This window comes from Neodiprion pinetum, chromosome 1, assembly GCF_021155775.2.
Source record: "Neodiprion pinetum isolate iyNeoPine1 chromosome 1, iyNeoPine1.2, whole genome shotgun sequence".
In the NCBI taxonomy this organism is placed as follows: Eukaryota; Metazoa; Arthropoda; class Insecta; order Hymenoptera; family Diprionidae; genus Neodiprion; species Neodiprion pinetum.
In genome coordinates this window covers 20049098-20278586 of record NC_060232.1, presented here as the reverse complement: position 1 = coordinate 20278586, position 229489 = coordinate 20049098, and the positions used below count along the sequence as shown (strand labels likewise).

The 229489-nt window shown below is 36.7% G+C and overlaps 7 protein-coding genes, 6 long non-coding RNA genes and 1 other non-coding gene across 26 annotated transcripts; 9 read left to right on the top strand and 5 right to left on the bottom strand.

Moving 5' to 3' along the window:
* Window positions 1-3931: 3931 nt before the first annotated feature.
* LOC138190922 (uncharacterized) lies at window positions 3932-125582 on the top strand. The gene is made up of 2 exons (XR_011177040.1): window positions 3932-4067; window positions 125466-125582. It is a non-coding gene; the product is annotated as an uncharacterized lncRNA (long non-coding RNA).
* On the bottom strand, window positions 15491-64182 carry scny (ubiquitin specific peptidase 36). 7 transcript variants are annotated; one of them, XM_046625393.2, is made up of 10 exons: window positions 64063-64177; window positions 63500-63965; window positions 63060-63243; window positions 59813-60369; window positions 52815-52928; window positions 50575-50801; window positions 47930-48328; window positions 26636-27585; window positions 22505-22644; window positions 15491-19537 (listed from the first exon to the last, which is right to left on the bottom strand). In XM_046625393.2, the coding sequence occupies exons 4-10, from the start codon at window positions 60321-60323 to the stop codon at window positions 19203-19205; spliced, it is 2676 nt and encodes an 891-aa protein (XP_046481349.1). In that variant the 5' UTR covers window positions 60324-60369; window positions 63060-63243; window positions 63500-63965; window positions 64063-64177; the 3' UTR covers window positions 15491-19202. The 7 variants fall into 7 exon arrangements, 6 of the variants coding, with proteins under 6 accessions (XP_046481349.1, XP_046481355.1, XP_046481339.1 ...); XM_046625383.2 differs by having other exon boundaries at window positions 15492-19537; window positions 62952-63243; XR_006883158.2 differs by lacking the exon at window positions 63060-63243 and adding an exon at window positions 21962-22063 and having other exon boundaries at window positions 19430-19537; window positions 64063-64182.
* On the top strand, window positions 57308-58347 carry LOC124218940 (uncharacterized). The gene is made up of 3 exons (XR_006883251.2): window positions 57308-57750; window positions 57858-58061; window positions 58141-58347. It is a non-coding gene; the product is annotated as an uncharacterized lncRNA (long non-coding RNA).
* TRNAQ-UUG (transfer RNA glutamine (anticodon UUG)) lies at window positions 64335-64406 on the top strand. Its single transcript has one exon. It is a non-coding gene; the product is annotated as a tRNA-Gln (tRNA).
* On the top strand, window positions 70214-72708 carry vito (nucleolar protein viriato). The gene is made up of 3 exons (XM_046625700.2): window positions 70214-70377; window positions 70504-70609; window positions 72085-72708. The coding sequence occupies exons 1-3, from the start codon at window positions 70253-70255 to the stop codon at window positions 72604-72606; spliced, it is 753 nt and encodes a 250-aa protein (XP_046481656.1). The 5' UTR covers window positions 70214-70252; the 3' UTR covers window positions 72607-72708.
* LOC124218795 (DNA mismatch repair protein MutL) lies at window positions 112883-192213 on the bottom strand. Of its 4 annotated transcripts, none has more exons than XM_069135773.1 (7): window positions 192001-192213; window positions 191656-191764; window positions 175088-175215; window positions 174884-175007; window positions 163429-163770; window positions 162828-162988; window positions 112883-114320 (listed from the first exon to the last, which is right to left on the bottom strand). In XM_069135773.1, the coding sequence occupies exons 2-7, from the start codon at window positions 191747-191749 to the stop codon at window positions 114159-114161; spliced, it is 1011 nt and encodes a 336-aa protein (XP_068991874.1). In that variant the 5' UTR covers window positions 191750-191764; window positions 192001-192213; the 3' UTR covers window positions 112883-114158. The 4 variants fall into 4 exon arrangements, with proteins under 4 accessions (XP_068991874.1, XP_068991875.1, XP_068991872.1 ...); XM_069135774.1 differs by having other exon boundaries at window positions 191656-191728; XM_069135771.1 differs by lacking the exon at window positions 192001-192213 and adding an exon at window positions 191844-191932.
* Window positions 116587-119171, top strand: LOC138190925 (uncharacterized). Its single transcript, XR_011177042.1, has 3 exons — window positions 116587-116653; window positions 117921-118085; window positions 119039-119171. It is a non-coding gene; the product is annotated as an uncharacterized lncRNA (long non-coding RNA).
* Window positions 132668-158258, top strand: LOC124218718 (endoribonuclease CG2145-like). Its single transcript, XM_046625451.2, has 6 exons — window positions 132668-132867; window positions 148554-148655; window positions 150860-151006; window positions 151857-152769; window positions 154852-155281; window positions 155722-158258. Exons 1-6 carry the CDS (start codon window positions 132816-132818, stop codon window positions 155953-155955), a joined length of 1878 nt encoding a protein of 625 aa, XP_046481407.1. The 5' UTR covers window positions 132668-132815; the 3' UTR covers window positions 155956-158258.
* Window positions 192214-192915: 702 nt separating the features above from the next.
* Window positions 192916-194629, bottom strand: LOC124218942 (uncharacterized). The gene is made up of 4 exons (XM_069138157.1): window positions 194467-194629; window positions 194166-194330; window positions 193024-194075; window positions 192916-192932 (listed from the first exon to the last, which is right to left on the bottom strand). The coding sequence occupies exons 1-4, from the start codon at window positions 194598-194600 to the stop codon at window positions 192916-192918; spliced, it is 1368 nt and encodes a 455-aa protein (XP_068994258.1). The 5' UTR covers window positions 194601-194629.
* A 45-nt stretch (window positions 194630-194674) lies between these two features.
* LOC124218893 (uncharacterized) lies at window positions 194675-197363 on the top strand. 3 transcript variants are annotated; one of them, XR_006883229.2, is made up of 5 exons: window positions 194675-194802; window positions 195504-195616; window positions 195795-196007; window positions 196117-196291; window positions 196375-197362. It is a non-coding gene; the product is annotated as an uncharacterized lncRNA (long non-coding RNA). The 3 variants fall into 3 exon arrangements; XR_006883228.2 differs by lacking the exon at window positions 194675-194802 and having other exon boundaries at window positions 194822-195616; window positions 196353-197363; XR_011177031.1 differs by lacking the exon at window positions 194675-194802 and having other exon boundaries at window positions 194822-195616.
* A 568-nt stretch (window positions 197364-197931) lies between these two features.
* Window positions 197932-198830, top strand: LOC124218916 (uncharacterized). Its single transcript, XR_006883240.2, has 2 exons — window positions 197932-198479; window positions 198587-198830. It is a non-coding gene; the product is annotated as an uncharacterized lncRNA (long non-coding RNA).
* A 72-nt stretch (window positions 198831-198902) lies between these two features.
* LOC124218788 (putative nuclease HARBI1) lies at window positions 198903-200795 on the bottom strand. The gene is made up of 4 exons (XM_046625617.2): window positions 200099-200795; window positions 199690-199986; window positions 199360-199568; window positions 198903-199261 (listed from the first exon to the last, which is right to left on the bottom strand). Exons 1-4 carry the CDS (start codon window positions 200342-200344, stop codon window positions 198967-198969), a joined length of 1047 nt encoding a protein of 348 aa, XP_046481573.1. The 5' UTR covers window positions 200345-200795; the 3' UTR covers window positions 198903-198966.
* A 2191-nt stretch (window positions 200796-202986) lies between these two features.
* Window positions 202987-205780, bottom strand: LOC124218761 (uncharacterized). Its single transcript, XM_046625561.2, has 4 exons — window positions 205088-205780; window positions 204375-204977; window positions 203960-204241; window positions 202987-203880 (listed from the first exon to the last, which is right to left on the bottom strand). Exons 1-3 carry the CDS (start codon window positions 205566-205568, stop codon window positions 203991-203993), a joined length of 1335 nt encoding a protein of 444 aa, XP_046481517.1. The 5' UTR covers window positions 205569-205780; the 3' UTR covers window positions 202987-203880; window positions 203960-203990.
* A 14534-nt stretch (window positions 205781-220314) lies between these two features.
* Window positions 220315-221730, top strand: LOC124218851 (uncharacterized). 2 transcript variants are annotated; one of them, XR_011177659.1, is made up of 4 exons: window positions 220315-220354; window positions 220452-220533; window positions 220750-220992; window positions 221060-221730. It is a non-coding gene; the product is annotated as an uncharacterized lncRNA (long non-coding RNA). The 2 variants fall into 2 exon arrangements; XR_011177656.1 differs by lacking the exon at window positions 220315-220354 and having other exon boundaries at window positions 220400-220533.
* The last annotated feature ends 7759 nt before the right edge of the window (window positions 221731-229489 follow it).

Sequence of the window (229489 nt, the reverse complement as noted above, 5' to 3'; positions counted from 1 at the left end):
TTGCTGGAGTGAACTTCCAGAACTTTAATTTTTTATTATCTAAAACTGAAAACCCATCGGAAAGATCTACAATAACAAGAAAACAAAGGCTTTCAATTTTTTTAGTGAAAATAAAAACTGGCCTCACATTTTCAGCCATAGCAATTTTCTTTGGTTTACATCGGTCAACTATCTCCAAGATATTCTTTTAAACTTTACAATATTTGAGTTCGTCAACTGCAAATTTAGTGTTTTGGCCAAGTAGAGCTGCCGTACAGAAGACTATGCCGGAATGTTTTAAACCTCAGTACTCTAATACTCGGGTTATCATAGACTGCACTGAATTCAAGATAGATGTTCCGTCAAGTGTTGACGACCGTATTTACTGTTACTCTCATTATAAGAAAGGTTTTACAGCAAAAGTACTGATTGGAATCACACCATCTGGGTTCATCTGTTTCAAATCGAAAGTTGCTGGCGGTAGAAAAGGTGATTCCCAATTAACTATTGAATCGAATTTCGTAGATTTATTGGAAGATGGTGATGTGGTTTTAGCAGATAAAGGTTTTTCTCAAATCAGATCTATCATTGATGCAAGTGGTAAACGAGTATTTTTTATTATGCCACCATTTTTGGAAAAAAAATCAGAATTTTCGAAAGAAGAAACAGATCTGACTTACAACATCGCCAGAGTTCGAATTCATGTAGAAAGAATTATGCAACGACTTAAAATATATCAAATTTTGTATAAAATTCCAGAAAATTTGTTCTTTTGCATCGATAATATTATTCATGTTATCTGCGTATTAGTAAATTTACAGCCACCAATTTTTTTTAATAAAACAACAACTATCAAGTAGAATAATAAAAACCTTTATTCGTAAAAGGTAGTGGTTTTCATTGTGTATTTATTAATATTATATTGCTACATACTACTGGAGTTTCAACTCGTTATTATTTTCAACTTTTCACTTCACTGTTACAATGGAAATATCACTTATTTGATAATATTTTGCTGATTTCGATATTTATCAGTATGTCTCTAATGTAAATTAACACGCCGGCTGTTTAGCTTTTGAAACCGCTAGGTGGTGGCACGAGCGAGGCTCACAGCGAATATCGGAACATACCCAATACCAACAGACTACCTTATTTGTGAATCTGTGTGTAAAACTAAGCAAGTACAGTACTGATGAGTATTATCGAGTATTATTAACAATTTGTAGCGGACAATGAATCGTCCTGTTGATCCCGTAAATACATATTTAACAATTGAATAAATTAATAATATTCACAGATTCACTGGGTATTGAGGCGATCCTTTATCGGTCCATCAATTTTTCTGTTTTTATCTACACAATTAAATGTAATTAATTGTATTTGTATACAACTGATAACCTATATTCATCCTGTTCTTTTCCATTTCATAAATAATATGGAGATGAATATTAAAGCCGTTTGAGAATCCATTATTACCACTAAATATTATCGAATACAAGAATATTTTATGAGGCAGAAGCTAGCAGCCAAGCGTGCTGACGTTGATGAAAATGAGACATTAAAGCCCAAAAATCGATAAAATTGATTAATGTCATAGAAAAAGCTTTTTACTACTGCACTTTTATACAATTATGGATATGAATTTGTACTGCATAGTCCTATTCGACAGAAATTTGGCATGTTTGACTGCTAATTCTGGCTGCTAGCTTCAGCTTTATGAATATTTTATCCTCCGGCACTAATGAAATATTTGTTTGCCAAGTCTTTATACGTTAATTGCACGGTTGTGTAAGTAAGCGGATTCCGTTGCTGTCAAGTCCTTCGTTCCCATGGACCAGAATTATTAAGAGCGTGTGACTTTGGTACTGTACCTGGTGGAAATTATCAGATGTTAGAGCCTGGAATCGTTCACACAGCTACAGTTAGACTCACATCAGTAGTTTGGGTCACCAATTACCGATAAAGTATTAAAATACACCTGATAATGGTTATTCTATGGCTCTGATCGAACGAACCGAGGAAGGAGTAATTGTTAGATGAAAGATTTAGTTAATTGGCTTACCTTTTGAGAATAATCTGGATATGATGACTTGCAGCGTAGATTAGTGAGAGGATTTAACGGAATGATTGATTGTAATATATTTGGATACTTTGATGAACTTGGATCTATTTTGTAAGTTCAATATTTCAAGTCACAAACAACAGGGTTACTTAGTTGTTAGATCTTGAATTAGTATGACAAAAATGGAGTTGAAAGCTCGCTGGAGTTTTGGACAGAGTAACTTCGTAGGAAAGGTTTAAATGCAAAAGACAAAAGGATTTTACCGCGAGACTGTACCGGGACAAGATAACGAATCTAGTGGTAGAAACCAAGAGGACGATTCGATGATCGGTCGCCATTTTTATGGGTATCGATCGTTGCGCAGAACAATCCCCTTCTTTAGCTTTTGTCAACTTCTGCGCACCCTCCCCTTTTTCTAGGAATTAAAATTAGGGCACGACATCTTCGCCGCATGTTCGCCCGTGCTCTTAGCTCTTTAGCTATTACTATATTGCAAGCTTTTTACATATGGTATAATGCTGTGTTGGTGCGGTGGTGTAGGCGTAGGGTCGTTGCGCTGTAATTTTCCACTCTGCGTAGGCTTTGGTGTTGGGGCAGCAAGCCCCCTTGGCCCCTTGGCTACCGTGCTTCTTCCCCCCTTTTCGTGGGCGTCAGGACCTGGGCCAATTTTAGCAGCTATTTCCTAATATGGTGATCGCAGTGCACGTGCGCTAGAGGTGACCCATGTTTCGTGGTGGACGTTAGTGCCGTGTGCACTTTCGGCGTCACGATGCGATGGGTTCTAGTCGTAGTTTACTTCTTAAATATTCTTCCTACCCTGTTCGTAACAAAGTCTATATATTAAGATTACCATATCGGTTACTTGTTGTTTTGTTAGTTTTATAGCGTATAAATATGTAGAATTGCATATGTATTATAATTGATTACTATCGTTATTCACCTGGAGTACAATAGCGATTATTTATGAGACATAGTTTCTATTTGCTCAATATTATTAGGATTGGGCTGCTGCGAGTATTCTTAGGTGTTTGTGTTATAACAATCTTAACAGATTTAGGGTATTTAACAATTTGATAATTCGTAGTTTTAGAGCTGGTTTACATGTGTGCTATCGTATATAATTCTCTTCCGTAATTAATAATTCGTATACTGATATAGATCGGCTTGGAAGGTATCAGAACGTTGTTCTTATGTTTGTTGGTTGCCTGTTACTGGGCGTTACCACGTATACATCCTTGAGTTTATTCCTTGGTGTCGTACAATACCTGTAAGAAGCTAGGCATGTGTTTTCTTATGTTTTACCTCAAAACTGGTATAAGCTTTGTTCACTTAAGGCGGGAGCCTGCTGTAGAGGCTTCACGAAATCGATTTTTTCAAGGATTTTTTTGGGAAGGAAAGAAATATCCGTTCGAAACGAAACTTTCAGGTTTTATTGTTATACATTTGAACAGTCTTTTTGAATTTTTTCATTAAGATATATGTCATATTATGCCTGGTACAAGCATTTCACCGAGGCGTCTCGAGTGTGCATTTGTCGTGCGGCGGGAAAGGTGCAGGTCGCAATTTCCATCTGAAACAAAGAACCCAAAAAAATTTTTACTTCTCAATAGTATAGCTTCTAGTTAAACCAAGAAAATTCAACAAAGAGTGAAAAATTCAACGATTTTTCGCAAATAAAAAAAAAATTTTTTAAAAAAAAATTTAAAAAAAAATCCGTCGTTAATTTTTCAAATTCACCAGTTGTTCAAATTTACATATTTTCAACAAAACTCTCTCGTAGATTAATGATTTGCACATCCGCATCTCATTTATTAGACGGCATTGCCGTCTTACGGGCTTCTCATCGGAAGCAAAGGATTGAAAGGGTAAACATAACATCTACACACTACAGTCTCCTTACATCGTGCATACAGAGATGAAATTCTCACTCAACACATAAAGTTGGCACATGAAAACAAATTTGAACTCTCTGGTTATGAGAGAAATTAATGACAACAGAGTCAGGGCGGCTAGGTGGTCTAGTAAAGTAAATCTCCGGTAAAGCATCTCTAGATACCAGGTTCGATTCCTGGCTCTGTCGTTAATTTTTCAAATTCACCAGTTGTTCAAATTTACATATTTTCAACAAAACTCTCTCGTAGATTAATGATTTGCACACCCGCATCTCATTTATTAGACGGCATTGCCGTCTTACGGGCTTCTCATCGGAAGCAAAGGATTGAAAGGGTAAACATAACATCTACACACTACAGTCTCCTTACATCGTGCATTCAGAGATGAAATTCTCACTCAACACATAAAGTTGGCACATGAAAACAAATTTGAACTCACTGGTTATGAGAGAAATTAATGACAACAGAGTCAGGGCGGCTAGGTGGAATAGTGGAGTAAGTCTCCGGTAAAGCACCTCTAGATACCAGGTTCGATTCCTGGCTCCGTCGTTAATTTTTCAAATTCACCAGTTGTTCAAATTTACATATTTTCTAAAAAAAAAATTCACTTTAGATTGTTTAAAAAGTGGGTTAATCTTAACTTTCTTAAGGTTTTTTAGGTTCAACTAGAAGAGAATTTAATCCCGAGTACAATGCAATTTGTCTCGTTTCGATAGGACGTTTACTTTTTTCCCTATCTTTCCCGCCAATTAGGAAAAATCGTAAAAATGAAAAACCGAGAAATCGTGCGTCAAAGTTTTCGTATATAAAAAATCGTAATTTTCTTGAACTTACCGCCTTAATATGCTAATCTGCGCTTCCGTGGCTTTCCAGTACGTTCACTTGAAGATTTGCGCACTTTTGGATAGCTCTGCATGATTTCAAGATGTTCACGTGCCGAAAGACAAATCGAAACTGAACCTAAATGCTATGGTAGCTTTGCTCAAACCGACGCAGCCAGTTCATATACCTTGTTGAATAGAAAAGAACAATATGTATTGTATACATTTGAAATTTCGCGCCATAAGATGGCAACAGCAGAATGTGCGTATATGCGTGAGTTGTCGCCCTCTCGGAAAAGCGGCATTGTCGCACACTACTTTTTTCTCCTCTGTGCAAGCAAGCATCGTTACGAGACATGCTGTTTTCTATTGAATAAATATCTATATTATTATCACCAATCAGTCCACGCTGTCGTATAATATCACCTTTCCCTAACAACAATATTCATTATTATATTCATTGTATTCATTGTTATATCCATTATATTCATTATTATGCGAAAACTGTATTCATTATGCATTGTATTCATGCGAAAATAAATGAATATTTTCACTCTTACATAAGGATGTTTTTTTTCGTCTATGTGAGTACCTTATTACATACCTAGTACCTATTTTCTACGTCAACTTAGAATATTCTCATTTGTTGAAGGACTATTACTGAATATTTAAAATTGATAATGCTAAGCTGAACAATTCAAATTATAATTCAAATTCATTATGCGCGCAAATAATGGTTTTCATGAAGTTATCTACAATATTTTCATTATTCTCTACATGAGAAGTTCTTACAGAACAGCTAGCACCACAGTGCGACAAGCACATTTCGCGTGCCACTTTTACCTACCAGTGTCAGGGGGCTGTTCCAAATCCAAGCCACGTAAGTCTAACCTAACCAAGCCACTCCCATGAGTGGAGAAACGGCGTTCTGGAATAACCGCAACCTCAAATATCTGGACGAAGACAACTCAGGTTTGAAACTCCTGGAGATGCCAGGAGTAATCAAAGAGTACTTTGCCACATCGTTGATTGAGGAATAGCCATTGGGCAGCAGAAGAAGAAGAAGCCGAGCTCCCAGGCCTGTATGTGAGACCGTATTTTACAGACAAGAGAAATGGCTGGAATTTGCAAACACCACCGACGCAGGAACACATTTTCAAATCTGTTTGGATCATTTCGACCGGAAGTGCATTTGGAATACTTGATGGAAAAGTTGATATGTGAAATCTATTTTTGACACTGATATCCTATAATGTATCTTGTACACAGGGTTTTGACTGAAGATATATAAAAACTGATAGCCTTATGGGACTTTGCGTGATGAAAAATTGACGAGATAAATTCATCCTCCAACGGCGCCCTCTGCATCCTTTCTTGCACGCGCAACCCAATCCAACAAGCGGTCGTTATGTAGAGGCAACAAGAACTGATCTTACCACCGCTCACCGCTTGTTCCCAGACAATGCAGAGTCGAATAATGGGGATAGGGCAGCCGGACCACCTATTATTCTTACACCGTGTGTAAAATAGATAGAGCATGCCAGCTATTTCCCTTGTCCCCTGTAGCCGGATTCTGCAACTTGTTATCGAGTACTATCGATAACGTTAAGTAGCGACGGTTGTCGCTTGAGGTTCATAAATTTAGCACCCGATGTTAATATAATCGACTGAAAGTAGTTTAGATCGTTTGCGCGTGGCTTGAATATGAAGAACTCGCTCTCGTTTGCACGTTTACTCGTTTTTGAGAAAAATGCAAATAAAGTTAGCGTGCTGAATTTCAGCACCCGGTTTTTGAAAATGGCATTATGCGAAAGATTCATAGAATTTCGGATGCATTGTCCTGCCAATCCTTTGCGCACGTTTGCGCAACCAGCACCGCGAAGTAATTAGGCAGAAAATATCAAAATCACCAGTAAAATTATTATTTCTTATCATTTACAATATTAGACACCAGAATGATTTATTGCGCATGCACCGGGAGCGGTTCATTTCCGTGCGTTCCAGATTCCAACCGGATAGACCGTAACTATCGTAGTAAATAGCTGAAATAATGCGTTTCAATCAATTTAAATCGTTCACGCGGTTTGCGCGTCACCCAAAACAGAAAAATATCACAATAATTCGTTTGCGCATTAGCGCGGCGTTCAGAAAAAGTGGAATGAACACGGGGTGCCGAATTTCAGCACCCGCGCTCTTCAAATATCGATACTGTATATGCTCTAAGATATGAACCCAGTTTGGAAAATTCTAGGCATCTCGTCACTAGAATCGCTTGCGCGTTGTTTGCGCAAATACTATCTGCAACAATTATCCAGCCAATGACAAAATTGGTCTTATAATGCAGAGCAAAGATAAATTACATAGAGGGGCCAAAAAATTCAGCACATCTTCAGCACCCGTTAATATTATTGACACGTGTTCGTCAGAATTGCGTATGTGTCAACAGAAAGCAGCGCGCTGAATACTGACCACAGTATTACTTCGTGGTACTGACCAAATGGAAGAGTCTGGGCCTAACCCATAAGTATCGTGACAAAAATTTCATTTTATTGTGAAACGGGTTCATTAACAATACAACTACACTCAGCAACAAAATTAACGGTGCACCCGTCACTCGGCGAAATAATACCGATTTTCAAACTGCTGTAACTCAATGAAAAAATGGTGAAAATAATCATTCAGGAGGGCATTTTGAAGGTGGAAACTTCATCTTCAAGATGGTTTTTGAATTCTCTTTCTACGGTCATTTTTGACCTCGTGGCGTAGGTTTGAGTGACGAGTTGCGAAACGCCAGAAAAAACTAGTTCTTCAAAGTTCTCTACAAGGTGTTTAAAAAATCACAGAGAACTTTCTAGGCGACCATTTTGTAGCCTGGAATCTCCTCTTCAAAATGGTTGCTGGACATTTGTCTCACAATTTTTTTTCGCTGACTTATTCAACTTTTAGTGACGCAATGTCAATAAGGGCAGGATCGACAAGCAAGAGTAGATTGATTTGGCGTGATCCAGGATGCATCGGGAGGAGGTACAGTCTTCCATGCATCTCGTGTATGTGTGTGTTTGCGTGTATGTGCAGGCAGCGATCAGAACCCTGTGAGATTATACAAAAACAAAAAGAATATTAAATTCTAGGGATATAGATTCACTAAACCGACGTCTAATTTTCCCTTAATAAAATAACTAAATAATATACTATCGGTCTCGTCTCTAAAAAAGAGAGTAAATAACAAAAATCACTGAACGATCTGTGTACAGCTACCTACATACATCTATATTAACAAAACAGAAACACCAGGCGCATTACTACACCAAATGGTTAAAAGCTATTTTCGCTCGAACGTTTTTCCGACCTATAGTCAGCTCCCTAGCAGTACAATCCCTCCAGGGCGAAATTACAATAGTCTTGGCAACTTATCTTGACCAGGTGCTTTATCGATTGTTGGCTATTTCTTTTAAACTCCAGGTACTCTCGGGTGGTGAATTGACGGAGAATTAATTTTTGGACTCTTAGGTGGTCAAATCGATCGGGATATGCCGACGGTATCCAGTCCACGTTCCCCTCCCTTCCTCCTTCTCAGGTTGTTATGGATTGTCACTCAACTGGTCTCTTCAACGTCCCCGGAGAGAAAGAGAAAGAGATCCCGTTGTCACCGAAGATCTTCCCCCTTTCGCTGGCCGAGCGAGTACCGTGACCGTATCGGCAATTAGCGCCACTGGGCGCCGCGTCGACTGTCTCATCTCATCTGACATTTTAGTGGCCTAATAAGGTCGCGAATATTCGAATTCCGCATCGTCACTTCCACGGTATTTCACGACTTCAAACCCTCGCTTTACTGCGTGTGTGTGTGTTCACAATATTGAGAGTTTAAAATCGGGTATTACTCGGCCACCTCTACTTTTTAATACCGCCTGCATAATACCGTGGAAGTGACGAGCCATGGGTCCTGATTGTTGCCTGCACACACACGCCATTTTTTCATAGAGTTACAGCAGTTTGAAAATCGGTATTATTTCGCCGAGTGACGGGTGCACCGTTAATTTTGTTGCTGAGTGTAGTTGTATTGTTAATGAACCCGTTTCACAATAAAATGAAATTTTTGTCACGATACTTATGGGTTAGGCCCAGACTCTTCCATTTGGTCAGTACCACGAAGTAATACTGTGGTCAGTATTCAGCGCGCTGCTTTCTGTTGACACATACGCAATTCTGACGAACACGTGTCAATAATATTAACGGGTGCTGAAGATGTGCTGAATTTTTGGCCCCTCTATGTAATTTATCTTTGCTCTGCATTATAAGACCAATTTTGTCATTGGCTGGATAATTGTTGCAAATAGTATTTGCGCAAACAACGCGCAAGCGATTCTAGTGACGGGATGCCTAGAATTTTCCAAACTGGGTTCATATCTTAGAGCATATACAGTATCGATATTTGAAGAGCGCGGGTGCTGAAATTCGGCACCCCGTGTTCATTCCACTTTTTCTGAACGCCGCGCTAATGCGCAAACGAATTATTGTGATATTTTTCTGTTTTGGGTGACGCGCAAACCGCGTGAACGATTTAAATTGATTGAAACGCATTATTTCAGCTATTTACTACGATAGTTACGGTCTATCCGGTTGGAATCTGGAACGCACGGAAATGAACCGCTCCCGGCGCATGCGCAATAAATCATTCTAGTGTCTAATATTGTAAATGATAAGAAATAATAATTTTACTGGTAATTTTGATATTTTCTGCCTAATTACTTCGCGGTGCTGGTTGCGCAAACGTGCGCAAAGGATTGGCAGGACAATGCATCCGAAATTCTATGAGTCTTTCGCATAATGCCATTTTCAAAAACCGGGTGCTGAAATTCAGCACGCTAACTTTATTTGCATTTTTCTCAAAAACGAGTAAACGTGCAAACGAGAGCGAGTTCTTTATATTCAAGCCACGCGCAAACGATCTAAACTACTTTCAGTCGATTATATTGACATCGGGTGCTAACGAACCTGCGAAAACGCCGTTAGGGCAAAAAATATACACAACTCATTATTATTATATAATTTATTAGAGTATGCATCATTTTTCCAGTTCACTTGCATTGAAAATTAGTACATTCATCATGCAGTCAAACGCCTGATCCAAGTTTGAGAAGTAGTAACTTGGTATTCCAATGCTAACGACAACTATTGAACGATTTATATACGCCTATTGCTTCAACTTTCTTCCAAAAGATACGTTTTGAAGTATTAACATAGAATGTCTTGTCAAAAAATTGAAACTGAGTCACAGTTGTGTTAGTCAGCTTGATGCACTCACACCCAACATGCACAGTAACATGATTTTATGATTTTAAAAGCATTCAAAAAATATGTTTGAAGCGGATGATCTACAGCTGAAAACAGATTGAAAAAACAAAAGCTATTAGTAGTAGATAACACCAATAGATGCAATTAGCTGGCATTAGTGGAATAATCTGAAATTATTAATTGATATTTTTTTTATAGCTGTGTTTCATTCTTGAAATAATTTTAACTTGTGAAACAAAATATTTGCGAAAAACCATAAACTAACCATATAACAACCATTGTAAATAGCATCTGATTACTAAGAGTTTCCAAAGAACATATTACTGGAACCATCAAGAATTGGCAACCATCCAAAAATGTGTAGTAAAATGCACTACATTCTCCTGACGAAAAGTACAAGCCATAAAACGCAAGAAACCATTACTTATAAGATATAAAAGAAATATCCTTGCTATCTTAAATCACCCCCACTGTATTCCGCAATATCGCAATTTTTCTGCCATCAGCCCCGTGTGTATGTATAAATTTGCAAATTTTACTGTTAAATCAATGCTTATTTAATGAGCAACAACAAGAACCATAGCAAATTGTTTGGGGTAAACATTGTACCTAAAGGAAATTAATAAAAGATTGATTGGTCGCCTAAGTGGAATGCGTGATCGTCGATGATATAATTTCCTAGCAAAAGCTTTGTGGCGAGACTTGTTATGATTGCTCACTGAAGTACTTTGGGACGTATCTTGTCTTTTTGGATTCTAACCATCTCTCGAATGAAAAAAGGCCAAGTTGAAATGGTAAAAATCCAGCAACCCAAATTCGCTATGAGAATTTCTTAGAGCAGACGTCTCAACCACTGTCGCACCTTGTATTAAGATCGATGGTCGCCGATCGCGCCAAGTTCATTAACTGTAAGATACCCGCTAAAACAAATCCTCTCTGTGCACATGTATTTGGGGCATTCCATACCAAATCACTCAGGCTCTGACCCTGAACAATTCCGATGTTTTTTCGGATGCGCACAGTATTCATAGCATTGAAACTCAGATGCGAAATGGAGAAAATTTACACAAATTGTATTATGTGAGATGTTGGTTTTAACATCAAATTTACAGTGGAACTTTTCTTTTCTTTTGCAACAGAGGGTTTTAATTTCTTTATTTGGATAATTTCAATAGAATTAGTTATGCAATTTTTTAGGGTCAATTTAATTATATTGAGAATTCCTCAAAATTAAATAATCATAAGTCATAAACAAATATGTATTGCAACGTGGCATTTTTTATACCCGTTACAAGGGGTTCCTTGAACCCTGGATGGAACCAAAATTTAGGAATTTTCGAAATTGAGTCGCGAAGTCTTTGCAAAAGACCGCCAGGACTAGAGTCACGCATCCGAAACTACGAGAGGGGACACCTTAGCGAATAGCGTAAGATATTTGAGGTTTTTTATCTTTTTTTTATTTTTCGAGTTACACCGGCATCAGGCAGAAGTCGGCACCGAATTCGAGGAAATTGCGGAGTGGCGGACTAGCGACAATTGCGAAGGAAGGATGTCGAGGCTGCGGAAGGGGAGCCGACGCAGATCCCCGCATCGCGGAAAGCCAAGCTGGACGCGATTCCCGCTGGTGGCCGGCGCGCCGCGCCGCAGCCTCTCCCCCTTCTCCCCGCCAACAATTGACTAGCGAACTTGCGACGGACCGACTAGCGACGAGGGAGCACCACGCTCACCACCAAGACGTCATGGAGCTGCGCGGAGGACGAGATTGTGATCTAGCGTTAAGTTCTGCGCAGCGATGCTATTCAAGGTGCCCGTCGAGTTGCGCAATCGACGAAATCGATGACGGATCGATTATTGCGTATTCTTGTGGGTATGACGTCACGTATGGGATGGCGTATCGAGATCCGTGTTGCGGCAGGTCGTAGGTTATTGAGACCACTCTAGTTCTGGCGGTCGTGATAAGAAGTCATGTTTTGAGGAGTTTCGCGAAGTAATGGAGTCGCCCGAAAATCGGGAGGGGAATGGAAAGCGGTTGCGAGGATGTAGAAGGTAAACGCTGCTTCTATCCCTGCGATTGAATTTCGAGCATAATTACGAAAAGGCTTGCCGAGTAACGGATAGCCGTTTTGGATTTGCGTTGTAGAAAAGTACTCGAAATTCTTTTGCTTGATGGCCGTAGCCTGAGTACGCGTGTTAAAGTAGAGTAAAGTTTGAGTTCCTGAGAAAGTTGAGTAGAGTCACGGGTTTTAGTTGAGTCTCTTGTTTTTGAAATTCAGTATAGCCGAATTCCGCTGTACCGGGTAGAGCCGCGTTATCGGGTTTTTCAGTGTCGCCTCTCGAGTAGGTCGGGAAGAGCCGAATCGGAGTGCTCGGATTAGCGGATAACGTTTTGGAGGATTTTGAGAAGATTTGATTTCGGATGCGTTGCGATAGCGTATAGTTTAGGTTACGTTTAGTTGCGCTTGCGCTTAGTTTCATACCCGTTTAGTTAAGATAATGTTAATTGAGTTGTGTTACCTTGAGCTTGTGTTTAGTTGAAGTTACATTTAGTGGTGCTTGCGCTTAGTTAAGTTGCCGTTTATTTAAGATAGTGTTTAGTCGAGTTGAGGTGATGTATAGTCAAAATTGCCGTTGCGTTGAGCAGCGGTTGAGACAAGAAGTTCGAATATTGAGTTTTGGTGGCGTCTGAAGTTTAGTGGCGTTTGCGGATTTGTTTAGTTGAAATAAGTAGGAAATAAGCTTTAGGTCAGTTTAGGTTAAGTAATGTTGTCACGTTTAGATTTAGGACAGCTCGCGGTAGCGTTGAAGCTCCGAGTCGGGTGAGATCTCGGGTGAGATTGAGGACGCCGTCTGTTCGGTAACCCGACAGCGCATCGTCGAGAAAGTAGTTTTAGTTTCGGTTTTGAACTGTTACGTCCAGCATACCACTTCTCTCTATTTTTCCTACTCGCTAACTCTCCCACAGTTCTTACATTAATCTCATGGTCTCTATCCTGTCCTCTTATCTCTACGTAGTCTCACGCTATTCACTATCACGCTTACTCATCAAATTCCATTCCCTACTCCTAGCATTGTCACACCTTTTCTGCACCCGTATGTTTCACGTCTCGAGGAACACTCCTATTCTAACTCTCAACCACGTCACATCTAGACTTCTTACATAGCTTCATACAGCACACTTCGTTTTTACCGCCATCTGAGCTTCCTCGAAATAAATATATAAGTAATATCTCAAACAAACCCTACGTTATTCAATCCTCATCCTGATTTCCGGTTGTCCTGGAACTTAAAAGCGAAGCCAACCAGTTTACTCTTACCGCTCAGGAGTAACTCTACTCACGGACGTAACAGAACAATCATCGCTGTAGAGAAGAAATGACGAATTTGCAAATTGAGAATAGCGTATGGCGATTTTGTGATGGTTGAGTGACATTTTAGTTAGGGAGCCGCGAGCTCAGTAGAGTAAGAAATAGAGTAGGTTACGTGTAATTTTCTGTTTATTTTTAGAATCGCGATGAGCGACATTTGGATTATTTTTTTTTGTTTTTGTATCACCGCTATTGGGAAATATAAGATTTTATTTTACTTCTTTTGTTAAGTAGCGTGTGGTTTTCGAGTGTCTCTCTCTCTCTCTCTCTCCAAAAATTACCCCTCCCCTCTCCGCGGTACTGAGCTACCGAGCATATTGCCGACTGCCGAGGTATAGCGCATTAACGATTTCGAGGCGTGACAATCACGCCAGGCACCCAACAAAACTTCGCGATAATGTTTTTAGATCCAGGGTACATCGTGGACGCCAAATTATTGTGCACGCGGTAAGTTCTCGGTCATTTTCTCCGAGTGACCGAGGAGCGGGAAAAATCCACGTCACAGTATGTATAACTCATTATGGTGAAATTGTGGGGAAAATTTTTTTAATATCTCTGAAGAAATAGAAGAAAGTGGTGTCCGATTCTTGTTTTTGCGACAGATTTGTCAAAAATTAAATCAGTATTATTTCAATATATCAGTACTATTATTTCGTTTATGGTATAGCTAGAACGATTTTGAAACAAACGTAGATCAAAAGTTTTTTATAATCATATTCGTAAATATATGCATACAGATTGTCTTCTTGTAGAAAAAAAAATCCAAAATGGTCAAGATTAAAAGCCGGGTTATTTGGTCCCGTCGAAACGTCGCTAAATAAAAATATGTATAAGGGCTATTCCGCGTCAACCGGATCAGTCATCTCTCAGATATTTTTTTAATTTGGCATGTGGATTGTGTGGGACGAGTTAGATTTTTGTGCCAAAGCGCGAATCTCATAATGCAAAATTCGATTTTTTATTAACAATAACAAATTAGACTCCCATTTTTTTCAAAAATTCATAACTTCGGCAAAAAATTAGATACAATATATTTTTTTTTTTCAAATTACGCGGAAAGCTCCATAGAATTTAAAAAAAAATACGAAATGGTAAAAACAAGTTGTTATCAATTGTTTATTTAACAATTAATTTTTCAAAGATTTTCAAAACAGTGACTGACACGATCAAAAAATTTTTTTAAAATTCTGACATGTTCCTTGAACTGTACTACAACCTGTGAATTAATTCCAGAGGGGTGTTTTTCTTCGTTTTCGAGTAAAAAATCATTAAAGGTGTCGATGCGCATGAAATTGCGGCCCGCCGAGTCTCTACGTAATGGCGGGCGGCCGGTTGCCGTCCACCGCTACACCGCGGTGGCGTCGCAGCGTTATTTTAGAGTCATTTTCACGATGTAGGACATGATTGAAGAATCTGAAAAAAATACTGTACCTTCACAAGGCCTGCTCAAAGCGATAAGTGAAGTTTCAAGAATGTGTTTTTATTTTAAAATAAGTAGCAAGTTATGTAATTATTATCATTTATGTGCACTCTCATGGTGTGTAACCGTTATTTTGAATCTCTGTAATAAAAAAACGGTGAAAAACACATTCCTGAAACTTCACTTATCGCTTTGAGCAGGCCTTGTGAAGGTACAGTATTTTTTTCAGATTCTTCAATCATGTCCTACATCGTGAAAATGACTCTAAAATAACGCTGCGACGCCACCGCGGTGTAGCGGTGGACGGCAACCGGCCGCCCGCCATTACGTAGAGACTCGGCGGGCCGCAATTTCATGCGCATCGACACCTTTAATGATTTTTTACTCGAAAACGAAGAAAAACACCCCTCTGGAATTAATTCACAGGTTGTAGTACAGTTCAAGGAACATGTCAGAATTTTAAAAAAATTTTTTGATCGTGTCAGTCACTGTTTTGAAAATCTTTGAAAAATTAATTGTTAAATAAACAATTGATAACAACTTGTTTTTACCATTTCGTATTTTTTTTTAAATTCTATGGAGCTTTCCGCGTAATTTGAAAAAAAAAAATATATTGTATCTAATTTTTTGCCGAAGTTATGAATTTTTGAAAAAAATGGGAGTCTAATTTGTTATTGTTAATAAAAAATCGAATTTTGCATTATGAGATTCGCGCTTTGGCACAAAAATCTAACTCGTCCCACACAATCCACATGCCAAATTAAAAAAATATCTGAGAGATGACTGATCCGGTTGACGCGGAATAGCCCATAAACATGCAACCACGCATGGTCAAATTTCTCTGACCCTCTCTGACGAATCCCTCCACATTTTTAAGAAAACTCAAGGGTCACGAAATTTTCACGTTATTTGGTATGGGAGGCCAATTATGGGCACATCCATCAATTATCAACGGCGAACATTTTTGTATAATTTTGATATCTTTTAGTATGTGCTGAAATGCATAAATCTCGAAAGTTATACTTCTCTAGCTCTTACGGTTTGAGAGAAACATGCTGATCTATTTTTTCATTTTGAAGCGTTCCAATTCTTGTCGCGGAAAAAATGATAGGAGTAAAACATGTTTTCCATGTAGAAAAGTCTGATCTTCCTTGATTATGAAAATTGCTCTAGATCTTCACGAACCGTAAAAAAACATGTTTTTTCACCGAAAATTTTTTATCCCCAATGTTCCCCAACTTCGTTTTCTTCAACTGCAGCATTTTTATATGAGAGCAACCAGTTTTTCACATGAAAAACACAGAGTAATAATTTATTTTATGAGGCATAGAAATTTTAGGTTTCGTCAAAACATTTTCACCGTTTTTACATTTGTAGCAAAATATCTTCATCATATTTACATTAGTAGAAATATATTGCACTAAAAATTAGAGCTGTGCGATTAACCGATGATTTCCACTAATTGTTTTTTCAATCAATCGATTAATTGCACAGCTTTGATTTTATAGTGAAATATATTAATAAAAATGTAGATAAGATGAAAGTATGCTGCTAGAAATATAAATACAGTAAAAATGTTTCGCTGGAATCGAAAAAATTTTACTCACTATGAAATAATTTGTAGCTCGCCATGATCCCATTTTCAGCATATTCGATAAATATGAGTTATTCGTGTAAAAAACTAAGAGTTTTCAGATGAAAATGTCAAGTTTAAGACAAAAGTTGGGGAACTTCAGAAAACAAAGTTTTTTCGCCAGAAAATAACTTTTTTTACACCTCGAAGAACTTAGCCTGAAACAGATTCCATAATAGAAAATATCACTTTTCGACATTGAAAACGTTTTGGATCATACTGTTTCTTCCGTGGCGAGGATATAATAAAATCTCGAATATGAAAATCGATCTCGTCAAACTTGAATAATTGATCAGCTAGAGCTAATCTTAGCTCCTAGTCAATTGCCAATAATTATTTATGAATTTGTCCATATAAATGTACGTACGTCATCTGGTTTACCTGAGAATTATTTTTTTTTGAATTCGTAGTTTCCTAATCAACTAATTCACTGACTTTAATCTTATTGCCAGTCGGGTTGAAAACTAGCGGCAAACAGCATATTGTAAGAGCACTTTTGTCTTCTGTCTGAGCACCTTTTACAAATTTCCAGAAAACAATGTTCATCAAGGATAATGAAACAATTTACAATCTATAGTTTAATTACTCACAGCAGTTTTGTGAATCACTTGTAAACGAAGAAATAAAATTCAATATCTTCTCCCTAGCGATAGCTCTTGGCGAAAAGCTGTATTTTGTACAATTTCAATGAGGAAGAGTCGAACACTGCGCAATTTTACACATTATACAATACAACAATATCCAATTCACTTTAGTCAACACCAAATTAAGAATGTAGTTTGAAAAGTTGTAATTATTAGCATGTAATTACTTAGTAAAATCTGACAATTTCCCTCTAATTCTGTTGAATATCTCTACGAAAATCTGTAGTATACTTTATAAATTATCCAATGCGAGGGCAAAAGTTGATAAAGTATTTTGCTTGTTGATGTATAAAAAAAACCTGTAATTTGGGTAACAGATGTTTCTAACTTTCATCGTGTCTATAATATGGGCTGAGCCGGATATTCAAGCTGGAAGGTTAATTTAGAAGTTTTATGAACTTTCACACAATTGGAATCTGAAATGTCGCACTTGGACATATGCCGACAGGACATATGCAATCAAAGCAGAAGTAAAAGAATGACAACACCAAAACAGATTCATCATCAAGATTAAAAAAAAAGTAATCAGATGATGTGAAAATCAATTTGAATTTATCGTTCAATTGATTTGCAAATGGGTTAACGGGTTCGGTTTCTTTCAATTTTTTACGTTTGAATTGTAATGCAATTTCAATCCGATCTAATCTGCAATACACGATTCTGTCTCTATACATTCCTATTCGATTCTTTTGTACAAATTATTAGACACTTTAATTAAATATGTACAATATGAATTGAAATATTCCAAGTGCGTTTATCGCAATTCAAACATAAAGGAATGGAAAAAACTACGTTTCAAGCGTGAACAAAGCCCACAAGAATGCTTGCATATTTATATTTACATTTTGCTATCAATGGTGTAACTATACATATAATAAACTGAATCAAGTCTCGTAACACTAAGGCTCAGAAAAAGGAGTGAATCTTTATAAAAACAGTGGGGGAAGGGTAGGAGAGCAAAATATTTGCACTTATTCAAAAAGTATAAAAAGAAATCAATGATATGCCATGCACTTGGTTTAGTAAACTTGTTTCGACACTGATCTTTCACAATATCATAATATCATTAATGATAATAATAACTATACCAATGGCTATATGTTTCCTGAGCGATTTTAGTTGGCTGAGTTATATTTTCAGATTCACAGACGTTATTTTATATATATGCAATATTTTCCCAATTATCCTAAATAGGTAAACAATGTTATTCGATGGGAAAAGGAAAACGCTGATATTACAAGACTTATTGGATATACTTGCACTCTTCAAGAGACTTTTGAAACTGTTGGATGTATAAATATATAATGTAAGTTCACCAAGGGTTATCATGAAGCAGAATTGATTTTAGCCTGGGACCTTCTGCTCGCTATTCACATTTATTATCGCCCTATCAGAGATCCCTCACGCTATTCTCTTGTCATTGAAACCCGTTTATTTATTCATTCTAGTATGTATCATACCACTTGGAAAATCCATCCAACATATTGCAAGTTATTTCCTTAAAACGAAACACAATATTATCCACTTACATGTTCCCTATTTCGTATTTCAAGAAAAATGCTTCTGCGCATTTTAAAGTTTCAACATGAAATTACTGAACTTTAAGTACAGGTACAGAGTTCCTTGAAATATTGTTATATAATAAAATAATCTATGAGAAATGGTAAAACAGATGAAATAAAATATTGAAGAGAATGATATCCAGTCAATCTCTACTGTACAACGTGTTGAGAAACATTTAACAAAGTAAAGAATTCTGGCAATGCATATTAATAAAACCGATTAACTGTTTTGTTCAAATCCCTTCGTATTTAAAATTATTACTAGATAATTTAGTTCAAGTTGAAGGTCTATAGAATCTGAAAACCGTAAGCAATGACTCACAAACACTGAGTTTCAGCCTAAGCTCTGATTCACTCGCTTAACCTGTATACAACTGAATAACATTTCGCTGTAAAATCTTTGTACCATGCTAAGTCAATATTTTGTCAAAGTTCACTCCAACATTTACGGATCATTTACGTTTCATACAGTGCCTGAGAACTAAGGAAAGGTTAGCGATGCACTAGTACGCATATTTTCACATGCTTTTTACCTACGCTGCCAATGATCGCGAGAATGATTATGATATTTGTAATGCGGAGGTCGGTAGTTGCTCCCATGTCTGGGTCTATTACTAGACACATTATAATAAGCTCTTCTATGATAACCGCTAGATCGATTCCAATTTTTGCTCATTTGATATTCCTGGAATGGATTGTAGCCAGGATTCGCTCTATCCTTGTACTCTCTATGCCCTTTCACTTTTTTCATGCGACCTCGGTCGATTTCCTCTTCTTCAGAGTCCAGATGACGCTTGCGTTCTTCTCGGCGTTCTGTGCCAATCTCTCTTTCGAGGTGCGCTCGTCCTCCGTTCCAATTTGACACTGCGGACATTTTTTGTTTTTAGCAACAAGTTTCTTAGGAAAAATAAGAATGTCAAATTAAATAGATATTACATTTATAAATCATTATTGGATGATTCAAAATTTGGATTATAAGCTTTTCTTCGTAAAGAATCTCTAAATCCTTTTAGGCACACACATTTATGTTTTTCTTTCTTCGGATAGTCAGATCCGGCTTACATTCTTGCAGCATGTGGAGTGGTTCATTACAGACATGAATCACCTAGGATCAAGCTCAGATTAGAAGAACAGGGATTTCATGTAGACTATTCCGGCTATCCTAAGTATCATAAGCAACTATTAAATGTTCCATGCTAAATGTTTCGTAGTATGGAGACCAATAACTATTCTTTTCAGTGTCGTTAGTGTTCCTTTATACATGGAAAACTGTTGGTAATATCTATTCTAAAACTAGGATGGTTGCTCAGTTTGTTAAAATAGCATAAAATCTAGTTTTGCTACTTGTATTTTCACTAATTTTGTTTCCATCTATTTTAACTAAATAAATCTTTTCTAATGTACCAACGTCTGTCATACAATGAAAAAAAAAGTGGGAATAAAACTCGGAAATTAAAGTTAGTTTTAAATCTGTTTCCTAATCCTATTCTTTTTTTTTTTTCAAATGTATAACGTGCTTGACCTGTCTAATAATGAATGCTATTGTGTTTGGTAATTGAAGCATGATGCAATTTAAGTAATTCTAATTTGAAGGGAGGAGGGTGACTCATGTCCTTGAATTAATATGTATACCATGTCTAATCAACTATTGAACACCACAAACTCAGAAATATCAACACAAATGTATTTCGACAATACAAATTGGTGGAAGAAATTGTTAAGGACATTACCGAAGCTAGCTATCGGCTGCTAAATATCTGTATCTGAAAGCCACTGGGTCCATCCATAATACTTTTGAGTCATTCTTAGAAACAGCAATAACATTTTTTAGATGAACCTTTCTACCAGAACGAATTGCTTGTCATTTCAAAACTTGAAGTATTTCTAATGAAGTAAAACTTTTAAAAACTTTTAGCCTCAAAATTAATAATCGTAAATATTGTTACGAGTTGTCTGATAATAAAGGTGAAAGTTATCAACGAACCAAACATTCCTGGGATTTTATAATATGATAGTCGTGCTTTTACTATGTACAAGGATTATCTCATAATTCAACTATTGATTGTTTGAAAACGTAATCGTGGAATAGTATATTGTTTTACAAGTGCGGAAAGTGGCCAATTTCCGACAAGTATGAATTTTGCAATATGTGCCAAAAGCGAGTGCTGCAATTGCACGAGTCAGATATTGACCACCTGAATGTGTAATACATGCTACTTTCTGCACCACCTGCAAAAGAAAGTTTGATTTAAGAAGCACCGAAGTTGCCATTGACAGCACTTAAACTCGAGGTTGAGTAACTTACACTGAAACAAAGTGCATATAATTGAGTTGTCCGAAAGTGCATATGCGCCAAATAAAACCCTAGTGTGTAAAATATAGCATTTCAATTTTGCACGTTTACCAAATCAATTTTACGCACGATGTCATTGTGCATAGATTACCCAACCCCAGTCTCACGCGCTGTCAGTGGCAGCTTTGGTGTTTCGTAAATCGAAGTTTCTGCATAGGTGTCGTAAAAATTATAGTATGTGACACGTGCAAATAGGCGAAATCTGACTTGTGTGATTACAGTGCTCGCCTTGCCTCATGCTGCTAGTAGTTCTGCGATTACAGCACTTGCCTTCTGCTCATGCTATGAAATTCGCATCCGTATTTTTCCCAATGCGGGACTTGCTTTTAGCATTCACTGTAAATTTCACACTCGTCGGAGAACGCTTACTTTCCACAGTTGTACTACAATATACGATTCTGGTATGGTGGGCCAGTTGACACAAAATGCTATGGGACAGAAAGCACATGAAACAGGATGAGAGTTTTGAAATACGTGAAAAATATTTGCTTTTTTAGGTTCAAATGCCATGGACATGATCAATGAATCAGCAAAAGTACTCACTTTCCTAAATAGGATAAAATGAGACATACTCTATTTTTAAAAAAGATCGACATAATAAGACTTACAAGAGGATCAACTTAAACAGACTCATAGTTTATGAAAAAATATCGTTACTTGGGGTTTCTGGCTTCCAGATACAGAATCACAATGTATGTAAATATAATTTAAATTATTCATTTGTTATAAATCAAATGATTTGAAGACATGGCATTGTTGTAATTTCCATTTTTTCATTTTTTTTTTGTTTTACCACCATGAAATATTCCTATATTGTATAATTCTTTTATCTTTATCTACCATACACAGTACACTTTTAATGTGTACTATGAATTTTCGCTGACTTTGGATACTCAACATCCTGTAGTAGGCTCCACACAGGCGGATACGCGTACCTGAGCTGCCTGTGGCGCTCCTACTGCACCGTATCTTCTCTAAACCAAGCCTCACGCATGTCGTTTACACTTATGTTCGACCAGCTACAGAACGGAGAGTTTCTGAATACATAGAAAACTCACGGTGTAAAGACAGCGATTAACATTTTTCCCAAAAATGAGTTAATTGAATATAACGTAATTTGGACTTGACAAGAAATTTTCCAACACCAGAGAAAAATTTTCGTTGATCATTAGAAGTTGAAAATTTTTTTCCATGAGCTGATACAATAATGGTAGATTTGGGCTTGGGCTTGACTTTTACAAGAATCTTGATTTGAATCCAGCCCACACGGCGTCTTTACTTCAGAATACTCGAACTCATGGATTTTCGAGTCGATTTTATTTGGTTTTGAACCATGAACGTCTCTTCTTTTTTGTACAAATGTAACATTTTTCTTCTTCTTGACTGATTACAGTGGACTTGTCTATTGTGGTGTGAATTGGATGTGAAAAGGATAGGTAGAGAATTCGTGAGGGATGCCTTTTTGTGGGTATACTGACCAGAAGAACTGCCATAACCTCGGTGGGACATCTTCAGCAGGTGTGATACTGTGTCTGAACGATTCGTTCCGCCAAAGTTTCGTAGTGCTGCGGCACTTGGTGGTGCTGTATGGTAGTTCGCTGATTTAACTGCATCTTCCCTGAAAGAAGCAATTTTTTCAATTTGATAGACTTCACCGTTGAAAATTACGAAACATAACTACGGAAGAGAAAGAAACTCTCCGTCATTTCCTAGTTTGGAGATTTTTTCTTAGTTTCAGTTTAAAGAATGGGCCATACCGTCCCACCCAAAATGTAGAAGAAGATGAAAAACTTTTTAGAAAATTTCCAGCAACCAGTATTATTTGTTCCAATGATGGTGAATTAGAATGATACAACATGCTTACTATATGATAGAAATGATTCTGAATGAATTCAAATAACATATATGAAAAAATTGAAAATTCTTTGTCGACTGAAAAAAGCAAACAAAATTCCCGGTTATTGCCGAGTATCATAAAATTAGACACTCAGATGTTCTGGAAACATGATTTTACAAAATTTTCCTTATGCATATTCAGAACATGTTTTTTTGCATAACTTTTTTTATGTATCGCATGTATGGATGGCTACTTCAAACAATTGATTGCGCTAGATTCTCGATATGTAATTATTAGTAAACGATCAGGTGCCAAGATTTTGATTTAACTGGAATTTTCGTATTTCATTATGTTCACTGAGGTATGGAAATCCTCTAATTCATAGACCTTTAGAACTAATCATGTACGATAAACACGTTCGAAAAAAAAGAACTGAACCCGACTGTGAAGTCCATTTTTGGATATGTCTACAGCATCGCCATATAAAAAGATTTTGCGAAGTTGCCATATCTCATATTATACGTATAACTTTGAAAAAAATTGCTGCCAGATAAAAATTTTTGCACCAGCTTGTTTACCAATAATACAAACTAAAAATACAGTTTTATGAAAAGTCGTTCAAGGTGCCAACGAATCCTTCATTTAGAAATTTGGTGAGTATTCCAGGAGTTTCCAGGCTGTTTTTTGAAAATTCTCAGGGTACTTACAATAACGTTTGTAATTAGATTTTTACAACGGAATTTATGCATGCCAACTTGGTAAGACCTTGAAAGTTGACATTTATGGTGTGACTAAAATTTGTCTATCTTTTTGCATTCTGTGAAAAAATATTTCTTCATTTTTTTCACACTTTTATTCATGACTGTTTGTGGTAATAATGTTTTGAATAATTTACAAAAACTAGGTAGTAATATTGTTTGCGAGGAAGCTAACTGTCTAGGTAACATTTCAGAGGTGCTATGGGTTCGTCTCCACAGTTAATTCTCAATTTGAAATCCAAAAATTGAATTTTCGGGCGGTATGCCCCTTTGGAAAATTACGGAAAAGTTCTCCAAAATTTTTGCTCCGAAAACGAAACTTTTATACCCGATCAGATCGTGGTCGATGAGTCTTTCCTATTTGTTGTGAATTTTTAAAATTTCGCGCAATGTGATTTTCCTTTTTGATCAGACCGAGATCTACTATTTACTGTCCCCACTCTATCCGATCTACTGATCTCAAATGTTTACCACAGAATTAAATGATATATATTTTGACAGAGTCATCTATTTTTCTTTGTCTTGTTGCGTTCGACTGGCTTAAATAGCCACGATTGACTGGTCGACCATGCCTACTGTAAACAATACCCTGTAAACTGTAAACACTGTGTTAGGGTGTTGTTATACATTTTTTCGAGAGTATGGATACCGATTTTCTGATTTGTGTATGCTATGTTTCTATCCTTATATAATCGTGAGATTATCAACAAAACAAAAAAAAAATAGAAATTCAACATATATTCATTTCGGTCAAATAAAAATAAAATCCATTTTTTTAAACTTAGTGGGCATACCAAATATTCCAGGAAAAATCTGAAAATTTCCTGGGTTTCAAAGAGTTTCCACGGTGAAAGAAAAATCCATAGTAATTCAAGGAGTTCAATGATCTTCCAAGCTAATAAACACCCTGGCGTTATTCCATCATTTCAAACATATTTGTCAACCGTAAATATGAATATACTCAAATTTTGCAAACTGAATTGCTTTAAAAAATTAACTGTGATAGGTCGTAAACGGATTTTTGCAACCTAGATCGTTAGTCTGCCAAAAATGTTTTTTATTCCCACTTTTCATACACAATGACGATTTTCAAGAGCAACTGTCAATTATTGTATTGGTTGATTCTGTGGATTGTTAAGATACGCAGATTTGTAAATGTCATCCGATGGCTCTCTAAAGTGTTTCTGAAGATAAAGAAAATCAAGATAAATGTAGAGAAGGTTTAAGGGGTTAGGTGGGTTTCAAAATTTCAAAAAATCGAATTTTTTTTTTTTGCTTATCTTATAATTGAATATGTTGAGAATATTCCTTTAAAATTTTAAAACGATCCGAGTCATATTCTAAGAGATATAGCCTTTGGATGTTTCACCCATCAGGCTATAACCGAGCGTGACGCAGGTATATGGAGGCAGGTATATCGAGGCAGCTGCTTAGCTATTGTTCGTTTGTCGTCTTTGTCCCTTGCTTTTCGCTTACCTTTTCTCTTTTCTTTCCCTTTCTATGGTCACATTGAATTAGTTATTTAACCTATTTTAGTACTGGAATTTAGTTGAATGTTGTCAGTCGAACTCCAAGGTTGCTTGAAGTTATAAGTATTCGTTGTGAATTTTATCGAGGTTATTAGAAATTTTGTGAAAAATGCATAAAGTTACAAGATCTGATCAAGCATCGAGTGCTCAGAGAAAAGATAGACCCAAAAAAAAAAGACAATCTTTCAACCCTAAGACTGCAGAGGTAGACGAGAAATCTTTCACCAGCACGTCTGCGAAAAAACTGAGGAGTCAAGACGAAATACACGTGCCAGAAGACGGTACTCTTGAGTATGCCATTATAGACTTTTTGTTAGTATTTTCAACACTATCAACTTTAGTGAAGTGCGGTAATATAATAAATGAAAATGGACAGGACAAAGTGTGTAATGGTAAAGTTGATTTTAAATAGCGTGTGAACGAAAGCGTAAACCAATTAATTTGGAAAATCACGCCAAAAATTCTTCCTGCTGGATCAAAAATAGTCGACATTGCTGCATACGTCGCTGCCGGTACTTATAATGAAGGAATCGCAGCATTATTACTGTTTATGCACGGGATGGATTTAAAACTTGGCCGAAATAGCCACGAGTACGCACGAAAAGAGGATGAAAGCCGCATACTTGCAGCAGAAAAAAAAGCTGACGCTGAGACTCGAAAAGCAAGAGTTCGTCGCAGACAAGAGCAAAAAGATGTTCTGGATATTGCCACTGCAGCAGGCACTTTATTATATAGTGCTGGAATCGATGACGTTATGTAAGTTAAAAAAAAAAAACTTTTTTTTTACATGTTATTTGAATGTAAATCTTCAATCGCGTTTTTCTCGAAACTACATTTTTGAAATCGGTAGTCACGATTTCTCGAAAACTTATGAACCGATCTCTTTCAAATTTTGCACACTTCTTCAAAATAACATTATCTCGTGCTTGAACGAAGGAATTTTTTTTTTTTCTATTCCAAGTAATTTTTCAAGGCCATGAAGGGTGCAAATTTTACTCAAAATAAGGGTTTTTTGTTTTCAACGCCGCCAAAAATGTAATTTTTGTTTTGTTTTTTTTTCCTTCGTCCAAGCACAAGTTTTAAACATCTACTAACAGAAAATTTTTGGTTATTGCATTTCAGATGAATCTGTCATGAGTTATCCTGACTACGCCGAGAGAACTTTTTTTTGAGGGGTCATAGGAGACGACGTGTCCACGCCTTAATTTTCAATATTTTTCAATGAAAATTTCACAAACTACCTATAAAATATATATCTTTTATGTGTTAAATTGATGGAATGAAATATTCTGTTGATTAAATAAAAAAAAATTCATAAAAATGTACCTATTTTGAGCTTTTGAAACCCACCTAACCCCTTAAGAGATTGAAATTGTGGACGTTTGAATCAATCTGATAAAACACAGAGATTCGTGAACATTGCGTAACAGTTTACTGTGTGTGATTTAAAAAATATCAGTCAAGTTGTAAGCAATTTGCACTCACTTGTTGTCAGTAACAGACCAGCCACTGGGTGTAGTAGATGCTGTGGGAGAAGGTGTATCCTTAGATATCTGCCAACCCTTAATACTGCTTGCACCAGCTTTTGTAGGCACTCGTTCCTCTTGATCAGTCTTAATTCTTGCAGAATTGTGTAACTTCTCTTTTCCATTTATCTCTGGCCTAACATTCATCTCTCCTTTGACGATTTGGGACTTGAACGAATTTTGTACTCCGTTATTTGTCGTACCAATCTGGTACTTGTTACCTGGCAATGTTATATTTTGGCTGACTGACTTCGAATTTGTATTTACAATTGCGTTGTCACTTCCATCAACAGTTTTCTGCACATCTTTTAACTTTGCTACAAACTTAGAGGAATTCTCTTTTAATAAAGATCCCGTCCTGTACGAAGCATTTGTAGCATTTTTTGTTGAGGTTACTAGTTTTGAAACAAGGTTGCTATTTGGAAGCGTTAGATTTTTGATACTGTTTGTACCAGTTTCGTCTTCTTCACTTGATCCGTCATACGGTACTAAGCTACTGCCGTTTGAAATTTTGCCATTCTTGAGGTGCCTAGGATGAGATTTATCTAGCAGCTTTTGGGGAAGTTGAGGGCCAATGAAATTGGCGCTCTTCTGCAGTGGAAGCTGCGGACCAATAATTTTTTGTGGAGGCAATTGTGGCCCAATCATCACTCTGTCCTTCGGTTCCTGACAATTTGCAGATGAGTTTATTATGCCGTTGAGTGGAATTATACAAGAGGTCGATGATTTCAAATTAACTGTTTTGCTTGCACAACCATTAGACAGTAGGGGTAAATTTCTCGTCGGCACCAATCCGTTCAATTTTGCTGGCTGTTGATTTTGCAACTTCGGTTGGAACTGAGACTCCATTTCAAATATCATTATATAAGCATTTGTACTTAGTACATTGCTCAGACTCGTCGGACGCACCTGTGTGAAACGATAAGGAGGGATAAGTGTTTCTATTCTTTAAAACTTCAACAGCTATTGAATTGTTGTTAAAAATTAGTTCATAGTGTACGGAAATTCAAAAAAAAATGTAGTTCAAAGGGATATGTGAACTCTTGCTTAGAAATACTAATAAAATGACTTTTGTCAGAATTCTGATGAATTTGAGTGTTTTGCCGCTAATTTTTACACTTTTCAACAATACTAGCTTTGAAATATTGAATGTTTCCAAATGTTTATGCACAAAATGAGGCCAAACTATGGCAGCTTCGTTTCTTTTTTTCAATAGTGAACACGATAACTATTGACCCAAGACAATTGAAAAGGGGAGGTTGGGTTGTACCCGTGGAGACTTCTGTTTATGAATGCTGAAATCTACAACATATCAAAAATCCAGACGATTTCACTAGAACCCAATTCCCATGACATTATTGCGGGGTTCTTTCAAGTGTAAATCACATCGATCACCATAAAAAAATTTGACCCATCAAAACACATTGAAGCTTGAAAGAATAGAAAGCTCATACATTTGTTTTTCATCCGATTTCTTGTTTAACGGTAGCGTGTCAAATATTTCCTCATGTGCTTCGTATGTTTTGAAAAGTTAAATTTTTTTTGAAACGGCTGTTGTGAAGTACACCAAGAATTGTATAAATACAGAAAATTAGGCTTTTTTGTAATAATCTTGATGAAAATAGAGACAGGTCACTGAAATTCCGCACGAAGTAATCTTTTGCCAATACAAGAGAGCAATTCCATCAAAAGATCGGTTTCCAGCAGCGTTACTTTTACAATGGGTACCTGGCTGTAGCCTTTTTCAATTTCCCTCCATACCCCAAGGACAAATGTTAGTCGTGGAATGAAAATCTTGAATGACTACAGGGGCTCAATGAAAGCTTAGTCAAAAAATCTTTTTGTGCAGAATACGCTTGCCAAATTGTGGCTTGATTGATGTATCCAATCTGAAATGGTGCTCTAGCAATAAATGAAATTATTTAAATATAGCGTCTCCCCCCTCAGTGTCATTATACTTTGAATGAGTTGGAACTGTTAAATGCCATCTTTCGGTTTGTAACATCTACTCTAATTATGAAGCATGTAAAAACAAACATTTTGCAGGTAAAATATCCATCGATAATTTTAATTTACCTGAAATTTTCTTGATGCATTTTGTGGTTGAAAAAAAGAGATACATGTTCGACGAAAAAATGTAGTATCCATATTGTCGACATTAGAATATAATTTCTAGTTTTAAATTTGGTATCCGAACTCTTCTTCTACTGCTGTATCATCAAAAGTAATTAAGAAAATTGAACGAACAAGAAGGCATCGGAACGGCTGTCAATTTTACAAGTCATTGACTATTGATTTTAAAATTCTAAGTAAATGTGGTTGTATTCGTTCATTAATTGTACATGAACCTGTCAATTTTAAAAATGGGTGAAGAATATGATATTTTCGAAAGAATTCGATTTTCTTGCGTTATGACAGTATTGCACCAAAGTATAGGGTTCTTTTTTGAATTGCCGCTCAGCCAATATTAAAATTTATGCTTCATATTTAATGTGATCATTAGATATCTTGAAGTAGAAATTTCTCCTGTGATGAAAACAAATGTTCGCAAAAATCTACGTTTCAAAAATAAGTAGAAATGAATAATATGACTGATCGTGAGTACCGGTAACAGTCTTATCATTGACTTTCTCAAATCTATCATTAAGGGTAGGTGAGTTTTTAATCGTCAGCCAAGCCAGCTAATCCTTTTATTTAATTATTATTAATAATGGATCTTGTTCAAATTTCGACGAGGTTTTGCTTTTTGGTGGTACAATTCATTATTATCATTATCTTATATGGTTATAGACCCATAACGAATACATTCGCCCGTTTCACTATGTAAAATGTGTAATGCCGAACTTTTAAAACCGGTATTGCTACGTCGGCTATAGTAAAACCGGAATAACAGTGCTGTGTAAACGTACTCAATGATGGTCACTAAATCCATCCTGTCTCTTGCCTTGCACAAGCCTAACAGCTCATGGGGACATGCCCCATCTGGCATGGCGGGTGTTGGTAGTGTTTATTATTATTATTGATAGTATTATTGCTGTTGTTGTTATTATTATCTAAAAAATTTGTTTTTTTTTTTACCAAGTATTACTATTTCCGTCTATAACGGATTTTGGGGACGAAAATGTACGCGGGGGAGGTACTTTCCACAATTCTCAGAGTAATCAGGAATAATATGAGACATCGCAGCACTATTTTCATGAAAAATTGCTGAAGCATAAAATATGACTTTGAATATTTGCAGAAATGCAATTTAAAAGAAAACCCTACACCATGGTACGTACCATGATAAGACGAGATCGAACTTTTTTAAAAGAGCCTATTATAGGTCTATTTTGACAATAGGTGGGTTAACGTATAATCAGTAGATAAATAGCCATAGTTATTTTAGTATTATATAATTAGTATACGATAGCAAAAAGTAAGATCAAAGAATTTAACCATCGTGATACACGGCCAAATGATTATATTTAAAAAATCATATTACATCCATTAGTTTTGAAGATATAGCCACTAGAAGGAAAGCGTGTGTGCAAATTTAAGATTCGAAATTGCATTCTAATATTAAAAATATGGATAAGCATATATTTCTTCTTTCATTTTTAAAAAAAATTTCGAATAAATTAAAAATGGCGATGTTTCACGAGTGACATGTACAGATTCATCTACACCCTTTCAGAAGTTATTCAGGGGTCCCGATACTTTTGACAAAACCTCTATACAGGGTAAGCCAACTTAAAGTGTTACACAACAGCTTCTTGGAGATGACTTGAGGCGCCGATAACTTAGGCTGAACAAAAAGTGGTTTGACAAAGGCTGTATATTGTATATTATTGAGATCGATTTTTTTAAAACAATATCAACTTAGAAGTTTCAACTTTATCGTAATTACTTTAAATGCGAATCATCTTTTCATTATCCGTTATATTACAGTACAGATTGCAACAAATCGAAAGACAATCTAATGTAATTTTTTCACGTGATGCGGAAAAAATTAGCTTGCATTTGATTAGAGTATTTTGCTGCAATGAATTTATCGGCCGCATTAGTTAACAACCTTTCCTTTCTAATTTACGTAGGCCAATCTCCAAATTATCGCTCAACAATCAGGTCCCAAAAATTTGATTTTGTTACAATTTAGACATATTATTGTGTGTACTAAAATATGAAAGTCATCCAATTTTGAGGCTATCAGACTTTACCGTTCATTAAAAACCTGTCGATTGATTTCACCACTATTTAGATTTTTTTAGACGTTCGTGTCCTCGGAAGAATTTTTGACCCGATACGTTCGCTGTGCAAAAAATTCTCATCTTTCCAAATATTCAATCAATTTCGGGTACATCGTCAGCAACAACGAAAGGGTTTTTTCCCAAAAACTCGTTTTTTTGGCGGTTCCGCACACGAATGAAAGTATTTTTATGATTCCATTGAAAGGCTGAGAATTTTGCCGTAGCGATCCTAGTTTTTCAAGGTTGTATGACCATGGGATCGTTATTGAACTGAATTTATGTAAATAGTGCACACGTCGCGTCGTTTTGCTGATGGAACGACTTAATAAAAAAATGCCTGTAATAGAATGTGATTTTTTTCTTCGAATATTTGTTACGTACATACGTTGTCTTATCAAGTTTAGTCTAGTGTTATCGATCAAAAAATCTATATCGTTCAAAGAATCTTCCATACTTTAACCGCACTCAATTCGCAGCCGTATGCACGTCGCGTTTTATCCGTTAACCTTTAGAGGGCCAGCATTTTTCCCTGTAAATTCCATATTTTTTAGAGGTATGCTTTACGTATATAGTCACACATCCGGTAAAGTTTCCAAGTTATCTGCTGACTTCTAAAAGAGCCAGATTGGCCCTCTAAAGGTTAAACGATGAGATGTATGCACCGTTTAGATAAACTTAGCTCAATAACGATCCTATAGTCATCTCACTTTGATAATCTACGGTCTACGCGGAAAAACTTTCAGCTTTTCAATTGAATCATCAATAGTATATTGCGTAACAAGGAGGCAAACTGGGTCCTTTCGAGCTGAGCGTAAGTTTGAAATATGAGTCGTAGGTGAGCACGCATGCCAGCCGAAGACGAATATTGCAAATACGCGAAGTGAAAAGACCGTGCCACCTTGTTGCACACGATTCTTTACATATCAAGACTATGTAAGGCGTTTTTTCACGATGCACGATATTGAGTTTAGGATTGCGTAATGTCAGCTTTCTGTACGCCGCGCATGCGCATTTCGCACACTCACTCTACCGTCATAGAAGCGGGTACTTCGTGTACGGAAAACACGCATGAATAAACCCGTAAATCATGCTCACGTTATATAAAATAAATTTTTCCCATATCTGCTTGAAAAGTTTGTTTTTCGAAGTCTGTGGAGCGTGCGTAGAATGCCACATTTCCGAACAGTGCCGTAAAACGACGGTGGCACGTACAGTGCTTATTCCACGTCAAACCGAACACTAAATTATAACCAATGATTCCAATTTTCTTCTAAGAAGATATGAACGGTTGAAAGTTTCAAAAAATCACAAAAATCGTCGGGCGTGCGAACATTCAAACTACTGTATCATCGAACCCATTAGCCGTGCAAAAAAAGCAAGAGGTCGATTTTGAAGATCTTGAGTCACTCTATATAGTGGTATATTGCAAATTCACGTTTGACATTAATCAGTTATTATTCATTTGTTTATAAATTTCATTAGCATTTTTCATCAACTCACCAATTTAAGATTTTGAAAAAAATATCAGCGTGTTCCCACTTCAATTTTAGATAAATAGTGAAATTTGAAAATGGAAGAGCAAAATTGTGGAGGTATTTGTCATAAATCATGCGTACCAGACACATTTTGTGAATTCTACTCCTTTGCAGACACACGGACTTTTTAAAAGTGATATCGGAAAGCAAAGTTCATTGAAGTGCGAAAATAAACACGAATCAAACTTCCACGATCGAATTTTGTATTGTAACTTTTGCCCTGTAATAATTTGTTCCAACGTCAGCGCAAATATATGTTTATTATCAAATATCACTTTTTATTGATACTTTAAAAAAACAAAGAAAAGCGACGAGACTTGAACAGGGACCGCCAGCGTGCCAGCCAATGACCTGACCCATATTACGCAAAGCAGTGAGCAAACGATGCTCGCCAAGCAACAAAAGAGAGCGCCGAAACGAAATTTCGCCGAATAAGTATTGTCCAGTAGAATATTTGTTCAACTTGCTCAAAACTCAATTTGAAAAAGTAGGCTCGCTAGAGAATTTTATTCCGCATCTTTTTTCGAAATAAACTATATTGATAATTTTTAAAGTTTATAAAATATTTAAAGAAGTCATTCTTGAGGAAAAAAAAATTTAATGCTTCTTTCACTTCAACTCGTCATAACTTTTTTAAATATTCATATTTCTTCTTGAAACCTGCACACGATAAACTTGCATGTATTTCGCGTCTTTCAAGCCCAATCACAATTTTTTATATCAAATACAAACAATATGGCGATTTTTTAAAACAATTCCGTCAAAATCTTCTGCCGATGTTTTCAGCTGAAAAAGTTTTGTGGGAATTTTTAACTTCTTAGTATTTATTTAGTTTAGTTTAGTTTACTTAGTGCTCTTATTGTTTAACAGCATTGTTAATTTTTCTACGAGCGCACGTCGCGGTCACGTCTGCGGTGCCTGCCACTCACATTCTCAAACGGCGGAACCGTACCGAAGAAACATGTAGGTATGTTTGTAGAATAATAATATCATTCACAATATTCTTGTAAATGATGTTACAGTTTTTAATATGGTTAAATGAATATTATAAGTATCAAAATTATCGATGCGTAATGTTTATTTGCGAAAGGTAGAAAAATTCGTAGAAAAATTAACAATGCTCTTAAACAATAAGAGCTACTAGGAAGCTAAAAATTCCCACAAAAGTTTTTCAAAGCATTGTGAAAATGTTGGTATGTTTGAAAAATGAAAACTTAAACTTTCGTCACAAAACTTTTTCAGCTGAACACATCCGCAGAAGATTTAGACGAATTTTAAAAAAAAAAATCGCCATAGTATTTGTATTTGACATAAAGAATTGTGATTGGGCTTGAAAGATGCGGAATACATGCAAGTTTATCGTGTGCAAGTTTGAAGAAGAAATTTGAATATTTAGAAAAGTTATATGACGAGTTGAAGTGAAAAAAGCATTAGATTTTTGATTCCTCGAGAATGGCTTCTTCTTTAAATATTTTGTAAACTATAAAAATTATCAATATAGTTTGTTTGGAAAAAAGATGCGGAATGAAATTCTCTAGCGAGCCTATTTTTTCAAATTGAGTTTTGAGCAAGTTGAAAAAATATTCTACTGGACAATACTTAATCGGCGAAATTTCGCTTCGTCCCATTTTCGTTTCGGCGCTCTCATTAATGACAGTCAGTAGTATATGTAGTGCGAAAGAGTCTCTCAAAAATTTTTTCCGAAACTAACAAACAATAGGGTTCATTGGACAAAATGCTGTTAGCCTAGTACTCAAGAAGGGTCGGTCCCCCTTCAACATACCTGAGACTCATCGAAATTCGTTATTAACAGTTTCGGGGGTCTGTTTGTTAATTTCACGTACAGCGTCATACTTTCCTTTACAGGTATTGGAAAAAATAACGCGTATCACATGCGGATATACGATATCTGATTCGTGTAATTACCACATTATAGAGATAAACTGCTATACGGAATAAATTTTGTCAACAGTTCCAATACCTATTTGCAAAAATAAATATTTATTGAAGATTTTCCTTTAACTTAAGTACGCTTTCTAGTGGAAAAAGTGCAGCTAAAATAGTCAAACAAAGATGCTTGCAATTTTCGCTCTCATTTCAAACCTTAAGTTTAAAAAAAAAAGTATTCATGTTTTTAGAACAGTCTCCAACGTCATGAAGAATAGATAAGCTTGGTACCTACTAATGCAAAGTCGTATACTTCAAGAACATCACGTGTCCGTTGTAAAGGACATCCATTGTATGTACTAACTTATTATCAAGTATACATGAAATGAAGCAGTTGTGAATCTCATTCTCCCCTGTACTTTAATATGCTACATGGATTCACTATGATTCTGTAGGTCATTTACGTGAATTTGACAATGAAACAGAAGCTCTACGATACAAAAACTGCACGGAGAAAAATATTCAAGTTTGTCGTGTAAAAATTAATGTTCATTTGTGTTTCGCAAAAGAAAGAAATTGCTTTTCTATTTTCCACACTGTATAGTTTAGCCACTTCTTTTTCATGATTTTTTCGAAAACTTTATTCGAAATTTTTCATGTTGTGAAGAATAAAATACTTTAATTTCTTTGTAAGAAATACAAGTAGTATTACACAGGGTCATAATACGTACATGCATGTATTATATATATATATATTTATATGTATATATATGGGCAGATCCATTACTTTTCGCCGAAACGTTGCGGGGGTGAGTCACCAATTTGGCTGCCGTTTTTTTTTCTCGAAAGCAGGTCAGAAAAAAAGGTGATCCTGAAAATTTGAGCTCGATGCGCCCAAATCCGGCCGCTGGAGAATTTTGTGAAATTTGAAAAAAAGTCGAGTTTTCAGACATTTTCAAAAATTTATATTTCAGCTTCTATATTACTCAGAGATTCCAAACAAACGATATCCTTCTCTGTCAGCCTTATATTTTCAAGAAAAAAATAGTTAATTAGTTCAAACTCACATCCGGCTTAGCTGGGAGCTCCTGGACTGGACTGCTATTTTCATAAAATTTTCCTTATTTTCAACAGGTTCTCAAATCTACATTTTTGATCGCTTCTATGTCACTGAGTTGTCACCATATAAAGTAGATCGATTTTTGAAAAAAACGCTGTTTTTGAATAGTTAAAACTTTTTTCTATCAACTCGAAATCCTTTCAAATTTTCATTGTATCCCTAAACAACCCTGAAAATTTCAAGTTTGGCTTAGAACTGGTTTCCGAGCTATGAATTTTTAAAAATGTCAAATTTTCGATTCAATATGACATTTTTTGTGGTTTATTATAAGATTCGATAATTTTACGCACTTAATTAATACTTACTCGAAATTCGATTGTAGAGTAGGGGGCAAAATGAGCCAGCTGAAAAAAAAGAAGACCAAGGGAAATAATTATTCCATCTAACTTCTCGTTGAGAATTTTAAATATGTAATTTTTCTGCATTTATTTAAACTGCTTAAATACTTTATAAACTTTTTCAAAATATGTAATTTGAATAAATGTAGAAAAATTACATATTTAAAATTCTCACCGAGAAGTCAGATGGAATAATTATTTCCCTTGGTTTTTTTTTTTTTTTCAGCTGGTTCATTTTGCCCCCTACTCTACAATCGAATTTCGAGCAAGTATTAATTAAGTGCGTAAAATTATCGAAACTTATAATAAACCACAAAAAATGTCATATTGAATCGAAAATTTGACATTCTTAAAAATTCATAGCTCGGAAACCAATTCTAAGCCAAACTTGAAATTTTCAGGGTTGTTTAGGGATACAATGAAGTATAATCCGGAAAAATTTCAAGGGATTTCGAGTTGACAGAAAAAAGTTCTAGCTATTCAAAAACAGCGTTTTTTCAAAAATCGACCTACTTTATGTGACAACATCTCAGTGAAATGGAAGCGATCAAGCAAAAATAGGGCAGATATTATGAGAATATACCTTAACGAAAAATATAAGCCGTCAACCAACCTTCAATTTTCAAAAAATGTAGATTTGAGAGTCTTTTGAAAATAAGGAAAATTTTATTAAAATAGCAGTCCAATTGGGAGTTCCCAGCTAAGCCGGATATGAGTTTGAACTGACTATTTTTTTCTTGAAAATATAAGGTCGACAGAGAAGGATGCCATTTGGTTTGAATCTCTGAGTCATGTAGAAGGTGAGATATAAATTTTTGAAAATGACTGAAGAATCGACTTTTTTCAAATTTCAAAAAATTCTGCAGCGGCCGGATTTGGGCGCATCGAGCTCAAATTTTCAGGATCACCTTTTTTTCTGACCTGCTTTTGAGAAAACACACGACAGCTAAATCGGTGACCCACCCCCGCAACTTTTCGGCGATAAATAATGGATCTGCCCATATACATATATATATATTATATATATATATATACGATATATACAGTGTGGAGCATTTAAAGTGTGACAGAGCAATAGTACTCAACTATTAATGATAATCAAAAAAGTTTCACATGAAAGTTACATTGTTCGAGAAGGCCGTCATACTGGACCATCTTATTTCTTTTTCGGCGGAGGCGCCGAAGCTACGTCAAGGTCAACGCTACTTTTTTAAATGGAACAATTTATTTTTTTTCTACGAAATTATTACTAACTTTGAGGCAAATTCAGTGATCTACAACACAAGGTCATTGTAGGCACGCGAAGTATGAAAATAGTCGAAACATCGAATTAAACCAAAAGAAAACATTTGCGTCATTCACAACAGTTGGCACGGTAACTTGGTAACAAATGTCTCTCGCCATACAGTGGTGGATACCTCGCAACCAGCGAGCATTTAGCAGTCTTACCCTTACCGATCGAGCAAACTCGCCCTTTTTCTTCCTACATTAAGTAAACCAACGAACGGAAAGGGTTCATATTTCCATGGTGCATCGCTCTGTCGTAGCGGAATGCAGGAAAATTATTCATAATCCGAAAATCCCAATAATAATCCTAATTTCCCGAAAATCATAATCCCGAATTCCAGGGGCCAAAAAGTGCAGAGTTGAGATACTTTCCGCAATTCCGGAAAGAGTGAGGAGTAAAATGAGCTATCGTGAGACTGTTTTCATGCAATATTGAGGTCGCTAGACGAAAAATAGGAATTAAAAAAATAAAACACGTAAATAAGGGATGCTCTCACGATCACCCGGGCGTACGGCCGAGCGTTCCAACCAAGGTACAATTGTAAAAAGTATCTCAACTGTGCAGTTTTTGGCCCCTGAAATACGAGAAATGTCGGAATAGTGACACGTTCCAAAAACCACCCATTTTTTTGACGATTTTCGTATTATGAATAATTTTCCCGAATTCTGCTAAGAAGGAGCAATGCACCGTCGAAATTTGAACCCTTTCCATTCGTTTGTTTATTCAATATAGGCATGAAAAGTTTATAAAAATATAGAAAGTGAGTTTGCTCGGTCAGTAAAGGTAGGACTGCTTCATGCTCTTGATACATTACCCTGTAATCGAGAAAAAGTTATACGTATATAATTGGGTCCACGTCACTTCACTCAAAAAAAAAACCGTCAAGTCACGGATCTTTGCGCCATTCGAAATATTCGTAGTACTACGTAAAAAAAAAAAATACCATTTCAAGGATTTTGAAATTTTTTCAAGTATGGTGGAGTCAGAGCTATGTGAATTCTTTTAAACCATTGTTGCACCGCTATGTTCGACAATTCATATCTCCGAAAGTATTCATCGGAGCGGACTGATCCTGCTATCATTCTGTTGGTAAAAGAATGCGCTTCCATACAAAAAATTATATTTTGAAAAAAAAAAAAAATTTCTTTCAATTCTATTTTGCGGTTTCTTTTTTTGATTTCGCTGCCATTTCCGCGCGACTAACAACAATTCATGGAGATAATGTTTTTCAGATATCTGTATCTTTCCCCTTCAATCCTAAAAAAAAAATCTATGGAGAAAATACCTGGGCCGGAGAAAAAAAAAAGAAATGTCTCGTCGTGCGTCACCGCGTAAATTTCATTTGATGCTCTTCTACTTACCCGGGCTATCCATTCTAAGAAAATAGTTATTTAACGTAGCGGTGCAACAGTGGGTTACAAAAATTCACATAGCTCTAACTCCGCCATTTTTGAAAAAATTTCAAAATCCTTGAAATGGTATTTTTTTTTCACATAGTACTACGCATATTTTGAATGGCGCAAAGATCCGTGACTTGACGGTTTTTTTTTTTTTTTTTTTTAATGAAGTGACGTGGACCCGCTCATATACTTAAGTATATTAGAGGAATCAACCCCAATGAACCAGGCTGACTAGCTGTTACCATACTGGATGTGGGATTGATAAAAAAACGCACTTAAAAAAAGGATAAATTTTGTTGTTTGTGTACAAAAGGTGTGTATAAACTCCAATCACTATTTTTGATGGTGGAAAACTTTCAAAAATATGTTAGCGCAATCTGAAAATAACTAAGAACCCTAATCAATGAACGAGTCTTTATTTCTCTCTGAGTAAAACGGTAAGTTCATTGAGGGATAACTTGTGTAATCATACACTAGTAACTCATCAAATTATTTAGAATAGAATATAATTGGACATTTGTACTTTGTATTGCATTTTGCATTTCACAGCTAAACTCATAATGATTAATAACTTTTCTAGTCCTCAATTTCCGTAAAACTTTTGAGGGAAATATGAACCATTTTTATGGGTTTGGGCTGGGTTTACAATGTTTTGACAATTTTTTTTGACCAAACGTAGAGTTAAACTTTCACTAGGGATCCACACCAATAACTATAGTCGTGCTGCCGACTATTTTAGCAATATTTAAGAAGTTAATATCAGTTTTTTACCCTTCTTTCTAACGAACAAAATTTTTACAAGAAGTAATAAAATTTATAACTCAAAACTGAATGAGACGACACTTTTTTCAATTTTCCCTGTCGATAGTGAAAGTAACAAAAAATGTAGAATAATCGACATTGGTACTTGCACAGTGATCGGAATCAGATACACAGACCACATTTTTTTCAAACCACTTCTGACCAGGAATCGTTAACATCGAATTCGTTTAACCAAACTACTTTGGTGCTAAAGTAGAGTAAGTAAAGAATTAATATTCAATTCTACGGAAGGCTTATGATTCACATATTTTTCACAAAATCTCATTACATTTTCTCGTAGGTTAGGGGCTGTACTTAAATTACGTAACACATTTAGAGTTACTTTTTTAACCCTACCTTCCTCATGTAACAGACCGCACCAAAATAAGAAACTCCTCCCTACCTCCTATATTGTGCGGAATTTTTCAGTTCGTGAAAATATCTAGTCATCTTTGAGCATTAACTTCCATATTAAGTGAGCTAGTCTTGTGCTAAGATTTGCCGCATAAAACTACTTTCTGGTTTGCTAAAGGCAAACTCTGGCGCGCCAAATTGAAGAAAAAATTTTTTTGCAATCACCGTGAAGTTTCATTTCAACTCATTTTAATAAATTAAATACAATCGTTAAAAATGCCGTCCCCTGTACCATAATAAATAGTACAAACTGGTTTGACTCCCCCCGTGCCCCTAAATTTGTTACGTAATTTAAGTACGCCCCATGATTGTCCTCAAATAGATAGTTTCTGTTTGAACGGGTGTTCCATTGTCATAAATACTAAGAATTTCTCTTTGCTGAGAAATTGATTTGGCGTTACTGTAATTTGAAGAGAAGACACTACATTTGATGAGTGGTACACTTAACTCATTAGATTCTCAAGAAAATCCCAAATCAACTTTGAGTGAAATAGGCGCATATTTATAATTGGAAGGTTATTACGATATTCCGTGAATTTATGTGTTTTGTTATGTTACTATCAGTGTGTCAAACGATTTATCGTTAGACTATGGATGACGGAGAATGTTCGTTATAAAATAATTGATGTCAAAATAACCATCCTGAATTCGAGACAAGAGATTAAAATCTTCTGCCGGGGGGGAGGGGGGGCATTTTTTCACGCGAAAATTGTCATCTGGTTGCATGCAAAAAGGAATTGACAATAGGCGGTGCCTGTCAATGATATATCGGTTCCGTCGAGAGAAATACAAAAATATGAAGCATAGAAAAGAATTTTGCAAAAGGTAGAAGCCATAAATTACCATACTTGAACAATAACCCAAATTTTAAATATCGACATGCTATTGCACAGTGTGTGCTCTGTGTAATAAGTAGTGCCTGTTTGAGCGCTATAAAAAAAGAACTTATTGAATTGGTGAAACTATTCAATAATTAATAGTGGATTATTCGCGTGAAAAGAAAATATGAGTTTTGTTGATGAAAAGGTTCTTGCCTTCATTTATTTCAACAATTATTATATCGTGACCTTGAAAAATTATAAAAATTACTTTTCTGTGCTACGAAAAAAAAAAAAAAAAAATCACAAGAGACCGCTATTCCATTTGCTATGAGAAAATGATAAGGAATTCCAATTTCCAGTACTTGTTTTTGCCGATGGAAAAAAGTGAATAATAGATATTTTAAAAACGACTGATGATGTTTCCGATTTTACTATCTCATTTGCTTAATTTAGTTAAATTTAGTTTAGTTCGGCTTAGTACCCATGCTCTATTCTACAGATACCTGTACCAGAGCAAATGATAACTCCCGATATTCTCAATAAGTAGTTGATTCGATAGAACAATCTATGGACGAAAGTGTTCCGAACAAAAACTAATCGACTGCATAAAATAGATTGCACATGATTTATGTATTGTTCATATCTGTTGTAAAAATGAGTTTAAATATTTTTTTATAATTTTTCCATGAAAAAAACAATTATATTTTAGAAATTTTTTAAAAATAGTTTCACCATACGCATTCTAGAAGTTGCAAATTACAATCGTTTGTAATTTCATTACAGTACGTAGGATGCAAAAAAGAGCTATATTGCTGTATTTAAATCCACTTTTCTCATAACTTAAGTTGTTTGAACAATCGATGTTTAAATTAGGCGTTAAAAATGTCGTTTCAGAAATTGCTGTTTTCATGTTCCATGTTGAAGATGTTTTATTGCCTTTTCTGGCAAAATCGATAGTATATTGGGTTAGATGGATCATAGTGACAGTGTATCGAGTTCAAAATACTATATGCCATTGACATCAAAATAAAAATTCTGAAGTACGTGAACTATGGTATTGAAATAAAAAAAGAATTTTAGCGCTACACGCTCAGTCTCTCGTCACAATCACAACTCATTTTTTGTCTCTCTGATCTGGAAGCCTCTTTATTTCATTAGTCTAAAGAATCTCGTGCACATCCTGTGCACACCTGACTTTTTCTTCTCATTTCCAGAACCCTGATTTTGCAGTCTGCTTTCTGGACCCACTTACGCTTTGTTGCTTCACATCTATCTTCTACACTGTATATTTCGACTCCATCTTTTAAACCAATCGCCTCAAAATAAACGTCAAACTGATATTCTAATCATACCTACATTTAATCACCCCTTCCCGGTTAGTTCCATAATGTAGAAACGAATAAACGAATCAAAGATCGGTACAATGATAATTAGGAATAGTATTATACCATTCAGGTTACATGTTTACACAACTTGCTCAAGCATGACATACGTAACTCTGTAATTTTGGAAAATGTTGCCATACTGAAAGGAAAAACGATTGTAAGTTTACGTTTCTCCAACTTTAGCTAATAGCATGTAAGAGAGATAAATCATCTCTACCCCTTTTTCGGATCCAAAAAATTGGAAACATTTTAGATAATAACATTGTTTCTGATCTTGAAGTTGGAGTTTTTTCTGAGGCTGAATACCGACACTAGTGTTTTAACTTGATGGATTTTCTGCAACCGGACCGTGCAAAAACACTATCATAATTATATTTCAACCAAACACTTATTTTATGATATATCGCATCAGAGCAACAAATGCCTCGCTTTTTTGAGTTTGGACCATGTTTGGATTTGCAATTTTCGAATCTATAATATAATATTGAAAAGTGACTTTTCTACAGTTAAAAAATGGGCTGACACAGAGCAGAGAACAGTAACTCCCATAAGAATGCGAGGCTTCTACTCGTAATTATTTGCTTCTACTGAAAAATGCCAATTTTTTAGTCGTGTCACCTTTGTCGCCGGGGTGTGAATCGTTATACTTTACTAGAACGGTTAGAAAATCAAGAGATTCAACTAAAATGCAGTTCCAACAATAAAGCTTGTGTAAGATCTTACATTATAAACTGGAAAATGGCACTATTCGAACTTTTATCAATGATTTTCAATGCATCTTTAATATCTAGAAACGATGATCAGTCTGGAAGTAGTTTGAATGACGTCTACCGACAAGCAGGGCTGGGTAATATTGAAAAACAGTTTCATTTTAAATATGAAATTGAAACGTAAAATGCTATTTTGCATTTTCTAATTCAAACAAATTAAAAAATTCGTAATCTTTTTTTAATGTAAAAACGTTAGCAACGCGTCAATTCTTTCCCTCGAATAGAGCAGTGATTTGATAAATATCTTGAATATACCTATTGAATACACGAATGTCAAATATGTCTACTTGTAAGTTCTCATTCCATAGAGACCAGAGCATATCAAATGATATTCTACGAATAAACAGTCTGATGGTGTGTTTACAATACTTTTTCAATTACTGTACAACGATAAGCTGCATCAAGCAAAAATTTTTAAGACCCTAGTCTTTTAAAATTGTAAAACGGTTTTTCAAATACAATACTTGTCCACCACCATTTACACCATTTGCACGATTATTTGCACATACAGTGGAATGCTAATATGTCCAATGGGAGACACGTCAACGACATAACGTAATACAAATAAACTACATTTGCTGCTCAAAGTAATAATGCATGTAGAAAATAAGATGACAAGCAAAAGATGGTATACCTCAATTATTGGAAAAAAAAAAATGATTTACAGTACATTATATACCATTTGATATTTTGGAACTCACATTAAATATCTATGCAATACTTTTCATTTTAAATCAAATTTCGCAAAGCATTTCCATTTCTCTTTGAACATGATTTTTATAAGCATTTGCCATTTTCTATTCTAAATGCATTTCTGAATGCATTTTACCCAGCGCTGCCTACAAAAAAGGTAAGCCACATATCATTCCCAATCTGAAATTTGATTTCGCACATGTTACATGTTAAATTACTGTTATAAGTCTTCAATTCCAATTTAAAATCGATTTGTTGACTTGTGATACACTGCAGTAAATACATCACTTATTACCACCTTTATGACAAATGGTTTTAAAAACGTAAGCAAGATGATGCAGTCTAGAGTCGTTACTGTAAAACATTTTGTTCAGTTAGATCAAGATAGACTAGTTCAAAAAACTTATGAATATATACATAAAAAGCCATTTGAGAATGGAAGTAAACAATTTGGTAAGAGCATCAAACAAAACTGAAACAAATTAGTATTGAATTCGCAGGAATATTGCTCAAGTAATTAGTGAATTGCTTAGACTACAATTATAGCACAAGTCTTCAGTGCTTTAACATATTTATGCTACTGTCCTTAAAGGGTTTGCCATATGCCCTAGTTGGAGTACGCCTTTTGTAATATTTACTACGATTCACCCGCATAGCAATCATATGAAACTCGCCAAAAACACCACAAAATCAATCCAGGGTGTCCAGCGATATCAGAATTCAAAATTCCCGTATAATTCCCGTATATTCCCACTAATTTCTTTCCACAACTCCCGCATATTCGTATATAATGATTTCTATGGCTTTTGTGTATTATGATGATATAATCACGATTGAACACCGTCATATTCGATGATGTGTAGAACTGATGAATCCGGGTGGAGGCAAAAATACAGAAAAATCAAAAATTAAAAGCGTCACAATATCGAGTTTTCAAATGCGCGAAAATGTATTTCATAGAATTTCAAAATATACCTAGCTGAATTACAGAAAAGGCAAAACGAAAGGTAAATATAGTATAGAAAATCATGACATGGAACCATCGCAATGCTGATGTATTCTTATTCGTTGTGACAATTTTATATTACAGCTCTCTATACTCTAACTTTTCTACATAAGGACTTGTCTATGTTTCGACTTTCTAAGTATTTTAAAAATTTTGAAATTGCAGTGATATTTCAACGAAATATTGATTTTTAAAAATTCATTATTTAGCGGGTGAATGGAAAAATGGCAATTTCATTGCGAATTCCCGGTTGCTCTGACAACTTCCGGTATGATTTGCATATGATTCCCGGTTGCTGGACACCCTGCAACCACAGTTTGTGATCAATAATACTCTAGGGATATGCCAGTCGGAAAAAAGTGCCACAGTGATTGCAGACTACAGACTAGATCAAAAATTTTATGATTGCAAAAGATTTCCCCTTTTAAATATGATAATTTGACTACATATGACTAGAGGAAAATTTCATTACTACCGTGATTACAAAAAAAAAAAAAAAAAAGGGACGCCTGTTATTTAGATTACTTCATCTCGAAGTTTACAGTCTTGGAAAGTGAGCCGGAGGGTTGACCGCATAGTGAATAACCTCGAGCATAACGCTGGATAAGGCACACAAAACTCAAACTCACAGACTACAAACTGTAGATAGGTCAAATTCCCACCCGCGCATACGCATGACGCAGAGTGCCTACATGCCACCTGACAAACAACAAATAAAACCATCTTACTGGCGCGGTTTTAAAATTTCATGTCATTAAGGGGAGAGACCCGTGTGACGCGCTGAAAAGAAGCTCATTTGTAGGAATTTTTTCTTCAGCACCATACAATTGATCCTTACAAAATTTTTAGGGTATTTTATTTTAAGTGTGAATGAACAAAATCAAATTATGTTGGTATCAAAAAAAGGTTATCAAAGTAAATATAAATTGATTTTCATTGCGCGAAACCGTGCCCGCGATGATTTCGTAGACAGTCTAACGCCTGTTCTATTCATCTGAAATAAAATATTCAAAACAATTACTTTTCTCAAAAAGTATACGCATGATTTGAACCTAATTCGAGCCAGACAATATCATTATAAATGTTGATTCAAATTATGCGTATATTCTTTGAGAAGTCATTGTTTTGAAATTTGATTTCAGATGAATACAACAGGCGCTAGACTGCCTGCCAAATCATTGCACAAACGGCTTCGTGACAAACAACTCAATTAATAATTACTGTGATAATCTTTTTTTTTTTTTGATACCAAAAAAATTAGATTTTGTTGGCTTAAATTTCCAGTAAAATACCCTAAAAATTTTGAAAGGATCAATTGTACGGTTTCTTTGCGTGGCCGCAACATATGTCCGATTATTTTGAGGCACAACTAATTAGCTTTACTTGAGAAAATTCTTTTACATGACTACTTGATTAGATACTTAATCAAATCTAAGAGTTATGCCGACGTTCACACCTGTACTTCGATTTTATTTGACCACAACTGAAGGCTTCTGCTCGTGACCATTACAAACAAGTGAATGAATAACTTATTACTTATTTTTAATCCACTTGATTTACCTGGGTAGTTTCGTTCTTCAATGGCGAGATTGTCGTGAAATGGTCTGATTTATCAGTAATATCGTTTCAAGTTTCTTTGTATTGCAACTTTTTCAGAAGATTTTCAAGTTCACTAATTTTGAATCTGTCAACAAGATATGGATGTCAAAAAAGCTGCATTAGTTTATCTCCGTTGACGTGCTATTTATGTGAAAAATTGTCACATTTTGTAATAATGAAACACCCTGACAACTCGAAATCATCGTTTTCGGGGTGATTATCTGTAAGAAAATTCTGAGTTACGAGATTTTGTTTAAATATATGAGAATTATAAAATTTTGGAAGAATTGACTTTCAGTTTAGAGTACTATGTTGCACCAATATGATTTAGGCGAAAGGCGTAGAAGCTGATAAATCATGGTTACATATGTTTTGAAAAACTTTTGGTAAGTATATTTCGAAAGGGGGCTATTGAAATAAAAATTTGAAAAACTTTACAATTTGTCACACTTCACCATAGGGACGAAAAATTCGAAGAAAGATTATTATTCTTCAGTTTAAACGACAAATGTGATGTAATTTTTAGGTCGGGGTAAAAATGTAAATAGATTAGAAAATACTGGGATCACAATTCTAGAAGATCTGCTTTATTGCGATCTTCTGGCAGAGACGTGGCTTAAAAAATTGTACCTAGCGGTAAAAATATGCACTAGAGTGAGTAGGTCACGCTGTACATACACAAATGTGGACAAGTGCATTTTTATAAAAACATATTTTGTTTTTGTAATTTTATAATATAAAACGAAACTTTCATGACGAGATATTTATAAATTTGCACGTAAACAAATATATAGTCCAAGTCAGCTGATGCGATTCGACCTACTTGCTCAGATGTTGCATATCGCCACCAGATAGCGTATCCGAGTGCTAGAGTTCTCAATAGAATTTTAAAAAGTAGAAATTCGTCAGAATGAACAAAAATATAGCAAGCTAAAACATAAAATCATCAGAATTCTACCAATTCTATGTTCTGGGTAATTATTTTTTTGTTCATTCTGACGATTCTGTGAGTTCTAGACTTTGACCTCGCCATATCTTGTCTTTTCTACATTTCGAATTTTTACATTTTGAAACTCTATGAAATAGAGTTTGGCATCTTTGACAAGTCGATATTCCGGCCATTCTATTTTTTGACCGTTCTAAAATTTCAACTCCATCCGTAATTTTTGCTTCAAATCTGCTGTATCAGAAAAATAGGAACATGAAAAAGTGAACTACGTTTTTTTCTCAATTATGTCTACAACATATGCAAGCAAGATTTTAATAATCGATATAAATTATTGTTTCAATATAACAAAACTTTAAGCCAATTTTTAGGACATTTTGTAAACAAAGTAAAAAAAAAAACATGCGCAATATAAAAATGCAACTCTGAACGGTCGCAATTTTCGCGAAGAATAAAACATCTACTATAACATTAAGTTTTATTTATTACCTATATACCACGTTTTAAAAATTCTTTCGAATTTTATGTCTTAGATCGTCTGACTTTGAGGAATGTTGGTGTCGCTGTGAATCATGTCAGCAACAGATACAATTGATAACGACTATAATAAACACTGCGTGCATAAATTTGCATTCAGAAAATTTCTAACTGTGCCTCGATACACCTACTTATGAATACCAAAAGCCCAATCGAATTAAATGAATTTTTATTGAGATAATATTTTTTAAATATTAAAAGGATTCCAAGTAGTCAATACGATATCAAATCAAGGTCTATTTGATTCTGTCAAAGCCCATGCCTAATCCAGAGGACACCAGCATTATGGAAATACAGCAATTTCCACTTTCTTGTTTACCATAAAAAAAATAATCTCACGAATATAACATATTTTGACTAGATTGCAGCGTTACAATCACCTTGTGAGTATTTAGAGTATTCAATATCTTCTATGTGATAGTCATATCATTGGCCATAGTGTAAGGAACAGTAATGTTATAAAGTTCAGGTAATAAAAACTTACACATGAATCATCGAACGTGTAATATTGTCCAGTAGAAACTTGGGCAACGGCGGTGTAATGGCCACAGTTGACAGAAGGTCCCATATGAGTGACGATAGAGGTAAGCTTGTACGTTAACGTACGCAGCGACTCTCCTGGCTCCCGCCGTAGATAAGGGCCCATGTCGACAATCTGTTTGAAACCGATGTGCCTGGAAATTTTTCCACCCAAAACACTGAACCGTTTTAGCTGGACACATAGGACTTTTGGGGGACGTTCAAGTGTGAACTGCTTTGTTGCTGGTACACGTCGTTTGCAAGCCTCGCATTTGTAATCATTATTGTCAAGCTGCTCCCGACTGAAGTAACTCGAGAGTGCCTCATCCAAAGTACTCGCTTTTCGAATATCCACCAGGAGATCCTAATGAGTCACAAAAACATAGATCAAGCAAAACAACAGACGATTAATTATGGAAGCAGGAACCTGTTTACTTAAAAATTTTAGCCCCCACCCATTATGATGTTCCCACAAGGGAATATGATAATCGATACTGGAGAAATTGGATTCGAACCTGACTGTAATGGAAACTTGAGACTTGAGACTTTTAAATTTAAAATTTCTCAGTATGTTTCAAATTTTCTGTATGAAATACTAAAAAATTTGTCTATTAACGTTTTCAGTCACAGTGGGATGCTTAGCGTCCCACCACAAAAAATTCCATGTCTTAACCTTATTACACTTTATTTACAGCTTCAAATAATCTTTGTTACTTCATATAACCCAAAAATCCCTCGAGGAACAAATTTCAGCTAGAATCATTGCATTTTCATAGTTTTTGTGAGTTTACATCAGCCAGATTGGATCCACCATATTGAATTCAGAAATTGTCAAATTCAGGCCAAAATATTGAGTTGAAAAATATATGACTGAAAGGGTTAAACTAAAAAAAAAACCTAGTATTTTCAAGATGTTTGCACTAAAGTAACAGTGTCTAACCGTTTCAAACAGGCCATTACTTTTTATCAAAGTTCTGGATACTTTGTATAGGTTAAGAAAGCTGCTCACTGATTTTGGTAAACTTCATCAACAGACAAGCCATCACAGGCCATCAAACTTTTCCAGAAGTTTTCAAGTTATGCCCAAAATTTCTCTATCAAATTACCGGACTTGGACATTTAGCCTACTACTCGAAATTTTATAATATCAATCTTAGATGCTAAATCAACTATCCCAACAAATTCCAAAAATCAAGTTCAACAAAATTCGGAACTTTCTGAATTATTTTCTACCATTATGAATCCCAAAAGTTTAAAGGGTGATTCGAAATCAGGTGAAAAATCGCGATAACAATTTCTTTTTCAGTAAAATTAATGCCTATATAACAATGGAGTACTACAGAGGAGAGAAATGTCTAACGGATATCCGATGAAAATATGGTTCCCAAAAATCAAATATTTAGTGGCACTGTTATAGACGAGACCTCTCGACTTCCGCTGGTTTAGTATGATATGAGCTACATACTGACACATACCAGGACATTGTGTGGATATAGTTCATAAGGACCCCTAATTATACGCAATCTTGGGTACACATACATTCATAACATTAATGCAACAAGAAAACATTCAGCTTATTTCAATTAGTGTAAGTCTGAGGGGTGTTGACAAAAAATGAATAATTACACAAATAACAAATTGCATGATCTTGTTTTTTCTCAGCTTGTAAACGGTCTATGGTTTTGATGACTACTTTTTTTTGCCTATGTACTTAGACTTTAATAGACTTTGTGTCGTATCATCGTCAAAATGCCTTGATATCTCTGAGGTACATTAACATAAAGGAATATTATTCAATGTAATTATACGTATATCCCTGTCTAAAATAAACAACCTTTTCTTGTATCTCTGTTATCCTCGTAACATGCAAACGAATTGATCAAAATGGGCACCCCGATTGTCATTCCTTCGATATTTTTTTTTTTGAGCTTTTAGCATCACGTTGCGTAGACTTTTTGTTCATCCCGGCAAAAATAAACCTATCAATAACAATCAGCATAGCTATCAGCTACCACATTTCAAAAAAATCAATTACTAAGAGATTTACCTCACCAAAAGATAAACGTGGTGTAAGCATATAATCTCTCTTCAGAGAAAACAGCTTGAAACAGAATTCAAGACAAGTTGGCTAACTGATCAGTCAAAAATGTGACATGCTATAAAACACGCTGCTAATATACAAGACTTAAACTTAAACCTATATGGCCATATTGCATCCAACTATACAGTTCTGCCTATACCCCTAATATCGAAATCCTTCAAAGATTTCAAACTGAAGCGTTAAGAGCCGTACTTGTTGTACTAAATTACATCTCTAACTTCGTAATTCAAAGAGATATAGAGCTACCTTCAGTGCAGAAAGAAATAATACGCTACAGTATTGAATAATAAAATAAATTAAACACCGATCGAGTTAGTTAGAATCAGTACCCAAACAATACTAAAAAGATTCAAGACCTCGGACTTGATCTCAAGGTTTAACTGCGTGTGGTACCTGGGTGTGCCTAAACTCTAGTGTCAAAACAACGATTACTCTTAAGACAAAAATAACCCTCATTGGACTGTTTCTAGAAGCCAGTACCACCAATAAAATTATTGAATGATCATTACCTGGAAATGTTGGAACGTAGTAGATATATGACGGCACTGCAGGCATTTAACTTCAGTGCGTATATACCCGCCGAATATCTGATTTACAGGTGTCGTTTCTTTAGAATAATTGTCCAACTTGGATGCTCTATGCCTGGACAAATATGCCCTCTCCATGCCTTCCAACAGATAGCGTAAGAATTCGTGAGCATCTTCTTGTTGCCCAGGCACCATCGTTCTGCAAATAACTGTAATGAAGATGTGATATTAGAAAAATAATATTGATTGGGTGTTAGAAAGAATGATCGACTAAATAGTTTTACTCGCTAAACAATAATCCTTACTAGTAGGTAAGTTTATTAAAACAGCTACACTCACCAAGTGACTTTTACTTATTAGATTTTCAATTTTTTGGATTTTGTTGAAAGTAAAACTGTAATTACACTAATCTCACTGTCAGGGCTCTGAGGAATTTATAATATTTGGGCAAATATAAGAGGAAGACTTTAAAGTTTTGGAGAACGTTAGTTTAAGTCAGTCATGGTGAAGTTAGTAACGTTAACGTCATATAACATGAATAAAAAAAAATAACTATTTTACAAACATAGATTGGGTTTTGAAGGAGTTAAGTTTGCAGTATATAAGTATGTTCTGTTTCATTATGCTTCACGAAGTTCCAATCAATCCTAACATTGCGATATAACGATTCTTCCTTACGTGACATTGTCACATTAACATTACGAACTTCAACCTCATCTGGATCATGAGAGTTGCCACTATTGTCGAGATGCTTAACTACCAAATGACATCAATTCACTAAATTCTAAATTAAAACCAAACTTATCAAACCCAATAAAGAATTCATTTAAAACATTTGAAATTATGTGGTGGTGACCTATATAATAGTAATTTTATTGATAAAACAGAACGACCATCCACATCAACTAGAAATTTAATGACTTTAGACTATTGCAACAGTTGAAAAGTATAAGGCAAATAATTGCTTATTTTATTTGTTTTATTTAATTAATTATGCATCCGGAGTTCAAGTCCCAAAAGATCCAATATTAGATATCAAAAACAGTTGTGTTCAACTACCTATTCAATGTAAGTCAAGAAAAATCTTAAGCAATAAGCAGAGCTTACAGAAATATGAATTTTTTCACAGAAAATCATCATGCTTCCTGGAGAATCAATATTCTATTACGCAATCATCATTCGACTTTGTTCCAATAGGGATACATGCTTGATGTATAAAGACCCAAACTGCGACTCATGACATAAAAAAATGCCTTCACCAGCAGCCCTTCTTCGTTACTCTTGATTAAACATTTCATAGATACTTTTTTACAAATGTAGTTGAGTTTGTGTTACTACATGCATCAATAGACTTCATTAGTCTAATGAATATGTTTTTGAAAAACATTTAAAGTAATTCACACGTGCAAGCACACTTGAGTTTGACTCAACATTGGCCCAGGCATCTAACAATTGAATAATCTGGAGGAAAAACAATAGTACAAAAATGACATAAACTGAGCACTAATTGTAAGTTATCTTATATTCATTATGACTTTGATGAACCGAACAGAGATGTTTAATGGAAGCGGCTGGTGAAATCGCCAAGTTTGGTATTTTTAAATAGAACTAAACGCGCATTAGACTACTTATTTTCGGGACTTAGAAACCACGAACAACCATCTCAAAAATTTTTGAGAGATTCACAAATTTTTTCTCCGAGACATAGGGTCGTGAAAAAAATTACCGTTGCTAGGCATTTTTCAGATAAATCCTGGGAACACGACGAAAAATCGAGAGAAGTTATGAATACTTGATTTGATGGAAATAACACAAACATTGCTAGAGAAAGGACAAAATACGGCTTTCAGTTTTTTTTCTCAGCTTCGAAGCCATGAAAAAATAAAAGCAATTCTAAGCAATCTTTACATGGATCCTACGAATCCTAAAAAAATTAATGTGACAGCTCGACATCTTGCTCAAAAGAAAGAGAGCGGGTAGTTTGGAACCTATCAAAGATCGAAACATGCATTACCAAAAACATTCTTTCAGTTTTGAGATGGTTGTTCGTGATTTTTAAGGCCCGAAACAAGTAGTCTGATGCGCATTTAGTTCTAGTAAAAAATACCAGACTTAGCAATTGCATCAAGTGTTCCGCTTAAGTGAGATTGGATTGTGATTATTCAAATGGTAGATAAGGCTTATTAGACCGATTAAATGTATCGCATTTGAATTGTACTTACGCTTCAACTTATTATAAATGTAGAAAGGCTTGATAGCATATCCAGATTTCTGGTGGCTGAACTGCAACGTTTTCGCCATTGCACAGGTAAGACATTCTCCAGCTCCATCTAAAACTAACCTATTATCAAAATACCATACAAAACAATCTCATACAAATTTTATGTTTGGTCTAATCAATCTTATGTGGAACTTAATAATATATAACTGGGGTGATGTGTTGCTAGGTTGATTTCTCCAATTACCAGCCTTTTGTCTCACTATAAAAATGAATGAAGTTGAAACGAAATAACGGATTAAAGGATATACTTATAGGTATCTTGTGGGTATTATTGTCACGTCAGTATATGTAGTTCGTAATAGTTGAAATATAAACAAGTTACATTTATCTTCTACTTCCTACAGGTGTCATATCTCCTTCACATTATTTTTCGTGAATCGATCAAACTGCACATTTCTTTATTTATTTTTCATTTGACAGACTCGTAATAGGGATAGCTAAAAGGCATTGCGTATTATGCATAAAGCAAAATATGTAGAGTTGAGAATTTGATAGAAAACTTGATGACACATTTTAGATTTTAAATTTTAATGCCATATTTAATTAGAGTGTCTACTTGTGAGAGTTCATGACTCTACGTTTCATAACCACATCCCTAAATTAGAGTAATCTCGAGACAATATGGTAGAGTGCAGTAATTAGAATAAGTAGTAGCAATCAGCTTGTATCATTTTGTAGAATAACGCAACTCAAATGTAAACTGGAATTTGACTTTCACTGACAGTTAGAACATTTCAATGGCCTTCAAATACATTTTTAAATGTAATGGCAAAACCGATTCACATCGAAAATTCGTCAAAGCTTATTTTAACGACCAATCCAATGGCTATGCTATATTTTTTTCCATAACTTCATTGGGGGGAGACTGATTTAGACAGCAGTGTCTTCGAGAATTGTTTGTAGAGAAGAGGTGACATTTTGGAAATTGAAATGAAGTACATACATCATAATATAAACAATTGGAGGTAAGGGAGGGAAAAAAAAAAAGGGCTGCGCAACCGCTGCTTGAAGTTGAGCACATCAATTTCAAAAAAATTGTGCATCCTTTGCATGATTGATTCAGTATGATTACCGTTTTCTCTTTATCAAGAAAGCATAGCGATTAAATTTTATTTAATCTTTGGTCTTTCGATTCATCGTGCATTTCATTTTCACTAATATATTGTCGCTATAGTCACATACATTCATCATACAATTATTTTATTTTGTTAAATATTAATGTATTCATGTGATCTTCAGCAGCAGATTTGATTTTCCACGTTCAAACGTCAAACTTTCGTGAATACTGTCTGCTGGATCGTCGCCAGTATTGTTTACCTCATCCTCACCGACGCATGAGGTCCCTGGCGGATTTCCGTCGTACTAAGACATAATAATCACAGAGCTCAACACAGGAAGTATAGAGCAGTCGGACCACGGTCTTACATACAGGTCTTGCAACGAACTGAAATTTGAGTGGTAGGGCTAGCCGCGTTATTGTCCAAATTTTTTTTGCCACTACCGGCCACTACGCGGCGCTGTCCGTTATTCATAACATATGAGTGACATTACACTAGGACCTCAATAATTGCAACTGCGATAACTGCAACAATCCCCACTATGCGACCCATATCGATCAGTATGGCGCGTGGGAGAGTAACACGATTTTTAAAATAAGGGCGCATTCCGGGGCTCCTCAGAGGTTATATGTATGTAGAACTCGTTGTTATTTTCGGTTTTTTCGAAGGGCGAAGATGCAATTTGCAAAGGTGCAATTTCATCGCACCAATTTTCGCTAATATTTTCCTATATATATATATACACATGCAAGAAGGCGCTAATCGGGACACCCGAACTTAGCACGACACTGTTAGCGACTATGTGCGCATTGTAAGCATGGGCGGGGCTTGCACACCTTCGATTTCTGCAAGTGTGACGCGTTTCCGGTCCCATGCAGTTGCAATTATCGAGGTCCTAGTGTACAACCATTGCAACGTAAGGTTATCTGGGAATGAGTATCAAAAAGATTGGTAGAGTTCCGCCAAATAATAATAATAAGCTTATGAATAACTCGTAGCGCCGCTTTTGTGGCCATAAGTTGTACTTTTGTTTCGGACGTGAACTGACCACCCCCCACCACGTTCGTTGCAAGACCTGTATGTAAGACCGTGAGTCGGACCACCTCTTATTCTTATGCCGTGGCAGGTTAGCAATCGTACGCTAATTTCATACCAACGTATGATGTACGGTAGCGATACATTATCGTACGCAAATGTACGATAATATTCAAATATCCAGAATATTTTCCTAAATGAACGAATAGTCATTAGTTTGTAATGGACAAAAATTTCGCTGAATAATCGTTCACTACTATACATATATATATATGTTTAACAGCATTTATATTTGTTACTTTATTAACTCTCCACCCCTGGTCTATGTTGTAGAATCTATAATGTAACAGTATTTGCTCTTCCCTTCTAACATTAGTTTTTTTTTAACAAACATTCCGGGCAACGCGAGAAAACTTTTGGCGGCAGACAGACGGAGTATTATACAGAAGATGTGTTTAATAGCTCAGGTACGTATGAACTAATATTCTGAATAATTGGATGGATACGAGTTTTGAAGTTTTGCAAGAGAATTTTCAAAATGGGCTTTCCAAGACCTGAGGTCCAAGAGTTCTGACGTGTGTTTTCACTAGCCCTTGAAGAGTTCTCACGATTTCCGAATGATTTTTCTCCATACAAGCAAAAAGTAAAAGGTTCCTTCCGATTTTAAGGTGCCGATAAAAAAGTCTTCAATGACTTCAACCCTTCAGCCAATGGCACTATTGTTATAACTATAAAGAACTATAGAAGTATATCACGAGAATTACGATTTACGATAGTTTTTTTTCTTACAATGTAAACGAGGTCTCGCTAAGAAAAACTTTCCAGGGGTTTATCCTCTAAACTACCGGAAATATTGTTATAAACTATCAAGAAGTATAGAACTATGTTATTAAATTTTCCTCTGTTCCACGAAAATGAGGTGCCACAGGAAGTTGGCTTAAAACGGGAAATTTACACCTCATTTTTTTCAGCTCTTATTTTTTTGTTCCTATCAACAGAACAATTTTTTTCACTTCTCAAAAACTGTAGAACTATCATGGGTGCCATAAGGACTATCATTAATTTTACGATTTTCGAAAATTTGAAAAAAATGTTAGATTGCTTTCAACCCATTCAAGGCCATCGGTGCAGTCTACTCCCACTTATTTAACATTGGAAACCAATGCCATCAGTGGCCTCGAACGTATCAAAATCAATCTAAGGGTCCGTCTCAGAATTGTTCTTGAATGAAATTAAAAAATTTTAATTTCTTATATGAAGTCCCTAACCTGAATGCTGGTCGTTATATCGACCAGGCCTGCCGACAAGGTGAAATTTAATGTAAAAAATTTGGCGCGAAGGTTTGAGAGTATTTTCGTATGCAATTTTATATGCTGAATACGAGGAAAATCATGAAAAAAAATCCTGATGGCATCTTTGACCTTGAAAATCGCCTTTTCAAGGTGAATTTTTTTTCTGCTATTTTGGCCTCAAAGGCGGTATGCCCATGTAAAAAAGTAGGCATGCCACTTTTCAGGCCGAATCTGCAAAAAAAAAAATAAAATAAAAAATTTACCTTGAAATAGCGATATTCAAGGTCAAGGATGCTTCCAGGAATTTTTACACAATTTTTCCCATATTCAACGCATAAAATTTTCTTTGAAAAACCGTAAAATATTTTGAATCCCCTGGTTTGTCTATGTATCGACCACTCCCGCCGTTAACCGGTTCACCGGTAAGGATTCATATATATGTAAAGAAAGAGAAGTGCCACAACTGGTAAGGACTTATATATGAGATCCGTGAATATCTCAATCAGTATCAAACGGATTTGCATCAAACTTGGTATGCCTTGTTTTTTCAACTTGAAATTCTAAAATTCACTCAATTCTGATGAAACTTGGTACCTGGAGGTTTTTGAGGTCATTGATACCAATCTCAACTCGAAATTCAAAAATTCAAAATGGCGTATCCAATATGGTGGCATCGACTAACTAACGATATTCCATTATGTCTGTCACCTCCATTATTAGAGGATCATACATTTTTTTTTTTGATCCTTCACTAACTTATTTATCAGCGACAACTATAAACGAAAAGTCTTGTGGTTGGTGCAGTTCCTTGCTATTTCAATAACATCGGTGTATATCACTACAGAAGGTAAAATGTACATGATATCATTCTGACAATAAAAAATACTTATCATACGCCAAATCCAGTAAATAATTACCGAGTGATATACTTATTTTCTGACACACCACATCTGATAAAATGTATTAGGAACCGCATGTTGAACCACAATTTAACGGTAAATGGGCATTTTTATCATTGGATAAGATAATTCTCACCCTGAATCAATTCGTTCAATTAAGACTTGCAGATAAATAGCCAGTTAATAAAATGGGACTATTACGCTTTGTACGAAGATGTAAAGAATGAAGCGAACCGGAGATTTTGCCCAAAATTGACGAGAGAACATATAAGCCCTTCCCAGCAAATAAAGATGAGAGTGTATTTAGCTACCCAAGTAGGGTCTGTTGCTCTAATTATTCTCATCTATGAAATTCCAATTCCGTGAAAAATATGCTAATAGAATTATATCTATTTGTTTTAATTCACTTTACAGATATTCAGCCACAGTGTTGCTAGTGATTTGCGTGATGTTTAAAAAAAAAAAAATCACCGATATTATTCGCCTATCCTCAACTAACCATAAGATTCACAAAATGGATAAAAGATATCTTCGATGCACTAAATGGAGTCCGTCCACAGGAAGGTGTAATGCCTGACGGAAAAAATCTCGGAGTAAGTTATAAAAGAAATGTTCTTGTGCCAACAAATGTCAAGTTTTGTGCATGCTAAATGAAATATATCTGGAGTAAAAAACTCACAGATGCTTATTAATATTTTAGATATTAAAAGAGGCTCTAAATAAATTAAATCAGTGGCAATCAACTATGAAAAATTGAGATGTTTCGGCGGTCGAATTTCTGACAATGAATACTGCAAGTGGCTTACGTGTAACCATCTGCTCCACCCATGCTCTGATTAATCACTTCTTCAAACATGGTTTCAAATATGTCCTCCGTGCAAAATTAAACGAGGATAAACTTGAGGTACATACCTATAGATTAATGAATATTAGAAATAAATATTTTTCGATGTGAATTAAACTGAGCTCACTTTTGATTGCAGCAAATTTTCGGGACAATAAGGCAGGCGGGAGGCTCCAACGATCACCCTACAGTGATGAATTTCTTATAGCTGTATAAACTGTTGTCAATTTATAAATTAATAAAGCCACCAAAACGAAGGAATTTTACAATAATAGAGGACCAGTCACTCATAAGTAGATACACTCACGAAAATTTCAAAATGATTGTTAAAAAATCATCAAGCAAGTCATTTAAGAGAGCTCATGTGGATAGACTCGATGGAAGAACTGAAAACCATGCTACCCAGAGAAATGAATGAAGATGAACTGGAAAATATTTTTACTAACATATTGAAAACGTATTTGACAAAGATTTGCTGCCGACAGGGAATGATAATAATGGTTCTACAGAAAATATTAACTGCAGTTTTTTATATGTGTGGATTTGTCTGTCACAAAATGAAAAAACAATTTAAATATAATCATTGCGCGAAAATTTTTGAATTGTCAGATGACAGCATGTTTTTCCTGACACAGAGTTTGTTTACATAAAAAACTTTGGTGGTTTGATCTACGCAAAGAAAACACTTTTTGAGTGTTTTTTTAGCAATGGAACATCGTTTTACAGAATGTATAGAAAGGCGTGAAAATAATAGTGTTTATGAAACTGCAATCAAAGCTATCCTGGCCGATTCACGACTACCAAATTCTTAATTATCAAGTTTCTCAAGTAGTTTTTGTTCTTTTCATAAAAACACCATAATGGCAGAATCTATACACTATTACGTAATCATGCGTATGAAGCAATGGGCAAAAATTAAAACCAGGGACACTGAAAAACTTAGTAGAAAGAAAAGAAAATTAGCAAAATTTTGTTCAATGTAACATTATTCATTCATTATCATTATTATTATTATTATTATTATTATTAAATTACTATTTTTATTATCAGTTAAAATATTTTATAATTTATAACCTTTCTCATCCGAATTTTAAATTACGACCGTACAACGACAAATGCGCCACCTGTTGGAACTCTTGCGAAGGAAGACAAAATAAACACAGACCGGGTGGGGCCCTGGTTTCTCTTATTCTTTCTATCTCCATGAGTGAACCAGTTAAAAGGTTAAAGCTTACAGTGATAAAGTCTTTTTGACGCATCCCCGCTGAAGCACTCTCCTCCTTTACCGGTTCCCCCCCCTCGTAACTAGTTATTCCCCTCATGTAGTCTTGATTTTAGTTACGCTTGAAAATTGTTGCCCCGTCAGCAAAGAAGTTTCACTTCAAAAATATTGGGGATTAAAGGTATTTCATGAAATCTTGAATTTTGGACTTCGTTACCTTATTCGAATGAACATTAGAATGTTTGGCTGCTAATTCTGAATGCTAGTTTCAGCCTCGATAATATCATTACTAACATATATCAAATACCATAATAATTTGTTTTAACAGCAATAATAGAGCTCTTTGTGAATAGATTTATTTCATGAAATAAGTCAAGCTTTTCAATCTGTAGTCTTTGAATAGTAGCTGCAAAATTTATCGACCGTTTAGTTTTCAGAAAACGTTATCGGTTTTTATCAATATTTCCATACGATGGAAGAAATAATTGAGAAATGAATACTTAGAATTGGTATAAGTTTTTCAATTTTCACCAACCCTGTTATATACCATGGTTCAAACATACACACAAATAGGAAGAACAATACTCACTATTCTGTTCACATTTCGACATGTGATGTTGATCTGCCAATAGCCAATTCACAAGTGCAGGTACATGGAACAACGCTTGCAGTGTGCTATTCAGGTAGCAAGTATTACCAACATTGTACATTCCAGCTCCAACTGGCAAGGTGCCCTTCCAGCCAAGAATGATTTTTTGTGCAGGATAGAGTGTCACCGTTGGCTCTGGCAAACTGGGTCCCATTATCTTGTCCTCTCCGTTTTTCGATAAGTTATTGAATGAATCGTTTTTGTTTTGACCAGATTGTGATGGATCGAGCTTCTGCTGTGGCAAACTCAAGACTATATATTTTGCTTTGAGCTGCTCCAAGACTGTTGTTTGATAACTGGCGACCTCTTCGTATTCTATCTGTGACTCAAGGATCCGCGATGCATTTACCCCAACTGTTGCTGACAGATCGTCGCTCGCTTTAGAATGGCTAGACTCCAGGGAATGACGGAGTGCAGCCGCTACTGGATCGCATACACTGACTGCAGGCATCACTGTATCCCCTTGCTACCCTTTTGGTTCAATTAGTTTCTTCAGTCTGTCAAATAAGTAAAAGAACTGGTTACATCAGTATCACGTCGAAAATAAAATTAAAAACGCGAATTTTGAGATTTTTTTCATTATAAGAATTGATGAAATTGCTAAGCCAATGGCAAAAAATTTCTTAATATATATTATAACAAACAAAATTGAAAACAATTTAATCCTGAACAAGAAATTCATAACGTATAAACTAACAATCTGAGAGGAGGACATATAACGGATCAATATTTGATAATTTCAATGAATGAGATCTACTTATAATATTACAAACGTAGCAAAACATACATCTCACGATACAATCAGAAAATATTGAAAGAATATATTCTCATATACTATTACTCTATGAGGGATTGTAAAGATGAATCAAATTGTGTTTAACTAGTACTTATTTCATCAAGTGAAGAACCTTTTCGTTTAAAAATTTATCATTGTTTCATTCTAAGTTCGCACCGTGCACAAGCAGACTACCTAGGCCAAACCATGTAATAAGACAGTTACAATACACATCCAACAAAACAAAATATTTCAAGTGTACCTGGGACTAAGGTCGATGTAAACAAATTACAATTACAACAAATCGAGGGATGAATTGAAAAACTCTATGAGGTTGCAGACACGTTATTGAGTTGGATTGTGTCTTATTTAGTTGAAAAATATGTGCCGTGAGGTGTGCTTCCGAGTTCCCATTTTGGACCGTATATCTCAGTCCAAGATTGTACTATTTGCTGACAACCTTAAAATGTATGCAACTGTCGGTACGCAAGAAGATGCATCTCTATTTCTGAGTCATATCACCAATGTCCATTGTTGGTACTAGTCTAATGGTCTGATTGTGAATTTTTATGTTAATAAGTGCTTGTTCATACCTTTATTCAGATTAAACGGATTGGATAATAACTATGTTTTCAATAACTCGCCACTAACTCGTCTTGCTGCTATCAAAGATTTCGGTATCACTTATGACAGTCGCTTAAGTTTTACGGCTCATGTACAACTTGTTAAAAAGGTAGGGCATTGAAGAAGTTGTACTGCATCAGTTGAAGATCAAAGATTTGAAGCAATTGGACATCATTAAGATTCTCATTTCACCTGAGTTCTCCAACTACTGACATATGCGTTCAACAATTGGACTCCTCACTACGAGAGATATAACGTAATGCTCGAGTGTGTCGAGCACACATTTTGGAGGTCATTTTATTCATTTCATCTTTTCATTTCGTCATTTAGGTTATGGAGACCTATGTACGTCCTGGACCATGAATACGAGGTACCTAAGTCAGCTAATACATGCACCTTTAAATACTGTGTAAAATACTCAGATGTTTTCCTACTTTTCAAAGTTTTGAACAACTTAATAGACTGTAATGATCTAATTGATAGATTTAATTTCCATGTTTCGGACACAATTCTTAAAGGTATCTACAAGCAGTTTTCCATGGTAATATTCCCTCGTGATCCGGCCATAGGCCATAGGCTTAGTATTTTGGTGAACATAAACTCTGCATGTCTGGAATTATTTAGCTGTATTATCTCTACCTTTGAATCTGCTTCCAAGCAAAAGTTGCTTGTTTATAGTCAATGTAGGCTTGCATTATATGTTTCATAATTTTCATTGATTATTATTTGGACCTTTTCACCTTCATTAGTTATATACTGTTGTGTCTGTTTTAACTGTAGTATTATTCTATGCTCTAACATTGTTATCGCTTAAGTTCTTAAAATAAAAAAAAATAATTAATTATTTCCCTTGCTCACTGGTTTTGAAACCTCAGCGGTGAGGAAATGCACTTTAAAGTAAAACCCAACACACATAGTAACAAGTTATTTATTATCTGATTTTTTTGTTTTTTAAGCATGGAATTGATTTAAGGTAGTGCATAGGTTCAATCGGAATTTATAAAGGTTAGCTTTACATCTCAAATATATGTACAATGAAATTTTCCTCCAAGATATACGTTCGTTGAGTCCAACAGTAGAGTGTTTCGGTCCAAAAAGAGATAAAATCAATAAACAAAGTCCCAAAACATAGTAATTATTCACAGATGTTTATCATTTTTAGAGCAGAGCACTTTTCCATTACATTAAGCGAACACAATATATGCAAAAGGAAAATACAATCAGACCCATATCTTAGAGTTGAAGCTAGCCCTTCTGAATCCCGACTGGACGGATGCACCGCTTTAAGAGTATTTACAGGATTACGTCTAATACTTACTGAAAATTTTAAATTGATTTGGTAATTCATGTAAAATGATCGTGCCATTGTTGCAGAGTAGACTAGTCTATAGTCAGCTAGAGCTGAATAAATATCGTACAGATTTTTAATCTATTTATTTTGCTTTGAGGTTATGTTTCGGAAATTATTCGATTATTAATTCATATGATAATTTATTAGCTATAGCTGACCAGCGCACACTCCCTAATATCTGAACGATCATATTATCATAAAAAATTTCAAATCGAACTAATGTTTTACGAAAGAATGGAATCGAATCTCGTAAATACATTTAAAACCGTCACGTGACTCCGTGCTTAAAAACGTTCATAATTATCCTAAATGATTAATTGAAAGTTTACCAATGGCACTTGGCAACGAAATTGGCGGGATTAGGGAGAAACGATGTAACCAACAAGCAAAGCTGACAGCTAAATGGCTTCAATGCACAATGTCAGTCTGAAGCTTACGACTCTATCAGTTTTCGCTACTGGTTCCACCGGCGTATGGCAGACGTCTGCCCAAAGATTCGTGAGGCCAGATTCGAGAATATGATATCAAGATATGTACACAGAAATAATTAAAATTTCGATCAGCCGCGTCTGCAATAAAATCGCGGCGTGGCCATGTGCCATTGAAAACACGATCGTTCCCCTGTCAACATAAAAAAAATTATGATTAATGTCTCGGATAGTACAGCAGAATAGAATAATTTTGCGCTAAAATAAGAGGGAAGAAATAAATTCTCAGCTAAGTGGCAAGGACATACGGTGAAAGCGTGTGGAAATTGAACGAATTATCGATTTGGAGTTATCGCGCTGGCCGTACCGCCGAACCTCCCGGGTGGCGCGTGCTCGTGAATCGGTAAGTATTACATTAGGTTGTAGTACGTTGACTTATATAAATTTACCTTGGATATTATCCATGCGCGGCGAAGAACTCTGTGGTCCTGCCAGCGATTCACTCGTATAACAAAACCTGAACAACGCACGCTCATTCCGTGTTGATAAGCAGAAACGACGTCTGTTCTACACCGTGACTGCAGCCATTTGCAAAGTAAGTCGGAAGCGGCGAATAACAACTGACAACTAAATTTATCACATCTTTTTCAACTAGAAATCATTTTAGCAAAAGTTAAGTCACAAACTATCATATTTTTCGATTATGAAATATAACTTGGTGTAATATGTGGGATGAGCTATTTTTTTCCAATCACCAAGTTGTTTTTTTAACTTCATGGATACGTTCAGCAACGCTTCATGCAGTCAACATCTGGCTCAATCCTACGGATATGCTTGTGTATACGCGTGCATAAGATGGAAATTGATTGAAAGGTTATTTTGCCGTTTCTTGTTGACCTAATAGAAAGAAGATACCTGTTGAGAAGAAAAATAAATGTCAATCGCATAAATCTTATTTGATCATTTCCATTTCAATAGTACCGTAAAATCATTTATATAATTGTCTACTCACCTGCATTCGATTTAAATTGTTGCGCCAGCGTGTATATACACACACTCACATAATTTGTATCATAATATGCATATGTGTATGGATGTTTGTACATATAGACGGACGGGTATCTTTCCATACAGTGGACGATGTAACGTAACGAGTGCCTCCTGTATTATCGTAGTAAAGAGTATTGCCAAATTAAGTCAACGTATGTTTATGATTCGTACCATACCATATACTAGGAAATGGTTTATGAATATTGTAAGTGTATAAAAACACATCGTCCAAGAGGTCCCATGGTGTAATGGTTAGCACTCTGGACTTTGAATCCAGCGATCCGAGTTCAAATCTCGGTGGGACCTAAGTTGAGTGTATTTTGAAAATTTTTTGAAATAATTAATTAGGTTTTGTTTTTTTTTTATGGCAAAGAAATATGGGTCGTGTATGGATATGTTTCTGCAATTCAATTTTTCATGTCCACGCTATTGTGAACTTAATTTAAGATCATGCATATAAGAGTGGGAAGTTGGAATGGAACATAAATCGTAAAACTGGCTATGCTTACATCGAGTAATTGCATAACAGTACCAAATTTCTAATATAACATGGCATTTCACCTATAAAGCTATCGTATGATTGGTTCATTGCTAAAATAATCTATATTGGAGTGGATTTGCAGTCATGTAGGCGCTCTATGCGTGCTCGGAAAGTTTCATCATTGAGTTACCACATCTTATTGAATATGTTTCCTCCAAGAGTTCGAATTTGGTCTGAGTTAAAGAGGATTAGGTAGAGTGGAAGGTTCGCGCATAGACTTATGGTTCGCGTAGCCAAGGTCCCTAGATTATACAAGTCAAGACACGCGTGTTCTAGTTTTTCTCAGTATAACGTGAGCAAAAATTTCTATGCACGTTCGCCCAAAAAATATCAAACTTACATTACCGCATTAACCAGTTTTGACCAATCTTGCGCAATTTTTTGAGGTTAAGCATTAACGAGTTGTGCCCTTAATGTTCTGACGTTCACGAAATAAATAGAAGCACGTATATATTCTGAGGTTAACCATTGTGACAGTCAGGAATCAAAACCACACCGGATGCTTTCCATTTAGTGCACAGTGTGACACAGTGTACAAATTTCTATTGTAAGCTGCCAATCCGGGCAAAGGAATAGACCAGAAATGCTTACACCGTGTCATAGGTTTGTTCGTGCTAGCTACACTCTACACTCGCGAGTGTAAAAAGAACTAGGGTAGTGTACTAGGGATTGCTGGGGAGTGTACGTCGGCTTCTCGAGCGTAGCTAAGATAGCGCGAACGCAATAGTGTAGAAGGTGCAAAAAAGTGGAGTCAAGAAAATGGCGCACGTTACGTATAGTCCTTTTTTTTCCTCGAAACACTTATTAATACAACAAATTAGTATATAAGATGAAGCATTTTTGGAATTTGTTAACGAAATGTTTCATACCTTATGTTTTAAGTACACCGTTATCAAATTAAACGTTGTTTTTGAGGTGAAATACTGTACTGCTTTGTTCTGATTTGTAGTGAGGTTATGGGTTTGTTGTCACTCGTGAGTTTTAAAGTATACATCGCATCACAGTTCACTAACGTGGTGGAAAAACCTGTAGCATTCATGCGAATTGAACCATTTACACTTTTTACACTTGGTCTGGACCGAGTGTAAAAAGTGTACACAAAGACCGTGTACGGGTATGTTCCGATATACACTGCGAGCTCTGTTCAGTGCTCTTACTGGGGAGAAATTCGTTCCGTTATAGGCGGACAATATACAGTCGCAGTATCCTAGGGAAATATATGACGTCATAAATCGTCGCCATTTTTCTACCGTGAACACTGGTGCTTTCGAGGTAAGGTGCTCTCAGTGCTTTGATCACGTGATCAACAGCGTTCAGAAATTTAACAGCTTCCACTATTGATAATTATTATTATTGAATATTGTCATTTAAAAATACCGGCCGTTAAAAACAAAAATGGAAAATTTGAATAAATTGTGTTTATTGCAATGTGAAACAAATATTATGTATGAAATGAAAGTAACGCCAAAAAATGTCGATCACAGTATACTGTACTGCGTTCCGTTTTAAGCAGTAACCAGTATAGCTAACTATAAAGGAACGGCTTCGCAGTATACTAAATTGACGACACACCTTACAGTGCTCGCAGTGTATATCGGAACATACCCTTCGTAAATTGACTGCCAGTACTAAAAATTCCCTGGGACAGAGACAGAGCTGTCCATGAACTTGTCAGCGCAAAAGAGATGAAAGATTGCTGACAGTACTGTCAGTCAATTTTCGAACACGGCCAAAGTGTAACGAAAGTCTAGTGACATTTGTGAAACGAACAGCGCCGTCCGACGTCATGTCCGCTAAAACAAACGCGCTAGTGTACACTCCACTGATATATACATATATACACTGGATTGGATATTACCGTATACTCTACGGCCGTGTTCGAAAATTGACTGACAATACTGTCAGCAATCCTTCATCTCTTTTGCGCTTCCAAGTTTGTGGATAGCTCTGACTCTGTCTTAGGGAATTTTCCGTACTGTCAGTCTATTTACGAACACGGCCTACGTGTAAGCTCGTGCGTCCAATTGAACAATTGAATTTCCGCCATCTTGTACAGAAAGTTGTCACAAAATGCGCGCTAGATTTGAACTGCGTAATATATGCTATCCAGATCTAACGATATATTCGTCACACAAAAAAGTATTTGACGAGTAAAATATTTTTTGATACATTAAATGAAGAACAAATCATTTTTTCGAAAGTATATTATTATTTACAATTATATGATGTAAAAGATCATTAAATAATATGACGAAAAACTTGTATTTAAGCGTGATTTTTCTTTATGTTCAAAAGAAGTCCTCAATTCTAAGAAGTTTCCGTCCATTATCCTTCATCCTATGGTGGGCTGAATTCTATACGGATTATTCAAAAATTCATATAACACTAATTCAACCGTTAGAGAATCCATTTACCATCCATTGATCATCAAAGTGGAGCTTAAGACATGTAAAAAAAGTTTTGAATTAAATCATATCGAATTAGGTAAGTGAAAACTTTATTCCAAAAATATGAAGAATAAAACATTCCTTGCAAAAGTTAAGGCATTTTTATAGAGTTGCGTGCGATAAACCACAACCGTAATATAATTAGTAGTATCAATCCACAATCCATTCACATGAAGAAAAAGTTACAAGCACAATCAAAAGAAAATAAAAAAGATGTACATATCTGAGCATGCCAATCAGGTACAAATGTGTAGGTGACATATTGGCACCTGTCAAGATATATACTACATACATAGTTATACAGATTAGATGTCATAATAATAATCCATAAATAATATTTATTACAAATGAGTTAGAAGTGAAAATTAAAAATTTTGCATATTCAACGTCTCAGTCTAAGGATGCAAAATAAACTAGAAACCATAAAGCACATATCGGATCTCGTCAGGGGATATAAATGGTTATTGATTGGCCCATACGAGTTACCGATTTGTGTAATGCCGTATATTCAATCCTGTTCGTCGCAAAGTAGCAATCTTGGTTAAAGCAAACATTCGTAATTCGATATACTCTTTGATGACAGATTTTGTGAGTTGATATACGTGATTAGAAAGCTCATCCGGCGCGTCGTCGAAAAAGTGAACATCTAGCTCACTAAATATCACATTTTTCAACGGATTCTGTGAAAGACTTTTTAAAATCTGCGAACAGAAAATATCTGGAAACTGAGGCTCTGCTGGAGGGAGACCTTGATTGCAATTTACAGCATGCCTGAACATTTTTTCAGTAACAGAGGCAATGTTGATCACTGATTCGCTCGGTACGGCAAGGCCTCCCTTATTATTAATGATCAGAAGTTTCAAACTTTTGGACACAGTTTGATTGGTATCTTTGGTTATATCATATAGGAGAGCCTATCGACAATCATCACACTTTAGGCGCTTCAGTATTTTCCTAACCACATAACCGCAAGTATATGAAATTGCATTTGCCGAGAAGTCGCTCAAGTTTTCCGGCAGCATGTGCTGAGAATATAAAAAATTATCGTCAAAGTTCTCATCAGCCCTAAACTATCATGTAAGTCGTACTTTTTGCATATCCTTATGACATCCATCTCATCGTATAATCGTGAATCGTACCGATCGACAATTTTTTTTTTATGACCCGAAGAAACTGTTAAAATTCCAGTATTATCCATAGATGCGGAATTACCATTTGAAGCCTCGATCTCGTGTCGGCTCAATAAGCGTTTACGTGCCGATACAAACTGCGAGCAGATTGGATTTGGGCACCAACCACCACATGCCCTAATCGCGCTAAAGAAAAGTTCCAAATGGTCCTGACTAAGCTTGTAAGTGAGGAGGTAGTTTATCTGTGCATCTTTGGGAGATACATATGCATCAAAGATATGAATAACAGAATGAGCTGCTGTATACATTTTTACAAACCCTGTTTTCCTCCGACTATCTTACATGAGTTTACCCTCTGGATCTCTCACCTTTGAAATGTAATGAAGAATTTCCAGAATTCGTGGACGCCATAAATGTTCATTGCTTCTCTTAACTGGAGCTTTATAGCCTTTGGCAAAAGGATTTCTAGAATTCAAAAAGTCGAACAGTATGTCCACACACCGTATAAACTGTATAGTAACCTCACAATCTTCAAATTCGGGTAACCCGAGATGTAAACAAAATTCCAAAGAATCAGCTCTACCTTGACTTGGCGTTTGAGCAGCTAATTTTACTTTCATTTTCATTTCAAAGTACTGTATATGACTGAGTCGCAATTTGTTACCTGCTCTCAAGCCCTCAATCTCTTGTAAATGCGCAAGCTCTGCGATAAGTCTCCACTCGATTTTATTCCCAGCTTCATCGTATAGAATTTTAAAGTCACCCAAGCAATTTCTGATTAACTTAAGCATATGACAAGCGTCAAAAATTACGTGTATCCGATGTTCAGTTATGGGGTGTGGAAAGGAAGGCTGTGGATCAGGCATTTTGAGATTAGCACCTAACAATCGCACCAAGGCAAAGTGTTTACTAGGCCCATCTAAAGTTAGGGATACAACGTGAACGTTAATTTCATGCAATTTTATCAATGCATCAGTGACCAAAGTGTACAATGCTTCTGATCCGATACCATTCAGGAGAAAATATCCAATTGGTAATTTCCAACGATTATTAATAGCAACTACCAACAAAACAAGGACATTTTTGGCTTCTTTTATCAGATCATCATTCGACTGCAAAGAAGTACCAAAATCAACATGACCTCTAATAGTCCCATCTCTGTTTCTCTGAATTCCTTTTTTTATTCCCATTTCATCGAGTATCAGATCACAAAATACGTCTTTGTTATTAGTTCTTTTACTCTCTACTCTTATTTTTAAAGTAGCAAAACTTTCTGCCGTAAAGCCAGGTTCACAGTCAATGCTTTGATACCAGTATCGTAACACACGAGGATCAGGCAGAGCTAAATTAAATTTTTTTCTCACAAAATTATAAGCCTCTGCCGAATAGAGATGGAGTGTCAAATCAAAAGAACGAAGTGCAGGCTGCTGCTGCGTAAAATTACCAGACTGATGCCAGTGACAACTAGTAAGTTACTAAACGACTGCTGCTTTTTACTGCTCATGAAATAGCACCCTAAATGGAAAGCTTCCATTGGGTGCATTCGCGGAGCACGCTTTAAGCGCTTAAAGCATTTTTTGCCGCTCGACTCGTCGCTTACAGCGATCGTAAGCGTGGACACTCTTACGCGAGGCAGTGTGACCGTTACGGTCAATTTACAACGCCAAATCGAACGGCGTGAGCGTAAAGCGAACGTAAGCGCGCTAGACCCAAATCGAACGGGTCCGTAACCGTTGGCGCTCAAAGCGCGCAGGCGTGCTGCGCGAACGCACCCATTGTCATACGAAACTTTTGGCGCATTCTCACTAATTTTTTTGCCCACGCATGTCTTGACCTGTATAATCTAGGGACCTTGTGCGTAGCCACTGTCGTGAGCGTCATCTAGTGAGTCGGGGGTCACAACATCCTAGTTGTAATCAATTGCCTGCTGTATCTAGCTTTTCGCTGCACGTCAAAATCCAGCCAAAAGCATTGAGTGTCATCCCGCTGGGCACAGCGAATAAAACCATGATCAAAGATCACGTGGCGACGTGAATGGACGTAATGGCGGCCTGTAGAATGGCTAAGTGTTTTCCAAAGGTACTGAACGTCAATCGAACGCCAAGCCGACCCAAGAAACGGAAAACTGTTAATCTAGTGTTCGACGAGGAAAAAAGACGGTAAGATGATTGCTGTAAATAGTTTAGCGTGAGCTTACCACGTTCGCGAAGCGAAACGTCGCCCAACTTACCCTAATCTTACCTAACCTAATTCAAGCCAGTTGGCATAATTTGAAATGCTTTCAGCGAATTCTTAGGCGGGTTTCACAAGCGAAAATTACAGAGAAAGATAAAAGCCCAAGAAGAGTTGGAAAAACAGCTTAAGGAAGAAAGGAAAAGAATCAAACAAGATGTAAGTACATTCAAAGTTTGTACTACCTATTCAGAGTTAATTTTTCTGTAACTCAATCCACACTAAGTACGTGATGACTGAGTACAACATTGTATCTCGAGATCCGATTGAGTTATAGTTCAACAACATCGTATTTCAAGATTCGGTTTAAGACCATGTCTTAGGATGTTGTCCGAAAAAATCATATCCCATTATTGGATTCATAGATATTGTGTCTTAGAATTTTATTTGGAATGATTGTATGTCAGAATATATTTAACAATACTGTATCTCCGAATTTTCCTTAAATACATTGTACATTAGAATTTCGGACAAAGACATCGTAGTCAGAATTTCAATCAAAACCATTGTACCCCAGAATTCGGTTCAGTCTCCTTATATTTGAAGTGATTGCTGTGAACAGAATTGTTGAAAGAATGAAGGTGCTAGTCACCTTATAAACTGAGATCAAAATTTAACATTTCTTTATTTAATTATGACTCGGTTCTAGAGCATATACTTGCTGTTATCTTCACGTAAAATATTTATTTCACTTTATGAATTACTGATAAAATATAGTTTTAAATAATTAAAGCATCAATTCATAGGTAGCAGTTCAGTTATAAAATAACTGGAGTGATTACATTGAAAACTTATCTCAAGGAATAACAATTTCAATAATTGGTCTTTATTGAATAATCATCATCCGTTATTCAATATAATAACGCATAAGCTTCAGGGTTACCACTAAGGTTTATGTATTATGTTGTATACTCATAGAGAAGACTAGGCTTAGCCTACAAGGCAAATTTGAGCATAGTATGAAAATACCATCACTTAATCCTTAACTAAACTAAAAAATGCTGCGATAAAAGCCTTCTACATTTTTGGCAGTCAGTTGTTCTTTGTAAAAATATACTAAATCAGCTTCTTTGCACTATATAATCGGGTATTCTCAATTTATAAAACAGTTAATATTTATCAAAGAATAATCATTTTTTCTCGATGTATCGTTTATTTTATTTTTAACTATATCCTTATGTTATAGCTAAAAATTTGATCTTGTTGGTTATTAGTATGTTCATTTCAATTATGAAATATTAGTTTGAATGTCCTGCTACAGTATGTGTTGCTGAAACTTTCAGTCAAACCGACCGAGCACACAAGTATAATTCAATTGTACTCCATTCAGGTTTCAGCATTGATTTATCCCATCTGTATCATATTATACCAACACCACTATTTCTATGTTGTCTGTTAATCCGATTTTGAAACCAAAATTCAAATTGAAAACCCTTCACAGTAATTGCAGCTTAAGCATGATACCATTCTGTAGATAAATCATGAACTTTGATGGCAAATGACATATCAGCTCCTCAGAAGCCCCTAATATTTTGAAAAGAACAACTAAAAAATCTTTTTCAACATCACAACCACAACCATAATGTAAAAAAAGTAAATAATAGATATTTCATAAAGGTTCTTTTATTTTCCAGGCACGTGAGAGTTACAAGAAGATGCTGGTATCTCGGAGAAGTATTCCTGAGCTAGATGAACTGCTTTCTAAGGAAGAATATGAGGTGGAAGGACATACTATTAGTGTTTTGGAGTTGAATGCAGCGGATTTGGTTGAGAAAAGCAATTGGATTGGCGAGAATAGAGTGTCACATCGTAACGAGAAAATGTGTAGTGACAGCGAAACTGAGAAGAATTCTACTGATGCAGAAGATGAAGTCATAGGTATGGAATTGCGAACCAAGAAAACGGTCCCTAAAAAACAAGATCAGTCCAGTGAAGCAGATGTTGAAAAAACTGATCTGCATATGAAAAAGGCAGTGAAGCGGGTGATCAGACATCAAGCAACGAAGCAAGTACAGAAAAGCAAAGTCTTCCGATTAAAACAAAAAATAGAACGGCAAAAAAATAAAAAGATTTCGTTGCAAAGAAAAATGTTGCGTGACAAAGTTGATAAAAAGCAAAAACATGGAGGGAAGGTCAAACGGAAAACACATCGTTAGACAAAATTTTCTGTTTCATATTTAAGAATGAATCATTATAAGGATTTGCATCTTCCGATGTAAGATCTTAAAAAACTATTGAATAAACTAAGATTTTGATGATGTAATGTTTTATTGTCTAATATTCGTACTGATGATTACATTTTATTTCTTTAGTATCACGTATTGGATATTTAAATTCTGGCAGGCCAAATTTTAAACGCATAGTCACAGAATTTAGCATCCACCTCGGATTCACTTCCCAGCTATCATTGCAAAATGAACTCCTAATTGTAGCTTTTTATACAAAGTAGTTCAAGAGACACAGGAATTCAAAACGTTAGAAAAAAAATTTTTTGGCACTTCAAACCAACATATCTCAGGTTCTAATTACTCTAAATCGAAAGACAAACACTGCTTTTCTTAATCGCAATCTATGTATTGTAACGCCTGAAATGTATCGAGCATTACGATATTCGCTGAAACTATTCAACAAACGAACGACAACTGGAACGATATCGGCAGATTCCTTCTAGCTGTCTTTCTGCCCAGTCATAATATAATAACAAGCCTCTAAGCAAAACTAGCGTCTGACTTAGTCTACCGAAGTACTGATATATTAGCTATTAAGTATATTTAAACGTGTAAAAACCATTCAAATAAGCATGTAGCTGAAATCACCAAATAGGATTAAAATCAGAAAGCATAAGAAAGTTGGGAATACAAGAGGAGGCTCGACAATAGGCATAGCCAGATTGGCGTAAACAAGTCAGAAAAATCATAGCTACAGCACACCTAGAGCTAAATTTAGCATGCCGATAAAGAAGGGAAAGCCGCCGAATCTGTATACCTATAACAGGTGCCGGAACGTTAGTAGCACACTCATTCCGAACTCTCTTGGGGGCGTATTAATTCATCGAACCAAACCATCAGCTGAGCCTTCTCAGCTGATTTTGTCGCGCCTTTATATTAATTTATCGACACTTGCTTTTATTATTCAATTCTTTTATTCTCATTCGAGATTTCTATTATTTCCTAGTGCTTTTCACACAAACATGAATCAGCAGATTAATTCATTACCTATTGCTGAACTACTATAACATTACAACAGATCTATTAATTATTTATCCTTCAATTACCACATATTATTTATATTTATGATCTATTAAAATTAATTTACCTTGGAAGTTGGTACCGATATTAGGTTATCTTTATTTATTTTTGTTTGCATCATTTACATGATCATTGCTTTATTTATTTGATTTCGGTTTTTCTCTTATTATTTTTGTATCGCACTCCTACAACCACGGTATGGCAATAAAACAAACTTTGTGTTATATTCTTATATAACCTGCGATAGACCTCCGTTAAGCTGACACCATCACAACGGAAAATCGAAAGACTAACTATATAACAATTTTACTGTCACTAGTCCCGAATTTCGTGCTTTCGGAAAAAGCGAAAAAAAATAGTATAGGTGCTACAGTAACGTTGAGCCAGCACCACCGCACCTATAAATTCAAGATCAGTGGCAAAAGATGGCCGAGATTAAAAAAAAAAAAAAACATCTCGATACGTTCATTTCTTGGAGAGATATTCCAAGTTCGTGGAATTTGAACCCGCGAATGCACTTTCAGCGCGAGCGCTTCCCAGGCGGAGATGGATTTCCCCCACTCCGTCGCCATACGCGGCCTCACATCTTGTCCGTGAATTGACCGCAAAAATGAACAGTTCATTCGTGAGTAATGTCTTCGAAAATTTTATACCGGTTAGTAAGAGTCTTTGTCTATACTGTACCCAAATTTTAGCTCTCTATGTTTAAACGAGCAGCTGCAATACTTGTTAAAAAAGAAAAAAAATTATTCCCCCCCCCCCCCATAATTAACTTTGAACATCTTGTTTAATTCTAAATTCGTGTAAAAATAACAGCTTTTAAATAATGCTAATCCCGATTCTGTAACATAAAAATTGGCGGAGTAATTCCATTTGTTTGCGAGTAAAAAACGTACCCCCTTTTTGGAGTCATTTTGCACCCAGTTAATTGTAAAAAATTGTTTTGCCTCGTAGTGTAAATGATAGTGGGACTCTTCGGCATTAATATTTTTGCAGTTTTGTTGCTCTTCGATAATATTCCAGCCCGGAAATTTCGTGCAAAATAACCGGTTTTTTAACAACAAATATCTTTTCTCAAAAAGTAATGATCCGATCGAACTCCGGTTTCGCACACTTTTTTAGTATACCAAGAGACAAATATTATGAGACTTTTAAAGATGTACATACATTATTGGTTAAATTATTCGTTATCATAGAAATGGCCGTTTCAGCAGGTTTTTATTAATTTTCAAGAGAAAAAATTAATCAATTTCAATTTGCGATCAGCCAAATTGTTCGTCTTTTTAATACCTATAAATTCTTATAAAACTTTTTTTCTCCCAGATCAATACTTTCCTTGCTATCGCTCAAAAACATCGTTTCGCCAACTTTGAACGCTGCGCATTTTTTTTTTTGCCAACAAAATCGTTGTTGGAAACACATAGGCTTTCATCACGGACATTAGCTCTTTAAGAATATATCGGTTTCATCCGTCCTAAATTTTTGTCATAAAAAGACCATTTTTCGGCTTTATTTCCTGGACTATACATATAGACTGGATAGCGTATAGGCCGAATTTCTTCTTGTTTTTCTTCTTCCCTGTGGCTATTCCTCAATCGAGGATGTGCCAAAGTACTCTTTAATTACTCCTGGTATCTCCAGGAGTTTCAAACGTGGGTTGACTTCATTCAGATAATTCCGGTTATGGTTGTTCCAAAGTGCCGTCTCTCCACTCATGGGTGTGACTTGGTTAGGTTAGACTTGTGTGGCTGGGTTCGGAGTAAGTTCAACGAAACAAACAAAAAAAAAAAAAAAACGCGGGGTAGGACACTGAAACAGGCACATGGTTACATTAATTATTTGACAGACATTGGTTGATTACAGATTTAAATTGTTTTTGACAATAAAGTCGGCCAAAACTAAGATAACGTGTGTTGGATGTTTTAAGAATAACATTTGCAGATCAGAGCCATAAATGATATTGTTTTTCCGGAAGAATTCTTTGAGTTTAACTCTAGGAAGATTAAAGTAGGGACATTCCCAAAATAGGTGGTTCGGTGATACGACCGGGTGCCCGCATCGGCACGTCTGCGTTGCCACTGTTACGTGGGGGTGAGTGTGTACTGAGCGGTAGTAGTTGATGATTAATTGAATAATCTAGCTCCCACGTAACGACAATGAATAATAATTAAAACTAAGAAAAGACTTACCTTTCGATAAGCCGGTAATTTGTAGGATCGTGTTGCTATAGACCTGTACAGGTCTGTGAGGTTTGTTTAAATTGTTGAGGCAATTACAATAATAAAAATAGGAAGAAGGTCGTTCAAAATAAATGATTAATATAATTTGACTGGTAAAAGATGAAGTATATTCTGTTTCAATTTGGTTATTGAAATATCTGGTATCAATCGATGGCGATAATGATATATGAGCCGAAAATAACAATTCATAAAGTTTTCAAGTTTATAAAAATCGTGTGTTATACTATTCTAGAGGATATTATTATTTGGTACCAGGGACATCTACTCTGAACGATGGTTATAACTAGCTGGTCGTGATTATTGTATTGTATCTCTCTTTTTAGATTATCTTAAATCGATTATAAATATATAATTGTTAAGTCTTATTCGTTAATTCTTGGAAACAATAAGTATGATTTAATTGGCGGTAGTGAAGCTAGCCACCAATTCTAGACTTGGTTTTTGTGAATTTACTGAAGTAGTTTTTGATTATCAAGGTGAAACAAGAATTCGTCTAATTTCGAAGATTAACACTCGGATTGACTTAGCTTTTTGGTGAATCGGTCGACGAGATTGAGAGCCGTCGGATCGTGTCGGTCTGCGTCGGTAGAATGCTGGACCAGGGGCCTCACCTCAAATTTGGAAGAGTTGATGAATCGAATGATGTTGAACGTTGGTCACTTAGTCTTTGTGAATTCAGAATGATATCTTGTTATCGAAAGTTTGAAAGTGTCTGTTTGTGATTTTGATGATAAGTTAAAATTGATTGGAACGATTATTTATTAAAAATGATAGTGTAGTTATTATTATTTTTACTTAAGATTACCTGATTCGCTTTAATCAGGGCCGAACTCAATTTTAACTAAGGAAAATGGAATATCATAAAAATGTCTATTCGCGAAATGACGAGATTTAGTAAAGAACAGAAAAGATGGAAATGTAGAAGATAGTGAGTCTTTTGCAGCCAACAGAATAACTGAATGCTCGAATTTAACGAATTAGCGCGAGGCTTTAGGCCGGTCACAACTAAGATTTTCCAAACGCTACTCTTGCTCGAGAGGGCTAATCCGGGTTTACGTCCACGCACTTCGCGACTTGACAGACGAAAGACGCGGCTTCTTGGGCCCGAGGGTCCAAGGAGCTGCAGTTGTAATTAGTTACAACGGTAATTAGCCAATGAGGTGCGAGGGCGTCCTCCTGGCGCCCAAATCCACGTGGTCAGCGTTACTTCTCGCTCTTCGACGGTGTTCCGACGATTCTCAATCTCGTCGGTGACACATTGAAGATATGAACAAAATATATTTACATGCAATGTTCACACATTCATTCATACATTCCAATAAGTAATCTATTTTAATTTGGTGGTTCTAAAGGTAGTGGTTTATCTTAGTTATTGATTATAGTGTTAACTTAAAAAGAGGGATATTTCCAGGCTGAGCGCTACTGATGCTAATTCAGCAGTCTCCTATCTCAGTTCTTGGTACCAGTTAAATAGAATAAAGTTGAACCTTATACTAGGGATCATCGCTGGTCTCTACGTGACTTTTGCCAGGAGGGGTGGAACTCGCCGTTATTAGAATATGAGATTTTGATAAAATGATATCTGTGCAGTGAAGAAATTAAAGAAATGAAATGAAATGGAATTTTGAAAAAGGTACGCCAAGGCGGTACGTCGGGGCGTAACACCACCAAGCCCCTTCTGGCTAGGTGCTCATTAGCATTAGTATAATATGGTCTGCTTTTATCCGATTTATTGTGCAATCTTCCTTCTGGCGAGTATTAAGCCATTGAACCATGGCTGATTAGTAAATGGGCCCGCCATTGCACAGTAATTAACACCTTTATGGCGGTCTACGTCGAGGATGCTAGTTTGTGTTTTTGACATCGTGGAGCTTCTTGAAAGATGTTTAAGGTCAGCCCAAAATATTTAATTATTAAATTCGGTTGGCTGATCCCCTACCGACCGAGCGACACGATCAGCTGATTCATTTCCTGGTAGACCTATATGGGAAGGGATCCATACCAGAATGCACTGACCCCCGAATTCCTGTATTTCGAATAGTTTTTGTTTTATGTTAATGAAGATTGAGTTAGTTCTATTTTTCGTCAGGGGGTGTGCCAGAGCTGAGATGACACTTACAAGGAAGGTGTCCCAGGTCGAACTCTCCGATTTGATTTCTTTTGTAATATGTTATAGTAGACTAAAAACTAAGCGACACGTATTTTTTTTTATCGGCCATGTAACACTTCAAGGGGATGAAACCACCCTTCAAAGTGAGGCATGTCAAGGGGTGATTTGGCAGTTTCACCCACAAGAACATAATATTTTTTAACCAATCCAACTGGAAAAGTTTTCTCACGAAGAGAAATGGAAAAAGTATTTTTCTCAAAAAAAAAAAAATTAAGGGGGTGAGCCAGCCCTAAATATAATCACATTTATGCAAAAAATTGTCAAATTCAAGTCTAAAAATGTGAAAAAATATATATTGCGTATAAATACAAAAGAAAATTTCCGTCTTTTTGGATTTTATCGAAAAAAAATATTGGCCGGGGTAACTACCCCCTAACGCTATTTATCTTGCGCGTATACACAAAATCGTCAAATTCAAGTCTAAAAATCTGAAAAAATGTACAATGCGTACGAACACGAAGGAAATATGACATATGATTGGATTTTATCGAAAAAAAATATTGAAGGGGTAACTACCCTTGAAAGCTGTTTATCTTGCGTTTACGCGAGAAAATGGTCAAATTGAAGTGTAAAAATTTGAAAAAAATATATATAGCGTATGTACACAAAAGAAAATTTTCGTGTTTTTGGATTTTATCGAAAAAAAAATATTGGACGGGGTAACTGCCCCTGAACGCTGTTTATCTTGCATTTATTGAATTGAAAAAGAAAATCGAAGATATTTTATTGGCCGCGATGAATGAATTTAATGGCGTGAAAAGGACGATTGAGGAATCCCTAGATTTTCAAGAACCATACAAAGATACTATTGCTCAAATAATAGAAGATGACATTATGCATACTTTACCTATCTAGCCTGTGCCACCTACAAATGAGTGTACGAAAGACGAAGAAGATGTATCGTATATTAATCAAGAGCCGTAGATTTCTGGAGAAGCGGAAAAAAAGAAATTTACACATTGACACTGTACGAAAAAATTTTAAAAGAGTGAAATCTATAAATCAACTGTGACGATGGGCTCATTCATTGAATAAAGATGGCACTTACAGAAAAAATATCGCTAGGACTTGCGACATTACGATTAATAATTTTAAAGCAGCAGTCAACGCCGCTTTCATCGTTCGTGATAATGATTTACGCAAATGGGCCTTACAATCCCAGAAAGAAATTGGCCATGAAGATTTCCGATTTACAGCTTCAAAAAAATGGTCGAATCGATTTAAACACGCACACAGAATAGTATCCAGGAAAATCAATAAATTTATCACTTGAAAAACTTCCGAAGATGCTGAACGGTTAAAAGTGAAGGCAGATGAATTTGTGGCTCGTGTTAAACACAGTATAGCAAATTTCGGAATTCAAAATGTGTACACTTCCGATCAAAGCGAATTCCAGCTGGAGATGCATTCAGGAAGACCTTTGGCTGTCGAAGGAGAAAAGCAAGTTCAGTGCCTTGTCCGGTGAGTTGCATCTACAACCCATAATTACACAATACAACCGCTGATATCAACTGAAGGAAAACTTTTATCACCTCTCTTTTTGGTGTTAAAAGATCAAAGTCGAAAGTTCAGGTCAGTTGTAGAAGCGAATTTATTCAGACCCATTATTATTTATATAGTGGCATCAAAATCTGGAAAACTTACTTCAGGTATAAATATAACATAATTTTTATTTAACATTCTTACTCACAAAAATATACCTTAAGCCGCATTCACACTTTTTTATTTATTTCAGATCACTTTAAAACTTGGTTGACGGAAATATGTTTTCCAAATGTAGGACAAAGCAGCGTATTACTAATTGATTCATGGAGTGGTCATTGTCTCGCAGTAGTAGCAGAAAGTACACCCCGGAACAAAAATATCATTCTAAACTTAATAACAACAGGGACGACAGGAAAAATCTAACCTCTAGATGTATATGGTTTCAGAATTTGGAAAAATTTCGTGCGACACTTTTCAGGCAGCGTCATTCTGATGAAGTATGAAATCAGTCTACATTTAAGAAATAACATTGTAAAACTGCAATCTTTGGTCCACAATCAATAAATTATCCTCTCTGCGATAAATTAATCTTTTCAAATACTCTTGGTATAAATCTGGATACATTGATGAAAAACTAGAAAAATTCGAAAATCCAGTTGATTTCAGTTTCGGGGATCCTTGTAAGACCGATTGCAAAATCGAAGGCTGCATAGGCATTGCTGTTATTCAATGTTCATGGTGTAAAAAATCCTTGTGCTTTGAACACTTTTTCGACGACTATCATTATTGTTCAAGATTCGAAAATTAATAATGTTTTGTTTATAATTTTCGTAATGACAAGTTATACCAATAAAACGTATCAAAATTTATTTGAAACATTAGATTGTCTTTGTTGCAGATGATTTGTTTTTGAGCCTTTGATGATACAGTGAGAAAATAGAAAAAACCTTAACAATTCAAAGCATTTTAAGGGTAGTTCCGTTCAATATTTATTTTCAAGAAAATCGAGATACGTCATATTTCTTTCATGTTCATACGCAATATATATTTTTTCAGATTCTTAGACTTGAATTTGACTATTTTTCGCGTACACGCAAGATATACAGCGTTCAGGGGTAGTTCCCCCCTCCAATATTTTTTGTCGAGAAAATCCAATTATATGTAATTTCCTTTGTGTTTGTACGCATTGTATATTTTTTTAGATTTTTAGACTTGAATTTGACGATTTTTTGCATACGCGCAAGATGAACAGCGTTCGGGGGCAGTTACCCCGGCCAATATTTTTTTTCGGGAAATCCAAAAACACGGAAATTTTCTTTTCTATTTATACGCAATATATATTTTTTCACATTTTTAGACTTGAATTTGACAATTTTTTGCATAAATGTGATTATATTTGGGGCTGGCTCACCCACTTAATTTTTTTTATTTTTGAGAAAAATACTTTTTCCATTTCTCTTCATGAGAAAACTTTTCCAGTTGGATTGGTTAAAAAATATTATGTTCTTGTGGGTGAAACTGCCAAATCGCCCCTTGACATGCCTCACTTTGAAGGGTGATTTCACCCCCTTGAAGTGTTTCATGGCCGATAAAAAAAAATACGTGTCGCTTAGTTTTTAGTTTACTATAACATATTACAAAAGAAATCGAATCGGAAAGTTCGAGCTGGGATACCTTCCTTGTTAGAGAGTCTGTGAGAATTAGCGTTTTGAAGTCACTCCTGACATTAATTAGGTCCAGAGCTTTGGAGATGCCTAAAGCCTCTGCAGAGGAAATTGAAGAGTTACCATTGGGACTATAAAGGAGAGGCCGTCCCTCGTCCGGGGGAACCACCTCTGCCGAAACTTTAGGTGGTGAAGAGATTTTGGAGCCGTCACAGTAAATTTGAAAAACGTCTGGGAAGTCGGATAAATATCAACTTTAAACTTATGGAAGGAGATGAAGCCTTTTTTAATGCTAAATCCAATGGAGGTATTCGTGTCGATTCGATTAAAAATAGCCGGATATTCCAAGTCATAACAGGTGGGAATGTTGGAGGATCTGATCCAAGACGCAGTGCTCCTTATCGAGGACCATATCTTGTAGACATAGGATCCCGGGTAGATGAGATTCTGACCTTGCATATCAAGCAAAATCTCCATTAGTTGGAATTTGGGAATGACTAAATTGCCCTGACAAGAGTAGGTTCTGAAAATATAATTAGTCAGCTCTTTTCTCCTTACGTAGAGAGGGGAATAAGGTGTAGTGCCTCGTTATTTGCGCTAGTTTTAATGCATCCCAAACAAATTTTGACCGCTGAGGCCTGTACCGATTCTAGTCGAGACAGATGGCATTTGGAGTTGTTACCAAAAAATTGGGCCCCCGAATCCAGGAGAGCTCTCATAAATCCCTTGAATACTATTAAAATTGTTGCGGGATGGCCTCCCCATGTTAGACTCGAGATAGCCTTTAAAACTGAAACAGCTTGGATCGCTTTGGCCCTATTATATTCCATGTGAGTTGCTCAAAGGAGCTTCCTGTCCATGTGAACGACTAAGAATTTCACTGAAGGCTGATAGTGAATCGTGGAGTTGTTCAGTCGAATGCTGATAGGTGAGTTAACAAGAAGTCTCCTAGAAAAAACGCAGAGCTGAGTCTTTTTTGTGCTAACCGTTAGGCCCTTGTGTAGGAGCGAAGAGTTTACGGAATCTAGGGAAGCTGAAATGTCATTTAGGGCGACCTGACGTTCTCGGTGGGAGGAGTAAATTGCCACATGGTCAGCATATGTGTGAACTTTAGTATTGGAGCCTATATTATTAAGGATGGATCTGATGTAAATATTGAATAGGATGGAGCTAAAAACAGAGCCCTGAGGGAGGCCAAGACTAGTCAGCCTAACACCCAGATCTGCCCCCCGGGCCCTGCTATGGAGCACGCTTCGCCAGATAACATGCCTTATAAATCTCAAGATACGGTCGGAGATGCCGAGTTCAGCTAGATCTCGGATAAGGATTTTGGGAATCACTTTATCAAAAGCTCCCTCGATATCCAGAAAAATACCCACATGATATTCCGTTTTTATGAAGCTATTATGAGTAGTATGGCTATGAGAGTTCTACACGCAGATTCCGGTTACCGACACTTACCGACCGAGCCGCTCCCCGCAGCCCACCAAGCCGCTCCGCGCAGCTCAGACTCAAACCCTTTTCCGCGATGACGTCACAGTCTGCCGTACCGAAGGTCAAAGTCTGTAGTGCTCGCCTGCCGACGGTAGAGGGCGCAGCGGGGGGGGGGGGGGGGGGGGGGGGCAAGAACTTTTTTACCGTCCCGCATTCTTTTCCCACGATAGGACTGCTGATGTGTAACATCAACCATCCCCACATACCTTTCCCACCTTATCAACCACGTGACATTCCAAAATTAATAGTTCCGAGAATTGTTTTTCATCCACTCGGATATCGCTGACGTGTAACATCAACCACCTCACATTCCTTTCCCACGTCATCAACCACGTGACATTCCAAAATTAATGGTTCCGAGAATTGTTTTTCACTTACTCGGATGTCGGTTTGATATCCAAGGTCGACCGATAGTCGCGGTACATTCAAAGCCATGGATCTGCGGTGTTGGGTTACCATCGCTGTTGGAATGCTAAAAGGTGCGCGCGCATACACAAACATACGTATTTGATATCAGCCCCGTGACATTCCTTACCCTCCACCAAATTTCAAATTATGTGGTGGGGGAACGTTATATAAACGAAAAGTGAAAACTTCATCGCCAGTCTGAAGCTGTTCTTCTTGCAAATGAGAAGTGCTCTGGAACAACAACGTGAGTTGAAGAAACGACTAGAACTGCTCCTCAAGAATATTGGAGAAGTAAAACATCTACTGAAAATCAGATCTGACCTCAATCAACTCACAAGAGATTTTGAGCACATACAACTCGACCGTAACGATCATGGACTTTTCAAAATTGAACGAAGTCGCTCGCCTGGAGACATTTCTGCCCTTGAAAAAGCTTTCGGACCTCGAAGTATACTTCGAATACCGGGTCAGTGGCGTTCGTCGGGTTAAAACGAAATTTGGAGACAAAATCGTTCTGGACTTGGATGACTCTTTCACGATTTTTCTGCCCAACCGACTGACCAAGGCCCTCCACGAAAATGAAGATTTGTTCCAGAAGGTGACGACAGCCAGTAAGGAGATACGGTTGCATCTACGCTATCTTGGCGGACCGTACGGTCAACTTGAATTCGTATACGTATAATCTGAGTATCGCATTCGAATATCCAATGTTCTGTGTGAGTCTTACGTTCAATAAACAAAAGAAAGAAAAAAAAGATTGAAATTATGAATATTTTTTCATTTATCCATCTTGTATACCTTTAATCCTACGTACGTTTTGTACCTTGTGATTGTATCTAGAATTAAATCTCAAAATCTAAGAAAATGCTACTCCGAACACCACTAAGCAACGATGGAGGGTTTCGAGCTGCGTCATGTAATGTGAACTCTACGATGAGTATTTGGACGGGTTCAGACAAGACCAGAGTGCAAGGTCGGCCGATAGCTGCGGTACATTCAGAGCCAAGGATCTGCGGTGTTGGGTTACTATCGCTCTAGGAATGCAAAACATAACTCGGTTTGAGTACAGCTCGGTCAAGGATGGAGAGCAAGGTCGAATCTTACATAGGCTTCGTATTGAAAAAAATTCTCTCTTAAGAGCTAAGGTGAAGGTATAAAATTATTTCATGAATATTCTTTAAAAAAAACAGTTTTATTGAGTACAATTTTTAGAGTACGGTTGACAATTACTTCACAAAAATAGTACAATAATTCTATTCAACAGTATCATAACCAGGGTGATATATTCGCCAGGAATGCGGGACCGTTCTTGTAGACGCTTCTGCGCAGTAACACAAATCGTACACCCTCGCCATCCGAACAGTACGATGATTTTGTAGCCAATTCTGAAGTATGCAAACGTTTTGTGCTGCACATATTGCGTTGGGTATTGTGTGAAGGTCGCATCTCAGAGACACAGCTGAAGTTTTTTGCAGTGTTTCAAGCGACGGGCAGTCAAAGTTCAGCATATCGATGATTTGAACTTTCGGAACGATTTTGAGCAACCAATCTCGTTTTTCTTCTCCTTTTACGTACACGGTTTGAGCTTTGCACAGCCTGTCTTGAATGGTCCACTCAACTTCCTCAAAAGGTATGGTTCCACAGCTCCAAGGTAAACCGTGAAAATCGCGTTCTCACCAAGAATTTTGGCTTTTGTATTTGACGTCCAGTAAATTCCATTTGTAAGGTGGCTTGAATAAAAACACTGATGGAGATGCTTCCGAGTAGATTGAAATTATAGCCAATTCTTTTAATGTGAAGGTATTGTTGAAAGGTCTACGAAAGCCTTGTATGTCAACGATAAGCTCCATCTTTGAACTGTGCGAAATGGTGGGAACGGGTCAGCTTTTATACCAACTTTTTCACCCCACCACTGAGCGGGTTGTATTCGACAATACCATCGTGAACAATCAAGCAGTACGCCGATGTTTCAGCGGGAAAGTTGGCTTTAGCTTCAAATTCAAGACGGATGTCGACAGGTCCGTACTTCAAAGATTCGTTTTGTTTTGAACAGTCGATAACGAATAAGGGGACGTCTCGAAGGAATTCACTCTTTGTCAGCAACGGCTCGGGGTTCTTGTCGTAGTAGGTAGCTTGGAAGTTTGCGTACATCTCGTACAGGAGCGCGTACAGATTACGACTCATGTTGAGGTTCAGGTTACCGTACGGATAAGATTGAGAGTTTAAAAATAGCTTGACGTCCGTGATACTGCAATGATCGAAATGACTTGCGTTCTTGCCGGTCTTGTTCTTTCTACTTGTTTGGAAACCCAAAATGACGTACCGAGGTTTTTCAAGCTGAGTGGAAGTTTTCACAGTCCAAACGTGTTTCGATGTTGTGGGAAGTAAGGGATATTCGTACAATTCCCAACTGCGGAAGCTCATCGAAATAGGCGGATCTCTCTGAATGAAATTTAGTAGGTCAACTTTTTTCTGATCCGCGAGTTTCAAATACGGTACTAGCCATTCCACTGCATTGATCGTGATTTTGAATTCCTCCTCTTGAGTCTGCATGATTGCGTTGACGTCAGTTTTTGATCTCGTCAAAATTAACTCATGTTTAGCGTTGACAACGATCTTGCGGTAGTCTTCAGCGAAACCCAATATCATGCTGAGTGGTATCAGTACGTCAAAGTTGCCATCGGCATCGGTTAATTTTTTCTTCTCTTCTACATCGAGCCATCCAGCGTTCTCCATCAGCCAAGTCTGACCAGGGTGCAGGGAAGCGTAACCCTTCATGAGACTTGTCAAGCCAACGTTCTTGCTTCTATCAACCTCAACTGCGTTAATTTTGTAGCGAATTTCTTCGAACAGATGACAGATGGCGTTGTTTACGAGCTGTGTGTTCACAGTAGCTGTACCATCAGGTTTGAGGAGTCGTCCGTGGATATGTACCGAACTTTTGCTGGGTAATATGCATAAATCCGAATGCTGAACGGTGATTCGAATTTTATCGCTGTTGTTGAAAGTTGACGAGGCGTAAGGTTTGTGAGCGTGAATCTCGTAATGCGCAATGGATTCGTCAAAGACGATTGGTGTTTGAATGCTCAAGATTTCCTCCTCCATGGTACGTAGCAGATGATAAAAAAGCAAAATCGGATTTTCATTTGTTGGAAATTCCTCTTCCAAAAGGTGTCAGTTTCAGACCCAGAGCTATCAGGAACTCCACGTTTCGAGGTGTTAGCGGTTCGGGAATCGCTCGACGACTGACTTGATCGGGGCATGTCGACTTACTGATATACCTACTCTTTGGCAGTCTGTTACATACAATTCCCATCGTTTATTGCGATTTGATATGTAGTCTCACAGTAATAACTTCTCCACGAAAATTAACCAGGTCTCCGTCTTGATCCACTAACCGGAGCTGAACGTGATCTATGGTCTTGACGGTGATCGGAAGGTAAATGACGTGCGACGGTACTTCCACGATCTTATATCCTGGTGGGACGGTCGGGAAAAACTCGTGAATAGTGTGTACTTTGTGTCCATTGACGTAGGCGCCCGTTGTAATGCTACACTCGACTCGCAACGCGTTGACCTTGAGTATAGTTACAGGCACGTCTGATTCGTGAGTTTTATCAACCTCCAATACACGTGGTGTAAATCCCAAAAGTTGAGCAATGGAATCATTCGGCTCAAAGTTAATCGTGTGGTTGCATGTGATTTCGCTGCGTAATGTATTATTGTTGGGTTTGATGGCGAGCCTGATATCTGTATTTCTTAGCACGTTTTGAAGATACTTTTCTATGTCCTCGATCTCGTAGCTGCCGGTAGGTATGGTGATCACTTTGTCAGCTACGTAAATTTTATTGTGACCAACATCAACGTTGGGAATCGAATTAAAGGTTAACAATTCTACCAAGCCAAGAGCATAACTTTTATCACGAGCAAGTTCGATCGGTGGGGAATATTGTGCCTCGAGTATCGAAGAGGTTCCCGAAATCGTTAACGTTAACGAATCATCCATGACTGCGAGTGGTAGACTGACTTTGACGAATCACGCACCATGTTTATATAGCTCACCACTTAGAAATTTCAGACACAAGTGTCCGCATTCAAATGTATCATAATCCTGGTACCTCTCATGATTGTATTTGACGCTACCAACGCCAAGGTATTTTATGAGGTCTGAGGGTGGTTGAAGGTTGCCGAAACTGTCAAAAAAATCGATATTATTGTCGCGTTTCCTGTATGCAACCCAGTGTGTTCCCGGACCGTCTTTGCCGTCAAGGTTGATTAGAGCTGACTCGTTTTTTCGTGGACCGTTTTCGGGCATTTCGTTTCGCATGAAAACACCGCGGAAATGCGGAACCCTCAAGATTTTTGCATATTTCAACAAGTCCCAATCAGTCAACGCTCGACGTGGTAGCATCGCATCTAGTTTTTTGAAAGATGGAGACCAAGACCTGTTTTGTACGGTTTTATATGAAGGCCTTTGCCCAATGCGATAGCTTCCATAGTTTTGTTGTGTCGTTTGCTTTCCTCCAATTCTCGTTTAGCCGCGCTCGCATCGTTCACAGCTTTTGCTATACCTGCCGCACCACCGGCTAACGCACCCGTAGCGCTGAGACCGGCAAAAATAGGAATCAGAAACGGTAGAAAACCACCGACTTTCAAAGGTACCGGTAGGACGCGAGGTGTTCGCACTTTACATTTACCACCCGCTTTTTTAACGGCGTTCTCAGCTCCCTTCAGCGCAGATTCGATAGCTACTTTTGCATCGTTGCTTGGAACCATAGAACGTTTTGCAGCATTTACAATTTTTCTCAAGGTCACATTTTTTGACTTTCGAATTCCCATTCCGAGTTTTGATTTTACTTTCATTGTATTAGCTATTGCCCAAGCGGCTGTCTTTTCACCCAAATTTGCGTCCTTTGCGAGAACCCGTTTCCAAGCTTTCTCAGCCAACACCCTATCAGCCTCGTTTCTAACCTCAAGGTTCTCACGATTTTTCGAATACGCTATATCGTGTTCCTTACACGCTGCAGCGAGAGGATTAATACCGGAATCGCCTCTCGCGAGTCTTTTCGTCAACTTGGTGCCAGGACCGCAGTATTGGTAACCGGGAACATGCAACTCGATCGGAAGTTTGTTGATGATTTTATTCACCAGACCCTTGCCACGATGTTGCCGCCTGCTGCTGCTTCGTTTACCTCTGTACGCGATCATGTTCGTGCGCTGACTGAAGAAAAGTGCTTTAAAACGGGGTATTTATAGCAAATCCGATCAGTCATGTCCGAGATGCGGTTTGAGAAACAACCTACCAAGCTTCCCGTGATGAATTTTGACAAACTTTCGGAGCAAAATGTCAAAAGGCACAAACGGCACGGTGAATTACTCCCGAACAGTGTACGTGCGATATTCTGTGGACCGTCGAATTGTGGTAAAACTAATGCGTTGCTCACACTTATAACCCATCCCAACGGACTCAGATTTACGCAACCTCTCAAACGGACTAATGATTGGTGATTCGTTGATATCTTTTGAGAGTGACTACGTTCGTATTGGCGACACGCGTTACCCGAAAACGAAGGGTTTGCTGGAACTTTTGTTCAAAAAGAAGCTTGACGGTTCTTCTGTGAGCGCCGGAGATCGGGAAAATTTTAAATACATAATCCTCGCAACGAACGCGCATAAGAAGTATTACTCATCCGATGGAGCTGTTCGAAATGATAACAGTTACAAATTTAGAAATGTCATTGCCGAATTAATGGATTATTCCCCATCACCTCGCCGAAAGGGTAAAGGTCTACTTCCGCAAGCTATGATCACTAGACAAGGTGTTGAAACGGAATACGTCTTCTGGGATGATCCAAACGAGTTAGTGGAGCGTCTTCGTTTACTCCTGGCATCTCAGGCAGCGGGAAATCCGAGTCACAATAATGAAATAATCTCCATTATCGAAGAGCTACGCGAAGCAGGAATCATTTATTAAGCAGCTCCCGTCATTTTTGCATTCATTACCGAGATGAGCGTCGACGTGTTTGGACGTCAGCTGAATAAAAACACGACCGCGAGCACTCGCGGTCCTCCGGGTGTCGGGTTTCAAATAACAGCGGACGGGCATTACGATATACGGAACAAGAGACTGTGCAACGTCGCAGATCCCGCAGAGCCGAACAATGCTGTAACTTTGAAAACCTTGAGACGAAAATTCAGCGTGCTGCAAAAACAAATCGACAACCTCGATCAAATGATCAAAGCTTTGGAGATCACCACGAAAAAAGCCTTGGATACCTTCTACACAGACTTTAAAACAGACAGAGACTTGTTGATTCGAAACGCGGAAATCATTTCCAAATTGGACACCAGACTAATAGCGTTGGAATATGAACGAGAAAAAGCAAGAACTGGTGACGGAACTGCATAAGCCTGCACGCCGGAATTACCCGCGTCGACGTGTAGACGTGCGCGGCATCGACGAGACCTGGCAGGCGGATCTTGTTGATATGACGTCGTACGCTGGACAAAACAAAGGTTACAAGTACATGCTCACAGTCATTGATATCTTTTCAAAGTATGCGTGGGCTATACCGATAAAGAGCAAGTCTGGAGATGATGTTACGAAGGCAATGGAATCTGTGCTTGTTCAAGGACGGGTACCGAAAAATTTACACGTCGACAGAGAAACGGAATTTTACAACTCGAAATTTGAATCGCTTATGACACGTTACGGAATCAAACTTTACTCCACGTACAGTAATTTGAAGGCTTCGATCTGTGAACGTTTCAATCGCACGCTGAAAGGTAAAATGTGGACACGGTTCAGCATGCAAGGAAGCTACAAGTGGCTTGATATCATATCTGATTTGGTTTCGGCTTACAACAACACCAAACACCGAACCATAAGAATGAAACCGTCGGATGTCACCGTTGCAAACGAGAGGCTGTTATTACGTCAGGCGTACGGAGGGCTTTGAGCGATACCTACCGTATCGACAAAATTCAAATCCTCATCCTGTGACGTACAAGCTCAAAGACTACCGAGATCAACCCATCGCTGGTGGTTTCTACGAACAAGAGATCCTCAAGGTTAAACATCCGAATATCTATCTGGTGGAGAAGGTGCTCAAGAATCGCGGAAGAAAAATATACGTTAAATGGTTAGGTTTTGACAATACACACAACAGTTGGATAAACGAATCGGATATGTAACATTTGAATAAATGAATTTTTTGGTAAAAACGTATGTCCCTCTTTATTTTATATCCGACACACAACAAGTATGCGTCTTTATTTTTTAGACAATCGACAGACATATGCATCGTTGTACAATTTCTTATATTTTGGAGCGTTCTTATTCACTATCCTACATAATAATAATATTTTATACATCATGGTACAGTTATAAATTAAAAAGCTAAGGTGTAGGCTTGTAGCCCCACGGAAGCGTGTCGGTTGTATTTTGAAACACGATCCGCTTGTCGTCATTCCAGCTCAGTGCTACTTTCTGCTGTTCTACGGTGTATACCTCGTGCTTTCGACTCAATATCAAATGCTGATTTGAGGATAGATTTTCACGGTTCAAAACACATTCCAAATAATCGTTGAAAGTTATTTTTCTCAACGCTGATCCTTTGACACCTTTGGCACGTTTATTGTCTTTCTCATCTCCCAAGACTCGGAATGCGTACAGTTTAGCTCTTAATCCTACAAATTCCAGCATTATTTTTCCATTATTCTCATCTTTCATCAAGCCGACAACTTTTTTGTTTGCTCGAGGTATTCCGTAAACGTTGTCAAGCGGATAATCAGAAGTATCGAATTAGTGCAAGTCCTCCTTCATGTGTTCGTATATATCGGGGACGGTAAAATTGTAAATCAAACTGTCGGTATCCGTGTACATTAATTTTGCTCGGTTGCCGAATTTCTGCTTAATGTAATTGTAATGAAAATCGTAGATATATGTTTTAGCCAGATCCATAATGGAGAAACCTGCATACAATGGTTTATTCAACTTGACTTTCGTCTTACTCATTTCAACAATAATTATATCTTTGCCGAAAACGGTGCAGCTGTGAAAATTGGGTTTGGCTATAGTAGCTCTAGCACCGTATCTTCCGTCCCATTTCGTGACCAGTCTGACATCTCTATACTTCCTAACATTTTCCATTGTTTTGCCAAAAACTGCGTTGTTCATCAGTTTGTAAAAATTTTTCTCGATTTCGTTTTGAGATTTTTTGCGCAAATCGGTATTCAAATCTATGTATTTTTTGAGCCACGGGGTTTGTCTGAATTCGAGAACTCTGTGTATTTTGAGTAATTTTAAGCCTAATTGTAAGCATTGTTTCAAAACGCGGTAGTGAACAACGTAGTTTTTCTTGGAAAATAGCGTGGGCGTCAATTTCGGTTGCTTACTATTCGAGATCGGAGGTATGTAGTGCTCCGGACACAGTGGTAAATCCTTATGAATTTCATGCAGTTCCTCAGGATATTCCAAATCCACCTCCAGTATGTAACCAAACTCCGCATCGTCCGAGATGGTAAGCACGTCGCATTGTCCGAAGTCTGATAACCATTCGAAGGAACTGTAGGGCAGAGCAAAGCTCATAGCAGCACCGTAGAAATTATTAACGTCAAAGTACATGAGATAAGATTCTTCGACCTCAGGATCGAATTCCTCTCCCATACATCTATTGTTGGCCTTTGCGTATCTGTTCGAACACTGTGACACACCACCTCGAATACCCTTTTCGATAAACATAACCATGTCTATGTCGGTGAGAAGCTCGAGTTCGATGCCTGTACATTCCAACATTGCATCAAACGACAGACCGGGCGCTGTGTAGTAATGTAACGGGTCCAGTTTGTACGTTGTCCAACAGCTCTGTCGAAAGTTTTGAAAAACGTCGGCTAGTAAAAACACGTCCGTCTGTAAATACAAGTCCGAATACTCTCCCAAAGTTTGAACGTTAAAAGTTTGCCAAACTTTACATGCATGTGCATAGTCGTCGTCTGATATATCCCGATCATTCAATTTTGAGTAAAATTGTTGTTTGGATGGTAGCCGTGTGTCCTCGAGCTTCTCCCAACTGTCTATGTATTCGTACGGGAACACTCCTTTTCTGGTCAATAACTGAAATTTATCTGAGCTATGATAAAATTTTCGTGTGATTGATTTCTGATCATCACCGAGATACGTTGCTAATTTCTCAAGACTACTGGGCATGAAGCGGTACGAATCTGCGAATCTAAACTTTATATCTGTCCCCTCGACATATTTTGTAAAAGAAATGTACTTTTCTTTGTTTACGGGTAGAAGCTCAATTCTGCCCTCGAACGATGTAGCCAGTGCTTTGATCAGAAAATGTGAATCGTAACCCGACAGATTGTGGAATATCACTGGGATAGTGTGCGAATTTTGGTAATTTAGATTGCAACCTCGGTGAGCAGCACCACGGTACTTTCCCGTGAAATGGCAGTGATCACGATGTTTCACGTCTGTGAGTGCAAAGGGTTTTTCACAAATGTGACACACTGTTGTTGAGTGAAATTCGTTGATTTGATTGAAATTGAGCGGTTCCATCGGTACAACAGTCTTGTAGTATCCCTCTAACGAATGTGCCAATGCCGCTAACTCGTTCACAAACCATTGAACGCAAGTCTCTCCGCGATTAATTCTGAAGTTTGAAAGCGAATCGTCAAACGCGCAATGCAGATAGTAAGCTATACTATACGGGAGATGCTTCTGATAAATTGTTCTATTTTCCCCAAAACTTTCATGTGTGGGTTGCAGTAAACATTCGAGATCCGCGTAAATGCAGAACGGAACGGTTTCTTTGTGCTTGAAATTTTTAAATTTTAGAATTTTTTCCTCATCTGTAGGTAGAATAACTTTGGTTTTGTTTAAATTCATGCAATCTACATTGTGCTTTGTTAAACACTCTTCAGAATGAAAGTAAGTCAAACATCTATCGCACAACCAAGTACGACCATTGCGTTTAGAAATTTGAGAACTTGTTAATCGAGACAGATTTCGAATACAAGTAAAATGAAAGATTCTATTTTTTTCATAATTTTCCATATCTACATCATCATCATCATCATCGTCAGTGATTTCAGTTTCTATCGCCAAAAGATAAATCACAGGTTTATCAGACTCATTCTGACTCAGGTGAATCGGTACTATTTCACTTTTTTTCCGATCACCTTGGTCTATACCATAAACGTTAATTGAAAGGCCGTTAAGCTTCTCAAATTTTGAAATGGTGTTTTTGTCTAGAGACATAGGAAACTTTATACCATTATACCGTAGCACTGAGCTGAAATGCGGGTACGAGCTGGTCGCGTTAGGATGGTTGTTGTCGGCTGGGAACAGAGCTGCGGTGACCGACCAAAGAAAGCAGTAAGAGTCGTTGTTTCTGATGTTTACTACAGCCTTCTTATCACTGATATGCTTAGGTAACGGAGTGTATGTGAAGACACCACCTCGTAGTGGCACGTACTTGTTGATATTCACAGTCAAATTGATTATTTCAGTCAGCGACCAGCCCGAATCCTTTTCCTGGAAATCTTCCACCTTTTTCAACAAACGCTCCGTCGCGTTTTCGATGAACCATTCGTTTATATCCGTTGTCTGGAGGATGATTTCATTTCTTGTATTAAAAAATTTGATCTCTTCCACCATGCGATCATCTTTTCTAACTTCAAATTTACAAGCCAGGATAACGTTGGCTTTCAAGCTCCTGTCTTTCTTCAGAGCGTTTTTTAGCCTCGTCACAGCTGGTACCTTTGCGTCTTCTAGAAATCTCTCCACATCTTTATGCTTTAAATTGACGATGGATCCAGTTCGAATTCTCCTCTCGAAAGCTGATTCCAAATCCTTTCACCGTACTCGATCGCTTCTTCGTCGGCTTCGTAATCCGTCACCCACTTTTTGCAATTGTTCAAATTTGACTGTCAACGATTTCAGAATTCTGATTGTAGTCAAAATTCTTGTCTTCTCCCCGATCGTTGAGGCGTTGTTGCGTAAGATTTTATTCAAAAGCCTGATATTTTGGGTTCCGAATCGAATCCATTTTGCAATTTCTGCCGGCGACGATTTTTCAGATAAAATCTTGAACGCCGTTTCCATAACATCGATCAATCTCAAACACTTCGCGGATTCCATCTTGAGCTCTTTCCTCACGTATACTTGACAAGTTGTGACGTAATGATCGTTTGCAGTGATGAGCGTCCTTTTTACAGGGCAGCTGTACGGATGCGCGCGCACCTTTTAGCATTCCCTGAGCGATAGTAACCCAACACCGCAGATCCTTGGCTCTGAATGTACAGCGGCTATCGGCCGACCTTGCACTCCGGTCTTGTCTGAACCCGTTCAAAATTCATCGTTGAGTTCACACGGCAGTTACAAGCCAAAAAATGTCACGTGGTTGATATCGAACCGACATCCGAATAAGTGAAAGACGATTCTCGGAACCATTAATTTTGGAATGTCACGTGGTTGATAACGTGGGAAAGGAATGTGGGGGTGGTTGATGTTACACATCAGTGATATTGGGAAAGGAATTCGGAGTGGTTAATGTTACACATCAGCAGTCATATCGTGGGAAAAGAATGCGGGACGGTAAAAAAGTTCTCGCCCCCCGAGGAGAGTGGGGGTAACCTTCAAGGGTTTGCGTCTGGGCTGCGCGGAGCGGAAAAGGGTTTGAGTCTGGGGAGAATGTATAGGCGGACTGGTCGGCTCGGTCGGTAAAGAAGGTGTTTCTACGCAGAACTCGCCTTGCTAGACTACTATTGTGTATGTCAGTTGTGAGAATGGTGATGCCCTCACGGAAAAAAACCCCCTCTTGCGTGTAAATTCGTACCCCCAACTCATAGATAATGCTAATTTCCCATAGGAAAAAAGTTGGGGGTACGAATTTACACCCAATTTGAGGTTTTTTTCCGTGAGGGTGTTGTCATCAACTGAGTTTTTTTTCTAAAGCCGAAAAAGCACTTCGACAGTATATGACGGTTTTCAGTACACCAAAGTAATCTGAAATTGACTATTCTCTCTAGAGTTTTAAGAATGGTTGAGGAGAGGGAGGCTGGTCTATATCCCTTAGATCCAGGTTCAGGCAAGAAACATACTACATAGTGAGACCAATCCTCTGGAAATTCGCCCAACTGAAGAATGAGGTTGAAGAGGTAGAGCAGATAACTCGGCCCTTCGGGGGGAAGTCGTCTGAGAATCACGCTTGTGATTCAATCTATTCTCGGAGACGATTCAATTTTGGCAGCCTGCACCGACCAAGACAGCTCCTCTCGTATAATGGCTGCGTCTAGTGTGTGATCTTGGTTTCCGAACTTTGTAAGAAGGTAGTCTTTGGACGCAAAAGGGACGGAGACTTTGCTGAATGCCTTTATCCTCTGGATCCTAAGTCAGAACCGTCTTGGGAAGGTCGAACCTTCTTTTGAAGGTGTTGATTGACCCCCAGACCCTATCAAGGCCAGTCTGCGGGCCAATCGAGGAACACAATTCTCTGAAACTGTTTTTTTTAGTTTCCCTGAGAAAATTTTTGACCTCTTTATCTATTTTATTGTATGTTTCTGGATTCTCCACAGAGGAGTAGTTCCTGAAGCGCTTGGCCGCCAATCTTCTAGATGCCACGTTATTGGAGCACTCCTGAGTCCACCAGGGGGCATCAGGAGGTGATCCTTTCCTCAAAGAAAGATCATCCGGGTACCTACCTCCGGATACCCGGAGGGAGTCCTATATAGATTCAGGAAATTGCCTATATAGTGAGTCTAAGTTGTTTGTCTTCTTGGATATACCCTTAAGCTTAAGGATGAGGGAGTTGCTGAAGGTAGTCTATTCGACTGTGTTGAGGTCAACTTTTTTCCTTCCTTGAAATCTATGAAGACTGATTCCGCCCAAGCAGATGTGGATAGGGAAATAGTCACTGCATAATGAGTCTTCGGTTACTTGCCAGGAGGTGCCCGTAAAAAGCGATACTGAGACAAAACTCAGGTCCGGGACACTCAGTTTGTTGGGTTCTGCGTGGATTCTAGTAGGTGATCCACCATTCGAGATGATGAGATCGCTGTTCTGTAACGCGTCCAGTAAGATTTTCCCGTCTTGGTGCAGGAGTTGACTCCCCCATGCAGAATGATCTGTGTTAAAGTCTGCGCAAACAAGGAGGTTTTCGAATTGAGTAAGGGCTTGGAGAAGTTCCTTTCATTCTGCGCGCATAAGGAATTTGTTAAGAGGTTTGCATATGTTTAGGATATGCAAGTGTGTACCTGAAAGTTTAATTCGGACCATGTCCTACTCCAGTTTTTGGGGCAGAGAGAGATGGTCCAGGCTTTGGTACAATATTTGTTTTGAGTTGAGGAAGGCCACACCACCAGTCGGAGTGGGGGGCGGCCTGTCCCTCCTCAGGGTGTTGAAGCCTCTATATACTAGTCGTTGGTTATCCGTCAGCCAAGTTTCTGTAAGGCAGATAATGTCAAAATCATAAATAAAACCTTCAAACTCATTGATCTTGCTGGAGATACTACGGCAATTCCACTGTAATATGTGTAGTTTGTTATTGATGTTGGCTGTGGCTTTGTCGCCTAAATAGCTCCTCCGAAGCTTTGATATTTGCTATGATTTGGTCGGAGTTTGGGAATTCGTCTGCGATTCTTTTACACAGGAAATTGCTGAAATCGCCCAGGGAGTTTCGAATCTCGGTTTTCACCCAATCCCTCATTCTTATTTCGGATTCTGAGATAGAGGGGTTGTCCTGAGATATGTCTGTTAAAGATAACAATGTGGTATTATAATTAAATATGTGCTCTATTACTCTGTTCAAATATATGCGCCAAAAATATATATTGTTACAAAGGGTGAAATCACCCGTTTTGCCCCCTTTTTAATGATCTAGTAGTCATCATAGATAAAAGACGTTTATAAACCTCTTATGTCTTTCAAAAGAATAAGGTTGCTGCGTCAACCAACATTATTGTAAAAACAGTCTTGTTTCAGACTTAAAACGAGAAACACATATCTTGCAATTGAAGCTTTTTCATGACATTTTATTTACGCCTTTGATTTTGGCTTGATAATCAAACTCACGGATCCATATTTATTTCCGTAACGTCTAAGAACTTTACAATATGTACGTTAACAGGCGACACCTGTGTGCTAAGATAGAATTTTTCTTTCATGTATATTTCTCGGGTTCCCGGACTCTCTCGTACTGTGTTCCTACTTGAACTGTCTAACAAGAAGAATGTAGACATTCATTACGTCAAACGATTAAATCATTTATTATTTGTAACATCACGAGTTTTATTGATAAATATAACCTACCATCCGCTACAATGTCGAGTGGATACTCCGTCTTCATGGGGGAGTCAAATTCGTCACTTATCTGAACAGGAGTTAGCGTGGTGGAAATTTCACCTAACCTTTCAAAAATTGCTAGACCTATTAATAATTTGCTAAAGAAGAATAGCCCTTTCCTATGGACAGAAGAACATCAATTTGCATTCAAAACTCTACGCGATAACTGTGTCGGGAACCAATACTGCAGTATCTCGACTTTGAAAAACCCTTCGTCCTAACGACCGACGCTCAAATTATGCAATAGGAGCAATACTCAGTCAAGATGAAGATGCCAATCGCGTATGCATCAAGGGTGTTACAACAGGCTGACATCAATTACTCGGTGTCAGAGAAGGAATTCTTAGCGGTCGTCTATGCCGTCAAACATTTTTGCCCTTACCTCTACGGTAGAACCTTCACCTTGGTAACAGACCACGAACCACTAAAGTGGATCAAAAATGTGAGAGACCCGACTTCTCGTTTAATGCACTGGAGATTGAAATTGGAAGAATATTCGTACGTTACAAAACATAAAAAAGGAATAGCAAACTTCAACGCGGACGCACTTTCCAGAAATCCACATGTCGATTCTTTCCGAATTCTGCCTATTACCTCAAAACAGGCACGACCAGATACGCTATCTTCGTCTATCGGTGTTCACAAACGCGCCAAAATATCTCATCAACAGCCAACACGTGCTCGCGAATCAGATACGCGATCTTCGTCCACCAGCGCTCACAAACGCATGAAACATATGATCCAGTACCCGACACGAGCGCGTGGGTTTGCACACGCATCCACTAACCCTTCCACACGGAGACGAACCACAACATTACAAGACACCTCCAATTCTGCGGTTACCTCCGACTCAAGTGCCAGTATGACTGACAATAGCAGCGCAATGGAGCCAACGATTGTAAGAGGTGAAACGATCGAGCAAACTACGGAACGAGTTCAACCACTAACCTCATCCAGACCAAACCAAAACTCCGGTAAAGCCCAGAGCCGTAGTATTAAAATACGTGAAAAACAGTCCGACACACTGAATCAGCCTACATTCGAAGCCGTTACCAGCAAAGAACGAAATTATGCCCCTCGATTCACGGAATTCTTGACAGACCTTAACCACCTACCATTAACACATAGTAAATTTATTCGAGAAAGACGCACCATTCTCCTCGACGGACAAGATAATCTAGCCTATTGCATCTCAGCAGACTGCAAAACATGACGAGGAGTCGCGGGACAACTAATCAATAGGAAAATAATCACCAGAGATTAACTACAACAGCTAGATCCTGAAGTAATGAGCGCATTGACACTACCACATGGTGATCGCCTCATTTACAATCTAGTAACCAAGAAGTACCACTACCAAAAATCAACTGAAGAAACACTGTTCAACGCCCTAATAAACCTAGAGAACTGCTTAGAACAAGATAAAGTCAAATCGCTCTCGATTCCAAGACTAGGCTGGGGCTTAGACAAGTTGAACTGGAACCTTGTTAATCGGATGATCCATTACATATTTAAAGACTCCGACATAACGATCACCATTTGTAATTATCAAAACCCGGCTTATGACTCGACATCTTCTGAATCTGAAGCGATCCCTGCTCTTCCTCCGACTCGTCGGCCGACGCGTCGGACCGGCCCTAGGTCGGCTCTAAGACATGCGCCCGTTTCTGCTCCCTCGCGCTACCCAACTGATATCTCAGAGAGTGACTCCGTGACACATGATCCGGAGTCAGCTGTTGAAGACACGGATAGCGATGCCTCCGTTGTACCAATGGCAACGTTACCACCTTCACGCTCACAACGTCGCGACACTCCCGAAGAGCGAAATCCGGACCGCCTTCATATTGACAATGATAACTTTTTTTGCTTAGATTACTTCGTACAAAATCAAAACGAGATACTACCAACACCTAACGTAGGCGAAACTAATGACGGACTTCTCATGTTGTGCGACAATTACGCTCATTTCGTATCAGCTGATTGTCACTGGACAGAAGGACTAGAAAAACAGTTGATAGACGAAAATCTGATAAACATGGAATCCCTTGAAAACCAGAATCCAGAAAAATCATATGTAATTAAAACCAAGTTGAAAAACAACAAATACATTTTCACCCTTGTATTGAAATCACGTCAATCAGACCCGAGCAGACTTGACGACATTTTCTACACGTTAGTTAACTTGAGAATTGTCTTGTCCAGACTAGACATTCGATCCATATCTTTCCCTATGTCAAAACCAGGAGTAGATGATATTCTACGATCTATCTTCAAAAAACTCATTTATCACATTTTTGCGAATTCAGACATTCGCGTAACACTTTGTCGAGATATATAATCATACCAGATGAACGGTTACGCGAAGACATGATCGAGGAGTACTACGAGTCAATGATTGGAGGAGGACACCAAGGAGTTACAAAAATTTCCAATAAAAGAAGAGAAAAATATTGTTGGCCAAATATGAAAAAGCAAATTTAAAATTTCATCAGATCTTGCGGTAGTCGCCAAAGGAAACAACTAGTTAGGATCAAAATGAAATTACTCATGGCAATTAATGACACGCCCGCAGAGGCCTTTGACAAAGTAGCCCTAGATTTAGTCAGTCCACTCCCTGTTACGAAATCGAGTAACCGCTACCTTTTGACGATCCAGTGCAATCCGACCAAGTTCTTAGACGCCATTCCAATTCCTGATGTTACTGCAAAGACGATAGGGACAGTATTTGCTAAAGAATACATCACGCACTGTGGATCTCCGCGAACTATACTCACTGACCAGGGACGAAACATCATGATCACCGCTTTTAAAAAAATATGTAGGCTCTTCAAGATCAAACAACTATGAACAACCGCCTATAGACCGCAATCAAATGGCTCGTTAGAAAGAAGTCACCTTGTAATTACCGAATACATCAAACATTACACCAATGCAGGCAAAGATTCGGACTAATTCATAGGTTTGCCATTTTCTGCTATAATACAGCGAAACACGAGAGTACGCATTATTTACCTCACCAGCTAATCTTCGGCTCGGAAGCTGATCTACCGACAGATGCGACACTAGGCAACACATCCACGCATACATACGATACATTTCTTTTCGATGTAATAGCGAATCTCACAGATATCCGCAAACGCGCCGCGTTGAACTTGAACCAAGCTTTAACCCAAGATTAACCCACAACGATTTGAAGTAGGACAAGCTGTCTACCTATTGAACAAAACAAGGTCAAAATTCCAAGATCACTATAAAGGCTCATATGTAATCAAGCGCATAATAGACGACATTAACGCCGAAATATACCTAACGCTAAACAAAAGTAAAATAGTACATCTCAATAAATCCAAAATCGCACACAAATAGTAAAATCCCACCCATTTCCGGCGAGGTAAAAATAAAATAAAAATACGCAAGTAAGATGAGAGCTAACCGGCTCATATATGCTTGTTTACATGACTGCATTAAAATGATTGTAATTACGATCTCATACCTTAAGTTTAGCCTAAAATGTACCTTCACTTATAACCGATATTATTATACGAATAGGTCAAACTCTGTATGTCCAAAAAAAAAAAAACATAATAGTAATATTTGCGACCTAGCAAATCAAAGAAAACATTGTTGATTAATCTTAAGTATACTAACCCGCTTCCGTGCACATTAACCCTAGGCGGCTAACTTTAAACAATATTCTGTAACCATACTATTATAACTATATGCCTTACGCTAATACGCAATCCAGAATCTAAACCATACTATCTCAAACATAAATTTACTATTACAAACACTTATCATCAAATATCCAACTAATGTTGCTGAACGCATCGATTCATATTCAAACTATATTCACACTACGACTACATACTTGTAAACACACACGAATTATTATTTTCATATACATCGACAACATATTATATTCAGATTATAGATACCGTTAGTTGACTGTTCCGTACCGTTCGTACCGTTCGTGACTGTGTTTTTTGTATGATTAAATTTTCGTTGGTTGTAACAGTCAATGGTGACAAGGTGCAATTCATGGAATGATGCTTTTATTACGGGGTGTCGGCTGGACCCCGCCTGCCATCATCAGGATTCTTAAAAAATATTATAAAGAAAATTACAAAATTAACCAGTTTAAATTAAACACATTTTACAATTAAAACTTTCGATTAAAATTTGTATACAAAAATGCCATTATTTGTTTCAGTTATTATGTTTTCATAAGATAATAAAATATTATACACTCACATTCATAGACATTCCTTAGCTTAAGGGCGTTGCCTATGCCTCGAAGAGCGCGCGCAAACAGAGACTCACGATTTTCCTTCTCATTTCCTCATTTTTGAAGATAATTAGGTTCTTAGGGGGTCATTTTGAAGGTAAAGGATAGATCTGTGTCGCCTTTTTTGCCGAATTTTCGATTTCGCTCTCAGATTTGCGTAAAACGTACTTGAAAGTACGTTATGTTTGAAGTGAAACACAGCGGACAGTGAATTTTTTTTCGCAATTCGGCGAAAAAGGCGACACAGATCTATTCTTTATCTTCAAAATGACTCCCTAAGAACCTAAGTATCTTCAAAAATGAGGAAATGAGAAGGAAAATCACGAAGCATAAAACAGCAAATTTTTCGCGCAAAAGGCGGGCGGCTGCTAGCGCCACGACTGCGTTGGCGGGCGACCATGCGAATTACAGGCGAGGAGAGTAGACTCAACACCCCCCACTACAATTCCCCTCCTTCGAATCCTCGTCGCTCGGCACGTGGATAGTGTTCCGCGCTTTTATTTTTGCTTGTGTTTTTCTACAGTGTTTTTTATTATTTCGAATCAGTATTTATTCCCGCGATGGCTAAGAAGAGAGGGAATGTGTCTTTGAAGAAGAAGAAACGACCCGTCATAAAGATTTTGGCTAAATTTCAGGAAAAAATGAGGTAAATCGAATTATTTATATGATTGATGGTGCACCCTCTCTGACTTCGAGATTCAATCACTTGAGTACGAACAATCGCAGGGCTTTAATTTAAGAAGGTACTTTCAAGAGCCGATAGTGCTGTTCATAATAGCAGTATACATTCATTCTCTAGTTTTTTTATACATACGAAAATATAAACTAGAATGCATTGTGACGTGTGGTACTAGCCCGGTTTGCATTAGTCGCTAAAATATGTCATCAATTTGTTACGTGTTCAGGTTAAATGATCGAAATCGATATTCGGCAATTAGCATGAGTGTTTACACTTTGTCGATCATAAGGAATATTCTTATCACTTATTGTGACTACCTAAGTATCCAAGGTAAAATTACAATGTACCTGGCAGAATTTTCCATACAAAGTAAATACGGCGCGTACGTATTAGGCCACTAAAATACGCGCGTTTTGTTTTTAGAAATAAACTTGATGTAATTCTGGGGTAATCATACATGCACACATTACTTACAAATCAGCCACCTACAAAACTGTCATCAAATCAGATACTACTGCCAAGTATGATTTATTTAGAAACTAATGATGATTTTGATATACTATAACTAATGATGACAAAAAAAAAAAAAAATTGAAATCAAAATTGAAATTCTAAAAAAAAAAAACATAAATTTTTATAAAAAAAAAAAAAAAATTGGAGTACGTGGTCTTGGTACTTGGCGGGCCCATGTTTATATTGCCATTACAACATTGATATAGCTCGACTTGTATTTTCTTGTGCTTGTTTTAAAAAAGCCCGCCTTTACCACTATCTCCAATTTTTTTTTTTCAATAAAAATTATTTTTTTTTTCAATTTCAATTTTGATTTCAATTTTTTTTTTGTCGTTATAGTATATCAAAATCATCATTAGCTTCTAAATAAATTATACTTGGCAGCAGTATCTGATTTGATGACAGTTTTGTAGGTGGCTGTTTTGTGGGTGGCTGTCACATTAATATACTTGGCGAAAGGTTTTTGCAACAGAGGTGCTTTTTGGGGATATCAGTACTTTTTGTGGGATTTCGCTTGAACATTTAAAAATTTTGCTCACTCGCTGCGCTCGCTCGATAGATTTTTGGGATACAGAATTAATATTTGAGACGAAAATAATCGGTGGAAAAGCCAAGTTAGAGCTTTCTCATAATTACATGTATCAGCTCCAAGGTCTTCTACACATTACGAATAGGAAGTGGTGCTATTTTATAGTTTGGACGTCAAAGGGATTGATTTTTGATAAAATAAAACGTGACGATAAATTCTGGACCGAAAAAATGGAGAATAAATGAGCAGATTTCTTTTACTTTTGTTTGTAACCCGAAATCGCAGATTCTAGACGCGCCCGACAACGCTCAATCCGCGAACCCCCTCAAATCATCGAAGCCCAGATAAGGCCGCGCGTAAGAAACAGTAAATTCACGACCGACAGACGACAAAACACTGTAATATAAATATATGTACATATGTACATAAATATAATAGCTTTGTATATAGCTTACGTGCAATATTTCTGTGATTTATGTTTAGTTAGTTATATGTATTACTGTGCTAAAAATTTGCTAGTCATATCGTTATAATTATATATCTGATTATTCATTCCAGGAATACTTTCTGCAGTCGGACCAGACTGCGTGTAAACCTATATATTATGTAAATATTCTATAGCCTATTTTTTCATTACTATCTGTGACCTGCACTCGTGACGTACTACTTTCCATAGTTTGCGCTTTCTATAGAATTTATTTAGCCATATAATGTATACAATGCTCGATGCTTTGTTATATCAATTTTCTTTATCAGATTACTGTCATGTTTCACTTATACTGTTTCAATTTAATTTCTATGAGATCCTTCTCATACAGATTTCGTGATTATGTTTATTAAGTTTAAACGAGTTCAATCTTACTTTTACCATTTTATATTATTTTTCATCATTTTGTATTTGTTTGGTGCAAACCCGATCATGGTTGGGAGGTAGGGACGGGTAAGGCGGGTCTCTGTTTGATAGCGACCTCCACGTGGTGAGACCTGGGAGATTGATGATATTTTCGTTGCTATATCATGAATTTGCTCACAGCTATTCGTTGCATTTTCAATTTAAAATGACCTGTGACGACGTCTGGCCGGTATTTGTAAATAGTTACGTATTATTTTCGAGACTGTATTAGGAACAGCTCTCAGCCGATCAAGCTATGCTTTGAGCTGCCTCAAGACCGTCCTGCAAAACGAACCTGACTATGAATACCGGCTATTAGACTATTACCAGTCACGATCGCATTGCGTAGAAATACGGACGCCGGTGAATATAATTTTCGTTGAAATATGAAGAATGTGTATCTATATCAACATACGTATAAGGAATTCTACGTCACGTCAATCAAAAAATGACCTCGTATTTTTTCAATCTATTCATACTTTTTTTCACATGAAATAAAGGTAAAAAGAATCGACACGCATTTTGGTGTTCGTCCGAATTATGTTTGTTTTCGAAAGTTACAAGACAATCATTCAATTTTTATCCAAAAGGAGCTCGGATATATCCGGTTCTATTCGACGTGAAGAGATCATTTACAGTGCATTCGGAAGGTGAACGAATAAGCTTTCATAAAAAAGATGCAATGTTGAACATTATTGAAAATCCCAATTTTTATAAACAATTCAAATGTTTGACGATATTTACCTCATTAATGACAAGTTTTCGAATTATAAAAAAAATAGTTTCGGGTTCCTTATTAAATTCTGTATTACTAGTAAATTTTTCAAGTGGAATCTGAAAGGAGTCTACTTTTCTTTTCTATTATTCATCAGGCGCTGCGTCGTGCCGAGCGCGATACACTGGGCTGTTTAAAAGTATTTGAAACCGAATGCCCGTGAGGGGTGGAAGAGGCTAGCGCGTCACCCGCCCCACTCCGGCGACAGCTCGGTTGCTCCGTCTCACTTGTTTCTTTACCCTCTCTCTCGCCACGGTTAACGCGGGAAGCGGAGTAGCCCGCGCTTTCTAGCTAGGCAACGCCCTTAACAGTTGTTGCTGACATGGTGTTGTAGAAGGAAATGACTATCCGTCTGTCATTTTGACCTGCTTAATGTTAGTTATAATAACAATGATATAATGTCGTACATTTGTCTATATGATTATTGTTATACTGGACACGTTGTTTACATGAGCTTTAACACATATGTTTTTTGCGATATTATAAAATGTGGACGTAAAGGTGACTTAGATTATCGATATCTGTTCTTTTGTTTACAGTATCATTTGTTGATATGTGTATCATTTCTTTTACAATTCTTTTATGCCAGTTAGTCTCTTTGTCTAATATTATTACATTTTCAAAATTGAACATGTGTCCTTCAACTAATGCGTGATACGCTAATGCCGATCTGTCTGAATCATGTGTTTTGATGTCATATTTATGATTCGCGATCCTTTTTTTTAAATGTTGCGAAGATTGACCTATGTAAACCTATAGCGACACTTTTTTTATATTGTAGTGGATGGTGTGAGTGAAAATTGATATATCTAGCAGAACACGTTTTTTTGTGATACCAATCCGTTTGTAATGTTCCCCCATTATTTACTGGATAGAAGCATTACTCTTTCAAATGATCAGTTTAGAAAAAGAAATCTAAAACTAGTACGGGAAACATTGAAGAAAAACGGGTATCCAAACAAACTGATTAGATATTTACAGAAAGAAAGCATAGAAAAACATTACAATAGTTATACCGATGGTATTTCTGAAAATAACAAAGATAAATGTTTAGGATCAATTCCAGACATTGAAGGCCTTTTGCAGAACATAAAAAGCATACTGCGCAAAGAAAACATTAATGGATTGTATAAAATCACCAACTCTCTAAATAATTTATTTACATGTTTAAAATCTAAAAGACCCATACTTGAACAAACTAATATTGTCTATAAGATTAATTGCACAGATTGCGAAAAATGTTACATAGGCCAATCTTCGCAACATTTAAAAAAAAGGATCGCGAATCATAAATATGACATCAAAACACATGATCCAGACAGATCGGCATTAGCGTATCACGCACTAGTTGAAGGACACATGTTCAATTTTGAAAATGTAATAATGTTAGACAAAGAGACTAACTGGGATAAAAGAATTGTAAAAGAAATGATACACATATCAACAAATGATACTGTAAACAAAAGAACAGATATCGATAATCTAAGTCACCTTTACGTACACATTTTATAATATCGCACAAAACATATGTGTTAAAGCTCATGTAAACAAAGTGTCCAGTATAACAATAATCATATAGACAAATGTACGACATTATATCATTGTTATTATAACTAACATTAAGCAGGTCAAAATGACAGACGGATAGTCATTTCCTTCTACAACACCATGTCAGCAACAACTGTTAAGCTAAGGAATGTCTATGAATGTGAGTGTATAATATTTTATTATCTTATGAAAACATAATAACTGAAACAAATAATGGCATTTTTGTATACAAATTTTAATCGAAAGTTTTAATTGTAAAATGTGTTTAATTTAAACTAGTTAATTTTGTAATTTTCTTTATAATACTTTTTAAGAAACCTGACGATGGCAGGCGAGGTCCTGCCGAAACGTCGTAATAAAAGCATCATTCCATGAATTGCATCTTGTCATCATTGATTGTTACAACTATCGAAAATTTAATCATTATAGATACCGTACACTACCTATGATAAGTAAACTTGTAAAACTAATTTTAAGCACAAAGTTTGAAGTCATGTTTCACTACTGTTATATGATATCTCCACCTTCTTCCTTTCCATAATCGGGACCATATCTACCGCTATGCTCCCTCTGACGAGTAGGTGTTACGTCCCGCGTACCAACTTTCTCTATTTTTCCTACTCGCTAACTCTCCCACAGTTCTTATATGAATATTATTGTCTCTGTCCTGTCCTCTTATCTCTACCTAGTCTCACGCTATTCACTATCGTGCTTACTCATCTAATTCTATTCCCTTCCTTCAGCATCTTCACATATTTTCTGCACCCGTACGTTTTTCATCTCTAGAGAGATTCGTATCCTAATTCTCAAGAGCCTCAGAGCTAAAGTTCTTAAATAGCTTTGCGCAACACACTTCATTCTTACCCTTATCTCGACTTCTTGCAATAAATATGTACTTGACTCGGGGCTTCGCCCCTGCGCGCTTCGCGCCTCCGGCACTCGGCGCTTCGCGCCTCACGATCAACCGCTTTTCAACCCCTTATTGTCTAAATTTATAAAAACGCAGAACGTACTTTTTAGGTATTTATATTATGAACTGTTTGAATCGAAAACCAAGTCGATGTCTCATCTGTGTGCGGAGATATCGTCGAATCCGTAAAAATCACGTTTAACCACTTTTCACCCCCTTAGGGTTCGAATTTCTAAAAATCGCTTCTCAGTGGGTGCTTACGTTCCGAGGGGAATATGCATCCTAAATTTCAAGTTTCTAGGTCAAGGGGTTTGGGCTGTGCGTTGATCGTACTCGTTCCTTTATATATAGAGATATGTCCAATAAACTCAACGTTATTCCATCCTCAATCTAAATTCCGGTTGTCTTAGTACATAAAAGTGAAGTCAAACCAGGTTATTCCTACTGCTCGGGAGTAAACCACATTCACGGATGTAACATCTTCTTCATCGAGTATGGTACCGAGTTATCAGTGCCGTTAACAGCTATTAAGGACCTGTAATAATACATTATGAAAATAAGGTCTGATTAGGATCCGGTCATCCAATCAATTGTGGAGCTGTTAATTACTTCATTATCGACGTTTGGTTGTTCATGATGTAGTGGTATCATGACATTATATTTTGGGAGTAGGATGTGAGTGGCGCGGGAGAGGATTTCAGAAACGAGAGTCGGGCTTGATTTATAGTAACGTCAGTGTGCTGTATTAGGTTTAATCACGTGGACTACTTTTGTATTTTTATTCGGGAGATATATTTCGGCACTGATGTGGTTTATGGTACGTTTTATCTAGTACGGCCCTTTGTAATTTTCTCCGAGTTTTGTTTTGATCTCATTGAGTAGGTAAACTTGTCGACCAGGGACGAAGGCGCGAGGGCGGGAATTCCTGTCACAGTACGTGTCAGATTTGTGTTTTGCTACTGCAGGGTTTGCTGTAGCTCGTCTGCGGAGCTGACATAGGAAACTACCGGCGGAGGTGACGAGGGGGGGGGGGGGGGCAGAAGGCGTGATTGGAAGGTGAGAAGGATGAAGTGTAAGTTGTAACAGCGTCTCTGGGCAGGGATAGAGGGTGGCGGAGGGAGGCTGAAAGCGTGTGAGGTGCGCTTATGGCGCAGGAGAAGATGTGGGGGGTTTAATGTGTCGCGAACAGGTGAGGAGGGAAATCGAGGTCAAGGCTGAGGTGGCTACGGTGCAACGGGCGAAAGAGTAGCTGAAACAATGACCTGCACAGCTGTTGGATCGGGTTGATTCCGAGTGCAGGATGAACTGTCGTTTTTATAGATCTTCATGTTAATGTCAGAGTTTTTGAATATATAATGAATCATGCGGCGCGGCGTACGAATCTCCAATCTAGTTTATCCAATCCGCAGCCTGGTCTTGGAATTGATATGGATTTTATCTTGTTTTCGAGCAAAGTATTTTTTAAATTCGTCAGGGTTTGGAAGAAGTCTTTTGGAGTGGGTTTGTCATAATACTTTGCTTTAGTCACCAAGTTGTACATGTACTTAACACCGTGTGGGGTCGGAATGACGTCGGTAACTGCCGGAGAAAATTCGTTGAATTGGGTTCGGTCTACGATTTCTCGTTGCACCAATTTTATGGCAACACCTTGCGATAATTTGCAATCGGCTTATATGCAGTGGGCTAAGTTGTCGTTCTGGTCGAATAAATCGACATTTGTTTCTTTGATATTGACGTTGCGTCTTAACGGCTGGTACCGTTCGTCTAGCAAGAAATCGGCGTATGCTGGTGTATTATAGTATTTTGATTTAGAACACCTGAACAGTCGTTCGTCTGAGTCTGGGTCATAGCCCTCCGAGTCGAAGTCGGATGTCATCAAGTCATCAGAACTGTCAGATATGCCAGCCTGGTGTGCTAAGTTCGGTCTTTTATGGGATTTCGAGTTACTGGAGATATAGATTTCTCGACTACGTTTAGCTGTTTGACGGTGGAGGAGTGACAACATGAGTGCATCGTCGTCAGCAGATTCGCTGCCTGAAGAATAGGAAGATTTCGCAATAACCGTAGGTTGTAGGTTGTTCTATTTCTTACGACGGGTCGGATTGCCTGATTCATCGGTATTTGATCGAGTTCGTCGAGGGTATTGGTGTGCGTCTTTGTCTTTTGGAAGTCTTGTCGGTTGCAGTGTTTGACGTTTGGCATTTTGCTTTTACTGGAACGACTTGAACTTGGTCTGGTTTCGTGTTTAATTGCGTGATATCGGTGTGGTCAAGCGTTGGTACTTTGAAAATTTGCTGAGATGTGTTGTGAAAGGCTTTAAAGTTACTTGATGTAAGGTGTGCAGCTACGTCAGAGTCAGCAAAATCGTAGTCGCGTACGTGTAATATGTTAGCTGATCCGGTAGCGTCAGAGGTATAGTCGTGAAGGAGATGTTCGAACGTGAGGGGTTTTGTTTCGCGACAGGCGTTTAAAGGTGTGACCCCCTTGAGGGATCCATCTTGTTGAGTAGGGGAGTTATCTGGGATCATAAAAGGCTGTTGACGGCCACAGAGGAGGAAGATTGGCTGAACAGGGCTGACCAGCACTTGGTAGTCGTTGCCTCATCAATTCACACTCTTCACCGAAAGCAATTTCTATCGCGTCTCTGAATGTGGTTGGTCTATGACTGACTACCCTTAATTCTAGCTCATCGTGAAGACCTCTGATGAAAGTCAGTAGGGTCTGTTGCTTAATGTAGTCCAACCAACCATCGAATCTGTGGCGGGGATATTTGGCTATAATCGTAATTAACAATTTCGTTGTTAACCGATCTACTCCCCGTCAAAAACTAGAACACTCTCGTATAAGCCTTGCTTTATGCTGCCACCCGTAAGTGTAATATACATGTTGCTTGTATCGTTAGGAGTCTGGAAAGCTCGTTCGAGAATTTTAATAATATAATCTATTGTGATGAACTCTTTGCCATGTAATATTGTTAGTACATATCCAGTCATTCTGAGCAAGATCATCTTCGTGAATATTGGTTTTTCGTTCGGTCTTACGGGTGAGTTGGCGTGTTTTATTGTGAAGACGAAGTCGTCTACTGGGATGTTATGCCTATTGAAGGGCTAAGCCCATTGCATAGCGTCTTTGGCTGATACGTATGACATGTTATCATTTTTGGTGTCAGGCATCGTACTTTGGTGTACGAGCTTTTACGGTAATGAAAAGTGTAGGTTAACTTAGCAAGATAGTTTATAACAAACTTACAGGTAGATGCAAAACGAAATCACGAGGAAACGCATGGTCGACTGGTTGTGAGGCTTGTAGATTACTGGTGTAGTTGTCCTGGGGTTAGTGCGTAGCGATGTCTCAGGTATCCTATGTTGAATTGTCGGTGAAGCAGAGGTAGACATCGTGAGCGAGTTCGTGGAAGATGAGTGTCCGAATGGGTCTCGTACTTGGTGCTTGATTGATTCTTATTTTATCGTGGTTGTCTAGCGACAATATGTTGAGTATGCATCAAGCTGCGATGATGACGTGATAATGTTCTTAGTTTTTTTTTGTTTTTTTTTTAATTCCACTAGTTTGGTGTTCACGTAGTTACTCCGGGAGATTTCGTGCTGTTGCTGTTGCTGATGTTGTTCGTTTTGATATCGCTTTCGAATATCTTAACTGCTTGTTGGACTGTTGTCTGCCATTTGACGTGTGATTGGTAATATGTCCCTTACGATTTGATTACGGCGGCCTAGGTTCCAGAAAGCGAAGACCACCGCTGGCCACCAATGTTACGTCCGTGGACGTCGTTTAGTCTCAAGCGGTAAGGAACACACGGATTCGCCTTCAACTTTACGTCCGGAGACACCGGAACCTGGGTTAAGGTTGAATAATGTTTGGGTGTTTTAGGTATGAACTGTATATTTGGTTGAATAATTTGTGGAGTAGTTTTGAGCAGAGCGTGTAGTTCACAATTGATGAGTAAAGTTATACGTAAAGTTGTTGAGTGTTGGAAAGAAAGACTTAGACGTAAGGTGTTGAAAATAGTGGGGAATAGAAGTAGCAGAGTCAGCAAAAAGCGAGTGGCGTGAGCCAGAATGGAAATAGGAGGATAGGAATGAAATGATAAGGATACGTGGGAGAGCGGCAAAATGAGGGAGACGTGTGGCAATATGCCGGACGTAACAATTCCAAAAAGATGTTAAATTTAGGCCGCAAAATGTAATTTAAAGTTGAAACGTTCACCGTTATATATTATCAGTCAACGTCGTGGGTTTCACCGCGAAAACTAGGACACTTCGATTTTTACCGCGAAAATTAACATGTTTCGATATTCACCGCGAAAACTAGCACGTTTTGATATTCACTGCAAAAACTAACACGTTCTAATACAGATTAGTAAGAGTGTATGATTGCTCGGTATGAAAATCCAAAAAGACTGATTTATTCATCACCAATAAGATACAATAGTTGTTACACTCTTATAGAAAGATTACGCATAGTTGAGGTAAGGACTACTTGATATAAATATAATAAGACGAATTGATATTTGTATTGACAAAAAATCTGTAACCAATTTAAAACATCTTTAAAGAACCTGTAATTCAAACATTAATTTTTCTAAGATCTTCATCGATAACACAATTTCGAGGCTATTTATAAGTTTATTTTGACGCGAAAAAACGGACGTCTGCATCCGGAAATTGACTTTCATTTCGACTACCGTACACCGCACAAATCCTCAGAAAATCCTTATTGCATTAATCGCGATATGATAGTTTTGGTGGGGATAACCGAAACGTGCTACTATTCGTCGCAATACTTGGATCGTGCTAGTTTTCGCGCAGCCATAACTGAAACACGCTAGTTTTCGTGGAAGGCCGAAACGTGCTAGTTTTCGTAAGAAATCCGAAACATGCTACTTTTCTTAAGAGGCTTCGACTGATTTAAGACTAACCGTAACTGTAGTACAATATGCAATGTATCGGACCGTATACGAGTAAACATGGTCTCACCTTCTTCGAGTATAGTACAAAAATGTTGTGCGGTGTTGAATATGATGTATTTCGACATTTGGGCACAAAATAATATTCGTAGAACCTTCTTTGAGGGGGATTTGTTTCGATGTTTCCTAATTTGAGAACTTCAAGTTTCGGAAAACTTTTTTTCACTGCTATCAGAGTTTCCACAGCAATAATCATTGTAGCTTCTCTGGTTGCATTTACAAGTTCTATTTAATGTTGATATACTAGGACAATTTTGTTTTATTGTTTTCTGAAAAGATTATCTATCACACGAATATTTTATATGTGAGGAAAATGACGAAGTCAAGATGATTGTGAAGAATTCTTCGAATTCGGCTATTTATTTAGGATTAATTGCGATAATCTGAAACTCTGACTAGTTAATTGGTATGAATTTTTGTATGGAAGCCGGCCTGTATTACATAAATTCTACATAAATAAAATATAAAAAGTTAATCGTTAACTTTATACATAATATATATTTTGAAGTGGCATTTCGTGTTAGGCAAGACGCTCTTTTGACCGAAAATCACCGATTATTATCTCCACAAGGTATTTTGTACTTCGGATATCAGTCTACCAATGTATGCAAGTCTGTGAGCCAAGCCAAATACCATTGCGTAATTCGGTTGGCTAACTAGCGAAGGTAATACAGATGCTGTTTTCACGTGCAGTTTCTTTCACGGCTCATGCCTGAGTTATTTTTAAAGCAAAAAATTCACCCATTCAAAAAATTTTGTCTTGATTTGCAAAGTAAGAAAAAAAAACTAAATATCAACAAATAGTTTTGGAAAATCTTTAAAAAAATGTATCTATATTTGTAGAAGGGCTAAACGTGTTCCTTATAGTCATTTCGTGTTATAAATTAGGATGTTTTTTTCATCATAGATTCCTTGTTTTTATTTTAATAGACACTAACTAGTAGATAATTCACTTCGACATTCAGGGTATAAGTTGGATACATTTTTAGCCTATTATATAGGTAAATCAGAAATGTTCAATATGGGCGGAGTACTTGAGAAACAAATATTTAACTTGAGAAAGCGTGTTTAGTATCGCACTTATTTTTTAGTACTACCTTATAGTCGCGTAGAAATGTGAGAGTAATTGTTCGAAGGTTCGCGAATAGTTACAATAATCACTCACTGACAATTAACTTTCCTCCTAAGATATGAGCCGAGTAAGACGTGACTGCGCACGAAAACAGCAATTCGATTACCTCAGGTAGGTAGCCAATCGTATCGCGTCCTGGCCTTTGGCTTGACTCATTGTAAGAGACTTACATTGATTAGTCGTAGGAAATATTTGGTGGAGAAAAATCATCAATGGCCGTTCAAATACGTGACTTGCTTGACGTAAAAATGTCACAGTATGTATTCCCACTTTTTATTATCCACCTGCGGTAAATGGGACTTAACTAATTTTTTTTACTGCAATAACATATTAGAACAATAGGTATAACTGAAGAATATTTCATCAGGCATACTGGGTAATAGAATTAAGTCTCATCAGCGTGAGTCAATTGGAATCACTATTAGGTAGCAGTTTGTTGGAGGAACGAATCACGTGATGGAAATTTATACTCTGGCTCTTGTCGACATTCCTTCTGCTTCGTTTATGGATACTTATTATTTTCTCTGGCCTGCATGTGCGTTTCAAAGATGCGAAGTTCAATTTAGTCTGAAAATAAAAGATATTGATTAGCTAAAATGTCGACAAATGAATCTCTGAGGCAGTTAAGTGAGTATAGAATATTTATTTTAGCTCAGGCTTTATTGGGAATAATTTGCGTCAAATATCACTTCTGGCTAGCATTTTAATAATGCCGCTTTTCTAGTTTTATGAGCGAAATGCTTCTCCCACTATTCAGAGGATGTGCTGCGAGCTCGGGTTTCGTGGACCTACTTCTCAATAGATCTGTCAGTCGATACTTTCTTTCATTTGTATTTCGGAGCATAGAAGCGATCAGAACTGTTGAGAGGTAAATGCATAAGTCTCGCTGGCGAATGCGGAGTGGTGGACATGAATTTAGAGACGGCTATTTTTTCGGCCGAGTCGATTACGTGGGTAACGCCGATTCAGCCCGTAGCGGCCGGCCAGCAGAATCTGAGTTACCAACGTAATCGACTCGGCCGAAAAACTAGCCGTCTTTGAATTATTGTCCATATGTACTGTAACATGTTGGGCCGTTTCACTCCAGTCGAACAACATTAAAATACAGCCAGACACCGACGAACGCTCATGACGGTGTAACATCCGATCGGAACCCTCGTATATTTTATTCCTAATTACTATTCGATACCACTAATACCAACTAACCCAATTCCAAGTGTGAGATCTTGTAACGAGATCGATGAAAGGACCGCCCAACTATCCAAAATGTGGCTAGATGGTATATAACAACAAAAATCATTATTCCGAATGTAAAACCATATTACGAGATCCTCGCACTATTCAGAACTATAATATTATCATTTTGGTACTATAATTGACTACCACCATTGAATCCAACCATTATATAGCACTTGACAATGCCATTCGTGAACACGCAGTTGAGAGTTGCATTAAAGGCAACCTAAGCTACACCATACAGCTTTGAAAATATGTAAGACTCTAATACAATAGATATACAATCGATACAATATATGTACAGCTAAGCGCATTGCTGCAATAATCTCTCTATCTAATAAAAAAGTCCTGAACAAATGAAAAAGAAGTAGCAACAGGTGAAAAACATTATAATAACAATAGTATGAAAAAGATTATAATAGCAATAATATACGCATGAAGTTAGCGGTGGAGTGAGAAGTAGATATACAAGGCGGGATCTGCGTAGAAACACCTTCTTTACCGACCAAGCCGACCAATCCGCCTATCCGTGCATTGCAGACGCAAGCCCTTGAAGGTTACCCTCACTCTCGGAAGATAAAATTTGCTCTGCCGACCGCTCGTCGGTAAGAAAATCTCCCAAATGACCATGATCGTCGGTAAAAAATCCTCCAAATGACCATGATTGTCGGTAAAAAATCCTCCAAATGACCATGATCGTCGGTAAAAAATGCCTGAAATTGTTTTCAGTACAGTGGGGTTAAGTTGGTGTTTCTATTTTATTTTTTGCTACGTTTCAGGCATTGTGCTATGGACCAACTCTTTGTAAGTCCCCCTATGCGGTGCTTATAATCGTTAAACGTGGTGGTGTTCAACGTTGCACTTTCGGCATCTTTGGCACGTTCGCTTACTTTGGTGGTAAATGTGCCGAGTTTTACTTGTATCCCCGATGAATTCGGTCATAATTTTTCCATTGTTCCCATCCTTCATCAGACCCCGAGGTGTGAAATGCTCGAGACAAAAGAGGTAAAATCTTCATGATCCTTGTGAAGCTCTATAGGATATTCGGATATCCTTCGGTTCAGGATGTTACCGATCGGTAAATCGTTTGAGTGAGTTGATATATCGAAAGAATTATGCCTCCACTCGAACGAACCGTATAGATTGTTTACGTCAAAAATACATGAGATACGATTCCACGTTACTAGGATCGAAATCTTTTCCCCCATAAACCTGTTATTGGCCTGAGCCTGTCGATTAGAACATTGTGCTACGCCGCCTCGAATGCTCCTTTCAGTCAATAACGCCATTTCAAGGTCGTCTAAAAGTTGTAAATTTACTCTAGTATGCTTGAGCATCGCGTCAAAAGCAAGTCCCGGTGCTGTATAGTAGTGCAACGGATCTAAATGATATGTCTTGAGGCATCTGGTGAGATCACCGTTTTTGCATTTATCAATCTCTATAGTCCTCTATTGACTTTAAACGTAATTCTCCCTAAACATTTTCAGCATGCTCGTAATCGACGTTTGAAATATTTGCATTACAGAGGTGTGAGTAGCAATGCTTCTTTGCAGGTAGCTGAGTTGCATCGAGCCGCCCTTGGACATTCGACGTATTCATGGGGAAAAACGCCTTTGCGGATCATCAAACTGAACTGAGTCGGGTTATTGTAGAATTTACGCGTTGTGAGTTTATCTGCATCATTCAAATATGAGGAAAGTTTATCGATGCTGCTAGCCATAAAAATCAAAAGGAATTGATGAATCTCAAACGCATTATTGTTCCATTAACGCGTTTTCGTGAATGACATATATTTTTCTTTATCTATGGGCAGCAGTGTAATTTACGGGGAAAAGTTGATGCTAGGGATTTTATTCAAAATTGCGTATCCAATAGGGCGGACTAATTGTGAAAAACTGATGGAATTGTGAATCGTTTTAATGTTTATAACGGCCAGGAATATGAATATTTTTACATACGTTAATTCCAAATTAATCTGTCTTGAAAGACATGTCAGAAATCAAAATTATCGCTTTACATAATGTCATCGTACTACAACAATGCGGATTGGAAAATGATATGCTGCATATCGCACTCTCAGTAGCTCCACTAGAATCTAGTGAAATTGCATTTTCAATCATGAATAAGCCAGGTTACATTACCTATATGGCATGAGAAGTAGTACGTGTAACAAAATGATAATCAGCAGACGTCAGAACAAGGAAAATGAACGAATGTCACCAAGAGCTTCACCGTCTATGGAGGAAACGGAAGTCTTTTCATGTTACCGGGAACTCTCATCTTGGTAATATCAGGGAATCAATTGAGTGGAATATATTTTTATCTACAATGTTTAACACTAATAGTGCTTGGTACAGTACCTCCTCGAATCTAATACCCCGCAATTGCTCCAGATATTATTCGATGGGAAGTATCCATGGTTCAAGTGATGATGATGATGATTATGGTATGAATCTTATAAGGTTTAAAATAATGAGGGGATATACTCAAGATTATCCACTAATAGCTCCTGAATTTTATGAATTGTTCGAACGGTTATTCTATGGGTTAGTTTCATGAGTTAGGTTGATGATATATAACATCATTACTTATTTGTGAAATATATTCTATGAATTCTGCTTTTACATTCCGATAAGGCTGTTCATATACAAAATTAATGGGTTATACGAGTTTCTGGAGATTTATATATTTCAGTCTTTTTCTGATTTCTTACCCGAACCTCATTTTCAGTCACATCGTGAGTGGGGTTATTGTTTGAGCGGCAGAGAAGAAAAAAGATCCTTGTAGTAATTGGTCAGTTTCCTCTACCTCAAACATCATTGGTTGATGCTGATGTGAAGGGGTTGAGTCTTTAGGATGTTAAGCATCCTATTTAAACCCACATCTTCTGAAAACTTGTTTCCATTTTTCAAACTTTTTCACATCACGCAGAGTAGCAGGAAAATTGATACCTGTGCAGTCACATCTTTCCCACTCTTGGACTTTATCGCCACCGCCCCCGCATACTTGGATAATATGTCGATGATTGTGATGTATCCTCTCGGCGTTAACGTTGACTTGGTGGATGGCTGCAGTGACGAACCAGAGAAGATTTCTGTGAGTACCGAGTTTCATTATCTTGCTCACTACAGATGTTTTTTATCTTAACATGTTTAAGAGTTTTTGAGTCGCTTAATTATTTATGTTCATATGTGCAAAGAAAAAGTTTGCAAGTTTTGAGAATTCTTCATTTTGATTTATTGTTCATTAGACTGGGCCAAAAAAATTGACTATTTTTTTTTTTTGAAAAATATATTAAGAATATCATTCAGTATGGCAAAAAAAAAAATTCATGAAATTTTAAGCCCTTAATATTAACTTTAAGCCCTTAATATTAACTTTCAGAGGTCTATCATCGCTATTTTTGATTTTTAGTAATAATTTGATGTTTTACGTTAGAACTGTCGAAATATTGAAGTGAAAAAATTTATGTTCACTTATCCCTTTATAAAATTAAATTCCCTACAAAAAAGGTCTGATTAGATTTTTGTCAGACAAGCCGTTTCCGAGTAATTAAGCTTAATAAATTGATATAATTTCTCGAGAATTAATCGAGAATTAATCGAGAATTAATCGAGAATTAATCGAGAAATTATATCAATTTATTAAGCTTAATTACTCGGAAACGGCTTGTGTGACAAAAATCTATAATCAGACCTTTTTTGTAGGGAATTTAATTTTATAAAGGGATAAGTGAACATAAATTTTTTCACTTCAATATTTCGACAGTTCTGACGTAAAACATCAAATTATTACTAAAAACCAAAAATAGCGATGATGGACCTCTTAAAGTTAATATTAAGGGCTTAAAATTTCATGAAATTTTTTTTTTGCCATACTGAATGATATTCTCAATATATTTTTCAAAAAAAAAATAGTCAATTTTTTTGGCCCAGTCTATTGTTCATTGTTCGTGATAGTGTTCTCGAATCAAGGTTTTCGCTCTTTTTTATTTGAAGTGTTTTGTGTAGCATTTTAATTTGAATTTGGTTGTTTATCCTTGTTTACAGTACCTGTTGAGGACTCTAGGGTAACTTGAAATTAACGAATTTAAGAAACGACGCCAAGATAGGGCGGAAATTCGAATCGAAATTGCATATTTTCGAGGACTAGTTGACGACTGCCAATGGCACGGTGACGATTGCATTGATTTTTTCGGGATCAGATGGTTGATCGAGGGGCGGTGGGGGCACCACTGCCCCTTTGTGGATTGGGCTCACCCGGCGCGGCAAGCGCGGGAGAGGCTCTGGGCGGCTTACAGCCCCAATTACTAAACCATCCACAACGACTCTTTTTTAAATGTGAATAAAATAAAACAAAGGGTTATATGTCAACACGTTATATATCATATTTGATGGTGTCTATGTATTAAAACTCATTTCCCCTCCAAATAGTTTGTAAGTTAGTTATAGATTATTTTCAGGTTTAGCTGTGAATTTTCTTTTCTGAATATAGCGACGTTTATCCTGGTTACATAATGCTGGTAAAATTTGTTTCGATGTTGTGTTTTGATCCTTTTGTTTGGGGATTCTTCTGAGAAATTTTTAATGGCATTTTTCTGGGGATCGTTTCTTTGTGCAGTTTGGAATCACAGATTTTTTTGGTACGTGATATTTGATTATTGCTGTTATTATTGTTGTTGTTGTCGTTGTCGTTGTTGTAATTGTCATTGTCATTGTCATTGTCGTCGTTGTCTTCGTTGTCGTCGTTGTCGTTGTTGTTGATGTCGTTGTTATTATTATTATTATTATTATTATATCGAGTAATTATTCATATTTATTCGTTTACCACGAGAAAATTTTTAGGAAAATGAAAAAAAGTTTTCAGAAAACTTTTTTCCCATTTGATTAACACGTAAAAAAAGTTTTCAGAAAACGAAAAAAAGTTTTCAGAAAATGAAAAAAGTTTTCCGAAAATGAAAAAAAGTTTTCCAAAAAATAAAATGAACATTAATCGTATGGATAAATTGTAGATTATTATTGTTACTGTTATTATTATTATCATCATTTTTATTGTTGTTATTATTATTATTATTGATAATGCGTTACACCTGTATGCATAAGGGAAGAGAATGTGGAGATATTTTGTATAATTGAATATTTCATTGTAATTCTCAGACGATTCACTGTTTCCGTGTAAAAATGTGCATGCAGCGGGGTGCAAGCCGGTGTGTTTACCCATCCAAGGATTGTGAGTGCGGTGAGGTTGCAAAATTGATCAATATGGCTGCTCATCTGACTAGGCAAAAATCAAAAACCTGCAGACCCCAACCAACGTGGGGCATGTGATGGGAAAAAATCGGTCAACGAAAAAGCAGGTAGTGAGCAGCGTTTGACGGGGGAAAAATCAAAATGGGTGCGAGAGCCCCTCTAAAAAATCAAAAACCTGTACACCCCCACCAACGTGGGGCATGTGATGGGGAAAAAATCGGTCAACGAAAAAGCAGGTAGTGAACACCGTTTGACGGGGGAAAAATCAAAATGGCTGCTCATCTGACCAAGCAAAAATCACAGACCTGCACACCCCAACCAACGTGGGGTATATGATGGGGAAAAATCGGACAACGAAAAACCAGGTAAAGGCTTACCCGACTATAAGATTGCGTGAAAGGAGGGTCAAGAGTTTAACAGTCGGATACAATGCGGGTTCTGAACCATTCTATGGTAACATACTGACTGTCGGTAAGGTAGGATTCAGGATACAATGCCGTTTTGGGATCATTCTGTGGTCCAGAACCGGCATATCCCTACTACTCACAACTCAATCAGCGGCTTCAGAATACTCATACATATAAATTAGATATTATAAAAAGTGTATCATCAATTTCAATGCGGCTTTTTTTCCTGAAATTCATGCTTCATATGTGTGCAATATTCAAAATGTCATCTGCATAAGATCTATGATAATGTTCGACTGTAATGATAGGGTTTATGCAACAATATATAATAAGTGTTACGGGCAACATGAGTAGGCAGCCAGTAAATATTTCTAGCGTAGAACAATGCCACGAGAAAAAAAAATCCGATTAATATATCAAAAATACCACAAACTATTTCCAATATTTGAAAAAATTTGTACGTGCTGCAAATTCGATTTCGAAAAATTAGTCATATGAATTTTGCGATACCTCATTTGTTTGGATGAAAAAAAATTAAACAGACCTTACCACATTTGGTTCATTTTTTATTTTTGATAGTTAAATTTGATGCAACAAATTCCCGATATTGAAAAAGTTTCAGCTCTGGGACATTGTTGCTTCATATAGGTAGAAATGAAGGTTGGGGATCCTCTTAAAATTGGTGGAAAATTGTACATTACCAGTAGAATTGCGTGAGATGAAGCTTATCCTGATACAATGAATCAAGACTATTTCGCTGCATCTAATAATAAGCTGCAAGCCAGAAACGTTATGACGAGTCATGATTTCAAGTTTGGAGATATAACATTTTGTCATCGAATCGACGATAATATCGAAATTGGCATGCCTGATTTAGAAAACGTGTTAATGGATTTATTTACGGATTTCACTTGGAATATACTAACGATTCACGAAGTATCAGTAGCAGTATTGCCTATTCAATAATAAATTTTGAATGTTTGTTTCTCATTCTAGAGATAATTTTGTCAAGTCGTGTTGTGACGGGGACATTTGTATTGCAGTCGTTGATTCTGTACGATCATTGAACTTATTATCGATTAACAGTCTTCTGAAATCAATCAAAATTTGGGTGATCAATAAGATTATAGTATTCGATAAATCAACAGAAACAGCTCGAATAATCTTAAAATGATCGCTCAACCAGAGCCTAGCGAAATAATTTGATCAGAAGGTACTACTACGAATTCCAATACAATGTAATGATTCAAATATAACCGTGCAATGAACACGCCACGAGCGGACGAGGTTAGACCCAGGGAGTGGGGCACCTGGTCACAAATTTAAGAAAAAGAAGTTGCTTGGTCTACGTCTCTCTAAGAGGAAGGAGGTGTGGAGGTTCCCCTCTCTGAAATTGAGGCTCAACAGATCGAAAATCGACGAACTAATAATAGAAAAGTAAATTCAAACCACGAGGACGAACATTTCAAATTAATTATTATACACTCCAAAAGTCAAGCCAAATTTAAAGAGAAACGACGTAAAACGAAGAAACAGCAAAAGTGATATCCAAGAATATAGTGCCTCGACCAAAGACAGTTATTTACAATTATTTATAATTTTAACAATATACACTAATTTTAACAATACACACTATTTTAAACAACATATACATGGAATGAATGAATTGTGGAATGGATGAATGAATAAATTTTAAACCAAATAACGGCTCGTGTTTTAATATATTTATAAATAAATTAAATTGCACTCTGTTATTCTTGCCTTATGAAATAGGTTAATAGTGGTTACGCATAATTTTAAATTTTCAAGAAAGTCTTATAAAAAATAGAAAAATTAGCTAATACAAGTAACAAAAAGTAACCAAACTTCAAGAAAGAAATGCCATTTGCTAGGGAAAAGAAAACAATTTCAACAAAGATATCGTTAAAATATAAAAGCTAAGCCTATAGTTATAGAAAAGAATTATATCGGGACAATCTCTTGAAACTTGAAAAGCAACTGCACATGCGCGAGTTTTATCGGCTGTTCGTGAGGACTGACCATCTCGACTTTCAGCTGTCAAACTATTTCTGGCGGTGATGTAGTTGATACGAATTTTTAAGGTTGGAATCTCGAATAATTGAGGTAGTAACTCGGAAAGGTTTGGGAAGCATTTGTTATTAGGTCGGAACGTTAATTCTTCAAAGAACGGTCGGAATTTAATGCCTATGCTCTTTGAAAATTCAAACATACACATTTTGTTGGCCTCCTGCATCACAGACAAAAATATCTAACAAATCAAAATGGTTTGTTAACTTAACGAACGTCACTATACCCCCAAAAGTTATTGAAACTGTAAGTTTGGGACCAAAACATGGAATTTCCATAAAAAACAAGGCAATACCTACATCCAATCTCATAGCTGATTTTGAATCTTGCGCTCATAAAATTCCTCTCTAGTCACGCAATCGAGCTAGAATTGATTTTTCTAATAAAATTAACAACTTTAAACACAATCCCCGAATAACAGGTGAATTCAACACAAGAGCACTCAACACTATTAAAGACTTCCGGGCTTCTCACCCTGGGTTGTTGTTCTTAAAAGCTGACGAAGGTAATGCAACCGTTTGTATTACTCTCAATGACTATCGAATGAAAATGTCACAGCAACTATCAGAGCAAAACACGTATAAAATTGTCAAACATGATCTTACTTACACCATACAACAACGTGTTAATACACTAATTAATGGTTGGCACCAAAAAAACTTCATTACCAGACAATTCAAACGTAGCATCTACACTAATAATAGTGTGCCACTTAGAACTTGTGGCTTATCCAAGATTCATAAAATTGATGTCCCTGTGAGAGTATTGTGTCATTTTTAGATAGTCCAACTTATAAATTAGCCAAAATCTTAAATTCATGAATAAAATTGGGTTTGACAAGATCAGCTTCATACGTAAAAGACAGTTCCAATCTAGTCAACTCCATCAATGGGTTCAAATTGCCACCGGATTACATTTTAGTTTCCTTAGTTGTAGTATCACTCTACACTAATATACTGTTGAACGTGGCTATAGATTCGATAAAAAATCGTTGACGTGAACTATCACCGAACATCCCCGTACCACTCGAACAATTTTTAGTAGCTTCAAACATCTGCTTTGATGCTTCTATATTCAAATTCGATGATTAGATATTTTCCCAAATATTTGGATTACCAATGGGCTCTCCCTTATCTCCAATGTACCAGACATGATTATGGATGACCTTGAAGACCATTGCAGAAAAAACTGCCTTTTTTGTTACCTTTTTATTTTAGATATGTGGATGACATATTAACAGCCATTCCTAACATCCCACAACTATTAAAAAATTTCAATAGCTTTCACCAAGATTGCAATTCACCATAGAAATTGAACTTAATAACAAAATTAACTTCTTGGATGTAACAATCATCAATAACTCATATATTATCGAAACTGATTGGTTCCAAAAAACCACGTGGTCTGAACCATATTTGAACCTTCATTCACATCATCCTAGATCCTATAAAATTGGTACAATAAGTAACTTATTTGATAGGGGGATAAAATCAGCCAACAGTTGTTATCACGAAAGAAATCTCAAAATAATCAGAGATGTTTTAATTAAGAATGATTACCCGCCGGGCCTGTTATATAGAATCATGAATCAAAGGTACAAAAAAATCCGAGAACAAGATAACAATAACTCCTTGATCCCAACAAATAAAGACGACTTGACCTTTATTTTTATTTCATACCCTAATGATTTGTTTGAATCGCTAAACAGAACGTTTAAAAAATACAACGTACAATTTGTGGGTAAAAATGCCAATGACTTATGCTTGTTATTTGATACAGGGAAAGATAGACTACCATTTGAAAAACGATCAAACTTACAATTAGTATACAAAATCTGTTGCAAGGATTGCAACAAGCCGTATATTGGACAAACTAGCCGTTGCTTAAATGTACGAATTCATGAGCATAAAGTTAGATTAACAAAGTATACATAAATATGAATTATACTGTTGGTATATTTCGATTTTTAAGTTCAACAATTTGTGAATGATGCACAGCTCTTTGAATGGCGCCCAGGGTGGGTGCCCTTCTTGCTCCGCCCTAGGTACGCTATTCCGTCACAGCGATCGACCCCTGCTGTACTGAGCCGAAGGTCAAAATCACGCTGCTTCACCAACAATTTGATCTACCAAAGGGCAAGACTGCGCTGTTTTACCAGCAATTTCATCAAATGAAGGTCAAAATCACTCTGCTTTACTAACAATCTCGCTGTCATCCCTCTTACTGATGGTCGAACTATAGCGGAGACGCAAGCCCTTCTTTTCCCCGTGCGATCAACCTGCCAATCTCAGGAATGTTCTAGTTAACCTTGGGCAGCTTCGGACATGATACCAACCACCAACTACATTACATAATTAATAGTTCCGAGAATTGTTTTCACCATCCCGGATGTCGGCGTGATATCAACCGCCTCACATGTTTCTTACCATCATGACATGAATCACGTGACACTCTTCACCTCATGATTAGTTCTAAAAACTGTTTGTTATCTCTGATGTGATATTAACCACGTGACATTCATACCCCTCACCAAATTTTAAATTTTCAAATTCATGTGGTGAGTTTGAAGGAATCGTCTCACACGAGAATTTTTTAATGAATAAGAAGTTTCTTCTCTTCAAGCACTGTGTATATGGAGGACTATAATGTGTAGATGTTGTGCGAATCCTTGCTTCAAAAGGGTAAATACAACATCTACACATTATAGTCCTCCATATACACAGTGCTTGAAGAGAAGAAACTTCTTATTCACACATAAACCGGGCACAGGAAAACAAATTCGAACTCACTGGTGATGAGAGAAATTAACGACAACAGAGTCAGGGTGGATAGGTGGTCTAGTGGAGTAAGGCTCCGGTTAAGCATCTCTAGACGCCAGGTTCGATTCCTAGCTCCGTCGTTAATTTTTCGAAATCACCAATTTTTCGAATTTACATTCTTTCAGAATTTTTTAATATACGTATTGACCATTAGAATCATGGATTTCTCTAAACTGAATGAACTTGCACAGTTAGAGACATTTCAACCTTTGAAGAAGCTGGTCGATCTCGAAGCATATCTAGATAATCGAGGGAGTAGAATACGTCGAGTCAAGACGAAATTTGAAGCCAAAATAGTGATGAATCTGGAGGACGCGTTTACGGTTTGCATCCCAAAGCAACTAGTAAAAACCTTACACGAAGACGAAGAGCCCTTCCGAAGGATGATGACGGGTAGCAATGAGAGTCGGTAGCATCCATGCAAGATCTGAGAAATGAAAACCGTTGTACGATTGTCTTGGAAAAAATACATTTGAGTGGAATGAAAAGTGCAAGAGACCATTTGAGCAAGCAAAGAAAGAATTTAGGTCGAACCAATTATTAATTAATTATGACCCCAATAGGAAAATAGTTTTAACCAGTGACGCGTCGAATTACCGAATCTCAGCTGTACTAGCACATGAAACGCCAAAAGGCAAGAAACCCATTGCGTACGCGGTAAAGGCATTAAATAAAAGGGCGTAAGTGCATGCAATAATTGATAAGGAAACAAAAGCTATTATCTTCGGAATCATGAAATTCTACGACTATTTGTACGACCAAAAATTCATTCTGAAAACATCATGAATTACTACTGCAAATTTTCACGCTCAACAACGATATCCCAATAATGGCCACTAGAAGATTGCAACGATATTCACATTTTCTAAATGCGTTTCGTTATAATATCAACTATGTTGGTGAATCCAGCAAAACTAAAAAATTTATAAAAAGAATAATCGTGTGTAAATTAATTAATTGATTAAAATTTTATGTCTGTACATTGAAAGTGGTAAGCCAATAGTCGAGGAAGATTGAAGAACTCGCATCGATTATATGCTACGTTAAAATTGGATGGTTATGCAAAAAAAAAATTATAGATGAATACACAGCCTATGACATCCGGAAAAATGATCTAGTAATTCAACAAAACACTGTATAATGTGGGGGTATAGGGTGGTGAAACCCATGAAATTAACCCTTAACCCTGAAAGGTTTGTTCGCTACCCTTATCCTGGAAACCTGGGTTTCTTTTGTCCGGCGCTTTTTTCACCAAGTTAATCTATTATGAAAAATCTAGCAAAATTTACATACCTTCTTCCAACGTTCCACTATAACCGTCACTCGTTCCATGTCAAACCGTACACTAAATTTTAATCAATGACTTCAAGTTTTTTAAAATTTTACAGACAAATTCTACTAATGAAATAATGGAACGTGTTTCGCGAAAAAAATTTGCTATTTTTTTTTTAAGAAAATATGCAAGGTTGAAAATTGCAGGAAATCACAAAAAACGTTGAGCATGCGAACATTCAAACTACTGTATTTTCGAATCCATTAGACGTACGAAAAAATGCAACAGATCGATTTTCAAGATTTTAAGTCATTCTATGCAGTTGCATATTGCAAATTTGCGTTTGATATGATTAAATAATTATTATTTTGCTTATAAATTTCATTTACTATTTTCATCATCAACTCATCAACTCCAAATTTTGAAAAAAATATCCTATTCCTACTTCAATTCTGAAGACACGGTAAAAATTTGAAAATCGAGTTCGAATGGGGTCTATCTTTTCTTAACACTCCAAAAAAGTGGGACCGCGCGGCAGTTTCTCCGACCAAACATCGCAGATAAAGTTAATACAAAATTAGACCGGCAAATTTCAAATAAAAAAGGGAAGAGATAAAAAAAAAAATATAGCTGATACAAAGATCTGTGAAAGGAGCGAAAGTAACATAATAATTACAGGACCAGTAACATATAGAGTGGGCTGAGAGTCAAGAGGATGAACGGCACACGGATGAAATAATCGAGCGACGCCGAAACGAGGCGGAAAAGAAAATTGTGGACGATGCAAGAAAATCATCACGATTAATTGCGATAAATTCCTTTCCTATGTTTCCTGTATTACTATTCTTAGCCCTCAGTTTTTACCCTCCATATTTAAAAGTTCGACATCGAAATTGGCGAACGAGTAGTCACAGTTTGCAGGGTTGAAAACGTTTGCCGCGTGCGTGGCGCAGACATCAATATTGAAAACCAATCAAAACAAATTAAAAAAGCCCAAATTAGACAAAAAATTATAGAGCAACAGAGGATCGAGGAAGATGCTGCACTAGAAACTTCGTATTATAGCGCAGGCAACTTTTGATCGTCATAAACACTGATAATCGTTGCGAAAAGGCATTCAAAACTTTGAGAGCGTTTTTTTCCTATTTAATTTTTTGGTTACTTTTGCACGATTTCTCGAAACCGGAGTTTTCGATTGACTTGAAATTTCAACATCTTCATTGCTTGCGTAATTTTTGGGCCAAACTCGGAAGTTGGCAGAAAAACTTAAGTTTCTTAATTATTAATTAACAAAGTTTCAAATTCTAATGGAAAATCGATGTTTTACCGAAAATGGTCGAATTTTAGTGATCTTATTTTTTCTCCGAGCATTGCCCTTTTGGGCAACTACAAGTCCTAGGAGCATTTCAGTAAAACTTGACTGAAATCGGTCCAATAGAACTCGAAATATCGCTGCAAAACGAGCATATGTAAAAAAAATTAGCTAACCATTGACTCCACATCCCGTCAACATTATCAAATTTATGTGATTAAAAAATGTGTTTTATACTATTCAAACCTATTAATAAACATTTTGCGAAAAGAAATTTTCTTACTGGCATTCATTTGTTCCTACTTAATTCCTGAAAAAGTGCTAGGATAATGCTTTTATTTAAACTGTTAATGGAAAATCTTTAACAAAAATTGAATCTGTAAAATTAAAAGACTCAAACGACGAGATGTTTCTCAGTTAAATAATCACAAATTAAACTTGTACGAGAAGACAGAAGAAGACCCACGTCCCACCACGTCCGGTTGGCGCTAATTCGGGACGTTACAAACTACATATTTGATTCGTTTAAACGCATGTTTTTGATTTGATTTTGATCCATCTCAAATTATGCAGGCCAGAAGAGGTCATATTCTAGAATTGGTCGTAACTGAAGTATGTTTTTCCTTGGCCAAAATTACGAGCAATTCTGGAACTTAACCTCTGCTCGTCTGCATGGTTTGAGATGGATTTAGCCGTGTATTCTTCTGGCAAATATGTTTGAACCGTATCTAGTTCAAAGCCTAAAACGTCATGTCAACCGCATATCGAAAAAGCAATGATGGAAGTGCGCGACATGTAATCGTGGCAACGGAGTTTTCACCTACAGATAACCCCATTTTTCCCGCTTGTCTTCCTCGTATCCCCAAATCTTTTTTCACTTCGTTGTATAAAGTTTTTTCGATAAAGGTGAGAAAAGAAAATAACACGATCAACGTTTTGGTATTGAAATTTTGAGGGTTGCAAATTTGGGTCAACCTCCTCTCAAACTGGTCGTAACAATTGAAATTAAATCAGTTCCAACAAATAAATGAAAAACACCTATCAGTTATATCAATAAAATATTATTTCTTCAACATATTAAAGGAGTATTTAAAGAAAACCATTCAAACAACTGCTAACTTATTATTTAAACAAAAGTCTTTAGCTTATAAATAATTCAGTTGTTTCTAGCCGTCACGATGTTTCGATATTTCCTCTGAAAGCAACTAGCTCTATTTTCAAAATATCAATTTATAATTAACAATAAAATTATCTTGAAGCAATCTTAAGTTTGCAGTAACAATTCTCTGATGATATTATTTCTATCATATCATATAACTTTTGAAAAATTACACGAAATAAAGATGTCATGTCATAATATCAGCTACTTGATTTTCTCCTTTCACACTATAAGGACCACAATAACATGATGGGAGGTAGCAGAAAAGACGGCTAATGGCAGTCTGGCAGGATGACAGAGGAAAAGTGAGTGGGGAAAACATCCGCCGGTTTTATTTTTGCTTCGTCTGGCAGCTCCGCTAAACTGAAAATTCAACCGTCAACCCACGAATATAAAGAGTAGAAATTGGAAACCCAGGTGTAGAGAACAGTGCATCAGTGAATTCCGGAAACTCTCAAGGAATAACCACCAAAATGGCAACAAGAGTCCTGAGAAAGGGAATTATAAGTATTTCAGGGCCAGACCCGTCTTTCAAACCAATCTGTAAAAAAAAGATGTTTCAGCAAATGTTCAAATCAACTGTAACGGAATGCCCGTTTTCCATCACAATAGAATAAATAAATTAAAAGAATAAATAATTTGGTGTATATAATCAAATTGTCGTTATTTTTATAAAAATGATAGAATGTGAGGAAAAGGAATATAAATAGATGTATGTTAAACTTATCAACAGCAATCCACGTCTGATTTTATCCTCATTTTTTGTCCAGTTTCGTCCGTTAATTTATTCGACTGTGCTGTGTTGTATTTCCGTATGTTCCTTTAAAGATACATATTTTTCCTTTTTTTCCTCTTTATGTGTAATTTAAGTGAATGTTCAACTTTAAAATTTAGTGAATTTGCGAATACACAATTAGTTTTTCTTTTACAAGCTCACCCCATTTTGATAAGTATATTTATGTGTTGGCCCATGTTAATCGTTTGGTCGCCGTCGAGGGAGTGAGAGCGAGAAACGGCGAGGACGAGGTTTATAGGCTACGACGGTCAAGCCTTTACATCTGCATTAAAATCTTATTGTGATTTAGGCGGGCTTATTCGACTGTTACACAACGGACTGCCTAGCGCCTGTGCAATCGACTCTGGTGAAATAAACGAACACCAGAATTACAGATTACATAAATGTGAATGGATGGTGAATGAGCGCCTATGATTGAGCCTGAGTTGTAGGTATGCTAAACTAACGAAGATAGAGTCATATATTATAGAAACGTAGGACTTACGGGCAGCTTGAAGCAAAGCTTTTCGCGACTCGTAAATCGGTAGGATGGCTCTACCGTCGGCCGACATTACAGTGGGTCTAGGAACAGTGTGGCTCAAACGCGTACCCCGTACTGATTGGCTTCTTCATTTTTAGGAAAACAATCTCGCGAATTTCAAAATATTAAGAAAATTACATACCAGCTTCAGAACTGTTTAGATTGTGATACTTGAAACTCACTCGGAAACTCGCAGAAAAAACTTGGTTTTTTTTTGAATAATTATTTTTGAAATAAATTATTTCTGATCAACATTTATTCAATGTTACTGTATCGACTATTTTACAACATTCTTCATAATTGTGATTTATACAAAAACAAGTTTTTATACACGTAAATAATCGTATATTTATAGTTCAAATTTTTTATCTTAATTTTACACAACTTTAATTCTACACATTTTTTTACAATGTATGCAAATTTTTATTGTCTTTTGATATTTTTACATTCATATTATATATCCCTCTATAGCCCAAACTTCAGGTATTGCGAAATTATTATTATTGCTGAATTGAGAGAATAAAAAATTTGAAAAAAAGAGTAGGTCGAAAAATTAACTTTTCCTTCAGAGAATCGCCATTTTTCTATTAAAATTGTGTTTTTCTTTGGATCCGGCCATAATGACATTCTTATCGATCAGGAAAACTGGTTTTGTCTTCGATTCGGATGGATGGGAGCACTAGACTCAGATCAACCGCGTCAACCCGTTCTTATTCACGGTGATATTTAGAGGCCCAAATCTTTTTAAATTTTTATTTTTTTTTACACAAAATGCTTTTGTTAACATTCTTGTAACATGAAAGAGAAGACTTTAAAAAATGGATGGTAAAATTATTTCCTTCTTCTTTCTTTATCAGTCCCGATAAACGCCCAAAATTTAGGCCTCTAGACTGTAATACCCCCTTAAATGTCTTATGGTTCGCGTATTCAAAATAATCCAGTATAATAAGTAAATAGTTCCTTTGATGTATCTGAAAATTTTCTTTAATGCAATCTAATCTGAATGTTTAAGTGTTAAATGTTCAGCAGCTATACTTACTGCATAAACTATATCTGGACAAGTTGCTGTCAGTAATTTATGTATTAAAATTCGCATAGCTTGTCTGTATGGAACATCATTAATAACTATTGCAACTTCACTTTCTTTTATCATGACTTCTTTCGATAAGAGTTGTGAATGAATTTGACTCCAACATTGCAAACTTATCTAAGATTATTTTGGCATGAGTACTTTAATTTAAAAAAACTAAAACAACTATCGAAACGAGTTACTTCAATTCCACTATAAAGATTCAAATTTATAAGATAATACATAATAGCGGCACATTAAATATTGAACAAAATTGGCACATTGTGGGACTTTGGACACTGGTAAAGTTAGCATCAAAGCTAATCGTCAATTTTCTTCTGACATACCTAATACTCTTTCACAATCAGGCCATTCTTAGAAGATTCCGAAATCACGAAAATCGCCAGAAAATAAAATTCGATCAATTTCCGTCTCCGAAACTAAACTCAATTCGAATAATCTGAACTCAACTCTTTTGGTGTCTCTTGGATAGCCCACTAACGCGCGTAAACGAGTATATGGCTTCTAAAAATTTTTGGATTGGAGTTAGAGAGAAACACTGTTAGAATAATCCGTAAATGCGTACTCAAATAAAGGTGAAATTGAAAAAATACATTTTGATAAGGTGGCATTTTTTTTTAAAAGTTGGTTACTGTTTCTGTATTGAAGAGACCGGTATTGAATGATAATTAAGCCTGTTCTTCCTTTTTAAATAAGCCGGATATTAAAAATTGATTTTCAAATCATTGAATGATACATGATGATTCAGAGGTGATAATTTTGTTAACAGGTTATTCAATGTACGTAGTATAAGGTGATGTGATTTTTTTATAATCTTCACTACTGTGGCATGGCAGTTATGACACCTACCATCAGTCTGATCGTCAACTACGTTTTATTGTGGCATGAACTATCCAGTTACCCCCTCTTCACGTTAACCATTCCTGTTTGCTTTGTAGAAGCCTTGCAGTGAGCATCAATTGGAAAGAGAAAGCCTACATTCGAGTCAGTTTACGTTGATGGTTGCTCGAGGTAACTACGGTACACAGTTGTCTGCTGTGTGATTGAAAAAGAACGGTTGTTAATACGTCAAGTGTGAAGTGGTGGGAAACCATTGAAGTTATAACAATAGCAATGAAGCGTAATAAGTTGTTCCTTGTCATGATCATCGGTATCATTATCTGTGGTAAGTAAAATGAAATATTGAATACAATTATTTCTGTTCTCAATAACCACAGAACTTGAAAATTTCAAGACCAAAGAAATGAAAGATTTCTGATTATTATAAATTATTATTTATATATAGTTTGCGGTATTAGGTCACTCAGGACTTTAAAGTTAGTAGTGCGTGCAGCTAATGTCAACTCTACCAATCGCTGTCAAGTTGTGTCTTATACTTTCACCTATACTCTCATACTTTTCTCAGAAAGATTTCTAGAAACATGGTTCCATAATCTGTGAATCATTCATTATATTCTGTTTAAGCCAATGCCTTGCGGGCGATGCGATGTTGCCACGTTTGATACTAGGGTATAAGATATCTTCAACATTCGCAATATGTTTTTTTTTAGTAAGAATGTGATACTGAGGCCAGTAATTCTTCAGCCATAAGATTAAACGAATTAGTTCACTTAACTTCTCTGAAGGCAGAGACAAAATCGTCACCTCATATTGTATCGAGTTGAGACTTGTGCAGTAATTACAATTGTAGGGGCTTGTTATTATTGCAGGAAAAACTTATTCGTATTGTCACCCACAAAGCACACTTATATCGTAAGTAGTAGCGGATGTTATGCCGATAAAGTATTGTACGGATAAAATGGTTTTCTCAGCCAATAAAAAAAATCTCTGGAAACGAATCGAAAATCAGCAGTAGGTGGAAAACGGGGGATAAGTAAAACTGGTTTAATATAATTGAACCGAGATCATTTTCATTTCTGACATTAATCCCAATTCATTTATTGACTTAATCATACACTAGAACATAAATTTTGATGGATTTGTTTGAAACAAATATACTTCTTTGGATCATGAACTTATCAAATAACTTACTTGGCGTAAGCGAGAAAGTTTTATTTCATTTGATAATAATTTATTTCAATCCATTACATTTCTTTGCACAAAGAATAAAAATCTACCATTTCCTTTTCAATTTGTTTGAAAAACTTTTGTACTGTTAATCACCATCAACGTTTTGTGATTCATTAGTGAACGTAGCGGCCCAATCGTGGTCCGTCTTATAAAAATGTGCGCAATACACCTTGAATTGATAGTTCAAAGGATTACGGATTGTAGAAGTTTTTTGGCTTGGGTAGTGTACAAGTCTCCTTGGCAACCAGATCGGTATTTGCGTCAGATGAGTAATACCTGCATCGTAATGCCAATTTCTATTACGACAGAATCAATCGATTTAAATTTGAAAGTCGCTGGACTTGTTTGAGCGAACATAACAAGAGTATTCACGACAATCAATTACATTATCCTACTGGAGAAATAAGAAGTACGAATACGATGTTAGCACAAACGTTGCGGTCGTAATAAAAATTGACATTACAAAGCAAGCTTTTAATGCGTTAGTGTCTACTAACATCATATTCGTACTTGTTCTTATTTCTCCAGGAGGATAATGTAATTGACTATCGTGAATACTCTTGTCATGTTCGTTCAAGCAAGTCCGGCGACTTTCAAATTTCAGGATGTGGAGTTGCTGAGAGGATGGGGGGGGGGGGGGGAATTCACAATATTTCTGCTCAAAGTTTTATTAAATAGTTCTTCCGAAGTGCGATAGCCGAGTATTATTTTTGAGGATATACATGTATTTACATGCTTGTTTAGGTCTAAGTGTTGGGCTACATCCTGATGGACGTGTTAAATAGCAATGTTATTCAAGCGTGATTGTGCCATTGTCGTTTTCAGGTAAGTTTTAAGCTTACCGAACGCGGAAAATGATTCGCGGTACACGAAGACGCTGGCCTAGTCAAGAGTAAGCGAACTAGCTTTGATTACTCTGACAACAGCTTTGCCAGACGTTCATTGTTTTTTAAAACTGTCACAACGTCTCTCAAGTGTTTTACCTGTGGATTTCTTTGGTGAATTACATCAACAAACATATCTCTATGCAATTGCAAAGTAATTGGATTAAATCATCTCTGTAAAAATTTGCTATTATTGCTGCTCCAGTTTCTTTACCAAGAATGTAATTTTCACAGAAATTCAAGAATTGAATCGTTTCAGATGGAAATCGATTATTCAAAGAAGAAATCGCATGATCTACTATTTAAAAATATATTTTCCGTTAGTAGACTTCCAGTACATTAAAATTGTAAATGATCGCATTTTCCAATCGCTTAGGAGCTCTCCAAATACAAGGTATATCTTCGAGGTTTAGATCCTTCGTGTCCACCGTCGCTTTTTCCAATAATGTTTCACAAACAAATTCCCTTATTTCTAGCATAACATCCAAAACCAGCTTTACTTGTTCATGCGATTCATTGATACTTAGATCACTCCTTTGAAGTTCTGTATTTAAATCTTCGATCCTGTCTAATACTTTAATCGTACATAAAGCCAGATAATAGAATTCGAAACCTTCCAGATATTTTAAAAAACCATCAGCTTGGCTACTGTCATCGGTTTTTCAGTCTTCATCTCTTCCAGAAATGATAGAATAGTCTCGTAATTGGAACTTATTCTTTTCAGAGACTTCACTCTCATGCACCACCTCGAAACAAATTGATATCTTGAATATATTAGCAAATAGCGATCGATGTAAAAGACGTTAAGAAATGCAATTCCAAGAATATGCGGTACAGATAATTACTATTGAATATATTCCGGTATTAGCTTTGATTCATTGATTTATATGAATCAAATCATAATAATTTTTGGTTTCTCTTAGTTCTTACATAACGAGTAGGACAAAACGGTGAGAGATTCAGTATGAGAGATACTTTTAGAACACTGCAGCTGTATACCTTTGAACGCTTCCATTCTTTTAGGAGAATCTCATACAAAATTTATCGAATCTTTTGATACTCCAACAAAGTTGTTGACAACGCTAATGTTTATCATTGCATCTTGTGCGAGTTGATTGAGCGAATGTGCAGTGCAATGAACGTGTAGCGCCCATGGTTCGACTTCTCTTACTCCTTTTGTAGGCCGAATATTTTTCTGCTCATGGCAGCGGTTCTGTCATAAAATTGTCCTCTCAGGTTACAAAATTTCAAATTGTACCTCAACAGCACATCTTCGATAATTTTTAAATAACGTGGCTGATTTAGTATTTGGGGTATCGTAAAGGCCTGTACGTATTTCTTTAATTTCAAAGTCAAGTGTTGTGATTCTGAAACTTATGGACACCTGTACCGTTTTGGAGATATCATCACTCTCGTCCATTATTGCAGAGAAACTTTGAGTTGCTTTTATTTAATCGAGCAGTTCATTCAATACTGCAGCGGATAAAATTTCCAATATTTCGTTCATTGAATCGTGGTGTAATGACTTGTTACTCATTTCTTAAAAGCCGCCGATTCTCAAAATTTTCATGAGACAGGAATTTCTGTTGTCACCACTACGAAATACAGAGCCTTGTTGAGCTGATATGTTCAGTGTATCGAATATTTTCTCTAAAGCCACTCTAGAATTTTCCATTTCTCTTCGTTTAGCATCCGATATATACGCTGCAATAGTTTACTCTTAAATTTTGTAAAACTGAAAAAGTTTGCAGATGTAATTCGCAGTTTTCGTGATTTTAAAAACGTTTAGACGCGTTCTCCCAGCAACTATATCCATCAAAAACAAAAGCAGAAATAGAAGGTTTGACGCGTCCATCGGAAATGGGGAATAATTTTTTTTCTACTGCTTCTGTGCAAATGTTATGTATCGCTTTTCCGTCTTTCAATCCAAACCATTCATGCGTTTTTTGTCGTGTCTTGAAGGAACTGAGCAATTTAGCATCTGAAAAAATAATGCGATATGTACTGAAAGTATGGTTTGATATTCTTGTCGTGAGAAAGGCTACTCACGCACTGAAAAATCGATTATCCTTTTGATTGACTAAACAATCATTCTTTTACGTGTGCAAAAATACCGCAACACATGTATGCTTACATAATTTTTCGCTATTAGCGTGATTTGAATTATTTTCTTTCATCGATATACTAGGTTCTGCCTCCACCGTGTCTGATTTTGAAGTGATCTAAGTTGTGAGGTTAGATGTTGGTAGGTTAAAGGTTCCTGCTGGCACAACAGCTGCAGCCTCTACGTCTTTTTTCTTTCTCCCTCTTAAGAAGTAATTATCCATTGTACGATAAGGTTTTCACACACAACGATAAGAAACTATGAAATGTTCAACCACCATTCAATGGTGAGCTTAGGGTAAACTTGTAGTGTGTGACTGTGAGCTGCTGAGAACGTACAGTCCGGGCACAACGCATGAACGAAAATTTGACGAAATGACACCGAACATGGCGGCGTGCCATGTGCAAGCTAGAAGTAGCGAAGTGTCTAGCCTCTTGACTGTACCGTAGGCTGCAGCAGACGGACCAGATTCGCGAGGTAGGAAAAGCTGTCTGCCAATCACGTGCTACGCGACAAAATAGCGCCAAAGCGCATCAGTTTGGTCGAGATTCAAATCTACTCAGAAGCTCACAAGTGTTAATTACAGGGAAATATAATATGGTTATGTTTGGAAAATTTTGGATATTTGCTTTCATTACAGACTTCGGAAATCCGTTCAGAAACTTCAGTTATGAAACAAGGCTTTCAGGGTATGAAATATCCACACGGTGGGTATTCAGGGTATCGAGTACTCCACACCCTGCATGCAAAAGTCACCGGACCTACGCTCAAGTGTTTGGTGTTTCGTTTATGTCCGCGTTGTGACATTGCGTGTCCTAGGATGTCGGATCTTGACAGAATTACATTAAAGAATAAAAGACTACGGCTCTACGCTAGTTTAATGCGGAAAGGAAAACTCACAAGAACAGTATCAAACCTCTGGATCACGGATTCTACTAAAACTTCTAGGGGTGTTGCTTTATCTCAAAATATAGAGCTCCTGATGCATAGATTCATCCTTTGTACCTTCCATCGTTCAATTTACAATATATTACATTGTCAAATATTTGCAGTTAGTACTTTACTAAGGCTTTGAGATAATAATATATTTATTGAAATTTCACTACATAAGATTTTGCTATCGGAGAATTAATACTGAAGACAAAAATATACAATAGGTTCATCTATTATCATTTCACTCGTAAAACTGCTAATATAAACAATTTTATCCAGTGTAAAGAGAGGCCTATAAAACAACTTTGAAAGTTTGACCAGAATTCACGAACTAAAGGTCTGGTACTCATTTTGATAGTTTCAGGAACAACACGGACGGGATGAATTAATTAGTACTGAATATAATAGATGGAATACACCTTAAGGATCTATTGGCTATACATTCTCATCCAAAAATGTGTTTCGTTGACAATATTGAACACTTTATGATGATACGATAATTGAATTTGAATAATAATAATAATGTCCAAAACTTGTCAATATATCGTTTAAACAATACGTTCTTTAACAAATTTTCAGCGAATATTTTATTGTCATTTGGAACGAATTCAATGATTGTTTTGAATACTCATGACTTTTTATAGAATTTCCTCATTATCTCGAAATTTCAATTTTAGAAAATTTAGTTTTGAAAAATGGTAGAAAAATAGTGAGTTTTGAATACGTTTTCGTAAAAACGTTGTATATTACAATTAAAAAGTTTCCAGGCATTGTACGAACAGTTTCATAAATACAGCTTTTACAAATTTTCAGAAACGAAAATTTCAAAACAATAAGAAAATTCTTTAGAAATTCATGTATACTGAGAAAATCAAGAAATTCATTTCATACGGCAAATAGAAATATTCCCTGTAAATTCTTTAAACAATGTTTTGTTCAATCTTTATCTGGCATCTTTATTTGGTATAAGATTGCTGGCATCTTGGGTTTACAGACGACGTCCGTCTACTTTGCAACACTGCTACAGCAGGACTGATGTGCTTAGATTTACCTGAATGATGCTCGAGGAAAGCGGTACATGTCATCTATCAACAAATGGCGCTATAAGTCACATTTTCAAACTTTGAAGTTACAAAAATCGCGATTATAAACCCTCAGGTCACGAACGACTCCGTGATGCCAGCTAAAGGTTAAACAATTTATTGTTATTTTTTGGCCATTATTATTATTCAAAATAAATTTTCTTATCGTCTTTATTGTGGTTGATTTTTTTTTTTTGGAATTTCATCTCATAATTCAATATTGTTGACGAGATTCATTTTTGGTAGAGAATGTATAACCAATACATCCTTAAAACTCGAAATCCAACTTTTGAGTCATCGTGGCCGGTAACGCATAATTTTAAACGCATGTTATCAGTGTGTAGCAAGAGTCTCAATCGGGGCAGCATACGCTTGTGCTTCTTTAAAAACCCGAGTAAAGTTGTTTGTAAATAAAAAAGCTAGGCATGAAGTAAAGATAAAAGTCTACTTTCTGCCCCTTTGAGAACAATAGAATGTTCCCTTGGCGCAAAACACGTCTTTATCGATATCAGATATCATTTAATCTCGTAATTGTTCAAGGGCATCGAAATTCAAGAATTAAAGTATTTTTTGTGTTTACTACCTTAAATACCTACACAGTCGAATGATTCTTTCCTGATCGTCAAGGTGTGAATTCTAATAAGAGTCAATCACATTGGTAATGTACTCCACTTCTAGAACGGAAAGACTTGACTTTTGGTGTTTGAAAAAAATGTACAGGTTTTGATAGTATAAATGCAGTAGTAATATGCTCCACGGTCGTATAGCAGGCGATTTAATCATTGTGACTTGCGTTATTGCTAGATCCTATTTTAGTTTCAATCAAAAATCGTTTAAATCACACATTTTGCTATCTTTTCATAATTATACAATTTTCAACTACTTCGAAACCATCTACTTGCATTTGAGAGTACAAAATGCATCTGCACCTACTGGTGTATAATGTCATCACACTGATGCATATAGGACACTTTAAACATTTTGAAAATCTTTTAACCTAAAGAATTTAGTAAACCTGTGAAAATTCATCCATTATTAAGTCAATGAAAATAGTTACAGCTCCAGACCGTGATTTATGTAGACATAACAGTTAGAACGGTATGAAAATGTTGAGCAGGCGCGATGATTATATGCTATTGAGTAACGGATATGTGCTTGGACAAAGGTATAAATAATTCATTCGCAAGTAAAAATGAAGTCATCCTCCCGTGTGAATTTCTATGCTTTTGTTGTTTCACGTGAAAATACATATAATTGAAAATCAGTAGCGTGCCCATTTGTATGTAGCACGTATACATTTCAAAGGGACGTACAATCAAAAGAATCACTGAACGAAATCGTACTTCCTCTGTGGTTCGCTGCGTACACGTCCTATGACTGCTATGACATTATTCACTTAGGCTTATTCAGCACAATTTATATAATCTGTAACCGCGTCAGTGTTAATCCGTAATTGACCCTACAGGGTCGTGCTCAAAATTGCTGTATACGTCATTACTGTATCAGTTGATACCCTTTATAAGCGTCTCCATTTTATCAAATTGTATTACATTTATGACTAAACTTTGTTACTTTCTGAAACTGAAGTCATACGATGGAAACTTACAATTAAAAAACTTTTGGTTTAGTCTGGTCGAGAAGTGAGTTTACTGAGAAAAATCGTTAGAATGGTCTTAAAAATATGGCGATTGGTGCATTGGATTCAGAATTTAAAATGATGAAACCGGTATTTTTTAATTAATCCGCCATTAAAAATTTCAATAGTTATAAACAAAAAACGAAAAGAAAAAAAGGGAGTCTCCGTTTTATAGCTATAATTTCAAAGATATAAAAGATAAATGAATTTTGAAAAAAGATCCTAAAAGAGGAGGAAATTTCCGATGAAAAAGTCCGTACTCCCGGAATTCTAGCTTTATTATTTATAATTTTAATTTAACGTTGAAAATAGGGCTCCGCGCGGCCGTTTCGGTGCCTAGGCGTCACCGCCTAGCGAAGCATGCAACACGAAACAATTTTTTTATAACATTCAGTATCAATTTAAAAATTTGAATAAATTATAGTGTTATCTAGACACTTGAAGGAATGTAGTCTTACCAAAAAAAAATTGTTAACTCGATTTTCGTTTAAGTTATTTCATTGTTAATTAACTCATTTTTCGTAGACTTGACTTTTCACAAAATCACTTGTAAAAGTTTAAAAAATGGGTCTATAAATTTTTTTTCTTTTATGAGCTCTTCTTATATAAATAATAAACAAGATTCAGTGGTAAAAGTTTATAAAAGTTTTTTCATTTGTTTATAATGATTTTTCAAAGTTATCAAAAATGGAAAAATCCGGCTAATGTGATGAAAAAAATTTTTTTTCATAAATCTCGAATTTTGGTTGTTTTTAAATTAATATGTTGCGTTTATTAGCTTGGCTGAAAATTTTTTAACGTGTATTGTTTAAAAATTTATTATAAACAAATAGACAAGTTGAATATTTTTGAAAAATTTGTTTTGGTCATTTTATTGTCTTAGTGAAATAATGATTTTAAAAAAAAAATTTTTTCTTAAAAAAATTATTTAATTGTTTATAACTGTTTTTTTCATTTATCCACCATTTAAATTATTTATTAAGAAATAATTTTTTTTCTAAAAATCATCATTTACAATTGTTAATATAATTATGAAAAAAATTTTTTTTTCTATTTGAATTTTCATTGTTTATTTTATAAACAATTTGTTATAAACAAATTTATATTTTCATTTTATTTTTTTTCGTTGCTTTAAAAAATTACAAATACAGCCATGTGCATCAGAGTTGTAAAAAAAATTTTTTGGGGTGAAGTATTTTAAAATTCAATAATAAATAGAGAAAAATTTTTTTACAACTCTGATGCACATGGCTGTATTTGTAATTTTGTAAAGCAACGAAAAAAAATAAAATGAAAATATAAATTCGTTTATAACAAATTGTTTATAAAATAAACAATGAAAATTCAAATAGAAAAAAAAATTTTTTTCATAATTATATTAAAAATTGTAAATGATGATTTTTAGAAAAAAAATTATTTCTTAATAAATAATTTAAATGGTGGATAAATGAAAAAAACAGTTATAAACAATTAAATAATTTTTTTAAGAAAAAATTTTTTTTTTTAAAATCATTATTTCACTAAGACAATAAAATGACCAAAACAAATTTTTTAAAAATATTCAACTTGTCTATTCGTTTATAATAAATTTTTAAACAATACACGTTAAAAAATTTTCAGCCAAGCTAATAAACGCAACATATTAATTTAAAAACAACCAAAATTCAAGATTTATGAAAAAAAAATTTTTTCATCACATTAGCCGGATTTTTCCATTTTTGATAACTTTGAAAAATCATTATAAACAAATGAAAAGACTTTTATAAACTTTGACCACTGAATCTTGTTTATTATTTATATAAGAAGAGCTCACAAAAGAAAAAAAATTTATAGACCCATTTTTTAAACTTTTACAAGTGATTTTGTGAAAAGTCAAGTCTACGAAAAATGAGTTAATTAACAATGAAATAACTTAAACGAAAATCGAGTTAACAATTTTTTTTTGGTAAGACTACATTCCTTTAAGTGTCTAGATAACACTATAATTTATTCAAATTTTTAAATTGATATTGAATGTTATAAAAAAATTGTTTCGTGTTGCATGCTTCGCTAGGCGGTGACGCCTAGGCACCGAAACGGCCGCGCGGAGCCCTATTTTCAACGTTAAATTAAAATTATAAATAATAAAGCTAGAATTCCGGGAGTACGGACTTCTCATCGGAAATTTCCTCCTCTTTTAGGATCTTTTTTCAAAATTCATTTATCTTTTATATTTTTGAAATTATAGCTATAAAACGGAGACTCCCTTTTTTTCTTTTCGTTTTTTGTTTATAACTATTGAAATTTTTAATGGCGGATTAATTAAAAAATACCGGTTTCATCATTTTAAATTCTGAATCCAATGCACCAATCGCCATATTTTTAAGACCATTCTAACGATTTTTCTCAGTAAACTCACTTCTCGACCAGACTAGGTTGTGAAGTGGTTGGAACAGTCCGAGGAGTTCAATAATAAAAAATTATAGAAATGAGGGATTGTCGAATGGTATTATTTTAAATTTGGTACGTTATAATTACACATCTTTAATTAGTTTCACCTGCAGCATAGTAACATTTTCATACCTGTAAATAAACGAGAGTGCACTGTTACTACGTATTCGATACAACAAAATTATACTATATGACATTGTACCACAAAAAATCATACCACACAAAACTACACTACACAAAATGATACCACTTCTAGTGATACTTACTTACGTTATACTACTTTATCTATAATTTTGTGTAGTGTTGTATTGTGTAGTATAATTTTGCCCATCATAATTTTAGTGTACAATAAGTTTTCATATGAACGATGCAAAAATGTTGGACTAATTTTAGAATGAGCATCACAATTGATGATTATGATAATTGATCATCTGTAAATAATTTAAATCACACCAGTCTTCAGAATCCAGGAAATACGAAAGTACGGTAACAAGTGGCAGAAAACGACACATTGTTTAATAATTCAAAGGATAGAACCAACTTTCACGAATTTTCCTGTACAATAGCAATGCGGGGTCCAAATTCGAGCCATCCCAATTCATTGGTTTATTTTAACGACAAATAAGAATGAACTTAATTGATCAGCAAAGATAGGAGTGTTACGTAACCGATGACCCTAATTTTCAGAAAAGATGATTACTTTGTACTGAATTAATGATCCAAATATTTCTTAATCACTTTAATTACTGTGGAACATTGCAAAATTGGTTAAATCCAGCACTGTGAAATGTATGCACGATGATATCAGTAATTTCCATTTCGATGGGTTTTGTCAAACAGAGCTTTAAGACGCATTTCACTGAGTAAACAGTCGAGTCAGGTCAAACTGCGTCAATTTGATTCAACTGATTCTATTGGAAGTGGCAAATTAACAATTCTGGACACCAGAAGCGCCTACCTCTAATTTCAAGGAGCTCCGGCATGGCAAACGAAGATTTGTTCACGCGTCCGTAAACTAGCGTTTTTTACAATGTTGTTAAAGAAAAGAGGTAATACGGATTACTTTATTACCCAAAGGTAATATAGTACACGGTCGATAATATCGATAGAAGCACGGACGAGAAAAATCTAGAGTAAAATCAGACAGAAAGGGGGTACAAACACGTACTAGACACAGAGGAAGTATATAAGAGAGCAGGGAGCTAGCTGACAGAGTCAGTGTTTGAATCGAGTTTTCCGTCAGTAAAGAATGTATTGTAAGTTAAATAATGAAGTGCTTCATTAAAGAATCTAAACGACGCTTCATTAATCAAACGATACCCTTAACCTTTTAACAAATGTGAACTCCTGCAAATTGTAATTAAAGTATTATAGGTACTTCGAGGGTTAGATAATTGATTAACTCACAGAATATTTTTGACAAAAATGTAATTTAGAATTAATCGATTTGGTTACTACATTTTTGGTCTACAAATTTGTTTAGAATTAATTTTGTAAAGTTGCTTAATTTTCAGGTAGATAGTTGTTGAAGAAAATATAAGTTTAAAAAGCGTTGGATATTCTCGTAGCTAAAAATCTTTAGTTTAAGTTTCAGGACGATGGCACTAGTGTGTACCACCGAGAAGATCGTGGTAGACCGAAGAAATGGTTTTCGAATATTTTGGTTGTTAGCGATGGAACGAGAGAAAGTGGGAGAATTGTTTAATGAATCGGATTGATGAAAAAACTGTAGGAGGGATATTAGGGGCAGTGGTTAGTTTTTTATAATTTTTGGGTTGGGTGAAGAGATAGATAAAGGGTAGTGTTTATGGTAACCGTCGAACGTGATAAAAACAATAGATAGAATAACACCGGTAAATCATGCACGGAGTGTAATATAATGATCGAGAGGGTTTGAGTTTATGGCCAATCATATAGTCGTCAAAGGTTCGATTCTACGGTACGAAAGTAGAAGGTTTTTTTTATGACTATGTTAGCCCTTAGGGTTCATAAACGGCTTAGTTATAAGTGCTTACGGGAGTTTCATGATTAAATTAATCGGATGAATCTACCTATTTTAATTTAAACTTATACGTTGCAACAAGGTTAATTTTTTGATTTTTGCGTTTGTAATCGTACGAAAGACGTGAAAAGTGACTGTTGCAACTCAAAGGTTAAAATAAGTTAGGCCTCTGTATCGCAGTGGCGTAACCCAAACCGCAACACATCATCCCGTTTGTAAAACGCGGAAGGTGACTGTTGCCACTCAAAGAATGAGTTCGGTCTCTGTATAATGCCAAAAAGCAGAAAAATAAAATATAATTTAGAAAAAAAAAAAAAAAAATGCAATTCAAAGGCCAAACTCCTACCTTACCGCGGTAAAGTGCGTAAGTAAACAATATCGAAACTAATAGTGTTGGCAAAACGTACTTCCAGTATTATTCCATTTTTCTCGAAAAAAATGACTTCAAACAAAAACTGCATGCAACACAAAAGATAAGTGTTTTTATAGGCTCAAACTCTCATAGAGTTTTTTTTTCTAATTGTAATATCAACGCTTATTGGAAGAAAATTAAAAGACTTTAAAAATCAGTTTTCATGAGATTTGGCCTTGAAAATCAAATTTGCCGGTATTTTCACCATCATATTCGTGATCAGTGAGTCAAATTACATGGATATACGAAATTTCACATTAATGAAAAGGAGTTTCCTGTGAAAATTCGTGAGTGACACCCGAAAGGAACATATTTAAATAAACCAGGAAAGACTTTATTTCATTTTTTTTTTAAAGGGTGGTTAAAAACTTACAACCACCGACCACCGGCTCGAGGCGTTTTTTTTTCTTTTTTTTCTCACCCAAATATAAATTATGTCGATTATGATTCAGAGCAGCAAACGATTTATGAGTTGGCTGATTCGTTAGACATGGCTGGTCTCATTGCAGATTTTGCCCACGTTAAAGCGAGGCGAGTGAATTTTCATTAGGGTCATCAGTTTGAAAATTTCGGTTGAAAAACGGGAAGAGCGAGGGGATATTCTTGTTTGTCTGGGCCGGCAAATGTCTTAGAGCCGGCGCTAGTACTCTTTATACAGTTGATTCTCCATATGTCCAGTCATGGGGGTGTAGGGAAGGATATTCCTAAGAATTAGCATACCCTTACTAACAAGATCGACATATATTTATGGCGCTTTGAACTGAGTCTCTCGCAATATGGCCGGCAAAAGTCCATAACAGCTACGTTATTTTCTTCCAAGCCAGTAAATCCTTTGAATAGGGCATCTCGAAGGTTATGAGGGAAGTATGATTCTTGAATCTGACTTTCCCTCACCAACATCTCGCGAGCAAGACTCGACTTGGACATCGGCTTAACCTCAGAATAGGGTACCCGTGTCTGTGTTGGCTGATGGATGATCAGGTGATACTTATTTTTTTTCACTTGATTTTTGATAAGTATAAAATATAATCTTATCCTACAAATGTTAATTGTTACGACAAGTTGACCCAATTATTTTTATCTTGAGTGTTCTGTGTTTGAAAGAGGATATATTTTTTATTGAACTCGGGAAAAGATATAAACTCAATGTGATGCTACTTGTATTTACTTGTATTCATATGATAAAAATTACTTGTATTGAATCAAAAAAAAAATAAAAATATATAATATTACAACACGCATACTTACATTTCCTGGTGTGCAAGTTTCACCGCCAAGGTTTTTACAATTACATATTTGTCAGTTAAATAATTCAAGTTATGCAATGTGATTCTGAATGAATGCAGATGAGTACAAGAATATTTTCCAAAATAAAAAATTGCATGATGGATTTGAAGTAAATAAGAGATGTGAACCGTTTCCCAATAACCGCCCTATTCAAAAGTAAGTGTCCAAAGACCCGCGAAAAAATTGGAGTGGTAGAAGCGCTCGAGCGAGGATTACGAGAGAAATAAAAAAAAATAAAAAATTATAGAAATAACATTTGAAAGCAATCAAATAAAGAAATAATCGTAAGTATGATTTAAACAAAAATAAATAAAGATGGCCTTATATCGGTGTCAACTACCGAGATAATTAATCGTAAACAATATTTGCTTATTCAATGATAACTAATTATTAAATTGGTTATTGGTATTTGCGAGGGATGCGCTAGGCAAAAGGATATATCAGAAATCTCTAGCGAGAGTAAAAAATTTTTAAACTAATAGTAAGAGCGTCTTGTATTTACAAAAGTATTGTAATTCCTATAGTCTAAATTGATTCAATTTGTCTTTATTATTAGCATTCCGTCAAAAGCATTGAATGCCTAGGCAGATGATATTATTGCTGCTCTTTTCGTTTATTTTTATTACTTTTTTCTGTTTTAAGCAATGTGATAAATGTGTTATATCTACAACTCAAATTAACATAATGTTATTAGAAGAATTTAATACAGTGAATGGAAAAATTTTGAACTGTTCAGTTATAGTACTGAAGCTTTAAGCTTGTACTGTCATTATCTAATTTGCAGATTTGTCATTAAAATATTTAATAGCTACATCTTTATTTTATTTGTAGACTATACTATTTCACAATTAGTTATAAAATAGGATAACTGCACGGTACTTCATACTGTACAAGTGTTGCACAATTTACTTAACATATAAGACTAGCAAGATCTGGCCGATGGGTTTTGTTAGTTTTACCAAGGATCGTAGGAAAATTTGTTGTTAAACGTGTACTTTCTCTAGAGCAGCAAAGTAGCAAGTACTATTTCCTCTTACAAATTTTACTATGGAGCAGTAGTAAAACTGCCATCTTATTTTGTTTCGCAGAAACGTGAATAGTACACAAGTGGCTACAAGTGAATTTTTACTATGGAGGATAGTACAATTCACTAAAAACCCTCATGTGTCCCTCTTTTGTTGCACTAGCATAGTGAGTTTCACAAGATATACCAGCAAAATGTACTCTTTTCTCCGTGTAGCAGTTCGTCCATCCATCGCTTTTCTTCTTTGTTCTTATTTGTACGAATAATTTCAGTTTATTTTTTCCCATTACTTCAGTTTTTCTAATGAGCCCCCCCCCCCCAACAAGGTGCGAAACGTTCCAAATATTTAACTACTTCGTTTGATCTTTGACACCGAGAACGCAGTTTTCCCTTTATCGATAAAGCGTTATGGTAGATTACTTTTGGATGATAGTATGATTGATAGAGCATACGGGATAAAAATGGGCTACATTTCTTCAATGACATTTGAAATGAATAAAATTGCAACAGCACGTATGGATTTTCGTGACCCGAGAAGATACATAAGTTAGAAGTTCGTCGGAGAAGGTAAATTTTTGATGGGAGTAAAACCGTTAGGATTCTTTTGGCGACATTTCGGCTATGCCCAGCCAGTTGAAAGATACTCCTCAGCGCTTAGATCTTCATCATACGGCTACCATGGAGGAAGTCTTTTGAATATTGAATAGGAATGAAAGGAAATTGCAATAGAAATATTACTGCCATTGGAAAATCTCTCAAGGTCTAAGGTCGTTCAATGGGATACTAGGGCTTATTTTTCATATCTTTATCCTTACACAGAGATTTTATTCAAATCTACGATGGCAGGCCAACCTTTTATGGAATTATGCTATACCTACTTCTTGGTGCACAAATTATAGTAAACAGAGGTTTCAGGAAATGCAACGATATTGAACTAAGCCGTCCGTTACAATAAAATAATAAAAATATTTTTTCTGAATGACACAGGTGACGTGGCGTCTGGGAAGAAGTCACGAACTCGCCTATCTCGACCTTCGTCTCGGACAACACCAAGGCCACGAACAACAACCACCCACCGTAATAATCATGGTAAGTTGACTAATTATAGGTCATTCTCTGCCCAAACACTGACGATTTTTAATTATTGTTACGTGACAATCCTCGTCCAAAAAATTGAAAAAGGATGTTGAAATTTATTTTAACACTATTGCTTTTAAAAATTATTTAAACTATGAAAAAACGATTGTGATTCAAATTTTGAGAAAGTTCACGCAAATTCCATGATGTCAGATGATGATTCGAATACCTGAACTGGAGTGGGGTTTCATTTTTTCACTTTAACTTGTTTACAGGGGTTTAAATTTTCAGTGTCAATAAATTCGGCATAATATAAAGTTATTACATATTTTTTCGGCTATTTTTCATAAGATGTCTCAAAATTATATTTAATACGCCAGGAAAAAGAAACTGCAAAATCTGTTTTACCGTGATACTTTTGTCTGTCAAACTGTCCGACGAATTTCCGCGATAATCTCGAAAACAGCTGAGTGAAGAATTTGAAACTGATAAGATTTGGCAGCCAAATGAAAAAGATTAGAAAGAAAAATTATAAAAGAGAAAATCCCTAAAAAACAAAAAATTTGTAAACTTTGTTCAAAATAAATATACAAACTGGAAAAAAACATAATCGTTTGCTTAGACAATCGAAGGATAAATGAAACGGGATATGGCAATTATTCGTGCCCATGATTTCCCTACAAAATCCTCTAAGATTTAGATTTTTTCATTAAGTCGTTTTCGAGATCATTGCGGGAGTTTGTCGGACAGACTGACATTTTTACACATACCTGTTTTTCGGATTCTAGAGGTTCGAAAACGAAAAGATTCGTTAAAATTAAAAAATAGTATATTATGTAACGAGTGGGGAAAAGTGACGATTCTGAGTGATTGCGAATTAACTGCACGAGCCGAAGCCTTGTGCGGATATCATACGAACTCAGAATCCTCATTGCCCAAGAGTTGTACACGATATTTTTCACAATTGAAATGTATAAATAGGCAATTTCAGCCGCTTGTTGGAACAAACAAAACACACTATTTCTCAATAAATTACGAGCGCGTTCGAAAATGGCAAATCGTTTTTCCACTAGCGGCGAAATATTTTTCTGTTAGTGGGCAAAAACTGTTTGCCTACTAGTGGAGAAATGGGTCGCTATTTCCCAATGCGCAAGTCATTCGTTGAAAATAGTGTCTGTTGTTCATGTTCAGCTAGTAGTCAAAATCGCCGAATTTTACGTATGAGTTGTGAAAAGTGATTCTCTACTGAAACCAATACTTTTCTTACATCACCAAAAGTGATGAAAAGTGACCAGGAATCCCACTACCATCTCATTATCGTTTTTATACCATAGAATTCATGTGAATATTTTTTAATTATTTCTTGAGCTTGAGATGGGTAAAACATTTTTTTTTAATCTTGGTTCCACAGATAATTTTTTTTCAATATTTTCGTAGCTTCTGGGCTGAGGAGTATCATATAAAATTGAAAAAAATCTGCAATGATCAGGTTTAGGTACACAATGATCTATTCGTAAAGAAAACGATATATTTAAAATGCAAAGTGGTCATGCAATGTTCATAATGTAATTATTCATAAACGTTTTTGAGTTCAACATTTAATAAAGCTTTTTATGTAAGACTCTGACAATCTCCAAGAAGTCAAGGATATTAGAATACACTAATGGAAACTTTATAGCAAAAAACTTGTTATTTCTTTAGCAGTGACGTTTCTATCATATACGATAACTTCTTTTGAACCAAAAAATTAGTTTGATCAGTTACAAATAAACTTGAGTGCTGGAGAGTTCGGTTTATTATATTTAAAGTTTATGCGAACTAAGATGCCTACCTTTTGAAACGTACGCATACACCGCGTTGTTTGTTGATACACGCCTGCGGATTTTTTTCTTGTTCGAGAGAAGCAGCAATAACAGGAACCAAATATAAACTAGAAATGGCGGGAATTACGTCTTTCTGTTCAATACCTCACAATTATAACATCGTTCCGTATGAAAATCTAACTCTTCGAAGACTACCTACCTGAAAAATTGAAAGAATGCGCGAGATGCTGTCTGTTTTCATAATCCTTGAACAAGAAACAATATTTTGAAATGTTCTTGTATATTTGGAAATAATAAAAACTAATTGTTTTTATAGTGAACTTGAAATCCACACAAAATGCGATGTATAAGTTTGACGAGATCATTATTCAATATTTTATTTACAATTTCCAGATGTAGATCCGAACAGAATTGGCTGGGCAATCCCAGAAGCAAATTCTCGCAATAAACAAAACAGTGGTAATCTACCGCCAAAACCATCGGCCCCACTACCAGATCAAAATGTTGCTATGAAATCCAACGCACCATCCTTACAGTCAGGTAATTACGTCTTTGTTAAATGTGCGAAGAAAGAACTTTGTCTTCGAAACTATTGGAATCAATAGTGAAAGGCTTAAAAGTTCAACGTAAGCTTATTGAACGTAAGAACATAAAAGCATAGCCAGGACCGAGTTATTCTATCCGAAAATTTCGGCTAACAATTACGTATTTGCACAATATTCTTTCTAATATGAATTACTTTTGTTTTCTTGTGCTCAAAACTTATGGTGCAGAAATTCAATTAAATTAGTATTTCGAGAATTCTGTTATTATGAAAGTTGGGGTGTATCTCTAAATATGTGTCCGGTATGATATATTTTTCTCAAATAAACTATATTCATTTGCCTAATGTTGCCATACACAGTATGGGAGTGTTTCAATAACTAAATGCGACAACCCACGTTTTACTGACAATGAATACGCGCTGGAAACACATCGAATATACTGTGTGTCCATGGGGAAAGTGCGCACCTTATGCGCGTGCGTCAAGTCGTTGAATTTTATTGGCTGACAGTTACCGCCTGATTGAGCAGCCGACGCAATACCAATAGCAACTGTCAGAAAATGTCCCTAGGAGCCCACCGCTACCTGTGGGCTCTGACCATTTTCTGACAGTTGCGATTGGTATTGCGTCGGCTGCTCAATCAGGCGGTAACTGTCAGCCAATAAAATTCGAACGATTTGACGCACGCGCATAAGGTGCGCACTTTCCTCATAGACACACGGTATAAAGTAGAAAGGCTAAGATGGCTGAACGAGGTTGTCGCCAATGCATCGACGCATATAACTGTAGCGAAATAGGTATTATAATCATGCAAAATCTTTTTTTTACCAATTAATTAAATTGCAGGTTATCCTGGGCAATCTCAACAAAATTCATATCACGGGCAGCACCAGCCAGTCGGTCAAGGTTATAATCCAGCAGTTGGGCAACAGTATAATCACCCATTCAATACGCCTGCTGGAGCAACATACCAGCAACCTCCTAGCCAGTCGTACAATCCATCAGTTGGGCAACCTTACCACCAAACTGCTGGTCAGCCTTATAATCCTTCATTCGGTCAGAATTACCATCAACCCGTCGGCCAACCGTATAACCCATCAGTTGGTCAACCCTACCATCAACCTGTTGGTCAACCATACAACCCACCAGTTGGACAAACTGTGATTTTAGCACCAGCTCAAGTACCATCGTCAAATCGCGGATTAGGCCAAATCGCTAAAGAGGCTGTAGTGTTTGCCGGGGTGAGCGCAGGTGTAAATGCTGCAGTAAACAGATTGCTTCCAGGCGGCTCTCGTGGCGGAGGAACCAATACTCAAATAACATATAATAATTATTATAATAATCAAACTGACAGTCAAGGAAACCCTGTGCCACCACCGACTACAGGAGATTCTAGTAGTACGGCTAAGCCAGCAGAAGGCTCAAGCTCTGCTCCTGGAAATGCTATGGGGCTGCAAGTTGCAGGAAACCCGGAAAGCAAGAGCGTTCAAACCAATCCTGTTCCCGATGCACCGCTGGGTGTTGTACCATTAAATATGAACGCCTCAGGGACTGATTTAGGATCCAGTGCCTCCTTAGCTCCAGCTTCAGGAAATCCTATCGCTCCACCAACGCAGACAAATTTAGTGTCTAACGAGGAGCTAATGCGGTTATCAGAAGAACTTTTTGAAGCTGACGCCAATAACGCATTCAAATATATTACTTTAAAGCTGCAAGGTCAAAAAACTGATGATAGCATAACAGACAGCGCAATGGAATCGTAAGTACACCGCACAAAGTTGTTTTACTTGCACGAAAAAACAAATGCACACAGTGAAATTACGAGTTCACAATGGAATTTAAGACAATAGTATAAGACCGTGGCCCGTGCTTCACGTAGAATTGAGGATACATTCATTTTTCAAAGTTTAATCTCAAATTTCATCGATGTGCTGTAAACATTTCCCATTTCTGTCGAAATGGCCATCATTCAATACTTTTTAGATGATTTCGCATGATTTCGTATGATTTTAAATTTTTCCTACGGATGTTGAATGGGGTTGTGAATGTTTCCAGCTTCTCACAAGTGAGTTTATGTACTATAAAAAAAAATGTCACCAATTTTATTATGTCAGATTATTGCAATCATCTGTTTGACAGATAAATTTGTCTTTGTGAATGTTTTTTTCTGAAAAGAATCACATACTTGAGTTTTTTGCGGGACAAACGCAAACGTGAAATAAATCGATCTGTCAAGTACGGTAGAACCTTGAGTAACCGAACATCCAGTTCCCCAACTCTCCGGTAATTTCGGAACTACAGTTTCTGCCTCGCAAAGTTGCATTATATGAACGAAAACACGAAAGTTTGAAATAAATAAATACGCCGTTATAAAAAGAGATATCCGAGAAGGTCCATAGTCCTATGTTGAAATTTATGATATTGACTTTATACGTAAACTGAATGAGAATAATGTTACAGTTATTAAAACAACATATTATGTATGTAAGGATAACATAAAAATACGTTCGTCATATTTTCTGCTTTTCTAACAACTGTTTCACTATCCAAACTTTCGTTAGTTCGAACTGTCCCAATTGATTCAAATAACTCAGGTTCTACTTTAACACCCAGTGTGATCAATATGGGCATCAAACTCGAACGAGCTAGCTGGCCGAAAGTGCATGCCCCCTTTACGCTTTTATACATTAAGTTTCATTTCGATAATTCGGATACTTGTTACATCTTGAATTTTTTATCTGAAGTTCTTTAGAAAGCACTAAAAATTGCGCGGGGTAAAAAATAGAAGGCGACACAATAGGACGGCATAATAATGAAATTGTCCAAAAACCCAACATCTAATTTATAGAATTTCAAAGTATAGGAAGCCAAACGAAATATCGAAAAGTCAAAATGTGTAAACGTAGAAGCATAGAATGGTAATACATAGTATCCTCAAAATTGAAAAGAATATAATAAGCTAAAAATATAGAGTTGTCGGAATTTTGACGTTTCAATACTTCAGCTTTCTATACTTTATGCTATATTCTATACTCTTCTACATTAAAAAATTCTATGAAACAGATATTTGTATCTTTGAAAATTCGGTATTCGGAACCGTCTATTGTGTAGCCATTCATCTCTTTAACACTCACCCACAATATGACTCAGAATTTCATACGACAAACGTTTAATCGTTTTTTTGCGAATACGTAGGTATAGTATAGTATAGTATAGCATCGTTTTCGATGCAAGCGAACCCGTTATAAGCCAATTTCCCATCCGTTCATCAGAGAAGCGCTTTCTCTCCCTAATTCTAAGCTCTATTCATCGGATAAACAACTTTGGCTTGAGTGCTTCCATTTAAATGAACGAGGGACTGTACAAAATTACATACTTCGTCTAATATGTGTTGCAACTTACACTCCAGCTTGAGTGCGGTATCTGCGATTTGCTTATATCGAAACTAAGATGATGCTCACGGACATAGTTCACATGCCGGAAAAAATGGGAAGCGCTCAACCAACAAATTTCTCCGAGTTCTATTTCGCTGATTGCCTCAACGTTCGCTTATAGCAGGATAGTACTGTATTTAAATATGCGGGGTTCAGTTTTTTAACTAGGGAAACGATTCATTTCGAATAAATAAAAAATCGAACTGTAGAACGAGAAATCGAGGCCAATCTTATCAAATCTTAGTAAATGTCAATACTTTGCGTTACTGAAGCCAACTTGTGCTTATCTATTCATTAATAAATTCCAATGCTTAAGATCACTGGCCATCGTTAGTAATTGTATCAGTGTACTACTTCGCAGATGTAACCTCGATATATCAGTTAAGCAACGATTTTTCTGATTCCAGTTTGCTGACGGTCCAGCCTGAGGGATTACAAATTCCGACGATTGCTTTGCTGCGCTCTGTTTACGACAAATACGAATTGGATTCCGGAGTACCTGAAAAAATAACCCCAGAAAGACGAGATGGAGAAATGAATGTGATAAATGAGTTTCTGAAAACACAAGTAATGTCAAAGGCCATGAAATTTATCGCGAGTAAAGGTTTGATACCCAATGATGAGTACGAATTTAAAGATGCGTTAAAAAGGATTTGGTTTTCTCAATATGCTCGTGAAAATAACATAATATCAACCAGCGGTTTTGAAAACGTATTCTTGGCCGAAAAATTTCAAACGGAAATCACTGGGTTACACAATTGGATTTACTTCAACGAGCAGGAGTCTGCTGGCAAAGCAAATTATTTGGGATACATTAGAGAAGCTAAACTTGGAAACGTGAGTATTCAGAATTACGGATTTGTATTTTAATACATACTTATGTTTTCTGACTAGAAGTTACAGCCTAGTTGATTAATTGTTCAAAAGACATATTCGCATCCTTAATCCTTTCCTAAAAAAGCAATGATTAGGTAATTAACGTGAAGAAATTGGTAATAAGGCATGAAGATTCCTGGTATCTCCTCTCTTAGAAAATGTTCATCACACACAAGTATTTTGGTCTGATTGAGTACGGATATTTTATTCATTTATTAAACAATTAATTCAAGTATTCTACCAATAAATTATATTACTAGGTTCAGCTAACGATAAAATTAAAAATAAAACATCAGAGAGCATTTTTTTCACGTTACCATTCACAGTTGAAGAACGTTTTATACTATTTTATGGTTAACATTATAATCGAGGGTACAATAACTATAACATTTGTTTTACAGAATGCTGTAATCATCAAATTACGGGCAACTCTAAACGACATCGTAAGACCGGTCACAACGATTTTCGTTGGCACTTCACCTGAATTAGAAATGGCTCTGTATACGATTTGCTTTTTTGTTCGCCCAAATGGTGCGTGCCCCGTATCACTAGGATCTACACCGTTTACAATATTCACGAACAAAATAAGTTACTTCGGCAAAGAAACTCTTTTTTCGGCTTATCCAGAAATATAAGTTTTGCAGCAACTACTTGGGAAGTTCGATTTTCGAAACCCGTGCAGCGTGTAGTGCCCTAATGCCAAACAGTGCGCAAGGGGACTGTTAGTGCATGTGCACAACTAAAATGCTCTACTTCCCACACTGGGCTTTCTTTAGTTCATGCGTACATTCCAATCACTCAATTTTACGCACTGTGTTATTGAGTGTAAGTTACCTAATCTCAATTGTACGCATTGTCAGTGGCACACTCAATGCGTTTTGAAATCAAACTTTCCGCGCGGGTGCTGCAAAAATATCGTATGTGACACGTGGGGATAGGCGATATCTGACAGGTGTGATCACAGCATTTGCCTGTAGGTTATGTCGCAGGCTACACTTGTTCAGATGTTACCCATTTTCTGCATTTGTCACACAATATACTATTTTATAGCTATTTTTTAAATTTATTAATTTCCAAGAGTGTACTACCGTGTAAGTGTACACGGTATATTTGCTCTAGGCAAATATAGCTGAGGCAAAAATAAATGCAAGAACAAATGTTTTACAAAACTTGAAGGGTTTCAAGGTGTTACAAGTGAGTTGTACTCAGTTTATATATTTGTTATCTCTGTTTATTGTATTTGGTAGAAAGAAACGGTTATCAGGCTATACATTTTACATCTATTGTCCTATCTCTACATTTATATCCTCGCGCCCAGGTTGCCGCGGTAAAGCTAGCTTTTTAACCTAGTGCCGGCATCTGCCTCTAAGAAAGATGGTGCTGACATGGGTTGTCTTATGGATTGTGCCATTTTGGCGAATTTGCAGGCAACGTCTTATTTTAGATATGGAACACGTATTTTGGATATCAGCAGTTATTAGTAAGATCAATGCTTTCACCTTAGCCTCCATACTTATTCGTTGTCCCTTATTCTAATGGAAAAGTTTGTTATCGTAACTTGCGCTCTGAAGCGAGTTTTTGAAGAACTAACGGCAAAGCTAAACTCGCTAAAGACCGTTCGGGCTCACGATAGTCGTGGAACACGTGGATCATTGTAGTACTATAGACGTAGAAACGATTATTAGATATTTCATTTACGATTCTATTATTCGTACTCCACCTCTTCGTCTCCTGTTTGTTCAATCAGGCTCTTGTTTTCGAAGGCGCGGTCTCGTCTATGAAATTTCACTGTGCGGACATTTTACCGTCTGGAATTTCTTCATTTTACAGAAAATCTCGTCCGGTGACTTCTGCGTTTTGAAAATGTTTTTCCAAAATAGGTGACACCTACGGCTTAATTCATTCAGGCCTTTGGAGGACCACAGATAACTTGTAGCTTCATTTATTCTAACCTTCAACGTACTACAATTATGTTTTGCGTTCCAATTCGGGGCTTGAGTGTTATGGTTTCGAAAATGCTACTCCCCACTTGAAGCTTGAATTATTTTAACCTTATGAGAGCCACAAATTCTTCGAAACCCTAGTTATCGTAGACTTTCGGGTGTCACAGATTTGATCGTTTCGATTGCCTCTCGTTTTCGGAAAATAATGAATATAGTTATGATAGTAGTAATAACAAAAACAAAAGCATCAATTTCGAATCCTGGGTAACGTAATCCACGCCTGAGACAATCGTAGTTATGCTCGGAGAAATTGTGGAAATTTTGGAAACTTTCCAGATAAACGGACGAACGGATAGACACTCACGGAGTTTGCTGTTATAATTATGTTATATCGTTTCAAAGTTGCCAATTTTGTATCCACAAGAAGTTTTTAGCGCGGGCAATGAATACGTGTAGAAATTGAGATGAACAATTATTAAAAAAGTACATTCAAAAACAATTCTTTTTTACGTGTCTGAATACGTCTTTGCTATCGCTATGAGCTGCTGATGCCCAAAAAACGTGTTCCCTATCTAAAATCAAATGTTACTTATAAGATCTGTAAAATGGCAGAATCCTCAAGTAGACGCATTAAGTTTAGTGAAAAACGTTTTTTACATCTATTTCCGTTTCTGCGGATATTTACTTGTGACTGTTAAAATCGACCACCCCGTGTAATTCATTCTTAAGATGATGTTTGTTCAGATTATGTACAATGTATCCATTTATTGAAAAAAGCCTTGCTGTATTGGACATGTTTTAAAAGAATATAAGAATCCACACTTTTGGTGACTTTGTCCTAACAGAATTTTTCTAACGCTTGGAACAGACTAAATAAATTCTATGATTTTCTAACTTCCTTTACTTTAGTGGGAAAAATCTACTGCATGACCGAAGCCTTTATGTTAGTTATACCAATATTAATGTGAATAATAAATTACAACTGCTTTCGTCAACTTTTATCGTTTTGATTTTGTATTTTATCGAATTTTGTCGATTCGCATGATAATTAAGTGGTTATCAGATATGTTTTTTTTTTTTTTGAAATACATATGTTACAGACGTACAAGTAATTTTCATAGGCTAAATGCTTGGAAATTATAAGATATTAAACGAATAAAAAAATTTCATTCGATTTGAATGTTTGGCATCAAATAACTTCTCATGACTTCAGATTGTCATTATCAAGGAAAATATTGTTTCTTACAATATGTATGTGCCAGATTAGATTTTAGGCGCGAAATCAGAATGGCTGTTCTTGAATACACTAAGAATTCTATTCTGACTCCAACCGGTTTTTGGAGCCAGATGGATATTAAATGTAATTATACTTTAAATAAATTCTAGAGCTGCTGATTGTGAAGTATGAATACACCTTCAACTAAATTCTAATAGCGGAAAATTTTGTCCGCGGAAATCATTTATACGTGTAAAGGCGAAAGTAGAGAAAACTGTTCCGCTCACCTACCTTCTCAAGAAAAGTGGGTAGCTACCATTACTGTATTAAGCCGAGTAAGAGAAAACTGCATGCAGTGTAGCTTCGCTGAAAAGGAGAAGAAAGCGAGAGGGCAGGACAAAGCCGACTGAAAAAAATTACATTTCTACACAGAGAAAGAGGATTTGTTGGATTGAGTGAATATTGTTTCACTCACAAGTAGGTAAAACGTTTCGGATAAATGTTCGTGACTCAAGTATATTTGTCGGGATTCATCAAAGTGCATACACGCAGAAGATAATTGAAAAATTTCGAATGACAGACGCGAAAGCTGTAAGTATACCGGCAGACCTGCATGTTATACTAGTGCCGTACGAGGAAAGGAAAGAAAAATTGATCAGTATGCTGTATCGCGAGGGCTCATTTATCTTTCCAGCAACAGTAACGCGTCCAGATATAACTTTTGCGGTAAACACAATCAGTAAGTATTTAAATAAGAACTCGCGTGATCTTTAAAGGGCTGCAAAAAGAATATTTGCACATTTACGTGGAACTGTTAATCTTATCATCGAATATAGAATTACAGATACCGAATCACAGCCAATATTGCGATTATGCGGGCAATATAGAGACAAGGATATCAACAACAGGGTACGTTTTCTGTCTGGCAAATGGGGTGATCACGTGGTCTTCTCAAAGGCATAAAATAGTAACACTTAGGACAACAGAAGCGGAGAATGTAGCCGCATCAACTGCGACACGAGAATTGGTATGTTTGCTTGAACTTCTGTTAGGTATTGAATATTCATGTAAAAACGAGACAACTCTGTTTGTAGACAACGAAAACTCAATAAAGTAAGTCTAAAATCCTGTCTTTCATAAAGATTGATTGAAGAGAGATTGATTCAGAAGTCTGTACGAAAGATTAAACGCGAAACTTGGTGTAACGAAACGCACTAACGGCGATAGTATTAAGAAAAGTTGGACACATTTCACCGGCTACCTAGTTCCCTGCGAAAAGGGAATTCATGTTCGGGCGGCCATTTTTTTCAGTAAGCCGCCAACACAACGCTCTTGTACATGGTCTTTCATACAGGTCTGGTAGCTCCAGTGAAAAAGGTATATCACTTATTGGAAACACATCAGTAGTTCACAAGTCGCCATTAGGTTCGTTGCAAAGTTCATACTTTCGGTGGCACGAGCACGCACGAGTGAGGGGTTCGAATGTGGGATCGTGGATCAGACAGAGACAGCACTAGTCACCAAACACGGTTCAAATCAAGGTGTGTCATTTCAGATATTAATTTTGAAACCAGTCAGGATATAATATGCGAAGAAAAAACGAAAGAAATTATTGATGAGAAAAATTAACGGACAACACGGGAATCCAATCCGGAACCAGCGGAAGCCTATCCGTGATCGCGAGTAAGTCGATCAATCACGGATAAAAATTCTATAATACTGGCTAAAAACCATAATAATATCGATACAAATTGTGTAGAAATTATTTGTTATTATGCATGATAGTTGTAATAAATACACGAGGGGTCGGTAATATTCTATACCTCCTTACTTTTCACGTGCTTCATACAAAGTCAGGAGCGACCCTGGCCGGCGCGGCGGCGTGCTCCTCGTCGTGTACATGTATAGAGGGCGTAGACACACTTGAGTGTCTGTTTACAATCATCGCCACAATAGTAGTAATAAAAGAAGTACAGACAATGAGTAAGATTCATATATTTATTTCTGTATTGAAATGAAATAAGATAATAGTATAACTCGGCGCGCAACTCGTGCGCGTTTGTACAAGTTCCTTCATTATCGGGGGCTGATAGAAAATTTCGGCTTCGGCCAAACCTTTGGCTGCTTTTTGAAGATGCGATCGAAGGTGGCTGAAGCCGAAGTCAAAGGTGCGGTCGGACATTAGTAGTTACACAATATTTAATTTATCTTTATTTTGTTACTGTAACCTGAAGATCGAAACGTCGACATAAATAAATAATCTCATGATCAATTCTGACGAATCATCGTTCAGTCAGTAAGAATGATAAAATGTCGTTCGAATAACTGTTATCAAGTGTTTTCCATAAGTGCCCTCTTTGTACCAGCCTTTTATACTCTTTACACTGGAAAGTTAACAATCAAATTCGAACAACATGGTAGTTCGTTAAATTTTTTTTCACTGCGTAATTTGTTAATACTTCGTAGAAGTTCATGTAAGTTCAGTATTGCTTACGGAACTTGAATATGAAAGGTCATTAAGCAGTGAAGTGAGTCAACTTTATCACTTCAGTAGAGTTGAGTATTACCGTCACTGTTGATTTAAAAGATGCCAAAAAGTTGAGTTCCTGCTCTTATTAGGAAAAAAAAACATTACGGATTTCTGGAAATTGCAGAGAATGATTGTAACATGTAGTGAAATAGTCAGTGAAAATTTGTTTTAAAACGTTAAGCCGCTGCAATAAAACGTCATGAAAACGAGGTATTTTCGGGAAAGTGGTTTTCATGTGATATTTAAAGAAAATTGTAACGCTGTTAGAATTATGGAATTTCAAAATGCAGAAAGTGCAAATTTAGAAAAGCAAAATGCGAAAGCGTCAAACAAAGAAATGTGCATACTCAAAAAGTGGTAATTCATGCAGTTCAAGGTGTCACAACAGTACATCATGCTGTAATTAGTGAGTGAATAAATTATCGTAAGAAATATTGTAAATTTGTATTGTTACAAGAAAATTTTCAATACCCCTGGCATGAATTCACAATCACCAATAGGAATAATCATTTAATTTCATTTGTCAATAACAAGAAAAAAAAGTGAAACATGGCAAAAATCGCTACGGAGTTGTACCTGAGGGATTCTCCGTCAACTCGGCCACTTTTTTTCCGACCATCTCAGATCTGCCCTATAATTAGTTATATCAAAGTACTATTAAAAGGTACGCTATGTGAGTTTTTTCAGATTTTTTAATTCATTATTAGAGAAATTGCCGTTTTTTTTTTTTCAAATGAATATATCTCGGAAACTTGAAGTAACTGAAAAAAAATGACTCTACATAAAAGTTGTAGTTTTTTGTTAGCTTTCGAGAGGAATTTGTGAAAAAAATTTTACGTTTCGGTAACGCTCATTTTTTACCAAAAACGGAAGAAATTATATTTTTTCTTCAAAAAGGAGCCTTTTTTTTGCTGAAAAAATTACACAGTCTTTCAATATGTGTGACAATATCGCCAAAAAAATCGCCAGAGTGGCACGGATCGAGGTTCTAGGGTAAAAAAAATGAAGAAGTTACAAATCAATTTTTTTATACCGGAACCTCGACCGAATTTGTGAGAATTCATTTTATTTATCCTAAAACCTCGATCCGTGCCACTCTGGCGTTTTTTCGGCGATATTGTCACACATATTGGAAGACTCTGTAATTTTTTCAGCCAAAAAAAAGGGTCCTTTTTGAATAAAAAAAATAATTTCTTCCTTTTTTGGTAAAAAATCAGCGATACCGGAACGTAAAAATTTTTTTCAAAAATTCCTCTCGAAAGCTAACAAGAAACTACAACTTTTATGTGGAGTCATTTTTTTTCAATTACTTCAAGTTTCCGAGATATATTCATTTGAAAAAAAAACGGCAATTTCTCAAATAATGAATTAAAAAATCTGAAAAAATTCACATAGAGTACCTTTTAGTAGTACTTTGATATACCCAATTATGGGGCAGATCTGAGATGGTCGAAAAAAAAGTAGCCGAGTTGACGGAGAATCCCTCACCTGTTGAATAAAGGTTGTCAAACTTTTTTTTAAAGAAGTGCGCTCTTACGCGAGCACACACATGATTGGGCGAAATATGTGCGAACTAATGTCACGGATAGAAGCGTGAGAGTAGCCGAGAGATGTGTGATCTCCCGTCTACTCGTTAGTCTTATGAAGAACGTTGTTCAGAGCAATCAAAGAATAAACGAATATTACATTACTATATTTTCCACTGATAAATACGTGTGCATTTTTATTATTCCCGAATATTCAATCCTCCTACAGCACTGAGCAAATTTAACAGTACCTAGGTGAGGAAATCGTTTTATGCAATAATTAATTCTTTACCTTTAAAATTGGCATTTGGATCTCTGATTGCTTGAGCTTCAACAGTAAAATCACACACGGACGACCGTGGGCACATCGACTTGGTGCCTTCGTATGTATCCAGGATTGAAGAAGTTTGGTGCATTGGTCGATGTCCAGCTTTTCTCCGAACTTTATTGCTCCTGAAAACATTTTTAGATTATTCCGAACCGACTTATGGGGCTACGCAGAAAGGTAAAGATATTCAACATAAACCAACACGGATTAAGATATTACATTCGATGATCTCTATAGACAAAGTAGTCCGGCTACAAATAAACTAATGTGAAAAAACTGAAAAATCATGATTTTAGTCATTAGAAGGCGCCTGCATTGAAAAGCTATGAATGAACGATTATGGAGAATATTAAACCATGCGGAATTTTTCGCATAATTAGCCGAATCTCAGGGACCGGTAAAATAAATTTGAAATGACGTATATCTATCAGGTATGATTTTCAAAATTAGGACACTGATCGTCCCGAAAATATCTGATTATTATATATCTAACTTTCAAAATGGTCAGCAAGAAGGTAACATGATATGGATTCGAATAAACTATAAATAGAATAAGTTACGGTACCGTGACAAGCTTCCGTTGCAATGGCTTGGTGAATAATCATTGGTAGATTAGCATTTGGCATATAGTTGCAGTCCAAATTATCCAATATCTCGAACAGAAGCTTTCGAACTGTATGCTCCAATTCAGTACGACTATGATTCAACATTATTCTGTCAAAGCATGTTGGTATACTTGTTACAACTAAACGATCCCTGTTTTCTAAATTCAGCCCAATGCCAAATGATTCTATTTTTTTTAGATGTGTTGCAATTTGCTCCGAAAAATGGCTTGGCAGGTCATCAATAATCATTGGTATGGTCAGTTTGGTGGATGTAAACAATCTCTGGTTTTCGACGGTGTAACCTGAAAGTCATATCATTTTATGAAAAAGTTGAAAAAGTGCGGACAACATTCCAATCATGAGAAGAACAATACTAAATGTATGAATTGAAATGGTTATGTGTTGAGTCGGACAATCTAACTTGTTATTAAGTAGACCCTAAAATAAGTTGTGAGTTCTCTGTCCATTTATATTATATATACGAGTATCTAGTCTATGTTCTTCACAATATATCTGTACGCTCGGAAGACTGGTCACGTGCCTTAAATAATAAAACACATTTTAATACTCTTTCCTTGACACCGGACCTCTACATTATGTACGTATTAAAGTGAAACTTCCTTGCTGAGGGGGCAATACTTTTCTGGCGTTATGAAAATCAAGACCGCGTAAGGGGAATGACTAGGTGCGAGTTGGGGTGACCGGGAGCGGAGTAGAGTGCCTCCGCGGTGATGCCATTCCGATGCATGCGTGAGCGATTGAACGGGAAGGGGAAAGGCAAGGGAGGGGTAGAAATGACGCAGCAGTGATGCTACTGAATTTTCGTAATGCTGCCTATGTTTGTGTATTCCTCAGTTTTCGTAACGGCTAATCATTGGTGCTACCACATTTTTCATTTCAGATCATACCCGCATTCTCACTATTACCAATTATTATTTCTTCTCGAATAAAAAAATACTAATAATGCATCTCTATTTACAATCAATCAGCAATAAGTTTCACTTCTGTCGTGCGTGGACTCCATGCATACAATTTTTTATTACTATCATGTGTATTATTATTATTATTATCATTATCATTTTGTGTGCGATGTCAAAGATCTGTGAACATATTGTGCTTGACCAGATCATTAAATATCTAAATGACTACGATGTGCTGGATCAACGTCAGACTGGTTTTCGGCCTGAAATGGGTACGCAAACTGCCGTTTTAAAGTTTGTTGATGATATTAGATTTGGTATTGATGAGCAGTTGGTCACTATAGCAGTGTATTTGGACTTAACGAAAGCATTTGATTCTGTTGATCACTTGTTGTTGCTGACTAAACTTTGTAATCTTGGATTCTCGATTGAAGTTATTCACTGGGTATATTGGTATTTGACTGGAAGAAGACATGCTGTAAGAGATGGTGCAGAGCTGTCTACATGGAGTAATTGCCTTGCAGGAGTGAGTCAGGGAAGTGTTCTTGGCCCGCTATTATTCTCACTGTTTATCAATGATCTTCTTACGTGTCTACGATATTGCAGTTATCTCTTTTTTGCAGATGATGGTGTTATCTATTTAACATGTAAAATTACTGACTTAGATAATGCAATTGGAAGGATGAATGAAAATCTTGCTGCGGTGGCGGAGTGGTGTCGATTAAATGAGCTAAAAATTAATGCCACCAAGACAACGGCTACGATATTAGGCAGTCCGTTCAATGTTAACTTGGTCAAGCTGGATCAGATACCGAGTATTGTTTTGGGTAATGAAAATATTGAGTACGTTGTTAGTTTCAAATACCTCGGGGTTTTAACTGACCAGAGACTATCGTGGGTTGATCAGGTTGGTAAGACTTGTAAATCAGTGTCGAAAGTGCTATATCGTCGTCGTCAGTCGGTTAATGACTTGAACGTTACGTTAAAGCGTCAATTAGTAACTAGTTTGGTGCTCCCTATTTTCGATTACTGGGCGGTGGCTCTTACCAACGTAAATCAAAGTCTTGAGAAGAAGTTGAAGGTTACTCTGAATAACTGTGTGCATCTTGTGTTGCGAAAGCCGCTTGGAGAACACGTCAATGGACCGCGGCTTGATCTTGGGTGGCTTTCGCCATTTAATCGTTGGCTTTACTTGATGGGTTGCATTTATTATGGGATGCTGGTCTTAACCCTTAGTGGCATAGTGGCATTCCAGAATGCCACCTGTTTTAAAACACGTTTTTACGATTTTAGAGTAGTTTTATTCGATTTAACCGGGTTTTTTTTTTTGTGATCTTGATATGTTAGAGGATCAAAGTTTATGTTCAAATTGTTTTTATGTTTCGTTAATTTGTTTATATAAATTAACAAATTCTGAAAAATAGCACTTTTTTTAGAAAAAATGTATTGTTGAAAATAGTTTTAAGAGTATCCTTACGATTTTTGGTAGGCGGGGGTTTTTAGGGTCGCTGATTACGAATCCGTTTTCAGATTTTGCAAAATTCAAATTGGCGGACACAATATGGCGGCTGTACACTTTAAATGACCGATTCTACGACAACAAAACGATTTTGATAGATTTAAAAGTATGGGAAGAGGGTTTTCGGGGTCGGTGATTACATATCCGTTTTCAGATTTGCAAAATAAGAAATGGCGGACACAATATGGCGGCTGTACACTTCAAATGACGGATTTTATGACCGCAAAACGATTGCAATTGATTTGAAAGTACGGAAAAGATCTTGGGTTTTATGATTTGCGAAGGTCAAACGATAGAAGAAAAAACTAAAAAAGAGAACCGCTCTTAGTCGAACCCGGAGACACGAACGAGGACGTGGCGGTTATTATCTCCATTTTTTTTTTGGTTTTTCAATATTTTTTTAATGGTTCTTATTTTTTAACTTTTTTTTGTATTTTTTATATTTTTAAAATTTTTAGGGTTTTTATTTTTAATTTTCTGTGTTTTTCATATTTTAAAATTTTCTTGTGGTTTTTGTTTTTAATTTTTTAAAATGTTTTTTATATTTTTCCAGTTCATTCAATCCAGTACGATTAGAACATACAGTTCCACATGCAAATAATTTTTTTTTTTTTTAGTGAAAGCAACAGATCAACACCGGTAAAAAGGTTGTCAAAGTATACGTGATGATTCTTACCAAGAAGTTCACGTATCAGATCCTTGACAACTCGTAATCCTAACTGTTTCTCAGAACTTTCCGCTTTACCTGTATAAATTTAGAATTCACATCGTAACTAGATTCATCTGCGCGAACCCAACATTTGTATCCACGTTTTATCGGTTTAGCTGGCATGTATTGCTTTAGGCTGCCTTTGAATTTGATCATAGATTCATCAATCGACTGATATTTGTTTGGTTTCCAGTATGTTTTGAAAGTTTCTTGGAGTTTATCGACTAGTGGCCTCAACTTATATAATTTATCGTTATGTGGCTCACCTCTTTTAGGTTCTTTGCCATTGTCAGAAAGATGTAAATTTCCGAGAATGAATCCAAATCGAATGAGAGGCATCAATGAACTAATAAATGGATCGTTCAATTTCGGGTCGACTGACCAATAATCACGGTATGAAGGTAATTTTTTTATCCCCGTCAGAATATTAATTCCCAAAAAAATTTGTAATTCTTCTTTGGTTTTGCTCATCCCGTGATTTATTCTGTATGTAAATATTTGTTTGTTGAACGATCAAATTCAAAATGTCTCCAGGAAAAAGACATAAAAATATATCCAATGGAGATTTTATATTATCTGGGATATTTGGCCCAAAATCAGCATTAAATGGTCTGTCTGTTCTCTGTTTTCTCTTTTTCGTCCATACTATACCGCCAGAACATTCTCCTTCATCCTCATCATCATTATCACTTGCATTCTCTTCTATATTCTCATTTTCTACCTGCATATCATCCACCCCATCCTCATCGGAATCTGAATCAACAAGCTCATCCATAGACTCCGCGTCACTGGGAATATCAGCGACTTCCATTTCGCAAAACACAGATAATGATGATTTATAAATATTTGAAGCGTTCTCCGCTAGATAGTGAACAGTATTCCAGATGCTACAGGATAAATATAATTTTTTTTCAATTTTAATTAGTTGGAAGACTTCGTAGCATATCCTTATAATGATTTTTAAGAATTTATTTTTCGGGTCACTGCTTTATATCAGGTTAGTCTTCAGGGAATAATTAACAATATTTTATATGTTACTGAATGATGACAACGTTTTTAGTCAATTTCATTATTTGCATAACTTCTAAGTATATCTTTATACGGTATAATTTGTACTTTTTTCATAGGCATTGATTACGAATTCGTCGTTTGAATTACGAAATTCAAAATCACAGATCTAGTATAGCAAACCAGTCTAGCACCCAGATATAAAATATAACAAAATCCACCAATTTTTCGAGAAAATTTGTTTTCACTGATTGAGTGATAAGAGGCCACACAGAACCATTGGACTAATGAAAACTCTTTTCTAAATAATATATATATGTACTTCTCATGATAGTGTAGAACCTAAAAAGGGTACGCCTAATTATTATAAATCATACGAAGTGTGACCTCTACTGGACCAACTCAGTGAATCCTTCAAAAATTGCTGGAAACCGAGCAATAATTATCCCACAACTATTAACTTTTTCTCTCGTCAAATGACATCCGTATTTGTAGCCAGCCGTATTAGATTCGCCATCTGAAATTTCCAAAATTTGAGTGCATATTCGTAATAAGTGACCACAAAAACCCCTGAGTACCAACTTTCGTTCCCGTCAAACGACTTTTTACATTTTCGGTACACCATATTGGATCCGCCATCTTGAATTTCTAACTTTTGAGTGCGGATTCGTAATCAGCGACTCTGAAAACCCCCGAGTACCAACTTTCGCTCTCGTCGAACGAGTTTTTGCACGTTTGGTCCGCCGTATTGAATCCGCCATCTTGAATTTTCAAATTTTGAGTGCAGATTCGTAATCAGCGACCCCAAAAACCCTCGAGTAAAAAATTTCAAGTCGATAGTAAGTAAGGAAAAATGTGTGACGCTAAGGGTTAAATAAGAATGCTCTCTTGACGGATCAAATTAGGACAAACCACAACATCGCGAGGCATAGGCACAATAATCGAACTGACACACTTATTGCGCCGATTCCACGGACCTCAATCCTTCAGCACTCCTTCTTGGTTTTTGGCACTTCCTTTTGGAATTCTTTGCCACCATCGATAACAGCAGCTGAATCACTAGCAATATTTAAGACAAGTTGCTATAACTACTTACTGGCTATTGAGCGTGTTGAACTTTAAGCATGTGTTGTGCGTTGTGTTGACCAAGTGCAATTGGATTTTGTTTGCATTATTATTATTATTTTGAATTGTATTCTTTTTATTTTCAAAATATTGTGTACACTCTGTATGTTTGTATTTGCTTTTGGCCGTTAGAGGATTACGTCCTACGGCCTTTTCAATAAATTACATTACATTACATTACATTATCATTATCATTGTCATAGCCATTATCAATATTATTATTGTGGATTATCCTAAGAAGAAACGGTAAAATATCAAATATTTTTTCAGAAAGTTGTGCGCTGGTTGTAATGAGGTACAGAATGATAGAAAAATAGTTCCAATTCTGAAAATTGCGGCGAGGTATTCAGAACATGAGACTTATGCGTCTTTTTTTCAGAATTACCAAATACAATTCTGTTATATGTTGTTATAATTATAACATATTGTAATAACGATTTAGAAAAGTTTCCATTCTCCAATATTGCAAATGTTTGACATTTCATGGGACAACTGTAATTCACTTGAATACGAATCAATATGGATACGAATCGTCTTGACATGATTGATACCAAATCGCACACTGAAACGAATAGTCGCATTCGTTCAAACAATAAATCTATCGAACCCGTGTCGTTACATTTTATTCGTATCGTTATTTTCATAATAAAATTAAAAATTAAAGATTCTAAAATTAATTTTTCTTTTTAATTTCTATGTTTTTTCTACAAATGACCTTTTTTGATTTACTATTAACTATTCCAGCAGAACCCGAAATGAAATAAAACGAACTATTTCCTATAGGACTTCCAATATGAAATAGGAATGCCAGTTAAATTCATTTTTGACGGCTATAATTGTAACTTCTATTCCAATTCTCATCAATAATTATTGTACTTCGACTTTTATCAAGTATATTCGTAGAAGACATTTTGACAAGTCAACTTCTATTCCATGTTTCAAGAGATATAATATTCCAAGTCCTTATCTCAAACGAGCAAAACATCAATTTTCATATTCATTATCAAAATCTCAAAATCTACTACGTACTGATATACAATTCCACATGCCTTATCACTTCTTGAACATTTATCATAATAAACTTAGGAAACGTTTATAAACCACGTCGTTCATTTAGGAGACACGGGTGGGGGGTGCTACGAAGCTATTTAGGGACCACATGAGGGCGAGGCGGGTACTAAGCGGCGGCCACGTAGCTTTCATATCCCTTCAGGCTCTTGCAAATAAAGCAATACGATTGGTCATATTCAATTTGAAATTTCGAATAACATGCCGAAATGCAATGTTGATCGACTGATAACGCATGAACAGCGAACTAGATATTTTATACCTTCCCCCGCTCCTGCCTGACGTTTGCTGTAGTGTTTTGTTCTCTGAATTGTTAGGCCAAGCAATAGAGAATTTTTTGTATTACTATATTCCGGGACAATATACACTCTTTGAAAATTCGTTTCTTCGACTGAAATAAGAAATCTGTTTGAATGTAGGGTGTTTTGAAGAAACGAAGCAGGTAGGTGGGCTCACTTTATTCAATCATTTCTATAATTTCATACATTAGAAATAACAATTAAATTTTTTACTATCGACAGGAAATACAGCTAATATAATTGCATCTCTGCTATTCACTGATATGTTCTCCTATCCAATTCATCACACGGACAGAGATCATCGCCACTTTAGTTGGTTGGCGAAAAAAGTTGTAGGATTTAGGGTTTATTTCAATTTCGAATCGCGTGAAACGTATCTTCTAAGTAACTTTCTCGCTCTCTCGTAATTTCAGGACGTAACATTAAATTTTAGGACTTTTGAAAATGAAAGGCATCAAACCAATCTTTCAAGAAATTGGAATATCTTGCTATCTGTAACAAAATTGTGAAACTCTTTTTTCTCGAATTTAGTTCAACCAAATTTACTAATAGTTTATAGTCAATGTATTTGTTCAGATTAATAAATTATTGTTAATAATACTAGAAATGTTCCAATAATTATCAGAGTTTATTTTACAACTTTACGACAATGTCCGATTCAATAAGCGAAGGGGACCCAATACTAAAATTGAATATTCTGTGATATTTGATTTATTAACCCTTAAATGATACACGTTTTAAATCAGATGCAAGATGTGTCCCTTGTTCCTTTAAAACAGATGAATATCTAATTTTCAACACAGTCATGAAAACATATTCTCAAATAATCTCCTAGTTGCTGTTATTCAGGAACAATAGATTCAATCCAATTCGATACAATATTTACGTCATAGTGCTTCGAACATCACCTTGTAATATGGATATTTAAAAAGAATCCCTGTTTCGCAGGAATCATTTAAAAATTTGTGATTTTCGCCACTTGCCACTGGATAACTTCTGTGTTTCAGGTTCTATTTCTAACATCCGGATGAGATTTATTCTGTTCAGACAGTGCTAACCTGAAATGCAGAAATGATTGCAATTAACATTCTTGCACTTTCAGTCTCAGCGTAGGACCCCTTCAAGAGTGTGAAATTGAATCTGGTTTTAAAATTTCGATAAGTTGCAAAATAACTCCCTGATCCAGATTCATAATAAAAACTTAGCAAGCAAGTAAATTCTATTGTAGACCAAGTGATTATTTGCAACGCTACGTGTACTGGTAAGTAAATACATTCTTTAGACTTTGCTGGGGTTGAACGAGACTACATCGACTAACTACTCAGATAACACCGTCAACTAAGATCAACTGTAAAGACATCTCCAACTGAAATTATTCAACGTTTTTAGGTTGAGATTGGTTCAGTTATTTGGAAAAATTTATCTTTCAATCTAATACAAGACTTGAAACACTATTCATCTGAATTTAATGCCAAAGAGAGTAAAAGCAAGCTTCAAAATAAGATACCAAATTGAATGGTGTAAAATTTGGAAAATAATGCTGGTCAATAATAATGCTTGAATTACAATGGTGCACAAAGTGATTCCTCGGTAGCATGAATTGGCAGCATCAATTAAATAACAAACTTATTGCTATTGGCTCGATAAAAGTACAATGATCAAATATTCGGAAACCGTGATCTGTAGTGTATCAACAAACCATTTATTTTTAAGTTTACGTGAATGAAGAATCTTTTTACAATGAACGTTGTTTTTACTAACCTGCCTCAGTTTTTGCAGACTCCTACTTGTTAATGACGTTCCACATGTAACTTCAGATTTCTTCTTTCATTAAATAACTAACCCAATTTCTGTAGCATTTAATATTTGTTTTTCCATTAAAACCCTTATCGCGTCTGTTATCACAGAATGTAGGAATTGATGAGTTTTTGTTTAGGAACAGGTTAATTTTGTGTATAACAGAAACTGTATTTGTTCAAGTATACGTCGCTTCCAATGGTTTGTACTGATACACACAGGCAACAAACTCGTTACACCAACTTACATCTAGTTACTCAAAAGAGGTGCTGAGCGCACCTATGTCTCTGTTATCTCTCACTCATCCACACAAGCCAAACCTATTGCCTTAAGAGTGTCGATTAAATATCTTCTGATATCGACCACGGTATTGCTCAACGATACTATTCTTCTTAGACAATTCAAGCTAATTGAAAATAAATAATAACATAACGTCTATCCGCTTCTTTACGCGCCAGAGATTCACAAATCTTGTCACATTTTGTGTACATTGACTTCCAGCTTCGCAAACCAAAATATCGTTGCGGGAAGATTTCGCCGACCAATGAGCCCGAATTATTCGGCGCATCCGCAGTTGATTTCTGAGTTTCAAGAGATTGTCCTAGTATACGCGCTTCTCAACGTCTGCCGTTCTACCCCCACTACTCAACCGCTTTCGCGTGCTAGTCCGTTTTCAGTCACGTTTGCAAGTATTTTTTACCTATTTCGCAGCATTTCAACGCAAAATTCGAATATACGTTTTGATGTATTATACTTCTACTTTCAAACTCTGTTAGGAAATTCAAAATCCGACCGTTAATTATGTATCCAGACACACTGCAAGATGAGGCATTCAAAAATTGAAATCGCAATTGCGCAACAACTATTCATGTGACAGCGCCTGACTTGTGCACAAATAAAGAACATGCCAATCACTACTTTCATCTGAAGGGATTGCGCTACAAGCTACAAACATGACAGAGCAGTAATTTTTGAAAAAACAAAGATTTCGTATGTATTTTTTTTTTGACACAAAATACAATTGGAAATTGCCTTTCGTGTGATGGCACAGCCGGAATTCTGTTAATATTTTTGTTACACAATCACTTATTTACTGCTCTATTGCTTGGCCTGTGCCTGACAAGCACTAGTACGTCGCGGCTGGCAGTATCGACTACAATCTGCAACACGTTTTAAACGTGCAACATTGTGTCGAAAGTCATTCAATTTTAGTTCAGGTTTTGGTATTGAAAATTGGTATTTTATTTTTATAATGTATAATAGTACGTGTAAGTAAAGAAACTAACGTCTCCTGTGGGTATAGGGCTAGTTCTTATTGCTGCTTGTTAATAATAAATCTCTTTTTCACAACAGATTCAGAATACAAAACCTCGTTAGAAGGTTAGAACCATTGAAAATGAATTTCACTGACACATTTCGAAATTTTGTATACATCTCTCAGTTTCAGTTCAAATGATCCTAAAAAACAAATGAATAATAAGTGAATAAAAATTCAACCCACATTGAATCAAGGTTGAAAACTTTGTGAGAGTCATATAGTTAAGGTAGTACGGTGATAAGCCAAACGTGACGTTTGGGGCGACGATGATGTGGGGGACGGGATTCGCAGTAACGCGGGAAGCATTCGACGATAAGACGCCGCGCCGTACGAATAGCAGTGTCTGGTAGTCATGGTTTCTCTTTCTCTTTTCCTGGTCAAATAACATGAATTGAAAAATACATCTACGAACATGAACATTATGAAACGAGCTTCGACGACGACAGACAGAACAAAAGTTGCATGAACGTAAAGAACCAAAGATGGCCGGAGACTTGAGGAAGTGGAATAGACTCGCAATAGCACGCAATCGAATGGGAAGAAAACCAAGACATTTTTATATGAATATTTTGTGTGTAGGGAGTGTATTTTAAATCTTGCAAATGAATGGATGGATGAATGAATAATTTTTTAATGATTTCTATTTACCATTTTATTTATACACCTTTGATTTATTTATGCGTTATTTTAATCTTGAGAGTGAATGGATGGATGAATGAGTGTTTTTTTTTTTAATAATTTATTTTTACATCTTATTTCTTTTCTTTACCATTATACAACCCTAATTCATTTATTTATTTGGTACGAGAACGAATGTGTCTTGTAGTTGAACGTGTTCATGATTTGCATTGAGATTGACTATTTGCTATTGAGAATGCAAAAGTCGATAGTTCATCCAATGTAGCTGTAAATTGTAATAATGAAAAAACAAATCGTCACAACTTTCAGACTTTTATGTACTGCTTACATCTAAAAAAAAGCATAAAATGGCGTTGTATATCAATCTTTAATTTTGTGTTTTAATTCGAAAATCCGCCGAGATTGTTTGCAATGGAGGTTCGAAACTTTAAGCGGAAATCGATAAATTACGCTGCGGAAATTTTTATCTGAGAGCGGGTTGGTTTGAGTTAAAAATGTTGGAAGTTATTAACTGATAATTATTCAAACATTTATGACAATTGAGCAGTAAGAAACGGTGAATACAAAAAAAGAAAAAATCCAACGCTTTGATGTATAGCTTTAAGGAATACAGCGTGACTTGGTTTTTCTCACACACGTCTGCATTTATCATAATTGATAATGAAATAGAAGTTGGTGATTCATATGTTTCAGATGATTTGATTTATGAGAATAAAATAACACTTGGAGATTTATTGGAGTATGGCAATGTATTGAAACGTAATGATAGATTGATTTCAAATTGTGGTGGATGAAATGTATCAGAGAACTGAAGTTAGGTAGGCAGTTCAAAGCGTGTACAAAAGCAGAGTGCAAAAGAATCCTTGCAGAAAATTGTATGTTCCAGGCTCAACTAGCCCCAACCTATTCAGTGCAAAACTTTTATCATTGTATGAGGGTCAACTTGAGTGTTTATCTTTATTTTAAACAACGTTGATAATATACGCTTCAACGAAAGCCGAATTTACCAATACCTTTGAGCAAATCTTCATAACGAATCCTTTCATGAATCGCATGCTGATCAATCAATAGCAAGGCGATGTCATCTTGGTTCAGGGCAACTGCAACTATGAAATTATCGTTGATTTGCTTCACAACCTGTAGATTTTAGGGAAATATGAATATTTCATTTTCACCACGCAAATTTGTGGATCAAAACCACTATCATTATTTCTTACCTCTATTACGTTGAACAACTCTTTTTTAAACTTAAATTCGCAAACATTGGATCCAGGTAAGCATGGCCTCACTTCTATATCTTGGCATCGGGGTAACGAACGGACATCATTGTTCACCGTAAGTCGTCCTGTGTGAGTTAAGAAATAGTATGTTAAACGCAGCGGAAGTAAAAGGTAAATGAATTTATAAACCAGTCCTATGCAAAGGAGGCTTCACGAATATATTTCCTGAAGTGTTATACAAATGTGATGTAGTGCTGTAAGATCGTGTTATAAAAATTGTTACAAGCAATATGATACTTTGTATAATGTATGCATGTATGTGTGTGAGTGTGTCATAGAGGTGTAAGAATGAGCTGATGAATTAGGTCAGTCATGATGTGAGTGTTGTCAGAGTAGTTACTCTGCTTCCACAACAACTCTGTTTATAGTTTAATATTTCTATGGCACCTTGAATACATCCAAGTCAGTTCTAGTTCCGTGTATTCATTATCTACTCCTCCACCCTTGGTCGTCAATGCATTAGTTGCAACAGGTTATGGGCCTTTACCAAGGAAAACAATAATTGAGTAGTGCACGAGCAAAGTTAGTGGAACTCTTATTTCTTGCTCAGAGACGCGTGTGATGGCCAGCGACAGTTGAAGGACAATATGGCATCCCGATCACATAATTCGTTATTCCAGTCGATTGAGAAACTGACTGGACAGGATAATTATCATGATTGGGCTATGTCCATGGAGGCATATTTGCACCTTGAAAGACTCTGGAATGTTATTGAACAATCAACTACGGGAGATCTAGATACCGATGAAGATCATAACATTCAAGTAAGATCGCGGTTGATCATGGCAGTTGAGCCGAATGTTCGAGTACATTTCGACAAGACAGATTCGGCAAAACAAATATGGGAAAGAACTGAAACTTGTGTATGATGATCAAGCAATTTTCAGTGTCTGTAATATGTTAACTGATCTGTGCATTACGAAATTAGAAGACTGGGAAACAGTACAAGAGTATATTGCCAAGAAACTAAATGCAGCGTACAGGCTAAAAACTCAAATATGGCAGTTCCAGACAAAATTGTTGCTATGCTGTTGCTGATGGGATTACCCGAGTATTATCGTCCAATGATGATGGCACTGAAGAATTCAGGAGCGGATATCACGTCTGATAAAGTAAAAGGAAGCATCCTTGAAGAAGTAGCTCAGCGTGAAGCTACAGAATCACGTGATATACGAGGTATGTATTCACGTGCGTCCCTCAAAAATTCCTGGCGGGCAAAAAGTGGTCACTCAAGGTCAAAAACGGCACTTAGAAAAATAATGTGTCATATTTGTCATCGACACGGCTATTATGCCAAAAGATTGTCCAGTGAAGTCGAAAGGGACAAAGGCAGCATTTGCTACCAAATACGAGGATCAAGAAGATGACAACCAGGATGAAGATGATGATGATGAGTCCGACAGTGAAGCTTTGTCGGTTAATTTAACCTTCTGTACACTTCTTAGTTTTTTAACTATTAATAACAAGCAAGCTGATGTGTCACAATTGTGGATATTAGATTCAGGCACATCAAGGCACATGTGTACTGTGAAATCGAAATTCATTAATTTGCGTCACTCCAAAATTGAACAAATTTCCATGGCAGACTCAAACCAAGTAAAAGTATTTGGCGAAGGTGATGTCATGATTAATTGTAAAACACCAAATGGAATTTGTAAGGTAATGTTAAAAAATGTCTTGTGTGTACCGAAACTTGTCCTAAACTTAATATCAATAAGTTGCCTAGTAAACAAAGGTTCTATTGTGTTATTTGAACATGAACAATGTACAGTAAAACATTCCAACGAAATTATTACGACTGCAAATCAAATCACAAATGGAATTTACAGACTAAATGTATCAAATGCTCCTAGTAATAAGAAAGACCAGAAAAATATAACTCATCATGAAAACAAGAACCGAGTTCTGTTATCAACATCCACCAGCAAAGCTGACTTGTCGACCTGGCATAGAAGACTGGCTCATCTCAACTACAAATACCTGTCTCAACTGAAAAATGTTGTTGAGGGAGTAAACTTCAGTAATGCAACAAGGAAGTTCTGCAAGACATGCATCCATGGCAAGCAAGTAAAAAATCCTTTCTCACAAAATTATCAGAAAGCGCAAGCTATCTTAGATCTCGTTCATACGGATCTCTGTGAAATAAAACCTAACTTTATAGAAGGTCACCGTTATCTCATGACAATTTATGATGACTATTCCAGAATGATTTTTATCTATCTACTCAAACTAAAAAGTGATACAGTCAACTGTCTTGAGCATTTTATCAATTATACTAAAAATCAAACTGGAAAAACTGTCAGAGCTATCAGAAGTGATAATGGCAGAGAATATATTAATGCTAAATTCATGCAAATATTAAAGACTAACGGAATTGATCATCAGACTACAATACCCGGCAACTCATAATCAAATGGAAGAGCTGAAAAAATCAAGAGAGTATTACAAGATAAAGCTCGTTGTATGCTTGCTGATGCAGATGTACAAACAAAATTCTGGTCAGAAGCAGTGGCCACAGCATCCTACCTGTCTAACAGATCTCCAAAAGAAGTACTTGATGGAAAAACTCCATATGAAATGTGGTATGGTACGAAACCAAATTTATCTAACTTAAGAATATTTGGATGCAAAGCATTTGCACATGTTCCCTCTAAGACTTTCAACAAATTCGACAATAGATCTGTTGATTGTCTATTTATGGGATACTGTAAAAATTCAAACACCTATAAATTATGGAATATTAAAGAGAAGAAATTCATACTCAGCAGAGATGTTGTTTTTGATGAAAAATCCAGCCTAATAAACTCAAAATCAGTTGTTATGCTACCCATTCACGATGAAGAGGTAATTCATGATCAACAAAACTCTGATGACAGCGATGAATTTCAAGATGCAAGCACTGAAGAACCTATACCACAAGATCTACAAGATTCTCATCAAACAGGAGAAAAGAATTCAGATATTTCACCCAGTCCAACAACATCTACGAGACCGGTATCAAGCGAAAATAAAACTCCAAACCTTTAACTGCGAAGATCTGGAAGGGAAAGAAGTACTCCTATATGGCACAGAGATTATAACACTGCTTTCAACAGAAGAACAGAATCAAATGAAATTCCTAAGACCTATAAACAGGCAATTAATAGTGAAACAGCTGATCTTTGGATACAAGCGATGGAAAAGGAGTATAACTCCATACTCTCACATGACACCTGGCTGATAACAGATTTACCAGCTGGACCGAATCTTATCAACACAAGATGGGTCTTTACTCAAAAGAAAACTATGGAAGGAGAGACAATATATAAAGCCAGACTAGTTGCTCAAGGCTTCAAACAAAAAGAAGGCATAAATTATGAAGAAATATTTTCACCAGTTGTACGATATTCATTTCTGAGGATACTGTTTGCAAATGCAGCAAGATATGACTTAGAGATTAAACATTTAGACGTAACAACAGCGTTTCTTAATGGTGAAATTGATAGACATTTATGTAACTCAGCCGTTAGGATTTATAGCACCGGGAAATGAATCTAAAGTTTGCAAGTTAAAAAAGGCCATCTATAGTCTTAAACAGGCTAATAGGGTATGGAATAACATACCAGACCTCATTTTTAGGTCAATGAAACTAACGAAATCCATGAATGACTTATGTATATATTATTCAAACACTGAAAACGGTATCAATTTTATGGTATGTATTTTTGTAGATGATATGGTTGTTTTCTACAAAGATGAAAGACTCTTCAAGGGATTCTATGATAGTTTAACACAACATTTCGGAGTAAAGAATCTTGGAAATGTAAAAAAACTACTAGGCATCAACATAACCATAGATAGAAAAAATAAAATTATAAAATTAGACCAAATTGATTACATAGAAGATACGTTAAAACAATATGGTTTAGAAGATTGCGTTGGAAAAAGTAAACCAATAGATCCAGGAGTGATTCCAAGACCTAATATAGGGCACAAAACGCCAGAAGAAATATTAAGACTTCGAATGATACCTTATGCTATTGGATCACTAATGTACTTATTTCAAGCTACCCGGCCTAATATTGCCTATGCAATAAGCCTGTTAAGTAGATTCAATACCTGCTATGGTGAAGAACATTGGCAGGCAGTAAAAAACCTAATGAAATATATCAAAGGTACATCAGATATAAGTCTAACATTCAACGCTGAAAGCAAATCTGAAATATTTGGCTATTGTGATGCCAGCTATGCATCAGATAAATTTGATTATAAGTCAATTACAGGGTACATTTACCTGATGCAAGGGAGTGCTATTAGCTGGCGAGCCAAAAAACAATCAACTATTGCAAAATCATCTACAGAAGCTGAACTACAATCATTATCAGATGCTGTTGATGCACTTTGGCTAAGGAAAATTGTTACAAGATTCAAGTCCTACATTGATTTTCTGTGATAATAAGAGCACCATTGAATTTGGAAAGAATGCCAAGTTTAGTCATGCCCTAAAACCTGTAAATATAAAATACTATTCTATAAAAGAAAAAATTGATAGAAAATTGATTGAACTAAAATTTGTTGAAACGAATAAAATGGTAGCAGATATGTTAACCAAGGCCGTAGGTCCGACTAAAATAGAGTACTTTTTAACAAACATTGGTATGTACAAAGATCAGGATCTTACACAGGGCTATACATGTAATATGAATGATAAGACTTTACTGTAAAAATAAATTGTCTAATATCTCTATATCAAACTTGTACAGTTGGCTGGAAGTGTAAATTAAGTCGCAACTCAGTCTTTTTTGAGATTTATTTTCGGTTGACTGTATAATAACTATTATGTTTTGAACATTAGTTGAAAATGTACAATTGATTTCAAGAACTTGAAATGATGCTAGAATATATTATAATAAGTTACCAATGCATACATTAAGGGAGTGTGTTACAAGCAATATGATACTTTGTATAATATATGCATTAGGGTGGGCCAAAAAAATCAAATATTTTTTTTTTCACTTTGTACTCCGAAAACTTGGTTGGTAGAGACCTCAAAAACATTCTCTCCAAGTATGAGCTCTTAATTTTAATAGGAAGGTCCTCCGCCTCGCAGTTTTCTATTTTTTTCTTATGGTGAGGAAGAAAAATACATATCTCGGTATCTACTATCTATAAAAAAAATATATATCATATTTTCGTAGGAAATTGAATTCTCTACAAAAAAGGTCTCCTACAATTTCTTTGTATACCTCACGGTTCAGAAGATATTCACCGTCAAACTTGAATGCACACTATTTTTAACAGTGGCGTTAATTTCAATTTATCGTTTGAAGTTATGAAATCTTCATCTTTTAATAAGCGTGAAATTTTTTTTTATATTTTATAAGATTTTTCAGAATTTTTTCAGATTTTAGAAAGTGGAGTTTTTTTTTTGGAGTTTTTAAATCATAACTCAGATCCGCTGGGTCGAAAAATTCTGAGAAAATTACCGAATGAGTTTTTTGTCATGTACTTTCATACAAAAAATAATTTCAAAAATCTGAGACCTCACCGTAGAATCTTGATCGTTTTGGTATGGAATGCTCCATATGTATACCCGGGAAAATCTCTAGAAATTATACAGTCAATGCGCATGCGAGAGTTTTATCGGCTGCTCGGTCAGGCTGGCCACTCCGAGTTTCAGCTGTCAAACTGTGTTTCTGGCGGCGATGTAGTTCATACGAATTTTTGAGGTTAGAATCTCAAACAGTCGAGATAGTGACTCGGAGAGCATTTGCTATTGAGTCGGAAAGTTAATTCTTCAAAGAAGGGTCGAAACTTGATGCTAATGCTCTTTGAAAATTGGCTTTATTCGACTGAAATGAGAAATCTGTTTAAATGTTGGATGCTTGGAAGAAACGCAGCGGGTAGGTGGGAATACTTTATTTGATCACTTTTATTATTTCATACATCAGAAATAACTAGAGAAGAGTACAATTTCGAAATTTTCAGGTGAGTTGAAAAATTAACGACGGAGCCAGGAATCGAACCTGGTATCTCGAGATGCTATTCCGGAGACTTACTCCACTAGACCACCTAGCCGCCCTGACTACAGTGTCATTAATTTCTCTCATCACCTGTATTTCGAAAATTGTTTTGTTTTCGTGTGCCATTGAATATATTTACATTTGAAATTCGTCGCGAAGAGACACATTTTTGACTTGTGTGTGAAGCTTGTTGATATGTGCACACATATGCTGTATGTGGCTATTAATGTGAATTACATTCACCTAGCCATTTTTGAACGGCGGGCCGTTCATTTTTGCTGATATAAACTACGCATGTCGTATTTATAGCGAGAAAAATTTGCTAGAGAAGAGTACAATTTCGAAATTTTCAGGTGAGTTGAAAAATTAACGACGGAGCCAGGAATCGAACCTGGTATCTAGAGATGCTTTACCGGAGACTTACTCCACTAGACCACCTAGCCGCCCTAACTACAGTGTCATTAATTTCTCTCATCACCTGTATTTTGAAAATTGTTTTGTTTAAATTAAAAATTGTTTAAATTTTCTCGCTATAAATATGATATACGTAGTTCATATCGTCAAAAATGAACGGCCCGCCGTTCAAAAATGGCCAAGTGAATGTAATTCACATTAATAGCCACATACAGCACATGTGTGCACATATCAACAAGCTTCACACACAAGTCAAAAATGTGTCTCTTTGCGACGAATTTCAAATGTAAATTAAAAATAACAATGAAATTTTGTTCTATCAACAGGTGATATGGCCAAAATAGTTACATCTCTAATATTCACGGTTATCTGCCTATTCAATTTATCACTCGTACAAAGATCGTCGCCACTTTCAAGCAACTAAGTAAGTTTCTCACTCTTTTGTGATTTCAGGCGGTAATATTGAATTTTATCACTTGAAAATGAGACATTAAACCGAGCGTTCAAGAAATTTAAATATCTATCTATCTGTAATAGAACTGTGAATCGTTTTTTTTTCGAAAATAGTTCAACAAAATTTACCAATAGTCGATAGTCAATATATTTTTTCCGATCAATTAAATTATTGCTACTACCATTAAAAATTTTCCGATGATTATCAGAGTTCATTTCGCAAATTTTCAATGATGTTCGATTAAATAAATGAAGGGAACCTAATACTCAAATTGAAAATTCAAGTAATATCAGATTTATTAAAATGATTTCTGTATTTCATGTTGGTGCGGTTCGAAACAAAGAAACTCTAATCAGAAGCGTAGAACTCAGGAACGTAGATCACATCCTGTGACACAAGTTGAAAATCAAATTTCTCAAAATGCGCCTTAACGTCACAATTAGCTTCAAGGACAATCATGTTTTAGAGTAATGTCAGAACATTATTACGAGGATATTGACTTATCGGATTCAAGATTGTGTCCCTTGTTCCATCAAAATAAATAGATATCTAATTTTTAACGAAGTTCATGAAGATTTTTTTCCAAATAATGTAATCCGATACAATATCTTGTTCATAGTCCTCCGAACATCGCCTTGTAACAAGGATATTTGGAAAGAGTCCCTTTGTTGCAGGAACCATTATAAAATTCTTGGTTTTCAATTCGTGCTACTGAATAACTTCTGCGTTTTGGGTTCCATTTTCAATCTCAAAATGAGATTTTTTTTGCTCCAGACAATGCTGACATGAAATGCAGAAATAATTCCGGTAAATGGAGATTCACAAGCTTTCAGTCTTCAGCTTTCAGTCCGTAAAAAGTGTAAAATTGAATTTGGTTTTACGCTATCGATAAAGTGCAGGATAACTCTCTGATCCAGATTCATAATAAAAAAGTTAGCGAGTGAGTAATCCTATATAAGACAAAGTGATTATTTGCAAGGCAATGTGTATTAGTAAGTGAGTGCATTCTTTACACTTTACTGGGGTTCCACGAGACCGAAGCACGTGTGATAACTGCAACTAGATAGCAGTTAGTAGTACACGATGTCCTGCAAATAATCACTTGGTCTACAATAGGGTTTACTTGCATGCTAAATTTTTTTCATTATGAATCTGGATCACAGAGTTATCCTGCAACTTATCGAAAGTTTAGAACCAGATTCAATTTTACCCTCCTTAAGGGATCCTATGCTGAGACTGAAAATTTGTGAACCTATTTATTGCAATTATTCCTGCACTTCATGTTAGCACTGTCTGAAACAGAAAACATTTCATCCGGATGTTGGAAATGGAACCTGGAATACAGAAGTTATCCATCGGCGCAAGGTAAAAATCAAGAATTTTGTAATAGGACTTGTGACACGGGGATTCTTTTTGAATATTCATATTTTGAGGTGATGTTCGGAGCACTAAGAAATAGATATTGTATTGGATTGGATTAAGTCTGTTGTTCCTAAATAACAGCAACTAAGAGATTATTCAAGAACATTTTTCCATGACTTTGTTGAAAATTAGATATTCATTCGTTTTATAGGAACAAGGAGATCTAGAATCCGATTAGTCAATATCCAATTAGTCATTCCTAAAACTTGTATCATTCAAGGGTTATAAATCAAATATTAAGTATTCAATTTTAGTATTAGATTCCCTTCACTTGCTCACTTATTGACTTAATTTTAAATTATTGGAAAATTTTTAATATTGGTAACAATAAATTATTGATAGGAACAAATACATTGACTATAAATTATCGGTAAATTTTGTTGAACTAAATTCGAGAAAAAAAGAGATTTACGGTTTTGTTACAAATAGTAAAATATTCCAATTTCTTAAAAGGTCGGTTGGATGTCTTTCATTTTCAAAGGTCCTAAAATTTTTCATGTTACCTCTTGAAATTGGGAGAGAGCAAGAAAGTTGCTTAAAAGATACGTTTCACGCGATTTGAAATTGAAAGAAACCCTAAAACCTACAACTTTGTTCGCCAACCAACAAAAGTGTCGATGATCTCTGTACGTGTGGTGAATTGAATATCAGAAGCAGATCCCTACTGAAAATTGGGGCATGAGATCTGATGTAAGATGTCATGTGAGAAATTACGTGAGAGAATATGAGATCTGATATCACATCTGATATCACCTCATATGAGTTTCTGCACGTGTTTACATCAGATCTTTTCTATGATTTTTGTCAGGTCTCAATTGTAATTTCATTTGAGATCCTAGATCGTATTTTATTCGAGATCTCGTCCTAGATCTCTTGGTCACAAATTTTACTTAAAATTTGATTAAAACTAGTAGGTAAGTCAGAAAATGTCCCTAGGAACCCACCACTACATATGGGCTCTGACCGTTTTCTGACAGTTGCGATTGGTATTGCGTCGGCTGTTCAATTAGGCGGTAACTGTCAGCCAATAAAATTTGAATGACTTGACGCACGCGCATAAGGTGCGCACTTTCCTCATGGACACACGGTATATTTATATGTAAGGACAGACATCAAAACTTTGTCATTTCTTCGTATCGCAAGCATCAGTTATGGAGGACGCAGAACGCGAGCCTCCTGACAAAATATTTTATAAATACCACAAAAAAAGCCAACAAGAGTGCAGTACGTATGTGTAGTGTGTGGAATAGCACTCCACCGGAGTTGCTTCGAAAGAAAAAAAGGAACCTGGCTTACAGGTTCACTCATCCTATGCAGTGAACACTTCGAAAACGACATAACCTCAAAAACAACTGAAGAGGATATAGATAAACTGACCATTGAAACAGCAAGGACACTTCTATCATCTATCTCACGCAAAACATGGGATTATGAACACTTAAAAACACAAAACAAACTACTCCAAGAATTTAATGATGTTCTGAAATATAAAAACAAATTCCTTGAAGAAAAAATGGAATACTAGAAGAAAAAACTAAACACACAGACATACCGTCGTACTCCAGTATTGTTAGCAACCAACACTCAACCAAAACAAATATAGCAAAAGTTCCAGCCTTAATAATTAAACCCAATACACATCAAAACATAGACGAGACTATCCAAGACATAAACAAAAGTATTAAATGCCTAAAGGTAGGCGTAAACAAAACAACTAAGCTGAAACATGGAACTATTAGAATGAGGTTTAGAAAGAAAGACGAAAACACTGAAGTTACTGAAAAAATTAAAGAGATATTCCGAAATAAATATACATGCGAACAAGAGGAACTTTGGAAACCAGTTATTAAAGTTGTCGGTATGTTTGAAAAATACAGCAACGAAGAGCTTACAAACACAATCACACAACAAAACGAATTGAAAGAACTAGAAGAAAAAGACACTGAGATAACATACCAGAAACACATCGAAAAGAAAAACACATACACTGCTTACATACGAGTCAGCCCGAAAGTTTATGCGCCGATCATGAAAAAAAAGAAATTATATATTGGGATGCAAATCTGCCGAGTTTACAACCAATTGAACACAGGAAGGTGCTGGAAATGCCATGGGTATGGGCACACGGGTAACAAATGTGAACAAGTACATTGCAAATATTGCGCTGACGACCACTTGTCTGAAAAATGCCAAAATAAAAACCAGAAAAAATGCATAAACTGCATAAAATCGAATGAAAAATACAAAACGACAAGAGACACACAACATCTTCCCTCAGAAGAAGATAAATGTGAATCTTTCAAGGACAGAAAACGGTACATAATATCGAGGACTGATTTCCCCGCGGGGAAAATCATCGAATAATGAAACAACCACAATGAATTATCACAAAGTAGAAGAAACTCTGAAAGCCACAACCGTTGAATATAAAAAAATACTAAAAAAAGGCCCTGAAGGACTCATAATTATCCATATGAACATCTGCAGTTTAAACTAGCACTACGAAGAACTACTAATCATGATAAACGAAATGGATGAGCTTCTAGATGTCATAATTTGCACGCAAACATGGCAAGTAAATGAAAATCTTTACAAAATCCCAGGATACCAGTTGTCATATAATCATGGACAATCCAACAAAAATGATGGAATAATAACATACGTAAAAAATGAATTATATAATGAACACTCAATTGAAACCATGAGCCAGGCAACAATAAACATAAACAAAATATATAAACATAATATACAATATGAGATCTATGCTGTGTACAAATCACCTTCCTTAAACACTAACGATTTTAACGAGCACCTGGAAAAATTTTGGCATGCCAGAACTGCAAACAATCAATCAGAACAAATCTTGATTAGAGATCTCAATATTGACCTAAAGGATAACTCTCAAACTACAACTGAATATCTAAATACACTTGCAGCCTATGGGTTTTTTCCTACCATTGAAATTCCAACCAGAATAACGAGTACATCTGCAACCTGCATCGACCATTGCTTTGTAAAGCCCCACAAGGCTATTGAAAAGCTAACCCAAATTGTCATTGAAACATCAATTACCGACCATTATCCGATTGTTATTAAAATTGTACAATCAAATAAAAAAAGAAGTGAAAATCTGCCAAAAAAACGAAAGAAAATGGACTTCAAAAAATTTCGAAATATTGTATCCGATAAAGACCTGTCTGAACTGTATGCCAGCTATGAACCTGATCACTGCGCCGAAATACTTACGGAAATTATAAAAAACGCGATCGAAAGGAGCCAATATGACACAAAATTAAGTAACAGAAACAAACAGCCTTGGATTACCTCAGCCATAATAAGATCCATAAAAAAACGAGACAAACTTCACAAAAAAGCAAAACTCTCGGCTAATCCAGCCGATATTGAAAATTACAGACAGTACAGAAATAAACCGACAGAATCAATTAAGAAAGCGAGATATGAGCACTTCATCAAGAAAATTGAGAAAAGCAAAACAGACCAAAAAAATATCTGGAACGTAGTTAATGAGTTCATGCAAAGGAAAAACAAGAAAAAAAAAAAACGAATACTTAGAATTACTCAAAGAAGATGGAACTAAAACTCAAGATGGAAAAGACAGAGCGAATCTTTTCAATGACTACTTTGCAAATGTAGGGAAAAATCTAGCATCAAAATTAAGAAAAAGGAATTTTCGAGTCACGGTATCAAAAAAATCGCAGACACTTTTTACCTACACCCTGTATCTGAAATTGAAATTTACAAGGAAATCATGAAACTAAAATACTCCAAATATCCAGGGCATGACAACATAAGCTCAAAATGCCTAAAAACTGTCGGGGATTTAATTGCCGATATCCACTTTGCCCTGTAACTCATATATAAGATTATCACTTTTTTTTTGGTTTTTTGTCCGTTTTCTGCTCAATTTGTCAAAAAACAGGTTAAGCTGTTATTTTGAGAGAATCATACACTATTAGCAACTAATCGATAAACCACAAAACATACGAGATATTTCACCTTGATTTGTTTTTAATACATTCTGAGTAATTTTGCTTTTCTGTTGTTTTAGATGGTAAAAAAATACAAAAGGAAGACGAATCACGCTCAATGGAGTGAAGATAGTATGGTGTTTGCAATAGCAGACTGCAACTCTGGTATTCCCGTAAAAACGACGGCAAAAAAGTATGGTTTACCTTATGTTACTCTCTATAGGCATTGGAAAAAAGGCAGTTCAACTGCTTAGCTTGGACGTTTTCGTAAAATTTTCAACGATCAACAGGAAGGCGATCTTCAAACATATTTGCAAGAGATGGACAGTATGTTTTATGAGTTAACCCGAGAAGATTTCAAAGCGATGGTTTTCGCTTACGCAAAAAAGAATAATCTCACATACCCGCCAAGTTGGGACAAAAGTGAAAAGGCTGGTGATGATTGGCTAGCAGGATTTATGAGCCGAAATCCACAAATTACTCTCAGAGTTCCTGAAGCAACGTCAATTGGCAGAATTAAAGGATTCAATCGTCCTCAAGCTTATTTTAGTCCAAAAGAAGTAAGACCGCTTCCAACTGCACACGTTCCTTTAGGTACCCGCAAAGGAAAGATTAATAAGTCTGAGGTGCAAGTACGCCTGTGAAGGAAGAGCAGAAAGTCAAATTTGTCAAAGTAAACACTAAAGTAAAAGAAGACATAAAAAAATTAAATACTAAACAAAAGACAAAGAAAAAGGCAACAACGACCAAAGATATTAAAAATAAAAAACGTAAGGTTCATGATAAAGAAAATGAAGCAGATTGTGTGTGCTATTTTTGAGGAGAACATTACATAGAAGTAAACAAAAAACCTGTTGATGACTGGATTCAGTGCAATTCCTGTAAACAATGGAGTCACGAAAAATGCACAGCATATAAAGGACAGGGCCAATATGTTTGTGACGTCTGCGCTGATAAATAAAAGCTTTGACGGGTTGGGGAGGCTGTTTAGAGATCTTATATTGATGTCTGTATGCCTTAGTCAACTCGTACGACATCCACGAGAACAGATGGAGTGATCCTCATGTATTTTACTCTGCCGGAACCACACGGCTACTTGTATTCACTTTGCCCTAATGTCCTATCCACTTTACCCGGTGCTCTGGGCAAAGTGCATAGCAGCATACCTTTCAATATTATTTATAATTATAATTAAAATACTGATGTTGGCATATTTTTGTTGATTATATTAAAAACTTTAATAAAGACTAATTCATATAGATTATTTGTTTTATTTTCATATCTGTTGGTTTTTTTTTCTATAACTCATCAAACGTTAAGGTGTTCACTTTGCCCGGACTTCCCCTATTCATTGACCTGGCAAAGGTCTTTGACACTCTAGACCATGAAATTTTACTGAAGAAATTAGAACTAATAGGAATTAGAGGCGTGCCTCAGGCTCTAATAAAAAGCTATCTTGAAGGAAGAGAGCAAGTAGTTGAAATTGAAAACACTCTAAGCGAACCTAAAATCATGGAATATGGGGTACCGCAGGGAACCGTAATTGGACCACTGCTCTTCATACTTTACTTGAATGACCTCTACAATCTCAACTGCTCTGGTAAAATCTACTCTTTTGCTGATGATACCTCCATTATTTTTGAAGATCAAACATGGGATAAACTAAGAGAAAATGGAGAAAAAGAGATGCCAAAAATCTATGAATGGTTTGCAAATAACTCCTTAACAGTGAATGTAACAAAAACTCAAGCTATGCTATACGGTTCTCTCAAATCATCTATACCAACCTGGGAAAAGATATCTTTCAAACATGAGCTAAACAACCTTGATATACAAGTCGCTGAAAAAACTAAATACTTAGGAGTGATAATCGATAGCCATCTCCGTTGGGACCATCATGTCGACGGTTTATGTAAAACATTAAGATATTTACCATTTATATTCGCTAAAATGAGAAATGTTTTCCACGAAAAAATACTTGCTACATGCTTATACCATGCGCTTTTCATTTCGATACTGAGATATGGAATCTTACTGTGGGGAGGAATGAACAAAACCACGATAAAACAAGTAGAAGTCATCGAGAAAAGGGTTCTAAAAATAATCTCCAATAAGCCAAGAAGATACTCCTCTGAACAACTACTCAAGGAATCAAAACACTTGACAATTAAAGAAACTTTTGCCTTGAAAACAATCCTGTACCTGAGTACTGAGGGAATCGAAAAAGAACCTGCAAATGAATCCAAAAGAACTACAAGACGAACTACAGCTCAACAATTGAGAATTCCATTAAGGCGTAAAACCATAGAACAAAAAAGCTATGAATACATAGGTCTAAAAATTATCAACTCCATGCCAACCGCACTCCGAATCAAACTGCTCAACTGTGAAACCAGATTGAAGAAGAAAGTGACAACGGAAATCGTAAAGTGGTTCAAAACTACAGACGTTGAAGCATTACTTAAAAATGAAATTTAAATAATCTAAAATCCTAGTATTATTGTTAACTATTAAAGCTTACGCACATTTTTGTTATTATCCTAGTGTTAAATCTTCTTAGATTTCTACTTTTTTCATATTATATTTTTTATTTTTTTCTTTTCTATTTTTATTTTCTATTTTTATATACACTTGATGTATATTCGTTTTTATATATATATATATATATAAAATATCAATCCTCGTATGCTCCTGAACATAAATAGATATATATCAGCGCTGAAGGGGACAGGATTTGACAGTGCAGAAGCGGTTTAAGCAAAAGCGACGGAGGTTTTCAACCAGCTGACAGAAGAGGACTTCCAGCACTGCTTTCAATACTGCAAGCGTTGTATGGAGCGGTGTAAGGATCGCCAACGGAGTACATTGAAGGCAATAAAACTTCTATTGTAATTGGTGACGAATAAAAAGTGTTATAACTTCAGTCTGGTCATTTAATAGCCACACCTGGTACTTCACTTCAATAAAGTATAAATTACAATTACAATCTTAGTTACCTCAGAAATGCAAACAATAATTTGTAATAATAAAGAAATTGCAATGTGGATCATCTAAATTGATTGTTACCAAAATAATGTTTATGTAACTTTACTATGTGATGAATAAAAAAAAAATTGATTGCACAATGTTTTGCGATCCAAATATACAACAATTTCTGACTTACCTATTATTTTTCTTCAAATTTCAAGTACAATTTGTGACCAGGATATCTAGGACGAGATCTCGAATAAAATACGATCTAGGATCTCAAATAAAATTACAATTGAGATCTAACAAAAATCATAGAAAATATCTGACATGAGAACTCGTAAAAGATCTCATATAAAGGCTCAGTTCGAAATTCGTTACTGAGATCTAATGTAAACACGTGCGGAAACTCATATGAGGTAATATCAGATGTGATATCAGATCTCATATTCTCTCACGTAACTTCTCACATGACATCTTACATCAGATCTCATGCCTCGATTTTTAGTAGGGATATCAGTGAATAGCAAAGATGTAATTATCTTGACTGTATTTCCTGTTAGTAGAAAAAAATTTCATTGTCATTTCTAATACATGAAATCATAGAAATGATTGAATAAACAGTTCCCACATACCTGCTTCGTTTTTTCCAAGCACCCAACATTTAAACCGATTTCTTATTTTCATCGAATAAAACGAATTTTCAAAGCGCATAAGCATTAAATTCCGACCGTTCTTTGTAGAATTGACTTTCCGACCCAATAACAAATGCTTCCTGAACCTTTCCGCGTCACTATATCAATTATTTGAGATTCTAACCTCAAAAATTCGTATCAACTACAGGCTGCAAGAACAGCCGATGAATCTCGCGCATGCGCAGTTGATTTCTAAGTTTTAAGAGATTGTCCTGATATGTGTACGTAAAGCATTTTTACTACCCGCCTAGAAAAGTCAGTTTGCCCCAAGATAATAACGCTCATGTCCCTATATTTCCTGGACTATTAATTCGTACTGAGTCTGCGCCTTCTGTCCCCCCTCCCCTGCCCCTCAGGTGGTGCAGATGATTTGGTATTAGCACAAAAAAAAGTGCGATGAAAACATCGACAGACGATACTCCACCGAATTTATCATTTCTATCGCACGTCCCACGACGCACACCTTTTTTTTAGATATTACGAGGTAATACGTGAGTAACACAACGAACTTGATAATTACATGTACAGAGTGCAGTTAAGTATCAACTTTAAGTAGGCTTACCTTCTGTGCGGTTGCCAACATATTTGAGGACACCAGCATTTTGATATAAATTGGGGACGGCTGCAGCCATTCTCTGGAAACGTCGATAATCCATATAGGTCTTGAGATGCTTCAAAAATAAAAAATGTGTTGAATATTTTCCCTTATTTTATCCAAATTAGGTAAATCTATCACTTCACTCTTCGTACCTGGTTGATGTCACCTACAGTTACCTATGACAGCAATGGCTGGACTTGAACAGTATTGCCAATAGGGAGATTAGAGTATAGTAGTGTTACGTTCTGAGAGGAACGTTTCGAGTCGATTCTGATTCGCTGCGTGATTTAAATTATTTTCCTGACTTACGTAGTTGGTATATGTAAATCTCGGGAATCCGCTGATCAGCTCCTCAGATCTTCTCGTTCAATTCGGCTACAATTCTGAGAGTTTGTTAGGTAAGACCACGGGTTAAGACTCGTGCCAACCATCACTACGCGTGATTGAAATAATTATTTATAACAAAACTTGGGTTAACTACACATTTATTAACAATCTCCTTCTAGTTCTCAATGGTACCCAGGTAGCATCTCATGCGCCGTCAGATCATGCAAGATCTTGATCGGCAGCGCCATGCGGCAGAATAATGCATGATTGCTGTATGGCGACGCAAAACAAGCGAGCAAACAGCAAAGCTGTATGGGACTGTCAAACAGAGCTTGCTGCAGCATTCATGCGACGTCTGCCGCAATTATGTTCTCCGTACTTCGCAAGCTTCCCGCACGTGCGCGCAGGATGCTTATACCCTATATATTACATACAATAACAGCGGGAACCGGGGAAGCTTGGGCTTCCCAGGAAAACGTGTAAATATATTCGCTGTGAGCCTCGCTCGTACCGCCACCTAGCGGTTTCAAAAGCTAAATAGCCGGCGTGTTAATTTACATTAGAGGCATGCTGATAAATATCCAAATCAGCAAAATATTATCAAATAAGTGATATTTCCATTGTAACAGTGAAGTGAAAAGTTGAAAATAACAACGAGTTGAAACTCCAGTAGTATGTAGCAATATAATATTAATAAATACACAATGAAAACCACTACCTTTTACGAATAAAGGTTTTTATTATTCTACTTGATAGTTTTTGTTTTATTAGAAAAAATTGGTGGCTGTAAATTTACTAAGACGCAGATAACATGAATAATATTATCGATGCAAAAGAACAAATGTTCTGGAATTTTATACAAAATTTGATATGTTTTAAGTCGTTGCATAATTCTTTCTACATGAATTTGAACTCTTGCGATGTTGTAAGTCAGATCTGTTTCTTCTTTCGAAAATTCAGATTTTTTTTCCAAAAATGGTGGCATAATAAGAAATACTCGTTTACCACTTGCATCAATGATAGATCTGATTTCAGGAAAACCTTTATCTGCTAAAATCACATCACCATCTTCCAATGAATCTACCAAATTCGATTCAATAGTTAATTGGGAATCACCTTTTCTACCGCCAGCAACTTTCGATTTGAAACAGATGAACCCAGATGGTGTGATTCCAATCAGTACTTTTGCTGTAAAACCTTTCTTATAATGAAAATAACAGTAAATACGGGCGTCAACACTTGACGGAACATTTATCTTGAATTCAGTGCAGTCTATGATAACCCGAGTATTAGAGTACTGAGGTTTAAAACATTCCGGCATAGTTTTCTGTACGGCAGCTCTACTTGGCCAAAACACTAAATTTGCAATTGACGAATTCAAATATTGTAAAGTTGAAAAGAATCTCTTGGAGATAGTTGACCGATGTAAACCAAAGAAAATTGCTATGGCTGAAAATGTCAGTCCAGTTTTTATTTTCACTAAAAAAATTAAAAGCCTCTGTTCTCTTGTTATTGTAGATCTTTCCGATGGGTTTTCGGTTTTAGATATTAAAAAATTAAAGTTCTGGAAGTTCACTCCAGCAATATCTAATAAATCTTCATCGGTCTTAATAGATGGAAAACCACAGAAACTACGCTGTTTCCTATTTTGTTTAACTACAGCCTCGTTAAAACCAACCGACTTATCTACTCTATCTGTTAACGATGTGCCGCATTGTACCTCTTCATCTTTCATTTTTTTCCTATTCACAATAGTTTTGAGAGTGGCAATTTCCGGTATTTCAGTTTGAACTTCAGCATCGCAGTAGTTAGTCATGTAAATATATCTGTTACAAGTGAAAGTTTTTGTTTGTTCGATACCAGCAGAACTTACAAAATCTACTTGACACTCTTGATCACTTTTTAAAATTACTTCGGCACTGCTTATATCCATAGGTTCACGTCCACTATTATTGACAACATTGTTGGGGTCGTTATTAACTTGATTTCCAGTATCACAATTCACTCCGATGTTATGCTTGTGAAGAGTATTTCTACGGTTCATGAGTCGATTGTACCTATAATTAATAGATACATAGGTTATTATATAAATATCGATGTATATATTATTTATTTTATAATTATTTTTTTACTTCTCATACATTTACCTGCTCAAAACAGCTCTTTCATTTACTTGCTTTGCATGATAAACTGGAGGGAATAGAGTTGGCGCGTAGCTTGGACTCGCAGGATCATCTGATTTTTTCTTGCCAATGAAATGAGCATTACATATTACATGATGAGTTTTTGGACTCCACTTTGAACCGTCAGGACTGTAAAAAAAAATAATACTTATGTATTTATATAGTGTTTCATGAAGATAGCATAACAGTTCACCTATTGATATAGTTGGCTTGATTTTAAAAATATAGAAAACTAAGGCATCGAAAGTAAAGTTATGTTACTTACTTTTTTCTTTTCACAGCAGCAATCCATTTTTGCCTTTGAACTATTTTATGTGATGCAGTTGGAAACTTGTAAAATATACAATTACTAGTTTTACCGTTATTTTTGCAGTTAACAACACAAGTGTAATTCCACATACCGTCTATTGTTTCTCATACAAAATGCTATCACAACACACGCTGGCTCAACTCACTACTCGCCACCTCGCGCGCTGCGATCGTTTCGCAGCTCTCCTCCAAGCGGCGGCTCACAGCGAATAGTCGACGATATTTTATTAGCCGTAAGACATACACGTGCTGGAAGGAAAACATAAAGAAATACATTACCTCATTTCACAGGGTAAGTGTTGTTTCAAATTATCTTTCAAAATTAATGCACATATGGAGACCTGTATGTCGTCTACAAATGTTGTCATATAATACAATATTACCTATATTAGCTCACTTTTTAAGCTAAATTTTTGGCCATTGCTATTACTTTTACGTACAAAAGTGATATTTCGTCTAATTTAAAGTCACGTAATTCTCAGAGATTCGTATTTGTTGCCTCTACTATAACTATATGCAATATTATTAATAATTTCTGTAGCTTGTCTATATACATGCTTGAATCATGATTAGGCTGAAACGAAACCCCTTTAGTCAACTCATACAAAGGCAACGGCGTAATCGTTTGAATGACTAGAATAGCGAGGCATGCCGATGCTAATCCTTATTTACGTTGCAATATCGTCAATAATGATAGTTCTGAGGAAATATCTTTGAATAATGGAAACGTTGTAGCATCTATTTTACCAAATGACAGTCCTCCTTACGAACCGCAAAGTTCAGTTACGTGGAATAACTTAGCTCGCGAGGCAAAAGATAATTCTTCCGAATATGGGTGTTCAAATTCAGATGCTATCTATGAAGACGATAGTAGCAGTCAGTCTATGGGTGAAGAAGGCAGTACTCGATTAAAAAATTGCTTTCGAACACAGTTAGCTGATTGTTTTATTGAGAATAACATGGACAATGTTCAGGCGAACTCAATACTTACAGTTCTCAGATCACATTGCTGTTTGGCTTCTCGTCCAGAAGATGTAAGAATATTGATTGGGACTTGCAATCGTCGCGTTGAATTGATTGATGTTGAACCCGGAAAATATTGGCATGTAAGTTTTGTTGCTGGAATTTTAAAAGAACTTTCCAAACACACATATGCCATACCTAATATCTTAGAAATCGATGTTAGTACTGGTGGAGCTGCTGGCGCAAAAGACTGTTCAACTCAGTATTGGCCTATCCAGTTCTGCATAATAAATATTCCTGATAGCTCTATACTTATCGCAGGTGTCTATTATGGGAAGGGTAAGCCGAAAGATCCGAACAATTTCTTTAAAATGTTCACAAATGAAGTCCAAGAGGTTTTCGCCAGCGGTGGTATCCACTTCAAGAATCATTTAGTAAAAATAAAGTTCAGATGCTTCATAGCTGATGCTCTGGATTGATTCCTTGGAAGTATTCCAAGAGTTTCAAGAAGATCCTGAAAGACAACGATTTCTAGTAGGCATTGTAGTTTTATCATAGCACCCGATAGTGTATTTTTTCTCGGGTGGTAACTAATTTCAGTGACGTTTATTGCAAGTTTAAAAACGAGTGATATGGATTTCAGAGACACTATCTTATTAACGTTGGTGGTGTCACAGCTAGAGATGCTCTCAACCAATTTCTGAAGGAAGCCATGACGGATAGCCTGACACAAAAATTCTCTTGGACTGGAAAGTCTGTTTCAGATAAAGAGAATCTCCGACAGTTATTTAATACCTGTATCGGAAAGGTATTTTTTGGTGTGTATGACTAAGATTATCGTTATTGACTAATAATACGTTACCCTATATTCAATGCAAGGTTTCGATGATTGTTTGCGCAGATCCCTTACGTGAGTGTCGAACAATACCACAGCCACATGATTGTACAGAATTTGCGAGACTGATGCAAGAGGCAATTCGGGGCGCACAAAAAAGATTGCGGGATGCAAAATGACGGGCCAATCGATCTGTCCATGTGGAGGGTCGCAGACAAAAATGTATGACTGAAATGGCTCATCGTTACAAGGTTGAACACCCAGGACAATGACACTGCGGTATAAGAGACCCACAATTTGCCTATTAAAGATCCTACGCGTATTCAAACATACGTACCTACGTACTTTGTTTGACTAAGAAATATTTTAGTACACATAGCTGTGATGTTAGTTTTTATGTTTATGCTGAAGCATAGTATTTATAATTGGTACTGCAGCTGTGATATCCACAAGTGATATGTAACTATATGTTTTCCAATGAAACATTATACCTATATCAACAAATGTGGCGGGTTTGTACTAACATAGCTATAAAATAGCTGACATTTAGATACTGTAGACGCTTTTGGTATCTGGTATAAATTTTAGTCTTCTAACATTTATATAAAGTATTAATTTTTATTTTTTAATTTCAAATACTTTATTATTATCTACTATTCTACTCATTTGATATCAGTTTATCAATACTATTATAAACTGTAGTTAATAATTTTATGCTACAACGTATAAAAAAGTAACTAAAGACATATTTATATTAATAACTGTACAACGGTAGAAGAGACCCTCTCTTCTAGTCTTGTTGCAGACATAGATTTGTAAGTCAGTGTTTTTCTTGTTCGTTTTTGCTCGCGAGTAACTGTAACACTTTTATAACTAATTATCTTTAAGTAAAAGTAAAATATATGCAAACTTATATTATACCTATAGATGTATATGGGTGTAATATATCATATATTTTACTATAGCCGCATATTAATAATATAAAATATAAATATTATTATAATTATATAGTATAACGATTATAGTCAACGAATGACCTGCCATGTTCTGTGATTTTGAACATTATATTTGAAATAAATGAGAAAATCTCACAACATATAGTTTTTTTTTTTTTTTGCCAATGAGAACCTGTGCATTCTGCTCTTCGTGAATACCGACAGACCCTTCGAGAATCATGCATGATCTGCAGCAAGCTTCTGTCGAAAGCACACATGCGCATGTCATCCTACAATTGCGGAAACAGGCAGATAGTGGTCTGCCGCCAGAGCCATGCACGCGCCACGTGACGACCATAACGTGAACTTGCGACAGAATGCTACCTGGGTAGGTTTACAATTGTGGTACCAACTGATGTTAATCACTATCGCAATCACAAACTGTTAATGAGTCTCGGAGGTTCTGAATTACTTATAATGTGATTTGATTCTAGGATTTCGGTGAGGTTCTGATCTGTTGTCTATGATGTCTGAAGTTCTTCTGTACTTTTCTGTTCTCTGAAAGGGTTGACTTGGAGGGAAAGTAGGAGGAGTTCAAAAGGAGTCGCGGTTTCTCGCGGGTCTCGGATGATTGGCTAAGGATGATCAAATAATTGGGGGTAAGGTTTTTGATTAGTACATGAGATCTCGGTGGGGGATTAGCGCGAGGTGGTTGGTTTAGGGAAGCAAGCGGCGAAGCGCTAATTGGTCTTATCGTCATTAAAATGAAGGCGCTATCCTGAATTCTGAGAATAAGGCCCGTATTCATAGTCAGGTCTCAAGGCGGTGCTTAAGACCGTCTTGGTGAAGATCGTCTTATTCGTTCAAGACCGTCTTGAGATGCTATGTATTCATAGTCGGAAAACAAGACGGTCTTCGTCAAGAATTTGGTCTCAAGCGCTAGCTTATTTCATTCAAGACCGTCTTGACGAAGACTGAGCTTGAGACGGTCTTATTCGACGTTCGGTTATGTTCGGAATATTTCCGATGTATCCCCCAATAAGATGCTCGGATTTTATTTCTCAGCCTGTGCAAGATATTCGTATAGGCATGCAGCTCTTGAGTATTTTTATAGTTTATGAACACAACAACGTTAGCGCCACGTAGTGGAACTAAAAAACGGGAACAAATCGCGTACAATTTTTTGTAGTGGGTGTATAGCTATAAAACGAAGAAGAAGAAAAAGAATTTTATATTGTATGTTTATGTGTATATAATTTTTATATACACATATTTTAACCTATATCATTATGTAAATCTCTATACCGGTTATTGATAAATAAATTGTATTGATATGTTAAAAGGAATCCCGGTGCAGACTTGCAAAAAAATGCGCGTGAAAGGGACAACCTTTGATCTTCAAAGTTCAAAAGAGCAACTTTAGTTCTATTTACTGGCTGTATTTATAATGTATTGAATATTTTTACGTAGACAAATTTTCATAAGTATTATCGTAACTATAAGACTGACGCTTAGTACAATTACGTACATATCAGTATTTTCATGAGTAAGTGAGGGGTTTAAAAATAAAATGAGAACCAATGATAAGTTATGAGTAAAATATGTATTCTAATGTTAACTGTTTGTACAGATTAAATTCAATTTTATTAAATATTTGGAGTATTTTCATTCTAAAATCAATTAGTCTTTACAATTAAATTAACTTGATATACATATATTTTGATTAAATGAATAACCGTTCGATTAGAGCTTCGCGTATTGCAAAACCCTCTCCAGGCTGCCAATGCGGTGCTTGAGGTGGCAATTCATCCGCTTCTTCTTCCTCGATGCGATTATCTTCCGGAAGAGCATTATCCAATGTTAGTGATAAATTGTGTAGTACGGCACAAGCTACAACAATTGTGGTAGAGCACAACAATTTGGTTCCCAAACCTCGGGATAGGCAAGGAAAACGTCGCTTCCAAACTCCAAATGTTCTTTCAACAATTTGCCTTGTTCTGCTTTGTACGTTGTTATACCTATCAAGATACCGACTTGGTTAATTCACACATGTATACTTTGTCAATTTTATGACTACTTATCGAAATCTAAAGTAATGCGATAATCTTTATCTTACCTTTGTTGAGCATCTGTAATTGGATTTGCCAGTGGAGTCAGCAGAAATGGCAAGCACGGATAGCCGGCATCTCCAACCAGGGTTCCAGTAAGTTGTCTCTCATGATACCGCATGTAAATTCGTGAATTTTGGAATATTCGACTGTCATGGTTACTTCCAGGCCATTCCGGAACCACATCCAAGAATTCCATATTGGGTCCGACAACTGCCTGTGGTATCATTTAAATTAAAAGTACCGATTTTCATAGAATAGTATTGTTTATTTGTATCCTAGATAAAATTAATTGCAACTTATGGTATTTGTAAACGGTTATCACCAACGCGACATACCTGTACATTGAGGGAAAAATATCCCTTACGATTCCTATAAACCTCCTGCAGGTCTGCAAATTTCGTATGACATAATCGAATGTGAGTGCAGTCGATAGCGCCATCAACGCCAGGTAAACCGATACCCTCCCTGCGTGCACCAAGTTGTCTGAATAGATCTCTGTTTGCGATCATAGCAGCTTCCGTACTAGGAAATTTGATAATTGCGTGAATCAATGATGCAATTTGAGCCGATACTCTGTGTATTATCTTCGATACTGTAGACTGCGATATAGTCATCAGATCTCCGTTGACGAGCTGTACAGTACAAAATGTATTAGCAATCATTTATTCCATGATCACAGGAAGCAATGAAATCACTTTATATTTTCAGTAGAATGTCAGGAATTATAATCACAATGATCCTTACTTGAAAGCTAGCGGTAGCGTAAAATCGTAGACATATTAATAATTGCATGACAGGTGGAATTGGTAGACCACGATTATTGGCACTGACTAAGGCAGCTTCAATTCTAGGTAGTATTCCGTACATAATACCATCCTTTGAAAATCGGAATCGCCGTTTGAACTCCTGCTCGGAATAAAACTCGAACGGGTTTTGACCATCTGATTTATCTCTTCGGAGCTCGCTGTACTTCACCCTCGTCTTCGTCATTCGGCCCAACGTTGACCATTGCAACCACCTCAATCATATTATTCATTTCTTCGATCTGATCGTAGAAATTAAACATATCTTGCATATTCGCCATGTCAATAGAATTTCACTATTCACTTCACTTCACAAATTTTTCAAAGCGAATGCTCTCATAACCTCTATTTCAATTGCAAGTTTCCGTTGCTACCCTTTTACAGTAAATAATCCCGTCCCAGCTGCACTTTCCCAAACATTCCTTCACAATCTATTCCTGTTAATTTATATTGTTCGAATATAATATTTTCCAAACAATTCGTAATTATCAATTTCGTACGCATCAGAACAATTGAGTAATATTTAGGCAACAAGCATTTGCTTAAGTGCAGTCCGAACTCGACTTGATCAAGATACGTAAATAAGACTGCGTTAATTGACTATGAAACGTTGCGTGCTCAAGACTATGCTTATTTCAAATAAGACTGGACTATGCAACCTTGTAAGCACGCTTCAAATAAGACCGACTTGATGAAGACCGTCTTATTTGCCGCGTCTCAAGACCGTCTTGTTTGACGTCTATGGAACCAAACGCCATCTTAAGGCCTCGTATAAGACCGTCTTATTCGAGTCCGGTCTTAAGCACTGACTATGAATACCGGCCTAAGGGTTTCTTTCTCTGTGAGCTATCCATGATTTCTCTTCCCACGTTTCCGGTGTTTAGTCTAGTCGATTATCTTAACTATTGCAGGTGTTTATTACTTTGGGTTATTGCGGTTGAGATCGTGAATCAAAGATTTTATTTGAAAGCTAATGTTGAAAAGTATAACGGTTAAATGGGAAAAAATATATATACCATATATATCATGAACTTGACTGATGAAATAACGGTTAATCTCGCGTATGAGAACTATCGATATAAGAATTTGGACGTTACGATGGTAAATATGTGTGTTGGTATTAATCTACGACTATTGGTAAGAGTACGTAAGGCTCTCTTATGGTAACTGCACGCTGGTCAGGTAGGGCGCAGAGAGGGTGCCGCCGTGGATACCGGCTGGCACGTAACAGTACCACGATCAGGCAGGTGTCGCAGAAAAACCAAAACGGATAAGGAAGTTAGTAAAGTTTTTACCCACCAAGCAGCGTGGCGGTCACGGTTTTACTGTGTAATGCCAGGCTCTTCAAATTAATACTAAATTTTTTTCAGTTTTTTATCACCATCTCGTCCACTGTTACAGTATCCTTAAATTACACAACACCGAACCATTACCAGGTAGCATTTCATGTAGCATCCGATTATGCAAGACCGTGTTCGGCAGCACTTTGCGGCAGAATTATGCATTGTTGATGCATGTTTCGACAGAACAGATGATCTTACAGATAAATCATACGGGTCTGTCCAGCCCCCTGACACACGCTGCTAAAAGTGGTTCGCAAAATGTCCGTCGATTCTGCCGCTAATTTCCACCACCAGTGACGCTAGTAGTTACCTGACGAGCTTGCGCGCGGTCAGTGAGGGCAGCGAGCGTGTCAGAAGTCTACTAGCGCCACGTAGAGGAACTAAAAAACGGGGACAAGACGCGTACAATTTTTTAGTATACGAGCACTCTTGAGTGTCAGGGGACTGGGTCTGTCGAATGTCACTCGCTACAATATATGTATATATGTATACAGGGGTGGTTTTTTTAAAAAAAATTTTTGTTTCTTACGTAATTTCGAAAAAGTTAGTTTTGAGCCTCAAACGAAGCCTCGTGAAACCGGAGCACGGTGGCTTAATTCTAAAAGGTGACGCATCCGGTTTGAATTTTTCCCATTTGATTAACACAGGATGAGGGCTATGCAAACACTCTGATCGGGATATCTCGGAAACTATCCAAGTTACGGGGCCGTTCTTTTTTTTCATTTTGTAGGTAATAAAATTTTCTATAACAAAGTTATACGCCCTTTTACCACTAAAATCGCCGTTTTGCCGAAGGGTAACAAGCATCTTTATTCATTTATTCGATGAACTTAACTTTGAACGTTCGTATCGACTACAAGATGAATATTTAGCTGGATAGTAGTATCAACCTTTTTTATATATATATATATATATATTAGGCTGATTAAAAAAAAATGGCTCATTTTTTTTTTCGAAATCCCCACATAAAAACTTCCGAGAAGGTGTGAAAAGACGCCTGTAAAAAGCAGAGCTCTTAATATTATTATTTAGAGGTCGCGCATCGGGAATTTCTATTTCCCATTTAAATAACACAGGAAGAAATTTTTTTAAATTTTGCAATTTCGTATTTTTGCAACGGCTCATTGAATCAGCGGACCAAAGCATATTCTTGTAGGAAATTTGACGCTCTACAAAAAAGGTCCTTACAAAGTTTTCGATAGACACACTCCTTCAAAAGTTATTCGAGGTCAAAGTTGAACTTACAAAAAAATTCAATGTTTTTTTTTTTTCGATGATACTATGAATCTTTTCTCATTATTTTGTTATAAAGAAGATAGATTTCGGAACAAATACATTTTTAAATAGTCAAGTGCATCAGTTATGGATTCTCCATGATAACATGTTTATTATTTAACATCGCATTTTTGTAAGGTAACTTTATATTGACTCGATGGGAAAATTAATGATTGAAAAAGCCCAATTATAGTCAGATATATTTATTGTGTTATATTCTATAACTTTTACATTTAGATTTCTCGTCTATAATATTCTCAAATAAAGACTATTTCAAGGTTGTTTTATTACAATCTGGGAAACTACGACGATGTTCTTGGACGACTTGCAATAGATACTGTAATTGTTCTTCGTTCTTGGTTAAACAGTTGTTGTAATCCTCAATCAGAGCAATACCTCGTTCTGCTGAGTCATTAACTACAGAAAGTCTTCTAAAAAAATCTAAATTATCTCTATAACTTTCATTATTAGACCATAATGATACGTCGACTTCAAGAAAATCGTATGATAAATCGAAGGCTTCAAAAAGCATGAGTGAATTTTTCGAGACGAATTCACTTAAATCTTTATCAAAAAATGATTCCAATTCGATTCCTTTAGCAACGTATCGTTTTTCTCGAATAATTTTACTCTCCTTATTATTAATAATTGCTTCACACATTTTTTTTTTTATTTCATTTGAGACATTGTTGTCAAACAATGCCAGTGCTGCTAGTTCTTCATTCATGTACCATAGATGATCACTAAATTTTTTTAATGCTTTTTGTACGACTGATGATTGAATTTCCTCGCAAAGAAGTAACTTTTTCAACAATTGCAAATCATTATTCGGTGCTTCGATTGCCAACGAACAAGTAAACCATACTTTAATGTAGATTAAAATAATAAAAATACATATTTGACGCAAACTATTAATTTCTCGTTTAGAAAGAGAAAATTGGTCTCTGAACATGAAAATTTTCAAGCTGTAAATGGCCTTATTCATCCATCGAGCATGATGCATCGTTCCTGGACATTTGAAACTTATTTCATTTTCTGGAAGACCATCAAGAAAAATCAATGATAACTCGAGAAGTTCTTTGTAATCATTCCTTGGCTGAGTAACCTGTTTAAAAAAATTTTTTAATTAAAATCTTTAAACACGAATTCCCAACTATTTCAAATATAAATTATAAGAAATATACCGTTAAGAAATTATCGATGAGATTAATTATTTCAAGTCTCTGTATTCAAGGCATTTGCAACAAATTCATCTTTCATGCCAATTTGATACTTTAAATGATCGGCTTTGCTCCACCAATTTTTAAATCGCCCAAAAATAGGTACACTGGGACCAGAAGTTGTGGGCCAAAACACCTCAAAAACTCCTTTCAAAATAATTTCGAAAATGTGGTGGCGACAAGGTAACCAAATTAGTTTCCGGTTCAATTTTCTTTCAATCAAAGCGGCTGTGCCATTTAGTATTCCTGTAAATAATGTATGAATATGTAAATTAAAGATAGTGCCAATTATTAAGAGAAACATAAGTGAGAAAATAGTATTAATTAGTAGGTATTAACTAGATTTTCAATTATTTAAAGATAACGAAACAAACCATACCAGTATTCACTGCTGGAGTGTCAAAGCACATAGCCTTAATGTAAGGAGTAACTTTCCAGTCTTCCAATGTATTTAATATAGCTACAGCATGATTTTCTGCAGTTCCGTCAAATATTTTTGGTACACCGAGGAGTTGATTGACGTTCGAAGTAGATAATATTATTGCAATTCTATCTACAGATTCAGAACCGGTCAAATCAGTTAAAATTTTACCATCCCAATGTACAGTATAGCGATCTTCAGTTTTAAACTTTTCTTTCAAGTGCTCTGCGATAGCTTGTCTAAATCTAAGACGGGCTCGCCGGATAGTACTGTAGCTTAAATTTAATGTTTCAATATCTATTCCAATACTTTGGTAAGCAGGAGCTAAGATAAAAGTAGCATTTCGACTAGTAACATTTGCTCGATCGAGGGCAGATACAAGTTCAGGAGTCATTATATCAATTTTAGGAGGAGGATTTGGCTGACTAGATGGAGGTTCAAAGTCAGAAAACATTTCTGATTGTTGACTTCCAGATGTCGTTCCTGTACCAATTGTCGATTGGAACCGTGAAATAATACTACCATCCTGAACTGGACTACTAGTTGTAGGCTGATTAATACCTATTATCAAATATATATGATTAACAGCTAATACTTAAGAAACAAATGCAATCCTATTTGAGATAAAATATGAAATAATTGTTTTCTAAAAAAATAAAATAAATAATAACCATCAACATCAATATCCATGGCAACTTGATGAATTTCTTCATTTGAAGCACTTGTGTCAATAAATCCATAACGTTTGTTAGATCGTTGAGATTCCAAAAATAGTTTTTTTGTATCATCAAGTTTTTGCTTCGGATCTAAACGAGCAATATCAAATAATTTTACAAACTTTTCTTTTAACATTGTCTCTTTTTTTTTCTGCGTAGTAGATTTTTTTCGATATCGACTTTTCTTGAGTTTCAACCATTCATTAAATAATTGTAAAACTTTCTGCACAGCATGAGAATTTTTGCAAGTTGGAAGTCCAGCTTGTAACCATTTTTCTTCAACTTTTTTTATTGTACCTGAAGCACTTTTTTTTAATGTTAGTTTGTGTATACAATGCTGATATAAGAACGCTGATAAAACCTCTCCGTTTGTTGGTAATTTTCGTCCAACAAGATTTTCTTTGATATCACCAATTAAGTATTTTTTATTTTCCATTATAGTCAATGAAATGATAAACAACAAAACAATAAACTTAGAGAGCAAAATAATAAATAGTAATATCTGAAGTTCGATTGAAAAGAGAGTTAGAAACAATGTGGCACAGTAACGAGGAAAATCAAAACATGTGTCTTTTAGGTTATGTCGGTAAACAAGTGAACTCCATTTCTGAATGAGCTACTGTAAGTAATTTTTTTTTAATAAAGCAACTTCAGTTCATTCGTTTGAAAAAAAGCGCCTAAACCAAAGGTTTTGTGCCGAAAGACGAATCTACTTATAAGTAAAGTTAAAAAAATCTCCGAATAGCAAAAATACATCAGGAAATATTATTACTAGCAAAATATTGAGAAAAGATTCATAGTATCATCGAAAAAAAAAAAACATTGAATTTTTTTGTAAGTTCAACTTTGACCTCGAATAACTTTTGAAGGAGTGTGTCTATCGAAAACTTTGTAAGGACCTTTTTTGTAGAGCGTCAAATTTCCTACAAGAATATGCTTTGGTCCGCTGATTCAATGAGCCGTTGCAAAAATACGAAATTGCAAAATTTAAAAAAATTTCTTCCTGTGTTATTTGAATGGGAAATAGAAATTCCCGATGCGCGACCTCTAAATAATAATATTAAGAGCTCTGCTTTTTACAGGCGTCTTTTCACACCTTCTCGGAAGTTTTTATGTGGGGATTTCGAAAAAAAAAAATTAGCCATTTTTTTTGAATCAGCCTAATATATATATATATATATATATGTGTGTGTGTGAATTATATTTGTGTGCCAAATTTGGCAGCAAACGGCGGGGAACACGCGACTGATGCATGTTTTCACTTCCCATATGAACTGATTATTATATACATCACCTCATAATATTTTATGCGGTAAGTACAGTTTTGTAGTTATATTTTGTGAGTTCAGATGCGTTTGTTATGGAGATCCGACTGCTTTCATACATCCATGTAGATACTTGTATCCTTATTTTTCCATTGGTAAGCCTTAGGTTATATTTTTCTGCCGATATTATTCTTCCCACGCACTTTATAAGAACATATGTGTTACGGCCGATTTGAATATCACGTCTATTTGTCCACCTTAATTTCGTTTGGCGTTGCAAGCGGTGTAGGACCTTTGCCGCTCCGCGAACTAGACCCTGTTTTTGTATTCAAGTGTTGTTAGCCAATAAAAGCACCTTTAATGTCAAAAAAGTGTTGAGAACATCACTGTGCCAACAGAAATCACTCCCCTCCCAATCTGCGGATACGCGTCCGATAGTTTAACCTAACGAGAGCGGTTATTCCTGGCTGAAATCTTCAGCAGGCGGCCGCGCGTACAATATATATTCATTTGGATTTATGATTTACGGAAATTTTTGACCGTACTATCAATAGTCTATTAACAGTTATGCTATCAATAGTCTTATATTATTGAATTCCTTCATATCATCTGTGTAATTTGGATATTTTTTTTCATTTATTATTTCGAAGTGCTTCAAGATGACCGATAGGGTCTAGTCTGGAATTATTTTAGTGCTCAAATTAGATTGTGCGATCAATCTGGTGTCCACCTCTTGGGCATTTTTCAGGATCTACAACTGCCTATACCCTCTGAAGTCTTTGTGAACATTCTTTTCACCCACTCTACTTATCCACGCGCATCTACGCAGTGAAAGTGATCAGCTGGCGTTTCAAGCAGGTGGCGGCCCCTGGCTCGCTCATCCTCGATACTTCGACAACTTGTACTTCGAAAACTTCGTTTGCATCAACTCGAGTCGAACGAATACCTTCGAACTGCGGCTATTAACAGATATTGGTCTCAGTTGGAGTTGGAAAGCGATAGGAGAGGCAGGCTACTCCTCTCCTGACTCCCTGTTTTGATCTCCGCAAGGTTTGTCCTGTCTTGTTGATTGTTGTAAATCCTCTGGTTTCTTCCCTTCCAGTTTGTTTGTTTCGGCGCTCTGCTTTTCCTTCTCTTTCTTCTCTTTCCTGTCGTTATGCCTGATAAGTTATCAACACCGGTCTCGAAAAGAGGCAGGGATCTCTCTGACGAGGCCCCTGGCGATTCTAATTTCCCTCTGAACAAAATTACAGGGGCTGATCAACTGACCCCCTGGGTGCCCTCATTGAGGGTCCACAGTAATAGGTACATACAGAGTGACCTCTCGCTATACCTGTTGCAGGTTTATGATAAAAACGGGTGAAGTGCGGGCAAGATTCATGCTATAAGTTTTGCCAAGTTGCTAAAGAATAATAGACTCCTTAAGGGTATTTCTATTATCAAGGCGTCAGGCACCAACCGTTATAACCTTTTTTTTGACAATGTTGAGGACGCAGATTTTTTCGTTGGGCAAGGAACTGCAACATGTAATCCGGCTTGAGGAGCTTATGTTTCCGATGGCTGCATCTACAAAATAGGTCTAATTAAAGGTGTAGACCCTTCTCTCTCTGAGGAGGAGATTCGGGAGACCATCACCGTACTAGGTCAATCCAGTTCTGAAGTCTCACACATCGAGAGAATCCCGTGGGTATTTCGCTCCTCGGATGGAAGTCTTGAACAGGAGAACTTGACGCCCGTTAAATGTTTTTTTCACAGCTCGGCTCTCCCGGACAACGTTGCCATATATTTCAACACCAGGGACATATGTGCCGAAATTGTCTTCGATTTGGTCACGTACAATCGCAATGTCAGGGCAAGACTAAATGCAATAACTGTGGCGGATTGCACCACGAATCATCCTGCCAGAAGCCAAGTTCAACTTATAACTTTTACTGTACAAACTACCAGGGCAATCATAAAGCGTCAGATAGGGACTGCCCGGTTTATTGCAAGGAAAAGGAACTCATTCGAGCCAAGTTTTCTGTAGAAGCGGCAGCTTCCAAGGCCAATCGTCCCTTCACCGTTCAGATTCCCTCATTGAACAGAAACGATTTTCCGCCGTTATCCCCCGCCAAGAATAACGACTCTTGGTGTATGCCATCTACATCCTCACCGGCAATTACTTCCTATATCAATCGGAGCTCCAGACTAACGACGTCTAACTTCTCTGGACAGGCTACCTCCCTTCCGATCTCAGACTCTCACCTATCAGATCCTACTCTCTTCTTGGGTAATACAGATTACTCGACTACTTTGATCTCGGATTTTGATAGTGAGGGCCTAGACTCCTCAATGGATGTAGAGCATTACCTGGATACTCCCCGAACCCCACCCTCTTCATCGGAATCTGACATGAGAATGATGGATTGGGTGAGGACTGAAATCCGGAAATCTCTTACGGACTTCACAAAATTTTTGTGCAACCGCATAGCCCAAGAATTCTCCAACTCCGACAAGATCATTGCAAACATCAAAGCTTCGGAGGAGCTATATAGACGGCAACGCTACCAATAATATGGTCTATTCCTCAAATATATTCCAATGGAACTGTCGTAGTATTTTCAGTAAATGGAACGAGTTTGAAGGCCTTGGCAATAGATATGACGATATATGTTTGACAGAGACTTGGCTGACTTCGAATCAGCTTTTACATCACTGACGCTTCAACACGGTCAGGAGGGACAGGCCAGCCACCACCCCCGGGGGGAGGGGGGGCCGTGGCCTTCCTGATCTTAAGAAACCTTTTCTTCCATAGAATTGACCATCTCCCCCTTTCGAATAAGTTGGAGTTGCAACCTTCATATTCTCAATGCTTACCGCCCTCCGAACAAATTTCTTGACCGTCTCGAGTGGAGGGAGTTCTTTCAGGCTTCATTCCAATACGACAGCCTATTCATCCACGGAGACTTTAATGCACACCATGCCCTTTAAGGCAGTCAACTTTTGAATCAAGACGGCAGATTTCTTTCCGAGGCATTTCAAGAAAGTCATCTATTCTCACTTAACAATGGATCAGCTACCAAAATTCATGTAGATTCAAACAGACAGAGCGTGCCCGAACTAACTTTTGTTTCAACTTCGCTTTTGTTGGGTACTTCGTGGTCTACCCTTGATGACCCCCCTACGCAGCGATCACTACCCAATTCTAATCAGGCTGGGGGAAGTAAATTTCCATAGGCTGCAGAACAAGCAAAGGCTTTCACTTGACCAGGTAAACTGGGTTCTTTTCAATAACACCTTGAAATCTAATCTTCCTGCCATTCTCAAAGAGGCTGAGATCAATCGTAAGTACAACTCATTCCTCGAGATACTGTATGACTCCCTCCTTACAGCAGGTGGTAAAATCCCGGACATTTCCTGAAACAAAGGCACCCCCCCTGCCGCCCCATGGTGGAGCCAGGAATGTACCAGCAAGGTTGTCGCCAGAAGGGCGGCAGCCAAACGGTTCCGGGACAACCCCTTCGAATTTAACTGGGAAGACTACATTAAACTTGAAAAAGAGGTGAAGAACTTCCTCAGGCAGGCCAAGCGCAACAGCTTCAAAGAATTTTGCTCCTCAATCTGCCCCCGAACGAGTATCGATAGAGTTTGGTCATCAATTAAAAGCTTCAAAAAAAGGTTCCATTTACCCAATTCGGTGGACTCCTACTCCCCCAATAATCCTGTCATAGTGCCTGCTTTTGGAAAGATTGCTGTCCCATATGTCGTTGAAGAACCCGTTTTTGCCATGCTGGGTAAATCTGGCCCAATTCTAGACTGTGATATCACTAGAGAAGAACTTGAATCGTCCACATGGGTCTCTAAGAGCAAATCCTTGCCGGGGATAGATCTCATTGCTAACGAGGTTCTGAAACGTCTTCTGCCTGAAGGTCTGGAGTTTTTACCCGACTTGTACAAGTCAATTTTAACATCGCACAAGTTTCCTTCAGAGTGGTCACTTTATGTTGTTTGCTTTATTCCAAAGCCAGGCTCTAAGGGATTGTGACCAATATCCCTTTTCTCCGTCCTTCTTAAAACCATGGAGCGTATAATCAATTTCAGGCTTCATTGGTGGATCGAAAACCAGTTGGCCTTGCTAAAATGGTTTTTTGATTTTAGGAAAACCAAATCGGTGATGGACAATGTGGCTGTCCTTACAATGGACATCAATATAGCCTTTCTCCGCAAGGAATTCCTCATCGGAGTCTTTATGGATATAGAGGAGGCCTTCGACAATGTCGTTCCTAAAATCCTAATTCAAGACCTTGTTGCACTTGGCTTTCCGGCCGAATAATTGTCTTCATCTGGAAATTTCGTTTCGTTTAGAGTAATCCACGGGAGAGTCCTGGGGGCCAGTTTAGGTATCAGAACCACCAGCCTCGGACTTCCCCAGGGGTCCATCCTGAGCCCCCTTCTCTTTAATGTCTATTTAAGATCCATCACTCAATTTACAGGTCCTAACACTAAGACTCTTACTTATGCCGACGATGTAGTAATCTATTCATCCCATGGAACCCTACAAACTTCCCTTGATGAGGTGTCTGCCTCTTTGAGCTCCCTCTCTATCGAGCTTCTTAATAGGGGTTTGTCAGTCAGTACTAGTAAGACACAATTATGCCTTTTCACTAAAAGGTCTCTTGGGATTAGCCCGATCCAGATCCAATTTAACGGCACACCGATTTATAACCTCCCCAATGTGAGATTCTTGGGGATCTACTTGGACAGGAATCTGCTATGGAAAGTCCATATACAACCGGCTCAAGGCCTTTAAGGCAGTTGCAGTACTAAAATCTACCTCCAGCCTCATCTGGGGCGGATATCCTACCACTTTGCTTTTTGTTTACAAGGGTTACGTCAGGGCCATCCTTGATTGGGGCTCCCAATTTTTTGGGGATGCAGCTAGATCCCACCTCTCTAGAGTGGACCTTATCCAGTCACTTTCGCTAAAAGTTTGTATCGGTTGTTTAAGAACCACATGGGTTAATAAGGAACTTTCTATACAGAACTTGCTCTGATCAACGAAATATGATTATCCCCAAAGCTGCAACTAATTAAAGACATTATCGAAAGGCGTGGCCGGGGCTCGGGTGCCATTGATTTTTAAGGTCTGGACTTGTATCCGAACGTTGGCATCCTGGATTATGTCCTCTTAGATTTCCCATTGCTTCGGACTGGATTATTTTGCTATTTTTTCCGATTCAAATATTAACACAGAAATAGGGTTTATTGTAAGGAAGGATTCTTCCCATACTGTAAAGCTGAGATCCATTTGCGGTACGAGGTTTCCTAATTATTCACAATTCTTCACAGACAGTTCCAACAGCTCCGTCCCTTCGACTGTCTCTGCTTCGGTGATTCCACTAAGCGATAGGGAGCCAGCCTGCTTTGGACTGTACTGTAATTCATCCATTTTTTCAGCGGAAGCGCTCGGTATTCTCAAGGCCGTCAAGCTAATAATCAAAATGAGAGTTTACAGATCCTTAATCCTCACCGACTCCCTTAGCGTCCTCACGACCCTGGCGCTTCCACTGACCTACAACAGGGTGAATTCTATTTTAATCTCGATGAAATAGAAGGTATTCAACCTTCGCAAGCTGGGCTATCAATGTTTTCTTATCTGGACCCCAGCGCATGTTGGAATCCCAGATAACGAGTTCGCAGACCTTACCGCTCGCTCCACCGGAGACCCTTTTCTGGCGCTTAACAACCGAGTATTTTGGTCCGATCTAAGGCACTTATCAAGAAGCTTTTCCTTAACTTTAAGTCAGTCTAGTATCCTCGAATCAGGCCGCCTTAAAGGAATCACCTATTGCTCTTTAGCGGCCAAATTCACAGGCCGCCCTTGGTTTGCTAATTTGTCCCTCAGCAGAAAAGAATTGCTCTTATCAATCGGATTAAATCTAATCATACCAATTCCAACGAGCACCTAGCTAGGATGAGCTTGGTCGCTCCATAGGTTTGTACGTGTGGTCACCCTGTTCCATTGGGTAACCACTTTTTTTCGGAGTGCCCATATTTTAGCCACCCCCGAGTCAAACTTAAGTACTTTTTTCTAAAGCATAAAATACAAGAGGCACCGATTTGCAAGAAATATTCCTTAAGGAGCCTACCCATGTTATTACGGTCCTGGCAGATTTTATAATCCGGAATAACCTTAATTTATGAACATGACCCAGTGAACACATGACCTCCATATGACGTCATAGATAGGTCACATAGAGATCATCGACTTTTTACATAGATATGACATAAAAATGACTTTATTGATGACTCTGATATGATGTCATGTAGTATGACATCATTATGACATAGTGCTGACATAAAATTTGACTTTTATATGACGTCACGATTGTGACTTAAATATTACGTAAATATTATGTCTTATCCCTATCATATGTGTGACGTCACATCAAAGTCATAAATTTATATATTATTTACGTAAGAAATAAATCATACAATTACATAAATTACAAGTCATATTCTGACGTCAAAAGGATATCATAATACCGTCATATTCTTACGTAAGAAACAACTCATACTTTTACGTAAAATTGATGTACGATGAACGTCATACCCCAGCATCAGCTTCCGGTCATTCTTTTACATACGAGTGACATAATACTAATGTCACGACGGTATAAAAAAAAACGATCAACGATACTTTTCTATTTATGTTCTATGTTGTATCATGTATTGATTTAATAATTCATAAGTGGAATTTCATATGACATTTCTTAATTTTTACTTTTATATTTAGTGTCCAAATTTAACTTACCGCAAATTCTCTTTAAATGCAAACATTAAATATATTTTTAACATTGAAAATATTAGGATATTGTCATAAATAAAATATATAAACTAATTTCAAAATTAATTATTATATTGTAATAGAGGTACAGTAACAAAATAATCACTATTTATAAATGAAAAATGTAAACATTTTGACTTTACAAGTTCTGTTGTAACAGATATATTATTATAAGCATTCTTAAATACTTTTTATCACTATGACATCAGAGTTATGTCATCGAGACGTCACGTAAGTTATAATCATGTCAGCCAGACGTCACAATTTTGTAAGCAACTTTACATCACTATTTTACCTCAAATTTAAGTCATCTTGACGTCAGCTAAATAACAAGTACGTCAGCTGGACGTCATATTTTTGTAAGTTTCCGGTACTGACTTTACTTCTCTATGACATCAGAGTTATGTCATTTTGACGTCAGTTAAGTCATAATGATGTCAATTGGAGGTCATATTTACGTCATTTATCTTACGTAAGAATCTTACGTCAGGAAGTGGGAAATTATGAGTCATATGTGACTCATATATGACTCACATCTTACGTAAATCATGACGTGACATGACGTCATTCTGACATCAGTTTGACATAATTGTGTTCACTGGGCGAGTATTTATTTTGGAACACCAATACATTAACTGTCTCTGTTTCAGTGTTTTCTTTATTGTGTTTTTTCCTGTCGTGCTGTCATATATATCCTTCTTGCCTGAAGCCTTGGAAACGTAACAGGAAACATCCCAGAAGGGGACAGAGAAGAAGGAAGCAAAAAAAAAATAAATAAATAAATAATAAAAAAAATTTTTTTTTAATATATCATTGAATTACTGTAAAGTAAGATATAATAAAGAATATAAATTAAAGCAAGAATAAGTGCAACTCAATATAAAAGAATCAAACATAGTTCTTCAAATTCCTGGGATATCCCAGGAATGAGGTAAGAGTACGTTGGCACTTCCTTTTCGGGGGCACAGCCATTAAGAAGAAGAAGAAGATTTATTATTACATATAATCCTCCACAAATCCGATCCTGGCGAAGCATGCATGAATCATGCATGTTCTGCAGTATGGCAGGTAGTTGTTGGAAGGTATTCGCAAGTCTTCCTACAATGCGGAAACAGACAGATAGTTGTCTGCCGGCAGGGTCATGTATGCGCGCATGTGACGGTCACATCACGAACTTGCGACAGAATGCTACTTGGAATTGTAATTCAATAATGTACGCGGATTGATAAATAGAAATTCACGCTTGTAACATAGTCTATATTACCGCTGCTCTTTAAAGCGAAAACCGTTAAAGTCAAACTTGGCAACGCTGCTCAAGCGCTAAGCGTGATCTCCGAGCGTGTTTCTTCGAGAGCTAGTCGTATCTCGCCCTCTGCTATGATTAGTCTTGCATACCTATCTACAGTGTGTCCATGACGAAAGTGCGCAACTTATGCACGTGCATCAAGTCGTTTGAATTTTATTGGCTGACAGTTACCGCCTGATTGAGCAGTCGACGCAATACCAATCGCAACTGTCAGAAAATGTCCCTAGGAGCCCCAAACTACCATAGACATATGGGCCGTGTTCGAAAATTGACTGACAGTACTGTCAGCAATCTTTTATGTCTTTTGCGCTGCCGAGTTCATGGACAGCTCTGTCTCTGTCCTAGGGAATTTTTAGTACTGGCAGTCAATACCTCCGTGAAGTTGGCCCCCCGAAGTTGTTATTTTTAAATCTAATTAATGCAGTTCGTTTGAGAATCGTTTGAGAGGGTTTGAGAGTAAAGAAAAATCGTTTGAGAGTTAATAGTTTTTCCGGAAAATTGATTTTAATTTTGGGTGTGAAGTTGGCCCCCATATTATCTATCTCCTCAAAAAATGGACTTAGACGTTTAATTTTTTTTTTAATCTTTTGAGAATCGTTTGAACGGATTTGAGAGTAGAAAAAAACTGTTAGAGAGTTAATGTTTTAATTGATATTAAATAATTATTCAATGTGCGATTTCCCTAAGGATTAGAGCACTTCCGGTGTGCACATTGTGTGTGCGCACTGTATATACGCTACATGTCTGCGCAGTGCGTCTAAAATCAGCTGTAGCGACTGAGATTGACGAAGAAATACGAGTTTCGAGGATGCGGATTATCGTAAATTGAACGGGTACGAGATGGACATGGAGACGAAGCTGAGCAATTTTCTCTCAATAACACCAATGGTAAGAGAAGAATTGGATGAAACTATTGGAAAAAGACACGAGCGTCGAAAACGGGAAACTTGACGAAATCTTTTTAACGCAGTGCAACAGAAAGTGAAATCTTTTATAGAACGCCAAAATTGATATTTACTTGCAGATACTCACGACCAGCCTCCAGCTGATTTTAGATACACTGCGCATGTACACCGCGCATATCCATTGCGCAGGCCGGAAGTGCTCGGAAACTAGGGGAAATTATGGGGAAATCAATCACTCAATAATTATGGAGTATCAATTAAAACATTAAATCTCTAACAGTTTTTTTCTACTCTCAAATCCTCTCAAACGATTCTCAAAAGATTAAAAAAAAAATTAAACGTCTAAATCCATTTTTTGAGGAGATAGAAAATATGGGGGCCAACTTCACACCCAAAATTAAAATTCATTTTCCGGAAAAACTATTAACTCTCAAACGATTTTTCTTTACTCTCAAACCCTCTCAAACGATTCTCAAACGAATTGCATTAATTAGATTTAAAAATAATAACTTCGGGGGGCCAACTTCATGGAGGTGCAGTCAATTTACGAACATGGCTATAGAGATAGACTGCGCGGTCCGTGCACCGAGGTAAAGTCCTAATTGAAAAGAAAAAGCAGCAGCAGGAATCCGACCTCTCTGCTGCACGGCCGAAAGAGTGGGGAGCAGCCGCCAGGCGGGGAAGCAATGAGGCAAGCTAGGAGGTATTGGCAGGGAGCGGAGTATATGGTGGGGATAACCGAATCGATTACAGCGCTCATAGTGGACAAAATTTCGTCAAATCATGCTTTTATTGTAAATAAACACGTGAAAATTGAATATAAAAATGGTTCATAATGGTTGTTGTGTTGTTAATTGCTAAAATACAGGCAGAAATAGTCAGTGCAAATTTTACACACTTCAAAGAGCTAGTTGGAAAGTAGAGCAATGAAAAAAGTGGATAAACGCAATTAAGAGAATAAAGTAAGTAATGTATAACCTATTTCTGTACCATGCTCACTCAGACTAGAGTGTGTTTCACTCTACAAGTAATAAGTATTTTGTAAATATAAATACATTTAAAAAAAATATATATACACTTATATATATAAGTCCTGAAAACTGCCCGGAATGTATATATATATTTTTATATAAGCTTAAATAAATTTTTTATAAAAAAAAAAAAAAATTTCATATAAGTTTGAATAAAAAAATATAAATATATATGCAATAATAAATTAAGTAAAAATGTAAGTTCCATTTCTAATATAAAAATATTTTTGTAGTGTTGATGGATCACCGTGGACTCCAAAACCAACAGATACCATCTGTAGTGACCATTTTATCGAGGGTCAAAAGTCAGAAGCTGAGGTAAACCCAAGCTACATCCCAACAATATTTCCTTCCGTTTATAGAAAACCAAAAATCAATGAAAGATCATCAACAAGCAGGTACTAAGTTTGAGCTAATGAATTGCCATTAAAATTCTAATAATAAATAACATTGACTTAGTTAATACATGTCTTTATAATTTGTTTGCAGGCATACACGTCTTTTATACCGAAGGAAAGCTAAAAACTATATTACAGTTCCGACAAGCACAACTGGTACTAAAGTGACTTCACAAAGTAAGGATATTGCAATGGATTCTATGATTGGTATTGTTATGGATCGAAATGAACAGGTTGACAAGGATTGCCAAGTGGATTTTGTCCCCAACTCAAATGAAGCCGGAAAAACGTTTATTTGTAACGAGTATATGTACGTAGGTGCTGATAAATGTGATGCAGAGATTCAAACTGAAATAATTGATGTGAAAAGTCGAATAATTGCTAATCGGAAGAAGTACAAGGACAAAGAATGTAATACTCCATTGAAAGATGTTGTTACCCGATCAACTGAAACATCAGAAACATTTTTTCTTGGGTTTCAATTTCAAAAGATGAGCAGCCAATCGACTTGGCTGGTGTCACTTTCAATAATTTTAAATTTTTCTTGAAAAGAACAAATCCTTCGCATAAATTTACCGTTGGAAAAGAAGACAGACTATTAATTTTCTTAATGAAAATTAAGACTGGATTAACATTTTCTGCTTTAGGTGTTTTATTTAGTATTCATAGGACAACAGTTTCTAGAATTTTCCACTCGACTTTACAGGCTTTAGCAGCAGCAACAGCAAATTTAGTTTTTTGGCCGAGGATTGATGCTATCAAAGCAACAATGCCAAAATGTTTTTTCCGAAGTACTCGAATACAAGAGTAATCATCGATTGTACAGAATTCGAAATAGAAATTCCGTCAATGGTTTATAATCGAGTTTATTGTTATTCTCATTATAAAAGACTTTTAAGTCGAATTTGCAAAATTCAAAATGGCGGATCCAATATGGCCGACCGATATCACAAAATTTCGTTGGATTTGAGTAAAACTTCGTATACTCATGTTTTCGAGATTGCTGATCATAAATCTGAAGTCAAATTTGCAAAATTCAAAATGGCGGATCCAATATGGCCGACTGATATCACAAAATGTCATTAGATTTGAGTAAAACCTCTCGTACTTATGTTTTCCAGGTTTTAGAAAACGAATTTCATGTTGACATTTTAAATTCCTGAGTCAAAATGGTTTCTCAAAGTTACACTTAATATATCCAGGTTTTACTTGTTGGTTTGTCATGAATAGTAACAAAAAAAAGACTACAAAGCATGGCTTAGTGAAATATGAGACATGTATTTCAAACATTTTTATGTATTTCAAACTGTACAAGTCATTGTCAATATATTGTAACAACGGGGAAAAAGGACAAAAGGATTGAGAGAATCAAAGGTTTCTCCGTGCGAATTAAGCGAACGCCGAGTCAAAGAAGTCTCACAAAACGAGGAATATTAAAGAAAGAAAGTGGTTGTATTTAGTCACGAAGTTCTCTTTTTAAAGTCTAGAGACTGACTGTTTTTACAATAATATTTGTTGACGCAGCAACCCTATTCATTTTATGACATATGAAAGCTTACAGCTTAAGATGACTACTAAATCATTAGAAAGACGATAACACGGGTGATTGATGATTTCACCCTTTATAACAATATACTAAAATACCTACATCTAAACTATTTGCATTCATCGTCATCCTCTACGACGTCCACAGAACTATCAGAACAAATCCAATGAAATTTTGTGATATCGGTTGGCCATATTGGATCCGTCATTTTGAATTTTGCAAATTCGACTTCATATTCGTGATCAGCGATCTCGAAAACGTGTGGACGCAAAATTTCGTCACAATCACAACATTGGTGTACTTTTGCTGACTTTTTCGGCAATTCAGCCCACTGTGCTACTGTGGGAACTCGGCCGTGCCGGGCCGTGCGGACCAATATGAAGGAATATGAAACATTTTTTCAAAAATTACGAAACTAAACACTATTCTGCATATACTCAAACTTCAAACTACACAGGATCTCTTGGGATCACAACTTTTTCGCTAGTTTTCGATCAAGATGTTCAAACATCGATGCAAGTTGCAGGGGATTTTTCGTCTCTAGGTTTCGGACATGCAATTATCGAGGAAATAGGTAGTCAATGTATAAATATATTCTACGTACCTCTAGGAACACCCTCCATGTCGCACATAACAAACAACACTTTAATAAAAATTTACCGGCACTTTCAATACAGCGTTTCTTTTGAGCAGCCTCAGGTCGCAATGGTTACTGTCGCAACGGTGCACTTTGAACAACTTTTGTAGTCCAAATACCTGAGTCAGCACTCTGCCCTTCCGAAAACTAGCTAAGGACCTCCTTCCTTTGAATATATTTCAAAACCAACTCTGACCGCCAAATTTCAAATTTCGACTTTTGCCGACAATTTCGGCGATTCAGCCCACTGTGCAATGTGTTGCTTCTTCTTTTTCTACTTCGACATCGACAGTAATAGGACCCGCCATATCCAAAACAAGAATAGATGAACTCTGCGATGCTAATGAATGTAGATCACCAGACCTGGCTACTAGTGCTACTGGTGATCCTACTATTATATACGAGCTTCCTCACAATCCCAATGACCCATCCTCCGAACTGAATACTACTAATATTAGTAATACACCACGGACACCACTAGAGCTTGATTCAGTAAGTTCCGTCGGTTCATCTGATATAGGTACTCGGCCGGGTAATCTAAATAACAAAGCTATTGGCCACATCATAACTTGTTGTAGCTAATTTTTGCTGCAAGAGGATTACGTGGAGAGACAAGGTGCAACACAAATATAAGACAATATATTTCTCTCAATATAGCAGTAATACTATTTATTTAGATTATGAGTGTCTTCATGGACGACTAGCGACGAACAGAACGCTCGCAGGCGCTCGATCATTCTCTGATACAATCTCACGCATGCGCACACCTACTCTCTCTTGTACACCAGTGGCGACACACATTAAACTTCTACAATATAACTATAGGTCCAACGCAGATTCATCGAGTTAACTTTCCGAAAGATGATACCGGTCGTCACTCTGCAAACTCTCAAGACGAACGAAAATTAATTAGTCGCGAAACATTGCGTTGGTAAAATGTTTTAATTCGTTTAATGAATATTGTTCTCTACCTGGCGGAAACATAGTATGGCGTTTAGAGGGATCTCGGACAAACTGTACAGACCGAACAATGGAAAATTTTTGGGATCGATACATATTAATGCAAGTTTGTCACACTTCTCTTACTTATCGACTAAGCACATGCTGCGAGAAAGCGAGACAGTTCGAGCGAAGTCGGAGATGCTCGGGTGCATCCGAAGTCGAGCCGCGCTGGCCTAGCGACAGCTACGAATAGCCGACCAGTGTGTCTTGTGACGCGATATAATTAAGGGGAGGTTCTAGTCAAAATCACTGATATATATATACACTGGATTGGATTAAGCGTGGTGCCGTCACGCCAATTGAACGGTAGCCATTTTGTACAGATTCTTGTCACTTCAGATATATATATATATATACGTGATATATGTACGTGTATATAATCGATTGCGATGGAAAATTACAGTAACAATTATTGAGGTAACAATGAGTACCTGCGTTTTTTGCAAAACAAAGCAATCAAAATATTGTGGGCGATCATTTCACAAGTGAGTATACAACGCTGAAGCGTTCTGCAAATGATAACTTGCAGAGGTTATGTCAGCATACGAAGTATTTACTAATTATATTTAACGAGTATTATAACGTACGAATCGTGTCAGTAAAAATTCACAATATTTGAATTATGAACCGATCTTATTATAATTGAAATTGAAAACTCGGGTATTATTGACTCAGGGATTAAATTATAATTCGATATGTAGATTTCCCGTGAAAGATGTGTTGCGCCTTCAGCAGTGGTTAAAAGAAATGAAGAGGAAGGACTGGAAGCCAAACCGAAATAGCACATTGTGTTCGGCTCATTTTACAAATGACTGCTTTGATAGGACAGGATTCCTAATTACATTGAAAAAGAACAGTGTACCAACTATATTTGACAACCCAAAATCAGAGTGTTCATCTTGTCACCGATTAAGGGAATATGGACGTGGCTATTCATTCTTCAAGTAAGTACCGTTACTCAATGCAACATAACGTGTGAATTAATAATTTTAAACTTTGCTTGTTATGTAGGTTCCCATTGGATGAACCTCATATTATGAAGCAGTGGATCGCAAATATAAACATTGGTCCGTGGTCTCCATCAAGTGATAGCTTTCTGTGTTCCGACCACTTTGAACTCTTGCTTTCAGAAGAAAAGTAAAAATTATATAACTTTACGAAAAGGCAGTATCCCAACGTTATTTGGTAAGATCTGAAACTATTAATCCCTTTTAGGTCAGAGAAAACTCAGTGTGCATAAAGACACGTTGATGTGATGCACTATTGCGTCAATGTCGTCGAAGCGGTTAATTACCTACAGATTATAAAGTGCTCTGTTACAGAAAAATCGTGTGTGACACATTTCTGTGTATTTCCATTGTCGTTATTTATTAGTAACTTATCTGTAGGTGAAAACTTGCAGCAGACCGAATTTCAGGATGAATCCGATCGGCCCACCACAGTGAATGTAACCAAATTACATGAGCACCTACACATTTGTACCTGATTTGCATGCTCAGATATGTACATCTTTTTTATTTTCTTTTGATTGTGCTTGTAACTTTTTCTTCATGTGAATGGATTGTGGATTGATACTACTAATTATATTGTTGTGGTTTATCGCACGCAACTCTATAAAAATTCCTTAACGTTTGCAAGGAATGTTTTATTCTCCATATTTTTGAATAAAGTTTTTACTCACCCAATTCGATACAGTTTAATTCAAAACTTTTTTTACATGTCTTAAGCTCCACTTTGATGATCGATGGATGGTAAATGGATTCCCTAACGGTTGAATTAGTGTTATACAAATTTTTGAATAATCCGTATGAAATTCAGCCCACCATAGGATAAAGGATAATGGACGGAAACTTCTTAGAATTGAGGACTTCTTTTGAACATAAAGAAAAATCACGCTTAAATACAAGTTTTTCGTCATATTATTTAATGATCTTTTACATCATATAATTGTAAATAATAATATGCCTTCGAAAAAATGATTTGTTCTTCATTTAATGTATCAAACATTATTTTACTCGTCAAAAACTTTTTTGTGTGACGAATATATCGTTAGATCTAAATAGCATATATTACGCAGTTCAAATCTAGCGCGCATTTTGTGACAACTTTCTGTACAAGATGGCGGAAATTAAATTGTTCAATTGGACGCACGAGCTTACACGTAGAGTATACGGTAATATCCAATCCAGTGTATATATATATCAGTGGTCAAAATCGACCAAAAAAAATTATTTTTTTGTATTGCTTTATTTTCATCCTTAAGGTCCTAAAAATATTAAAAACCATGCAGACATTGGGGATCGTCATAGGAATAAATAGTAAAAACTTTGCTGCGAAGACGGACGATAAACGCATCACAACAGCGGAGGCGAATCTATCAGTGTTGGTGAAAAAGGCCAGAATTGACAAAATCAGCAACAAAGTTCAGCAAAACATGCTTTTTGAACATGAGGAAGAAATCCTGTATGGTGCGGGAATAGCTGGTTAGATGTAAGTGTCAAAAAAAAAAAAACAGTATATACGATTTTTTCTTCGTCAAACTTTAAACGCGTTTTTCTCGAAACACCTTTTTTTTGCGCGCGGGGCGCGATTCCGCTTCAACGACTACACCGACTTCGACGTTTGGCGGCTCAAATTGAAGCTTATTCAATTTAGGGGGCCTTCAGGAAGCGTTTTTTGTCAAAAAAAAATGTTTAGTATTGTTTTTTTTAACGTTAAAACAAATAAAAAGAGGCAAAAAAGGTGTTTTTTTTTCAAAGGGTCCCCATTTTTTCTGAAAAGGGTTTTTTGAAAATCAGAAATTCATAAGGCCCCCCAAATTTCATCTACTTTAAGATTTTTTTTGGTTTTTTCGTTTCGGATCACTTGACAGGGCTGTAGAGTGCCCCGCGCACAGTGTCCACCGCCGCGCACGACCGTCGTCAGTGAGGGCTGGAGCTGCCATTTTGTATTATTTTTACTCGAAAAAATTTTGTAAACTTTTTAAAATATAGACAAATAAATGCCACAAAAGTTTTTTTAAAAAAATACCTATGTACTCTAAAAAAAAAATCATGAAATTACGCACATTTTCGGGCCTCTGGACTAGAACCTCCTCTTAAGCCATTTCAAAGTTTAATAAACCTGTCAAATCTATCTACATTATTTCGAACCCCTACTTCCCCGCCTCACAATCTCCGCCGATACATTCTGACTGCTTTATCAGTACAGTTGTTAGGTAAATTCAATCCGATCATGGAGGAGCATTTGAAGTTAGCAACGGCGAAAAATGTTTCGGACCACTATTGTTCTAAGGATATTTAATATGAGTTAATAGATCTGATGGGCGAAAAAATCACATCTGCCATTGTTTCACGATACACTCCGAATACTTTATCAGGTTATGGGCCCAGGCCACCTGTACTGTGCAGAGGTATCCTGGTGAGGAACGAAGTCAGGTTCGAAACGACAGTCGCGGCGTGGGTCGGCCATGACGAGCGACCACGTATTGAATCTTAATTTCGCGAATTCGGTGCAAGTGATTTGTATCGACTATGTCTGACGACATCTCGGCGAGACACCTCAACGAATTCGATGTGACTAATTTCCAGCACTGGAAATCTTAGCGGAACCAGTTATTTTTCGCATATGGCATAAGCGATGTCATCACCGGCACGAGGGAAATGCCGGTGGATCGTACGACAACAGCAGCACAAGCATGGGTGAAGGACAATGCGAAAGCTATGTATCAAATCTGATCGTCAATGGAACCAGCGCGGAAGGTGAGACGGAATCGAGCAGCGATCGGGAGCGGACGTACTCCGCTAACGCTCCGGTCGAGTAAGCTCACACCCCACAGCACGTAACTCTCGGGCAGTAAAAGTATAAACCATCAGCGAACATAACACTATCCAAACAGGCACTAGTGGCAAGTGGCAAGTGGCAACGATAACCAAAAAGAGGAAGGGGCAGACGGCGGATCCACCATGGACCCCGTAAGCGCAACTCCTCCCCCAACACAAAAACGAACAGCAGACCCCGCACTCAGCCCAATCATAATAAACACCAAAACGAACACAATCCATAGAAAAAGAAAAGGTGAAACAACCGACGCAAACACAATGGACTTCGAAGACTTCGGATCCCATACCTCACTGGCCTCGTCGGCACAACCAGAAAACCTGGAGCCGATCCCAACGAAAAAACGCAACGTAGCCAACAACAAAAACCACAAGGGTCGCCCACCCCCAATCATAATTCAAAAACCCGACCTGCAAAAGGACAAAATCAGACGCATGGCTCTCCACGAACAAGTGAAGAAGATAAACGCCAAATTTCGCACCGATGGAAAGGGCAACTGGCGAATCGACTGCGAGACGCAGCGACAATGGATATCCATGGACAACTGGCTCGACGCAGAGAAAATCGGACACCACTTGTACGGCCAAAAAGAAGACCCCACTAAAAAAGTAATCGTAAAAGGATTCCCCAACACGGACTACGACGAAGAAGAGCTGAAAACGATGATCGAAGAACACTGGCAAGCACAACCAATTAAAGTCATAAAGTTCACCTCCGGCATGTCAACACTCGTCATACTGCCAAAAGAAGTCGACCTGAAAAACATCTACGAATGTTTCGGCCGATTGCCTTGATTTATATATTTCATATTTTCGCGCATTAGAATTCTACTACGCGAGTCACGCGCGATACTCATTTTAGACGCTTACGCGCTCTAGTCAAGCTCTTCTCTCGCTCATGGCGTCGCCGCAGCAGCTTCGCGCTCCGCGCCACTTTTGTTGAAACAAGTAATTTTTATAACTTTGATTAGGGAACGTTTTGTACAATATTTATCGAAAGAATATACAAGTTTAGTTAAAGTTAAATAACGTGAGTTTACTTTTATTTATATATATATCTCTCTCTCCTCAACCGCAAGATTCTGTTTTTTTTTGCGCACCCACAAGATCCAGCTTTTTCTCTTCAAGTTGCAAGAGCCGCAACAACGAACATAAATACCTAGAAGCATGTAAGGTACACATCGAAAAATACAAGGAACAAGAAGACAACAGACGACCCCTGGTGTGCAACAAGTGCCTCCGCATCGGCCACCGAGCCGCCTACTGCAAATACGAACTAATCAAAACATCCGAAATAACGCAAGACGGACTAACCTGCACCGCATGCAACAAAACCGGACACGCAGCGCACTCAAACCAGTGCGAGGTGCTGCAAAAGAGAATCATCAAAAAAGCACGAATGTCAAACGATCCCGGAAAGTCCTACGCCGATGCCGCGAAAGCAATCACCAAACCCAGACAACCAAAAACCAAGAGCAACATTAACAAAAAGAAACAACACATCGGCTCACAACACCCGACGCGAACCCCCCAAACGACCGAACAGAGCGAGCCTCACACACAAACACAAGCAGAACCAAACAAGTCAACACCGTCAACACAGGACCAACAACAGCCTAATCCCACAACAACACGACCGAGAATGGACACGGCACACCGAGCACAAATCGACACATGGAAAAAAAACGTGGATTAAATCACCGCAGCAACGTTTCGCCTACTGGAAACCACAGGTATCACCAACGACGACATCACGACAGTCCTGAAAGTAATGGACATTATTACTCTAGCGTTGAAAAACACCCAAACAAGTGGCGCACGAAGCACGATCACAACAATAGTAACCGCAATAGCCCAAGTATGGTAAGAAGACTCAAAATATTGCAAATTAATGCACGAGGTCTCAGCAATAAAATGCATGAAATCATAGACCTAACAAACAAATACACACCCGACATAATAATAATGAACGAGGTAAAACAGTCCACTAAAATAAAAGCAAACATCCCGAACTACTGCAAAATCTCAGACAAAAAAGACAAAAACTGGGGCACAAACATGTACATACATGAATCCCTGCACTGGACCCAAACAGCGTCGATGAAATATCTTGAGTCATGTATTATCACACTTGAACTCGAAAATAATAGAAGAATGGTAAAACAGTAATGGGAATGCACGCAGCCCCGTACAAACCTTCCAACTCGGAGCTCTACAATAAGATAACAAAAGACCTAGAAACGCTTCTCAGAAAAACAGAAATAGTCATATGCGGTGACTGGAACGCCAGACACAGATACTTCGGCCACTCAACAGACACAAACAGAGGGAGAGCGGTACTAAACGCTATCAACAACAGTGGATTTTATTACCTAGGTCCCCTAGACGGCAGCAGACCTGACATCCAGACCCACAACACAATACTCGACTACACACTCACAGACATGTGCACAGAAGGCGAGGGCGATTTCGAAACATTGACAGACATCGGAAGCGACCACCGACCAACACTCACAACAATAAACATTGAGACCCTACGAACCCAACCGGCGAGACGAACACTCAAAAATGTCAACTGGACCGAATTCCGCGAAAAAACTAAAATACTCCCACTAGAAGCCAACAACACAGCAGAGCTAAGCATCGCCATTAAGTCAATCACAGAAAAAATCCAAAGAACCACCTCCGAACTGAGCGAAAAAATAACAGCAGGCACCAACAATCCCCTTCCCCCGGAAATCAAAGACCTGATCCGCAGCAGAAACAGAGCCAGACAAGCCATGAAAACTAGATACGCAAACCCTGAAAACTTCCTCGTAGCCCGCAACACCTATCACGAACTTAGGACAGAATGCGTGACGAGACTGACAGAACACAATAATAAAAAATGGTCGAATATCATCGAGTCAAAAGACGACCACCACAAAAAACTCTGGAGAATCCAAAAAGCCATGAAGAGACCGCCCACAATAGCCCCAATTTTCCCTGACTGCAACGCGCAAAAAGACGTAGCAACAAAACTCCTCGACACTGCCATGGTCACGCATACGAACGTCAAGGACGAGCTGAAAACCGACACTAAATACTGGCCTAGCAAACCCCTGGAACGAACGAACACAACCGAAATAAGAAAAGCAATATCCAAACTCAAGAACGGCAAAGCCCCAGGCCCGGACGACATCACAGCTAAACCACTAAAAAATGCACACTCCACCATTTACACAACACTCGAAAACATCTATAACTACTGTCTCGAAACAAATCACTTCCCACGCGAATGGAAAACAGGGACATGGTATTCCTGCATAAGCACGGGAAACCGCCCGAAAACCCATCTTCCTACAGGCCAATAACACTAATCAAACTGTTGGGCAAAACACTCGAGCGCATCATCCTCAACAGAATGGAAGCAATAAAATCCCTAACGCCAAACTCCCAGCATGGCTTCCGCGAAAAACTAGGTACGGCAACCCAATTAACCAGAACAGTCAACTTCATACAAAATGTAAAGTCCCGTGGCAGAACCGCCTGCGTAGTGTCGCTAGACTTGTCAAAAGCGTTCGACAGCATAGACCACCTTGCCCTAAACACAAAATTAACAAGAAAAGAAATAGACTCCGGACTAATCAAAATGCTACAGAGCTACCTGCAAGACAGAACAATCCGCGGCAAATACCTGAATGAACTTAGCGACCCAAAGACACAAAAATGCGGAGTACCCCAAGGCTTGGTCCTAGGCCCGGTAATCTTCAACGCGTACATCGCAGACATCCCCGAAGAATGCAGCTTACTAGCCCAATACGCCGACGACGCTTGTATAATACCAGAATCCACGAACGCGAGACTAGCAAAATCAGAAACCGAAAAAGCGACACGAACTCTCACGAAGTACTACGAGTCCTGGGGACTCCAGTGCAACGCTAGCAAAACACAAGCGATGATAATAGGACACAAACAAAACCAGCGCACAATAAAAATAGGCAACGTACACATCCCGATACGCGACAGCATCTGCTACCTAGGCATCGAACTCCGCTGCACACTGAATATGGCACGCCACACAAAAACTATCACAGACAAAGCACGCAAAACAACACAAATGCTATCCGGGATCCTAAGCTGGAACAGCAAAATAGACGAACACATAAAACACAAACTCATAAGGGCCTGCATACTGCCCATACTAGACTACGGCCTAGGCTGCCTCTATCCACTGTACAGCGAAAACAACCTAAAAAAGTTAGAAATAACCCACAAAAAAGTAATTAAAATAGCAGGAAACCTACCAAGGAGTTTCCCAACCGCTGACCTATACGAAATGCTTGACGAAGTAAGCTTCCGCGAAAGAGCCAAAACAAACTTTAAATCGCACCTGGAAAGAATAGCAACCCTACACAACAACCTAACCGGGATAGACAACGGGGTCCCACGATTGCGTAACTCCGTACTCACCCCACCGCGTCACTAGCAACGCCCACCATCACATCATTTGTAAATAAATCTCACCTCAATCATCATCACCTCCACCCTCAGTCGCGAAACACCGAACCAAAATCACCAGCCACCAAAACAACAAACAACGAAGCAGCGTCGCAAGACAAACCCAACACAATCACCAGGATATGACCACACATGTTTTATCAATAAAAGCCAAAACGGCATCATGTATTAATGTAGCCACGAGAAACTGTGAATAAAATTACATAAATAAATAAAAAAAAAACCAGCGTTGATGGATCCACTGCTAACGTGTACAATGGCGAAAATGATATGGGAGAAGTTACAGTTACTTCACGAGCAAAAATCCAAGGCGAACAAAGGAGCTCTTCTAACAGAATTTCATGGCTATAAGATGGCTGTCGGAGACTCGATGGAGCAGCATATTGTCGAGGTGCAAATTATGGCGGCTTATTTAATTGATCTTGGCGAGGCTTTGTCAAAGCGATATCGGCGAAGTAGCTAGCGAGCGTAACGTCAAAGTATGGAACGCTATGGACCGCATGGGAAAAGCTGGACCCTGTGAGACAAACGCTAGAAAATCTTAAGCAAGGTTAATTCGTGAGGAGGCACGCCTCAAAACAGAAGCTGATGAGGGTGCGAGTGCACTTGTCGCATCAAAGAAAGTTCTAGACAAAAAAAAGGAGGCGCTCAAAGAAAACAGTGGAGTGCTACATGTGTTACGAACTTCGATATTTCGCTCGCGAGTGCAAGAAAGGAAAAAGTGATCTCAACAATAAAGACGAATGCGACTGTGCGTTTGTAAGTGTCCCGAAGCCAAAGGTTACGGTGAGCTCTGCAAAATCGTGCGAGTCGGTAACAGAGCTGAGACAAGCCAACCAAAAGGATACCTGGATGACCGACAGCGGGGCGTCCGCGCACATGACTTTCATAAGAGAGTGGTTCACAGAGTATCGACCGGATCCACAAGGTGGCACGGTGGTACTCGGTATGTGGGGTATAGATACTCTGTCTCTCTCTAAGCGCTAGAGTGGGAGTAGCGGCGAAGTAGGAGAAAGCCTAGAAGGCGAGAGGGGAAGATGGTGACTCTCGCGCGGAATTACGTGTCGACGCTTAAGCTTTACACATCTCTTGTACTCTTTAT

Bases quoted from the DNA above. Each gene is read 5' to 3' on its own strand.
- LOC124218795 (XM_069135773.1), bottom strand. From the start codon at position 191,749: ATGGATTATCGACGTTTCCAGAGAATGGCTGCAGCCGTCCCCAATTTA. The intron at 175,216-191,655 runs GTAAGCCTACTT...TAACTCACACAG, and splicing joins TGTTGGCAACCGCACAGAAG to GACGACTTACGGTGAACAAT. The intron at 114,321-162,827 runs GTAAAGAATTAA...TTTTATTTTCAG, and splicing joins TCCAAATGCCAATTTTAAAG to ACTAAATTGAACTTCGCATC.
- LOC124218718 (XM_046625451.2), top strand. From the start codon at position 132,816: ATGAAGCGTAATAAGTTGTTCCTTGTCATGATCATCGGTATCATTATC. The intron at 148,656-150,859 runs GTAAGTTGACTA...TACAATTTCCAG, and splicing joins CACCCACCGTAATAATCATG to ATGTAGATCCGAACAGAATT. The intron at 151,007-151,856 runs GTAATTACGTCT...ATTAAATTGCAG, and splicing joins CGCACCATCCTTACAGTCAG to GTTATCCTGGGCAATCTCAA.
- LOC124218761 (XM_046625561.2), bottom strand. From the start codon at position 205,568: ATGGAAAATAAAAAATACTTAATTGGTGATATCAAAGAAAATCTTGTT. The intron at 204,978-205,087 runs GTTATTATTTAT...ATTTGATAATAG, and splicing joins CATGGATATTGATGTTGATG to GTATTAATCAGCCTACAACT. The intron at 204,242-204,374 runs GTATGGTTTGTT...CATTATTTACAG, and splicing joins CACTCCAGCAGTGAATACTG to GAATACTAAATGGCACAGCC.
- LOC124218942 (XM_069138157.1), bottom strand. From the start codon at position 194,600: ATGTGGAATTACACTTGTGTTGTTAACTGCAAAAATAACGGTAAAACT. The intron at 194,331-194,466 runs GTAAGTAACATA...TTTTTTTTACAG, and splicing joins GCTGCTGTGAAAAGAAAAAA to TCCTGACGGTTCAAAGTGGA. The intron at 194,076-194,165 runs GTAAATGTATGA...TATTAATTATAG, and splicing joins GAAAGAGCTGTTTTGAGCAG to GTACAATCGACTCATGAACC.
- LOC124218788 (XM_046625617.2), bottom strand. From the start codon at position 200,344: ATGACGAAGACGAGGGTGAAGTACAGCGAGCTCCGAAGAGATAAATCA. The intron at 199,987-200,098 runs GTAAGGATCATT...TGTACTGTACAG, and splicing joins ACGCTACCGCTAGCTTTCAA to CTCGTCAACGGAGATCTGAT. The intron at 199,262-199,359 runs GTAAGATAAAGA...GTATCTTGATAG, and splicing joins ATTACAGATGCTCAACAAAG to GTATAACAACGTACAAAGCA.
- scny (XM_046625393.2), bottom strand. From the start codon at position 60,323: ATGCCTGCAGTCAGTGTATGCGATCCAGTAGCGGCTGCACTCCGTCAT. The intron at 22,645-26,635 runs GTGAGTGCAAAT...TGCTTCTTTCAG, and splicing joins TGGTCTGTTACTGACAACAA to GGAAGATGCAGTTAAATCAG. The intron at 19,538-22,504 runs GTCAGTATACCC...AAATGTCCGCAG, and splicing joins AGGTTATGGCAGTTCTTCTG to TGTCAAATTGGAACGGAGGA.
- vito (XM_046625700.2), top strand. From the start codon at position 70,253: ATGGACGTAATGGCGGCCTGTAGAATGGCTAAGTGTTTTCCAAAGGTA. The intron at 70,378-70,503 runs GTAAGATGATTG...AAATGCTTTCAG, and splicing joins TTCGACGAGGAAAAAAGACG to CGAATTCTTAGGCGGGTTTC. The intron at 70,610-72,084 runs GTAAGTACATTC...TTTATTTTCCAG, and splicing joins GGAAAAGAATCAAACAAGAT to GCACGTGAGAGTTACAAGAA.